General features: G+C 44.0%; 8 protein-coding genes across 14 annotated transcripts; 4 read left to right on the forward strand and 4 right to left on the reverse strand.

Annotated features, from left to right (window-relative positions):
• Positions 1-5,343: 5,343 nt before the first annotated feature.
• Positions 5,344-71,557, reverse strand: LIN52 (lin-52 DREAM MuvB core complex component). 3 transcript variants are annotated; one of them, XM_065403258.1, is made up of 6 exons: positions 71,515-71,557; positions 70,977-71,051; positions 69,943-69,980; positions 68,599-68,665; positions 64,128-64,211; positions 5,344-5,531 (listed from the first exon to the last, which is right to left on the reverse strand). In XM_065403258.1, the coding sequence occupies exons 1-6, from the start codon at positions 71,531-71,533 to the stop codon at positions 5,476-5,478; spliced, it is 339 nt and encodes a 112-aa protein (XP_065259330.1). In that variant the 5' UTR covers positions 71,534-71,557; the 3' UTR covers positions 5,344-5,475. The 3 variants fall into 3 exon arrangements, with proteins under 3 accessions (XP_065259330.1, XP_065259329.1, XP_065259331.1); XM_065403257.1 differs by lacking the exon at positions 5,344-5,531 and adding an exon at positions 53,566-54,043; XM_065403259.1 differs by lacking the exon at positions 5,344-5,531 and adding an exon at positions 57,999-58,077.
• Positions 71,558-71,892: 335 nt separating this feature from the next.
• ALDH6A1 (aldehyde dehydrogenase 6 family member A1) lies at positions 71,893-89,965 on the forward strand. The gene is made up of 12 exons (XM_065402934.1): positions 71,893-71,959; positions 73,219-73,278; positions 78,885-78,959; positions 80,532-80,693; positions 81,312-81,390; positions 81,949-82,251; positions 83,113-83,234; positions 83,495-83,684; positions 85,326-85,507; positions 87,513-87,692; positions 87,941-88,039; positions 88,338-89,965. The coding sequence occupies exons 1-12, from the start codon at positions 71,906-71,908 to the stop codon at positions 88,440-88,442; spliced, it is 1,611 nt and encodes a 536-aa protein (XP_065259006.1). The 5' UTR covers positions 71,893-71,905; the 3' UTR covers positions 88,443-89,965.
• Positions 89,966-90,579: 614 nt separating this feature from the next.
• BBOF1 (basal body orientation factor 1) lies at positions 90,580-102,935 on the reverse strand. Of its 2 annotated transcripts, none has more exons than XM_065404255.1 (11): positions 102,904-102,935; positions 102,389-102,638; positions 101,068-101,133; positions 100,286-100,429; positions 98,512-98,592; positions 98,017-98,087; positions 97,441-97,585; positions 96,500-96,993; positions 95,430-95,534; positions 93,701-93,775; positions 90,580-90,700 (listed from the first exon to the last, which is right to left on the reverse strand). In XM_065404255.1, the coding sequence occupies exons 1-11, from the start codon at positions 102,933-102,935 to the stop codon at positions 90,580-90,582; spliced, it is 1,584 nt and encodes a 527-aa protein (XP_065260327.1). The 2 variants fall into 2 exon arrangements, with proteins under 2 accessions (XP_065260327.1, XP_065260326.1); XM_065404254.1 differs by having other exon boundaries at positions 102,389-102,722.
• Positions 102,936-103,088: 153 nt separating this feature from the next.
• ENTPD5 (ectonucleoside triphosphate diphosphohydrolase 5 (inactive)) lies at positions 103,089-142,889 on the forward strand. Its single transcript, XM_065404421.1, has 15 exons — positions 103,089-103,145; positions 113,185-113,316; positions 113,641-113,919; positions 114,562-114,641; positions 122,252-122,395; positions 122,789-122,864; positions 126,264-126,299; positions 127,036-127,124; positions 129,545-129,624; positions 132,179-132,240; positions 132,670-132,771; positions 135,593-135,733; positions 136,285-136,341; positions 139,796-139,911; positions 142,412-142,889. The coding sequence occupies exons 3-15, from the start codon at positions 113,703-113,705 to the stop codon at positions 142,496-142,498; spliced, it is 1,287 nt and encodes a 428-aa protein (XP_065260493.1). The 5' UTR covers positions 103,089-103,145; positions 113,185-113,316; positions 113,641-113,702; the 3' UTR covers positions 142,499-142,889.
• Positions 142,890-145,927: 3,038 nt separating this feature from the next.
• COQ6 (coenzyme Q6, monooxygenase) lies at positions 145,928-164,476 on the reverse strand. 3 transcript variants are annotated; one of them, XM_065404419.1, is made up of 12 exons: positions 164,293-164,476; positions 161,043-161,177; positions 155,197-155,255; positions 153,852-153,975; positions 153,221-153,351; positions 152,719-152,826; positions 152,555-152,617; positions 152,058-152,165; positions 149,430-149,632; positions 148,423-148,538; positions 147,015-147,181; positions 145,928-146,091 (listed from the first exon to the last, which is right to left on the reverse strand). In XM_065404419.1, exons 1-12 carry the CDS (start codon positions 164,474-164,476, stop codon positions 146,062-146,064), a joined length of 1,428 nt encoding a protein of 475 aa, XP_065260491.1. In that variant the 3' UTR covers positions 145,928-146,061. The 3 variants fall into 3 exon arrangements, with proteins under 3 accessions (XP_065260491.1, XP_065260492.1, XP_065260490.1); XM_065404418.1 differs by lacking the exon at positions 145,928-146,091 and having other exon boundaries at positions 146,976-147,181; XM_065404420.1 differs by lacking the exons at positions 155,197-155,255; positions 161,043-161,177; positions 164,293-164,476 and adding an exon at positions 155,151-155,184.
• A 288-nt stretch (positions 164,477-164,764) lies between these two features.
• Positions 164,765-178,367, forward strand: FAM161B (FAM161 centrosomal protein B). Its single transcript, XM_065404189.1, has 9 exons — positions 164,765-164,851; positions 166,820-167,139; positions 167,584-168,137; positions 173,167-173,504; positions 175,062-175,180; positions 175,684-175,851; positions 176,356-176,455; positions 177,909-178,042; positions 178,310-178,367. The coding sequence occupies exons 1-9, from the start codon at positions 164,783-164,785 to the stop codon at positions 178,365-178,367; spliced, it is 1,860 nt and encodes a 619-aa protein (XP_065260261.1). The 5' UTR covers positions 164,765-164,782.
• Positions 178,368-182,651: 4,284 nt separating this feature from the next.
• ZNF410 (zinc finger protein 410) lies at positions 182,652-206,271 on the reverse strand. Of its 2 annotated transcripts, XM_065403029.1 has the most exons (12): positions 206,229-206,271; positions 204,449-204,636; positions 201,142-201,277; positions 200,723-200,941; positions 200,240-200,431; positions 198,959-199,118; positions 197,499-197,680; positions 194,239-194,328; positions 186,630-186,755; positions 185,830-185,967; positions 185,004-185,139; positions 182,652-183,461 (listed from the first exon to the last, which is right to left on the reverse strand). In XM_065403029.1, the coding sequence occupies exons 2-11, from the start codon at positions 204,479-204,481 to the stop codon at positions 185,012-185,014; spliced, it is 1,404 nt and encodes a 467-aa protein (XP_065259101.1). In that variant the 5' UTR covers positions 204,482-204,636; positions 206,229-206,271; the 3' UTR covers positions 182,652-183,461; positions 185,004-185,011. The 2 variants fall into 2 exon arrangements, with proteins under 2 accessions (XP_065259101.1, XP_065259102.1); XM_065403030.1 differs by lacking the exon at positions 185,830-185,967.
• A 6,216-nt stretch (positions 206,272-212,487) lies between these two features.
• Positions 212,488-247,600, forward strand: FBXO33 (F-box protein 33). The gene is made up of 4 exons (XM_065402704.1): positions 212,488-212,923; positions 234,841-234,951; positions 239,569-240,254; positions 245,204-247,600. Exons 1-4 carry the CDS (start codon positions 212,517-212,519, stop codon positions 245,473-245,475), a joined length of 1,476 nt encoding a protein of 491 aa, XP_065258776.1. The 5' UTR covers positions 212,488-212,516; the 3' UTR covers positions 245,476-247,600.
• Positions 247,601-255,601: the final 8,001 nt, after the last annotated feature.

Below are 255,601 nucleotides of genomic sequence, written 5' to 3' on the forward strand. Positions count from 1 at the left end.
AGAAAAGGTTACTTAAGTAGACAGTCATTCTTGGAATACTTGCGTATCCTACAGCATCCAGTCAGAACTCTCTAGGAAGCGATAGCCATTGGAGCTACATGACTGGCCCCTTATGGCACTTAATATTTAGCCCCAAGGATGTACATGAGAGTGATTCCAAGCCTCCATCACTTCCTTTCACTTTTTCAGAATCCTTAGCAAAGAAGAAGAGGATAGAGGGAGTTAAATGTAAATCGGAACAGACAATCTACATGAAGTAGAGTTACTGGTAAGTAACCTCTCTTTCTCCTTTGAGTATGATCAACATGGATCCCAGTTCTTGAGAGATTAAATAGCAGTAACAATCCTCAAAAAGTATGTGGGTTTGTGGAGCATTTATTAAAGATTTTGGAAGAGTATTGAACTTGGAATCCAACATAGGAGAGGAATGAAATCTTCAAGAATCAATAGCATGAAGAGTATTCTCCCAGAATCTCAACAGTGATTCCATTGGCTTCATAAGTACGAATTTCAAGTCCCTAGAAGGTGGTGGATCTCAAATGGATGGAAAGATATGGATCAATCCTTTCAAAAATCTAGAAGATAGTAAGCAGAGATGGCAGTCAATCGGATCTTAACAGAACTCAAGGATAACCCAGACTGTCTGAAATAGCCCCAAATTGGTCATTCTGAATACACCATAGATTGTAATAGAACTAGAAAAATACAAGCAAGACTCTTCTCCATTCCCTTGTATACATTCTTATTGTTGAATGCTCCCTTCTCTCCAAGAAATTCTCTTAAAACTCTAGGGAATACTTAAATTCAGAGAGATTATTAACAGTCCAGTATTCATACTACCAGAATCCCAAATGGACGGATTAATCATGAACCTGTGATAGCTTCTTGGAGAGGAAGTAAGTCAAAACTATCATTGCCTGAACCTTGTCCTGTCTAATTTTAGTAATGATACTCAGATTGAGAGGCGGCAGGGGAAAGACAGGAATGCCTGAATCCAATGTATTATACTAGTTATTTGTACTATTGTAGCACCTAGGAGTCCCAGTCATGGATCAGGACTCCATTGTGCTAGGCACTTTTCAAATACTACCCCCAAGAGCTTACAGTTGAAGTAGAAGACAAAAGACAATGTGGATACAGACAGACAGAGACATGAGATGCACAAGGGAACAGCAAGACAATGCTGGTCAGCATGACAGGCAGTGTTTTCTGAAAACCAGTTGCCTAACTTAAGTTTTTGTAGGCACCATTCCAAAGGAGAGTCTTAAGTAGGATAATGGGGTGGCTTTGCAAATGTTTATGAGGAGCTCCTCCCACGAGTGAAGGTATGCATTGTTCACTGAAGTGAGGGCCTCTTGCTTCTAGATCAAAATTGAAGACTTCCCCCCTCCATTTGTGGCAATTTGTTAACAGCCCCATCTTGAGAAGATGACTGTTGAGTTTTTGAGGGACCAACTGTGTTGGGCACCGTATTGTTTGCTGAGGATGTTCACTGAACTTCTTGCTGAAATGCTGTCCTTTCCAGACAGATGAAGAACCAATGAGTGATCCAATATTGAGACATTTTGACCAAACTAACTTATTTATGACACAGGCCTAACGTATGACAGCTACAGAACTCCTTCTTGGAGCAGATACCTACATTAAAATTATACTCCCATTTTGAGAAGAGGTGGTTAAGACATTGATGCAGATTAGGAAATTTCTTAATCTAATTAATCAGGTATAAACATACAGTCCCTGTCCCTCATGAATGAAGTAGTAATAAAGGAAAATACTGGCAATGAGAGGTGGAATCTAGGAGCTATATACATGTACACCTCTACCCCGATATAACGCGACCTGATATAACACAAATTCGGATATAACGCAGTAAAGCAGTGCTCCGGGGGGGCGGGGCTGTGCACTCCGGTGGATCAAAGCAAGTTCGATATAACGAGGTTTCACCTATAACGTGGTAAGATTTTTTGGCTCCCAAGGACAGCGTTATATCGGGGTAGAGGAGTATGTTGTGGAACTGTTCCAAAATTATACGCTTTGAAGTGGCACATAATTCCTCTCTCCCATTAACTCTGGCTCTTTCTATTCTTTTATCTAATTCATAGGAGCCCATGGATTCTCTGGAACAAGTATTTCTTTCAGCTGCACAAACAGCACAGCACCTCATGCTTCTGTGTTGAAAGTTGAATGATTCTAGGGCTAGAGGACTAATAGAATGGGATTAATAAAATATTGACATTTAAAAGGCACAGTACATATGTGAAGACTTATTAGCTTTATTTCTGTGGATTTTAGACTAACATTTGAATGTACTGGGGAAGGTAAGACACATGACAATGCCCTATCAAGTAAGCAACAGAGAGTCCTGTGGTATCTTTAAGACTAACAGATGTATTGGAGCATAAGCTTTCGTGGGTGAATGCCCACTTCGTCGGATGCAAGTAATGCATCCCTGGGATAATGACGACCCTGGGATAATGCAATCAAGTTTTGATTTTCCTTTCCCTCCTAATTCTGCCTTTATTCTTCCTTTTCTTCACTGTTTTTGATATTTTTCATTAAAAAATAAAAATCTCACACTCACACACACACAGTTGCAAACATTGCAAACACAGTTGCTGCTCTGTAACTGTCCCATAATTGGGAAGAACATCACAGCAGAAAGAAACGGAGCTTGTGAAGGCTGCTAAAAATTCTTAGTTCTTTTTGGCTGTTGCCACTTATTTATCAATGAGGAGGTAACGCCTGCTGGTCACAAACTGATATAGTGGGATGCAGAAAAGTGCCTTACTATTAAACTTTAATGGTGGAGAACCTGTTGCTAAGGAACATTTCCTAGGTGGTTGGTCACAGTTTCCACATTTCACAGGGCTGTTTCAAGAAAACTCATACCATTCTGTAAGCGTTGCACTTGTTTATTATAAGAACACAGAGCAACAGACAGACAGATTACAATCTTCTGGCTAACACACAAAAATACATGTAAATACTACCAATAAAAAAAACCACTGATTCATCTCTATACATGACAAGTACACAACCAATAAATATCTTGAATCTAAAGCATATATCACATGCTGCCCCATAGCTAGAAGACAAGTACTGCTGCACAGAGTGAGGGTAAAAGAAAGGATTTTTTACATGCTATGGTACCAACTACTTGAAGTCTGAGATATTTTACCAGCCAGATCATAAAATAGGCATTCAGATTCGTGGCAAACTTCCGGGGTCTACCTCTATACTTCTCAGCTTCCCAAACACCTCATGCGTTGGAGTGGCAGACCTCCATAACATGCAACAAAGAACCAAAATTCACAACAGTCACTTTTGGGCCACACATTCCATATATACAGAACACATCCAAACTAGACATACAAATGTTAATATTTTCCAACAAACATATAATTTAAATTAATACTTTCAAAGCTACATCTATGTCCATTCTGACCAGCAACTAAGCAAGTCCCTTTCCTGTCTCTGACTCCCCACTCTCAGTTTCTCTGCATCTCCTACTATCCTATTGCCCCTCCTTTCAAGAGATGCAGCTGCTTTGTTAAGTCTCAATTCTCCAAAGACAAGCATATGAGTACATCCCCACTGAGTTCAATCAGACTGCTCACATGCTCAAAGTTAAGCATTTGAGTAAGTCTTTGCAGAACAAGGTCTTAACTGTGCAAGCTTAGTGAAGAGGAGCTTTCCCAATTTAGCCTAGTTCTGATTGACAAAATGGAGGCACCCACAGACTGAAGATGGAAAGGCTTTAAAAATTTTAGTAAAAAATCAGAAGTCTGCTCCCAAGCAGAGATCTGCTCCTCACTAATGCACACGGGGCCTAAAAGCAGAGTCCACCCCAAGACAGAAGAATGGAATGCTTCAAGGACAGTCCATTAATATGATGTTGTACAAGTACAGCCCCGATTCAGTTCACACCTCACAGCCAATTGCAAATTGGAGAATGACTAAACTTAAAGGGCACACATGCTAAAATGTGTATGAAACTGTTTGAACAAAGAGAGAAAACTGCTCTTGGACCAACACTTTAGAACTATTTTTTAGCCCTGAGGAACGACCAGTTTGTTAACTCTAGAATACGTAATTTTACTGGGCAAAAGAAAACAGAGTGAAATAAGAGTTGTGTCAACCTTATAGAGAAAAATAAAATCTGAAAACACAAGACTGATACACAGCAGCATGTTGAAAGAGGAAAGGCACTAAAAGGTACTCCAGTACCAGATGGGCCTCAAGGCACTAAAAAGTACTCCAGTACCAGATGAATGAGACCCAATCTGAACAGGAGGATACTAGCTTACAGTACAATTCTCCCCTTAATGGGGTGCACATTCCACGTTTGCAGGTGAAGCAAGTTCCGGGGCGGCTGTTTTCTAATAATGTGGGAAAACATCAGAATTCTATTTTCAAGTGTAAGCATGCAGATGCTGTTTATGAAGATTATCCCCACGGGGGTGTGAACAAGACAGTCGCTCCACCTTGAAGCTCTCTATAATTGAAAACATTATTGCCCTTCAACCCTGTATCTTCCTCCAGTACCTCAGCCGGACTCTCACTGAGCTGGATTTGCAAAGTGGGCTGATAGATCTGTTTGTATCCTGGCAGAAGTTCCCACAGGGATATTTTCTTTCATGATACAGTAATAGCCACCCTTTCTCATTCACTCCCTATGGTTCATCGGTCTAGGTTTAACAAGAGAACACACAAATGTTTAGCACTGAGATGGAGCTCCCTGTACACATAGCACCTGATGCAAGTATTTGTGGAATGAAGAGCAGAATAGTATAGACAGGATTGAAGGACTTCCCTTGATTGCAGGACATCCTCCTCTGAAGGGTGTGAGTAATGTGAATCTAGTACACAGAACAAGTTCCACCTGCCTTGTAAGCAGGGTACGATTGTGCAGATCCAGGACTAACCAATCCTAGAACTGTCAGTCTTCATCCAGAACCCTGCTTATAACCAGCACTGCAATGGTGCTTTCAGCACGTAAATTACACACATGGACTCACTATTCCTAAGGCAAGAGAGACACATGGAAGAGTCAATGCATCACCAAGAGGTACTGGCCAGCATCACAAAGACTCTGGTTTAATAGATGCCACCACTGAGAGCAACTGAGTGAGGCCACTGGGGATGTACTGCTTTGAATGGTTTATAGAAAGATTGCTGCATAACTTTGCCACAGCATGCTAGGGTTGAGTTTTCCTGGCAATCGGGTGCCGAAAAGGTTGGATGAAGTCTCAGTGCTGATGGAACTACTGACAATCATTGTGAGCAATGTCTGGAATGCTGCTCGTCAGTAAGGAGAAGAGCTGTGGAAGCAGTAGAGAGGTTTGCTTCTGTAGTTCTAGAGCCAAGAGCTTTATCCTTCTCTTTAGGAAATCATAGTGTTCAGCTGGATCTGCAGTGAGGGGTGAGATGATCCAGACAGGGATATTTTTGCCGGAGTTCCAGTAACAGCAGCTACTTCTTGGGTTTCTCCAGGATGTTGAGGAACTTCCCTCGAGTCATTTCTCTAGCTGAAATCACAAGGGAAAAAAAGATTAATGTCAAACAAACAGAGCAGGATCATTTATAATAGTTAATCACAGGACAGAAATTCATTTAGAACTGTGCACTGGTGCTAACACATAGCTAAGAATTTTTTTAAATGAAAAGCTAAATCTGAACTGCACCTTGAATTCCTGACAGCCTGGAAACATAGGCCACACATTGGAAACTTCAAAGCTCAGCAATAATTCCCATGGCCTGTCTCATTACATACAATCTACACTTTCTATTCCTATTGTGGATAGCCTCATGGTCATGCAAGATCTCCCTCTGTCTTTGCACTATCAATCTTTGAATGGTGTAACCCGGAGCTCCATCGCTCTGTCTCAGGGCAATTGTTCCTGGATGCTAAAATCCATCAGAGATTATGGAGCTCTGTCTCTCTCCATTTCAGGATTACTGGTCCCTGGATACTTATGATCTTAAACAGAAATTAGACAGCATTTTCTCTCTCCCTTGGCAGTGCTACTCCCTGGATGCTGCAATATAATGGGGTTTATATTCCCTCAATGCAGTTCATCTATGGATGGTATAATAAAGTAGAGTTTATAGAGCTTTGGTCTTCTCTCTTTGCATTGTCAGTTCCTAGATATTAAATACAGCAAGGCAAGGTTTATATGTCTCTCTCTCACTCTTGGCACCATCAATCTCTGGTTGCTGTATTACAGCAGAGTTTATACAGCCACTTTCCTGCACAAAACATTTCTGACTTGTGAGCCCATAGGCTCTGGCAGAGCCACCCTAATACAATCTTTGTCCCACAATCACAATACAAAATATAGACAGCATGATTAGTGATCGAGCCCTGGATAGACGGGTTTCCTCACCTTTTCAGCAATTTTAAATAAAGGCTTTAGTAAGGTTTGTGCTGGTGAAAGGTTCCTGACTGACAGCCCAGGGAACATGGAGTCTTTTATTCACAGAACAGGTACAGGAGCAGTACAAGTTTCCTACACCAAACCTGGAGAGCGCTCTCAAGGGATGAGATGGGATTTTAGTTGTTATAAGGTCCATTCATAGTTCTTGACCTCTCTACTGAGAGGAACAGCAAAAATGACAAATAACGCCTGTAGGAACTGAACTAAAACCTGACTCATTTCACATAAGCTACTAAACACCCATCATCAGGCAAAGACATTTGGTCACTACTCACCTGGCTGATTAGAACTCATGCCCTACCATTGAAAGACCTCAGATGCCATCCTCAATTCCCTAAACTACCGATCTCTACTTCCCTACCTGAAGAAGCTGTGTCCAGTAGCTGGATGTTTCTGCTAAAACAGTCAACAGTGAAATAGCTAATGCTGGCAGATAAATTGGCATGATTAGGTTTCAGAGTCAACACCCTGTTGAAATGAATGGGACACATCTCAGCTATCAGAGCTTTTGTTTCAGGCTGCCTGCAGACTCAGGCAGACATTACTGCATCAGTGACACTGGTTCATGTTTTCAATCATGATGGCTAGAAATTTCTTTTTTTAAATGTAAACATGGATTCTGGAGCACAATTCCAAGAAAAAGGATGAACTCTATGGCAGGTTCCATGGCTGAGGAATTGTAGAATACACAGGATACTCCCATTATACTGAAGAACAGTCCTTTGTCTAAAGAACTGGACTGGGCTTCAGGAAATCTGGGATCTATTCCCAGCCCTGCCCTTGATTCATTTTGTGAGCCCAGGAAACCATTTACTCCTTTTGTTCCTCGATTTCCCCACCTACAAAATGGGTGTAATAATAAAAATATCTGTCTGCCTCCCAAGGTGTTAATACCAATAAAGTGCTCTGAGACTCCCGGATGGAAGGAGCTGGAGAAGGGCAGAGGGTGGTTTGGATTTTTTGGTTCAGAACTATATTGTTATAAACAAACCAAGAATGTGATTAATAAAAATGTGAGTTTTCTAGAGGTTTCAGTTTGAAACAGACTCCTCAATGCAAACAGCTCCCTGACACTGCCATGCTTCACACTATCTAACAGTGCAGCGTTGTAAAATGCTATTGTGGAGAAAGCACAAAATCCAGCTACAGCATTCTCAGCTGATAGAGTGGCAAGATTTCCTAAAAATCAGACCCATATAGGAGATATACGTATGTATGACAATTCCGTTCCCCCAAAGAGGGTTGCACCCTATAAATCAAGCAGTGAGCATAGACTCCGTCTGTGCTCTGAGTGAAATTACTGTGGGTTGGGGGTTGCTCCAGAGCACGTGCCCTCCTGTTCACTTGTCATCGGAGATGTTAACATTTCTGATTAATTCACAGACCTCTCATTTTATTCTTCATTCCTTTATCCTTGCTATCCTACTCTGCTGTAGCTTAAGATTCTTACCGACCTGCTACAATAATCACCGCCCGCTCTCCCCCCGCCCAACCTGGTGAAATTGTTTAGTGATGCCAACCGCGCTTTTAATTTGCAAGACATCAGACACAGAGGTAATTTATACCAACATCTGTTCATTTCTGACTTCTGAAACAAACTCGCACATGCTGCTACAAAATCCCATTAGGAGCAGGAGGCAGCCTTCTGCTATTCTGTATTTCTCTTCTCCGCACACGGGCTGTGTCAGGGCTCTATTTTTAAAGGTATGACACCAAACTAAGAGAGGGCCCCACATGTTTGTATATGTATAGAGATTGCCATGAAATACATCCCCATAATGCAAACAAATCCCAGCCATACTGTAAAGGCAAGTTTACACAAATATTTATAATCTTGTTTTCCCTGCTCTGCCTGTCTGATCTTCCCAAGAATCACAGGTCAGTGTATTGCTGGTAAACACAGGACAGATCCAGATTACAGGGTTCTGCATTCAAATGTCTTCGCTATTCCTTCCTTGGTCCCTTTTTTAAAATCTGCTTTGGAGTCTTTCCTGAACATGAGTGTTCCATAAAAAAGTCTCCAATAATAAAAGTGCTCTGTCTACCCAGCTCCTGGTTAAACAAATTCTTTATGATGGGAATAGCATTTCCAGGTGGGCATCTTGGAGTCGTTTGGGTTTCTGCAGAAGCTGGAGAATGAAGAAACCACCTCTATGTTCTAAAAGCGATTGCAGTCCACCTCTATGTTAAAGAGAAAGACCGTAAAACCTATCTTAAGCCAAGGGAACAGCAGACGCCAGTTGCCTAGTAGACAGAGGTGGTGGATCTTTTAATTAAAAGGCTGAACAAAAAATGTACTGGAAGCCTTTGGGATAATTTAAAATGGTTGCTTAAACCAGGCACTTGTCTAATGGAGGTGGGGTCTTAGCGCAGGTTTCATTGTACCAGCAAACAGACACCACAGAGTCTGTGCAGCATAAAATAGAAACATGAATCTCCATGTCAAGTCACAATTTACAACCCTTCCTATGCTGTGCATCTATCACTACAATAGAAAATCAACAATGGATACGATCGCAATAGCCTGGTTACAAATTAATCTCCTCAGTTAGGTGGGGAAGGGGGGGTGGGTATTGAAGACCACAGAAAAACACCTTTTAAAGATGTTATCAGCCTGGGTTACAATAAAAGTCGAGTGCTTAAACAGATCCTCCATTTCCTCAGACTGCATAAAACACTGGCATCAGACTGCTGTAAATAATGGGGACCCCTGAACCAGGAATTAAATTTTCTGCCTTGGAAGAGGTGGATCTCAGAGCATGTATTGGACAGGAGAGGTCAGGGCGGAAAAGGGAAGCTGTGATTTCCACTTGCTCAGAGGGTGGAGTTAGGTTTAATATAATCTCTTCTTTAGAACTTCAATCCCTCAATCCTGCATTTAGCCTTGTTGCCTTGTGCTCCTGTTCTACTACAACTGTCCCCAAACTGCCTCCTGCAGTAAATTTTGTGGCTGCTGGCTGAAAAGATTCAGTGGTACAGATTGATTTCTTACAAGTGAGGAGATGAGGGATTACCAAAAGCAGCCCTGGCTAACAAGATTGGGTGCAGAATCTCCTGCTAGAGCAGCCCACTCTGCCAGCACTTTGCATCCTTTCACTATGACATATGGGTTTCATTACACAAAGATTTTCCTGATTTTAACTTTGAGGCGATTACATTGGAAACTCAGAGCCATCTTTACATCTGTAGCAATTTAAAGGTTAAGTAACTTTTTAATCAAATGACAAAAACTCATAATGTTTTGCCTCCAATCCAAAATGAAAACTGCTGCTCCGGATGTTCCTTCTAGTGACAATTTAATTAGAAAAGAACACTCTGCTGGAGATGGGGGTCCATTCTCATTGGTCCCCAACATCTCATAAACAGCCTTCTCATGCAGATGACAACACAATACAAACTGTCATAAGGTCTGGATAGCCGGGAAATAATGGAGGATTACTGCAGTAAAACCAGTAATGAAAACAGTGTCTTACACTTATATAAGCAACTTTCACCCAGAAGGATCCCAAAGTGATATACATACACACACACACACACACCACTCTATTATACCCATACACAAATATACACACACACGATTACACATAAACAATGCATGTGGGGATATCTTTGCAACAGAATAATATGACAAATTGCATTTATCACGAACCTTTGGCCATTACACCTGCCCTCTGCTCACTAATCCATCTCTTCTGGGACTTATTCTAGCATTCCAAGCCTATGAGCAGCTTGAAACTGCAAACATTTAAAAATGCAATCAACCTGACAAAGAAACATTTCCTCCTTTCTCCCCCAAATTCACTTCTCAAAATTACACTGGACTAAAATATAGGACAGGCTAAATTCAAATATTTTGCTACTTTTCAGGTTTGGAAACTGACTTTCTCTCCTATGAAAGCGGAGATTTTCTCACCTTCCCAATGAGGAACACAGAAATTGGTTTTAGACCTGAAAGATCCTGAGATATCAGACTTTGAATATTTGCCTTTTTTTTTTTTGTAAAAAATAAAGGCTATTTTAGACAAATTTTAAAGGTTTAAAAAATGTATCTGTTGTAGTTTCCCCTCTTCCTCTGAGTCCTGTACAGTTGGACTTCTGGTAATTAAAGAACCTGGCCTTACAGATTTTAAAAAGTCCACATTAAGTTTTTTTTTAAATATTTCTGAATTATTTCTAGAATAGTTTTTCTTTAGATCACATCACACTATCATATATTCTAAGTCTGCCACATATTTAAATATTTTATTATCCCTCCTTCCTCAGCCCCTTCCTGGTTGGTTTCTCATACATGTTGCCCTGATCTAATTCATTTCATATCATCTTCCCCCACAGTATTCTGTTGATTGCTTTTAAAACATTCCCCATTTCCTAAGGTCATTTTTTTCTCCAGGTGCCCATCTTGTAGCCAGTTTTCCAGTTAAATTATCGTGCTTTGTTTAGATTACCAGCCAACACCAGGAAACTAATAAAAGACATGGTGCTTGATTGTAGAACTACTATATCACTCAGGGATGGCAAAACCAAAGTACTTTCCCTTGACTATAAATACGAAGAATGGCCAGGGGAACTGTCCAAGGCTGGGAGAAGCCTACCTTGGAGATGGAGAGAGAGAGAGAGAGAGAGAGAGAGAGAGAGAGAGTGTGTGTGTGTGTGTGTGTGTGTGTGTGTGTGTGTGTGTGTGTGTGTGTGTGTGTGTGTGTGTGTGTGTGTGTGTGTGTGTGTGTGTGTGTGTGTGTCGGGCAGCAGGAGGTGATTTTTATCTTATTTGCCAAGAAGGTCTGTTGTAATAGGGATGACTTCTCTTGGACTGAGCAGACAGCATTAGGGCAGGAAGACACAAACACATTCTTGGTATAACACACGGAGGGCCCTGGGAGAGCTCACTCATGAGCAATGGGTAGGATTCTTACTTGCCTTAGCCCTGGTCTACACTAAGAGGTTAGGTCAAATTTAGCCGTGGTAGGTCGATTTTATAAGCAATGCGTCTACACAACCACCCAGTTCCGTTGACCTAAGGGGCTCTTAAAATCGATTGCTGTACTCCTCCCTGGCGAGGGGAGTAGCGCTAAAATCAACCTTGATGGGTCGAATTTGGGGTACTGCAGATGCAATTCGACAGTATTGGCCACCGGGAGCTATCCCAGAGTGCTCCAATGTGACTGCTCTGGACAGCACTTTCAACTCTGATGCACTAGCCAGGTACACAGGAAAAGCCCCAGGAAATTTTGAATTTAATTTCCTGTTTGGTCACAGTGGTGAGCTCAGCAGCACAGGTGACCATGCAGTCCCAGAATCGCAAAGGAGTTCCAGCATGGACTGAACAGGAGACACTGGATCTGATTGCTGTATGGGGAGAAGAATCTGTGCAGGCCGAACTCTGATCAAAAAGAAGAAATGCTAATATATGCACCAAAATCGCACAGGGCATGGTGGAGAGAGGCTACAACAGGGACACACAGCAGTGCCGCGTGAAAGTTAAGGAGCTAGGCAAGCCTACCAAAAGACAAAGGAGGCAAACGGTCGCTCCGGGTCAGAGCCCCATACATGCCGCTTCTATGATCAGCTGCATGGCATTCTAGGGGGGGACCCTACCTCTACCCCACCACTGTCCGTGGAAACCTGCAAGGGGGGAGTCTCACGCAACAGGGAGGAGGATTTTGTGGATGAGGAAGAGGAGGAGGAGGAGGAGAATGTGCAGCAGGCAAGCGGAGAATCCGTTCTCTCTGGCAGCCAGGATCTTTTCATCACCCTGGAGCCAATACCCTCCCAAGGCAGGTTTCCGGACCCTGAAGGTGGAGAAGGCACCTCTGGTGAGTGCACATTTGTCACTACACTACAGGGTTTAAAAGCAATTGGGTTTAATGTTTGATTTGCCCTGAAGACTTGGGATGCATTCGCGGCCAGTACAGCTACTGGAAAAGTCTGTTAACGTGTCTGGGGATAGAGCGGGAATCCTCCAGGGACATCTCCATGAAGCTCTCCTGGAGGCACTCTGAAAGCCTTTGCAGAAGGTTTCTGGGGAGGGCTGCCTTATTTCGTTCTCCATGGTAGTCTGAAATCATTGCAGCACAAAGCATGGCAGTGAATGGTCCTGGGTTTTGGTTGCATTCAAGCAACATTCGGTCTATATCTTTCTGTGTTAGCCTCAGGAAAGTGATGATATTCATGGTCACCTGGTTGAAATAGGGGAATTTTTGTAAGGGAACAGTAAAAGGACCCCGTTCATGCTGGGCTGTTTGCGCTTGGCTAAAAGGGATCATCCCTGAGAATAGCCACGCGGTGGGGTGGGGGGAGGGGTGTGCTGCACATCCGCCTGAAAACCGCAGCCCCTCCTTTTAAATGGCAAACCCAACTGGCATTGCTTGCTATGGGAAAGGAGGGCGCTGCAGTTTGAAACCATTCCCACATGTTATGAAAACGGAAGAAGCCAACCCCGCGTACCCTTTGGCTTACCATGGCTGCCTGGAAACCGAATTCTGTTGCCCAGCCGTGTGTGACGTGTCACCATACCGGCAGGCGCTCAATATAAAAGGCAAAATGCGACCATATACCTAAAGCACATGTGCTGTCTGCTGTGAATTGTTTGATTCACTGTGAAAGAGTCTCCCTTTTGTTCTCAGAAATGTATCTTAAATTCCACTCTCCCTTTTTATCTCACCGCAGGTCCAAATGTTTCTATGCTCCCCCTATCATCTCCGTCCCCGAGGTTATCGCAGATTAGAAAGCGAAAAAACCCACACTCGCAATAACATGTTTTCGAGGTCATGCAGTCCTCCCGCACTGATAGGGCACAGCTGAATGCATGAAGGCATACAGTGACAGAAGCCAGAAAAGCATACAGTGAGCACGATGAGAAGAGGCAGGAGGCGATGCTGAGGCTAAAGGGGGAGCAAACGGACATGCTCAGTCATTTGGTGGAGCTGCAGGAAAGGCAACAAGAGCATAGACCACCGCTGCATCCACTGTATAACCACCTGCCCTCCTCCCCAAGTTCCATATCCTCCTCACCCAGACGCCCAAGAACACGGGGGGGGGGGAAGGGGGAAGAAGCTCTGGGCACCCAGCCACTCCACTCCAGAGGATGGCCCAAGCAACAGAAGGCTGTCATTCAAACAGTTTTGATTTGTAGTGTGGCTACAATAAGCAATGTGGCCTTGTCCTTCCCTCCTCCCTCACCCCACCCGGGCTATGTTGTCAGTTATCTCACTTTTTTTTAATTAATAAAGAATGCATGGTTTCAAAACAATGGTGACTTTATTTCCTTTGCCAGCTGTGATCAAAGAGGGGAGGGTGGTTGGCTTACAGGGAATTAAAATCAACAAAGGGTACAGGTTAGCATCAAGAAGAAACACATACAACTGTCACACCGTAGTCTGGCCAGTCATGAAACTGGTTTTCAAAGCCTCTCTGATGCGCAGTGCACCTAGCTGTGCTCTTCTAATCGCCCTGGTGTCTGGCTGCTCAAAATCGGCCGCCAGGCGATTTGCCTCAACCTCCCACCCCGCCATAAACGTCTCCCCCTTGCTCTCACAGATATTATGGAGCACACAGCAAGCAGCAATAACAATGGGAATATTGGTTGCGTTGAGGTCTAACCTAGTCATCAAACAGCGCCAGCGAGCTTTTAAACGTCCAAAGGCACATTCTACCACCCTTCTGCACTTGCTCAGCCTATAGTTGAACTGCTCCTTACTACTGTCCAGGCTGCCTGTGTATGGTTTCATGAGCCATGGAAGCAAGGGGTAGGCTGGGTCTCCAAGGATAACTATTGGCATTTCAACATCCCCAACAGTAATTTTCTGGTCTGGGAAGTGTCACGGAGTCCCCGGGCGATGCTCTGGAACTGCTCCCCACAAGCCAGTCAGGACTTTGGGGAGCCTCCTCTCCCATGGAGCAGACTGTCTTCAAGGCAAGAAACTCACACGGCTTCACCTCCTGGGTCTGACCTTGCAGCATTCAGCATATGCCCCTCCGTGCGCTTCCCACAGCGAGTCCGTCCAGGCGGGGTCCTGGGGAAGCCAGAGGGTCCTGCATGCACCCCCAACTTCGCAGTCAGACGTGACTCTCAGCCAGCCAGTAAAACAGAGGTTTATTAGATGACAGGAACACGGTCTAAAACAGAGCTCGTAGGTACAGAGAACGGGATCCCTCAGCCGGGTCCATTCTGGGGCCCAGCGAGCCAGACACCCACGTCTGCACTCACTCCTCGTCCCCAGCCAGCTCCCAACTGAAACCCCCTCCAGCCCCTCCTTTCAGGCCTTTGTCTCTTTCCTGGGCCAGGAGGTCGCCTGATCTCTTTGTTCACCTTTAGCTATTCCCTTGCAGGGGGGAAGGGCCCTGGCCATTTGTTGCTAGGAGACAGATTGTTGGCCATTTATGCACACTGGAGACTTAAGAAATGCATATAGGAAACTGAGGCACCCATACAGTATTCAGAGGAAACATTAAGAACAGTTCCACTTCGTCACAGGAAGTAAGTCCCTTCTTGCAGCTGTTCAAACAGCCCAGAGTTCCTAAAGATGCGAGCATCATCCACCTTTCCCGGCCATCCCACGTTGATGTCGGTGAAATGTCCTTGTGATCTACCAGTGCTTGCAGCACCATTGAGAAGTACCACTTGTGGTTTACGTACTGGTTGGCAAGGTGGTCCAGTGCCAAGATAGGGATATGCATTCCGTCTATTGCCCCACCAGTTAGGGAACCCCATTGCAACAAAGCCATCCTCTATGACCTGCACATTTCCCAGAGTCACTACCCTTGCTAGCAGAAGGTTAGTGATTGCCTTGGCTACTTGGATCACAGCAGCCCCCACAGTAGATTTGCCCACTCCAAATTGATTCCCGACTGACCGGTAGCAGTCAGGCGCTATCGCCACTCGCTTCTCAACTGTCAGGGCAGCTCTCATCTTGGTATTCCTGCGCTTCAGGGCGGGGGTAAGCAACTCACAAAGTTCCAGGAAAGTGGCCTTATGCATGTGAAAGTTTCACAGCCACTGGGAATCATCCCATACCTGCAACACTATGCGGTCCCACCAGTCTGTGCTTGTTTGCCGGGCCCAGAATCGGCGTTCCACTGTATCAACCTGCCCCACTGCCACCATGATGTCCCAATTGCTACATCCCGTGCTTTCAGGAACATCTGTATCCATGTCCTCCTCACAATCGTCCTCGTGCTGGCGGCTCCTAACCAGGTTCTGCACATACTGCAGGATAATGTGCGAGGTATTTACTATGCTCACAACAGCAGCGGTGAGCTGAGCGGGCTCCATGCTTGCCGTGCTATGGCGTCTGCACAGGTAACCCAGTAAAAAAGGCGCGAAATGATTGTCTGCCGTTGCTTTCACGGAGGGAAGGGGGGTGGGGTGGGGAGATTGACAACATGTACCCAAAACCACCCGCGACAATGTTTTTGCCCCATCAGGCATTGGGAGCTTAACCCAGAATTCCAATGGGCAGCAGAGACTGCGGGATAGCTACCCACAGTGCACCGCTCCATGAGTTGATGCTAGCCATGGTATTAAGGACGCACTCCGCCGACTTAATGCGCTTAGAGGGGACATACACAATCTACTGTATAAAATCGCTTTCTACAGATTGACTTCTATAAAATCGTATTCTATATAAAATTCTAATTTCATAGTGTAGACATACCCTTAGCTTGTGAAAGTCAATGGCAAAGCTTAATCTTTTGGCTGGGCTCCATTATTAGCGCATCTGGGGGACACTACAGGGGCAGTACTAGGGAGTACAGAGTCATTTGTATGATAAACAGCCCCAGGAGATACAGACAGAAAACCCAGATGCAATCTATTTACAAACACACAAACTAAAACAGCAAACTATGTGAAGATTAAAATTACTACACTAACCCTAAAAAGACACAACAGAATGGCTTGTATCAGCCAAGGTCTATGGGACACAGTTAGCAGGACAAGAGAGGTCAGTCACCCTGCTTCAAAAACTCTGATAATGCAGGTGGTCTTAGCTCCTCTCCTACCAGACATACTTATAAGCAGAATGACCAGATTCCACCAGTCCCATCAACACCTGGTAGATGTTAGGAATTTGGCCTGCTCCATCCCATCCTACACACTTCATAAAAAGAACCCTGACTGCTCTGCTGTCCCAATCTCTCTCTGATATGGCTGCCAGATAAAAACCTCAGTGTCCTGAGGTGTGTGGACCCATGAAGCAGACCCAGACCAGTAAATAACTGGAGGAGTTATCTCTGAAGAACAGTGGTTAGCAGATGCCATCCCCGTCTCCTTTGCAGAGGACAGAGGACAAGACTACCTGAAATATGCTTATGTTCAACTTGTGCTTAAGAAAACATCTCTGGACACTGAGTATCTACCCAATCATTAATTGCTCTTGAGGGAAGGTGACCGAGGATTGAGCAGCTGCCAGAAGGAGCACCTGTATGGAGCAATATTTTCTACTCCTATAGCACCTTTTATTCTTGGCTCTTAGAGCACTCTGCAAACAATTTATCAAGCTTCACAACATCCCTGGGAGGCCAACTACTTTCATTCCCATTTTACAGAGGGAGTAACTGAGCCTCAGAGAAGGGAAGTGACTTACAGACACATACCAAGCAGCAAGTCAGAAGAGAATCAGAATAAGAGGCTATGAGTCAGGACTCTCAGTCTTTTCTTAAAACATGAAATCCCACTGTGACATCCTTCCTTCTGGTTCTGTCCATGTGAGCACTACATTGTGACTGATAAATGATCTGAGAGTGATGGATCAAAACTGTCCATACAGGTACTGCTGCACCTATCACTTGTTTTTAAGTGATAGGTGCACTTAGGGGTCATGAGGTGCTGAAGACTTGACTCCCTGGGTCAGGTTGGGTGCACATGACTGCTCCTAGTTGGTTATGGGAGAGCTTCAGCTGATGGTGGGCAATTACTGGAGGTGACCAAATACCACATATAATAATTTAACTCAACACATTTAGCCTCCCTTACAATCTCCTTGTGATTTCCTCACAAAGGTACTTGTACAATAATTTATCTCTGTGGACTGACTGCCAAGCATTTACATTCTTTCCATTTCCCCACTGGCTCCCCTCCCTACCCTGCCTACTCAAGAGCACAACATTTCTAGATTCCAGACTCACATCAAGCTGCAGAGATGAATGTTCAAGGAACTTCAAACGTATAAGAATTTGGGCAGTGTTGGCACACGTACAGACAGCCAATGCCAGACCAAGTATAAACCCGCAGTGAGGGGCAGTGACGTCCCAGCCCAGGCCCAGAGAGCCACTAAGATCTAGTTCCAGGTCAAGAACATGAGGAGCGTATAGTTATTTTGTTTCAAGTGACCTAAATAGTAAGATGAATCTCCTACAGCACCTCCCTCTTCAGGAGCTGGCAGCAGTCAGCATCCTATGAGGGTGAAGGCCTGATCCCCTTGACCCTCAGCGCAGGGAAAGAGTTACATCTCCTCTCCGTGAAGCCAATAAAAACCTCTCTTGATTATAATTTAGATAAGAGCCACTGGATTGAATAATAATGTCTGAAACTCCCCTGGCTGTTTCACCTTGAGACGTCCATCACTGGGTTAAACATGATGCTAATTGCATTTGGATTGATTAATTTCTCTCACTCCTGTCTATTCGAATAATGCTTAACAAAATAATCACAGCACCCAGAGCCAAATCTTCTTCGTCAAAGGAATGAAGCCATCAGAACCAGCAGAGATGAAAGAAATGAAGATGACCCGTAATTACTGCTACGGTGATATCATTACCATATTATACAAAATGAGTGTATGGGGGGGGATGAGCGGGGGGCCTACGATTATTATTTATTTTTTAATGGAACCTTACGTCCCAAGAATACAAATCTGACACAGTGGAGCATATAGAAATGCAGAACTGAAAAAATATAAATCCTGTGCATTAAATTGCAAAATACAGTGAACACTGAGGCTCTAGATATATCATCAAGTGTCTTGTGCTGTGAGCTGGTGTTATTCACACCACTATTTTTTTCATTCCAGTAACACTTTGTATATGACTAGCAGATTTAAGATGTCTATCTCCCTACGAAATCCTCAGACATCCACAGTAGCACTTACCCTTAATCCTGACACTAACAATGATATTGTTTTAATATCATTACAGGTGGTCTTGTTCCAAAGCCGGCATTCAGTTTTTAAACTGTAAAATCCAGCTCTGCGTCCAAAGGAAAGCTTCTCTGCTAGAGACAGTTATTCTTAAATGGTAATTCTTCATTGAAACAGGATGTCAATTCAGTGGCCAGCCAGACTAGAAAATGACTTAAAATTGTTCATTATTGTGGTTCCATACAGGTATCAAATGTATCTAGTCCGGAAGAATTTAAACTAGGATTAAAAAAAAAAAATTTTTTTCCAGCCAAAAGAAAGCCCTTCTGCTCTGTTCATTCTTCAAAATACACTCCCCAAACCCCACTCATTTGAGAAACAAATAGCTTGGCAACTGTATAAGATCTTCAAACACCTGTGCTCTACAATTCTAATTGTGGTTTATACAGTTCACTTCTCTCAATGCTGGTTATGTCTGCCCCTATTCTCTGACTGAAGACACAAAATACACAACCAACAGCTTAAAACATTTATTCTGGAGTAAAGCCAAGGTCAAATACGCACACAAATTTCACATGCCAAAAAAAAAATCAAGACCTGAGACAAGGATCTGAATCATGAAGCTAATTAAATACAGAAAAATGATGTTCAAATCGTTTTTAAAAATGAAGAAACAGAAACTCAATACATACATCTGATATTAAACTAGTATTAAACCCATTTCAGCATGAAAGGTGAGGATTTTTCCACCCCCCAAGGGCTTGTGAGAAGTGCTAGACTGATCTCAGTGGGCCTAAGCTCCTCAAGTTATCTTCAGATTAGTTACAGGATGGACAGGCTTTCTCCAACAGATGTGCCTCACCCCTGACCTCTAGGGCAGTGATGTGCTTCCAACATTTTAACAAGGGGATCTCTCAACGTTTTCCCACCTCAGTCTGTTACAAAACATTCCCTGAGGAAAGTACCCTCTTCACTCCCACCCCTCTTGTGCAAAATATCCATCTGTTCCACAGGTCCCCCACAAAACCTATCAATCTTTCCACACACACCCCCAATCCACCAATGCATCCACCCTCAACCGCTGGGCCCAGTAATAATTGACCTACCATGCTTTCCCCCCCCCCCCCCCCAACACCTCATGGAAGCTCCTCTAAGTGGTGGCTTCCCTACCTAACAAACTTTGGTGGAAGCAGTGAGAGCAAACAGATTGTACTGAGGCCTCTGGCTGTGGGATGGTTGAGTGGGGAGTGGGTCCCCACTGGTAGTGGGCTGAGGGAGTGCGTAGTTGCTGGGAAATGGATCCTTTTTGGTTTTTGAGGTGAGCATGCATCCCCTGGAGGAAGCTGGTGTGTGCAAGTGGGAGATTGGGTAGAAGGGTTCTACCCTAGCTGATGTGTAATGTTGGAGAGGGACCCTAACTTGTGTGAGGTAGGGTGGGGTAGTAGGTGTCTACTGGCTGATGGTGAGGAAGGGCTCTCTCAAAGTAACAGCTCTTCAAAGTCCAACCTGAGGCTAGCCAGGCCTTGGATAATTCTGAGCCCAGGAGCCAGTGAGAGCAAAGGGATTAGAGTTGTCAGGGTAGAGAGTATTACATATTCACAGTACAGTAACTGAAAAATATTGTGTAGTGATTATGTAAATCTATAGACTCTGACTGGCTAATAATGGCTGTCAGACAGCCAGAATATAGGGATACAAACTGTATGGTTATGCAAGTCAGGACACCCACAATCAGAGTGCAGGGAAATGCATTAAAGGAAAAAACTCTTTATGGTTATGGGTCAGGAACTATACAGCATCCTTGCCCTCTGAATGGCTGAGACGACTTCCTTTGAGTAGGATGTGTAATAGCTTGACATTTATATTTACTAATGAAAGATGAGTTGTGAGATGGGTTTGAATTGTTTAATTTAAATTCCGTTGACAAGGACTGTGAGAAGAGGGGCCTAGGTGAAGGAAGGGAATGCTCCAATATTCTAAATTTATTTGCCCAAAGTTATGTGTTCACCTACTTTCTAGAACTGTAACTTGAAATTTAACAGCTGTATAATATTTCCTACATTACAGGTGCAATGTGAGGTTAATGTCTGTAAAGTGTTATGAGGTCCTCAGAAGGCAGACTGTATATACATGCAAAGTATATATATATATATATCTTTCTTTTAAAATAATACTTTGCATGTATATACAGTCTGCCTTCTGAGGACCTCATAACACTTTACAGACATTAACCTCACATTGCACCTGTAATGTAGGAAATTATATATATATATATATATATATATATATAAAAATTAAAAAAAAATGAATGACCTCTTAATCCATTTAAAAAAAAATCCAGATGTTAGATTTTTCCTTAACATACAGTCTAATCCTCAAGAACCCTTGTTGGAACAACAATTTTCAGTGGAGGAGATAAACGTAATCCCAGACGACATAATGAATTAGCAAAGATTAAAGACCTGTTCGGGAAAAGAAGAGTTGATTCTTATCAGTGAACTGTACTATTTGCTTTAAACCGGAAAGAAACAGAAGGTCCCTTTCCCAATCAGTAAAACACTGATACAGTACAAAAAATCCTAACTGGGCTACTGCAATTTGAACTGTGCCCTAATTAGTGTTTTCCAAGCAGTATTCTACATGCAAAAGTACCAGCACCTGATTCATATCCAGTATCCCAGGGCTAGGGCCAGGGATTTCCTCCTAGCAAGAGTCAGGAACTATGGAACTGTAATAGGGCAGGAGCACAAGGACCCGAGCTGCAGACCACCACCTCAGCAGGAGGAGGAAGAACAGCAGCTTTACAACCAGCTGGACACCACTGATGTTGGAAGAGTCTTCCTTCTTTACTATGAACTATGGATTTCTTTCCTCTTTGCTGACTGGCTGTTAGCTCCACCTTCTTCCCACCCCTCTTCCTCACAGTGGTTGCCAGCCTTACTCTCCCTGTCCTCCATGATCCTTTCTGCTCATGTGCCATTAGCCTCCCTGGACTGAAGAAATGTTACAATTCCGAAGAAGGTTTGAGGAGGAAAGATAAACAATTTTGCCACACTTAATCCAAGTAGGTGCTAGACACCTGGGAACAGACACATCTATTTAGGGAGCTCACATGGCTCCCATAACATCTGAACCCTGTTGGAGATACAGTCAAGGATACAAATGAACAGAGGAAGAGGTAGATTAGGAGGAGTCAAAAATCAGGACTTGAAGAGTGAGTGAGTAAGTGTGTGTGTGTGTTTTCTCCCTAAATGGGTTCAGGTATACTCATGAGTAAGCCACATTAAGGCATACCCACAATAGATACATGCCTAGGGCCCTGGCTCCCAGACACATATGATGACATCAAAATCACCTATTCCATAAAAGGAAATCTTAAAAACATGATGTGAGTGTAACCGATGCAATGATGTCAGCCTGAGTCTGCAGGCAGCCTCTGGCAGAGGGATGAACAGCAACAATTAGAGGCAGGGGAGAAAGCACATGGCCCACACCCATTATGAGAGCAGACCATATCCCCACTGCTCTGGATGGCTGGGATGAAAGATAGATTAGCTAGTTTGGGGTTGCTGATGCCCCACTGAACCCTGTGGGGCGGATTCCCTGGGTGGGGAGAAGGGGGAGGCTCAGATACACTTTGGGTTCTGCTTCTCCACTCTGGCCTTCTGACTTCACAGGTCAAATTGCGAGGGGGCGGGGGTGAGGGAGGGAAAGAGGACTGGTGTCTGTCAATCACCATTAGTTTATGGCACCAAACTCAGACTCCACTCACAGTAGACTGCACAGATCTATGGGCCTCCCTCTCTTTTCTTCGGACTTGTCTTTGCTAGTATATTAATTCAAGTCCTGTCCACACAGAAAACCCCTTAACTCAAGTGTGGTGGTGCTTTTAACTGGAGTTAGCTGACCCATAACGGGGTATAGGCTACAGCATGAGATAGCACAATTCATTAGCTGCTAACACGACTACTCCTGCAGCATGGACAAAGGCTAAGGGTACGTCTATACTACCTGCCGGATCGGCGGGTAGTGTTCAATGTATCGGGGATCGATTTATCGCGTCTCGGCTAGACGCGATAAATCGATCCCCGAATCGACGCCTGTACTCCACCTCGGCAGGAGGAGTAAGCGGAGTCGACGTGGAACCTGTGGCGGTCGACTCGCCGCCGTGAGAACGGCCAGGTAAGTTGAACTAAGATACTTCGACTTCAGCTACGCGAATAGCGTAGATGAAGTTGCATATCCTAGTGTAGCCCAGGCCTAAGTGTCACTCGAGTGATGATAATTGCCCAATACCTTCCCAGAATTTCACCATCTGTCCAAAAAGGACAGACATTCTCTCACAATTCAGTGAGAGTGGCTCAGCTTACTTCAGTTGCAAAGAACCCTGGGACATGTTCCCAGAAGTCTTAGTGCCACCAGTGTGAACACAGCAGCTGCAGTGTTATTTCACTGTGTGACTACCCTCTCTCAAACTAGGCTAACATAAGAGAAGTAACTTGAGTGTAGGTCATTACAGAGTTAATGCAAGTTACCATGCTTTGGTAAAAGTGAACGTGCCCCGTTGTCACATTTCTCTGAGGTGCTGTTTCAGGGGTCTCTGTAGATTCAGGCACACAACACTGCATCTGTTTATATTGACTTCACATTTACAAAGTTTTCTCCCAAGGACTAGCAACTTAGCTTTTACTGGGGGCGGGGGGGGGGGGGGGGAGAGATTCTGCAGAACAATATGTCAGCCATAAAAAAGTGCTGAGTTACTGACCCAGTCCAATTTGAGTCCTGCTCAAAGTAGAGACAATAGCTGAACTGTGAGAATGGATGAATGTGGCCTAGGGATATAGCAGAGAAGAGAGAAGCCAAAGACAGTATGCTGAAAGAGAATGATGGGAAAGGAGAAATGCTGACACTAACTGAAGAAAAGCCAGGAGTACAGAATTGAGAAATATAAGGAGAAAGAGAGAATACAACAGGAAGGAGCACTAGAACCATGCAGTCTCTTAAGATCTACAGCAGTGGTCTCCAAACTTTTTTGATCGCGCACTCCTATCAGTAAAAAATTTTTGAGCACGCACCCCCTGCCGCGCTGAAGCAAAAAAAAAAAAAAAAGGACTCCTGCCCAAACTGCCGAAGAAAAAAAAAAGCGCACCCCCAAGGATCCTCTTGCACACCCCCTGGGGTGCACGCACCCACTTTGGAGACCACTGATCTACAGGACACTTCCCAGTTTCCAGGACTGGTAACAGACTCCAGGTCAGGTTTACAAAAGATGGTCAATTTCCAGGCTTGGAGAGACTGGAGGTGGGGACTGCAAACTAAAGTCTCACCATAATGGCTCAGAGCTACTGAGTGGCAGGTTATCAGCAGAGAAGTAACACCTAATTGGCTGGGGAATGCTAGGGGGTGGAGCCTCTACTGAGAACCTGCCTCTTTGTAGCTCTCAACTAATAAGTTGACACCTCCCTTTCCAGACCCCACACCTCTAGCTTCCTGAAACCTGGAAATTGACCATAATTGCTAACTGCCCCCTCACCCCACTTCAGAATCCTGTTAAAGCTCCAGCCCTTTGATCGGCCAGACACCCAGATGGGGGGGGAACTCCCTGTTGGCTTTGCTTCTTCTCGGTCTCTCCTGCTCCCTCACAGTCTCTTCCCTCATGTCTCACCTGTTCCATAGGTCTGCTGCTCAAGCTACTGTCCATTACACCTGCCCACTATGGAGGACAGATATAGCTGCCTCCTCTGGCCCTTGTCTCAGTTGGCCCACGTCACCCAATCCATTGCACCCACCACTTGGAGGGGAAGAAGAAAAGTGTTGCAGAGGAGTAGCTCCAGACAGACTTACGGGTCTGAGAGACTCGAATGAGAAAGGGACAATGTAGAGAAAGATGTGAAAAATAATAGGAGGAAAGAGAGGGTTAATAAAGGAAAAAGGAATAAATTTTGCACAAATTTAAGGTCAGAGTTCTCTTTTTAAATTAACTTCAGACTCCCCCCCCCTGCTACTCCAAACTCCGCCCTGGGTGCTACACCTGGGCTGCCCTGCTCAATGCTACTTCCTAACCCCTCACCCCAACCTTCTTCATCCCCATCCCACACCCTGATCGACACTTCCTCAGTTCACCTCCAACGGTTCCCTATTTTTCCACTTTTAAAGCCTGGTACCCACAAGAGTCCCTGCACCAGGTGCACCACTAGAGGGAGAAGAAGGAACTCACGGTCCCCCTACATGTCCTTTCACATCCTCATGAGTCTATGGAAACTGTACACATTTCTTTTGTGCTTTAAGAACACTCAATTTATTCAGGTAAACCAGAAGCTAAGCATAGAACTATCTGAGGCAACACAGAGACTATCTGTTGAAAAGCCAAATGACAGCTTGGCCTGCTACCCGGAAACATCCGTCACCCAGCCCTTTTCTGCTGGGATTTGTGTTGAATGACGTTCACTGCAGGTTAATAATTAGTTTTCAGCATAAGAGTCTAGTGTAGTCGTCCTCTCCCCAGGAGAGAAAAACAGGCTGAGCGATTTTTAGATTATATGCTCTGATAGGGAGTCAGGAGCCTGTGTCTTATGTGCTTGTGCCATACAAGCCACCTGCTCTATAGAGCTGCCACTGGGGACACCCTGGAAAAGGTTTAATAATAGTGTGCTCCCTGGAGATGTTACTCAAAAACCTGAGCTGAATTTACATCCTATATCACAAAGTAAAATTTTGTGTACAAAATCCTATCAACAGAATCTAAGGCAATCCCTAGAAAAGAGTGATACTCTACGTTACAGAAATGTGATTTCATATTAAATGAGAATTTGCCATGCTTGCAGTAACAAGAACATGATGGAACATAGGAACTGATAGACCGGATCAGATCAGTGATCCAGCTAGTCTGGTATCCTGTCTCTGTCAGTAGCTAGTATCAGAAGCTTCAGAGAAAGATGCAAGAAACTCCATAGTGAACAATTATGAAAAAAACCTTCCCATAGAGAAAGATGCTCTCACCCCTCAGGAATGGTTAGTTTACACCCTGCAGCATGAGGTTTTATATCCCTCCTAAAAATACTTAATTCTAATGTAACTATGGATGTTATTATCCATGATAGTGTCTGAACCTTTTCTGAATCCTGCTAAATTCTTGGCCTCCATGATACTGTGGCAGTGAATACTACAGGTTAACAATGCACAGTGTAAAAAAAAATTGCTTTTATCAGTTTTAGCCTGATTGCCTTTCAGTTTCACTGAATCTCCCTTCTTTTTAGGGCTGAGAAAGAGTCTTAAGGTACTCTCAAATTGATCTTCTCTACACTGGTCTTTATTTTATATACCTGTATCATGTCCCCTCTCAAATCTAACCAATCCCCATTTTTTCAATCTCTCCTCATACAGAAGTCTCCTGATTTATAAGCAACAGACCGTCTAGGAATGAAAAATGCACTTTTAAAGACTATCTTGAGAAATTACTACAATGCTAAAGACTCTTCCAGAAGTGATCTTGTGCAACCTGAGTTATCCTATCTGTAAAATGGGGAGAATCATACTTGCTTTCCTTCTGGTGAATGGTTGTGAGACCAATAAAAATGTTTGCAAAGCGCTGAGAATTAAGGCCAATCTGAGGAAGAGTGGGATTCTGATCACGGTTTCTTGTCTCCCAACCTGGTGCCTACTTCAGGCCAGAGAGTATTTATGTAGAGTGGAGGAAGAGTCATCATTCTCCCTGTATCCTGCAGGGAGCTACAGAGTCATGTGGGTATTCTGAAACACTCCAGCAGGCTCACCACGGCTTAGGGATACATGGAAAGCCAGGCAGTGCAGCAGGAGCTGGAACACTGCCAGAGCATTTACCAATTGTGAAAACTCTGTTTGCACAAATGCTGATTTTTTGTGGCTAACAACTGCCAAATCTGGACACATTTTTCAAGAGGAGTATGATTTGAGGACACTCTTCATGCCAAATTTCAACTTCTTACTCAAAAAAAAAAAAAAAGAAAAAAAGAAAACCACAAGCATAATATTAGGCAATGTTAATAGAGATGTTGGTACCAGTCCAGCTTATTTAATAAGATTACCCTTTACACAGATCCTTGTGGCACCCCTTTCTAGACACCTTCTCCCTGACTCAGCTCATATCATCGCAGTTATTTCTGATGTTGCCAAACTTATCAAAATGAGTCTTCCTTGAGGAAGAAAGTCCATGTCAATTTTAAGTTTAATTAATAGCTTTGTTTGATTATGCACTATAAAATTTTTCGTAAAAAACATGGTCATACATAACTCTAAATAACGACAGCAGAAGATATTATTTACTACTTGCTGATAAGGAGCCCAACAGTGTTCTCGGAGCTGTACGAGAGACAAAACATTAAAGAGAGTTTCTGCCCCAAAGACCTAATAATCCATAAAACAAAAAACAGGAGGCCCAGAAGAGAGAACTAACTTAGGGTACAACTACAATACAGATGCTACAGTTGTGCCGCTGTAGCACTGGAATGTAGACATTTGCTACAGTGAAGAGATGGGGTTTTCTGTCAATGTAGTGACCTCCCCAAGAGGCAGTAGCTAGGTCAAAGGAAGAATTCTTCAGTCGATTAGTGGTATCTACACTGGGGCTTAGGTCAGCTAGAGTACGTCACACAGAAAAATTCACATCCCCGAGCAAAGCAGCTAGGTAAACCTAAGTTGTAGGTGTAGACCAGGCCTTAGATTCCTTTTTCCTCCTCTCTTTATCTAGCATGTTGGCATTAGGAGGACACTCAATGCGGGTGTTTGTGGGATTTGCAGAAGTAGTGAGTCTTTTGAAAGGATATGAATGAGGAGAGGGTAAGGGTCTGACATGCTATGATGGGGTCAAGATTAGCAATAGTAGTGAAGTAAAAGGAGGCATGATAAGGAGACAAGCTCTCTTTAGATTCTATTCTGTTCAGGTTTTAGTACCATACCCATCACTGAGTCATGAGCACCTTCCATGGAGACAGAGTTTTATGGGACCTCAAAGGCAAGGATGAGACATTTACACTGAGTAAGGTGAGCAAAGAGCCAGTTAAGGTATTCAAAAGAGGAGAATTACATGGTTGTATTGATGGGTGCGGAATGTCACCTAAACTGTTGTGATTGACAGGAGGAGGCAACATGGGTATCAGAAAGGCTGCGGAGAAAGTGCAATAACCAGGATGGGAAACTGAAGATATGAACAGGTGTTATAACTGCTGGGACAGAAAGAAAGGTTCCACTTTTCAATATGCTGGGTAGGAAGAAATGGCAGCATTTGGTCATAGCCTGGATGTATTTAACTAAAAAAATAAATCCCCTCTGTGCTATCATCAACCATGTAATATTTCAGTCCCCAAAGTATATAATAGTCTTAAAACCAAAACTGAAATCAGGGCTTCAGGTGGGAGCATCCAATTCAACCTCAGCCAAAGTGTTGCTGCCCTTTGGGTATTGCTGCTCCTGGGTGTTTTGGCCTATATTCCTTCGAAGAGCAGGAAACCTAACTTCCTTCATCAGTCAGCTTCCCACCTGGGTTGTTTGCTTGTGTCAAGAGTTCTCTGAAAGGACCCATCTGAGAGCAGGGCTTATTCAGATGTTCCTTTATATTCTGTGTGAACTAAGGGCTTGTCTACATGGTGCAGCAGTGCACAGTATGGGGGTGTGATTTCTCAAGCACACTAAATGGTCTGTGTAGACCACGATGGCGCACACTAAAAGGTCCCTAGTGTGCTTTAACATATTGCTATTTGAAATAGTACTACTGTAAAGCGCATTAGGGAACTCTAGTGCACACCAGCAGGGTCTACATGGACCAATTAGTGCACAACACATTAGTGCTCTTCAGAAATCACACTTCATAGTGCACATTACCCCACCATGTGGACAAGCCCTAAACTATCCACCGTCACACCCGATTCTTGGGAGTAGGAGAATACAAACAGCACTACAAACTTTTGGAGAATCTGACCACTCTACTAGAGGGAAAGAATCTGAAGACTTATTTTGATGGATGCAACAACTTCTATGGCTATGGAGGCAGTGTGGTCTAGTGGACTGGGCATCAATGACCTGCCATGTAACCTTATGTAAGTAACTTCCCTTCTCCATGCCTGAGTTTCCCCATTGAGGATATATACAGCAGAAGCGCTGTAAAGTGGTTTGAGACTGACAGAAGAAAAGCACCATGAAATAGCTAAGTATTATTATTTTTTAATATTGGGCTCAGACACACACAAATGACTGGGATCTTTTCCCAGTCATTCCAAGGACTTAGGCAAAGAGTCTGAAGAGCCTTCTGGCACGCTCAGGATCAGCACAGCTATTGCAGGAAGGCCAGTCAAAGGAACCTGAGTCCCCAAGGCATCCTCCATGAAGACGACTCAACAGAGATCATTTGTCAGGACAAGGAGTCCCAAATCCTGATCTCTTGCCCCATCTGCCATGGCAGAGGGAGACTAATGGCCGGACAAAATCCAAATAGAAAAATAAGAAAAATACTTATGATCTTACTACTAGAGAAAAGCCTTAAACTAAATATTGTGTGCTAGCTATCCCAGCACACCTACCGACACATTACCTGCAGTACCATAGAGCCTAGGCCCCCTCATGTTGGACCAGGCCCGAACTACACTAAGCACTGTACAAACACAGAACAAAAAGACAGTCCCTAACCAAAAGAGCTTACAACAGATGGATGCAGACAGACTGACAAGGGAGTACAAGGGAACAATGAGACAATACTGGTCAGCACGGTAGGCAGTAGTATCAGCACACCAGCAGCCTAATGATTGTTACGTTTTTTGTAGGCATCACACAAAGGAGAATTTTGAAGGAGGATAATGAGATAGCTTTGGGGATGTTCACAGGGAGCGAGTCCCAACACAAGAGGCAGCATAGGAGAAAGCATGAAGGTGCCTATTTGAAAATTTAGCAGGAGGGTGATGGAGGTTGGCATCATGGGTCAACTGGAGGCAGGAGTCAACCTCTTGATAGTGAAGAGAGATGACAGGGAGGGTGGGGGATAGGACGTGAAAGGCCTCAAAATGAAGACAAGTAGCTTATGTTTGATTCGATAAGAGAAGAGGGAGCCAGTGGAGGGATACAGAATACTTTTTAATTTACATGTAACTTATTTCTTGCAGGCTACATGGCAGGAGTGAGGGTTTAAAAGGGAGTTTAAGGACACTTTCCACAGCTTATCTGAATCAGGCTGCTTGGGAACAATAAGATACTTCAGCTTTTATTTATGTTCAATGATTTCATTAGCTCATTGTTTATATTACTCCTGTATATTCAGCAATGTACTTCCAGGTAATTAGAGGAGATTTCATAAAGAGGAGAGGAAAATGCAGCAGAACCGGGGAAGTATAAGAACCCTTTATTTTCATAGCTTTGTTGCCATGACTGGTTATCATTTGACTTAGATCACTGTCCTTATGCGTTAATTAGAGGAAGTGGCATTCATCCTAAACAACCTAACATCCCCCTTCCACATATGACCCACATACACTGGATTTGCAAATGCACCAGTTGCTACTGCCTGGAGAAAGCTGCAGCCATTTCTGGGAGTATGACACAAGGTCTGAGCTGGTGACCACTGTGTCACCACTCACAAGGAAGAGAGTTTAAATTATGCTCTCTTCAGTGCCAAACTTAGTGAAAGCTCAGCATCCAGATCACTGCTTATTTGCCCACATGGCACATAAATACCAAGATGATCAGCAACTTAGAAATACCTTAGATAGGCAGATAGACAGACAATGTAATGTCAGGAAACAGAGGCTTGCTAACAGGGCTGTCCAAGTGCTGGGTATATCTAGGATTTGTGGCATTTAAAGAAATGTTATGAAATCCAGAAAGCAGAGATTTTGCCAGTCAGGCACAGTAAGCCAGTGTTACATTCCTTGCTCATTAATCCATGCAGGTGCCAGTTTTTACTTTCCACACTAGGTGGGGACTCTTTTTTTTTTTTTTTTTTTTTTTATATGGAGATATCCGATCTCCTAGAACTGGAAGGGACCCTGAAAGGTCATCGAGTCCAGCCCCCTGCCTTCACTAGCAGGACCAAGTACTGATTTTTGCCCCAGATCCCTAAGTGGCCCCCTCAAGGATTGAACTCACAACCCTGGGTTTAGCAGGCCAATGCTCAAACCACTGAGCTATCCCTCCCCCCACTCTCTAAAATCCCTGTCTGCATTAAGAAGTGATCTGCAACCATGCACCAAAGAAACAGGAAAAACGTGGCCTGCAAGAGTTAAGGCACTGCTTAGCTGTAAGAAGAAAGAGTAGTGGGGGTGCATTTTCAATGCCATCTGCTGGATAAAATGGACAATTTCAGTTATGATTAGTGGGAGCTGCGTTTCTTATTACCTCCCAACAGCAACAAATCTCTTCTCCATATTACGTCCTGATGTGGAGACCAAAGGTATGTGTTTAACTAATTACTAAGCAGCTACTCCCCAGCACCACCACTGTGGCCAGAAAAGCAAACAAGCAGAGTCAATTTAATCCTTGATGAGGAGTAAGGGGGAGGGTGTTGGTTCTTACTCAGCTACAATAAAATTCGATGCAACTCTCCTGCATTACCTGCTAGCTTTGAATTCATGTTAGTAATCACAAACTTTACTTCTCTGATTAATAGCATATGGTGCAGGTGCAAGGAATCCAGCACCCTGGAGAAGTATCTTCAATTAAATTTGACAGGAAGAGCATTGATGTCTTGGTGTGAAACCCAGTGTTGGCTATGGTCCGTCCTGGAAGCACTATCACATTGGAGTCAGCATGTAGTTCTGTGTACACAGGTTTACTGGCAAGGCCATCAGAATGGGAAAATATATCCATGTTATGTAAAAAAAATTATTTGAGTAGGAAGGTCCACAGATCATCGCAATGATCTACTGCCTGCAGCACGCAGCTAGTGGGCAGAACCAGACACAAGAAGAGGGAAGGACCATCATCCTGAAGAGCCCACCAGTTATAGATGACGTCTATAGCTAAGAGTGATAATCACAGAACAAGTCAGATAAGGTAATACCACAGGAGTCTGGGACAAACATTTGTTACTACAGAACCAATTAAAAGGTCGTTTCTTGCTGAAAACAACAAAACAGCATGTTAATGTTTTCCATGAGTTATTATATCCCCAGGTGGGTCAGATCTGAAAGCCACATTCACTAAAGCATGGCATTCTCATTTGTAGAATCCAGTAAACGTACACAAAAGACCATGTTGCTGCTTTACGCATTTCCTCATAAGTAAATGTACCTTTCCCTTCATAATGTTGTCATCACTCAAACAGTGAGCTCTACCGTCTCAGTATGCTTCTAAGATTGTCCATTGAATCCTCCTGTACTGTCTTGCCTCGATATGATGGCTAGTAAAGAATAGGTCAGGTCTGAGGATTTCCAGAAGAACTTTGTGTGCTGGATATATATGTTGAGGACTCTATAAACATCCAGAAAATGTCATTTCCATTCTAAAGGACGTGTGGATTTGGGCAGAGAGAGGAGAAAGTGCTCTCAATGAAAGTGAGTTGATCGTAGGCATAAGACAGGATCTATCCTGAGGACCACTTAATTGGCCCAAGAGGTGCAGCAACTGGATTGCACCGACTGGGTACCCAGGACAGAAATCCTTCTTGATGACATGATCGCTAGAAGTCATTACATTGTTTTTTCTAAAAGAGAGATTCTTCTCTTCAATGCTTAAAGAGAGGTTCTGTGAGAGCATTCAGATTCAGCTTGAGATCCATGCTTGAGCCCTGTGTACTTCTGGCAGGCTTGTAAATGTTGCATCTATAAGCATCTTTTGATGTCTGGAAATCCTCTTCTTGCCTGCTGACTGAAGGATTCTGGATGCAGCAGCTACTTCAGAAGAAAGGATACTGGACTAGATGGACCTTTGGTCAGACCTGGTATGGCCATTCTTATGTACTTAAAATTGAACAGTACACATTGACAAACCCACATTTACACCATCATGTGGGAACTCTAGGATAGCCAATGGATGCAAGAGACAGAGAAACTCCTTTCAACTTACATCAATGTGGGAAACCTTGGGCATACTAGGGAATATGCCATGCTGGCAGACTAGAGACCAGCAAAGGTTTGATCACACTGATAGAGTACCCCTTTTTCAAACATGTCTCAAAAGCCAAGCCACTAATTTTAGTTTCCTTGGATCCAGCAGGTAGATCAGTCTGTGGGAGAAATGACTCTCTCAGAGGGAAGGGATATTGGTTGCTATACTGAAGAGATTTGACAACCTTGTCTAATAAAGGATGATTAGGATTATCTGTCCCTCTTGATCTTCCAAAATAGCCTGGAAATTAGAAATTTTGGAGGAAAAAAACATGTAAGAGGATATTGGGTCACATCTGGGAGAGAGCATCTATGTCTACTGTCTCCATTTTGTTGAATCTATACAATAAATCCAGCGATGACATCCTTAGGGTCTTGGTCAAATGAAGAAAGACCCCTGGATATAGAGCCTGCTCTGCCTGGGTCTACCAATAAGATTAAGATTTTGTCACAGTTATTTTTAGTAAAACTCAGAGACAGATCATGGGCAATACACAAAAATTCATGGAAGCCTGTGGCCTGTCTGTGATTTTTACTAAAAATAACAGGTGGGGCTGGGGGAGTAGGAATGATAGCTCTGGAGCCTCCAGCACCCCCGGTGGCTCCAGAGCCATGAGGCTCATGCCGCCCTGGGCTGAAGCTGAAGAAAATGTCACAGAGGTCTCTGAAAGTCATGGAATCTGTGACCTCCGTGTCAAAATCTTATTCTTATCGATCAGAAACTAGCTCAGCCAGTCTGCTATAGAGTTAATTTTCTTCTTATGTGCCAGGTGCATAGAAATTAAATATTCCTTTCTGCCCAAGATATCAGAAGAGTGCTTCCTTCTACAGGGAAGACGATTTGGACTGTCTCTGCTTGCTAACATAGGCCATGGTTCAGGTATTGCCAGTCATGCACAGAATCCCTCTGTAAGAGAGAGAAGGTAATACAGCTTGAAGGGTGCAGTGGACTGCTCCTAATACTAGCCAATTGTTGCTGAGGTTTTTTTAAGTCCTGTCCTCTGAATAAGCTCCTATAGCCTGGTGTCAGAAGTGAGGACTAGCTGAGCAGGTCCCACTATTGGATGGCCACTGGTAAATCTGCAAAGTCTTGTCCACCAAAATGACTGGACAACTATCAGCAGAATTTCTACTGTTGAAGAATGAGACCCAGTGGATAATGGGAGTAATAGGAGGAAGGTCTGGAGGGGTCTCATGATGCTTTGACCACTGAAGGATGTTGATGAGAGACCATCTATGATAGGGTATACAAACCCCCACACTGGGCAACCAGGGGTTAAGGAACTGCTCTGGGCTCAGCCAGTCCTGCCCTGCCACACCTGTAGGAAATGCTCCAATTGGAGGAGGAATAAAAATGGCAGGGGAGCAGCTCATTTGGTGGCAGACCAGGGAAGAGAGCAGACCTGCTACCCATAGCTCCAGCAGAGAAGTGCTGAGGGAAAGGCAGAATCTCTCCCCACAACAATGGCCCAAAGGTCCCTCCCTGAGGGAAGGAAGAGCCTGCAATAGAGAGTCTGAGAGGGAAGCATTCCCCTCTTCCTTTCATATGGACTGAGTTTTGATAATTCCCCTTTAGATTGTTTGGACTGCCCCCCCCACCCCCCAGCAGGGGAAAGACTTAGGACTGACATGGCCCAGGAGGGTGGGCGATACTGCAGAAGGAGGCAGATGCCACCTGAGAGAGGAGGAGAGCTACCCCAGCTACACTCAGCCGCCAGAAGGTACCTTATGGTCAGTGGACATCATTCATGCCTCCTAGACTAAGATGGCAACTTTGGAACAATCACAGGGGGGTGATCGGAAATGGCCCATGGAGGGCAGCCTTAAGCAGCCCCTGGCTGTCAGAGCACTGATAGCCCTCAAAGGGCCCTGCGTCAGCGCCTCGTGGAGCGGGAGGGCCCGGGCTCCTGTACCAACAACCTAACTACAAGTCATGGGCCTAAGCCCCAACCACTAGGTGATGCTACTCTACCAACCAATAACTAGGAAAGGACCATCACAGCATTTTACCGAAAACATCCGTTAGGGCTTGCAACAATGAGGAGGGAAGGATGGTGGCTGCCAGAGCTACTTCTTGAAGCCTGGATTGTCTCTCCTGGGAGAAAAATACTCTCTGATGGATTGTGTCACAGTTCCTAAAAGGAGAATATACTGAGCTTGTTGTAGTTGGCTCTCATCCCAATTTATCAACACATGATACATGGCAATACTGGACATCTCCCTTGATACATTTCCAATTAGCACTAGTCTAGACTAGGAAAAGGTAAATGGGGACCTCTTCCTATCCAAGGACTGCAAAGGTCTACAAGAAACTTGGTAAATACCATTAGATCCAACACAAGACCAAAAGGCAGGTAGAACCCACAATGGGAAGAAACCACCACTAGTAGCTCTTCCTCTGCTTGCACCTCCGGGGGCCCTGGCCAAAGGGGCATCCTAACCTTGGGAGCTTTTACCCAGGTCCTGGCCTTGACTTGCTGGGAATGCAGTCTGCATGCGCCAGCCGACAAAAGTTGCCGAATCACCCATTGTGAGAGGTGTCTGTTGGTGGAGTCTATCAGAAAGCAGGTATGAGTTTCAGGAGGAGCTGGTTCATCTAAGTAGCGTCTGAGAGCATGAGGACTCCATTGACAGGATACATATAAAGAAGTCTGGCATGGAGGGTGCTAGCCAACTAGAGAAAAATATAGTGGCACCAGAGGAAGAAGCAGAATTGGCTGCTCTTCAGGGAGGAGACAGCTGCTGGCCACTCTGGGCAGCAGAAAGTGCTCTACCCCCCACCCAAGTCCCCTGTCCATCAAGGTCAACAACCAGTATGCTGTACTGGCAGTAGGAAGGGAGGAACAAACCCCAATGGCCGAGGAACAGGAGCCACATGCTCCCAAGACTGGGAGGGTCACAGCCACTGCAACCAAGAAAAGACAATGTAGGGTGGGGGTGGTCAGGGACTCCTTTCTGAGGGGGACAGAGGCATCCATTTGCTGATCTGATGTCCTGTGAGGTACACTGCCTGCCCGGAGCCCGCATCTGTGAAGTCACAGAAAAGTTGTCAAGGCTCATCCATTTCTCTCTGCTTATGCACTACTCTATGCTGCTCATCCACATGGGCACTAATGATACTGCCACATATAACCCTGAGCAGACCAGCAGTGACTACTGAGCTCTGGGAGCAAGGGTGAAGGAGTTGGGGGTGCAGGTAGTGTTCTCAACCATCCTCCTGGTTTTAGGTAAAGGCCCAGCCAGAGGGACACGTACTGAAGATGAATGCATGGCTGCACAGATGATAGCATGGCTGCACAGATGATAGCAATGGGAGGGCTTTGGCTTCCTTGATCATGGGATGCTGTTCCAGGAAGGATGACTGTTGGGAAGAGAAGGGGTCCACCTGACCAAGAAGGGGAAGAGCATTTTTGGACACTGACCCGCCAACCTAGTGCAGAGGGCTTTAACCTGGCTCAAAGGGGGCAAGTGACAAAAGCCCACAGGTAGGTATAAATAAAGGTGACCTTAACAGAAGGCTAGGTGTTGGGAGGAAATGGAAAAGTACAACAGGTCATAGGAGCAAAAAAAAAAAGAGAACAGTGGGGAAATCTTACGTCTATATATAAACACAAGGAGTATGGGGAATAAACAGGAAGAACTTGAAGTATTAGTACATAAGCTAAATTATGACTTAACTCGCTCCACTAAGTTTTGATGGGATAAATCTCATTGCTGGAATATTGGTATAGAGGCGTACAGCTTGTTCAGGAAGAACAGGCAGGATAAAAAGGAGGGGTGGTGTTGCATTATACATCAAGAATGTATACAACTTGTTGTGAGGTCCAGAAGGAGGTGAGAGGCAGACCAGTTGAAAGTCTCTGGATGAAGATAAAGGTGGGGTGAGACAGGGTGGCAAAGGAAGGAGTGACCTTATGGCAGGGGTGATAACCTGCCAAATCCAGAGGAGGAGGTGGATGAGGCATTTCTAGAACAAACAACAGAAATATCCAAAACACAAGACCTAGTAGCAAAGGGAGACTTTAACTACCCACACATCTCTGTTGGAAAAGTAATACAGCAAAACAAAAGATGTCCAATAGGTTCTTGTAATGTTCTGGGGATAACTTCTTGTTTTAGAAGGGGGAGGAAGTAACCAGGGAGGCAGCCATTTTAGACTTCATTCTGACTAACTGGAAGAAATTGGTTGTGAATTTGAAGGTGGAAGGTAATTTGAGTGAAAGTGATCATGACATGATAGATTTCATAATTCTAATGAAAGGAAGGAGTAAAAGCAGCAGAATAAGGACTTCAAAAAAAGTTGGTTTAACAAACTCAGAACTGGTAGGTAAGGTCCCATAGGAAGAAAATCTAAGAAAAAAAGAGTTCAGAAGAGCTGGCAGTTTCTCAAAGAGACAATATTAAAAGGCATAAAACCAAACTATTCTGATGCTTAGGAAAGACAGGAAGAATAGTAAGAGGCCAATATGGCTGCATTAGGAGCTCCTTAATCACCTGCTCTGACACGGCGCTGCGCCCTGGAAGCGGCCAGCAGCAGGTCCGGCTCCTAGGCGGGGGGGCCACGGGGCTCCGCACGGTGCCCCTTCCCCGAGCACTGGCTCTGCAGTCCCATGGGCCTGGAACCAGCCAATGCAATTGAGAAGGAGGAGGTAGAGAAAACTTTCTTTTCTGGCAATTTCTTTAAGGAAATGACCTCAGTGACATTCCTTTTGGGTAAGATTTATGGTTGAGAGTCTAAGAGGGAGATACTGCCCACTTCCTGGGGTAACTGCTGCTCTGTAAGCATCCTAATCTATTTGCTCATGGGGGTAGTGTCCTCAGCAAGACAACCTCTAGCCCAAGAAGAGAAGTCCCATAGGGATATAACCAGCTGGGTGCTATCTAAGGGCAATGCTTAAGGCTGAGACAGCTCAGAGGGAATAATTTGCCACCTCAAAAAGTCTTGCTGAATGAAGAAATCACTGTTGACTCAATCTGGGGAATCCCCAGGCCAGGAGACAACTGAGTAAACCACTGGGATCCAGGACTGGGGTGTCCAATTGTCAGTTGGGGAGGGAAGGAAGCAGATGGAAAGGGAATAGAATCTCACTTGCTTCATGTCTCCAGTGCCCCATAGCTACTCTCTGACCCCTAGGGGCCAAGGGATTGGAAGTAGTGACTTCTAGACCCTTTGCTGCATCCATGGTCTTTGAAGCAGGTCCAAGCACGTTCATGGGTTTTTTTTCCAACTGCCCTGTAGGTGGCCAACTTCTGTTCTGCCCTCAGGAGGGAGAGGAAGAAACTGGGTACTCTCCAACAGATGGAGCTGGTACCAAAGTTTACGCATACTGGGTTGCTGGCGTTAGAGATGGGGTTGCAGGCACGGAAGTGGTGCTGTGAAGATGCTGGACTGTCAGAATATGCAAAGCACCCTGCCTAATACTGAATTACAGGGGACTAGCACAAGGAACAAGTCCTTGCCTTACACTTCTTTGCCTTCTCTTCACAGCCTGCACTCCATGGAAAGGCTGCCAGGAAGGTGTAAGCACAGCTGCAGACACAGGAAGAGAAAGAAAACAAAGAAAAAATCCCTCTGGGATAAGACGTCCAGAGAAGCAAGAACTTTCCCACTGGGAATACTTGTTAGGCCTCAGCTCTCTGAAGCCAGACAGGTCAAAGATGATCAGATTTGAAGAGGGTCATTTGAAATAGAAAAATTGCTGTTGTTTTGTCTGGCTCTGATGCAGGAGCATCTCATTCACCTAAAGAGGCAAAACTAGACTGACAAGCTTTTTAATAGGATAGTCTCTTCCTTCCAGTTGTGGTTCTGCCCTATAGATGCATGGAAGCTGAAGACCTATTATGAGCATCTGAGGGCCTTGCTGCAATGGAGACTGTGACACATTCACATGTGAATAAGGCCTGATGCATAATTCTGAGTCTATCTGGTAGAGTATGTATATACAGGAAGGAGGGCACTTAACCCACTTACGGTCCAATTCAGCTTTATTTCATACACTCATTGCATCACACACAAAAAACATTAACATTTTATGATACAAGTCCTAATGCTAAATTTCCCCCCTTCTCCATACTAAAAATGTACTTGGCCTATAACAAAGGAAACAAGAAACCAAAAGCCTTACGTTTAAGAAACAAGGTCCATGTAAAACAGCATCTACATTTATTTCAGCCTCTAATCCCTTCTCTTGTCTTCTCCAAAGTCTCCAACTACCCTTCAAGTACCTCTGATTGGACATCCTGGAACTGAAGGGAGTATTTCTCTATTCAAATACCAGAGTAGTGCTCTCCCTCATGAAACTCTAATTACAAGCAAACCACAGGGTCCTAGAAAACACTAGGACAGAATGTGAAAAAAGCTACAGTCTTCTCTGCTTCAGAGAAACAAAACAGGCTGGTATTGAAAACAAGAGGAAGTGATCTAGCCAAACAAAAGCAGCTCTGAAAGGTGGGCAAACCCCACAAGCCACGCGCTCATTATTACAGTGTCGATACCATACTTGTTAAAAATGTATATTTTAATTTTCTGTATTGCTAAAGGTCCCAATTTGCCCAGGGATCTAGCTAAGCTGCCATTTTCTACCACGACAGAGTCTAATCTTTATTTAATGGATTTAGCATCTATCTTCACTAGAGTGGTCTCTAAGGGAAAGGGGAGGGGAGTATGAAGGGGCATAGAAGAGATGATCAGAGCCCCCCTCTCCTTCATCCATCCGGCGCTCATGTTTGTGTTCAAAATTCAATTACCTCCTTATTGATACTTCACAGAGATATTTAAGCTGCAAACATGAAGCCCTGATTTCCCAGGGGGCCGTGCCCCTCTCTATTTCACTGCTCTGCTTCCCCCAGGGTGAATTCCTGAGGCGTCCATATTAATAGGTAATCAGTCACAATTCATTTATTAAACAGCTAGCAAGGTTTATCAGCCTGCCCTGATTAGCCGGAAGAAGCCACTGAATTCCTAATTTATTTATGGAAATGTAAGTGTCTTTTTGAATTCCATTCAGGAGAGACAGGGGTGCTGTGGGCTTGGCATGTTGAATTCTAACAGGAAAGCAGCAGGCAGACTAGCTACGGGGAAGCATGCTGCTTCATCCTGGGAAATGCACTGCAGTGACCCTTAGCATGGTCACTGGATTTAGGGCCACAGAACCTGCTGCACCAGAATTCATTAGATTGTTTGTCACAAAGCAGGTATTATTACCCATTACAACTATTAAAACTGTAATCCCAAGTACACTGAATGTGGATTGGTTGAAAAGTGGTTCTTAAACTGAGTAAGATTAAGAACCTCAGTGAAATCATATAGTAAGGGAAAACAAAAATACTTTCCAAGAAATTTTAACATAAGAGGTTTAGAATAACATTAAAGGGACCGTCAGGTCCCATTCAGCCCAAAATATTGATTTTTGTAAAATTCAGCTTTTGGAAAAATTAAGACCAATAGAATTGTTTTCATTATTTAACTGTTGCCACTGGAATTTTAAAGCAAACACTCCACTGTACTTTGCAGCTCTATGCTACTTCAGAATAATCAGAAAGTGAAACTGATTAAAAACAACAACAAATACCTCTACTCTTCTACTTCAAAGTGGGCAAAATGCAAAAGGTAAGCAAACATAGGCCCTGATCCTGCAAAGGCCTATACATGTGCTTACATTTATGCACGAGTGGTCCCAGTTGAGTCAGTGGGACTATTCACATGTGTAAAGTGAGGCTTGCACATAGGTCTCTGAAGAATCAGGGCCATAAATAGTGAAAACTAAATACAAAAATTTAAACTCTTTCCATTTTCAAGTGACATCTTAAAAAACACATTTGATTTTTTTTTTAGACACTGACTACTTGTAACATCTGAGATCACTATGATTACGAGAGATTAGGGGAAAACATTCTTCTCTCTTCCCCCGACTCTGCATTTGTGTGTAGTCATTTTACCATTTCCTTTGTTGTTTTTGTGAGTTTTTAACAAAGCAACTGGAAAGAGAAAAACCTTTTCTAGAAAATAGGAAAATGGGGCTGCTCAACCACAAAAACTGCCAAGATGTCCAGAGGCAGGTGTAGTGCCCAAGAGTTCTTTTATTTCATTTTTAAAATAATTGTCTAGATTTTAAATTGACAGGGTCACTAATAAACTAAGATGTTATTTGGAAACAGATAAGAAAGTTTGCTTAAATAATTTGAGAGTGTCCTTCTAATAGCCATTTCTGAGTCACTGTTATTAGACAAATCACCATTTTTGTCCTGTGACTTTAATGCTCTGATCTAGTCTTTAACTGACCAAGAAAGTACTCATAACTAACGCACTCACTGCTTAAATAATGGAGACTGAGGATGCTACACTAAGGTCTTGTCTATACACAGAAGTTAAACTGACTTATCTAAAAATCAAATAAAAAACTGATTTAGTTAAACTAGTGCAAACCCCTCTGTGAACACTTATCAGTTTTAAACTGGTTAAGTTTACAGATGCACGACAAACTATAAACCAGATTTAAATCTCTTTAAGAGTTTCCATGTGAGAGTTTGTACTATTTACTAAATTAGTTTAAAATCACAACTTTAGTTAAACCAGTGCAACTCTGTTTAGACCAGACCTACAGCGCAGACTATAGGAAAACAAAAGCAGCTGTCATAAGTCACAGACTGACATACTGGATCAGCTACCTGGTCCATCTAGCAGGGATCAATAACTGATGCCTCAGAGTAAGGGGGAAAAAGTCACACAAAGTGCACCTGGCTAAATGCACAATGCTGCACACAGGATAAATTTCTTCCTGACCCTTGTGGCAACTGGCTCATACCCTGGAGCTTTAGATTTGATTTTCCTCATCATTACAGCAGTATACCGTGAAAGGGTGAGTATGAGTAAACTACTGATGCATGCGTCAGATGTGTTGGCAGGAACCAAGTGCTGTCAACTGTCTCAGAAATGAACCAGCAGCTTAATTCTTAGTAGTATGCATTCATTAATTTACATTTCAATTAAACTAAAACTTTAAAAACAAATTGGGGTTGGGGGACTATACAAAGTATCTTTCCACTGTGAAAGTAGTTTCTAGAAAAAGGATAAGAAAAAATAGGAAAAACAGATCTAAATATAATTTCTCCATTGTGTTTCAGTAAGGCGGTCCCAATTAGGCACCATTGCAAATTGATGCACAGCTGTGATATGATCAAACAAGCCCAATAAAACTAATCAGATTGTGACTTTGGACAAACAGTGCCCTCAACCCATCACAGCTTTCAGACCTACAAATGTCATCAATTGGTATAAAGTTATCCGACTCCTTCCTAAATCTTGCCACGGTACATCGCAATGACTTCCTTCAGCAGTGAATTCACAATATTGATTTCAGGCTACAATATTTATATACCCTTTACAGAACATGACAGAAACCAGCCCTGAGCAAGTTACAGGACTTGATTCAGCAAAGCACTTAAACGTGACTTCAGTGGCACTTAAGCACGTTTAAAGTGCTTTGCTGAATCAAGGCCTAATTCAGCATAGTTTTCTTATTGTCGACACACAAACTCCTGCTTATACAGAGAATATCTAAGCAGGGCGACATGCATTTCACAACTCTGTAGAATCTGCACCGGCATCTGCAACAGAATCCACCCCTTGCTGCTGAATTGTGCTCAAGAGTCTAAGCTTTTCCTTTTAAGAAAAGTTGTTTTCTAGTCCTTATGGTTGTGAGTCTCCAGTCAGTCAGAAACACTTGCTCTGAGAGCTGTGGATTGCTCCATTTATATCAATAAAGTGTTTATTCCTTAAATTGTTTTATTTAGGTTTCAGTGTCAACATGGTCACCTATAACATTGCTGATCCTTTTATCATATAGGTGAAGTGCTCAACCCACAATCCCAAACTGCCTCCTTTGCCTGTCCATCTGTCAAAAGCCCCAAGTGTCCCCACCTAGCTGCCAAAATCTTCAGCTTCCTCCCTGGCAGCTTCTATGAGGGAGTTATGCATTGATCTTGTATGACAGCGTATACTGAAAACACAGACATAGGAGAATAGAATTTAGTAACACAACGGAAAATATTCCACTACTGTCTTTATTGCGATATTTATTTTCGTACTGAAGTCATTTAAAATTGCCATTTTAATTTACATGAATCTGCTACAGAATTTCCAGTCTCTCCCACTGTAGTATCACATAATCAACAGATCTTGATGCAGAATATAGAGTACGTTTTCTGTACAATTCACAAGGCCAGGTTTATATGTATAGGGCACAGTCTTCTATAGGTATCATTCTTCCCTTTCTGAAATGCACAGTTTCACACAACTTAATGGGGAATGTCTATTACTTTGCTGTATATTTTGTGTGTCACAGTACACTAATGTACTGTATGGTTTCAATAAGTGATAGAATAATTATTTCATGTGTCTCTTGTATACACATTCAGCACTCCTACACTATAATTTTTCTCCTGCCTTTTACTCAGAGTTTCATACAGTACATACACAGGAATCATTTCCCCCACTACTTAAATAGTTACCTCTGTGGGAGAATGTGGCAGCTGTTTAAACATACATCAGCACTACACAACATAGTAGAGATAAGATCCCTCTTAGCTTTTGTTTTAATTGATGCTGCTGGGGAAAATTAGACTGTAATTACCTATGCTGGTATTTTGCCCATGACAACTGAGGTTAATATCTCACCCTTACAAAAAATGTATGGGATTAATGACCCCAAGTCATCATGACCTTTGTCATACATCTCATCCAAAACACAACATTTCCAACATTACAGAGCCCCCTAGAGCCATGATGGGGTAATAGTTCAGTACTGACTCAGAGAGAAAAGCACTATCTACTGAATCACCAACATTTCTTCCTGCAACACCTGAGTTTTCCTTAGAGGAATCCCATCCAATTACTGACCAGGCTTGATCCTGCTTAGATGAGGAGATCTGAGATCAAAACCTAAGGTGATATAGATGCAAGCACATTTTAATAACTCACAGTTCAATGTGGGGTTTATTAAACTCAGTGTTTGTCAAATCACTTGTAGAAACTTAGAGGTTTAATAATCTGCTATTGGGCATGTTCACTAACTTTGTCCACATACACACAGAAGGGTTGAGACGATATACTGTATTTGTTGCAGGTCACCAATGATCTGACAAGTCAAGCTTTCCATGACAGATTGTAATGGCACCAAAATAACTACTACCATTGTGTAGCTTAAAATAAATGTTTGATGAAGTGCTAGATGTGTAGTAATCACCCATGTACAAAGTGCTACATGTGTAGTTGTTCCTGTAAATGCAAAACGATGAATGCATAGAACAATGAATGTGCCTAAGATAATTATTTGTTTGAATGTGTTTTGTTGGGCTTTTTGTTTCCAAAAGCTGTGTCGTCTTTCAGTAAAATACAATACAGAGAATTTGTTTAATCAATATCGGATCTCTTAAAATCACCACCATTCTCCAGACTAAGATGTAACAATCCATTCAGTAACAACACTTTCTCAAGATTAATCTGTAAACCAAAATCTCTGTTTACCCAACAGAAGGATTATGTCAGGTGTCGAGCAGGTTTTCTTTCCTTCTTTCATGTTACTATTGAGTAGGTATAGGATCCCAAAGATGTAAGATGAATAAGAGGAAATTCACTGAACGAAAACAAAATTCAAATAACTAAGCGGTCAGTCTTATATCCATGAAAAGGAGTAAATGCAACTTTATCCTCTCCACACCATGGTTGAAAATTTCTGCAAAAAAAGGGTGTGTCAACTCACCCACTGTTCCGGGACATCGGGGGGAAAAAAATCAAACGCAATGATGGAACAGCTGGACAACGTCAGCCGTAAGTCTGTCTTTCCATGTGTTTGAGGCATACGTTAAAACACTGCAAGTTATTTGAGACTAGTTTCCTGCATGCTAATTTGTCAGCCTTGTTATTAAGGCTTGAGGTTGTTGGATGTCCATGGAGTGTCAATCTCTTGGAGATTAAAAAATTCACAAAGAGACAGCCTTCAAAACATTCTTTTATATGGAAACAAAGTAGGGTTCTATTACCAAAACAGACGTATAACAGTCAATGTTTCACTGAAAGAAGGGGGGGAAACTTACAATGAATATGATGAGAAAATGCAGCACATGCAATCTTCTGGCTATGGTGCTAAGCACTCCCTTCAGCAGTCAGGCCAGGACTCAGTGAACCCTAGAAAATCCTTCCCCTTTAGTGGGACGCAATTCCCAGAGTACTCTCTGATAAAGTCCCAGTGACTATTTCCTATGGATCATTTTGGCTTTCAATTTAAGACTACATTTTCCAGAATGCCTTTTTAAAGCTCTTCCATCAGGCAGAAGCTAGCTCTTAAAAAAAATCAAGCATCTTCAAGGGGCGATTTTCGCTGGAGAGGTGGAGGCCAAAGGAATCCCCATACTCAACACAGAAGAATATTCAATAGCATTTAAAACCATAAAGAAAGAGCCTGTCGTTGAATCAGGGTATCAGTATGGGACTATTCCAACTCTCCTTGAAGTCAACAGGAGTATTTCCATTGATTTTTTTGGGGGGGGGAGAGGGGGTTATAAGAACCATGAGAAAGAGATTATAAGCATGAGTCAGGCCTGAACACTGGAAATTAATTTCATTCTCCTCCCCTCCCTGAACATGGCACCCTGCTGGTTTCCCTTTCCACCTTGGTCAGCCCCGGTGAAAGGCCCAAATTCTTGAAGAAAAAAAGTGAACAGCAACCCTCAAAGAGAACAAAAGCCAGAGGAAAGAGAGAAAGTATTAATTGTTCCATCTACACTAAGAGAAAGAGGGTCGGGTGGAATCAGCCATTTCCAGCTGAAGCTCTTTTCCTGTTCTACTCATGTCATGCTCCTCCTTGTTAAAGGTTCCAGGACAGAGAAAGCGAAACATAAAAGATGTGATGAGGCAGAATAATACCTCTGCATTACAGAGAAAACATGGCAATTAACATTGCCTCACAGCAAATTTATAAAACCTAGAATATAATTCCTGCTGCAAATCCACCCCACCCAACCTCATGCTTCACCTGTGTCTAAATGCTCATCTTGATTTGTGCTACTTTCTGAAAGAGCTGATTGGATGTATTCTTAGCATACACAATTCTCACTTCATCTCTTGCAAGCAGCTCTACTTGAAAATCTGCCCAGTTCACTCTTTAAAATGAGGAAGCCCCTAACCTGCTCTGTCCATCTACATACAAAATAGACAAAGGAACACTGGAATTGCCTATGCACTTGAAAGGTCTCAAGGAGTTCCAATTCTACAAGGCACCCCAGCAGTAATACTCCCACCTCATTCGCATGGTATGCCCGGGCTTGAAAAAGTTCCAACACCTTTTACCTGGAGAGCTAAACCTGCTAGCCAGAAGCAGATATGACTGATGAAAGTGAGGTCACTAGTGTGGTTCAGGAGCCAATGCCCTGCTGAACAATCCAGTTCTCATCCCTCCTCCTTCAATCAGCTGGGATTTTTACCAGGACCCCTAGATCTTGCTTGATTAGTGGATGTCTGACAAATTTGAAGCTCCAGTCCCCACTAACAACCAGAATAGAGAAGGTACTTTGTTTTTTATCCCCACTCCAATGCCTTCTGGCTGCTGAAAAGGGGTGGGGGAGGAGGGACTCCCCTTCACTATCCCTCTCCCAGCCTCCTTTTTTGGTCCTCCTCTTCTGTGAATAACACTAGTATCTCTCTACAGCTGCTCATAGATTTTTCAAGTAGCTGCAAGATGAAATGGATTCTCTACAGTATCACTTCTACCCACAGGGCTCTGAAGAGCAGCGCTGAAACTCACTAGATATTCATTTCACTCTGCAGAGGCTCGGCAAACCTATGAACTGAGTTGCAAAGGCACTGGAGCTGTCCATCTGTAGTTTCAGGAAGGTAACATTACAGCAGTTATACTCAGTTCACATGTGGACGGTTCTTCACAACAATGACTAGACTTCTTTTTAATTATAGCTTAAATTCTGCAGAAATTAATAGTTCTTCAAATTGTTACAAGAAATAGAACAAGCAAAAATGGAATAAGGCAGTAGCAATCAGTGAATGAACCTGGTACAAAAATGTGTTTCAAGATAACCAGGGGCCCTTGCATAAAGCTGACAAACTCTGACTCTGCATCAAGCTAACGTGCACTGGAAGAAATAATCTGAACTACTCACACACATTGCTGGGTTCTAATGTAACTGTAACCACGTGTGTGTGTGTGTGTGGGGGGTCATTGTGAAAACCTCTGCTCAACACGCAGTGGAGGACAAAAAAACCCAAACAAACAAAAGTGTTAGCATATATACAGATTGGGACAAGAGATACTGAAAATACTATACCACTATATAGTACATCCTCACTCAGAACTCCGTGTTCAGATTTGGTCATCCCATCTCAAAAAGAGTGTAAAAGAAACAGAAGGAGGTTTAGCAATAGATAACAAAAATGATTGGAGGCCTAGAGAGACTTTCATACAAAAGAGAGAGTAAGGCCACGTCTACACTACAAACTTACATCGGTATAACTATGAAAAATCCACACCCGAGTGATGTTGTTATACAGACCTAACCCCCAGTGTAGACAGTGCTATGTCGACATGAGAGCTTCTCCCACTGATAAAATCTACCTCTGCGAGAGGTGGTAGCTAACTACACTGACAAGAGAAGCTCTCTCATCGGCACAGTAGCATCTTCACTAACATGCTGCAGTGGGGCAGCAGCACTGGTGTCACTGCACCACTGCAACTTCTTAAGTGTAGAACTGCCCTAAGAAGACTAGGAGTATTTAGTTTAGAGAGGAGATGAAGAGAGGTCTGTAAACTAATGAATGGTGCAGAGAAGTACGATTGGATGCTCCCTACCCTCGCTCATAATACAAGACCATGGGGACAATCAATGAACTCAAACGTAAAACACTTGTGTTAACTATATAAAACATAATATCTGCAGAACTCACAGCCACGTGATACTGAGACAAAGAGTTTAGCTGGATTCAAGGAAGGATTATACACAGATAACAACAACAACATCCACCACTACCTCAAATAGAATGAAAAAACATAAGGTTATATCAACCATGACGCTTCCCGGCATAAGACAAACAATAACAGATAGGGTTGGAAATAAACTTCCCCTAGGGGCAGGTTATTCCACAATTGTACACCATGGGCTTCTTTAAACTACTAAAGCATTTGGTACTATCCACTGTCAGAGACCAGAGACTGGACTAGATAAAATGCTGGTCTGATCCAGCATGGCAATTCCTGTATTCCTAACAACAATTGCTTCCTGTATTTGTACAATTTTGGTTTGTCCTATATATTTAGCATGAAACATTCCTGTAACCTGCCTGGCTTCACCTGCCATTCCCAGCAAGGAACTGTAGTAAGCAACGGACTATAAGGGTGCGTGGGGTGGGGGGTTGATAGGGCAGAGAAGAGAAGCCACTTTGGGACCCAAGCTGTTACTTAAAGTCCATGATTACCCATTCCAGCTACTCATAATTTGTTTCCCAAATCCATGGCTGTGTACACACTAAATTAGACAATTAGCAGAAAAACTTCACTCAATACTGCAAGTAGGATCCAGCCAGCACTCTGGCCCAAGTCCATGGGAAGTTGTTGTTTCCCAGCACCAGTCTAGCTGAGACACAAAGGCTTTTCATTTAACACTACATTCAGGTTTAAACACCCAACAAAATGCAAACGACTGCACTGCTGACCAGCTGACTCTGCCCTACAGGGCTCAGGGATCCCCTGATGTTTAGGAATCCAGTTGAAATATTTTAGTAATGTCAAGTATAATCCACAGGCACGGGGGATCAGCATTATGTAAACACAAGGCCAGGGCAGGAAAGAAAACATACATAGAGCCCTGCGAGAATACAAAATTTGTATTCGCATCCGATCCACAAACACGGTCCACAGATGCAGGGCTCTAAACATACATACAGGTAAAGATCAATAAACGAAGATAGACAGATCACACATAGACAGGAAGCAAGGATGCATATAAGCCTAGTCAGGGGCAGAAATACACAACCACATCAGAGCAGAATGTCAAAAGGCTCACAGGGTAGCCCCGTTACTCGTTTGCAAAAATCTTTATTTCCATGTGGGGAAAACACGGAAACTGTAGTTATGGAAGTCAAGCAATTAAAAAACGTTTCTGAGGCATTCATGGGACTGCACCAGCCACAAGTGCCTGACAGCTCTCTAAGCACTATGCCAGTCCCTGGAGAGCCATCACACTTCAATTACTATCACTAACATTAGTCATTATCAGGCTGGCTTCTGTCCCCAGGGAAGACAGCTTGTGATGACAATACCCAGACTCTCCTTGTAAAACAATTCATTAGGCAAAATGGAACAGCTGGGGCAGCCACGTGGTGGTTCACAGAGTGCCTGCCCCAGTGGGACTTCTGGCCCCGATTTCCTTTTTGGGGAGGGGGCAGCCACCACCCTCATGACAGCTGTAGAGCCCTCAGGGGACACTTCAGGTTTAATCAGCGCTCTGAGGCACTTGCATTGCAAACTTAAACTAATGGCACTCGAGCTTTGAGCAGGTTACACCAGTCATCAGATAAGAGGCTTTAGGGCATTTTTATCTTGTTCTAATGCTCAGGAGTTAATGAGCCAGTTAGAGATACTGTCACAGAGACTTGCTCCAGCCACATTATGGAAACAGGGCCTTCAGGGCTGTGTTTACTGTGGATGCAAGGGGAGGCAACATGTGTGTTATTGCTCCTGCAAGACCTCATGCTCAGAACAAGTGGAACCACCACCAGTAAACAGAGGCAGGTTCTGCTAGAGGCACACCACTCAGTCTTTCCATACAGCATTGGGTGTGCATCACAAGAGCCATTGTAGAAAAAGTGGAATGATGACGCTCCAATACCTGCCCCCAAGATCGGCTCAGTCCCCTCACCAGGGAAAGAAAGCAGAGAGGGAGGCTGGACTGAAGGCAGGATTGTCAGAGCATACAGAGCAACACCACTGTCTCCCAATTAAAAGGTATCCATCTGGTCAAATGAGTCACTGAACAGCTATTTAAATCTCTGTAAAACTGGAAGACAAATATTTGTTTCCTACCAAAGTCCATTCACCCCATGAGCATAAATTTACTCTCTTGGGTCATGCGGTCTGTGAAGAAACCTTATCTCCAATCCTTGGTAAAAGCGTATAATGACTTCTTCAATGTCTCACAAATCGATGATCAGACCCATTCCATCACTAAATCCCCATTTCACTGTGTCTTCTAGATGCAGAGGTATCCCAGACCAGACTCAAATTACTCCTTCACAGCCGCAGGCATCAGGAGCAGAGAGGAGACACTAATGACCAGTACACAGGATAGAATCTTTACTGATGATATCTAGTTCTTGTACAGTGCTTTTCATTGATCCCAAAGTACTATACAAAGGAGGTCAATATCATTATCCTCATTTTACAGATGGGGAATGGAGTCACAGGGAGGGGAAGCGACTTGCCCAAGGTTATCCAGCAAACCAGCGGCAGAGCCAGGAATTGAACCTCGTGTCTTCTGAGTCGCAGTCTAATGCCCTATCCAATAGGACACACTGCCCTCCTGCAAGCAGGTCCAGCTAGCCATATTGTGAGAGAAGAAACTCTCCTCCCTCCTGGCAAGAGCCAAGACCTGAAGGAAAATGTAATTTAGGGAAATCAATATACAGGTAACCCTGCTGTGATCAACACCAGTAAAGCGTTGGTTAATGCCAGGGGCAGGGGAGAGAAGCTGGAGGAAACTAAGGACACTGGGGGCATGGACTAGCCACAAGGGCCCAAAAGCCCTTGTCAGAGCAGTCTCTCAGTTTTTGACTGTCATTCAGTAACAAGGCACCAGTTAACAGCTGGCTGAGCTTTTCCCCAAACCCCCTTCCTTTTCGGACGTTAATATGTGAGTGGAGTAGGCCGAGTGACAGGAGGACCCTTTGAAGATACAATGTCAGAACATGGTGCCTGAGATCACGTTCTCTTTCCCATGACATGTATATGGCAACTCGGACCATCTTGTAGGACACAGCCCACTCCCACACTTGCAGGGCCTCCTGCCACAGACACACAACTCGGAGCCTCAGCTTGTCTACAAAGACCATGGCGGCCTGATTTTCCATTTGAATCAAGACCAGCTTTTGGGATCCAATATCTTTAAGAACCTTATTGTATTCAGGATCACCTTCACCTTCAGCACATTTATGCCTGACTGCCGTTCACAAGAACTGAAGCTGCAAATGGGTTAACCCTTCTCCAACTAAATCCCAGTGCAGTAGCTCAGGAGGCTGAGGCACAATACAATAGGTGACATCAGTCTTTCCTCTAGACCAGTGGTCCCCAAACCAGGGCCGGGATTGGGGTCATAGCTCAGGGGTGCATGGATAAAGGTAAGGGGGCCAAGGCTGGGGCTGCAGCTGGGGGCAGGTCTGGGGCCAGGAACAGAGCTGTGGCCAATGCTGGGCGTAGGGCCTGGTGCAGAGCCGCAGCCAGGCCACAATCAGAGGCTGAGCCCAGGAGCCAAGGCTGGGCTGGAGCAGAGCTCAGAGCGGAGTGGGGCTGGGTGGTGCTCGCTCCCTGCCCCGTCCCCGCCCCGAACGTTCCTCCGCGACTCCTAGGAGGGTGTGACCCACAGTTTGGGGACCTCTGCTCTAGACATTCCCACCTCCAGCAGGCATTGTGGGACATGCTCTTTTTCTCAACTGACTGTACGGCTGGGGCAATTGTAATGCAAGGTTTCTGCCATACTTTTATTGCCACCTAGTCCAAAATAGAGTGCTTGGGCAAGGTAAGACAGTTGTTCCTGGCTCAGGCACCTTTTAACTGTGGCCTTTATAGATTCCTGAACTGGTCTGAAAAAACAGCTGTCTTGGACAGCAGCTACAAAAACTGGGGAAATGTAGGATATTTGCACAAAGACCATGAGTAGAGTATGCCACTTATAACTAAGCTTTTCGTTAGTAAAGTTACTAACTAAGCATCATTCAGTGATAAAAATTATGCAAGGTACTTTTAAAACCATGGTTATCTCCTTCACCTATTAGGCAACTGTGCATGCCATCATCTGATTTGTACATACAATTGGCACACTCAGGTACCGGAATCAGATGGGCAAAGGTGTCTGATTTATTTGAAAAGCTGCCTTCTGTAGTGTCAGGATTAGGCTTCAGAATCAACAATCATTTAAAATGAACAGAAGAATTTAACATCTCTCCAGTTTGAGCTGTTGTTTCAGACTATCTAAGTTCTTATTTTTAAAAAAAAAGAAAGCTTGCTTTCTGCAGAATCTGAATGTGTTGTGGTAATACAATAAATAAACCAAGTGCCCTGGATCTGGCCTGCAGGCTGCATTTACTACTGCATTTTTGAAGTTACTTTGAACCCTAAGAATACAGCAATGTCAAAAAAGAGACAGTTTCCATTTTGTTGTGGGGGAAAAAAAATCTTAATGTACCAGGGCCAGAAAAATATCCCCAAACTACAAAAACTAACAAAAGGAGGTTCTGTGTATACAAGTGGTGACAACAGGCATCAAACAGAAAATAGGAGGGAAGAGAAATGACAGAAGTTTGGATGTTTGACACATTTACAAGTGTTTTAAAGATTTTTTCCTTTTTTCAGACACCAAGAGCGTGCACATCTCCTCCCACAGTCAGCAAAGAGCCATCAATGGCTGGTTTAGGATGCAGTATTAATACTCTCCATTGAGACTCACAACAGCATTCTCCCCAAGAGTGGGGGGGGGGGGGGGAGGGTGTCCAGAGTTTTCTTGACGCTTTGAGAAATATTTATTCCACTCTTCATGAAGCAGAGGAAGAATACCCCCAATGCATCCATGCAATATTATGTACAGTATTTTTGGAGGATACAGTGGTTACCTGGATACTGTATTTCCTTTGTGGTAAGAATGAACAATTTATGCATATGTGCAGTATCATATTTGATAACATTATCAAACTGTATCCATCCTCTCCCCCATTTTTGCATTCAGGAACAGTGTGTGTTCTCTCTGTTTTCAGCACTTACTGGGCAACTCAACCACCTGCTCAAAACAAACAAAAAGACTCAAACCAAAAAAAAAAAAATTTTTTTTTTTTTTAAAATAGCAACCCAAGGTCCAGGCTCAATTTCCATCCCCACCATTGCAACATAATCTCCCGGCAAGTTAATGCAAATCAAAGCGAACACTTCTCTGCCACTGGTAGCAAAGTGTGTTTCTTTCCCAAGAGAGGCCTGTAAAACAGGACAGTCACTGACAGCAGTACAATTACTGACACAGATACAGACTTTATGGACATGTTTATCTCCGCTGTAAATCCACACTCTCTCTCCACTCCGATTCATGAGTCATAAAGAAATTGCAGATAATGAAAAAGTTGGAGAAATTTACAGCATGTCGGAAACCTCAGACAGCCAGAAGAAATTAAAGAGCTGACTGAGGATAAATCACACAGGTACAATTAAAACTTCCCATACCTTCTTCACTTCCAAACTGGCACACAATCCAATGGAGATGATGAAAAGTTGAGGTCATGACTCCTCTGGCTGTAATAATTTTTTAACTAACTACATGTCAAAATTAGCCAATTCACAGATCATGTGTGAATGCCAATTTCAAGCTGGCACTCTGTCGTCTCACTCTTCCAGTGGGAACTGTCCAAGAAGCAATCCTGTCTGTAAACCATCCTAACTGTGACGAGCAGTAAATGAAAAGGTGATTTCCTTGTCCAAGAGCCCCTCTCACCGTACCACTGTGCATTAAAATAAGACAGCAGATCTATAGTATTGTGGGAGTGGAATGGAGAGAGAGATTGAGAATCAGAATGAAGGCCAAGGTCTCTTGTTTCAAACAGATACCATGGTTCTCAGTCATTATAGTGATGGCAGCCATATAAGCAGATGATAGATGACCTATGGTTCCTTTCACCTCTTTTCAACCATCCAAAGGTGATGTAAAGAATGATTGCACACACCAAAGTGAAAGCAAGCTTTATTAACCCAACACTCTCCCCAGGCGACCGACTGAACACATTAAAGTTCATATCTGTAAGAGAAAATGTGACAACAGCAGAATCACTTTAATTGACAGGATAATAATTCCTGGATTGCTGCATGTGGTTTCAGATCAGCCATTTTTTAAGCCATAGGTGAGCCATCCAAGATCAGATCCACATTTTGGGCAGAAAGAGTTTATCCTCTTATCTTTGCTAATTAAATCCCTGTCAAACTAATTGCATATTACAGAAATCAAATGTACAAAGAGGGTCATTCTGTTGTCTAAAAATACCACACCAGCTTCAATCATTATAATATACAATACAATCTTTTCTGCACAAAAAGTACTGTAAACTCAGTGTTAAATAATAAACAGAGTAAGGGAGAAAGAGGTTTCAGGCAAGGCTGAAATGAGATGAAGAGTGACTTCTCCGCGAGGCAGACAGATGTAGGGAGGCAGAAAACAGGAGCTGCAAAGGAGAAGACTCTTGTTGAGAGTGATGATACTATGTAGAAACTCAGAGATGACACTTTCTTCACCCTAGCCTCCCACTGCACTGCTGTAGATCAAGCCACTATGCAACAGTGACTATGAATAAACAGCATGTTCTAACAGTAATCTTTCTATTCTGTAGATACTAAATTCCTCCATGAACCCTCTCCCACCCACAAAGCTTATGGCATAGTACAGTCTAAATAGGAGGGTGAACATACGTGCATAATCACATTGCCCCAGAGATGTTGAGGCCACCAGGGTCTCCTTTGGGCAGGCAGAGGGGGTGAGAGTGACTGCACCAGTCAGTGCTTTCAGCATATTGCACCTCTGAACTCTACTCACTACAGATTCACAGTTACCTCTAATTCCACCCAAACCACATGCTCTTAAAAGAGGAACGGGAAGGGAGGGGGAAAAGGGGAGGATGGGTCAAGGAGAGGGACATCTCCATTTCCATCTGCTAGGAATTAATCAAAGAGTTCTAAGAAGTCAGATCAAATCTTTACAAATTTATTTGAGGTCCCTCTTCTTGAGGACATTATCTGCTCTTTAGCTGCCAGGTCAGCCAACTTCCTGTGCTAAGCTTCCATACCTGGAGGCCTTCTGCTCTTCCATCTAAGAAATACAAATCATTTGGTTACAAGCCCTGCTCTAGAGAACCAAGCTCTCCATGAGCTGAAGTGTTCCCAAGATGATGGGATGCATCCCAAAAGCAGTTCTGGGAAGTAATTTTTTAAAGGTATCCATTCATATGAATCCTCTTGTCTACTCTTAGCCAAAAAGACTGTATTCTGATACAGCCCCAAAACATGTGAGCCAGTGTGGCTATGGGAGACCCGGATCTCCAGCAGCTGTCTGTTTTAGCAAAGGCCCATGCATTGTAACTTATGTAGGGGCCAAGGTGAATGAAATATAATCTTCTACAATGAGGGCTGATTCAGTAGATCAATTGTAGAGTTATTGTTTTGTAGGGCACTTCCCCATCTTCTAGGGCTCAAGGACGTACACAAATCTTTGTTCCAGGCCTGGTGCAGGCAATCTAAATTAGGGAGGGTCTTTTGGGCCAGGAAGTCGTAACAGGCTGTAGCTGGTCAGGTGAACCTATGGAGCGCTCTCCACTAGAATATGGATTCTCTGAGGCTCCCAGTACAATAGGCCCAATATGTCCTTCAAGAAATGCTTAAGCTGCAGGTAGCACCATGCAGCTGAACCAGGTAGGTTGTATTGTTGTTGAAGTGCTTGGAATGGCAGAAACTAATCCTCTGAGATCAACTGAGACACCCAAATTTCCCCTTATCCACCCATTCTCTCCCCATTAACAGTTTCTTGTCACTACAACGAGGGGTTGCTCCAAAGTACAGCATAAATATGAGAGACGGGATGGAATTTAAATTTTCTAGCTAAACTTGCCCAGGTTTGTCTGGTAGCTAATATTGTAGGGGATATTTTATGATCAAAACAGTGATAGGCTGAACCCAGTACTCCTGCCAACAGGAGTGGATGTACCAACTCTCATTCCAGCAGGCGCCGGAGAGGGGTCTGCTCTATTGTGTTCTGGAGCCACAGGGCTAAGTACTTTGTATTTTTTAATTGTTGGTGTTCTTGGCAGGGTGCAAGTTACAGCATGGTACTTTATGGGCTTCAGGCATGCAAAGGCAGATGCAAGACTACACAACTAATTTTCTAGGAAAATGGGTGAATTACTACGAATCTTCCAATTCACCCTGGTCTCTCCTCATTAGATCTGGGTCTGCACTTCGGTGGGGGACAACACAGACACCATGGCAGGTTGATCTCCATGAATACCCAAAGTAAACAGAAAGACCTCCCTGGAAGTCTAAGTGCAGCATAGAGTATGGTGACTCAAAGTGACACACTGAATCTGTAGACCCCAATGCAGTGCTAGAGGGCACTCTGCAGCATACAGTGGTAGAAATGACTCAGTGGGGGACGCTCTTCCTTCTGATTGAGTATTTATCCCAATGTCGCAACACAGTGCTAGGAGTGCTATGCGGCTGGAGGGGACACCTTTCAGTAAAGACAAAATCAATAGTTGCTAGCTCAATCTTTAACGCTTGACACATTAAGAATGGGCGTCCTTCTCTTCAATAAACTAGCACTGAGGAATTGACAACAAATGTACTCATCCTGGGCACTTACCACTCTCCCTGCTCCCAACATGTGATCCTGCCCCATAACACTAGCTTCTTCCCCTCTACAAGAATAAATCCTCTCCTATAGCTCCCAGTACAGCAATTAAGTAGTCCCATTTCCCCAAGCAAGTAGCTTTTTTCAGTAGACAGCCTGCTCTTCAGGACAGACTCCAAGACTACAGCTTTAGCCAGAGAAATGTACTACCCTCCTTGGCAGCTTCCTGCAGAGAGGAAAAGGAGTGGGGGCTGGCAGCAAGTAGTTTTCACTAAAAGGGACAGCTAGAGGGAGAGGCTCTTTGGAGGGAATACGAGATTCAGTGCAGACAGGCAAGAGTCCCCTCTGTCCATCCCCTACCCTATCATCCCCGAAACTGACAGCACCCCCAAGTGAAACCCTGGAAGTCAGAGCATCCCCTGGGGATGTGTCCAACCCCTAAAGATTTGAGAACCTAAGACCCTTTTTGCAAGTGTTAACTGTGATGTCCCAGCCTCACTGCAGGTTAGGTAACATTCTGCTTCCCTAAATGCCCTTGTACTTTAAAGATATAGGATTCTTCACTTTGTCCTTTCCTCTTGTTAGTAATGGAATATGGGTATTAGATAGCAGTGGCATTTCCTAAGACCACTTGGGTCCAGTTTGATCAATGATCCAACTAGGCCAGTATCATGTCTCCAACAAGAGGCTTCAGAGAAAGATGTAAGATACATTAACAAAGATATAAGGAAGAACCTACCCCAGACAAAAGATTTTGTTCCTAATTCTAGGCAGCACTTTCTTGTGCCGTTTTTTAAAGATCCTAGGTAACACCTACAGATTTTCCTCATTAACTATGCAGACATTAATCTTTTGAGTCTTGCTAAGTCTTCGCTTCAATAATAGCATATGGCAGTGAGTTCCACAAGTTAATTAGGCATTGTGCAGAAAGTCAAGAGTGGCTACATTTCAGCAGTAGGAGAAGGTATTGTTTGGATTCCTAATATGGGGAGAAATCAGCAACATGGAACCTGAGTACATTTTTAGTGCAACTTGTTTTATTTACACACACATAGACCAGTCATGGAAGAGAGATGGTCAAATGGGACCCAGGCAATCCCCTTCTTTCATGAATCTCCACCCAAAAACCCATGTCTGGCTCCCAGGGAGCAAATCTGCATCGAGAACTGACTCTAGTTACATTAACAAATAGAAACTTACAGCTTTCCCAAACAATCTGAATCAGAAACCACCACCAGAGCATTCCTTCGGAGACTAAAAATTTGCTGGCAAACTAAGAAAAATAACTTTTTAAGACTCTGCAACAGCACCAGCTGGTGATTCCTGCCACACCATTTAGTAATGTTTATTACTGGCCCTGCCAGGTAATTCATAGAAGTACTGGGCTGGACCTCAAAGATCATTTGAAAAAAATAGGAAGGAGGGTAAATGCTACATGAAGCTTCTCAATTTACTACCACAGAATATTTTGGATCTGTAAAGGTCTTTAGCAGTATTGTTGACTGTGCTATAAAACATAAGCCCTACGAAGGAAGAATGAAAGTGTACATGAGGGAAAAGGACATCAAACCTAGACCACCACTAGATAAAGTACAGGTTATGTTGGTTTTTTTTTTTTTTTTTTTCCCCAAAAGATCAGTCCCATCCTTGGATTTTATAAGCCAGTTGAGCAAAAAGATGTAATTCACCTCTTCCAAACTGTTCAGAGCACAGTACTAATTTCTTTTAATTATTTGTATTACAATAGCACTTACAACAGAGGTGGGCAACTGTCAGCCTCTGAGCTCCATCCAGTCCTCCAGCCCCATCCAACACTTTAGATCATTTTATTTAGCTTGCCCTCAGATGGGACTCTGAGTTCTAGAAAAAAAATAATTAAAGTGATCCGGCTGGCTGAGGGGTGCAGTCTCTGAGGGCATGGCTACACTTGCAGATGTAGAGCGCCGGGAGTTAAACCACCCCTCGGAGACCACAGCAGGGAAAGCACTGATGTGTGTTCACACTGCCAGCTGCAAGCGCAGTGGTGTGGCCACATTAGCAGCTCTTGCAATGCCACAGAGAGCAGTGCATTGTGGTAGCTATCCCAGTGTGCAAGTGGCTGCATCGTGCTTTTCAAATCGGGGTGGGGGGGAGGGGAAGTGGGGGGAGTGTAACAGGGAGTGTGTTGAGTGTATGTAGGGGGAGAGACTGTATTTTGGGGGGCAGAGTGTCAACATGCTGTCTTCTAAGTTCAGACAGCGGCAGAAGGAAGGGGAAACCCCCAATATCAGCCCCCACCCCTGCTTCTCGCTCACACACACACACGCACAAATGCCTGCCTCTGCAGCAGGAGCATTCCACAGTAATGGTTTGCTTTGTCCCGGAGCAGACAAGCATGCCAGCTGTCAAAAACAGAGCTTTGAAAGGGGATATCTGCATGCCTGCAGCCGAGTTCAAAACAATGACAAGAGTGGCCACTTGACTTCAGGGGATTATGGGACATTTCCGGAGGTCAATCACAGCGCAGTAATGCAACACATCATCCACACTGACACCCGGCCATTTCAGCCGGGGTGCAGCAAGCTTTATGCTTCTCGTGGAGGTGGATTACCAGGAGCGCTCCAGCTGCAGAGTCCAGGCGCTCTACGTGCCTTGCCAGTGTGGATACCTCAGGAGTTAGGGCGCCCAGGGCTGATTTAATGCGCTCTAACTTGCAAGTGTAGCCAAGGCCTGAGTAAAGCTGCTGCTACCTCATCCAATTCCACTTCACTCCATTTCCCCATCAACACAAGCTGTGACTCCTCCCGCACAGTGCCCAGTTCCTGCCTCCACCTCAGCTGATTTTTTGGGAGCTGAGAGCCAATTAGGTTCTAGCCAAGCAGTGAGCAGGGGCAAGGCATACCTCGACCAAGGGGCAGGAAGTTACCAGATCTGGGTAACATAGGACAGAGCTGGAACCTGTGTCAAGAGGGAATGGGAGTTGGAGCCCATATGACAGGTCACGCTGCCACTCATCAGCCTGCCACCTCATTCAAGGAAGGGATTCCACCCTATGCCACCCAGTTTTGATTACTGCCTTCCCATTGGCGCTCAGCTCCCACCGCCAATCTGATTGGCCCCTGGCCATGGGCAGTTCAGGGTGCATCTCTGCCAATAGAGGGGCAGTAACTCCTTCCCAACTGGCATGACAGAAGGGCAGCCAAGCCAAACCACAGTGGCATTGCAACCTGGCTCATGGGCTCTTGCTCCTAATCCCGAGCTCTGCCACAGGGGAGTAGAGCAAAGGCAAAGACTGTGAATGGCAGAGAAAACACATTAAGATGTTTCTATTGTTGAAGTTTTCATTTATTAATCCCCTAGTCTTCTGCATACTAAAAAAGGGTTTGTGAAAGATGTACGTTTAAACTGTTTCCCTCCACCCCCATTTAAAGGCTGTGCTGCAAGGGGCTTTTATAAACACTTTGTTTTTTACACAGTTAACTGTATGTGAACATGCTGTATTATAAAAAAAAAAATCTGAGTTATGCAATTGTAAACTATGCCTACCCGGTGTGGCACTCTGTCCCCCTCTCGTGGTGATTAGGCCGATAGGGATTGATGACTCTGTTGCAGCCTTGACAAAGATAACTGGGTCTTTTAACTGAGATAGTGGAGGCTGATGAATTAAGCTCCAGATCGCCCAGGTTCAATCCACACTACCTACAACCCACAAAGGGGCATTGGCCTAACACCATGTAGCTCCTAAAAAACGTACAGCCCACTAAAGGTTTTCAGTGGCCCATCTCTGAGCTAGACGCAGAAAAGGCTCCATGGTACTCAGAGTCGTACAGAGACACAGAACACTCCACTGTAGCATCAGAAGGGGGGAGTTTCTATTACAGACACTGCATTCTTCTTTTTCCCCAAATAAATTCATAGGATGGCTGCATTTAACAAACTTTAATCACCCCATTTGTTCAATCCAGTTTAAGGATTTAATGGAAAATAATTCAAGGCGAGTATTGTGCCCTTTGTTAAAAGCTTCACTTTAAGTTAAGCGAAGCGCAGCCCACCATAGTTTGAGCCGTGGCTTTATACCTAAAACACTGGTGATAAAAAAGAAAAAAAGACAGAAACAACAATGCAGCAAATTCACCTTTCAGTCATGCTGGGAACTGCTAGTCTAGAAACTTTTGTTATCCATACTGTGCACAGTTTGCAAAGGTCAAACCACCATTCACAGTAAAACAATTTTCAATTATGCCTCAAATCATTTTTCAATAAATTGCAAGTCTGTACCACAGATAACACCTAACATCAATGCTGGTAAAGGAGAAGGCCCTGGACATATATTCAGAAGACATACCAGTGAAGTGAATTGTGATGCCACCCCTCACCCCAAAAACTGTCCAATGAAGTTAAACTGCCGGTGTGATCACATGGGGATAGATACAGCTGATCCCAATAGGAGATTCCAGCTGAATGATCTATGTTAGTGGTTCCTAATCTGGAAGTTCTTACATATGTTAAAGATCATGATTTTTTGAAGACAGGAACATTTCTCTCACCTTCCCCAATTCTTTCAGCCAATGGAATTTGCCCAAGTGTTTAAAAAAAAAAAAAAAAAAAAAAAATCACCCACGGGAAGAGAAAAAAGCAGGGGACATTTCAGCTATAGAATGCAAATGCGAGTACATGAGAACAGGAGGTTATAATGAAAACTGCTTTGTAACATCAACTGTAGAGGTTGTGACAGAATAGATGGATGTTCGTCAGTTCCTCTTTTCTTTCCAACCTTAAGTTTCCTATTTCTTTGCAAGGACCTCCCACCCACACTAATATCTCCAGTAGTATTTATTGAGTCTCTTCTTCAGTTGCTACTACTTTAGCTTGTTTTTGCAGATAAGGTGACCCAAAACAAACAATATTCAAGCTAAGGATGTACAACAGTTTGTGTCATGGTATTAGACTAGTTTCTCATTATTCTCTATTCCTTTAAGGTTTTAGTTTTTTGGGCCACTAGTGCCCATTGCAAAGGTACCTTCATTGAACAGTTTACATGATATCCAGGTCTGTTTCCTGGACAGTTATGACTAATTCAGACATCATTAGCATGTATGACAAATTTAAAGCATTCCTTCCAACATATATTGTCCGTTGAATTTTAACATGTTGCCCTGTTAAGAATAAGTTAGTTGGTCACATGTGATGGGGGAAAAACAAGACCAATGAAAGCCAAAGAAGGAGAGACCTTGGAGGAGTGTGGTTGAAGCGCCAAGTACAATTTACTCTATAGCAATCACTTAATATTGGAAGGAGTTTGAGGATGAGACAGCCTGGATGGTACATTCAATCTCACGTTACACCCCCTTTTCCATTTTTAGAAAGAGGAAAAAAGTGTGAAACAGGAAACTACAGTTACTACTTAGACTAATTTCAATCCAAAGTTAAATTCTGGAGTGTGATATAAGGACAGACTGACAGAACGGTTGACAGACACAGGAGTTATAAGTGGGTATTAGCATGGATTGTATGGGTAATTATCCCTGATCCTGCTAATATTTTACCCATCGGTGTAGGTAGTATTTACACTGAAGTGCTACAGCAATGCAGCTGCACGGTTTTAAGTGTAGACAAGCCCTCACTTAAAGGGCAGGGAGAAGGGGTAGAGAGAAGCCAGTGAACAGTCCCCAAGGCATCATTCTTACTCTCCTATGAAGCAATTTCAGTTGCCAAAATGACCACATAGAACTCTTAGTCTCACGCAGGAAGTATTTACCCCAGAATATGAATTGGGGGGTGGGGGGTGCGAGTAAGTATCTTGAGAATTATCTTCTTCCAAGTGGGAAAACTGAGGTTGAGCTGAAATGACTTTTCTCCAAGGTGTCACAAGGAATCAATGGCAGAATCAGAAACAGAACCAAGGATTTCCAACTCCTAATCCCCTGCTCTGGCCACTTGATAACACTCACTCTAGAGAAATATGGCTTGCATTTACAGTAGAAACTCAGAGTTACAAACAGCAGAGGTTATGAACTGACCAGTCAACCACACACCTCATTTGGAACCAGAAATACACAATCAGGGAGCAGCAGAGGAAAAAAAAAAATACAGTTCAGTACTGTGTTAAATGTAAATTACTAAAAAAATAAAAGGGAAAGCACCATTTTTCTTTTGCACAGTAAAGTTTCAAAGCTGTATTAAGTCAATGTTCAGTCGTAAACTTTTGAAAGAAAACCACTGTGATGTTGCACTCCATATGTTTTATGGAAATATGCTTATGAGTGTGAATATGATGTAACTGGAATATACTTTATGCAAAATGTGTCTAGTAAGATATCATAACAAAGGTTATAACCTACTGAATATATTCCTATTTGTATGCATGTATCATTCTTGTATCTGAAGCTAAAAATATGAAGTATAACTGAGGTCCTATTGTAATTATGCAAAGTGTGGGCCATTAACGGTTTAGAATCTTGATGGCTCCCATTGACTAGGACAATTGGTTGTAAATGGATCTGTTTACTTACAAATCTTCCTGTGTACATGTGGGCCAGCGCAGGAAGAATGGAGGTTGGGGTCTCACAGGACATGTGATCATGTCACCTGATACTGGAATCCATCTTAAATCTGGTACTTTTCCATTTAGAAGGAGGGGTGGGGACCCAGAGAGACAAAAGATTCCCGCCTTGTGCCAAAGCTACAAAAGGGGGTGGAACAGAACAAAGGGGGCTGCCAGTCATGAGGAAGCCCCTGCTTTACCTCCAAGATGTTTGCTGGAACTAACAAGGACTGTACCAGGGGAAAGGATTGGGCCAAGACTAGGAAGGAGTCTAGTCTGTGAAAGCAGCTTATTGGAACATCTCTGAGGGTGAGATTTTACCTGTAAACAGTTTCTTAATGTATCAGGCTTAGACTTGCGTGTTTTTGCTTTATTTTGTTTGGTGACTTACTTTGTTCTGTCTGTTAATACTTGAAGCCACTTGAATCCTACTTTTTATACTTAATAAAAATCACTTGTTTATTAATGAACCCAGAGTAAGTGATTAATACCTAGGGGAGTAAACAGCTGTGCATATCTCTCTATCAGTGTTATAGAGGGCAGACAATTTATGAGCTTACCCTGTATAAGCTTTATACAGAGTAAAATGGATTTATTTGGTGTTTGGATCCCATTGGGAACTGGGTGTCTGGGTGCTGGAAATAAGTGACCTGCTGAGCAGTTTTTGGTTAAAGTCTGCAGCTTTGGGGGCGTGGACCAGACGTGGATCTGTGTTGCAGCAGGCTAGTGTGTCTGGCTTAACAAGGCAGGGTTCTGGAGTCCCAAGCTGGCAGGGAAAACGGGCTCAGAGGTAATTTCAGCACGTCAGGTGACAGTCCCAAGGGGGTCTCTGTGACCAAACCCGTCACTACCATAACATTCTGTTCAGAGTTACGAACATTTCAGTTATGAACAACCTCCATTCCCAAGGTGTTTGTAACTGAGGTTCTACTGTATCTCCTCTATGATTGGTTGCCTCTGCAGGTGTAAAGTATAAGGGTGGACAAGCAGTCTCCCTTCTCATTATTTTGCAGCAGAGGCAGCCGTGGAAGAGTGTGTAGGCACACAACACGGTAATACATTTACTACAGGAATAAGCTTTAATGCAACATCAGGATGGAAGCTGAAATCCACAAAGGTTGAGAAATTTTAAACTTGAGGTTTCTGCAACATTAACTCACATGTGCCTGTAACAGACAGCTGCGTAATGACATTAAAATAAAGTACACCTCTTACCAAAGAAGGGTTTCCTAATGCACTGCTGCTGCTTTCCCATACATTTGCAACTCCTAAAAATATATATATACTTTTCTAGCTAAAGAGAACTGCAGATCTGGATAGAGCAAGTTAAATGTCTGAAAGGAGGAAATTCACTATGAAGCCATTAGTGAATGTGTACAGTACTTACATTCATCCAGCCCTAGCTGATAAGCCAGGTTCTGCAGGCCTCGAACCTTTTCCATTAGGTTTGCTGTGGTAAGGCTCCCCAGCTCTAAAAAACAAAGTAAATGTGATTTTTAGCACTGTCTGTTGCCCTCTAGTGGCAACTAAGCCATATTAGCTATTTAGCAAAGAGCCTTCAGGTCATATTGTTGATGTGCTCGCTCTGCCCCTTGGAGACAGCATATGTTCAGTAGTCCTCCTCACATCTGGATAACAGGGAAATAGTGCAGGCCCATAGATTCCTTATTTGGAATTCCCAGTGTGGGTGGCTAAATCTGAATGGATTACAAAACTATAGACCAGGGTTGGCAACCTTTCAGAAGTGGTGTGCCGAGTCTTCATTTATTCACTCTAATTTAAGGTTTCGCGTGCCAGTAATACATTTTAACATTTTTAGGAGGTCTCTTTCTATAAAAAAGTCTATAATATATAACTATTGTTGTATGTAAAGTAAATAAGGTTTTTAAAATGTTTAAGAAGCTTCATTTAAAATTAAATTAAAATGCAGAGCCCCCCGGACCGGTGGCCAGGACACAGGCAGTGTGAGTGCCACTGAAAATCAGCTCGCGTGCCGCCTTTGGCACGCATACCTTAGGTTGCCTACCCGCTATAGACAGAGGGAAGAGACTTACTCCTGTAACCCACCCTTCTTCTAGTGCACACTTCTTCCCTACTGTTCATTTTAAAGTGCATTTTGTCTACTCTAAGTTTGACTATCGCACGCACTGAGGCAACAATTCCGCTGAGGTGGTGTTTCCATAACCTGATGTGTCTCACTGTCAGGAAATTCTCACATTTCTTGGATGTTTCCCTTCATTTCTTCCCACTACTCCTTGTTATACCACACTAAGTTCTCCAAGAAGGATGTAAACACCAGGGAAAAATTTGTAGACATTCTGCTCTCTTCTCATCTTAGACACATGCCTTAACTGTACACCACTTATTAATTATGAATACTTTCGCTCTTTGGTCAAATTAATTTCGCTGAGTCCCTGACTGTTTTGTTGCTCTTCTCTGAGCTCCCTACAACGTTAATACCTGTATGGCATATGGCGGCGAACACAGTATCTCAGATGTGACTGAACCAGAGCCATACAGCGAAGAATAATTCACCTTTTTGCTTTGCTATTGTTTTGCCATCATATAGTTTATTATTTTGGGAGTAAACAAGTTTGAAGCTCGAGGAGATAACGGACACAAATTAACAAAAACTTTTTAACTCAACAACCCATGTTTTCCAATAGGAATCAAAGGCCTGTAGATTTTGTACTTTTGGAGACAGTAGTAAAATCATAGCTGTTCCATAGCACAGCCAGCATTGTACTTAAAAGGAGAGATTAGATCTGTTACATATCGATACAACTATTTTCTGCAGAATCATTTACTTTTAGATCAAATTAATTGAGCTCTCACAAGTCAGTCTGTTAGTTTATGGATTAAAAATTCCCCCAGGAAAAAAATAAAATAAAAAAAATGAAACATTAGGTCAGAGGTTTGAAAAAATAAAACAAAATTAGTAACGGACTTGTACGTTGTAAACTTTAAGATACAGGCTGTATGTTAAGTTATGTGAAAACATTCGATTAACTTATTCATAACCATTATTTGCTTTGTGTTATCCATCATGTAACTAGATCAGTCATCAAATGATTGTTCCAGAATTTAAGATTTCCTTTAAGAGATATTTCTAGTACTATGGTTGTGAAGAGAACATTGAAAACATGAGTCATGGCTAATTGATTTGGTGGGTGCATCTTCACTAGGAAAAAGGTATGGATAGTTCTCTGAAAACATCCACTCAATTTGCAGCAGCAGTCAAAAAAGCTAACAGAATATTAGGAACCAGTAGGAGAGGGATACATAATAAGACAGAAAATATAATGCCTCTCTATAAATCCATAGTACCCCCACACCTTGAATATGACGTGCAGTTCTGGTTGCCCCATATCAAAAAAGATACATTAGAATTGGAAAAGATACAGAGGAGGACAACAAAAATGATTACGAATATGGAACAACTTCCATATGAGGAGAGATTAACAAGACTGGGACTTTTCAGCATAGAAAAAAGATGACTAAGGTGGCATATGATAGAGGTCTATAAAATCATGAATGGTGTAGAGAAAGTAAATAAGGAAGTGTTATTTACTTCTTCATATAACACAAGAACCAGGAGTCACCCAATGAAATTAATAGGCAGCAGGTTTAAAACAAACAAAAGGAGGTACTTCTTCACACAATGCACAGTCAATCTGTAGAACTCTTTGCCAGGGGATGTACTGAAGGCCCAAACTATAACGGGATTCGAAAAATAATTATGTAAGTTCATGTAGGATACGTCCATCAATGCTTATTAGCCAAGATGGTCAGGGATGCAACGTCATGCTCTGGGTGTCCCTAGCCTCTGACTGCCAGAAGCTGGGAGTGGAGGACAGGGGATGGATCACTTGAAAATTGCATGTTCTGTTTATTCTCTCTGAAGCACCTGGCATAGGCTACTGTCAGAAGACAGGATACTGGGCTAGATGGATCACTGGTGTGACCCAGCATGGCCATTCTTATATTCTGAAGGTACATTAACACCACCTTTTTTCCCTAGTGAAGATATACCCCCCTACAGACTGTCTGAAACAGTAGTTCTGACAGGTGCGAACAGTCATTGAGGGCAATTAACTTTGAAATTTAAGTTGACCATTTGAATGGTCAACCGCCGCTGACCATTTTAGCAGAATCAGAATGCAGTATTTTCTCTGCAGAGACTGGCAGATGGTGACTAGGAAGATGCCTAGCTCATTGTGCACTCAGCTACTCTTCTCCTCAAATGTAAAAGAAACCCCAAAGAGCTAGGAAAGTTCTGCCAGCCTTGTACTAAAGAGCCAACACGCAGGAGCAAGAATCCTACATAGAAGGTACCTTTACAAAACTCACATTTTGAGTAGAAGTAGCAGCACCTACAGGGACAAATTGTGTTAGAAGTACCCAAGGGACTATGATCAAACAGTTTGTGACTGCTCTTTAGCCTAATTCTATTAGAAGCTGTGCAACAGAACCCAAGTTGAGCACAACTGAATTGAGCCATTTTCAAAAACAGCTCCTTTGCACTGTAGTTTGTGTCGGAGTACAGTCAAATGTTTCTTCAGCCTGAAGAAGAGATCTCCAAGGTCTAAAATTGGAAACAGGGCAGTAGAGCGGTGTTCAAAGAGCTATTTCTACAGTACATGCGCTCATGGGGAGCTCTGTTGAACACTTCCGAAGCTACTGATGTTTTCTAGATCTGTCCATCCACAAATAGCTCCCAAATAAAGAAACTCAGTCACTGTTGTGGAAGCAGGGAAAGAAAGAGAGGGTTTAAGTGCAGCCATTTAAGTGTCAGAGACAGAGCAACTGTTCTGTCAAGTCTTAGCCTAATGTTGTGAGACCTGTAGAAGCGGGGCTCACATCAGAAGCGAGTGGAAAACAGCAGAATAGTCAGTGTGACCTAGCCTTGAGACAACGATGTTTGAGAAGAGAAAGTGAGAAAATACTGGAATAAATAGCAAATAGCCTAAATAAAATGCAGATGTTTTAAATTAATGCACGTCACAAAGAGGTATAAATGCTTGTGTGATTTTGCTTGTACTTTGGAGAAACTGAGGCAGAGATGCTCTCTGTCAGCTGTGTTCTTCCCTTGCAATTGCATGTCCTGAATAAAGCTGTCTCTGATTTTGTTGCTTCCAACCTGAGAGTGGAGTTCGTTTCTTCCACACTGTGTCTGAGAAAAATTCATCTGAGGGAAAGCCCTTCAATAGCCCCACTTTCGTTAGCCTATTAGAATTAGTAGGATTTCTAGCCAAGGGGGGGAAAACCACAGTTGAACTTCTCCAGAAATCAAGATTTCTTGTCACTCTGTGAGTAACTGGCACAGAAAGAGATATTGGCTTGTGCTTTTTCTTTTTTTTAAGTGGGGTAAGAATGTATTTTCTCCTGTGGGTGTTTTACATTAAAAATTAATCTCGTCATCACAATAGTTCATAACCTTCCAGTTACACAATCACAGATAACAAGAAAATAAAACCTGACAAGAGAAACAAGTTCTTCTCACACTATAGAACAAGGATAAAATGGATATTTTAAAAAATGTTTGCTTAAAACATCTGGGAAGAAAACTCTGGAGGATTTAATAATTAAGAGCTGAGAGGGCTACCAACATAGATTTAGGTCACAGACAACCAGAAAAGAAAAGAAAAGAAAAGAAAAGAAAAGAAAGGAAAAAGAAAAAGAAAAGTGATGTTCCTTGATATTTCTAAGAAAACAGAAATTTCTAACACCCCTTTTAAACCCAATTTATACCGCATAAGCAGCACAATAGGCACTACCTTAGGTTCTTTCCCTTTGAGGTCTCAAGTTTCTACTTACCTAGACTCCACATCGCTTGCTATCTGATAGCTCATACTTACCCTTTAACATATCAATATCATCATTTTCTAGTTCAGCCATCCATTTGGGAGGAGAATTGGTGATAGGCTGTCAGAAGACAAACAAAACGCATGCTCAATCAAATATTTTTGTGCATTGCTGTAGGAGATGTAAAGCTACCATCTCCAGCAATAATGACACCCAGACAATAATATTAAATGGACTAAGGATTAAACCTCAGACACGGTGTAAAGAGCTATCCTCATCAGATGCTGTGTTTCTGTATTGGAGTCCTGTTTTTCCAGCATTTTTTTTCCACTGCTGCTGACGCAATGCCCCCTTATCTCCCAAAGGGCAATATATACAGTAATACTTCTGATAATAACCAAGTTCAGATCTAAAGCTTTCACTTCCAAGTTTCATATACAGTATGAAGCAGAAGATACATTTATTGTAAATTCTGAAACTCCCATAGAGGAAAAAGTTACCCTAGCAAGAAAATACAGATGGTGACAAGTAACATGTACACAAAGGAGTGTGTTCTCTAGGACAGTGGTTTTCAAACTTTTTTTCTGCTGACCCAGTTGAAGAAAATTGTTGATGCCCGCAACCCAACGGAGCTGGGCATGAGGGGTTTGGGGTGTGGGAGGGGCTCAGGGCTGGGACAGAGGGTTGGGCTGCAGGGGTGAGGGCTGCGGGGTGGGGCCAGGAATGAGGAGTTTGGGGTGAAGGAAGGGGCTCCAGGTTTGGGGGGGCTTAGGACTGGGGAAGGGGATTGGGGCACGGGGCCTGGGCTTACCTTAGGAGGCTCCCGATCAGCAGCACAGCGGGGGTGATAAGGCAGGTTTCCTGCCTGCCCTGGCACAGCGGACTGCACTGCACCCTGGAAGCTGCCAGCAGCAGGTCCAGCTCCTAGGTGGAGGCGCGCAAGCAGCTCTGTGCAGCTCTCGCCCACAGGCACTGCCCCCCCCAGCTCTTGGGGCAGGAACAGCATGTGGAGCCCCATGGCCCCCCCGCCTAGGAGCTGGACCTGCTGCTGGCCAATTCCGGGGCGCAGCACAGTGTCAGAACAGGTAGGAACTAGCCTGTCTTAGCTGGGCGGCACCGCCAACGGGACTTTTAAAGACCCGGTTGGCAGTGCTGACCAAAGTCGCCGCGACCCAGTGCCTTACATTCCGTGACCCAGTACTGGGTTGCGACCCGCAGTTTGAAAACCACTGATCTAGGAGAGGCCTTAATAGAAACAGTGACATTAGCAAACTATATTTAAGACACCTTATGGACAAAACGTCTGTATAGGGTACAGGGATTTCCAAAAGATAGCAAAGTTGGAGAAAGAAGGGGGGGGAAATGTAAACAGGTTTCAATTAGAGGAGATCACTTACACTTTTGAAGGAAGCAGCAAATTCAGCAACACCTGGTACTGGATAGAAGGAGAGAGAAAGATAATTATTCACGACCCAAATGTCATTGCCTTCCTGTTTCCAAAGAAGCCACAACTAGCCATCATCTAAGGATACGTTTACCCTGCAGCTGTGAAGCATAATTCCCAGCTTGGGTAGGCATAAACACTTGCGTTAGCATGTTAAAAATTACAGCGTGGCCACGGAGATCACGGGCAACTTGCCTGAATACAATCCTGTCTGAGGTCCTAAGCAGATAGGTTGACAACTAGCCTGAGTTGCCGTGGCCATGCTGATATATGTTTGTATGCTACATTGAACAGAGCTACTGCACATGTGCCAATCAAACTAGGAATTACACTTCCCAGCTGCAGTGTAGTTAGGTAAAATCCCCAGGCACACCCTGCCATAAGAAATGCCATCTCACTACATTAAATGTGAAATGTTAGTCACTTTAATTCATGCAAGAAACTGCAGCAAGTACTACAGTAGTTACAAGAATTCAGAATACTCCTTGGGAGAATACTCCTGCTGATTTGCCATGGGAGTGTCAAGAGCAGGCAGGCAGAGTTTATTGACCAGTAGTTTACACAGAGGTCCTGAGAAGTGTTCCTATCAGCCCTCGCTAATTAGATATCAACCACCTCACCAAGGAACACAGATCATTGTAGTTTAAATTCGTTGGTGAAGAGAACACAACCTGAGAAGTATCCCCATTAGAAAGCTGCCCCGAGGACATCCTGGATCTATTGGGGCTCAAGCTGGATACATTCTCCATTAAACCGGTGTTACATTTACATGGCCAGATAAAGCCTAGAGGGTGCCACTCCCTGCACAACCAGACCATAACTCGGTGACGCACACAGGCCCCCTCCCAGGTGGGTGGCTGCAGTACACTGATGGTCCAGGGGCCTTTCCTCTTCTCACTAGGACACTAGAGGCTGTCTCCTGTTACCTCCCACGCGAGGGATCCATCCACATCACCAAGCCCTGGGGGAGAATCAGGCAGGACTTACGCTGCTCCGGCCACAAGTCTGGGGATGCTCGGTCCAGCTTCTCAAAGCTCAACAGGGAGGCTTCCAGGTCGGTCCCTGGAAGGAGACAGTCAATCAGACACGGCGCACACCGCTCCCGCCTCGCAGCCGGGCATGTCACACGCAGCCTCGGCGACGCCCCGGCCGTACGGCCCCTGGGCCGTGGCGTGAGGGTGCCCTGGCAAGGCTCGACCGTGGCGCCCCGCGCAGGACACTAGTGGCATCTGGCCGGGGACGTGCCCGGAGGGCAGGGCTGCCCGTTCCTGTGTCAGGCTCCATTGCCCGGGGCGGCCCCGCGGCGAGATGGGGGCGCCTGGCAGGGCCAGTCCCCGGGACCCCCACGGTGCCGAACCGCCGGCGAGAGGGAGTGGGGGCAGCGACATTTAAAGCTCGAGATGCGGCTTAGGAACCGGGCGGGCTGGGCCAGTGCCCAGGAGACGCCGCGGCTGAACTCCGCGCGTAGGGCATGCGGGATGCGATAGGCGGAACCGGCTCCAGTCCCGGTGCTTCAAGTTCTTACCTTCCGTGGGAGCCGCCATCTTGCCCAAGTCACGTGACGGCCAACTGCCGCTCGCGGGAACCCGTACACGTGACTCCCTCTAGCGCCGCCCCGACACGCGTCGCCTGCGTTCCTCTCCCTAGGAGGCGTGTTCGGACCCGAATTTCCACCCAAGCAGGCTTCCCATGCAGGGGGCGTTTCAGTTCACGTGGCCAATCCTCGCCCTGGGACGGTGGGCGGTTCCTGTGGGGCGGGGCCAAACGAGTTCGGATCCCTATTGGCCGGGACGAGCGGCACCGTGCTGTGCAAAGGCGAGGGTGTTGTCTTAGCGGCCAATGGCAGTGCGGGGGCGGGCCCTGCGCTGTGAGGGTCTGGCAGTGGCCCCGCGGCTCAGGGACTCCCAGCGGGCAGGATGGCGGCGCTGGCAGGTCGCGGGGCCCAAGCTGGGCAGCGGTTCCTATGCAGGGTGAGGCCGGGCGCCCGCAGCCCAGCGGGGCCCGAGGATACTGAGCAGCCCCTTCCCCGTGCCTAGGTGGGGGAGCCCTGTCGTGGCTCCGACGGGTGGGTCCGGGGCTGAGCTTCTGCGGCTGGGGGCTCGGGGCTGGTCTCTCCGGCCTCGCCTATGCCGCACAGTCCCCCGGGCTAGGGGGCCGTGTGGCCGCCGCACGGGTGTTCCCGACGGGTTCTCGGGGGTCAGCCTGGCTGCCAGCGCGGCTCGACTGAGTGCGAGACCCGGGGTCACCGCCCCCTGCTGGAGGACGAGCAAGCCTTGCACTCGCCCCGCGAGGGAGGTGTGCCTGGTCTGGGGTAGGTTTTCTCGGGGCAGACAACGAGGGGTGGCAGCGGGATAGCTCTCAGACTCGGGGCAGCGAGGTTTCTGGCTATGACTGGTGTGTGGGAGCTGGGTTGGGCGAGCTCCCGACAGGGCTCTGCACGGGGTCGGCCTCACCGCTTTAGTGCCACTGTGGACAGGGACTGACGGAAGCGGTTCTGATTGTTTCCCCGTCCTGGTCCTGCTGCCCCAAGGAGAGCTGCGGGACGGTACCTAGAAAGCTGCGCAGTGGAAACGGTTTAGAACGGCACTAGTGTGAATGAGGGCAATTGTGCAGCACTTTCAAATACGTCGACCTAGCAGGGCTAACTTGAACCATTGAACAGTTTGTGCTTAATCAGGTTCCTTGTCATTGATTCCATTAGCACTTGTTCAGTTCTCTGGCCTACATACAGGGAATGATGGAGACCCCTCCCATGGCATATTAACTTGCAACCCTTGGTGACTGTCCCCTGCATTGCTCCATCAGGATACAGTTGACCAGGGCCGGCTCTGGCTTTTTTGCCGCCCCAGGCAAAAAAGCCTCCCGCCGCCCCCAGCCCCCGGCGGGGAGTGCGGCAGGGGAGGGCGCCGAGCCTGGCCGCGGCCCCGCTCTCCCCAACCGGCCAGAGCGCCGGGGGGAGGGCGGCGAGCCCGGCTGGGGCCCCGCTCTCCCCGACCGGCCAGAGCGCCGCCCCCCTCCAGGTGCCGCCCCAAGCACCTGCTTGGTCGGCTGGTGCCTGGAGCCGGCCCTGCAGTTGACTAATGGACCTTGGGGCTCAGATACCACGCTCCCTCCACAACCACAAGCCAGGCAGGGACTGGATGGATCTAACTTCTGCAGAAACCCCAGGATTTGCCTCTTGTGTTTTTAACAGCATTGGTCTCTGTGTCTCTGCCTTTCTTTCATGTAGATCCCTGCAAAAGTGAGTCCCACCTGGTATTCTTCATCCTTCTTCTCTTCTTTCTCAGTGGTGAGTTCATTCTTCTTCCTGATGACAAGCTTTACCAAAGGGAAGGAATTGGGGGCTCAAGGGGTCCTGGATGCAGGGAAGGGTAGGAGGAGATGCAGATGGCAGCTATTTTGTTAACCATCCACACATTTGCATGGCAGGAGCTTCACCCCGGTACCTTCACTTGCATAACTCAGGGTGCCCAGAGCCTATCTAATCTGGTGTTATGAAACTAAAGCAAGTTTTTGTGGTTGCATTGCCAAGGGGGTGGGTTTACATGGGAAGAAAATGTATTTGCTGAATTGACTTTAAATAGATCAGCCCAGATAGCAGGGCATGAAATAGTTTCAAGTCAAAACTCTAGATAAGGCTGGCTAACGCTCTAAGAAGTCTATAATAGCTACTGGGGCAGGTGAATTGTTGGGCTCTTTTCCTCATGCAGTGAAACACTTCCTTCACATCTCTCCTTAAAGGTCACTTCCAGGGCTTAAATTCTCAGAGACTTTCCTGGCCCTCCCCTCCCCCCCATTTGGGGCTCTGGGCTTCAGTTGTGAGGCAGGTGTGAGGTCGCAGGGGCTTCAGCCCCACAGGGAGGGGGCGCCAAGGCTCCCACAGGTTTGAAAATATTTACTGGAGCTCTGTTGTAGGCAGCTCCAGCTGAATTTAAGCCCTGGTCACTTCTGTCACGTCTCTTCCATTTGACTTTTAGCTGTTTTTCCCTAACACATTCATGCTTTGGGGCTCTTAGTGAAGTGAGGGAGGAGAGTCCTAAGGAGCCTTTCTAGTCATAGAGAGAGAGAGAGAAATCTGCCTTCTTCTTAATCTAATTTAGATATTTATTACACAAAGGAAAACTACATTAAAAGAACATTATTAAGATTGTAAAGTCAAGCAATCAAAAGTTAGCCAATGCCAGGAGTGACATATCCAGGGTAAGATCCAGACTAATGAGTAGTTGTGTCCCTCTGCCCTTTAACCTTGGGTGCCTTTTCACTGCTGTAGCCACCACTCCTGGTCTGCTCTCACACAGCCTCCAGCACATAAGTCACTCCAAGCTATATTGTGAGAGGGCTGCCTGCCAGACAGAGTGACCCCAACACACTCCCATTCCCAGATTTCCCCCCAGAAATGTATGTCTTGTACTGCCCAGCCCTTTCCTGGACAATACAAGCTTATATGAAGTTTGTCATTTAACTAATAAAAATAATAAGCACACTTGCTGTCCCAAATGGAGTTTCCCAAACACTTCAATTCAAACACACTGGATTAGATAAAGTGATAAAACAAGAGAGAGATTTTAAGCACACACAGGTATGAGGCATAAAAGTCAGAATTGGTTACAAGAAAAATAAAAGCAAAAGGCAACTAACGCCTGTTTTTGCCAACTAGGGTAACGGTTCTCCATGGCTGATGTTAGACTTGCTGGGGCCTGGGGCCGAAGCCCAATCCCAACGGTTTCAGCTCAGGGTGGCGGGGCTTGGGCAGGTTTAGATTTTGGTCCCCCCTCCTGGTCGTGTAGTAATTTTTGTTGTCAGAAGGGGGTCGTGGTGCATGGAACTTTGAGAACCCCTGAACTAGGGTAAATTCAGGGCAAAGTCTCACCACGTGATTCAGCAGTTCTATTGGCTGAACTTTCAGCCAGGATCCCTCCCCCAGTCCAGTGTTGTTTTCTTTGTTCTTCAGGTGTCGTGAATGCCATAAGCAGAAAGAAAGGGAGGAATGATTTGTAGGGTCTGTCATTCCTTTTTATAGCTTCCCCTCCCCCCACCAAGAAGCATTTCCTGCTGAGATCTAGGAGACAGAGTCTACCTGGATGGGAATCCCATGCTGTTTCTTTGCTAAAATGTAGATTTTTCACCTACGTCCCTTTTCCTGCTAGTGAATAGCCACTTAACGGGTGATGGCCCATTTCACCTTGTTTACCCCTGGCTGAGGCATCAGCTTGCCTTTTGTCTCTGAGGAACTAGTTTGGCCACTCACCAGACTTGGAACATGTTTTAGTAACACCACATGGTGAAATCGTATAACTTTACATACAGTATTGCCACACATTTTACTAGAAAAATAATGATCATCAAACTATGAGTTTTCAAACGATATCTCACAAGACATGCTTGTACAAAGATTATTATAATAGTGTGCAAGGGGTGAAAAATAAGATACAGACGTCACACCAGGATTAAGATGGCTCATGCAACCTTAATTCGTCCCCCTTGTGCATATTGATTCTGATGGTCTTTAACTACATGATCATATGTATTTTTTCCACAGGGCCCCTGCCTCATTCAGTGCATAAAAGAATGATGCTCACTTAATGAGCCGCTATTCAATATTTTGTTTTCTTGTCATTATTCATTGTGGCTCCAGGTTTATTTACTGCACACTATTCAAACCCTGCTCTGAAGATAGAATTATTACTCTCCTCAAAATGGGCTTTTCTGTGGTGCTCTCACCAGAGTATCTGAATGTTAAACTCATTATTGTTTGTACATCTTCATAACACCCCGGTGAAGTGAGTTGAAGTGTGGTGGTGGTGGTATTATCATCCCCAGTTTACAGATGGAGAAACTAAGGCAAAGAGAGACTAAGGTCAAAAGTATTCACTAATTTTTGATGCCCAATTTCAGACACCTAAAAGCTGATTTTTCAGAGTAGTTAGCATTATATAGAGCATTATATGTTCAAAGCATAGCTCCCCTTTACTTCATTTGCAGCTCAGTGCTTGGCACTTATGCAGATCAGATGCTAAGGTCTTAGGTCAGGCACCCAGAATATGAGGAATGTACAACTAGTGACTACATGTGAAAAGTTTGGTTTAAGTGACTCACATAACAACTCTGTGGCAGAGACAGGGATGGGCAGCATTCAGCCATCTTAACCGTGAGACAGTCCTACTCTTCCTGCAGTCCCCTGCCTCATTCAGTACAAATCTTCCAACTTCTGCAACAAATAAGGCAGGGGCCCTACAGACAAGAGTCTCCTTTAATACCCAACCCTGATTTATCACCAGAATAGGCCCATCCTGTCCACTGAACAAGGTAAGGGTCCTGTGGGGGGGGAATTTTGATGATGTTGTAGAAAGAGGAGGCCCTGAGATATAAACCTTGGTATCAGAGGCCTGGTATGCGGCTTAGGGCCTGAACTAAAGTAATGGTCAAGACTTTGCTAACATAAAGCAAAGTTAAGCTGTGAGCCAGAGGCAGGCCCTGTTCACAGAAGTTGGCAAGAAAAGGGCTGATGTTGCATAAACATATATTCACCTAGTGTATTATAATATAAACACAGCACCAGAACATTCGCATACTTGTACATTCCACACACAACAAGGAACAGGCTGACCCATCCCAATGACCGGGCCAAAAGGGGAATATGATGGATAGTGTTGTTTTGTTCGAACCAACATGTACAAGGTGAGAGGCGGCACCTTACTACGTAGAGGGGTTGTACCTTGCGTAGAGGGGTTGCACCTCAATACGTCAGGAGTGATGTGTAACTTATTTGTATCTGTGTATAAGAATGCATCCCTGAGTGGATATCTTTGTCCGGCCGAGGGGGCAGTGGAAAGTCCCGCCATTGACTGAGCCGGGTCCATTGCCAAGAGGCACTTTCTCGTCGTATGCCCGGTAGACTAAGTAATCTACGGGGAACTGCAACTGTGTCCGAGGTCACAATAAACCTGGTCGACGTGACTTTGCATCTTACTAGACTCTGTGGTCATTGGGGGTTCTCTTCGGGTGTGCTGGGTCAGCTATCTGCGCAGAGCTGGGGCAGCACACAGAGGGAACACACGCACGCAGCCGAGTGATATCAACATAGGAGAAAGCAGAGCACCACACTGGTAGCATCTGACAACAGATGTAACTGAAGACTGTACCATAATGCAGACACACAAGGGGCTGAATTAAAGTTGCACAGGCAGCCTTAATTCTGGCATTTCCCAACTTTTGATTGCTTGACTTTGTAACTTAAATAATCTTCTTTTAATGTAGTTTTTTGTGTGTAATTTCCTAACTCTTAAAAAAGCAAATTGGGGGGGGGGGGGAAACACAGAAATTCCATTATGTGGCATCGTATTGACACCCAATGGGCCATTAGCTGGGTTGGAACCTTGAGATCCACCACACAGACCTCAGTCGCTTCACTTAATGAAATAACTGATGACAGTAGTAAGTTGTCATCCTCTAGTGGCCCAGCAGTAGAGGGGAGAGACACACTTTGCCAATGAGTTTCACAGATATTTGCTGACCACTGAGGAACGGTGAGACTCAAAAGGCTTGGGTTCCATTGCAGGCGCTTTTGTTCATCTTTTTACAGTGCAATATTAGTAATCAAAAATAATAATATAAAGTGAGTACTGTGCACTTTGTATTCTATGTTGTAATTGAAATCCGTATATTTGAAAATGTAGAATAATATCCAAAAATATTTATAATGAATTTAAATTTGTATTCTATTATTGTTTAACAGTGCAATTAAAACTGTGATTAATCATGACTATTTTTTAATCTAGTTAGTTTGTTTTGCATTAATTGCATGTATTAACTGTGAGTAATTGACAGCCCTAGTTATTACAGAGAAAATCCAGATTTACCCCTGCGCTGGAGGGAACATGCTTTGTGGGGATGTCACATGTGCAGCTTGGTCACTCATAAGAGCAGTGAGGGGATGGAGTACGTTCAATGAGGAGGGAATCTTTGGAGATTATAGCTGTTATAATTGAAGTCCCTACTGAGCATATGCAAATTGGGATTTCTTCCCCCACCCCCCAATTTGGGTGGATTTGTATGGTGACAGCAAAAGGCATGTATAAAATCATGACTGGTGTGGAGAAAGTAAATATGGAAGTGTTATTTACTCCTCATAACACAAGAACTAGGAATCACCAAATGAAATGAATAGGCAGTAGGTTTATAACAAACAAAAGGAAGTATTTTTTCATACAAAGCACAGTCAACCCGTGGAACTCCTTGCCAGAGGATGTTGTGAAGGCGAAGTCTATAACAGGGTTCAAAAAAGAGCTAGATAAGTTCATGGAGGATAGGTCCATCAATGGCTATTGTCCAGGATGGACAGGGATGGTGTCCTTAGCCTCTGTTTTGCCAGAATCTGGGAATGGGCAACATCACTTGGTGATTACCTGTCCTGTTCATTCCCTCTGGGGCACCTGACATTGGCCACTGTTGGAAGACAGGATACTGGGCTAGATGGACCTTTGGTCTGACCCAGTATGGCCGTTCTTATGTCCCTAACACAAAGGCCATCTCCCTGCCAAATTGCAAGTCTTTGCTCCAAAGCTTTTGGGTGCTAGAGCTTTTTAAAGGAAAAGTTGCCAGAATTTGTTAATTTGCAAAACAACATATTTTCTCTTAGCCTTGCTCTCAGAAATGACTAAACCATTCTGGCTGAAATTTTCCCAAAAAAATTCACCCTTGAGAGAGACACCTAGTATAGAAGTTTGAACTGTTGAAGTCTGCCAAAGTTATAAGCAACTGAACACAGGGTCTTTTAAATGGGAAGTGTCGGGCAACATTAAAAATAGGTGGTGCTAGCAGCCTCTTCTGTATGGTATCTAGGCACAAAAGGGAGGCAGAAACACTACCCATTAACCTGTGCTTTGTCTTCTGCAGCCAGCAACCAAATTGTTCATTGATGGGAAGTTTGTTGAATCCAAAACTACCGAATGGATCGATATCCACAACCCAGTAAGTGAAATGACCTGTGCTGCTGTGTGGGCCCTCGCTCTGGTCAGGAAGGGGTTCCACCTCACTGAAGTCACTTGGGGAGATGCAGGGAATGTGACTGTCTTGCAATTGCCTTCTTAGGGGTCAACTGTCTTCTCAAGGTTAATGCCAGACCCAGTAGAAATGATGAACGCTGCCTTCTCTCCCCTATATGGTAGATCTCCAAGAGGAGACTTAGGCCTCTTTTTCTACTCTTTTCACACTGGAGGGACTCTGTGACTAGTACATCAAGTTAGTAAATGGTTTCTGTCATAGAAGCTTAGGACTGGACTTACGTGATTTGATGTAAGCCTGAAGGTAAACTCCTGGCAGAGACTGGTCACGGTGTAGACCCCACCTCCCCTCCAAGGGGGAGGAGAGAATCCTGGCTGGAATCTGAGGTTCTTTTCCCCTCCTTTGATGGAGCTGCCATCTTTAAGCTGTGAAATTCCAGTGAATTTGGCATCAAGTACCATGTTGGATGCAATTGCTTTAGGAGTCTGGTCTCAGAACTCAGATTTTGTTAAATTCATTTCTGTGTCTGCCTCCGGGGGGCAGATTCAATTGAGACTGCATGGAGGGAGATCCTGCCTGACCCTTGCAGCAGATGTCTAGACAGTGGGTTCTCGGACTTTTCTGAGTGGAGCCCCATTTTGACATTCTAATTATTATTTTTACATATTGTTCTTGATAGTGATCAGAACAGTGAGACTCATTCAGCAAAGTTGGCTCAGCCAACTAAACTCATTATATGTAGTGAGGAGATTCACCCTTTGCAAGGCTACTCGCTTTCTTGTTTTATTTCTTCTGCTCTTGCTCTGAACGGTTAGTTATCTTTAGTTTGCAGATGTTTCTCTGAATGATGTAACTGATGATCTCTGTTATGTCAAAGCAATTTTAAAAAAGCCTACATTAAAAGAATCTTATGGTTGTTAAAACAAGCTCTCAAAAGATAGGAAATGCTGGATTTATGGTTGTCCATACTAATTATGATATAGTACTTAACTTCGTAATCACTTACTGATTTTTCCAAAGGACCCGTGCCTCATTTAGAGCACAAGAGGAATAGCAGATGAGGCATGGAAAAGACTGTTATACAGAGAGAGACTGCTGTCCATAGGATCCCATCTTATGCACAGCAGATGTATAGTGAAGAGGCTGAGAGCTCCAGGAAGCAAAAAGAATCTTGTAGTTAAAGCACTGATGATACTGAACCCAGGAAAAATGGGTTCCGTCCCTGACTCTGTTGCAGTCACTGTTAGGCAAGTCCCTTAAACCAAAATGTTCAGAGGTGGCCGCTAACTGTTTGTTTTCTCTATGCCCATCTTGAGACACCTACAGCTTGATTTTCAGAGCTGTTGAGCATTCAACTCTAGTTGAAGCTGTGCCCTCAAAGTATGTGAGGGGAGGAGTTTCTCCCTGACATCAGGGGAATCATGTAAGTATGGTTCCATTTTGGAAGGATATCAGATCAGGGATGTGAAAGGGGCATTGAATGGCTGAGGGAGATGGCATGAAGAGGATGAGTTTTGATGTAATTGGTTGTTCCATCAGGCCACAAACGAGGTGGTTGGTCGTGTCCCGAAGGCCACTCAGAGTGAGATGGAGGCAGCTGTGACTTCATGCAAAAAGGCTTTACGGAACTGGTCAGAGACATCGGTTCTGAGTCGCCAGCAAATCTTCCTGCGTTACCAGCAGCTCATCAAGGACAACCTGGTGAGACACTTATCACTGTGCTCAATGGCTGTCGCTGAGTACATGCCAGTAGCCCAGGCTGGGCAGGCTCGAGTACTGTTTCCTGGGCTCATGGCAGGGCAGTGCTGTCTGGGTTTATAAGCAGAATGGGGGTGGCATTCCTCATGCCAAGGAAGGGATGGTGTGGTGCTCTTCAGGCCCATGGGGACAAAGAGGTAAGGGCAGATTGTTGTTTGCATTTTATCTTTACACCAAGTGCTGTTTCAAGTTGTCTTGAGGTTTAATGGAGTCAGTGAAGGCAAAAGGGAGAAATATCTGCAAGAGTTGTTCTCACTAGGGCTTTGCAGTCACCCGTTCTGCATCCCCAGATTGCTTGGCTGTGATGCCATAGGATTCAGATCGGCCCTACAATTCCAGTTGTCCTAATTAAAACATTCCCTTTCTGTAGGTTGGCTTTTCACACGTACAGTGACTCATACTAAGAAGTAGCAAATTGGGTAGTGTTTCCTTTCCAAGCCCCTCCTTGCTGGTCCATTCGTTGTGGTATTTGGCTATCTGTGGAACAGTCTACCCTGCTTCTACCTCCCACTTGTGCTGGTTGGCCCTTTTTTTTCATTCTCTCTCTCTCTTTATTTCCAGAAAGAAGTTGCAAAACTCATCACTTTGGAGCAAGGAAAGACCCTGGCTGATGCTGAGGGAGACATATTCCGAGGCCTCCGTAAGCTACTGGCTCCTCCCACTATAAGGGGCTTTCAGAAGCTATGGGCAGGGGAAAAGTCCACTGAGCAACAGGGGCTCTAGAACACAAGAAAATAGCCCCCTTCAGAGCCTTCACATGAGGGTAGAGGGATGGCCTTGTCTATACCTTAGAAGCTGCAGATGGAAAAGGTCCATTTTCCTTGCGCCATTTAAAAGTTGCAGCCTACTTCCTCTCCCTCCATGTTATACTGACTCCAAATGGCTTTTAGTAGGCTGTGGGTCTCTTCCGTGTGCAGAAATGGCTGGGATTGGTACCCCTGTGCTTCTTGCACTGGGAAAGTTTTGTTAACTCAGGGCTCCTGTCATGCGAACATTGAATGCACTGAGGAAAGAATCCATTTACAGCCAGCCAAGCTACTGTGCTTGGCCATGCAGGGAGTGTTCATGGTGCATGGGAGCTGTAGGTTGTGGGGAAAGATGCAGGAAGAGAGAATTGCATTGTGGCATTGTAGAGAAGGCAGTTTTGAGGCTGAGTGGTAGGAGCTCACTCTTTGGCATATCACCCTTTCTGCTGCAGAGGTGGTTGAGCACGCCTGTAGCGTGACATCCCTCATGCTGGGAGAGACCCTGCCCTCCATCACTAAGGATATGGACACTTACACCTTTCGCCTGCCTCTGGGAGTGTGTGCAGGGATTGCACCATTCAATTTCCCAGCCATGATTCCTCTCTGGATGTTCCCCATGGCCATGGTTTGTGGAAACACCTTCTTGATGAAGCCATCGGAGCGTGTGCCAGGAGCACTCATGTTCCTTGCTAAGCTGTTACAGGATGCTGGTGCCCCTGATGGGACTCTGAACATCATCCATGGGCAACATGAAGGTAAACTCAGGCTAGTCTGCTGAGTTGGCTACAGAGTGTGAGGGTGTGTTGGGGCATATGTGCTTTGAGGGGAGGCATAGAGATGTTGGGGTTTCCACTGTTACGGACCTGCATGTTGTTTGGGAAAGTGGGACAAGGGGGATCCAGGGAACTGCACGGCTGATGCAGGACGATAGAGAAACCTTTAAAGAGAGAGGGTGGACAACATTTAAATCTGGATGTACTTTTAGATTCCTAGGATGGTCTTTTCAAAGTGTCCAAGTGACTTAGGAACACAAGTACCGTTGACTTAGGGTACTTGTACTCCGAAGTCACTTAGGCACATCTGAAAATACCACCCTCGGAGCCTAAATTCAGATTTAGAAGCCTAACTTTAAGCACCCAGTTTGACAGATTTTGGGTGGTTAAAAAGTAAGAAGAGTTCTGGAGCTGGAAGAACATCAAGATATAAAGGATAAGGAGTTCTGTGAACTTCAGTGTGTAGTAGGGACTGGAGTGGGAGAAGGTGGCTGGGATTCAAGTGCCAGAAGGGCAAAGGCCAGGGTGGGTGGAGGAGCTGGGATGTGGGTGCTATGGGGACAGAGTGATGAGGATTGGAGAGCCAGGCAGGTGAACAGAGGGGCAGGGGTTCAAGTGCTGGAGAGTGAGCAGAGGGAGGGGATGGGCAACAGTGGAATCCCTGTAATGGTGGGGGCAGGAATCTGGGTGCTTGGGCTGTGGGTAGTAGAGGGATGAGCATTGTGGGGATGGGGGTGGAAGGCCGGAAGGGACCATTTGATCAAAATGGTTCCTTTCGGCCTTGAACACTCTGGAGAGGAATGTTAGAGTCCCAGCATATAATGAGCTATTTCCTTTTTGAAGCTGTGAATTTTATTTGTGACCATCCGGATATCAAGGCAATCAGCTTCGTGGGATCCAATCAGGCTGGAGAGTACATCTATGAAAGAGGATCCCGGAACGGCAAGAGAGTCCAGTCCAACATGGTAATGCCCCTCAATGTAGCAGAGGTTTCAGCCTACAGACTGCTACTCCCTTGTATACATGCTTACGACCTTTTCCATTCAGCGTCTGGGACTGACTTGAATGTAGGCAGTTGGAAGTGCTGAGAGAGATTAAGCTTCCCTTTCTACCAGGATGTTAGCAGCTCGGTAACAGTTATGATATGAAGTTGTCACTGCAGAGCTGGAAAGGTGGGCCAGATGTATTTAGCAGTTTGAGATTGTATATATGTCTTGTATTTTAGGGAGCCAAGAACCATGGTGTGGTGATGCCCGATGCCAATAAGGAGAACACCTTGAATCAGCTTGTTGGAGCTGCTTTTGGAGCAGCTGGCCAACGCTGCATGGCCCTGTCTACAGCCGTATTAGTGGGAGAGGCAAAGAAGTGGCTGCCAGAGCTGGTGGAGAGAGCCAAGAACCTGCGAGTTAATGCAGGTACAGATCTGTTTGGTAGCTTCAGGTTAAGCACCTGGCTTGTGTGTTTTTGTGTATCTCGTACATTGCAGTGTGTGACTGTGAGGTCTTGGCTCCATGGGTTTGGTGCATGGAGGTGGGGGCTGGAAGGCTACCTGCTTGGAGGCTCCGTGGGTGTGTGACAAGAGGTCTGGATTCAGCACCACATGGTTGGGGTGCTGGGGGGGATCTGTTGTGAGGGTGGGCTTGACTGTGTTACTAGAACTCTAGTTTTACTTTCACAACATTAGGCAGTTTATAACTGTGGGTTTGGGGTTTTGTGTAAAAGGACTCAGCCCTGCCTTTACCGTAGCAACCCCAATTATAACATTAACAGACTTTTATTCTAGGAACGTTTCCCTTTCTTTCAATTTGCGTTCAGTAAAGCCCTTCGGACGGAAGCATATCTCTTTCTGGGGGGGATAAGTCAATCCTCTGTTGGATTTTGTAGTTGATGTAAACAAAAAAGAAACAAACAAAGGTAGTTGATGTAAAGATCTTTGCCATTCACCTACATCTTTATTGAAAAATAATTGAAAAACTTGATACATAGATTGCTTTGCATTTCTTGGATGTTCTTTTTCCAGCTCCATTTATAGGCCTTGTACAGTGTATTTCTAACTATGTGTGAATTAGGTTTTTCCATTTTATTTTATTTTTAACTTTATCACACTATAGAGTTCTCTATTGAGTTATATTGTTATGCCTGTACAAAAACTTAAGTAGTCCCCCTCTTTTCTGCCAGCATAGATGCCTTCCCTCCACCCAGTCTCCTATTTTTGAAGAGATACTTTTGAGAGGACCATCCTATTAATGAGACATCATTAACAGAAGCATTACAGTTATATGGAAATGAGTTTCTTGCTATTTAGGACTAGCTTAACTAAAACAAAGACTTAATCATTTTGCATCTTCTTCATTCTCATTCTCCTTAAATATGTTTGTGGACCTCCAGCATACACAGAGTCTCCATTTGAGCAGCCAGTTGGAGGCATATGTGCATTAAAGATTGCTTTAAAAAAAATACATTAAATTATCACACACACACAGTACAGGGGAGTTAAAAAGTCAAGACAGACTAAAAACAAAAAGGCTTCGTGATATTTTTTTAAAGCTCATGGTTTCTGAGGCCAATTTCATGATTTTTTTCAGGATCTGACTCATGACTTTATATCTCTTGAGATTGGCAATACTGCAGACTAAACAAACTCAGTTCCCCTTTGACTCCATCTTATGCTTGTTTTTAGCAGCTATCATATGTAGCATATACAGGACAAGATGACCTTTTGTTACCTTTCTCCCTCTATGGTTCAGAAAGGCTTTTGCAAAACTTTCAAAATTCAAAATTTTCAGAACTCACCACAGCAACTATCAGCTCTGTGTGTTTTGGGTGTGGGGACTTCTGTCTCTCTGTTTTGGAAGCATGGGGCTTTTCTGTTGGTTTGGGGCTCCCCTATGGGTTTGGAGTTCAGGGTCTCTTGGTTCTGTGTGTTTGAGTTTTGTGTTCCTCTCCTACTTAATTTTAGGATTCTTGTATCTTTGCTGGGAAGGTAGTTGTTGGTTGTTCTCTTTAAATATGAAACCATCACAATTCAAACCTTCCCCTGCTTCTGTACTTCAAAGGAGACCAACCAGGAGCAGATCTGGGGCCCTTGATCACCCCCCAAGCTAAGGAGCGGGTCTGCCACCTGATTGAGAGTGGAGTGAAGGAAGGAGCTGCCCTCCTCCTGGATGGACGAGACATCAAAGTGAAGGGTTATGAGAGAGGCAACTTTGTTGGACCAACCATCCTTGCTAAAGTCCAGGTGAGCTAGTCAACGGACTGGTCACTGGATGCAAAGGAATGAAGTATTTCATAGGTTCAGTGGAAAGGGTGGCACTTGTAGTCTGCCCAACACAGCTGGCAATGGCCCAGTGGGCTTATCAGCCTTGATAGGCTAGCTGGCAGATTGCTGGTTCAGTGTGTGCATTTGAGCACTTAGGGATGTTGCATGTATTAATTGGGCAGGGTACGATGGTTAAGGTTCCAACCTCGGTATATCCTGAAACCTGGATTGGAGAGTTATAAGTGACGTGGTCTGTGATTGCCCTGAGAGATGGGTGCAGATGAAGCTAGGAAATTGGGAGGTAGGAAGGTAGAAGAGTGTGGATGGGGTGATGCAGGCAATTAATTGCCAAACCCGCAGCTCCTGCGTAAGAAATTGGTGGTTTGGAATGACAGTGGGAGAGTTGTAGGCAATGTGAGAGTGCAAGGGAGAAGGATGGTGGATAGGGTGCAATGGGGTTGACTGGCAGGCAAGATATGTGCCAAGTTGTAGTGATGTGGTCACCCAGGCTGGGAGGATGGAAAGCTAGGAGTTATGGAAACAGAAGCAAACCAATCAGGGTGGATAAAAATAAATGATTTTAAAAAAAAAAAATCCAATTTTTTTTTTTTTTAAATCAGATTTTTTTGATAGGTTTTTTTCCTCAAAAAGCATTTTATCTAAAGATAGTTTTAATTAAGATGCATTATAGCTCAAAAATATCTCATCATGGAATAGGGATTATAAATTCTAATTCTATAGTATGAGACAATATATTCATGTAATGTTTAAGAAAAGTTTTGTAAATGAGTTCCAATAGTTCATGGATTAAGGACCTAATTTTATGGCGTTCCACAGGCTTCTGTATAGATTATTTAGGTTAATCTTTCTATCTACCCAATGGGACTCAATGCTCAGTCCAGAAGATACCATTAGAGATGCTTAGTTTTGCAGTTTTCAAACTGGATTTGTGTACCTTCTAAAAATGAAACCTACATCTATCTCTGAGTTGTGAAGAATATGTATTAAAGTTATAACAACCAACAAGAATGCACTTTTATGTAGAAAACCATGATTAAATCGAGTCTTCCTGACTAGTGACTTAAATCAAACCCACCCTGAAACCAATCCTGACTGAATCTAGGCCCCTTGATCAGCCCTCAGGTCAAAGAGTAAATTTGTCACTTGACTGAGAGCAGGCAGTGGATGTGGTAGTTGGGCGTGACAGATGGCAGGGCATGGCACTGGGGTTGGTAGCTACCAGGGCATGAGGGACAGTGGGGCATGCAAATTCAACAAGGACAAATGCAAAATACTCCACTTGGGAAGGAACAATCAGTTGCACACATGCAAAATGGGAAATGACTGCCCTAGGAAGGAGTACTGCAGAAAAGGATTGGGGTGGGTCATAGTGGATCACAAATTAAATATGAGGGAACAGTTTCAAAAAATGTGTGACCATAATTCTGGGATGTATTAACAGGAATGTTGTAAGACATGAAAAGAAATTCTTCCATGCTACTCCGCACTGATTAGGCCTCAACTGGAGTATTGTGTCCAGTTCTGGGTGCCACATTTCAGGAAAGATGTGGACAAATTGGAGACAGTCCAGCGAAGAGCAACAAAAATTATTAAAGGCCTAGAAAACATGACCTATGAGGGAAAATTGAAAAAATTGGGTTTGTTTAGTTTGGAGACGTGAGGACAGAGAGGGGACATAAGTTTTCAAGTACATAAAAGGTTGTTTCAAGGAAGAGGGATGGCCTAGATAATACTTAGTCCTGCCATGAGTGCAGGGGACTGAACTAGATGACCTCTTAAGGTCCTTTCCAGTCCTACGATTCTGTGATTCTATGCAGGATGATGTCCAGTGAGGTGAAGGATGGTGAGTGATGATGGGAATGCTCCGAGGGTTTGATTTGTGTGTGGGGTGGTCTCTGCTTTGGGGGTGTCTATGGCATTTCCCTGACATGAGTTTTGTTTTCTGCCGTTTCTCCCTTGGCAGCCAAGCATGACCTGCTATAAGGAGGAAATCTTTGGGCCAGTTCTAGTAGTTCTGGAAGCAGACACTCTCGATGAAGCAATTGAGATAGTGAACAGAAATCCCTATGGAAATGGAACTGCAATCTTCACCACCAATGGCGCCACCGCTAGGAAATACTCCCACTTGGTGGATGTGGGGCAGGTATGTATGTATAGAGTAGAATTATTCCCATCAGTGCTTGCCATGTACATGAGACATCCATCTAGCCCTGGCTTCTGATTTCTGTCTTAAGGTGTCATAATGTTTGATTAGGTAACATACTATTATCTCATATTTAAGGAAACTGGATCTAGTATCTTTCAGGGGAAGAGAAATATGAGGCTGTTCTGTTGTTGCTACAATCTGGTACTTGTTTCTTCTATTAATGTAGTGGCTTTACTTTGATTTAGGTGGGTGTAAATGTTCCAATACCAGTGCCTCTGCCCATGTTCTCCTTCACTGGCTCTCGTGCTTCTTTCAGAGGAGACACCAATTTCTATGGCAAACAGGTAACTCATCAAATTAGGAAACATATTGTGTTTTTGCTACTCTGTCAACCTAGTGCAGGAAGCCAGGTGGAGGTGAAGGAAGAGACCACCAGATTGCATTAACAAGGTGGAGACTTGTGAATGGAGGGAGAATTGAGCAATATGCTTTATTGCTGGGGCAGAGACCTCAGGATATCGGGAAGGGCAGAGAAACTGGCAGCTCCCATGGTGGAGATCTTTGTACTCTGAAGGTATAGTGGGAAGCTTGCTTGAGTCCCAAGGCCAAATGTACAACCCTGGTTTCTCTCATTTCCTTCAGGGGGTGCAGTTCTATACACAGTTGAAGACCATCATCTCTCAATGGAAAGAGGAAGATGCCACAGTTACCAAGCCTGCTGTAGTTATGCCAACCATGGGAAACTAACCAGCTTTTACAGGGGTACCATCCATGGTGCCCTTCACCTTCTGTGCTGCAGACTTCTTCCAGCTGTGTCCTGACTGCTTCTATTCCCTATTTCCCTGGGAATAGAAAGCCCTGTTCTCCCTAAGATCTCTATTTCCAAACAAATCAGGGAGGCTCCTCATGTAATGCCCAAACTAAGTTTTCTGTTGCTCTCACCAATTTTCAGCTAATTGAGTTCAGTTTCTCCCCAGAAGAAACACTCTCCTTTAGTGACAGGTCAGATGACAAGCCTGGGCACAAATTCTCTTCCCCTCCCGCCCTCCAGCCCTTCAAACTGAACTTGCACAGGCTCCATTTTCCACTATATCTGTCTTTAGTCCCACTGACTCGGTGCTGCAGCTTTCTCCACATCCCTCTTTGGTCCAATATTCTGATTCCACCTCACTCTGAGAAACTCTCCCTGTTGCAAAGAAGTGGCTTTTCCATTATGGGCAGGTAGCAAGTTTGAGAGTGTCTCTGAAGTTCTGGAGAGTTTAACCCCATACCCACTGAACAGTTTTGAAGGGCCTGACGCTTGGGAACTGGCTGCTTTAAGAGTTTTACAGGGAGGTTTACGGGGGTGCTTGACTGAGTATCAAGGAGATTCCTGAGAGTGTAGAGTGAGTCCTACCCTACCTCGCTCTGGTTGGAAACTTTGATCCCCATCATGTATGTATCCTGCCAACTCCTGTTAGTTCTCAGCTCTGACTGTTAGCTGAAACCACTTGCAGGGTGATGCTTACTATGATAGCAGCAGTGTGCCTACGTGCTCTGTGACCATGGAAGCAGAAGCACAACCATGTGTATGTCCACTCCTGGCTGGTGTTATTCAAGCCCTGTGAGATGGGGTGGAATTGGCAGGAAGGAGGCATTTCCTTCCTCCGAAGGCAACCAATCTCAATCTTTTGGTTTCTCTTCCCGATTGTCATATGTCTATGCTGCTACTGCCCACTACTTGATTCACTGTCACACCTGTTCAAGTGTGTGTGCATCTTTTAGTGACTGCAGGCCCTAATACTAGTGACAGGTAAGGAGGTTCTGTTAGCCTATGTGATAAAGGTCTTTGCAGATGGAGATCTGGGGTTCTATCCCCTGGGTGGGTGGGGAGGATTGGGTTTGAGCTGGTGACTCATGATGCAGTCATGGAATAGTTAAGGAAAGGTCCTGGGATGGGGTAAGATTAAGGGGACATTATGTTGGCTTCACTTGGACTCTGCTATAAGTGGCAGGGACTTGCAGAAAGTTGCTTCTTGCACCCAAGGAAAATCATGCTATTTAACGGATTCTAATCATGATTCGTTGGTCTAATTGAACAAACTGAATGTGAACACTTTGTATCCTGCCTTCTGGTAAAGATGCCTTTTGTAACTGACAGCTGCCTGACTTTAATACAACTGCTGAGGTGCCACTAATATTTACGTATTTTCTCTCAGGTTCCATTATATCCTAGAGGGGAAATGCTCATATTTCTGCAATTTGATTATGAATAAAAATTGCTAATGCATTTCTTCAATTAATGACCTTTTGGGGTTTTTTTGTTTGTTTTTGAATAAGACCTTGTCTGGATATAGTGTTAATTTGCCTCTTGGGGTCGGCTGCGCCATTGATCCTATTACTAAATCTGCTTGGATCCAAGTCGCCACTTCCTTTTACACAGAGCTCACTTCTGCCAGGAAGACTTTTGCTGGTTCCACGTACATATCACTTCATTCCAAATGCTCTTTATGCTCATACAAAACACTTTTACTCCAGAGCAGAAAGAGATCTTCATCAGAATGCAGTGACGCACCTTTTGTGCCATCCCAGCCTCCAACCCAGATTCCATTGGGCAGCTGGGGAAACCCTACCCACCTACAGAACTTGAGCCAGGGGAAGAATAAAAGATTTTTTTATTTTAGAGGAAAAAAACCTTAAACACGTGTTTATAACATTAATTTACAGTCCCCTTTCAGGCTGGTTTCAAATGAAAGCCAAACCAACACCACAATAAAATAGGGATATTAATGATTTCACAGCTGTAGCATCATTCCACTTACACAAGCGTCCCAGAAGAAAAGGTGCAGATGAGGCAGTAACCATCATTACCTTACGTCTTGTTCAGTCAGAGACTACAGCCACCTTACTCTGCTGTCTGTGACGTAACCATCTCAATATCTGGAAGGACTGCTCCATGCGAAGAGGGCTCTGATACTGGGAACTGCTGCGTGATGAAGGTCAGGCTGGGAGCAATGTTTTCAGTGCTGCAAAGGTAAAGCTTTGCAGATGAATCAGCAATAACATGCTGCTGTTCCACCATACATGGTGGAGAGGGAAGGGGCTAAACAGTAACCTCTAATAAGATGTAAGCTTATGCTTTCAAATCTCCATTTTCTTCCCTTATCAATCAGGCTTCTCTCGTCTCCCACCCCCTTCAGGCTCTTACCAAATCCTGTCAGCTCCTTCCTTTACAAACTAAAAATCCATCCTTTCCCATGCCAAGAACATCCTCGTTAACATCAAGGTTACCTCTTGCCTTGAATACAGTAGAACCTCAAAGATATGAACACCAGAGTTACGAACTGACCTGTCAACTAGACACCATGTGGAACTAGAAGTAAGCAATCAGGCACCAGCAGAAACAACCCCCCTATTCTCCATCCCCCTTCCCCCCCCCCCCCCCCAAGAAAAACCCAGCAAATACTTTACTCTGGCGGTATCGCATCTTAAAGGTAAGCACATCTGGGCTGCCTGTCCCCACCACCACCCCGTACTTGCCACAAGGGGGGCAGCCACTTACAGGCAGGAGGTGAAGATGCTGAGGTTACAGGCACAGAATAGGAGCAGCTCCCCACTTTCCTGTAAGCCAGGGGTGCTGCCCCCCCCCCCCCCCGCAATCTTGAAAGCTCAGTCCAACCCAGGAAAGAAGCTAACTGAGCTGTTTCTGGAGTGTGAGCTACTTGAACTGGTGCCCGAGCTCCTCCCTGCATGCTGCGCTCTAGAGGAGCAGCTCAGTTTTAAAGGGCCACAGCCGGCACTGCATGCCCACTGATGCAGAAGTGCCCCAGGGTGCCTCACTCATCACCCTTGCAGCCAGGGGGCTAGAACCAGCTGCCTGTCCCAACTCGCTAGGCAGCCACTTACAGGTAGGATGTGAAGACTGAGATTCGTAGGCACAGCTGTGAGCCCCCGCTCCAAGCAGTCCACCCTGAGGAGCATCCCATAACATCTTGTTCGGAGTTATGAACATTTCAGAGTTACGAACAACCTCCATTCCTGAGGTGTCTGCAACTCTTGAGATTCTACTGTACTACAACTGCCCATCTCACTTTTTCCAGCCTGCTGCTCTACACCAAATGCCATCTCTTAAAATCCTCACTTGCATTCAAGGGAATGGGTTTAAATGTTTTTAAAAGTAGACAATTTTTAAATTAAAAAGGAAATAGGTGAAGGTTTTAAACAAAATCACAGAGGAAAAATAGAGGTTTTAAAAAAAAACAAAATTAATTTTGTCAGATCAAGCATTGGATCATGTATTTGCCTTATCTTATTGCTGTTGCCTTGACTTTGAGTCTTTTCTTAACCTCCATTTTAAACTCAAGCTATTCATTGTTTTTCTATCTGTTTGTACAGTGCCCGGCACAACGGGCCTCATTTCTGAATGAGGCATCTAGGTGCTATTGCAATATAAACAATAAATGCACTGATCTCTTTTCACTACTTTTTTTAACCTTCCACATCTTGTGTAAGATTCTCCTCCAATACTCCACCTGTACTCCTGCTTTCATCCCTATTCTTTTTATTATTTGAATTACAGTTGTGCTTAAAGGCCCCCCTGCTTGGGTCCCTAATGTGCTGGGGGTTTCACAAATGTAGTAAAGAGATAGTCTCTGCCCCAGAGGAGTGTACAACATTCAGCAGGCTGATGAAACAACTGGCTGGGGAAGAAGTGTTGCTGCCTATACTCCTGCCAAGTCACCTGCTTAACTGGCTCATTTGCTGACTCCTACTCTCTTTTTTGTGCCCTCTCCCATGCCAGTCCTCACACTTGGAACTCCCGCCCCTCTTTATGCCAAAGAGCCACCCAGTCTCCTTGCAAAGTGCTAGGGATCTTGCCCTAAAGGAAATAAGTCAGTGCTCCTATTTGTGAATTTTATCTGGTCATCGTGTGTATGCCAATATTAGATTGTAAGTTCCAGGGGACAGTGTGTGCTATCTCCACAACATCTGGCACGCCTGCAGCAGTTAGTGACAATGCATCATACGCCCACGCTTATGCCATATGATAATGTTATATACCCCATGCCTTGGAGAATAACAATTCAACTAGGTGTGTGGTTGTATCAGAGTCTGCACCTACGAAAAAGCAGGCTCCAGACATAAATAGGACTGATTCCTATTTCTGCTATCCAGGCAGCGATAGCTGAACTGAGGAAGAGAGAGGAAGGATGGCCTTTGTGTGCCTAGAACATTAGAGAGAGAGGGCGTCTATATTTAAATAAGACACCTGCCTTGAGGTGCTTTCACCAATATAGCAGGCAGAATTGGACTAAAGTGTCATTCAAACCAGGCAGAAGATTGAATCCCATCCCATCACACACAGACTAGGCATCTGTGACCTCCAGCCTTGCTAGCTGCTATTCATTATATGTAGGAACAAGTTCACACACTCTGAAAAAGCATTAACTGGTACAGATCACAGAAATCCATCTGTTTAGCAGCACAGGTCACTGAACACTTAAACTTGGGATTCCACTCTCTTCAATAGCTCTATCCTGAATGGAGAATCTAGCTCAAGGCCTTTATACTGATACTCAAAGCTCTCTGTGCTACCTGAGTAATTGCCTCTCCCTGTGCAAACATGACCCCTCACAATAACTATGTTGTCCAAGAATAATGAAGCTGTTGACTAGTAAAGGGGAAGCTTCTGAGTGAAGGAGACAGAATGGAGCTGCTGGACCTAGAGTCCGGAACTCGCAAACAGAAGAGATAGGAATGACTATAGACTACACATTCAGAACTAAAAGCAAAATTAATCTTTTCAACTTAAATTTCCCTCAAACATGTCTTCACATGCAGACCAGCACAAACAAGCAAACAAAAACCTTCAGACTAAGCAAAGTATTTCTCTTTCATGCTGGGAAAGATGGAAGGGAAAGATTATTATATTTCTGTTTTTAAATATGTTGGAGGTGCTTGGGCGTTGTGTTAATGGAGGCTGCAGAAGTACCTAGCCAGAGTGCTATAAAAATATTATATCTTACCTAGTTTTGTTTCTTTCTTCAGAACTAGGAGTAACAGCAGCTGGAGCTGAAGGGACCAAAACATGTTTGCCTTTCCTGTGAGGAGGAAACAAAGGCAGGAGAAATATGGATTAAGTGTAACGTGTACTAAGAGGCTTCTCTCTACGCCATACCTATCTCTCTTCCTCACTATCTAAGGGAAGATGAATAGCAGCAAGAAGTGCTAGTCTGGTGCTAGGTGTACTTTAATTTAATCTAGACAATGGAACTTGTGTTTTGCTGCTAAAGTCTTCCTGCTACAGTAAGGAGTGATTGAGAGAGAGACAGAAATGCAGAGTTCAGAGATAAAGTACAGCAAGTTTCTGCTCTGCCTCAGTTCTACAGGCATACAGGGGATGGCTGTTCCAACTCTATTTATAGAGCCTAGATTATCCCCCCCATTTAGCCACTCTGGACATTAATTCAATTTCTAACTTCAGTGACCATGACTCAGTGATTAGCTCATCAAATCCATTCCCCTTCTGATTCACAGGGAACAAACAGACTCCCCTAGCAGATGATATATCTAATATTAAGTTTATCTTAGTCGAAAACAACAGAAAATGAAGTTTAAATGACAGATTTTGGTTTTCCAATTCCAGTTTGTGAGCAAAGCATGAAAAGTGAGTAGAACATGGTGTTTTCCCTAAATGAAATACATTAATTGGACATGACCCTACAAAACTCTGCTATATGTAAGATTATTAAAAGTGAACACATTTCTAATATAGCATCCAGCTGTATTCCCACTAATGGTGTTTGTTGGAGTTTTTTTTTGTCATGAGTTTCCCTGTCAGCTTGGACAATGAAATGGGACTGATCAGTGTCACTTTTTAGTTACCATGCACATACACGAATGTTTTTATATATTTTATATAGTTAGATATGTTTTTAATCTCTACTGTAAAAATGAAACAAAATGGTCAAAACTTCCATTCATGTAACACTAAGGCTCAGAATTTCAACAAACACACTCAAAGTGTAAAAGTTACTATTCCCACCTCAACCTTTACACTCCCACATTGCACATAAAGCATTTTAGATTAGTATTTGAGATCTCCTATGTATTCTTTAATACATACAAGCATGATTTATGTTGCTTAACCTTTCAGTTTCCAGTTTGTAAATCAAGTTTTCAAAGAGACTTCTAAAACTACTTTCGCAAATTCGGCATGCAAATAGCAACATGAGCTATATTGTGAGTACAATTTTAATGGCCAGTTTGTGAAAATTTCAACACATTTTTAACTTTTTTATGATTGGACAGATTCTTTATCTTTGCCACAGACAAAGCACAGCTTTCATTCTGTTTATGGGACACTTCTGTCATTAACTGGATAAATTATCTCTTTATGTTCACTTGCTAAAGATAAGCAGAAATCAGTTAAGCACTGTGAATAAAATTAATCCCATTTCGTTGGTCTAGACTCTAAGACGCCTCTCTGTCCTCTTCACTACTACAGCTACTTTTCTTCCTCTTCAGAGGTATCCTAAACTACACATGAAGACCTAGTAGCTCAACCTAGAGTCAGACTAAAATTAGCTAAAATTCCCTTCTCCAAATTGAGCTGGAATATCTTTCTCTCAGCCTGCACAATTACTGCTCAGGACAGGTTCAGCATTAGCTCCAGAATGGGGGAATCCAAGCAATCACCCTGGAATCACAGGAAGAGCTCTGTGTCCATCTACTACGATAGAAACAGAGCATTACCGTCGCTCCCGACCATTCATTCTTGCAAAGAGTAACCTCAGAACACATTCCTTCTGCTCCCATGTCAACTGGCCAATATCCACCTTCCCTTGCTGGATATTTGTCCTGAAAAACATCAGAGAGCAGATCAATGTAGTAGGAGAATAAGACCAAACAAAACTCTTACCATCCAGCATAAAATCTCCCTTTTTCTGAACAGTGGACACATAGGAAATTCAGAGCTATGATTGAAAATCCTAAATTTCACTCAGCTGGTCAATGATACGTAAGCAGAAAATAATCCTGCATTGGCAGGAGATGGACTATACACCTTGATCAATCTTCCCCACCTCATTAAATTCCACAGGTTTTAATCAAGAATAAAATATAGAGCTTTTACCTCTAAGAAAGGCCCCATGTAGTCTGCAAAAATTGGACCTAAATTCTATGGCAAAGTACCTAAATTCTGCTGCAATCTGATGGACATTCTGGAAATTTTGTGGCATCTTCAGATAAATTTCAAAACCAGAGGCTTTTATTGAATTAAATTAAAAAAGGTATAAAACAATCAGTACAGTAGCTCCTGTGTTATTGATTTTGATATTATATTACATTTATATTTATACCGTTGCCCCTTTTTCAGTTTTCATTGTGCCACAGATTTTTGTATTGACAATGAAAAACTGCTTTGAGAAGAGGTCAAGGGAGGTGTGCAACTGAGGCTTTTGGCCCACAGGGAGGCAAGGGAGACAGAGGTTGCAAGAAAAACACATTAAAATGATCAGCAATGAAATAAATAACAGCGTTGGCATTTAATTGTCATTTTTAGGTTTCAGTGTTAATGTTGTCCTTTCTATTGTGTTCTGCCAGGTCTGCAGCAGCAGTCAGTCCTGAAGCTCCCTACCCTGAACAGTTGGGTCTGCAGCCTCCCCTCCAATGCTGAACTTCTTTCCTTCCCTCCCATCACAGCAGCCTCCACAGAGATTACTAATCTGGTTATTGTTACTACACAGGGATTTTTAAGACTTAGGTTTCATTCCTATGAGCCAGGGAGATGGACACTAAATCATCTGCTGTTTAATTACATGTACCATTTCTCTGCCTCCTGCAGGTCCTTGTACACACTATTTGTGCTGTGAGCGTTGCTGTTAAACGTTCTGATTTTGGGGTACTCTTCCTTCCCTGCAAATGCCTCCATCATTTTCTTCTGATAGGCAGCTTGGGCCACCTGCTTGTAGCACTTCCTGCTGGACACGATCTCACGCTTCACCTGGTCCAGAGCTTCTAAGAAGAAACTCTCTACCTCACTCCTCTCATCCAGGATGTTCTTGGCCAGTTTCTTCACTCGATTCATCTCCCGATCCTTCATCTCCAGCAGCTGCTGCAGCTTGTTGATCTCTACCATGCCTGCCTGGTTTTGAACTAAAGCCTGATGCCGTGTCTTCTGAATTTCTGTTTCAAATTCTTGGGTCATGTGACCTAGTGCCATCTCCAGTCTCTCCACCTTGTGCTGCAGTGCTTGAATCTGTGCTTTTTGCAGAGTGACTTGCCGGACCTTTTCCTGAACCAAACTCTCATTGGTTTCCTAAAGGACAAGAGAAAATGATTTGGACTCTTATCTTGGTCACCCTGAACCTCAGAACGCTTTCAACAATAACAGGACATGGGTTACATCAGACTGATAGATACTCCAGCACTTCCATGCTGGAGTGGGAGTAGTAATCTGGGTCAGGGCTCTGCCTGCAAGAGAAGCAAGTTGAAGAGTGTCTGATCTGCACACTCCCCATTGTACACACTGAACTCCTCTTAGAGGGGCACTATAGGAAACGTTTTCTATTTTCTCCTCCACAATTAAAAGAACAGAGTAAGAGCCTCATGTCTCTTAAGATAGCTCCAAAATCCAGTAAATTGTGGATGGGTCTGACTTGGAAAGGTGCTAGTCCCAATGAACTTGCATCTGTATCCAGAATTTGGATTTCAAGGGCCCCTTCCTAGGGAAGAATGAAATAAAATTAGAAATCAGAGCAGGAACCTTCTCCTGCAGAAGAAAAGCTCTGTCCTCTTCTAGCTGCTTCTTGATTTTTTTTAGCTCCTCTGTCTCCTTCAGGTGATAAGCAAGAGCCTCCTGAAGACGAACATTCTCCTTAAACACTGCTCTCCCTGTGCTGTCTAACTGCCTGGAGAAGGCGAAACAAAACACAAGAGGTGACATCACAGCCTTTTGGGTCTTCCTATATTAAAATCAATACCCTAATTTCAGAGAGAGAATTCATTTATAGGACTATCACTGAGACAGCTTTGCTTCCAGCACCAGGGCTGGACCAGAAGATGGGGGATCATGGAAGTGTCACTGAGACAGCATTGCCTCAGTATCTGGACTGGAGCCGAAATTAGTCTTATGGTAGAGATGTTCGGATGGTGATGGTGCCTGCATTTAAAGTGTGAAAGTAATATAGATGCAGGCAAAGGCCCTTACCCATTTTCCCACAAAGGGTCCCTGTTGTGTATAGTAGTGTTGGCTGCCTGGCAGTTATTTGTAAGACCAAGAGTTACAGTGGCTTTCTGACTCCTCATTGTAACTGGGGAACAGATAACGCAAATGGCTTACACAATGGCCTCATGGTGGGCTCTCTCTGCCAGCATTACTATCTTCTTCTCAGCCTCTCTTTCTAGTAGTTGCTGAAGGGGAGAAAAGGCTGTTTAAATACAGACTGAGACTATGTGGTACTAAAGATAAAATCAGACACAAAGCATTTTTCTAAACTCACATACATGGGATTAAACTGGCCACTGATGCAACCCTGTATCCTAGAGGAAGAGAGGGAGTGAGCAGTGACATGGCCCCCTTGGGGGCACTGAAACCACCTCCCTGTGGGAGTGGGGACAGAGCAATTATATGGCCCCTCAGTGATCCTGATGCTCCTGTGACTTTCCCTGGAAAGCTGCACCCAATTGCCACATCATCTTATTGTATTTTTTTTACAAACACTGATGATTGTAAAATGTTCATCAAATAACAGCCAAAGCAACTCAAACCTGGGTCAATAGGGAAAGTCACATTGTTCTAATATGAGATTCCTAAATCCTTTGTAAGGCACTGTACCTTTTCTTCAATGAACCTGTTCTCCAGCCTTCCAAGAGTCTCCTGATGTTCCCTGTTTGAGATTCTCATATTCTCTTTTATCTATGATTTAAAAAAATCCCTTTAACAATCGTGCTGTATTTCAGCCTTTTAGATAAAAGTGTAGATGAAACTGTCTGGAGAGGCATCTCCCAGTTTTTGTCTTGTACTTATCAGGCCCTCATCAGCTCCTTGCATAATCTCTGCCTCTTCTCTACCTCTCTTTAGTCATGTTACACTTTCCTTCTCTTTCATACTTTACCAGCTCCCTTGTTTTTAAATCACTGTCAAGCTTCATTAGCATACTTCCCACTAGTCTGTTAATAAATATACAGAACACGGCATAGGCCCTTGTAAAACTCTCCCCAGTCTCACACAGCTAGTTACATTCTTTCTACTCATTCAGTCATCTGTGCTATCCAAAACCCAGTACCCCAATTTCTTTGAGAAAATTCTGCAGAAAGGTGTATTTCATACCTTACTTCTAAAAAATTATTTATTATTTGTATTGTGGCACCAAAGAGGTTCCAATCATGGATCAGGGCTCCATTGTGCAAGGCACTATACAGACACATAGCAAATGATAGTCTTTGCCCTAAATAGTTTACAATCTAAGTGACTTACTTGTGTCAAGAGATAAGGCAGTCACTGCATTCCATCCGCCTATTGAACTGGGTATTGGGAAATCATGTTATATCATTTATAAACCCTATGGTACTTATAGCCCAAATACTAGGTCTTCTGTACATATTCTTAAAGGAGGCGTAAGCCCCTTCTGGTATATAAATTGACTGGATCCCAGGCCCTGCAATCCTGGCCTAGTGCAGAAGGGTATGAGTCAAATGTTAGCAATCCAAACTCACCTCTGTAAACAGCTTTGAGATCTATGGATAACCATCACTACAAGTACTAGATACTTTATTATAGGGCTTGGATTTGGCCCTATATTTTTCTCAAGACGTTTGCAGATTGAACATTTGTTGTATTTGTCCTCAGTATTGAGGCTAGAATAGACCTTTTAGTAGCAATCTGTCCATTTTTTGTGCTGGGGGCAGAAGCAATTGAAGAAGCCACCACCTGGCTGAAGTTGGAAATTATTCCTGTACTAACCAGCCAAGTTCACACTTGCTTCTTATCAAACTGTCTGTACTGGGCTATCTTGATTATCACTTCAAAAGTTTTTTTTCTCTTACTTAATTGGCCTCTCAGACTTGGTAAGACAACTCCCACCTGTTCATGCTCTCTGTATGTGTGTATATATATCTCCTCAATATATGTTTCACTCTATATGCATCCGAAGAAGTGGGTTGTAGCCCACGAAAGCTTATGCTCTAATAAATTTGTTAGTCTCTAAGGTGCCACAAGTACTCCTGTTGTTTTTTCAAAAAACATACTGATTCTTTTTAGGTCAAATAATGCTGACTTTATATGGTCTCCCCCAAACTATATACTAGTTCAGGAACATAGAAGTCTGACCAATATAGTGCTTTCTACACTCACAGTAAGCCCTGGTTGCAGTAAACAGTCGAATAAATCAGCCAGGTGCATCTGATGTTCTTTCCATAACAGTCACTCACCATGCCGTAAAGGTGGCAGTATCACTTCTCATATAAATTGTTACAGACAAAGTCATGTAGAGCATGTAGTTAGTACCAGTACAGGTTACCATGTCGAATTAACAGTTTTAAATTAGATTGTGTTAGTATTGCTTTCAGGCCATTAAAACATCCAAAATTAACACTTATGACAAACTTACATCTTCCAGTTCCTTCTCCATATGTGCTTTCTTCTTGCGAAATTCTTTTATTGTTTTCAGTTCCAACTGAATTAAGCCAATTTCTCTGGCTTTTTTGCTGAATTTCTCCTCCAGATCCTTCAACTGCGCAGAATAATGTTCTGCCTGCAAATCAGAAATTCTAATCAAGAAGGGAACAAGTCACAACCATTCAACAATCTCACTGCAGGAAATGGACAGCCAATGCAAATTAATAACTTTGATGTGCAGAATTTTAAAAAGTCACTAAATTAATTAGACTTATCGCTAGAAGGAAAAGCAACAAGTTGGATAGAATCAAACTACCAGCAAAAGAGGAGGCCTAGAAAGAAATATTATGTTTAGAGCTATCTTTTAATAATATGTCAATTCCCAGTCTGTTCTGTTCCTTGTTATTTTTAGGGATGGATGGGCAAGAGGTCCTTGAAGAGCCTACCTCATGCAATTTATTGCTTAAGGGTGGGGAATAGCAGACTTCTGTAGTCTGCAAATTAGACATGTTTCTGTTGTATCTCTGCCCACACCTTATCTATAGGTATTATTACTGGTATCTGAGATAGCAAACCACACTCACAGCTAGAAAGGCCTTGTATAGTCCCCACCCCACTTCTCTTTTGCAGGTTTTTTTCTCATGCCAGGGGTTTACCTCAAAACCTTTACTGCATATCAACTCTTTCTAACTTGCTCATCTTACTATAACCAAAACCACTTCTCAGCCTGCTGTGAAGGCCTCATTCTGAGGAAAAAGAGAAAAGTTCACTCACCACTTTCTCATTCTCTTCTTGGGCCTGCTGCTTCAAATCTGCCAGCTGTTGCTTCAGTTTTGCAATCTGCACAAGATGAAAATAGAGAAGCCATCATCATGGGGAAAACTCAGTGGGTATTCACCCACAAAAGCTCATGTTCCAAAACGTCTGTTAGTCTATAAGGTGCCACAGGACTCTTTGCTGCTTTTACAGATCCAGACTAACACGGCTACCCCTTTGATACTCTCCCCCATTTGTTTACCCCTCCTCAAGCCTCTTTATGGGATCACATCAAGAAAGCTACAGCAACACAGAAAAGGCCTCTCATTTATAGGATTTAAGTGGGGACTGTGGGGGAGGCTGTGTAGGACTGTGTACGCTGACCCTACACTGATTCTGTGTTGGCAGAATTCCTCATAGGCCACTGCAGCCCCCATTATGCCACTAGAGCAGCATATGGGGCCACAATGGGACCCCAGAATCAGTCCCCCGCTTCTTGTACTGTATGTTTGGAGTTGAGGCTCTTTGACCTGCCCACTCTCTCTTACTGAAGAAACCCTTATAAGTGTCAACAGGGGAGCAGAAAAACCCAATCACTGTGGCTGATATTGGAGAAACTCAGAACAAAGTTACACAGATATTGTAAAAACACTCCTGGTCTCAGGAGCAAATGTGCATCTAGCTTTGACTTCACATATTTAAAATATGGCCTGCAGGTGTCAGAAGAGGCTGACTATTGCTGGTCCTGCCAAAGGTGGTCTAATGCAGGAAAGATAACTCATTAACACTGCACATCTGCTTTAATATTTGGGCAATTCTGGATCCAGTTACTTTCACTAGGAAACTTGTCCATATTTCCAAACTAGAAAATTGCAGCTTCCTCCAGTGAAAATGTTCCAATGAAAACAGTAAAGATGCACATCATCCATGCCAAGCATCCTGTTTTGGATGTGCTCAGCTCACCCTGTCTGCTTACAGCATCCGCTGAAAGCATAGTGCGACTGGCAGATTGTTGCACCTTTCCCACAATGCTCATCAGAGCTGCCTGGAGCATGTGCAGAATATGTGTGGTATATAGAAGATGATACTACCTGTGAGCTATTTTTGATTTGTTCTATCAGCTACTTCAAAAGGCTCTTATGCTGCATTAGGAGCTGCATGTGCACCATGAGCAGCAGGTCCTCTGGTCACCTCACATTTGCTGGTGAGTCTGCATCTCCCTCTAAACCTGCTGTCAAGACATCCATCGGCCTGCAGGGTGCTACACCGCCACCTTTGGTGTGGATGCTCAGAGGGGTGCAGGGAGTGGTGGACAGGTTTCTTGGTTCTCTGCACATACCTGCTCTTCTTTCTCCACATCCTGCTTCTTGAGAAAGCTGATCACCTCGACTGTGTCCTTCTCCAGACGGTGCTGCTGCCATGCCAGCTCCTCGTTGTTCCTGGCCAGCGTGCGTGCAGCCTCGCGATACTCGGCCCGGGAGATCTCGGTCACCTCTAGTCGGGCTTCCCATAGCGCTGCATTGGCCTTGGCCCGCTCAGCCTCAGACTCCTTATCCACCTTCGACTCAGCCTTGCCCCCCTTCTTCGCCCTGTGAGGAAAAGCTGAGGCACGTGGGTACTCCAAGGCCCCTGGAACTCCCACCCCGCTGGGACCCCACGGCCAAGGACTCCCTCTGCCCTTCCCTCCCGCATTGCCTGGTTACCTGCCCCATTCTCTCCCTATTCCCCCACCCCTCCCCTCTCTCTCTCACCTCCCCCTTTCCCTTCTCCTCCCCCCGCTCCGCCCTCTGCCCTTCCCCCGTTACCCTGGTTACCTGCCCCCTCATCTCTCCACTTCCCTCGCTTGCCAGTTACCTCCCGCGCTTCGCGCCTTTCCCCTTCCGCATCTTGGCCCCGGCGGGAAGTTGCGGGCGTCGATTCGCAGCACGGATCCGTCTCTACGGAATCTTTGTGACAGGAGCTCGCGGCGACCTGTTACTATGGAGACTAGAAGGCGGGGACTAGTGACGAGATAAGTATGCGACCGTGATGTCAAGTGCGCTGACGTGACATGCGGCACCGGCGAGATGTGGGGTCCCGAGCGTACCGGCGAGGCGGTGAGTGCAGACCCCGGGAGCGCGCGGGGAGAGTGACACCGCCCCCGTCCCATGGACTGGAGCCCCCTGCGCGGACCCCGAGCCAGCCTGGATCCCACACAGAGACCCCGCCCGGCTCCCCCCGAGACCCCGCAGAGACCCAGCCCGGCTCCCCCCTGCTTCCCGAGACCCTCGCTCCCCATAGACCCAGCCAGTTCTCGCTTCCCTCACCCTTCCACTGTACCCACACCTTGCGCCATCCAGAGACCCTCTGCTTCCCCTATACCCATTGCCTCCTTTTATCAGCTCTTCTCCTGCTCCCTCCCTACCCGCTCCATCCTTGACCTCCACAGCTCACTTTGTTTCTCCCCATACCCACTTCTCTCATACCCCCTGTCTACCCGATGGAGACCCATCTGCTTCCTTCATTTAAAACTTCTGCTCCCCATACTCCTCCTTTGTCCCTGCCCCACTATGGAAACCTTGTGCGCCCCATGTACTTACTCTTGCTCCCAACACATAGATCCCCTCATTTGCCCAGATTCTTGCCCTGCCCACAAAGATCTGCTGCTGCCCCCCCCCATCACCATAAATTCCTCGTTGCCTACACAGATCACTATGTTCTCTCCCCTCCCCCAAAAAATCCATCTTCATACCTTCATCCACCTCAGCCCTCCACACAGCTACCTGTCCCCCTGCTGCTCCTTGCTCTTCCCCACCAATCCCCATACTCTCTATGCCCATATTTGCCTCTGGAATCATCCAAGGTTGTGAAAAAAAAAATTTCCCCCTCCAATTTCTTTATTGCTCTGAAATATTTACAGGAACATAACACATGTCTGAAAGCTTTTTGACACTGGAAATGTTTTGCTCTAACTTCAATCTGTGAATGAAAGCTAACTATTTAAAAAAGTTAAAAGAGAAATTATAAGACTGTCAGTGTTCTTCTTAGGCCTATTAGGAAACGGTGAGTTATAGAATAGCCTAGGGAAAGAGGAATGGGTGGAATGCCCACTCCGCTTCTAAAATGACCTTAGCATCCATAACCTCTTCATATCTTGCACTGTCCAGCTCCTGGCTCTCACAGAGACCTGGATCTCTTTGACACTGCTTCTGCAGCTGCCCCATCTTACTGAGGCCTCTTCTTTTCTTACACTGATTTCCCAGGATCAGAATATGTTGGGCTTCTTTCTGATTGCTATTTCCCCTATATCTTCCCTCTTCTCACTCTTTCTCTTCCTTTGAATAACACTGCATCTGACTCTCCTCTCCCTCTTCATGTTGCTATCCTCTACTCTCCACGCCTCTGTCCCATTGCAAGGTCTGCCCTGCCAACCCCCAGTCCTGGCTCACCCCCTAAGTCTGTTTTCTCTGATCCAGCTCTCACGCTGCAGAGCATCTCTGGTAGAAATCCCATGACCAGACTGACTTCCTCCATTAGAAATTCCTTCTGTCTTCTTTCAATTCTGCCATCTTCCCAGTTAACAACTCTACTTCTCCAACTTAATTGAATTTCATGTGTGGAATCTGAGCTGCCTTTTAGCCCTTCGACTCTCTCCGCAAACCCTCCACTTCTGTCTGCACAGGATCTTGCTGATTTATTTCAGGAAAAAATTGACAAAGTATGATGTGACTTTCCCCCACCCTTTTGCTTGCCTTCCCTTACCCCCCTCCTCCCCTGAACACTTTCTTCCTTCTCCCTGGTCACAGATGCAGAAGTTAACATGCTTTAGTGTCTTCCATCTTTTTTAAAAAAACCTGTCCATGATCACACTTGCCTGTTCAACTACTGCTCAATCTCTCTTTTATCTCTGAGCTCATTTGATGCCCTGTTTACAGTTGCTACTGGAGTTCCTCTTCTCTAGTTCTGTCTTAGATCCTCTCCATTCTGGCTTCCTCTATCATTCAACTGAAACTGTTCTCACCAAAATCTCTAATAACCTCTTATTATTCAAATCTCAGAACCAGTACTTCATCCTCATTGATTTGTCAGCCACCTTTGATACAGTTGACCATGCTGCTCTTCTTTAAATCTTGTCCTCCCTTGGTTTCTGGGACTCTGTCCTCTCCTGGTTCTCCCACCTCTTTAATCACTCCTTCAGTGTTTCCTTCAGAGCATCCTCCTCATCCACCCTTCACCTTTCTGTGACAATTCCACAGGGTCCTTGGTCCCTTCTCTTCTTCCTCTGCACCTTATCTTTGGATAATCTCATCTGCAAACACAGATTCAACTACCATCTCTATGCAGGTGGCTCACAGATCTGCCTCTCTACTCCAGACCTGTATCCCTCTGTTCAAACTAAAATATTAGCCTGTCTCTCTGATTTCTTCTCGTGGATGTCTGTTAGCTCAAGCTCAACATGGCTAAAATAATGGACCTTATTATTTGCAGTAATAAAGTTAATTATTACTTTTCCGTGATTTTTCTGCTGTCAGCCAGGGGCTCAGAGCAGGGGCCCCCGCTGTTGGCCACCCAGGGCTGAGAGTGGGGGCTCCCACTGTCGGCCGTCAGGGGCTGAGAGCCGGAGCTGAGAGAGGGGCTCCCGCTGTCGGCTGCCTGGGGCTGAGAGCCGGGGCACGGGGCTGAGAGCGGGGGCTCCCGCTGGCTGGGGCTGAGATCCGAGACCTGGGGCTCCCACTGTCCGCGCTATGCACAGCGGGGCTCCCGCTGTCAAAATTGCAGTGGAAGCCTAATATTGCAGAATCAGCAATTTCTGCAATATCGCAAGTTAAGTGGGGCCTTATGCACCACCCTTTTCTCTGGCCTTGACAAATTCATTCTTACTCCATTCGTATCCATTCAGAATGTTGCTGCAAAGATGGTTCTTCTAGCGCATCACTTTGACCATGCTACCCCTCTCTTTGCATCCCTCCACTGTTCCCTCCTTCTCTATCACATCAAGCAAAAGCTACTTGTCTTAATTTCAAGGCCTTTCATGGCCTATCCCCATCCTACCTGTCATTTCTTGTTCTGTATCAAAAGGTCAACTCCCATGATGCCAGCCTCCATCACCCACTTGTTAAATATTCAAACAAGCACCTTCATGCTTTCTTCCATGTTGCCCCATGCTTGGGAGAAACTCCCCATAAACCTCTGCAAATACATTTAATTGTTCTCCTTCAAATCCGTCCTTAAAACCTCCTTTGCCATCATGCCTATAAAACACTTGACAACGGTCTTTGTGCTGTGTTTGTATAGTGCCTAGCCCAATGGGGTCCTGATCCAAGATTAGGGCTCCTAGACACTATGGTAATACAAATAATAAAGATAGAAGAGTGTGGGTGGAAAAAACTGCTATTGGGTATTAAAAATGGGAGTAAGTGGAGCTCTAAACTGTCTGAGGAGGCTTAGTTTGCCAGAATCTAGAACTTTCTAGATTTTTTACGGTGATTGTGCCGTAAAAACAACTGAGTCTCAGAGTTTCAAGCCTTCTTGTATGTTACCATCACCTTTAATGTAGCAGAAAATGAACAATTTAAAGAGTGTAGCATAATATGAACAATTTAAAGAAGTGATTGAAGCACTTCTCATTGAATATTCTGGAACAGACAGGTCTGCTATTAGATGTTACAAGTGCAGGGGGAGAGGAAATTTAAAGGAAGGGCTAAAAGAATAAACAGATATTATGGAAGGTGATTGATCAGACATGAAAATGATCTAATAAAAGTAACAAACAACCATACAGGGGAAAATGTTCCTGCTTAATGCTATTGATTCTACATCTGAAACAAAAACCACAGAATATTGTATTCAAGTTGCTGAAGATGCCATCCAATAGAATACTGAGAAAAATAAGTCAATGACATTTTTGTCATTTGTTCTGACAGTAAAAATGAAATGATTGTACTAAGAACTCATCCTTTCATCCTAAATTTTTGACACATGGTTGTTCAACACCCTGTTTAGCACTTGGTGAGAAAGAAATAATGCCAAGCACTAAGGCACATTATGGAAGTCCAAAAAGTCTGCAGCCATAATGTCACCATAATGGTTGGTTGATTGAAAAAGGAGGATTGATGTTGCAGCTTCCCAGTGGCACTCGTGGAACACTTAGGAAGATTGTGTCTATATCTGCATCCAATTACCATAGATATGCTGATATTTGCACTCAGTACAAGGAAGACTGAGCAAAACAAAGTATGCATTTTACACAACAGGGGACAATGTAAGGAGGCATTACATTTATAAAAACAAATGAAGGTTCTATTGGGACAGAAATCAACAGATTATAGACAGATGAGACTGCTGTTGCAATCTCAGTGGAAATCTATCTTGATCTAATTAACAAAATTGAAATCCCAATAGGACACAATTTAAAAAAAAAAATTGAGCCCTGGTACAGGAAGAAGAGGCTGAAAATGGCTGCTAGAACATAATTGTGAGTTTGTTCCTTTTCTTCTAGCATTTAAAATTGAAGATCCAGAATTGTACCCTAAATCTACATTTGCAAAGAAAGTTGTCACTTTATTCAGATGACTTGCCTTGCAGTTTGGAATATACTGGCTGCTGGTGTAGCACTGCAGTTGCATGTCATTTTCACCCACAACATTTAAAGTCCAAAATTATTTCAGCACTAGTAACGCCTTAAAAAGGCTAACAGATGCAAAATTCTGGCAGTAAAATCACAGAAGAAGGAACTGTTGAATTCAGAATCAATAATTTTAAAAAGACCTGCACTTCTGTATGACCAGCTCAGCATCAAGAGAGCACTTCTTTCCTACATTCTCATGATTCTGGTTAAAATTTCATCATGAGTTATGTGCTGAAAAAGTAAATACACGGGTAAAAGTGTATTTCTATCTAAAGTCATATACATGAAAGTTCTAGGACTAAAAGTTAGGACTCTGGGAACTTGATTTTGCTTACAGAACTGCAAGCATTTCATTTTGGACAATGTGGGGCTTCCAGGACTGCTGAAACAATTTTTATAGTGTGGGTGCTGTGGATGGAAACTATGTATTTGGTGTTTGTTATTACAGTAGAACCTCAGAGTTACAGACACCTCTGGAATGGAGGTTGTTCGTAACTCTGAAATGTTCATAACTGAACAAAACGTTATAGTTCTTTTGTAAACTTTTGAAAGAACATTGACTTAATACAGAAGAAAAATGCTGCTTTTAATCATCTTAATTAAAATGAAACAAGCACCTTGTCAAATCTCTTTTTAAACTTTCCCTTCTTTTAAGTAGTTTACATTTAACACTGTACTGTACTGTATTTGCTCACTTTATTTATTTATTTTTTTGTCTCCGCTGCTGCCTGATTGCGTATTTCCAGTTCCAAATGGGGGGTGTGATTGACCAATCAGTTCATAACTCTGGTTTTTGTAACTCTGAGGTTCTACTGTACTACTTCAAGCCAATGGGTGCAGCAGCACCCCCAGCACCTCTAGTTCCAGCACCACTGATGGCTTCTCATGTTGGAGAAATAAGCGTACAAAGTGAATCACTTAGTTTCTGCCTTCTGTTTCCTAATTTATTTATTTTGGGGGGGTGTGTGGGGGGTGGTGGTGGTGGTTCTGGTGTATCTGAGATGTTTCTGTAGCACTTATTATCCCTTCTCTCCTCCCCACCCCCCATCGAATTTGGATCTTGGACTTAGGATGGAGGGCCTCTCCCCAATGTCCTTAGAATGTTAGAGCTCTCATCACAACAGTCTGGGATCCCACATGCTCCTCTGCATGGGATACATGGAGATATGAATGAGACTTCCTTGCCCTGGGATACTGTGATGGGGTGTATAAGCCCCACATTGGGGAATCAAGAGTTAGAGTAGTTCTGGGCCCAGAGGGCCCCACCCAGCCACACCTGCTGGGCAGGCTCACAATGGAGGCAAAGATCAAAAGGGAGCAGACCCGCTCAGTCTAGGCAGAAGGAGGAAGGGAGCAGTCCTACGCTGTTGGCCCCTGCGGAGAAGCCTCAGGAGCTCCATGTTGTCGGAAGCAACCCCCGTTGCCGAGTCACCAGAGGCCCCCATGGAGACCAGGAACGACAGGCCGCAATTGAAGGAGAAGAGCCTCTGCATCGCTGTGAGGCAGAACGCCCCTTGGGAGTCCATAAGTACACCTTGTGGTGGCTTTGGGGGGGCAGAGGCTGCGGTAGGAAGTGACCTACGGAGCAGGCTTGGTAGTGTCATTCCCCAGGCTGCGTATCCGACTTGCCAGTCACAGGGCCCTGGGTTTGAACCTGCTCAAGCAGGGAGGGCCCAAGTTCCCCTACAACTCCACAGACAATCCCATCTCTCCCCTCACCCCCAACAGATACTGCTGAGGTTTCCATGTGACAGAGCTGAAATAAGGTTCTGCTTTGCAAGCTCTGTTGCCCTGGGACTTCCTGTTCCATCTTGACTCTGGGGCAACCTTGTTCCTCCCTCCACTGTTCTGGCTCTTCAGCATCTAAGTATACAGCTGAACTCATTTTGCCTCAGTGCTTTCACCTTGGTTGTACTTCAAATTTTCTTTCATTTTAATATATAAATCTGCCCTGTGCTGAACTTACTGCAGGGGTTTGTGGCTGGTTGTGGTTGTTTCCAGCTTATATAATGACAGGCTCAATTTTGGCAGAGCTAATGCTGTTGAAATGAACTTTCTGTCAATTTGTTAAATGTTTTACTAATTTATTGATCTCAGTTGAATATTTAAGCTGTCTGGAACCTTGTACTTATCTGGCTTAACTAAAGACCTATGCATGCTTGTCAGCCCTAGATCAATGATAAACCCAAACTCATAAAGAACAGCTAGCATGAAATTTCATGTGCCTCCCTGGTCGAATAGCTTGCGTGATAAATAGTCCAGTCATGTTAGCTGAAAGCGAAGGTGAAGAAGAGGTGAGTGCAGGCTCAGTCTTCGCTGTCACAGCTTCCCAGTTGTTGTAAAGCTGCCTGTCAGGAAGGAGCAGTTGCCTAAATCTTGCCTCAGGACTCGCAGCCTCAGGTGTGTGGCTAACATACTTTGCATTTCATACTACAAATAATTATTACTGCCATCTAATAAGGGGTAGGCAGGTAGCAAGCTGAGATTCCTTCTGCTGATCTGCTTATTATACCTACTAAAATTGAACATTCAGTCTGTGCAAAACATGTTAGTATTACTGTTATCCTGTCTGCTTTCTCTCCCCTCTCAGTTTTGTTTCACCCCACTTGTTGCACCTTGTCTTAAACAAAGATTGTAAACTCTTTGGAGCTGAGATTGTCTTTTACTCTGTCTGTACAATGCAAAGTGCAATGGGGCCCAACCAAGTTGCAATACAAATAATAATTAATCCCAAGATTAGTGCTTTTGTCAACCTAGAGGAGACCATTTGTTTAGACCATGAGCTGACCTAAACATCTGGAGAGCCCCGACCACAAGCCAAAATTCTAATGAAGCAATGGGACAAAGTTAGATATGCCTTGTGTTGGGAAATAGCCATCCTTTGGGCTAGACATTAGCATAGAAGCAGACACACACACCCTGAAAAGTCTGCAAGATTATCAAATGGCCCTATATCCATATTCCTATGGAATATTTGAATAAACTATTCATAGAATGAGCTGCGGGAGAGGTTACACCAGTAGAAGTCCATGCAAGTTTAAAAGTGATTTTAATTTAAAAAAACTGGAAAATACATTCCTGTTTCTTAGTACCTAATCTCTCCCTAGGTTTCTCCAGGAGAGGTGATTTACAACTCTGCCCCAGACTTCTCCCTCTGCTCCTTCCTTTAACTCTCTTGCTCCTACAACCTCCCCTTAACCCTTCCCCATCTGCTACCACCCTTCTCCATTCCCACTTTCTGTCTTGCTTTCCCCAACTCTTCCACCACCTCTCTCCTCTTACTCTCTCCTTATCCTTTTTAAGACTGTCCAATTTCCCTCTACTGAAGTGCCACTGGACTGTGAGCATTCCACACCACTTAGCAGAGAGGCTCAGAGTTGCTCTGGCCTGGCAGCACTTGAGTGAGGGAAGAAGAGCTGACCGATTTAATTTGGGGGGTGGGGGAGGAGAGCATGGAGAGGCATGGAAAATTGGGAAGGTAAGGAGAGAGTAGATGAGTGGGGAGATGCTCAAGGAAGAGGTTTAGAAAGGAGCAGGTGGAAGGGAAGGGAAAGGCTCATCTACCAGAAAAAAATGACAATAGCCAAATAGTGTTAATGAAGGAAATTAGTGGATTATTTCTAGGGATTATACAAGGATATAGGTATCACATTTGTCTGTGATGTAATCCAAAGCCTCCACAGTGTGGCTGCATCAGAGCTATGACCTGAGGCAGGTGCATGGTTTTATTTGTAATTCCTTTCAATAAATAAAATAGTCCTGAGCTGTATTGTGCTAGGACAGCACCACAGCTACCGACCAATCAAAGATCAGGATTTCCTAATGTGACTTTATATCATATTACGCCCTGGGCACAGAGCAGCTCCTCATATTCTCTCTTGACAGAGGCAAGAGTCAGGTAAGAAGACTCTTACAGGAGAAACAGACACTGGAGCCAGAAACAGGCAAGGATCCAAAGGGTGACAAGTGCAGGGACGAGGAGCAGGCAAGACTCTCAAGCACAGTAGATGGACATGCACACAAGTGAGGTGTGGGGTGGACAAACAGGTCCAGGAGGAGGGTGTGAGGGAGGATCTTGAAGTGGATGAGTTGTGTTGATGTGTTTTATATGCTAGGCAGGGGTTCTCACAACACATTTTTTGGTGGCCTCCGAGTGCAGCCACCAACTCTTGCTGGTTGCCACGCTGACAATTTTTCCTAAAATAATTAATTAACTTTAGAAAAAACAAATAAATATGCACATATACATGTCCAAATCATTGTAATTTATTTATGTAGGGTTTTTTCAGACTCAGTAATAAAAATAATGTACAGTGGTCTCTATTCTTTACTGGACCTAAACAGAAGAGAACACAAATAAGGTGCTTTGCATGTTCTTGTCTTTTTGTTGTTTGTTTCTTTTGCTTTTTTGGTTGCTTTAAAAAAAAAACTTGCTAGATAGTAAGTCTGCTGCTGTGAAAAGTGATCTTTGTATGTTTGTTAATCTCACTTTTCACAGCAGACCTACTCAGCTCCGGCAAGCCCTGGGAGAAATTAAGCCCTAGATGGGGAGGTGGGCAGGGAGGCCGTGGGACCCAGGGACGATGGCATGAATGATGAGCCTGGGACCAGAGCCTGCTACCATGTAGATGAAGCCCTCCTGCCGAAGCCTGCCCCACCCTCTGCCCCCGGAAAGTGGGGAATTCACCAACTACCTGCACCTCCAGCATTTGTCTCCCCGGAGGGGGACAGGGCCCAACCCCCACTGGTGGCCCTGCGAGAGGGGCCACTGCTCTCTGCCTCCATCACAGCCCAGGAGGCTGTGGCCGCAAGAAAAGCCCCTGGTGGTCGCAAACGGCCACGGTGGCCACATTTGAGAAATGCTGTGCTAGGGTACTTTTATTATATGTGTTTGCAATGCGACCCTGACAGGGTTCTCTTGGTGTTGCTCAATACAAATAATAAAGACAACTATATTCTTCTCTGTTTGCTTCAATTAAGCACTTGATTAGTGACTGTGCAGTTTCTGTACCTGTGTTTCCTTTGTTAGCATCTCCTTGCAAGACAAGCGTGCAGGGAGGCTTTAATCACAGAATGGAGGATAATAGGAGGGGAAAGCTGCTGAATCTTGATACCTAATGCTAGGTCATGCACTTGGGAGACGGTAAATAATGTTGGCATATTATAGGCCATGTGAGCAGTTTTCGTTCTGCGAAAGAGAGGTCAAAGTGTAAAAATAGTTTGTCCTCGTTTGGCTGGTTTTAAGCAGAGAACTTTGTACCAAGAGGGGAGGATAAACAACTGACTTGTAGGCAAAAAGCCATGAGAGATGTTTGAACACTGAGAGGGGGCTGAGAAACTGGGGCCAGGTGCGTGTCACCATTTAGTCTCCCTTTTTACAGCACAGATCCCTCTTGGTGACCACTGTGCCGCTTGCAGTCTATGCTCTTTACCCTCCCCATACACTGATCTCTCCAAGCAGCTGCCATCAGCCTGAGATGAAATTCTCTTTGTTTGTGGTACTGAATGACATTTTTGTTCTGTGCCAGGCCAGCATCCCATATGTGGATGTCAGGACGGAGAGATCCAGCCCTGAGCTCCACTTACATAAGGTGTGAATTCAGCTGAGGCTTGAGCTGTCAGGAAAGTCCCAGGAGTGTAAATCTGATCCGGAAGCCCAGGTGAGAGAGAAGGTTCTGTGTACAAAATCAAGATTAGGTATCCTGGGACTCAGTTTTTAAATGCTCCATGCAGATGTCTGCAGCAACAGAGAGGAGCCTTTATTCTGAAAGAGCAAATTAGTCAGGTGCAGTTGCAGCACTTACAGGGAGAGCCCCTTCTCTAGTGTGGGGATAGCCGGGAGCACCTGTCCTTTGGGTAGGGGCAGTCAGGATGGACACCTTCCTTTTTTAAGGGTGGGTAGCTTCTGTGCTGGGCAGATTCCTTAAAACAGAGGTATGAAGGAGAAAGCTGTTGGTAACCTCTGTTCTTGTTTCACTCTCCAGGAGCTCCTGCAACTCTGTGAACGCTGATCCATACTCCAGCTGCCCCAAGGTTTCCTTGCAGGATGGCAGCTTCCTGGCTCGCCATCTTTCTAATGCTGGCCCTTTCCTCTATCTACTGCATTGTTTCTCATCCCAGCCCGGAGATGTGGTTTCAGGGTCTCTTTCCATCTAGTGTGTGCCTTGCAAATGCCCATACCAACACCTTTTATGGCATCATGTTTGATGCAGGAAGTACCGGGACCCGAATTCACATTTACACCTTTGTGCAGAAAAACCCAGGTAAGGCTGAATGGCAGAATTCCAACAAATAAGGGCATTTCTCAGAGATCCAACCTGCAGGATTCCACACCCTGATCATATTGGCTTAGGCCCTGGCTGCCTTAGAGATGCTTTTCTCCTCATGCACCATCCTGGAGTTTGGGGCAGCTGGGGCAGTTCTACTATCAGCCCCTAGATCCAAACTCTGGGTGGTGGTTGTTTTTAGTATGTGCTGGGGCTTCACTGTGCAACTCTCTTCCCTGTTAATCTAACAAAGGCTGTTGAACTTCTGGGCATAGAAGAAAATTCTCAGTTTCCAAACGCTTTAATCTGGGCAATTGTGTAAGGGGAATAAGTCTCACTGAGGCTTGGATGGCATTTTCATGCATTGTCCTTAGGAAACTTGATATGTTTCCTTGTATTGTAACTTGATGTGTTTTTAACAGGTGGTTAATGAATTTGGAGCACAAGGGGCACATTTTGTTAAATCTTTCCCTGGCAAAGGAGGATCAGTGTTTGTATTGGAAAGGGGTGGTGGTTATCTGCAGGGAGATATAGGGGATGGATGTCATGTGAAATAATCTGGTCCTAAATTTGAAGCTAAAGAGCAGCAGAGCAGGTGGTATAGGCTTTCTCATGTTCTGCTTTGTTTCATTTGTGCAGAGCAGCCTCCAGAGCTGGATGGGGAGATCTTTGAGTCCGTGAAGCCAGGGCTTTCTGCTTATGTTGATCAGCCTGAAAAGGTAAGACTTTTCTGGAATCTCCCATGTTGCCTGTGAATAGGTCTTCTTATCTTAATGCCACCTGTAATTTACTTAACATGATTGACTATATCTAATGGTTAGCACAGGGAACTGGGAGTCCGGATTTAAGGGACCTGTTCACACATCTGTCACTGAATGGCTCTTTGACCACAGTCACTTCACCACTGTGCCTTAGTTTTCACCCCTCTCAAATGGCAATAATTACACTTGCCTACTTCACATGGAAAATGTGAGGTTTGTTTAACTATTTCTAAAGTTCTTTCAGATCCTCTGATTTAGAGCAAAGAATAACTACTATTATTAGAGGTGGAACTTGTATGCTTTCTTAGCAGAGTTCCTATTCCATAGTAATTTAAAAACATGATTTTTGTACTACCAGTATCCATATTCACTCTTTTCTCTGTAACTACTCCAAACATGACAGTTAAGTAAATGCTCCACTTTCATTTACTAGTAACTTTCTCAATTTTTCCTTTTGGGCTGATACGTCTCAGTACAAAGGTGAATTTTTTTTCCTTGGGAATTTTGAGGGGAAACAAATCCTGCTTGAGTTATATAGTGGACCAAGAAAGAAAAAACCTCTTTCCAGCTGTAAAAAAGTTGCTATTTTTTGCATGGAAAACTCTCAGACAAAAGAACTATAAATGTAAACCTTTGTATGCAGCGAGACTTCAGTGAGAAATAGTTTTTATAAGTTTTGGTGGGGCAGAATCAATACTGAAGCTCTAAGCCAGGGATCGGCAACCTTTGGCACACAGCCTGCCAGGGTAAGCCGAGCTTACCCTGGCAGGCCGCATGCCAAAGGTTGCCGATCCTTGTTCTAAGCGATATAAAATTCATTTTCAGAAATGCACAGTACAATGTTCTATTACACTTTTAGCTAAGTAATTGCTTCAGGTACTGTGACAATTGGGGAATCTGTATGTACAACTTATGAATTCTGTTTGATATTGGGGGGCTTTTTATATGTATCTGTGTCAGACTGCAAACTCCGTTTTGGATGTGGGGTTCTTTACCTTCTCTGTTCTCCTATTACTGACATGACGGACTGAAATTCCAAGGTGTTGTGATGCATGACTGACAATAAATTGGGACATTGCTCTACTGAAATACAAAAACCCTAGATCGCGTACTGGCTTCCAACCGGAAGAACTGGTTTGTCGGGGGAGAGATGACCTGGCAATAAAGTCAGCTGAGGAGGCAGATCCACGAGTCACCTGACAGGGATTGGAAGGTTATAAAAGGGCAAGAGCTGATCTCTTTGGGGTCTTGAGCCATTTTCACCAGTTCAAGCTGAGAGAAGCTACTGCAGTAGCCTGATGAGGTGGGGGAAACCATGGCTACTTGAACACAGATGTTTCCCCAAGGACTGCTAGGGGAATGACGAGCTAGAGGGAGAGGCATTGCATTCAGGATGTTTGTTGTTATCTATATATGCTGTACTCTCTGTATGTTTCTCATGCCTTAAGTAAAGAGCAATGTTGTGTTCAAGTCCTGTGCAAAGTCTGGATTTGTTAGATGCAACAGCTACCATGTGGCCTCTGAAAGAGGTAAACCATAAGGCTCACACCTTTGGATGGAGTTCTGGGACAGGATGTGTTTTAAGTACTGAGTTATCTTTGGAGTCAGCATTGATCCTGAGGGGCCTACAGCAAGTGGGCCGTGGGGCTCCATTTCTGTGAAAGGGTAATAGACAGAGCTGATGCCCAGGAAATGTGCTAGAGAGGCCGAGGGGGGAAACAGTGTTGCGGTCTACTGAGACCCAGGAAAGCACATGGGGGAGGGGGGTTTCAGTATATCCCCTCACAGCAATCTGGTGAGCAACTAGATTTGTGATATTGGGGGGGAGAAATGTGATAATTTGGGGGATCTGGCTGTGCCTTATCTGTTAAGTACAGAGCAATGGTGTTAGAATTCTGTACACAGTGTCTGTGTGCATTATGTGTTACACCTGTCATGTGGCCCCTGGAAGAGGGAAACCAGAAGGTTCACACCTTTGGTTGGAAATCTGCGAGACGGTGTGTTTAAGCTACAGGGATGTCTAGAGGTGTCAGCGTTGATTCTTGAGGCTAGGCAGTTTGACTGCATAGTTGAGCTTTGCAGCCCAGCCCGAATCCAACGGGATTCAACTATAAGTGTCAGGGTCAGGTCGGGTCTGAAAACAACCTGACCCTCCCAGGCTCAGGTTTTGTCATCTCTGATCACTTCCTCCTGCCCTTGGGATTGGCGGCAGCTGCTTACTCTGCTCCTGGCAGTTGCTGCCACCTTGCTGCATTGTGGGTGTGCCATGGAGTTAGTGTGCTAAAGAGTCGCGGTGCTCTTATTCCACGGTGCACACAGCTCAGCAAGGCGATGGCAGCTGGCATGAGTGGGGCATGCAGCCATTACTCATGGGCTCACCTCATGGGCAGGAGGCAGCTGGAGATGGATCATGAGCACAGGGCATGGGAGTGCGAAGCCCTCATCAGGTCAACCCCCAAAGGCAAGGCAGCAGTGGTGCTGACATAGGTTTAGGGCAAAGTGTCATGGTTGGGTTGAGTCTGTAAACAACTCGACACTCTCAGGCTCGGTTCAGGTCAGCTGTGGTGTAGTCGGGTTTGGGTCAGGCTTTAAAAACACGCCTGAGCAGATCTCTACCGCAGGGGTCTCCGCTCTCAGGACAGGGTGCTAGATGCAGGGTTGGCACCCCAAGAGTCTGCCTAAGTGCCTGAGTGCTGTTTAGGCTTCAGAGGCTTAAAACCAATGACTGGATCCCGCCCACAGCAGTCTGGTGAGCCACCAGCCAGGGAGCCTGACCAGGTCTGCGACAAGAACAAATAGTTGCTCATCTCCTTAGTGCCTCAGTTAGAGGTCTGCTCAGGCCTAATTTTAAAGCCTGAGAGGTGCTGCAACCCTTTGGCATACTCACTCCGTAGCACAGGGTGCAGCAAGGTGGTGGTGGTGGCTGGCAGAAGTGGGCACGCAGCAACCACTGCCATGCAAACTCCATGGGCAGGAGGAGGAGATCAGAGACGACCTGACCTAAGCCTGGTTCAGGCCCTACTTCTGCAGCCCCTAAGAGAGCCAGCCATGCAGAAGCAGTTTCTAATACACAGGCAGCAGCCCCATTGACCCTTTTCTCTGCTCCCATGTTAGTCATCCAGCTCATCTGTAAAAATACAGGTGGCCTGAGCCACTGGTAACACTTCATCTCCACATTGAACAGCAGTGCATTCTACTGGTGAATGAAGAACAGGGAGTGCAGAAGAAAGAAGGAAAGAATTCATAGATTAGAGAACAGACCCAGAAACAGCAGGGGAGGGAAAGAGTGAAAGTGGACAAGAAAAAAATCAAAAACAAGGTGAACACGAGGTGTGGGGAGGTGGTCAAAGTTAAGCTCCACTAAAAGGTTTGGGAACCACTGTCCTAGATTAATGAAACATTCAAGTTTCAAGATTAAACATGAAGTTAAGAAATATATATGTTACTGTTTCCAGTAACAGTGAGACAGCAGTTTCCCAGGTGGTCTTGAGGCTAAAGCACAGGACTTGGGAGTCAAGAGATCACAGTTCTATTCCACAGATTCATTATGTGGCCTTGGTAAAGTAATCTCCTCTGTCTGTGCCTAAGTTTCCTTATCTTTGAAATCAGTAGAATGTTTACCTATCTCACAGGATTGTTGTGGGGGTTAATTCATTGTAAAGGAAGGTGCTAAAAATGGACAAATTATTATTATTTTGAAGACTGGAAAAAAAACAAATCTAGTACCAATTTTCTGGTACCTCCCACTTTTCCAAGTCTTTTCAAGGACAGTTGTCAAGTGTCAACTATAAGAGGAAAGTAATTTTGATCTCTGTATCCTGCCTGCCAGACCCATGTTCTATTGTACCCTGCCAAGAACCCACTCCTTAATGTTAAGCTGACAGAATTACAGGTACTTGATTTACCTGTGTATTTCTTTGTTGATTTGAAAATGACTTCATCCCAGAGATCAATACACATGGATCAGTTGTCAGCCCTCTCAAATGAATGTGTGGGCACCTGTGTCCCTCCATTCAGCTTTGAGGAGGAGGAGACTATGACAAGGAGAGGTTGTAAACTTGTGAACTCCACACCCAATTCCAAACAGACTGTACACTCGCTGTAAAGAATAAAAAAAAATCACCTCCTCCTGATGTTTGGCTTTATTATCATAAAGGACCATTAACAAATAACCCTAGGCATGACTGCTCCTACGGCTCCTTTCCCTAATCTGTCTCCCCTCCAGAGGGCTACTTCCACCTTTCTTTAGATTTAGGTGATATTTAATGAATCACAACTGCCTCAGTGACATGGCAGCAATTAACCTATCAACAGGGTAGGGCAGTAGGAGAATCAGAGTCAGTCCTGAAGTAGGCCACTGGCGTTTCCAGAAATTACACATTGCCAATAATTTGTGGCACAGAATAAGGGGAGTGATAGAGGAATGTCAGACTTGCTTCTCTGTCCCCCATGCATCATTGGCCTTAGACTGTGGGGCCAGTGTAATGGGTGCAGTGGTGACGGCAAATTTATCAGTTTATGCTGCTAAATTCAATGTTACAGGAACTCATCTTCAAGAGAGACCATGTGAGTAGGAAGCTTTAAATCCAAAAAGAGTGAATGGCTTTTTGGATTTATCATAGAATTATAAAAATGTAGGGCTGGAAGGGACCTCGAGAGGTCACCTAGTCCAGCCCCCTGTGCCGAGGCAGGACCAAGTAAACCTAGACCCTCAAGTGACAAGTGTTTGTTCAACTTGTTCTTAAAAACTGTTTTGGGGCAAATGTGTGTGTGTTTATTCAGTGTGCTGTCCCAGCTCTGCGGAGATAACAGACCTTAATTAAACTTCTCAATAAATTTACAGACTCGGTTTTTAGCAAAGACACCCGGCCCGGTTTATTGTTGACGAAGCACAGTAATAGCACCTGGCAGACTTTACAAGGATACTAAAACATGTATGCTTGTGACAATGGATGCAGCTCAGTCAATGGCGGGACTTTTCACTGCTCCCTAGGCTGGCCAAAAATACTCCCTCTAAGATAAATCTTTATACCCCAATACAAACAAGTTAGTACTGCCCCTTTGACATAGTTAGTTACTGCCTCCTGACGTTGCTAGTTATCACCCATCACCTGGTACATGTTGGTTCAATTAAAACATTTTTATTACGTACTGTTCTCTTGACCTTATCTTTTAGGAGGGGTCAGTGTGTTCCTGTTATCCTTGGGGAATGTTTTTGTACCATCCTTGATATCAGATGTTCTGGTACCACTTGATATCGGGATGTGTTTGCATGAGCACTCTGTGACTAGCACTTCTTAGGAATGTGTTTTTCTGCAATACCAGCCCTGTTCTTGCCAAATTCTGTAAGCAGGTCCTGCCTCAGTGGACATGGAGAACAATTGATCGCTATCCTCTTTATAGCAGCCCCTAACATATTAAAGACTATCAGGTCCCCCCTCAGTCATCTTTTCTCAAGACTAAACATATCCAGTTTTTTTAACCTTTCTTTATAAACCAGGTTTGCTGTCTTTGATAATTTTTGTAGATTTCCTCTGGACTCTCCAATTTGTCCACATCTTTCTTAAAAGTGTGCCACCCAGAACTGGACACAGAACTCCAGCTGAGGCCTCACCAGTGCAAAGTAGAGTGGGGAAAATTATCTCCTGTGTCTTACATATAACATTCCTGCTAATGCACCCCAGAATATTAGCCTTTTTTTTTTTTTTTTTTTTTTTTTTTGCAACTGGATCACAATGTTGACTCATGCTCAATTTGTGATCCACTATAACCCCCAGATCCTCTTCAGCAGTACTACTGCCTGGCCATTTATTCTCCATTTTGTAGTTGTACACCTGATTTCTCTTTAAGTGTAGTACCTTGCACTTTTCTTTATTGAATTTCATCATGTTGCATGGGTCTGAAATCTCTTATTTGTCAAGGTCATTTTGAATTCCTACCCTGTCCTGGAAAGTGCTTGCAACTCGTCCCAGTTTGGTGTCATCCACAGATTTTATAAGCATACTGTCCACTCCATTATCCAAGTCATTAATGAAAATATTGAATAGTACTAGACTAAAGACAGACTCCTACTGGACCCCACTAGATACATTCCTACGGTTTGTTAGTGAACCATTGATAACTACTGTTTGAATATCGTCTTTCAACCAGTTGTGCTCCCTCCTTATAATAGTTCATCTAGACCTTGTTTCCCAAGTTTGTTTATGAGAATGTCGCATGGGAATATGTCAGAAGCCTTACTAAAATCAAGATATATCACATCTGCAGCTTCCCTCCTATCTTCTAGGCCAGTAACCCTGCCAAAGTAGGAACTTTGATTTGTTGTTGACAATTACTTATAACCCTATTATGCTTTAGGTGCTTACAAATTGATTGTTTAGTAATTTGTTCCAGTATCTTTCCAGCTATCAAAGTTAGGCTGACTTCTATAATTCTCTGGATCTTCTCCCCCCCACACCTTTTAAAGATAAGTACTATGTTTGCCCTTCTCCAATCCTCTGGGACCTTACCCAGCCTCCATGAGTTCTCAAAGATAATCACTAGTGGTTCCAATATTCATTCCGCTAATTCTTTAAGTACCCGAGGTGAATTTCATCAGGCTCTGCTGATTTGAATGCATCTAATTTATCTAAATATTCTTTAATCTGTACTTTCCCTATTTTGGCTTCTGTTCCTTCCATCTTCTTGTTAATATTAATTGTGTTAGATTTTGAGCAGATACTTATATTTTTTTTTTTTTTTTTTTTAGTCAAGGTTGAAGCAAAGTGGGCATTAAATGCGTCAGCCTTCTTGATGTCATCAGTAAGGCTACAAATCTTTCACAGAGGTCACGGATAGCGTGGCTTTCCAGGACCTCCATGACTTCTGCAACAGCTGGTGTGGCTGACCCGAGCTCCACCCAAGCAGCTGGGGCAGCACCGGGGCCAGCCGCATCAGCTGCTATTCCGGCAGCCCCAGGCAGCTGGTCCAGGAGCAGTGGTCCGGGAGCAGCAGCGGTGCCCCGGGCCGCCCCCTGCCCCTGGATCAGCAGCATCCCCTGGAATCCCCTCCCCCAGAGTTACAGGGCAGACAGCGACACAACCTCTCACTGGTCTGGATTGCACCCCAGAACATGATAATGTCACTGTATTGAAATCTACAGAGACTCTCTTTGTTCCCTCCCCCTTGCCTCTTCAGTCGGTAATTGTACCAGAGAAACTAGCTGATTTATATAGCATGACTTCCAGGTTTGTCAGATACCAGACTTTTCCCCCTGCAAATATAAAGCCTAGAATTTCATGCTCAAAGAAACTGCATTTTCTGTCATAAAAAAAAAGCTCTGTAAACATGTCTCTTCTTCCCATGCTTAAGGATGCATGTGCCCTCCTGATCTCTCTCTTCCCTAAGTCCCTATCGCTGTGGTACCTACTTGCCCTGCTGGCCCTTTGTGTGTGTCACCCTCTGTTGTGGGATATGTACTTTGCCTAGTGTTCTAGGGTAAAGGAGGGGGCTCTAAAGTGATTTTTTTTTTTTCCTGATTGCCCGTTGAAGGGAATAGTGTGAGAGAAACAGCTTCTGTTTATTTTTAGGGCGCAGAAACTGTGAAAGGATTGTTGAAAATGGCCAAAGAAGCTGTGCCACGTAGCCATTGGAAGGAGACCCCAGTGGTGCTGAAAGCTACAGCTGGACTGAGGCTGCTGCCAGAGCCCAAAGCCCAGGCTCTGCTCTCAGAGGTAACCTGAGAGATCTCTGTGCAATAGTACGATCCTTCTTAAGGTACCTTTCATAGCTCACTTCTCCATGCTCTCTGTCATAACTTAGTCCCAACTGTGAAAAACAGCTGTAATTCCATAAGAGTGTATGAGAACTCTCAGTCCTTAAAACCCTCCTGCTGTGTCCTGAGACCCCCCTGCCTGGATAGAGGCATAAAGGGTGGATGGAGAGGGGCCTAGTATACATCCTTCTTTCCTTCCTAGTGCCCTGAGGAAGAGAAATCTTTGCCTAACACCACACACTCATGCCTTACTTCCTACTGGTCTGGGGAGAAAGAGGAAGCTTTGTCCAGCACTCCCAGTGGAGAGCAAGGCCCCAGGCCCAGAGAATCTAACCATCTCTCCTTTCCTCAGGTGAGAGAGGTCTTTGAGGAGTCACCCTTTCTGGTTCCAAATAACAGTGTTAGCATCATGGATGGATCTTCTGAAGGTGGGTCTTGGGAAGGAGGAAGTGGGTGAAGACAAAAGGGAAAGATAAATCACTATGGCAGCCAGAGGAAAGAGAAATGACTTCCAGGATTGAAGGAAAGAACAAAACATTTCTAGCCCAACTCTCAAGCTACTTGAAAACACAGGATCCTTTTGTATTCATGAGGATTTTGACTACTTGGGCAGCTATTGAGCTACAAATGCAGGCGAGCAAAAAGGTTCCGGAGTTATGTAGGTGACACTATATGATCCAGAATGTAGAGAATCCTACTAGAGGAGACATTTCTGTTTGGCATTGGATGAACAGAAATAGAGTTGGTCCCTGCATCAAAGAGTTTAAAATCAACAATTGAGCAGTTGTCCTCTGGTGCAGGTGTGAGTAAAAGTGATGCAGTAATCTTCCACAGGTTACGTTTGAAAGGCTATACGATGATAAGCAGTGCAGTATCAAGCTGTAGGGAAGTGTCTAGGAGGAACTGCAGATACTTGTGTTAGTACCTATTTTATTAAATATCTTCATGAATGATCTAGAAGATGGGGTAAAAGACTCGTTAGTGAAATTTGCAGATGACACTAATTTTGGAAGCACTGCAAACCACTAATGAGGATATAAAAACAGCACTGCTTAACCTGAGAGATACTAGAAACCTTGGCGAATAATATAATAAAATTCATCTTGAAAAAATGCAGCTAATAGAGTAGTATAGAAACAGTCCAAAACACAGAGTTGCAGCAAAACCCAGAGACCCAGGAATGGCTGAAATAGACCATGGGGTTAGAGTGGATAGCAAATTATACATGAGTTTGCGACATGATATAGCTACAAAAAAGGCCATTATAAAATTGGAGTAGATACACAGAAGTCTCACATCACAAAATAAGGAGGTGAAAAATCTCTCTTTAAGCAGCACTGATGAGACCCATCTGGAAGATTACATTCAGTACTGAGTACTTCATTACTACTTGAGCTGTGTGAATAACTGATTTTTTGGTTTGCTGGCAATTCCAGAAAGTTTAAAAAAAAAAATGTTTTGGGCCAACCTGAAAATGAAAATTTTTCAAAATGTAAACGTATCAAAAAGTCAGGGGAAAAAATCACTTTGGGTCAAACAAAATGATTGAAACGTTTCATTTCCATTTTGAGCCTTTTCAAATAAAATTGAAGGAAATTTCAAAACCAAATCAATTAAAATTGAACAAACAAAAGGTTTTGTTTAAAAAATGTTGAAACATTTTGATCTTTTTTTCAGAATTTTTAAAATTTTTATTTTGACCAAAACAATGCAGCAAATTCAACATGAAATTGAGAAATGTTTCGGTCAACCTAAATCTGCATTTATTTATTTATTTATTTCCCCCCTCCCCCAAAAAGTTGAAAAATTTTGCCCAGCACTAATTACCACTAATATAGTAATAATTTGGGGAGTTCTGAGAAGAACAGAAAAAAATAAGGGAATTGAAGGGACCTATTTATGAGGAAAGATTGAAAGAGCCAATGCTGGTGTAAGAGACCATGAGCATGATCAGTCTATAAGTATTTGAAGGAAGGACATAAATTATTAGTGCAATTCATAGTGTATTATTAGGGGTAATGGGATGTAGCCCTTGAGAATGTGCTGTAGGGCAGTGGTCTCCAAAGTGGGGTGCGCACACCTCAGGGGGTGCGCAAGACGATCCATTGGGGGGCGCGGCAGGAGGAGCGCTGCCGGGGGGGGGGGGAAGAAGGGCGGCCGGAGGAGGGAGGGAACAAGCAAGCGGGGAAGCTGCCCCCCTGCAGGCAGGGCCACCCGGAACGCAGGTGCTTTAGGGGCTGCAGGGCCCTGGGCTAAGGGGGCCCCGGGGCCCTGGCCTGCAGCTCTAAGGCCCCTTTCGGAATGCAGCCCTGAGTCCTCCGGCCCATGGAGGAGCAGGGGCAGCCATACAGCCAGCGGCCGGAAAGAAGCTGCGCTTTCCCCTTCAAAGCCGGCTGGAGAGAAGCGGCGTTTTGAAGGGGAAAGCGTTGCTTCTCTCTGGCCGCTGGCTGTGCGGCTGCCCCTGCTCCTCCATGGGCCGGAGGACTCAGGGCTGCATTCCGAAAGGGGCCTTAGAGCTGCAGGCCAGGGCCCCGGGGCCCCCTTAGCCCAGGGCCCTGCAGCCCCTAAAGCCCCAGCGTTCCGGGTGGCCCTGCCTGCAGGGCGGGGGGGGGGGGGCAGTTCCCAGAATTGTGGCCATGGGGGCGGTGCCGCGCTGCGCAGAGCCACCTGCACAAAACAGGAGCTGCCCCAGGTAAGTGCTCTGCACCTCCTGCCTGCCCGAGCTCTGAGCCTCCTCCCACACCCCCACTCTGAGCGCCCTCCTGCACCCTAACTCCCTCCCAGACCCTGCATCCCCACTCTGAGCCCCATCCCGCACGCTAACCCTAATCCAGACCTTCGAATCACTGTATCACAAAGTGTTAAACCAAGATTTTCAGAAATAATGAAGCATATTCAATCACATTGCTCTCACTAAAAAATATTAATAATAATTTTTTTGTGAGAGCAAAAAGGTTTTTTGTACCGTTAATAAATAAAATACAATAAAAAATTATTTTTAAAATATTGTTTTTCATCTTTATCTCATCCTTTTTTAATTTCTATTTTTTGTATGTTTTATAATGTACATAATATATTAGTATAGTAGTACATGTATATAATTTATACATAAATAAATTACATATATTGGGTGCGTGCTCAAAAATTTTTTACTGATAGGGGTGCGTGATCAAAAAAGTTTGGAGACCACTGCTGTAGGGAACAGTACTGCATGCGCAGGGAGAAGGACTAGTGGGTCCTAATAGAGCCTACTATGGCCTTCATAGGTTTTTATTTTCTAAGTTCCCTCCTCAGACTGCATCTGTTTCAGCTGGAATCCCACAGCTGATGTACACTCAGGTGCTACCCAATGCCAATACCAAGCTCAGTAGCTAGACCAGGAGAAGAGGAGTTGTTCATATTTTACTGGGTCTCGCTAAGCAGATCCATGTTTTTCACATCTAACTGTATATACAAAAAAATTAAAATACAAAGAATGTGTATGCAGTTTTAAGGTTAGGAATTTAAATGCTCAAAAGTCAGCTAACACTGAAGGCAAATTTACACATGCTACCTTGTCTCAGTGACCGTTTGTGTATCGATGTGATACAGAGCCCAAGTCTTGGCTCTGCTCTAGATGTACAGATGCCAAAAAGCCCTCCCCCCACTCCTCCTTTTGATTTTACATGTCATGTTATTTTGTTATACGTGTAAGTTAGATTGTAAGAAATTTGGGGCAGGGAACTTGTCTTATTTGTTTGTCTGAAAAGCACACATTGTATGAGGCTGTGTGAGGGCACAGGAGGTAGAAGCAGTTTCAGTTCCTCTTTTTTTTCCCCTCCTTGCAGGAGTTTTAGCCTGGATCACTGTGAACTTTCTGACAGGTAATTAACTGCTTGACTCACTGTTAGGCCTGAACTGGGTCCCTCCCATAGAAGGGAAGGAGTTTGGAGTTGGCTACCCTGTCTGTCCCGTTCTCCCCCCCCCCCCCCCCCCCCCCCGCCTTGCCTGGCTTACCCTCCCTCTCCTCTCCACTGTGACAGTAGAGGGGGGGAAGAAAACAGGAGAAACTAGAAGAAAGAGCCTCTGCCCTGGCTGAGGGAAAATGGTAATGGCCAGATCAGTTCTCAGAATTTGCAAGAGCTGGAAGTATTTACCCTTCCTCTTCTGTACCTCGCCAAGAATCAGCTACAGATTGGGGGAATTTATGCTCTCTCTCCTAGAGTCTGCTAGAGATGGGGGAGAGGATTTTACCCAAATACAATTTTTGCCTGTGTAGGGATTCCCCCCCCCCCCCTCCTTCCTCTCCATGGAACTGAAGTTGAAATCAGGAGAGAAGTTCTTGCATCTCTGCCCTCAGTCCCTGCCCTATGTCTGCCAGCCCCATGGTAATGAGTTGGGGGAAGGGGGTCATCCTTTCAGTCCCTGTGTTTCTGCCTGACACCACCCCAGCATGTTACGGAGACTAGCTTCACATTATGTGAAGCTAAACTTCATCTGGCCATGGACCCTTCAGGCCAAATCAGCCCCCATATGAGTCTGTGATGCATTGATGGCTGTAAGGACTTTATGGGCAGTCTCTGAGTTGAGTGGCTATTCTGAGCATGATATTGTCTACAGGGCAGCTGTACGGCCAGAACCAGCAGACAGTTGGGACACTGGACCTGGGAGGAGCCTCAACCCAAATCACGTTCCTGCCACGGTCTGAGGTGAGGAGTATCATAGAATCATAGAATATCCGGGTTGGAAGGGACCTCAGGAGGTCCTCTAGTCCAACCCCCTGCTCAAAGCAGGACCAATCCCCAGACAGATTTTTGCCCCAGATCCCTAAATGGCCCCCTCAAGGATTGAACTCACAACCCTGGGTTTAGCAGGCCAATGCTCAAACCACTGCATGTGTTGCCATAACCATGGGTAATGGTGCCCAGGCACCCACATGCTCTGAGGACTCACTTTTTCAGCACAGGCACCTGCATGCCATCTGTGAAGGTCAGTCTGCTTTTGTTCCCTTTAATATTCACAATGAAATTCAAATGACAGGTGCTTGTAAACAAAAGATCCTGTTTAAGGAGAAAAGAAAAATGGGTATAAACCAAAGAAAAGCAGCTTGTGTTGTCTAGGCCCAGGCTGGGAAGGCCTCACTAACATGGAACAGGAGTACTTGTGGCACCTTAGGCCTGGTCTACACTAACCCCCCAATTCGAACTAAGGTACGCAACTTCAGCTACGTGAATAACGTAGCTGAAGTCGACGTACCTTAGTTCGAACTTACCGCGGTCCAGACGCGGCAGGCAGGTTCCCCCGTCAACTCCGCGTACTTCTCGCGCCGAGCAGGATTACCGGAGTCGACGGCGAGCACTTCTGGGTTCGATTTATCGCGTCCAGACAAGACGCGATAAATCGAACCCAGAAGTTCGATTGCCTGCCGCCGAACCAGCGCGGTAAGTATAGACAAGCCCTTAGAGACTAACAAATTTATTTGAGCATAAGCTTTCGTGGGCTACAGCCCACTACATCGGATGCATAGAATGGAACATATATTGAGGATATATATACACACATACAGAGAGCATGAAAAGGTGGGCGTTACCACCGTTACCAGCTCTGAGAGGCCAATTAAGTAAGAGGAAAAAACTTTTGAAGTGATAATCAAGATAGCCCAGTATAGACAATTTGATAAGAAGTGTGAGAAAGATTACATTACATTACTGAGCCATTACAAACATTGAATCTGTCTCCCCATGTAAGTATTCTCACACTTCTTATCAAATTGTCTGTACTGGGCTATCTTGATTATCACTTCAAAAGTTTTTTCCTCTTACTTAATTGGCCTCTCAGAGCTGGTAACGGTGGTAACGCCCACCTTTTCATGCTCTCTGTATGTGTGTGTGTGTGTATATATATCTCCTCAATATATGTTCCATTCTATGCATCCGATGAAGTGGGCTGTAGCCCACGAAAGCTTCTGCTCAAATAAATTTGTTAGTCTCTAAGGTGCCACAAGTACTCCTGTTCTTTTTGCGGATACAGACTAACACGGCTGCTACTCTGAAACCTCGCTAACATGGGTTAGACTTCGTATGTTACAAAAGGAAAAGGTTTCCAGGGATGTTTCTTCCATGTTAGATGGAATTCTGAGTGGTGTCAATACTGGACTACAAGTGCTTCTCTTCCAGCCTGTTAGTGTATCTTCACTCCTTGAGCACAGGGGACAGATTATTAGGGAAGAGAAAGCACTGGGACAGGGACAGGTTGGGGGAGGTGGGATCACACGTGGGGAGAATGTGCAGAAGAGTCTGTGCCTACTAGAGCACACACTCCTTCAAAGCCTTCAGTGGAACCCAAGATCCCTGAGTTTGACCATTTCTGTACGGTCAGCAAATACCTGTGAAACTCACTGGCAAAGTGTGTGTCTCATCCTCCTCTAGGGATTGAGGACGACAACGTACTATTGCCATTATTTATGCTATTAGCTGAAATGGCAGAGGGTCTGTGTAGTGAATCTGCAGGTTCCAAGCCTGCTGATGACTCATGGGGGTGTCAGTATGATGGTACTTGATGACATTTCTGATTTATTTTCCCTGTTGGCTTTTTTAAGAGCAAATAAATTATACACACAAAAACAACATTGAAAGAAGATTATTAAGGTTGCAAAGTTAAGTGCTAAAAAAAATGCCAGAATTTAGACCCCTTGTGCATCTTTAATTTAATTTTATGATCACATTATTTTTTCAAGAGAACCCATGCCTCATTCAGTTTTTGAGTGTTTGACTTTGCAACCTTGATAATGTTCTTTTAATTTAGATTTTGTTTGTGTAATATAATTAATGACTCTTACACATAATAATGTGCACACACAATGGGCAGAATTAAGGCTGCATGGGCTATACTGATTTTTGAGGGCTGGACAGGTGAAGCATTATGGGTGCTACCACAATACCAAAAGTATGAGTTATTTGTCATGGAGGATGGATAGCTCCATGTAGCCACATTGGATGAGTACAGTAAATTATCTCGATGCCTATGTGAAAATTAGCAATGATATTATCACTGGGTTTTGTGTTTTTATTTTTGGGGTTTTTGATCGAGTAACAGGGACTGAAAGATATACTGTTTACTTAATTTTTAGGAAACCTTGGAGCAAACCCCTGTGGATTTTGTCACCTCATTTGAAATGTTCAATAGCACTTACAAGCTCTACACGCACAGGTGAGGAGCAAGAAGCTGCCACTTCCACTGGAAAATCAGTCCTTTCACAGCCTGAGATCCAGCCTAGGATGTACCATATTGTTCCATAGTGAGTTGTTGAGCCCTGATCTTCCGACTAGATTATCTGCTTGAAAACCATAACGTTAATTGAGCCTGGAAGGATGCAGAACCAATATGAATATCAATGAAAGGGGAAATCACAGTTTGTACCTCGAACAAGTTTTACGGGTAATCATTTTGAGAGAGGAGAAGCTCTGGTACATGGAGAGGTTAAATCAAACACTTTGGGCCACTTTGGAAAGGGGGACAATGTAGATTCAGCTATCAAGACACAACCAAGGACTGGAAATGGGATACAGGACCTCTCGCATCCCAAGCCACCAATTCCAGAAAGGCTTGGCTTATTAGTCACTGAGAAGCTCATTGTGTAAAAGTAATGTCCTTTGATCAGTTTCATCCTCTTGTTCTGCTATTATGAGGGTAAATAGGAGCACCTCACTTACCATCTTTAGGCTATACATTTTGTGTATCGGTATGTAAGGGTCCATGATCGTCCCTCCCTGTCAGTCTTGGCGAGGGAGCCAGGCCCTCTTGCTACCATGTGGGTGTCCAACAAAGCTTAAGGGGGAACTGGCGCTTTCAGGGCTCTGACCCCAGTAGTCTATGAGTCTCTGGGCAGGGGCAAGCAGTAAGCAGTCTATAAGGCTCTGGCCCTTAGGCAAGGCAGAGCAACAAGCAGTTTTAAAGAGCGTCTGGCCCTCAGTGTAGGGCAGAGCTATAGGCAGTCTTTCGCCTGGCCTCCTGACTCAGGCAGACACAAGCCTCTCGGCCTAAGGTGGGTAAGTGGCCACCCCAGGGGTGGGGCAGCCACAAGGGGTAGGGGGATGGGGCCCACCTTTCTCTATCAGGTCCCAGCCCCGGGCCCTGATAGCAGTGGAGGTGTGTGCCACTGGGTTAGCGGGGATCCCACTTAAACACACTGACCAGTATTCTGGCCATACAACCAGACTTTTGTCTGGTGTTACTGGGCTACTTCCTATGACTCCATTGCAGTGTAGTTCTGTCTCATGGTGTCCTCCATCTTCCCGGGGTTATACAGCCAGCAGCAGTCCAAGCAACTCCTCTGTCCTCCCATCAGTTGGCCGACCCAGCAGTCCTGGTTCCTTGGCATTGCAGGGGTCGTCCTCAAGCGTTGGGCTCAGCAGTGGGCAGGACACATCTATCTCCTTCGCCAACTCCCCTCCAACTGAGCTGCAGGGCCCACCTTTTAAGTTTCCTGTCCCGCTCTTCTGCTTCTGGTGGGGCAGGTGTGGTTGGTCCGTCTTTGCCTACCCGGAGGTGAATGGTGCTTCCTTCCCCCCAGTCCCTTACAGTCGCAGCTGGGGTCCATGGCCCCTCGCTACACAATATCATGTCCCTCTCTTATTCCTCTCCTCTCAAAATTAAACAGCCCAGTCTTCTCGATCTCGCCTTTGCATAGAAGTGTGCCCAGGCCTCTTAGCACTTTTGTTACCCACTTCTGAAATTATTTCCTTTCTGAGATAGGGTGAATCGAACTGAGCCCAGGTCAGGGCATACCACTGAATGATATAACAACATTAGATTAATTTAAGAATTATTTTCTAACCTATACCTTGTGTATCCAAGCAGTTTGTTTGCTTTTTTTGCCCACTGTTGCCATTGAGCAGGGGTGTTTATTGAGCTGTCAAAGGTGATGCCCAATCAGTTTTCCGGAGTAATTTACAGTTAATTTAAAACTCAGCCAAGTGTGAATAGTTAGTGATTTCAGTCCAGTCCTAGTGTACAAGAGACCATTATCACAATTAGAAACTTGGTTAGTCGTCTTAGCAGATGTAATGAGTTCTGTGGTATTCTGTGGTGTCAAGTGCCCCAAGAATTGGTCCTGGAGTCTTTTTCTCTCTGGTCTTTATCAGTTGCCTGTGGTCATTTTTCCTATTGTTTTACATTCCCTGTATCTTTACCCAAAGTATTTCTCCACTGCCCTCTTGCTCATCACATCGTATCTTGTGGGCATCATAGATAATGTTGCCCAATTTCTGTTAGATCATCATCTCCATCACTGTGTATGACTTTTGGGTCATCTTGCTTATTTCCCATTCTCATTGCATTTGTTTGTAGAGATATACAGGCGTTAATGCTCCTTTTTACTCCGTTCTTCTGGTGCAGCAAGTCCCTGTCTTCTTTCTGATGCTTTTTATTTTAAATCTCAGAAATTCACACCAGATTTTTTGAGTTGCCCAAAAGCTTCCTATTCTTCTCTACCCATTTCCTGCCTAGTTCTAGATTTGCACCCCATGTGTGTGCTTTGTAACACCTTGTTTTTGCATTAGTCTGTTGGCACTTAGTTTCCCTCTGCCAGGAGAAGAATTCCATCTAAGATGTAGAGGGGGATATAGGGTAGGAGGCACAGAAAGGGAATCTGGTTTGTGCATGCCATAGAGCTAGGGCTGGCTGTGTGTGGGCATGTCAGATGAGCCAGAGCAAAACTGCAATATTTTGTTTGGTGTGGTTTTTTTTTTTTTTGTGTGTGCAGCTATTTGGGCTTTGGACTGAAAGCTGCCAGACTAGCAACACTTGGAGCCCTGGAAATGAAAGGTACAGTCAGTTGAAATAGCCATGTTAGATACTTAAAGAGGTGAGTGAAGTTAATCTTGTGCCAGCTGCCCCTTTCCCATGTCTCCCATCCTGTAACTTACCCTTTTCTCCATTTCCCTGGCAGTGATCTGCCCAGAAAGTGAGAATAATATTTATTTCCCACTAACAGGTGAGAAGCCAAGCTGTGCCGCAGCTTGCAGGACCAAGGAGGGAGCGTATTCCAGAGTTCAGGCTATTCCCCAATTCAGAATCAGTTTATGCAGCATTTAACTTTTTAACCAAATCTTAATTTCCCCATGGACAAACTATAAGGTCCCTTGGGGTTTTTCTCTCCTTCCTCTGGAGTATTGATTGGTTGGGGGGGTGGGGGGGGGAGAGTGGCATTGGGAGGTCGCAGCCCTTTCTGACTTTCCTCTGGCTTCCTTGCAGCAGTGGATGGACAAATGTTCCGAAGTTCTTGTTTACCGAAGCGACTGGAGGCAGAGTGGCACTTTGGGGGAGTGAGATATCAATATGGTGGCAACAGAGAAGGTATATTAAGGAGGGTTTGTTTCTGGCAGAGTTGGGTACCTTCCTTTTGTGGGATAAGCCTCAGACCCTAGGAAGAGGGTGTTTTTGGTCAACACCCTTTCTGTAACCCTGTTCTTTATGAGGATGTCGGTCAGTGCTCAGGGATATGGTCACAGAGCCAGTCACAAGTCCCTTGACATGGAAATCCCTTGATACAGCACAGGAAAAATCTGAAGTGATCAGGCTCAGGGCAGCTGGCCCTGTAGAAGTTGCCATTTCTCACTGCAAAATTCTGTAGATCTCTGGTAGGCAGTTTTGGATCTACTCGTCCCACTGAGGTAAAATTAGTGATTAATTTTGAGAGCTCATGGGATGGGTGAGGTCTCAGAAGGCTGGAGAAGGGCAAACATTGTACCTATTTTTGAAAAGGGAACAAAAAGGACCTGGGGAATTAGAGACCTGTCACCCTAACATCAGTACCTGGAAAGATACTAGGAAGAAATGATTAAATAATTGATAAGCACCTAGAGGATAATAGAGTGATAAGTAATAGCCAACATGGATTTGTCAAGAACCAATTGTGCTAAATCAATCTATTCTTCTTTGACAGGGTAACTGGCCCAATGCATAAGGGGGACGCAGTAGATGTGATTTATTTTAGTAAAGCTTTTTACACCATCACACGTGAGATGATCATAAGCAAACTAGGGAAATGTGGTCTAGATGAAAGTACTATAAAGTGGGTGCATGACTACTTGAAAATCTGTTGTCAAAATCATTACTGATGGATCATCAAACTGGGAGGATGTATCTAATGGGGTCCCGCATGGTTATGTTCTGGGTTGGATACTAGTCAGTATTTTCATTAGTGACTTGGATAATAGAGTGGAGAGTCTGCTTATAAAATTTGAGGATGACACCAAACTGGGAGGGGTTGCAAGCACTTTGGAGGACAGGATTACAATTCAAAAGGACCTTGATAAATTGGAGAGTTGGTCTGAAATCAACAAGATGAAATTCAATAAAGACAAGTGCAAAGTACAAACTTAGTAGGGAAAAATCAAATGCACAATTACAAAATGGGGAATACCTGGTTAGGCAGTGGTCCTGCAGAAAAAGGATCTGGGGATTATAGTGGATCACAATGCGAGCTCTGTGTGCACTGTGCAGCTTAGTCTCTGAAGGATTCATACGCAGTTCTGCAAAAACACATATGATGTAAATAGTACCAGGTGACACAGTTGGGCCTGGGTCCTGGCTGAGTCCAAGTATGACGCTGGAGTAGAGAAAGAACATAAGAATCGCCATACTGGGCCAGACCAATGGTCCATATAGCTCAGTATCCTGTCTTCCAATAGTGGCCAGTGCCAGGTGCTTCAGAGAGAATGAACAGAACAGGCAATCATCAAGTGATCCATCCATCCATCCCCTGTCACTCATTCCCAGCTTCTGGCAAACAGCTAAGATCACTCAGAGCATGGTGTTGCATCCCTTCCTATCCTGGCTAATAGCCATTGATGGACCTATCCTCCATGAACTTATCTAGTTCTTTTTTGAACCCTGTTATAGTTTTGGCCTTCACAACATCCCCTGGCAAAGAGTTCCACAGGTTGACCGAGCATTGTGTGAAGAAATACTTCCTTTTGTTTGTTTTAAACCTGCTGCCTATTAATTTCATTTGGTGACCCCTAGTTCCTGTGTTACGTGAAGGAATAAATAACACTTTCCTATTCATTTTCTCCACAGCAGTCAAGATTTTGTAGACCTCTATCATATCCCCCCCCCTTTAGTCATCTCTTTTCTAAGATGAACAGTCCCAGTCTTTTTAATTTCTCCTCATATGGAAGCTGTTCCATGCCCCTAATAATTTTTGCTGCCCTTCTCTATACCTTTTCCAATTCCAGTATATCTTTTTTGAGATGGGGCAACCAGATCCGCACGCAGTATTCAAGATGTGGGCGATCATGGATTTATATAGAAGCATTATGATATTTTCTGTCTTGTTATCTATCCCTTTTTAATGCCACTACACACTGAGTGGATGTTTTCAGAGATGACTCCACGCTCTTTTTCTTGAGTGGTAACAGCTAATTTAGACCCCTGGGTCTAAATTTTGTATGTATAGTTGGGATTATGTTTTCCATTGTGCATTACTTTGCATTTATCAACATTGAATTTCATCTGCCATATTGTTGCCCAGTCACCCAGTTTTGCTCACCTTTGTTTGTTTGTTACCCCTTTGTAACTCTTCGCAGTCTGCTTTGAACTAAACTATCTTGAGTAATTTTGTATTGTCTGCAAATTTTGCCACCTCACTGTTTATCCCTTTTCCCAGATCTTTTATGAATATATTGAATATTACTGGTCGCAGTACAGACCCCTGGGGGACACCACTATTTCTCTCTCTCTCTCTCTCTCTCTCTCTCTCTCTCTCTCTCTCTCTCCTGAAAACTGACCATTTATTCCTACCCTGTTTCCTATCTTTTAACCATTTCCTGATCCATGAGAGGACCTTCCCTCTTATCCCAATACAGCTTATTTTACTTAAGAGCCTTTGGTGAGGGACCTTGTGAAAGGCTTTCTGAAACTCTAAGTATATATGTAGTGTACTAAGGAGGAGAGTTGCTGAGATATTATGGAAGAGAACTTTCTCTTGGGTTTGGATGTCTAAACGTCTCCCTTTCACACTCTCTCCTTCCCTCTCACCCTTCGCTGAGTTTCTCTCCCTTTCTTATTTCTCCTTTGGACTCTTTCTCTTTTGCTTTCCCATCAATTGTCACTGGTTCCTCTATCTCCTGATCTGTCTTTGTGGGTTCATTTTTGTGTGTGTTTGCCCTGGCAGGGGAAACAGGATTTGAACCTTGCTATTCAGAAGTGGTGAAGGTCGTACAAGGGAAATTGCACCAGCCAGATGAGATTCGCAGACGCTCCTTCTATGCCTTCTCCTATTATTATGATCGAGCTGTTGATACCGACCTGATAGGTAAATCAGCTTGTGATAGAGAGCTCTTGTGTGATGATGTGCATGTTCATTAACTAGGAGAGGGAAACTGAGGTAATGAGGTTACTTAGCGTAAGGGGTGGGAAGAACAGGCTGTGGGGAAGATGGGCCACCTGTGTGGCTTTGATGGAGGATAGGAAGAAACACACCCAAGGAACAAACATGGAGCTGAGTCCCCCAACACAGTTTGTCTTGGAGTACCTTTCCAAGACCTGAAGAGCAGCTCTGTGTAGCTCGAAAGCTTCTCTCCGTCTCCAACAGAAGTTGGTCCACTAAAAGATATTGCCTCACCCACCTTGTGTCTCTAATATCCTGAGACTGACACGTCTACAACTACACTGCATACAGCATTCAGTAGATAACGACTTTCACTTTCGTGTGTTCTACCCTCTGCAGCTCTGTGTATTCGGTGCTGCAGAATCTACCCCTTGCCTCAGAGTTATGCTCCAGAATCTAAGCTTTCGTTTAAAAAAAAAAAAAAAAAAAAAGTTTCTCAGACCTGTGATGGTGCTTTCTCATGTCTTACTTTTCAGATTATGAAAAGGGAGGAGTTCTAGAAGTGAGAGATTTTGAAAGGAAAGCTAAAGAAGGTAAATATTGTGAAACATGAGAGGTATGGGAAAGGGAGACAATGGCAATATGTGCAATAATTATACACCGTACAGAACATGGGACTTATTTAAAAAAGAAATACAAATCAGCTATGCCCAATTGCTCCCTCCATCTATCCCTTGCTGCCCTGTCATGTATCCTTTATTAGTTTCCTCATTTCTTGTAATAGAGGAATTTGAAGATGGAAAGCATACTGGCCTTACAGTTCAGGGAGTGTGTTTCATTCATAAGGGTCATTGTGGCAGGAAGTGGATCTGCTGTACTAAAATCAAGAAGGACTTCTGGACTTCATGTCTGAGCTTAGCAGAGTGCTGACCCTTGTTAGTCCAGCATCCCATCGCTTTTGAACTCGTTATATCTCAAACAACCTGGACTCTCTTTGAATTCTGTTAAAGTTTACCTGGAAGCCACTTCTGCTTTTCACCCTCCCATGAGTCGATCATCTAGTTTTCACATCCTATTATGAAAAAATATTTGAAGGGCCTGATTCATGTGTTTTCATCTGTTTATGAATCACCATCTTGAGACTTGAACTTGGTGTTTACAAAGCTAATGGCAGTGCAGTTTGAGTTGTCACATTGTTCATTGCTCTATCCATCATTGAATATGGTGTTCCTGATAGCGACATTCGCCCAAAGAGTGAGATCCAAGACCTGCTGGCTGATCACCCCCATGTATGCTGTTCCGTAAGAATAAGGTGTTTCTGTGCCCACACACAGAATTTTTAACTAAAATGGGCTCTGATTGCCACTTTAATCCATCTATTAATTATCCATAATCCTCCCCAAATCACATTTGTGACCGAGAGGCTAAATTACATGGTTTGGGGTAAAAATTTCAACCCCCAAGTGAATTAGGAGCCTAGGTCATTTTATTTTCAATTAAACTTAAGCTCCTGAGTGACTTAGGTGCTTTTGAAAATGGTCTTAGGCTCCTAAGTCACTTTAGAGATTTTGAAAATGTAACCATAGATGTTCAGAGAGCCTTGAGCTCTTGAGACACGAGTAAGGACCTAATCCAGCACTCACTGAAGTCAACTAAATGACTTCCATTGACTTCAATTGGGAATTGGATCAAACAGTAATTTCATATGTAAAATTCCTAGACTGTTTGTACCCTGTTGGGATAAACCTGAGGGCAAGCTGTTTGACACTTGAATTTATCTAAATAGATTAGAATGTGTATGCAAACATGTTATGGCCTTGAGGATGTGACTGCATCAGGATTTTAAACCATATTAATATAGGTCTAATATTTTGATTGCATGTCTCTGACATTTGCCATCACAGAGATATGTAAAGCTGTGTCTTGGAGTTCTGGTCAGTGCTCTATGCAGCATTACTCTGTTTATTTGGCTTTTAGATCTGATGCTCCACAAGAACAATCCTGGAGTCTTTATTTAATTAATGCTTCTCTTGCTCACGTCTGTGAGGCTGCGACTACATCTCAATTCCCTGTAGTGGTAGACCACACAGTCAATTCTTGCTTGAGAGGAGGAAGAACAGTTATTTACCCGGAGCAGTAGCTCTGTGAGATGTTGGCCTGTATGGGATTCATACTTCCCAGTCTTCTTCGTCTTTGCCATAGAATCTTGATTTAGCAGAAGAACTTAAGTGGTAGTAGGGGCCACATATAGCCCCTTTTATATACTGGGGCTTGTATGTGGTGTTGAGGAGGCTATAGCCCCAACAGGCTCTGCTGGTTAGAAGGTCCCAAACTTGCATACGGACCCAGAGCCTACATCCATACAGGAACTCAGCTTGAAGAACTACAGCTGTGTGGTTAAGTAGCCTTTCTGTCCACCTTGTGACCTTTTAACCCTAAAATATCCAAGTCCACCATATGGAGGGAGGGATGGCAAGTCTTCAGTTGTGACTATGTCATTTCTGAGTTGTACCCATCCATACGGGTGGAAAACTTTCACAACTTGTATCAAAAACAACCTGAGCATTTATTATGAATTTGTTTTTTTAAAAAGGAAAGTCATGGGCTCTGACCTTGTGATCAAGTTTCAGTCCAAAGAGAATTTTTATGAATTTTATGGTGATTTATAAGCACCCCAAGGTGCTTATAAGGTGGAAATGAGACGTGTATAAAGAGGCCAATGTAAGGAAGTGAAAGAGATGCGGTGAACTTACTGCATGGAAGATGGTAAGGGCCTAAGTATATTTAATGGAACATACATTGGCTAGCAGTATATAAGCAATATAATTGTTGGCCTAGTTTGGTGTGATCAATAAGACCTTTGAATAACCCTTTTGGGAAGGAGTGCCAACAAAGCCTTTCTGGCTTACTAAATATCCTATTGTTCAGTTTTGTGGAATGCCCTTGAATGTCCCTGATTTGGGTACAAGAGAAAGAAGACAGCATTGTGACCTGCCAAACACGATCAGAGTAAACAAGGAAAATCCCTGTCAAATAATAAGATTAGTAGGTTTGTTACTGTTAATAAATAGATAAACATGTTCTATAGTCTAGTGTATAATGCGGCATTTCATATTTGGTCATAAATATTAATTATTATATAATGAATCACAAGGGGGGGGGGTGTTGATAAAAGTAGGGAGTCCCCTTGGGTATAAAAAGAGTGTACTAAGACTTAAGCTGTGGCCTTTGTTTGTGTACATGCAGCCAACATATTGGCCGGTTACATCCTAGCTGATCACTGGGGTGTGGCATTCTGTACCTAGGCTGAAAAAAGGCTGTTCCTTGGATTTGAACTCCGAGTTAGCAGTGGTTATTTTTCTGCTACAGCAAGCAGTGCTTGTGTGCTTGCCTAGGTTCGTATATAACCTTTGGGCCTGGCTGGTGGTCTGTAATATCCTTACAGCTAAGAGAAGTGAATGCGCCCATTACAGATGCAGCGTAACTTTCTCCCAGCTATTGGACCTGTGAGGAATTAACTAAAAGGAAAGGGTGGAAGACTCAATCTCGAGGCCTCAGTGTGGGCTAGCGCTTAGTAACAACCTAAAATCACAAGGGAAAAATTGAGTTAAGAAATGAGCTGTCAAGGGAGATGGTGGAATCTAAGTCATTGGGGGGATTCCAGGTGAGACGACTAGACAAGGAAGGATTTGGGATAGTGTGTCCTTTGATGAAAGAGTAGGTAACCTAAGAGCTCACTTCTAGCTTTAATGTTCATCAAAAGCTGACTCAGCCTTCACTAGAGCTGTGTGAATGATCTTGCTGTGTTAAGAGGTGTTCATAATGGTGTCCAAAGGAAACAGGAGAAGTACCTTGAACATAAAATACTAATGTGCTAATCCCTGGCTTTAAAGAACAGCGGTGTAGACTCTGATTCCCTGTACTTGGAAGCAAAGGGCTTGTGCTCAGCACCTGTGCCATGGACTCTGATTATATGTGTTGTTTAGTCAAGTGTTCTACTAATGAATACCCTTCTGAGCCCCTTTTCTCTCTCTCTCTTCCCTCTAGTGTGTGATAACATGGACAGGTACACCTCCGCCAGCCCTTTCCTCTGTATGGATCTCAGTTACATCACTGCCTTACTAAAAGAAGGCTTTGGATTTGGGGATAACACACTCTTACAGGTGAGAGAAGCATTGCAAGGACCTAGTACTGGCTTTCCTGTATCTTGAGTGAAGAAGATGCATTAACATTCTGGCTCATGGAGTCTCACCTCTTCCTTCTACATACACAGTGGTGGGATGAGACGGAATGCATTTCATAGATTCACTGCTTTGGCAAGGGATTGAATATAGCCACTGGCCTGTTGGTTATGGTGACCTAGAATTAAGCAATAGAGACTTCCAGAAGTTTGTCATTTCCTGGTGATCTTCTCAACTCAAACTTGACACAACATTTAAATTTTGTTTAAAATAATAATAATACAAGAAGTTTTCAAAACCTAAAATTAGAACTAATTTCCTGATTTTAAAAAATGTGTTCAGTGTAAATAGATATGAACAAAAACTTTCCTCTGCAGTGTGTGCAACCCCAACATGGAAGCTCTGAGGACTCGACGGCATCAGTGGTGAAAATAAAATTAGACTTGAGAAATTCTCCCACTTTGAATTAACTTGGGTGTTGCTAGTCACATAGGGAAGGGAATGTATCTAATGTACATATGAGCCAAAGGCTCTTGGCTTTTCTCTGCTCTGGACCCTTAAGTTCCTGTGGCTGTGCCTGCCTTTTACATGTCCTTAGTCATTTGCACTGAGACACTTGTTGGCAGCTGCTCTTCCCTCCTAAGTAGCACAATACACCTTGCAGTTTCCCAGCCCTCTTCTACCACCCTACAAACTCCCAGAACAAATGCCCATTTGTAGAGCCCCTCCTGACCTTCCTTCCACCATCTAAACTGGACATGCAGGCCTAGCTTTCTTATTTTTGAACAGCTACTTCCCTCTCTTTCTGGCCACGTTTGCATTCAAACTCTTCCCAACTCCCTACCTTCCAGTTCTCAGCCACACCCTGGGTGCTATTATCTGACATTTGTACATAGGGCTGTAGGTGTGTGTGTGTGTGGCACTGTGCAAAGAATAATTGCTGCCCCCCAAACCTTTCCAGTACAGATGATCGGACAGGTCTTGCTGGAGAGAGAGATGACAATAAGCAAGTAAGAATAAAATTTACCTCTAATAAAGTGACGAGGCTGCTTGTTTCATAGTGGACATGTTTTTATTTAAGTTGGTGTAGGAGGGAGGGTTCAGGTGGAAGAAATGTAAGAAAAGGTGGCTGTAGGGGGATGTGAAAGAGGAGGAAGGGAGGGTGCATGGGGAACAGGATCAAGGAGGCTGTTCCCAGAAGAGGGAGCAGCATGGGAGAAGGCACAGAGGTATTTGTGGAAAAAGGATTCAGAGGGTGAGAAGGGAAATAGATGTGCACACCGAGTGGATGTGAAAGAGAAGCAGGAGATAAGATGTGGGCAGAGCCTTGACTGAAACAAGATTGGATTTGATATGGAAGGAAATTAAAGGCTTGGGGTGTTGGACAGCAGCAGAAGCGGAAGAGAAATTTGGCAGCAGCAGGTTTACATTCTCACCAGCTGCTAACTCCCTCCCACCCAACCTCTTCCCCACCATCTTCCCTCCCCCATGAAGCACTTGGTTCCTCCATCCATCTAGGACATGTGACCCCAGCCCGCCTCATGATGTGCAGTTTCCATGTGTATAATCTCTTGAACCTAAGCGCTATGAAGGTTAATCCAGCTCCTTAGAAAAGTCCAGTTCAGGGGTCACTGTTGTTCTTACCGATTATGAAACAGGAAATAAGAAAATATAAGAATTCCTGTGTTTATCCCATTTTTTTTCCTCTGTGGCCCAAGTTCTGTCTGTCTGTGGAGGGAGGTTCTGTGGGCTTTATTATTCTTCACAGTGCCAATCTCTGCTTAGCTCTTCCCCCCTCATGTAGCTGGCTAGATCCCAGGTGGAGAACACTTAGCACCTTGTTGCTATGGGAGGATTTTAGGCAGGTCTGTGGGGAGGCAGTCTGAGGTTGGGGAGGATTTCTTACGGTGGAGAGCAGGCTGAGACTGTTCACTTTGCTTCCTCAGTGTATTTACTCTTTTCCCCAAAATCACTTGTTTCTTAATTTCTTGTCTTCAGTATGATTGTCAGGCCAGGGACCAATAGGGGCTAGCAAGGAGAAGGCAGGACAGTGAGGAGTGGTATTGGGAAGTGCAGAGGGAGACAAAGTTAAAGAACTGAAAAGGATACTGGTCTGGATTGTACAGTGGGCTACAGATGAGTACAACACCTAATAGAAAGCAGGAATCTATGCTGCCCAAGCAGTCCCTTATCCCCATGCCAAGTTGTTGCAACTGGACTCAAAGGAGAGAGACTATTGTTAGTATTTGTTTTTTTAAAATCCATCTGATTCCATAACACATGTTCATGGACACTACCAGTTCAGGTTGCTGCCTCCAGGCAATATCCATTGTGTTTTCCTTTGCAGAGTACCGAGTGAAGCTCTTTCAGGTTGTTGCCATTCTGTGCATCTACCCATCAGCTTGCTCTTTGTCTATGGTGGCAGCTGTATAGGTCTGGGAGAAATGCTGCAACTGACTGATTTCTTTTTGTTTCTTCATAGTTAACAAAGAAAGTGAACAACATAGAGACAAGCTGGGCCTTGGGTGCCACCTTTCACCTGCTGCAGTCTCTGGGGCTCTCCCACTGAGCCAGCACCCCCTGCAGAACATTGGCCTTTCCAGAAGGAAGAGAGGGCAAGTTCAAATTTCCAACTGCATAGCTCAGCAGGAGTCAGTCCTTCAGCAAAACATGGATCGAAGCCATGGAATAAATTCCTCAAGGACTAGGCAGCTCCCAGCTGCAATGAGAACAGCCACAGTATGGTTTCTAAATAACTTAATTGTGGTAACTGATACAAAATCTGCCTCCTGCAAGCCAAAGAAGCTGATTATACTTATAAGCAACCCAGACACAGGTTCAGTGAATGGATTCATAGATGCCCCGTGTTACCAGCAGTTCAGAGTGCTTGTCATGCCCTGGCAAACCGCAGACCTTTTGTGGCTGATGCTTGATAATTTTTACATGTAGAACTGAAGTTTGGCCCTGAGAATTTTAAAAAATATAAATATTCAAACATGACATCAACACATGCATTCAACGCAGAGTGAAATCCCCAACGTGTTGTAAACCTCAGTTTTCAATGGGTTAGCCCTTAGACTGCTTAATACTGAGGGCTTTTACCCTTTCAGGATTGGCCAGTTCTAAAGCAAGTGTTTCTTGGGCAGGGATGAGGGAAGGGTTTTAGCAGAAGGCAAGAAGGGGTTAGGTTGGCTGTCTTGGTTTGGAAGCCTGGGCCTCTCCCTCTCTGTTCTCCCCCTCTGACCAGTCTCATACTAAGCAGTATTGAGTAAGGTAGAACCAGCATGGAACCAAAAATCAATTCTCTGGTCAGAGGATGCTGGTTAAGGAGCTATGGTGAGACAAGAACAGATAGTTTTTCACTTACTTGAGGTGAAAGGGAGAGGAAAATGGGAGTGGAAGTAACTTGGTTCCTGGTCAGATTAGAATCCGACAGATCCTTCATTTCCTCCCTTAGGGTTTGTGTTTTAACCCACTGAACTCTAAGTCAATGAGAGCAGGAACTATAATAATAATAATGTTGCAGGGTTGGGCCCATAACACACAAATCTAAGCTACTGGGGGGGAGGGGAGTGTGGCTGGCCCCTACAACCTCTATTTTATACAGCCATACTCTTAGTACAAGACTCCTGGCAAGTCACTGCACTGGGGTAGAGAATGTGTCTTTTTTAATATCTTATACAGTTGGTCTGTAGAAACAGGGCACTCAAGGAAGGGGTTGTAGCTTCTCAGTATTTCCTCCCCTCCCCCAACCCAGGCACTCTGGCATGATAGTACTTTGTTGTGCAATGGTATGTTTCAGAAGTGGCAGTTTTAATCTCTCGTAGCCTGAATGGTTATGTGGAAGCAAAAGCAAGGTTTACATTTGGAAGCAAAAAGTGCTCTCACGAGATGGCCCACAGTGCCAGCTTGCTTCTTCAGCACAGCCTGTTGGGGCAGTCTTTTCCCTCTCATGCTAAACTGCCTGCCCCTTCTCTTCCATCTGAGGTGAGGCAAAGCTCCCATAATGACCTGAGAAATTCCCCTGCAACTTCCCAGTAAAACAGGCCAGTCCCTCTAGTGTAAAATACCTCAAAACTGGCCTGTGTTATACAGGGAATGTAAGAAGCCTTCACCACCACATCCTCATGCAGAAATGACTGTTCTGTATTATTTGCCAGAGGTCATGGCAGTGCTACCTATGCACACATTACTAGGGAAGTGCAGTCATCTACTACTTCTAAACCTTGCTTTTAGCAAACTTTTTTTTGTCTTGGAATTTTCACTGACTACAAGATTGGATGAAGTGACCAATAGCATGGCTAGATGACATCTGAGATCTAGCTATTTTAGCCACCCATTAATCTGAGCCCTTGCTGTGACATGTAGCCTGCTGCTAGTTCTAGATCTGACCTTGGCAGCAGGAATGAAGCCAGCTGCATCTAGAGCTGGAAGGCAAGGGGAGGGAGTGAGACAAGGGCAAAGGAAGACCTACCACCATCTCCATATGTTCAAGCCCTTGGGAGAACTTGGAGAAAGGACTGATCGTGTTTGGGGGAGGGAGGTAGACAAGAGAATAGCACAAGTACAGTTCAGAATAAGTTTTCTTTGTGTTCTTAGTATCAAGTTCAGGCACTACAGACTCTGTTGGGAGCATCTGCTTTCTCTGTACCAAAGTTGCATTACGTCTGGCAGGCTCAGGGCCTTGATCTTTTAGTTGTACAGTTTGTAAACTGAAACATTGCTGCTGTTGATCAAGGGCCCAATTGTGCAGTCCTTGCACAAAAACTGCAGGATAGAATCCTAAATTTTCATCTGAATTATCCCAGAGGTGAGTTGGGGACTTCACCTGCTTCTTCAAATCCCCATACCTACCCTAGTGCAATGAGATTATTTATTAATAAGCACAAAGTAGCCTTGTAAGAGAAGGGTCCTGATCTGCATCATTGCTGGAGAGGAGAAAGTGCCTGGATAGAGGACATTGATTCTAACAGAAGTGACTGTAGAGCTTAGGGCTATGTCTGTATTGTGAGCTAGGAGTGATTTCGCCTGCTCATGTATACATACTCGTGTTGGTTCCCGTTGAGCTAGCAAGTGTATAAATAGCAGAGATGGGCAGAGTACAAACCCGCCTAAAACCAGTGGGTATGTTCTTGGCATGGCTCAGCTGGGCCTCCGTTGTTGCTACCCATGCTGTCACTGCTACATTGCTATTTATACTCCCGCTAGCTCAATGACAGCTAGTATGAGTATGCATATGTGAGCAGGCATAGCCTGAGAGAGTTTGCTTTCAGTCACAAACTCACATTTAATCCCCTTTGTAATGTTAATTCCTGATATTAGTTAAATGTACATGATAGCACTGCTATAAAATATAAATCCAGTGCTCACATTGTACTACAGCATTAAGTAATTAATTGTCTAATGCAGGAGCCTGGTGTTTGGAACATTAAGACAAGGCCACTCAAATGCCTATTTTAGTAATTAAAAAGCTATTTTTAACAAAATGTTCTTGGATTCAAACCTTGGTGATTAAGTTTTCCTCCTTTCTAGATCTCACTGTTACTCCTCAGTACCAAAGAAATGGGATGGCACCCACAACTCTCAAGACTAGCCACTTTCCTGAGAAGGGCCCTCCATTAGACACCCCTTGGCCCTCCCAAGAGGGGGTTGTTTGGGGACGAGGAGACAGGCTCAGGCTTACAGAGCCAGTCTTACCCTGAATTGGTTTCCCTGCTGCAAACCACACTCACCTCTGGCACCAGATCTTGCTCCAGCAGCTGGAGGCTGACAACCCAGAGGGAGAGCACCACAGTGCAGCAAGGTGTAGGGAAAACAGTACATTTACTGCCTCTTCAACCTTAGGCTAAAAGGACCACTTCTATATGAAAGCACATATCAAAGATGATTCAGTGGCTGAAACAACTGGTGCCACAGGACAGGAGTTGGTCCTCAAAGGAGGGCAGAGCAAAGATAAGCATATGTTGTGTAAAAAAAAAAAAAAAAAAATTCATTCCTGTTTTTATTGTTATTCTTCAAAGACACTATTTAAATACATGTTTCCAAACCAGACATGATATAGTCCTCACAGGGTTAAAGATCTCAGGTTCCCAGCAGTCACTGGTGAACTGCAGCTCTAGACACATGGAGAACTTACTTACTGGCAAAGGACATAATCTGCTCCTAGAGAGGGAAAGGGGAAAAAATGAGTCACTTGTGAACCAGTGAGACACAAATATTTAGAAACAAAGCAGAGAAAGCTGCTGCATCCTCCTTCCCTCTACCCCACTGGATACCATCTCTCTTCCTGTCTAAGGAAAGGAAGGCAGAGGGATTCAACATGGCCTAATTTTCCAGCAGACACAGGGAAGACAAGTGGAGCACTTTACTGTCCTTCCTGAGCAGCCCAGCACCAAGGGCTGACCCACTCCACTTGTTGCTAGAAAGAGAAAAAAAACAAATGAAAAGCCCCTATCTCCTTTCTGGTCAGATAAAAGCATTTTCAAGGTAGTCAAAGCATTCGTGCAGAACAGTGCACATTACTCTCCACTGGCAGCCACTGAGCCTTGGGAGACTGCTCATTCCTAAGTGAGTGCTGTTCAGAATAGTCGGCTTCTGACCATCTGCAACATATCTCAAGAAGTTACATACAGTCAGGGTCAAACAAATCAAAAACTGAGAAACTCAAAGTGAGGGTTGCTGGATTAGAGGGAGCTGTGCTGATAATAGGTGGTTTGCCTAAGAGATGGCTCACCATAAAAGCACTGCAACTAGGTCAAGTCATCTGGCTATGTGGAAGTGGGTCACACTGGCATCTGGGCCTCAGGAAAAAAAAATAAAAAAATAATGAATCTTTAGGGATAACACTGTTACTACTGCCACTTCTCTTCAGGTAGCCCTCTCTGGGCTATAGGAAGAGACCCACACTGTAGCCAAGGTAAAATCATTAACAAATGGCACAGAAGTGAAGACCACTCAAGCCATCTTTGGACTGCCTCATTCACATGCCATTTGAACACAGCGTGTCATTCCTGCTGAATCTGCTGGTGACTCAGCTCACTGTATCATCACAAGTTAGTTTGTAGTGTCCTAACGGTGCCTCTTACTTTGACTGGAGACAAGGCATTTGTTGTTTGTAATCCCCATGTCCTCAACAGCACAAAGGGAGCGACACTTGTGGAGTAGAGTCTCTTTAACAAGTCGATGGCAGCCATTAAAGAGAGGTTATGCCTCTGACGTTCTGTCTCAAACTGTAAGAGGTGCTTTATGGAGCCTGGAAAAGAGAGGAGAGAATTAAATTGCAGTCCCAACTGCTCATGCCACTGACATAATGAGCTCCACAGGCACCCAAAACACACACACACACCAACGATCTCTGCACTCTCTAGATCAGGGATGGGCAAAATTTTTGGCCCGAGGGCTACATCTGGGTGGGGAAATTGCATGCAGGGCCATGAATGTAGGGCTGGGGTAGGGGTGCGGGAGGGAGCGTGGGAGAGGGTGCAGTGTGCAAGAAGGGGCTTAGGGCAAGGGGTTGGGGTGCAGAGTGCGGGAGGGGGCTCAGGGTATGGGGGTAGGGTGCAGCAGGGGGCTCAGGGCAAGGGGTTGGAGTACAGGAGGGATTCGGGGTGCGGCTCAGCATCGAGCGGCTCTGGAGTGGCAGCAGCGCACAGCAGGGCTAAGGCAGGATCCCTGCCTGCCCTGGCTCTGCACCGCTCCCAAAAGTGGCCAGTATGTCCAGCAGTGGCTCCTGGGGGTGGGGTGGGGCAGGCGGCTCTGCCACGTGCTGCCTTTGCCCGCGGGTACCACCCCCGAAGCTCCCATTGGCCGCAGTTCCCCATTCCTGGCCAATAGGAGCTGTGGGGGGCAGTGCCTGCATGCAAGGGCAGCACGCGGAGCCCTCTGCCCCCACCGTCCCCCAGGGGCTGCAGGGATGTGGTGCCAGACACTTCCGGGAGCAGCGCGGGGTCAGGGCAGGCTGGGAGCCTGCCTTAGCTCTGCTTCACCATGGGGCTGGCAATCCCACGGGTTGGATTGAAAGCCCGGATGGGCCGGATCCAGCCCGCGGCCTGTAATTTGCCCTCCCGTGCTCTAGATTCATCTTAAAAAGGTGCTATTCAGCAAGTAGCAAGATCCAAAAGTTCCTTGTTCCTTTCAGCAGCTCTTATTCCCACATTTCCTTACACCAGGGGCCAGCAGAATGGAACATTCTGTCAACTAGGCAACACAACATGGGTTTTGGGAAGGGAAATGCATCCAGAAGCATCACTCTCTGACTGGTCCACAGATGAAGTTTGGACACTCCAGCTCATCCCAGTTTATAAATGTGCTGATACATTATTCATTTTATGAGACACCAATGTGCCCAGAGGTGTACAGGAAACAAACTGAGTCAATCCTTGCCCTGAAGAGCTCACTATGTAAAAGAAAGAAGTTCAGATATGCTGGGAGACTTGGAGAAGGGGATATTCAAATTATTACCATAGATTATTCCTTATGATTATGTATCCTTACCCAGATCCTTCCCATTGAAGGCCGCTGTGCTGAGGTGATGTGTCAAGCATGCAATATCTCCAAAGCCCATATTTACACCTTGTCCTGCTAGTGGATGGACTCTGTGTGCTGCATCCCTAAGGGCAGAGCAGAGAGCATCTCATATCCTAACCAGAGGGGAGCAGAGACAGTCCATGTTTTCCTTACCCACTAAGTCCCTGCCCCCTGAGTGTAGCACAGAGATTCTCAACCTTTTTCTGAGGCCCCCGCCAACATGCTATAAAAATTCCATGGCCCACTTGTGCCACAACAACTGTTTTTCAGTAGATTAAAAGCCAGGGCTGGCATCATGGTGTAGCAAGCAGAGCAATTGCCCAGGGCCCCACACCACAGGGGGCCCTGCGAAGCTAAGTTGCTCAGGCTTCTGCTTCAGCCCCGGGCAGTGGGGCCCGGGATTCAGCTTTCTGCCCTGGGCACCAGTGAGTCTAATGCTGGCCCTGCTCTCTGGTTTATTTTGGTGGACCCCCTGAAACCTGCTCGTGGCTTCCCAGGGGGCCCGGGACCTCTGGTTGAGAACTGCTGGTGTAGCAGACACTTCAGTTCCTCTCTCTAATAAGCCCCTCCTTATAGCACTCCATGTCCACTATATATATATATATATATATATATATATATATATACACATACATACACATACACATACACACACACACACACACACCTTATTTAACAAGTATCTGACCTCCAATACCTCCCCACACTGTGCTACACATACTCTGCCTGCCTTTTTCCTTGAAGAACCTCTCCACTCCATGGCTCCAGATGTAATCCACTTGCTCCACCTGTTAACTGGGGAGAGGAACATGTCTGGCACCACAACTATCACCCTCCCTGAATAATCCACACCCCTGCTGTGCCAGGTGCACTTCACGTCGTTCCCCAAACAACATACACTTTATGGAACCAGAAATGGCCTGTTTTCCCATAAAAACAACCATGGCACCTGCAGCCCTGAATAAGCAATTTACCCAATAAGCGCCATCCGGTGCCGGACATATTCTGTGGCATGGCCCATTCCAAGAGGAAACACAGCTCGGCTCTTAGGCTCCACTCTGGCGATGCTTGGGGGCAGCTGGCGGGCTGCAGTGCCTGATGGCATCAGGAGAGAAATAGCAGATCGGAACACGGATCCAGCAGTATCAATAAAGTCCGAGTGGTGTAGGTTGCTCCACTGAATAACAATAAAGACTGATTTATATGGTGCCCCAAACCCCAAGGCTTCTGGATGTCCCAACAAAATTACAAACACTTTGTTTTGTGTAGTGCCCACAACATACTTAGGCACTGAACAAGCACAAGGGATGACATGATTCCCTGCCCCAAAGAGCACATTCTGCCTTTACTAACACCCAAAAGCAACATGGCCTAATAAATACCAGACTGATGCATAAATGAACAAAAGTCCCCAAATACACAATTCTAACCACTCAGCAAACAAAACCATCCTCATTACGGCCTAGGAGGAGACCATCTTAGACAAGGAGAGTCTGCCCCTCCTATCGTTTTGAAAAGTAATTCACTCTCCATCACTATCTCCAGTGCTAATCTAACTTCAGTCACAAAGGGTGACCCTCTCTCTGAGAGGTGTTTTAATAAAGCTCCCATGTGAAGATATCCCATTTCAGGGGTTTTTTTTAAAATGTTTTAGTGAGACTTTTTTGATTGACTTAAAGTGTTAAGAATGTCAGCTTGTAACTGCACTAATGGAAAAGTGAATAGAACTCTAGTAAAAGTAAAATCCTAATAGGCTTTCAAGTTACTGCTCGTGCATTTAAATCAGACACTTTATCTACTAATTATACAGCCTGGTTAGTATCCATGCAAGTTCACAAGTACTGATTATAGCAGGCAGAAGAGAGAGCCTATACCATTCTATTTGAGCAAGATAAGATATGTACTAATAATCAACAAATAAAAAAGAGATTCAAAGCCAAAAGCTACCTTAATGCAAATTAACCAGATCTGAATGACAGAAGAGTCACAAGTCAGAGCATACGGTGAATGAACACAAGACTAAAATGAAGAATTCTTTATTAAAGGGCAAGTTAGACTTTGTGGAAAATAAACTGGAAGTGAAAAGTAGTAGGCTTGCTGGGCCTCCGAGGAATTCCTGCATTGACTAAGAGTTGTTGGAGCCTTGGAAGTGCATGAGTTAGGATAGTCAAAGGAAGTGCCATCTCAAAGCACAACTGCACTTAAAAATGCACTCACAGGTTTTGCATACAAATTTTAACATAAGAACATAAGAAAGGCCGTACTGGGTCAGACCAAAGGTCCATCTAGCCCAGTATCTGTCTACCGACAGTGGCCAATGCCAGGTGCCCCAGAGGGAGTGAACCTAACAGGCAATGATCAAGTGATCTCTCTCCTGCCATCCATCTCCATCCTCTGACGAACAGAGTCTAGGGACACCATTCTTACCCATCCTGGCTAATAGCCATTTATGGACTTAGCCACCATGAATTTATCCAGTCCCCTTTTAAACATTGTTATAGTCCTAGCCTTCACAACCTCCTCAGGTAAGGAGTTCCACAAGTTGACTGTGCGCTGCGTGAAGAAGAACTTCCTTTTATTTGTTTTAAACCTGCTGCCTATTAATTTCTTTTGGTGACCCCTAGTTCTTGTATTATGGGAATAAGTAAATAACTTTTCCTTATCCACTTTCTCAACATCACTCATGATTTTATATACCTCTATCATGTCCCCCCTTAGTCTTCTCTTTTCCAAACTGAAGAGTCCTAGCCTCTTTAATCTTTCCTCATATGGGACCCTCTCTAAACCCTTAATCATTTTAGTTGCTCTTAAAAAATTTTGTTTGGCTTATTTTTATATAAATATATGCAGAAAAAATGGTAGGGAAGGAAGCGTGTCTAGAATTACAAGGGTGAGATTCTGTAGGAGACTGAAGAGGAGCTGCTGTCCACGACGCAAGGAACATATATACCTTTCTCTTCAGAGGCCTCCCAATTCAAGAACTAACCAGGCTCAACCTGTTCAGCTTTTAAAATGAGGACCAGATCAGACCTACCCATGTGATGTTTTTCAGCACACACTAGCATACTTTTCTTCCAAGTCAACTTACTGCAACTTCCATAATACATTAATTATGTTAGGTCCATACATGTCAGAATAACAGCGGTCAATTCCAGATTCATCACAGGAAGACGAAAGTCTTCCATATTGCACTTCCCTGTAGTGGTATCCCATGAGAGGGACATTTCTTCCCACCCTGAAATCCTGGTAATTACAACGAAGGAGGAGGATAGACATTCCTTATTTTACTCTTGCTAGTGTCACTGAAGAAGCTATTCTTATTTAGACAGGCATCTGATGTTTTTTGAACCTTATTAAAAAGTTTGCTTTAATAGTATCCTGCAGCAACAAGTTTCACAGGTTAGTTATATGTTCCATTAACAAATATTACCCTTTACTCATTTTAAAGTTGCCATCTTAATTTCACTGAGTACTTTTTGTATAATAGGATGGAGTAAACAGGGGCCAAAATGGCCACCATTCTTTAATTTACAGAAGTCTATCTTATCTCTTATCACAGCAACAAAGTCAGCTCTGCATCCTCATGAAATGATGATACTCACAAAGGCAGAGTTGATGGTGTCCACAAAGCTTTCCTCATCCATACTAAGAAGCTGTGATGCATGTTCATGAGATGTGGACCAAACCAAAGAGCTGGCAGTGTCAGAGAGCTGACCCAAGAGAACCATAAGAGTCAGTATCAAGAGACAGAAAAATAATCTGTGCAAGGCTCCCCCACATGCCAATCCAGGAAAGGGTCCAGGCCCCACCCACACGCTAATTCGGACCAGGGCCTTCATTCCGCCCATCCCAGAACCAATATGTGCAAGGGGCTCCAGACCCAAAAAAGCCAATAGGCGGGAAATAGGAAAATAAATAAGAATTAGAAGGGGAAAAACAACTACAGACAACAGTGATAGGTCAAGAGTTATAGAAAGAAGGAAAAGTCTTGAGGCAAGATAGAAGCAATGTAACTAGGCACTGAAAGGTAGAAGAAAGGTGATGAGAAATAAACGGACCAAAGAGTTAAAGATGGGTGAGTCAAAAGTCACTGTCTTACCGGGAGAAGAGCAATTGGCCCTGAAGGGAGGAATCTCTGCCATGCTACATTGTTGTCTGTGGCCTATAACATGAAGAAACATGAGAACTGATGAGAACTGCTGATCTTGCATCACCTACTTAACCTGCGCAGACACTGCAGCTCAGGAACTTGCAGGATCTCACCTCAGACAAGTGCAGAGTAGCAACCACAGCTGACTGATCATATTGATAGTGGATGTTCTGAATTCCAGCTGCTTTCCGGACCATGGAGTTCTGACCATCTGCACCAATCTGTAAGGGGATGAGATACAAGGAAACCTCGTCAATGGCTTCAGAAAAAAAATCAGTATTCCAGCCCTTGTTATCTGCAGTGAGTAGCTAACTCAACAAAGTAGCAAAGGCCTCCCCATTGCACTTGGATATGTGGTTTCTTTTAAATAAATGAGAATACTGCAACAAGAGGCAGCCTCTTCAGCCTACTCTAATTCAGCAGAGTCCTCTTCGGCTAGCCACAAAGAAGGCTACCGACGTTACCCCTTAGTATCTCTGACACAGTCAGCAGCTCACCTCACTCAAACCCTCCCCACTAATGGAGCAGCACCACACATGAAATCAGAACTAAATCCATTGGAAAGAACTTGGCAAGAGACAGTGCCTGGTCAACAGAAAATGGAAGTTTAGATACCAGCAGTTTGGTCTCCAGTCTGCGTCCATCAGCTAAGTCAATTTTGACCCAAGGGCTTGTGTCAGAGAGTTGACCGGTAAGGGGCCAGGTATACCCGACTGCTCTGCTCCTGTAGAGAACCTCCACCCGATCTGATGGAACACAACATAGTAGGGTCACAGCATGATACAGACATGAGAGAAGGAAAGTTACAAAGTGAGCAAAAGGCAAGGCACAGCTAGGCAACACAATGACTCTCGGAGCTAACCCCATTGACACCCACCCTTAGGGCACAAGGAAGCAATCTATCTAGGCACTTGTATTGCCCCCATCACTGCAGAGGCTGATCACCTCTCAAATATCTGAGCTGGGGGGAAGTTAAAGCCATTTCACAACAAAACATAAGATACCACAGTGAGTGCATGTGTGAAGTCTAGAAAAGGACTTAGGATAGAAGGCTTAGATACAGTTCCACCGAAAACAAAGTATCTCTTCCTAACCCAGAGGGACTGACTCTTCTCCATAAACCTCCGAGTTATCTGCTGAATGGATTTCCTCCCTCTCTCTTCCCCTGTTCCAGAGCTCCCTGCTGAATGCAACTCACTGATAGCTCCCACACTGTGAATAAAAAATGAAAGCAATCATCGCCTACCTGACACTGCATCTAACTGTTTGGTTAGAGCAGACATAATGACATCGTTCTCCACTACATAACCCATGTCTTCTAAGTTGTTTTTATCAAAGATTATCATGGCTTCTGAACAGGCATCCCATACCTATTAGGGGGAAGAGAGAGAGAAAATATTATCACACTGCATAGACTCAGCATGAGTTGTGCAGCTCCATCAGGACCTGCTCACAACTCTCCCTTAACAGGGAAAGGTGATGGGCAATCTCTAGAACTTCCATCAGGAATCATCCCTCCAGCCGCTAATGTCAGGAGATTGAGGGAGGACGAAGAAAGGTGAGAAAGTCTCCTAGGAAGACTCCCACTCCCAGTCCCTATTCAAGCCCAAATTAATGGTATTAAGTTTGCAAATGAATTGTAGCTCTGCAGTTTCTCTTTGAAGTCTGTTTTTGAAGTTTTTGTTGAAGGATGACTACTTTTAAATCTGTTACTGAATGTCCAGGGAGATTGAAGTGTTCTCCTACTGGCTTTTGTATACTACCATTCCTGCTGTCTGATATCAGACATTAATTTGAGCTTGAATAGGGACTGGGAGTGACTGGCTCACTACAAAAGCAATTTTCCCTCTCTTGGTATTGACACCTCCTCATCAATTATTGGAGTGGACCAGATCCACCCTGACTGAATTGGCCTTGTCAACACTTGTTCTCCACTTGTAAGGTAACTCCCTTCTCTTCATGTGCCAGTATATTTATGCCTGTATCTCTAAGGGCTGGTCTACACTGCCGCGCTAGTTCGGCGGCTGGGGATCGAAGTTCCGAGTTCGATTTATCGCGTCTGGTCTGGACGCGATAAATCGAACCAGGAAGCGCTCGCCGTCGACTGCGGTACTCCAGCTCAACGAGAGGAGTACCGCGGAGTCGACGGGGGAGCCTGCCTGCCGCGTGTGGACCGCGTCTGAACCGCGGTAAGTTCGAAGTAAGGTATGTCGAATTCAGCTACATTATTCACGTAGCTGAATTTGCGTACCTTACTTCGACTTGGGGGGTAAGTGTAGACCAAGCCTAATTTTCACTCCATGCATCTGAAGAAATGGGGTTTTTACCCACAAAAGCTTATGCCCAAATAAATCTGTTAGTCTTTAAGGTGCCACCAGACTGCTCGTTGTTTTTGTGGATACAGACGAACATGGCTACCCCTCTGATCCTAGGAAGACTGACACACCAAGAATACAACAGGCTTAGTCAGTGTGCCCTGTTCCTCTCCAGGGAGGAAACAAATCTTGGGCCATTAGGGGTAAATATTTCTGAGAATTCTAGTTACATTAGCAGAAACAGACAGACTGCATTCATGGCAGTGAGTCAGGCACCTGCATCCGCCGGAAGGGTTTGAATCGCAGGCTGCAGACATGATCCCAGGCACCAAAACCTAAAGGAGAGAGAAGGACCCACAACATGAAGAGAAACCAGTTACAGTGAGACCAAAATGAGACTCAGATTCACGATCCTCTCTTTCTCCCCTCGATCCCCTAATGAATAACACTCTTCCAGCCTAGCCATAGACTGCTTTCTCCACCCACATACAGAGCTGGGTCTGTCTAGGTTCTTATAAGGCTCTCACACCACTCTTGATACTGATGCAAGACAGGAGGAAAGATCCACCTGCCTGGGGTCAGTGAAGGCCTGACTTCAGGAATTCAGAGTAGCATACAGTCAACTCTCACTACATATACTTAGGCTCTGAGTTGGGGGCACAGGAGGGAGGGAAAGGCTCAAGGACACAGCTGATTAAAACATTTTTTTCATCATTAGGATGCAGGGTTCAGATCTGCCTGTAGCCACACATCAGATTCTCTCAGCAGCCCATAAGTTCCCCTTCTCCTCCTCTATCCCTGAAGACTTTACCATCCTTCCCGTTAATCAGGCTTGCAACTTCAGTGTCACATTAGACAAGGGGTGGGCAAACTACGGCCCGCGGGCTGGATCCGGCCTGCCAGCTGTTTTAAACTGGCCCTCGAGCTCCACTGGGGAGCGGGGTCTGGGGCTTGCCCCGCTCCGGCACTCCAGCCGCGGCGCAGGGTTGGGGGCTGCTCCACGCAGCTCCTGGAAGCAGCAGCATGGCCCCCCTCCAGCTCCTACACATACGGGCAGCGAGGGGGCTCCATTCTGCAAGCTGCCTCCACCCCAAGCGCTGCCCCTGCAGCTCCCATTGGCTGGGAACTGCAGCTAATGGGAGCTGCAGGGGCGGTGCCTGCAGACAGGGCAGCACACAGAGCCACCTGGCAGCGCCTCTGTGAGGAGCTGGAGAAGATAAATGCCGCTGCTTCCAGGAGCCGCTTGAGGTAAACGCCGCCCAAAGCCAGTACCCCTGAGCCTTCCCCCACGCCCCAACCCTCTGCCCCAGCCCTGATCCCCCTCCCACACTCCAAACCCCTCAATCCCAGCCCGGAGCACCCTCCTGCACCCTAAACTCATTTCTGGCCCCACCCCAGAGCCCACACGCCCAAACAGAGCCCGCACCCCAACCCCAATTTTGTGAGCATTCATGGCCTGCCATACAATTTCTATTCCCAGATGTGGCCCTCGGGCCACAAAGTTTGCCCACCCCTGCATTAGACTCTTCCTCCTGCCACCTACCCAAGCCAGCATCAAGTCCTGTCAGTTTTTCCTTCACAACTACTATAAAATGTCGTTTTCTTTCCCTAAAATCCTTGTCCAGGCCTTGATCGTCTCTCACTTCAGTATCTGCAACTCCTGATATAATCTAGCTTTCTCACCCAACCCTGATCATATGAACACCTGCTTGCTTTTCTCTTGCCTTCCACATATTGTTTCAAAACTCTGCATGACTCTCCCATGGTTTATATCTCAGCCCCCATTTCCTCTGGTTGCCTGTGCTTCTCCAAAGCCTCTCTCCTAATCTATCCCTCTGTACCGTTTTCAAACTCTCCTTTCTGCCCCTTCCTCCATGCTTCCCTCCCCACCCCCAAGCATCAGCCAGCCTCCCTTCAGCCAAATACTTCCACAGAACATGGTGATTCTGTGAAATGGCCACCAACAAAAGGAAGCAGAAAAAAATAATCTTTCACACCACTCAAACTGGATTTCCCAAACTCTGGTCGTCTAGGGTAGTGCTCATCTGCACATTGTACTTCGAATCATAAGCTCCTTGGTGCAGTCACCCTTTTTATGTCATAGCACTGAGCATATTAACATTGTTCAGCAAATGATTGATCATATAAGCATTACATGAGAGATGGACAAGGTCATTTTGTCCATACTCTAGGGGCCACTTCACACCAGCCCAAACTTTGAGTTATCCCACCTTCATCAGCCTGTATGTTGAACCTAACTAGTTTCAATGCATGACTTGTGTTTAATGTATAAATGATCTAGAGAGGAAAGGGGATAGTTCATCTATAGAAAGGAGGAAATAAAATTCAGAAGCCATTCTAGAGAATAGAAGCAGAGGGCTGAGAAGTTCAACATTCAGTGCAGAGAATGATGAAGTAACAAGGCCAGTGAAAAACATCAAGGAGAATCCCCCAAGTGAGAGTTGACACAAACCATTCAGGGTAAAGATTCAGGAGTGGGTGGGGAAGAGAATTTTCACTTCATTCAAAAATTCCCTGTTCAAATAGGACATGAGAGAAGGTTCTGCTACAGAAAGTGAAATTACAGATACAATGAAATTAAGCACAGGAGCATTAACATCTTAACTGTCTCTATAAACAAACAAAGAGTGAACAAGAAATTAAATGATTACAAGCTGTTGGGATGATTCTCTGAATCAGAGATGGGAGGAAGATCAATGGTAGGGATACCACTGCATCTCACATGTTCCCAAAGTTGTAATATGCAATCTGATAACTAAGGAGGCAATGGTGAAATCCTTTGGGTAAAGATAGGAGATGGGTTGGGCACTTGACCAGTCCAAAAATAATTGACAATATTTGACTGGTCAATTGATCAATGTCAAAAATGGTCAAATATTTTAAAACACTAATTTATTAGAACAGTAACAAAAAGAATTTCCAATAGGCTTAGCCTTAGATAGCTTATACCTAATTACAACAATCAAGTTACTTAACTTAGTTATTTTAACTCAGAAAAATGTGAAACATAACAAAACTAAGTTCTAAAAAATGAAAGACTGGGACCAGGATGCAATCAAGAAGGTAGGCCACCACCTTCATCAGGGCATTCTTGCTGGAATATTTGACCCTGGTCAAATAATAGGAGGTCAACATACATTATTTAACCGGTCAACTGACCAGCTTCCCAAGCCTAGATATGAGAAATGACAAATAACGGAAGCTTTGCGTTGATTATCTGCTACAGACCCCAGAACTGAAGGACAGCAAGAGTCAGAAATTCTTCAACCAACTAGTGTGAAGTCAAAAAGTGAACAGTGCTGAACTCAGAAGAAGGGATTTTTGTTTCAGTTGCATACCATATTCTTCTCTTAGTTCTAAACCTAAACCATTGTGTACAGTTCATAGAATCATAGAATATCGGGTTGGAAGGGACCTCAGGTCGTCACCTAGTCCAACCCCCTGCTCAAAGCAGGACCAATCCCCAACTAAATCATCCCAGCCAGGGCTTTGTCAAGCCTGATCTTAAAAACCTCTAAGGAAGGAGATTCCACCACCTCCCTAGGTAACCCATTCCAGTGCTTCACCACCCTCCTAGTCAGGGCTTTGGAGCGGAGCGCGGAGCAGCTCCGGAGCAGTGGAGCTGCAGGATTTTGCCTGGAGCTGGAGCGGAGCCGGAGCACAGCTCCAAAGCCCTGCACCTAGTGAAAAAGTTTTTCCTAATATCCAACCTAAACCTCCCCCACTGCAACTTAAGACCATTACTCCTTGTTCTGTCATCTGGTACCACTGAGAACAGTCTAGATCCATCCCTCTTTGGAACCCCCTTTCAGGTAGTTGAAAGCAGCTATCAAATCCCCCCTCACTCTTCTCTTCTGCAGACTAAATAATCCCAGTTCCCTCAGCCTCTCCTCATAAATCATGTGCTCCAGCCCCCTAATCATTTTTGCTGCCCTCCGCTGGACTCTCTCCACTTTTTCCACATCCTTCTTGTAGTGTGGGGCCCAAAACTGGACACAGTACTCCAGATGAGGCCTCACCAATGCCGAATAGAGGGAAATGATCATGTCCCTCCATCTGCTGGCAATGCCCCTACTTATACAGCCCAAAATGCTGTTAGCCTTCTTGGCAACAAGGGCACACTGTTGACTCATATCCAGCTTCTCATCCACTGTAACCCCTAGGTCCTTTTCTGCAGAACTACTGCCTAGCCATTCGGTCCCTAGTCTGTAACAGTGAATGGGATTCTTCCATCCTAAGTGCAGGACTCTACTCTTGTCCTTGTTGAACCTCATCAGATTTCTTTTGGCCCAATCCTGTTGCTCTGCAAATGCTGAATAGGTCCATCCTTCTATTTCAAACATGGCTATTTCAGGGATGGGTGAAGACATTTCTGTTTATTAAATGTTTTGGGATTAGAGCTGGTTGAATTTTTGTGTGTCAATATGGGGGAGGGTTGTGTGTGTGTGTGTTTTAAGAAAAAATGGCTTTCTGGAAAATTGTCCAACAGTTTAAAATTTCTGATCAAAACAAACTGAAAAACGTTGCTTCATTTTAATACAATACTTTTTGTTTTTTGTTATTTTTAGTCCCTCCCTTTCCTAGTGGAAGAAAGAGAGGAACCGTCAAAGTTTTTTGTTTGGTTGGTTTTTTTGGAATTGGGGGGGGGGGGTGGGAATTTCCATAAAAAATTGCAAAAACGTTTTTGTTTCATTCAAAAATGTTTATGGAAAATACTTACAATTTTTTGACCAGACTTATTGGGGATCCTTTGTGATGAAAGGCACCATGAAATTGTCAGAGGTGGTAGAAAAGAGGGCGAGAGAGAGAGAGCAGAATTACCAGAGATGGAATTTGGACAGGACCCAGAGATATCCCTGCTCTTGGCCTGGGTGCCATAGGATAAATGGTCAGAATCTCAGTTGTGTGTCTCATAATGGTAACTCCAGCAGCACTGAGCCCCTGCTCCAGGCTGGGGCATTAGTTCAGCAACAACTCAGATAAAATTACCAACACCACTTTCTGGAGCACCTGGGTTGTTCACACATCCAAGTCCTAACCAGATCTAACCCTACTTAGGGCTTGTCTACACTTACATTTTATAGTGTTCTAACTTGCTGGCTCAGGCATGTGAAAAATCACCCCCCTGAGCACAACAAGTCTGAGTGCTTTAAAGTGCTAATGTAGACAAGCTCTGAGCACTGGGAGCCGCGCTCCCAGCACTCGGAGCTAATCCCCTCGTGGAGGCGGATTACCAGGAACGCTGTTGAGAGCTCTCTCTCAGCACTCGCGCCCGACCACACTCGCACTTCAAAGCGCTGCTGCGGGAGCATTCCCACGACAGCGCTTGAAGTTTCCAGTGTAGACATACCCTTAGTTTACAAATAAGTAGTATGGCTTCAAGCTAGCAGGGTTAGGGAGTATGAACCAGCTCAAAATCTTCCCACCTACCTAAATATTCATGCTGTGAAAAGCAAGAAGAAAGGGAATAAAAGGTTTGGAGGAACCAATTCCGTGCTGTGTATCAAAAAGCAGATACAAGACTATTTCAGAACCAGGCTGTGAAATTAGTTTTTTGTGGCTGCAAACCTCAGTCCGGTTACCCGGGGGGGGGAGGAGGGGAGAAGCCTTCACATCTCAAAATCCACCACCACCACCAACTGTCCATCTTACTGGCTTCTCAGCAGAGAAATCAAAGACTGAATGGGCCCAGGAGACTGAATTATGCTGCAGAACCAATTCCTCCATGGCAGGGGTGCGATACATAGACTAGGGAACAGTGTAAGAAGATTCCTTCACACAACCCAGGCTGTATCTGTTCTGTGAAAAGAATACTCTAGGGCTGTCACTTGAAGACCTTTCACTAGTACTGAAATCACACAAAGATCTATACAAAATGAACAAGGATTCCAGAACAAGAAGTCATGCCCCTACCCTAGAAAAGCCTGATTTAGACACCTCAATTCAGAATGCTCGGCATAAGAAATGGAGAGTAGGAATCAGCCAAGTCAGTTTAAGAACGACAGTCCCAATCTGAAGAATTCTCAAGGGCCCCACAAAAATAAAACCAGTTCCAGTTTCAGATTAAAGTGTTATACAGAAAGAACAAGAGCTGTACTCACTGCTCAGAAGGGTGGCTGAACCAGGGGAGATGGAACTGACCCTGTTACTGTAACTCTCAGGCAAACGGCCAGACACTTTCCTAGGACCAGCTTCCAGTAACAGGATTTTCTTCTCACGGAAGTGGACATCATGTCCTGAAACAGGCAAACATTTATTAAGATACTTTTAATAAAAAAATCATGTATTTATTTATTTATATAATCAAGAACTCCCATGCACCTTGCAATGAGACACTTAAATAAAATTCCCTACAGGGAAAAGCATATATAATGCAGATTTCTAACTAGGTAAATACAGATTTAATACTATGGAGGCACTGTTCACAACTCCACAGTTAAGGTTTAAGAGCCATTTTGCAATTAAAGCAAGGATTCAGCCTGTTTTGTATGAAAAACTACAGCGTATCCTCCCCAGACTTGCAGCACTTAGTTTGTTGAGTACAGATCACATTTTCTGAAAGTTTACAAGTAAATCTGTTAATTTCTGATTTAAAATTAATTAAGAACCAAATTCTTTAAGAAATTTAGAATCTGTGAAAGTCTTTTCTCTGTCCCAAATGATCTTCATGATGGAATAACCCAGACACTTCAAACTATTCACATAGTTAAAATTATTTGAAACCTTTTGCACAGGCTATACTTAAAAAAATAATGTGGCAATTAAGCTAAGATATTAATTATTAGTGTATATAATTGTTATGGTTATATAGGCTACAATTAGGCTCATGAAATCCATAAATGGGGTCACTCTGACATTAAAAATAACTCACCCAATAACTACTCTTCCTCTACAGCTAATTTGCATGCAACAGTTCTAGTGGCTGTAATGACTCAGCAGTATGAAGGAGAGTGGACACTTATCAAGAATAGTTCTCATTGGTAGGTTACTTTGCCCAACTGTTACTGCTTTTTAAAAGTTCCATGGCTGCATATTAGCTTTGGGGGATCAGTGCTTGAAAGGCTCCCTGCAGCACTGCTGCCTCAGCTCCACTGCACACTGAATTACCACTTGGAAGAGGCAGGGATGTAAAGGGAGCCTTTAAGGCACAGAGATATTTGGACATGGGGCCTAGGCTCTCCCTTCACATAGGGTGGGTCTCACACAGCCCTTTGAACCTATAAGTAAATTTCAAATTAAGCTTTGCATTGCTCTGGCTTTGGTGTACCAGTGGATCTGTCCTTAAAAGTTTTTTTTAAAATGGTTAATATGCATCATAAAAATCATTAGAAATATAACAGGCAAGTTTCTCTTTAGGTTTCTTGTTTGATCTTTATGATGTTTTAATAATTTTTTTTACAAAGTTAAGTAAATTTCCCCCACACGCAAAAAAACAACAACCCCACAATATTAAAATGAAGTTAAGATTGCAAGAGAGGTGCTGCAATTAGCTCCAAATAAGCATTATAAACCCAGGAAATTCAAAGTTACAATTGCATTTAAAAGACATCCATCTGTTATGGTAAAATATGTATAATTAAGGCATCCAAACAACTTTAACTCTGCCCTGTTATGATGTTGCAAGAAGAAAAAAAAATGAAAATAATCTAATGCATCTTTAAAAATCGATTTATTGTGGGACCACAAACACTAAAAACTCTTAATCATATAGCTATTGCATGACATCACTACAGGGAAGACAGATTAGCTTGTAAATTGGTACGATGGGCAAGGGGCCTGGGCAGTTTGTGGGGAAAATATATGATCAATTAATCAAGGGATCCCAAGACACAGCACCCTAAAAATGAGGATTTTCAATGCTGAGGAATTAGCTGTGCTTGAAAGCATTACAATAGGGAAAAAACAAATGGCAGTACAACACATGAAATATACTACTGATCTCCCTTGATGCGATCATGTGTATGGTACCGAAGAGGTCTAAAAACTTAAAATTTGAAATTATTAGACCTTGGTTTGGAAATTATGTAGCACAGATGATCCATTAATAAGAACTGACATTTCCACTGTGTGCACACTTAATTTCTGATTGACTCTTATTTATATACCCCAATTAACCTGTGTAGCACCTGTGTTTCAGGAAGTCATGTCTGTTGTTTGGTTAACAAGACAAAAAGGCTTAGGAACGGGTAAAGTACTGATATTCTGAACTCCTCTAGGCATCCTTATGGAGCTGAGTTTGCTCAGGAAGTGCTACCCCAACTCTGCATTTTCTAAACTATGTGTTTTGTTTCTTACTATATCTTTAGTATTCTTGCAGTGGATATGGGGGTAAAAGGAAGCTTGACTCTACATTTTCTGACATTTGAGTTTTGGAAGTTACACTTTCATATTCTGGAAGGGCAGAGGGAGAACATGACACCATTGAGCACCTACAATCTTACCTACACGTTAAGGATTTATTTATTTTTAAATAAAAGACATTTTAGCAGCAGGTAGGTGAGATGATTCACAACTTGTACAAATCAGAACCCCAACTTGCCCTACTTCCAGATATTAAAACTAGCACAATTATCACACACACACACACACAAAAAGGAAGAGAAACAGGACCAGTGAAAACAGTCAGCTACCAGCTGGAATGTAGTCACTTATTTAAGAGCAAAAATTAAGGAAATGAATTGGCTTAAAATATTGGACTTTTTTTTAAATGAATGAAAAAGAACTAAGTGCAGATGTGTAGACTACTGCTGTATAGTTTAAAACAGAGATTCTCCTTTCCTTGCCCACAATAAACTGCCACTTCTCAATGAAAGCTTTTTCTATAGGAAGTGTAATGACTGCCCTAAGTTAGGGACAACTCCATTTTAGGCCTGGTCTACACACAGTATAGAGTTGTGGGTGTGATTCCCCCCCCCCAATCAGTAGATCAGCACAACCCTTATGGTGGATACCCTTATAGTCCCCATATAGGTTAATTCCCTTCTCCCTTTACACAAGTTACACCCCTACAAGCATCTTTATCCAAGGATAGCCGTATACCCGTTTTGAGAGGTGGAGGGGAGCGTTGTACCGTTTCAACGCTACCAGCAGAGTGTGGACGAGTTTCAACCCGGGTACCACAATCCACCATCGAGCCCCAGGGCTTGATGGAGTCTAGGCCACTGTCCTCCCTCTGCCCCAACCCCTCCTCTGCCCACCCACCACCGCCGGGCTCTGAGGCTTCTCTGGGCACATTCACGGCCAGTCAGAACCGGGGCCCGGCATGGCCACTCCTCGGGACACGTTCTAACCCCGCAGCAAAGAGGATGGACCGACCCACCCCCAGCCCAGGTGAGCGCGACAAGGCCTTACCCAGCGCCGCGGCCATAGCGCTCCCGACCATCCCCCCGCCCGACACCACCACATCATACACCGGCCCGGTGCCTGCGGCCCGCAACGGGACCCTCCACGCCAGGACCGCGGCCCACCCGGCCCGGAGCCGTCCCCTAATTGGCGACAAGAGACCACAACCACCCGCGGACACCCACACCGCCATCACTGCGGAAGTGACGGACCCAGCACCATAACAACCGCCCAAAACGGAAGTGACAAAATAAGCGCCATGACAACGCGTGTGACAACAGCCGAGATGCATGCAGGGCGACTCTTTCCTGGAAAGGTCCTCCCAATCGACGGGCAGTAGGAAAGGCGATCATTGGCTATTGAAGCAGCGAGGACAGAGAGGGCGGGCTTAGAGGCCTGGCCACAGCGCTAATTGGACTAGCCTACTGGCATCCACTGACCAATGAACTGGTAGGGCCCGCCGGAGGGCGGGGCTAGGCACAGCCCGTGAGGACCAGAGATGACAGTGTCGAGGCAACTGGGAGCCCTAAGTGGAGCCAAAATGGGGCCCGGGGCGCGGACCCGACAGGTGAGAGAAGGGCGGGGCCGAGCACCATGGGGCTGTTACCATGGGAACCACCGGCGTTTTCTTTGCCCGCTCCGAGTAACGGTTTCAGGGCGCGTGCGGGATTGACGGCCCGTGTGTCACCTCAGCGCCATGGCCCCGTTACTATGGCAACGGAGCACCACCCCTGGTCTGGCCATTGAGGGGCTCTTCCCCCTATTGCACGGGAGGAACTGATGCCAAGGGAGGCCACGTGACTTGCCCGAGGTCGCCCAGGGAGGCCACGGCGAAGCAGGGAGTTGAAGAAGCCAGGTCGCCTAAGTCCCAGTGCCTGCACCACGGGAAAGCCCTTTGTCCCCTACTGGCCCCCATTCCTCTTTACTAGCCAGAGACCTTGGACATCAGCACCCTAACCCTTTGTCTGCCTTGTGGAGAGGCTGCAGCCTCTGCCCCGGTAAGGTTACAGCCAGCTTCCATTATTTTAACCTCCCTAAAAATATAGCATGGAAAATGTACATGGCCTGATGACTGCCAGATTCACCCCAGAGGTCAAAGAGGGATGTTTGTGTTACAGGTCATTGAAAAATTACCCTGACTTCTGTTTCTTTGTCTCCCACTACCTCAGAAATACTTGTTCATAACTCTCCAAATTTCCCAAATAGTTAAATCCCCTTAAAACTCCCAACCTGGCACTATTTGGGGAAAATAGATTGTAATTAAGCAAAGTTGTTAATGAATTTTGTTGTGGATAGTTTGGGGCTGATTCCTGCTGCCATTGACTCCAGTGAGAGTTAGAGGCTCAATCCTGCTCCCATCACTAAAATGAGATTTTTGTTTTTGCTATTGATGTCAGTTGGAACAGGACTGGGTACCATAGGCCAGATTCACAGCTATGTCCAAAAAGTGCTGGACACAACTGAAGGTGGGGAGGAGAGCATAAAGGACTGAGTTGCATAGATTATAGTGTGTAAACTGAAACAGCCCCAACAGCAAGACCCTTGCATGACAGGGAGCGCTAGAGAGGCACTGGGTATTCTGCTTTTTATAGCTTTTAGGTCATAGAATCATAGAATATCAGGGTTGGAAGAGACCTCAGGAGGTCATCTAATCCAATCCCCTGCTCAAAGCAGGACCAACACCAACTAAATCATCCCAGCCAGGGCTTTGTCAAGCCAGGCCTTAAAAACCTCTAAGGATGGAGATTCTACCACCTCCCTAGGTAACTCATTCCAGTGCTTCACCACCCTCCTAGTGAAATAGTGTTTCCTAATATCCAACCTAGACCTCCCCCACTGCTTCTTGTTCTGTCATCTGCCACCACTGAGAACAGTCTAGATCCATCCTCTATGGAACCCCCCTTCAGGTAGTTGAAGGCTACTATCAAATCCCCCTCACTCTTCTCTTCTGCAGACTAAATAACCCCAGTTTCCCCCAGCCTCTCCTTGTAAGTCATGTGCCCCAGCCCCCTAAACATTTTTGTTGCCCTCCGCTGGACTCTCTCCAATTTGTCCACATTCCTTCTGTAGTGGGGGGACCAAAACTGGACGCAGTACTCCAGATGTGGCCTCACCAGTGTCGAATAGAGGGAAATAATCACTTCCCTCGATCTGCTGGCAAGGCTCCTACTAATACAGCCCAATATGCCGTTGGCCTTGGCAATGAGGGCACACTGCTGACTCATATCCAGCTTCTCGTCCACTGTAATCCCCAGGTCCTTTTCTGCAGAACTGCTGCTTAGCCAGTCGATCCCCAGCCTGTAGCAGTGCATGGGATTCTTCCTTCCTAAGTGTAGGACTCTGCACTTATCCTTGTCAGCTCTTTTATGTTGTATTTTCTGCCTTCCTGCACCAGTGGGAATGCAGCTGGCTAAGATGGAGTTTGGCATCAGAACAGGCAGAAGGCTGTGTGTGGGAGTTGCCTCTCAGAGCTCAAGACATTAGTGTAAGACCGTTATTAATGGCTTTACTGAACATCCAGCTCTGATCTCTCTAGGTGTTTCCACCTCAACCTTCCTCAGATTCTGAGCCAGAAACAGAGAGAGTTGGTGGTGGTGTCACTCAGCCCAGGACAGATGAGCTGTTGGATTTTCTCCAGCCAGGCAAGGAAATGGTAGCTGTCTCAAACTCAGCTGAGGGGTATTATGACACACTGCAGGCACTCAAGATGAAAAACAGACAGTATCTGTTAGAACTGGGCTTGCTCTACCAGGTAAAATTGGAGAATGACCAGAAACCCTTCAAGGAGGAACTGGAAGACTTCTTCCAAGACAACGGGCGATTGACTCTGCAGGGCAAGCCCTATGAGGCTTCAAGGTAGGACACATTGGAAACCTGTTATTTTCCTTCTGTTCATGATCTTCCTGGAAATGCCTCCAGTTGAATTCCGATATTGGCCGAGCAAGTGAGACCTAACCCTCCACTCAATGGCATTTCTGTTTGTCTGTCTGTAACATGATAACTTTGGAAGACCATGTTGGATCAATTCCAAAATTTCAGGGAACATTCTAGGCATCAAGGGGTGAGGGGCCCAGTTGTATGTGCTGCTTGGCCTACATAAGCAACAAAGTATGCAACTCTCTAGTATATTGCATTTATATAGCACTTTTGATCAGAGGTTCTCAAAGGACTTTACAAATGTATATAAGTGTCACTTCTACCCAGCCAGAAGGTAGCTCTCTATTGCATGTCCCTTTGAGATTTCTTATCGCTTTATTTGTTACGGCCTCTTTAATAATCATGTCTTTGTCCTACCCACAGATCTAGTATCATAAGCCAGTCCAGTTCTGTAACTGACCTAAACTTGGACAGTCCTTGGGATCAGCAAAATCCTCTCTCACTTCCTCAGTCCCACCTGAGGCCAAAGAGTGCTGCATCTGCCTGGGTCTCTACTATCACCATCCCCCAGCCCTTCAAGATGACTCTGCGTGAGGCTCATAAAAAGCCCCAGTTGATGAAATCACGTGCATCCCTTGAGCTGGAAAAACAAAGGGACAAAAGACAAAGTCAGGAGGAGGCAGAGTGCCAGAAGCAGTTCCGCGCACAGCCGGTGCCTGCCCATGTCTACTTGCCACTCTACCAGGAAATAATGGAGCAGAATGAGATTCGCAGGGAGGTTGCAACACAGAAGAGAAAAGAGTTGCTCCTTTCCACTCAGCGACCCTTCAGCTTCCTGGAGAAGGAGGACAAGAAAAAGGAGGCCATCAGACAGAAGATCTTGGCAGCACTGGCTCCAGTTGAGAACTCCAAACCAAAAGGCAACAAGACAGTCCCTAAATTCATCTATAACCCAGTTCTTGGGGATAAACTCAAAGGTAAAGTGCTTAGTCATCTTCCTGTAGAAGGGATTCCATGTCTGCCTCACTTTGCCTGTCACCTCTCTCACTGACTGCCATGACAATGCATGCTGGGAAATAACATGTTCTGCTCCTTGTCCTGTTAGGCACTTCCTGATAGGGACATCTCTCCAGGAAAAGAGTCAAGATTGCTCAGAGCCATAAGAAAGAAGTAGTTGTCCCACGTGTAGGGATTGAAAGAGGGCTGCTTGTTAGCCTGTCCATCCATCACGTACAAACATTTATTTTATCAGAGTAAAGGAAGCAGGGAGGCAGGGCTCTCACACCTTGAAGCAGGCAGTGAGAACTTCCCAGCATCTGCAGCATGTGAATTGGGAAGACATTTTCTCCATAGTGTAGTACAGGGGTCGGCAATCTACAGCACGTGTGCCAAACACGGCACGCAAGCCGATTTTCAGTGGCACGCTTCTGCCTGCCGCGGTCCCTGCGCCCAGCCCCACTCAGCCCACCCACCCACCGCTCTCCCCTGCGGGGGCAGGAGGCAGAAGCTTGGTCCTGCGGCAGCCAAGCTTCTCCCCTCCCCCGCTTCTTCCCCCAGCATTGTGCTTTCCTGCCCCTCCTCCTCTCCTTCCCTGCTCCGATCAGCTGATGGCCCTTGCGAGGGGGAGGGGGAGGAGTGGCAGCGTGCTTGCTGCTCCGTAGAGGAGGCAGAGAAGAGGTAGGAACGGGACCTTGGGGAAGGGTGTGGAACAGGGCATATCCCTTCCAGCCCACTGCCATGAGCCGCTCAGGTCAGGGGGCTGGGAGCACCCCCACGAGCTGAGCACCCCAGCCCTCTGCCCTGAACCCCCCCACACTCACCCAGCCTTCTGCCCTGTACCCCCACACACCCCCACCCCTCTGCCCTGACCCCTGAACTCCCCCCCACACCCAGCCTTCTGCCCTGTACCCCCACACACCCCCACACCCTGCCCTGACCCCTGAACCCCTCCACACACCCAGCCTTCTGCCCTACACCCCCACACACCCCAGCCCTCTGCCCTGACCCCTGAACTCCCCCACACCCCCACTGCCCTCTGTCCTGACCCCTGAACCCCCCCCACACCCCCAGCCCTCTGCCCTGACCCCCCACACACACCCAGCCCTCTGCTCTGACCCCTGAACCCCCCCACACCCAGCCCTCTGCCCTGCACCCCCACGCCCCCCAGCCCTCAGCCCTGACCCTGAACCCCCCCACACCCCCACTGCCCTCTGCCCTGACTCCTGAACTCCCACACACTCCCAGCCTTCTGCCCTGCACCCCCACAGCCCCCATCCCTCTGCCCTCACCCCTGAACCCCCCCACACTCCCAGCCTTCTGACCTGCACACCCCCCCACACCCCCAGCCCTCTGCCCTGACCCCCCACACGCACACCCAGCCCTCTGCCCTGACCCCTGAACACCACCACCCCCAGGTCTGGGGTCCCGGCTGCCGGCCCCTTGCCAGCCGGCGTCCCGGCCGCAGGCCCCACTCAGCCCGCTGCCGGCCTAGGTGAACAGAACCCCAGGCTGGCAGCGGGCTGAGAAGGCTGGCGGCGTAAGATCAGCATTTTAATTTAATTTTAAATGAAGCTTCTTAAACATTTTGAAAACCTTGTTTACTTTACATACGACAATAGTTTAGTTATATAATATAGACTTATAGAGAGAGACCTTCTAAAAAACATTAAAATGTATTACTGGCACGTGAAACCTTAAATTAAAGTGAATAAATGAAGACTCGGCACACCACTTCTGAAAGGTTGCCTACCCCTGGTGTAGTATTGCATAGTTACATGAATTACATGAAGGAGTAAAGCATGTTGTTGTAGCAGTGTTGGTCCCAGGATATTAGAGAAACAAGGTGGGTGAGGTAATGTCTTTTATTGGACCAACTTCTGTTGGTGAGACAATCTTTTGAGTTACACAGAGCTCTTCCTCAGTTCTGGGAAAGGTACTCAGTGTCATAGCTAAATACAAGGTTGAACTGCATAAGTAAACTATCTGTTCAACCTTGTATTTACTGTGACAGTCAGAGTACCTTTCCCAGGCCAAAGAGCTCTGTGTAGCTCAAATGTTTGTCTCTCTCACCAATAAAACTTGGTCCAATATAAGATATTACCTCACTCATATTGTCTCTGTAATGAAGGAATAATGGTTAAAGTAGATCAAAATAGGAGGGGGAGTCACCAATTCTAGTGATGTTGTCACATAGTGACATGACATTGCATCAACCTGTGTGATGGAACATGGCCCAGGGAAGAGCATGGGAACATTGGTCTTTGAAAAATATCCATGTCTCCAAGTAAGCTCATAGCTGTCCAATCATGAGCGTGTGCAAGTAAACATGAATACACAGTATGGGAACGCTGTAGGAGCACATCCCTTGTGCTCCCAACCACCCCCTCCTCTCACACATCCCACCACGGAATGCCAGAACAGGAGAGGAACCTGATGGGGTAATTCAGTTTTTCCTCTGGATGGGAGGGGTAACCAGCAGTGGGACAGATCTTCCAAGAAAGCTGATGGGAGATTATAATTTGGACAATCATTTCTCTCCCATCAGGTGCAGTGTGCTCCACATATACTGATAATAAGGCTTGGAGTCCTATATAAGGTGCTCAGCCAAACCACAGCTTCTCCTTCCCCACTCCTGATTTTTCTACCAGATGAATCTTTATTTCACCAATGAAGAAGCAAGAGCAGGAGCCATAGAAGTTCTGACACAGCACCTCTAGCTTGTTCATCTGATATCAGGGGACAAGCTCTGTTATGGTACTGGCTCAGCTCCTTTAACTGGCTTGGCTGATGTCAATGCACAGGGCTTTGTGAGGTTAGTGACATGCCCTTCTAGCTTTTCTTTGCTGATATCAAGTTAGAAGTCTCTCTGAAGTTACCAACTTAAAACCTCTAGATTTCTGGTCTGTTGTTAAAGGGAATGATGTTGTATGGTCACTCAGTGCCTCATTTTGTCTGGACTGATGTCAAGGCATCTTTGAACTCATGGGTTCAGCAGCTTTAGCATGCTGTTCTGAGCTGTCCCTGAGCTCATTGGCTCACCCCCTCTAGCTTGCTGAGTTGATGTGAAAGTACAGGCCTTCATGAGGGTTACTAGCTCAGGGAAATTTACACCTTCTTCTGAAACATCTAATATTGGCCCCTGGTGGATTAGATAGATTTACAATATTTTCCAGTACCACAGGGGGTCAGACTGTTGATTCTGAGCTACATGGACTATGCTGGTCTGTGACAGAGTTGGCAGTGGAAGATTAAAGGACACGATGAATCTTAAAAGTTCAAGATGGGGGACATCTGTTAAGTTATGAAAGTCTATACAAGATTGTTCCCCACAGTCTTGTTTCCAGGGCTCTATATAGTCCACTTTTAAATGTCCCAAGCAATGAGACTTCCACCAGTTCCTTCAGGCAAGAATTCCTTAGCTAAGTACAGCTCTATCAGGGAACTTTTCTTCATATTCAGCCTAAATGTACCTACTTGAAGACCCCTAAATAAATTTTCTTTCCTTCAGATATTTGTAGACTTGTTACACTGTGGTTGTTGTTTAGCTCTTGAGAAATCAATCCCCTAATCATTTTTATTGCTCTTCTCAGTCCCTCAACTTTGTCAATATTTTTCTGGTACTATGGTGCCAAGAACTCAAACCACTATTGCAGGCAGACCTCACCAGAGCCATGTACAGTCTCTCATCACCTCCATGCTCTGTGACATGATGTGTTTGCATATACTATCCAAATTTGCATTGGCCATTTTAAAGCCATATCACATTTCTTTGCAAATGTCTAATTTGCTAATTGCTGTAATCCATATCCCTTTACTGTTGCCTCTGGTTTTCTCTCCAATTGAGTGTGTTTGTTATAATTTTTTCCACCAGCTATATTCTCTTGCAATGTACTATTCTAAATGGACTATTAAACTGACTGGATAGGGAAGACATATAAGATACTTGATTGGTTAGACAACTGGTGTGATCTGAGAGTGCTACCAGATTCGGTGGATCATTATTTTGCTATTCTGTGCTGTACCATTATGGTCAATGTCCCAGCAGCCAGTGTGGGTACCTTGTACCATTGTAATTAGGCAACTGACCAATTGGATATGCACAAATGCAGGTTTCATGTGTTACATGAGAATCAGTGGAAAAAATTGAACATTTTCAATAGAATGTCACACTTAAGTCATTATAACCTTGTAGACTATATATATTTCTACACAAGCCCTATAAAAACCTTATTGTGCCAACAGCACTATCCACCATCCTTTCTAAAAGTGGGGAAATTATTTTGCGTACATAGTGTCCACGAAAATGGCACAGATGAAAGAAGTCAAATTTGCATATTATCCCTACAACATACACTCCCCACCTCCCACAGAAAATTAGGCCCAGAAATGACATGAAATGAGGACTTCAGGGATGCAGAGCTCTGCTCCCCACTGTATGTATTTTTACCCAGAATCTTTTCTAATATGGACTAAGATCACTGGATCCTTCATAGAAAAAAAAAATCACCTGGTAAAAGTATACTCGAGTTACAATGTCTGGATCATGTGATCAGCCCCAGGGACATTACTCAATGGAAGAAAACAACAGATCATCACAGAGCCCCCTTACCATCACATTCCTGCAGGACAGAAGGGTGCAGCTACCTTCACCGGCACCCTTATGGTGGTGGCGGTGGAGAAACAACCTGTCCAGAAACTGCACCCCTGGAGGGATGGTGTGCTCAGTAATTTATGCCACAGCAAGAAAGGAAAAATCAGTCCATGGTGCTTGTGAGGGGTTAGGAAAAAGTCATAAGGACCAATCTTGCATTTTGGGTGGAAAAATGCACTAAGCAAACCAATATTGAACACTCTGCCTGTGTTAGCCGCTCCCATTCTCTCCCATTATGATGAAATATTTGTAGGAGCAAGACCTCACTGTGCTCCCAACCTCTCCCTTTTCTGTGTTGGCAGTTCCCAACACCCTCTTCCAGTCTTTATTCTCATTGATTTGGTTTTGTTTCCCAGAAGCTGAACTCTACAGGAAAATTCGCATTCAGATGAGAGCCAAGGATTTGTTGGAAAACTCCTCAGCTCCTATTGATCCTAGCAACAGACAAAGAGAGCCACAGTCCCGAATCGCCACCAAAACCAAACAAGAAAAACTCAGCTTCCTGCAAGATGACTTCAGCTTTAAACCAAGAATTAACCCAGCGGTGCCTGATTTTGAAAGACTTTACTGGGCGTTTCAGAGAGAAGCAATAAGGATACGAGAAGTCAAAGAGCCAACTCGTAATCAACCATTTAAACTGAGAACCTCCAATCTCCACTACAGGCAGAGACAGGCTAATGAGCAGAAAATGAAGGTGAGGGGATGATGTGTTTCTGCAGCATTACACCCTTCACACCGCTCCAGGTGTCAGATTGCTGGGATCTCTGTCTTTTGATTTATAATCCTATATATTTTTACTGAAGCTAACCTACCTGGCAGGGAGACCTCTCTGCTCTTGTCTAAGACGGCCCCTCCCTAGATCCCGGGTCAGCCAGAGGCAGGGCATTGAGGAGTGAGGCAAAGGCAGCCAAGGCACAGCCATTTCTGCCTACCCACTGAGATCAATCTGACTTCTGCCTGCTGGAGGAGAGCTGAGGGGAACAGACTCCGTTCAAGACCAAAGTCCAAGACCTTCCCCAAAACAAGACAGAGTACAGTGAGCTGCTTCTGCCAGACAGAGGAAGAAAACTGGGTTTATGGTGTAATATGAGCAGCTGGGCACCAAAACAGTGATCCAGTGGGCTGCCTCCAGGAGTATCCGGGGCCTGGTAACCCAACAGTGCATTCTAGAATGATGAGAATAATAGCCTTTCCATTGTTCAGTTCTTTATACTGTGCTAGGAAGAAGTCATACAATCTGATTTTTTAAAAATTATAGTATAATTTGCCTTGTGTGTTTTCAACAACCTTATTTCCTTATCTATATTGAACAATATGTGCCATTGATTAGAAACTCACTTCTTTGTAAACATTATGCATTCTTAGTAATCAAGAAGAAAGGGAAAATTCATGCAGAATATCTGCACAAGCTTGTGGACAATGACATGCATTAGGCTGTGGAATAGTCTTCCAAGGAAAGTTGTAAAAGATGGTCTTTAAAATTAGACTGAACAAAACTCTAGAACAGGGGCGGGCAAACTTTTTGGCCTGAGGACTGCATCGGGTTTCGTAAATTGTATGGAGGGCCAGTTAGGGGAGGGGGTCGTGCCCCCCCCCCAGGGACTCCTGCCCCATCCAACCCCCCCGTTCCCGGACGGCTCCTCTGGAACCCCTGTCCCATCCACACACCCCTGCTCCCTGTCCCCTGACCGCCCCGAACCCCCACCGCCCCATCCAACCCCTCCTCTCATTCCTGACTGCCCCCCCAGACCCTTGCCCCCATTCAACCCCCCTGTTCCCCACCCTGACCCCATCCACACCCCCGCCCCCTGACCACCACCCCGAACTCCCCTGCCCTCTATCCAACTCCTCGCCCCCTTACCGCGCTTTCTAAAGCACCGGTGGCTGGTGGTGCTGCAGCCGCGCCGCCCAGCTGGAGCCAGCCACACCACTGCGCAGCACAGAGCACCGGGCAGGACGGTCCTGCGGGCCGGATGTGGCCCGCGGTCCATAGTTTGCCCACCTCTGCTCTAGAAAGTGGTAATGCTGCACTGGGAAGAGATGGACAAGATTATCTTTTTGATCTCTCTCTTCAGTGTCATGTTAAGGACTTCCACCAACCTCATTGGTAGGCATGAATTGGAGGTCTGTCCTCACAGACTGCTAAAGACATGTTTGAGTCTCTTCAGTAGCTACCTAAAGAACAACAGAGGAGATTCAGCACATTTCACAATTATACTAAACTAGATTTCATTTCTGTCTGGATTTTCAGCAGTCTTCCAAGGCTCCGGTGCAAAGAAGTCATTCTCTGACTGGTCTCTCCTCTCTCTCTTCCAACACCCTTCCAGTGCACATTACAGATGCAACAAGAAAGAGGGAATCTGCTATTAGGTGAGTAGGGAAAAAAAGGTACTTGGTTACAGGACCATGCCCCACTAATAATAAAGTAGAGAAGATGACAGTTGAAATTGTTTAGCTCTTCCCCATCACACCTGCCTCTCCCACCAATGCCTACATTGGTTTTTCTGGAAGCAGCTTCTCCCCCATTGAATGACAAGAGGTGCTGACCTCTGTAAGATACGTTTTTTCCCCTCTGCATGTGTGTCTGTCATTTCTTAGATAGTCCCATCACTTTAGTATCCAAGTGCCTATTGTCCTCCCTCTCTCATCTTCTTCCTCCATATATTTCCCCCTTGCTAATCCCTTTCCCTTGCTTGTTCCCTTCTCTTGCCATGCTCCACCCCAAGTGTTTTTGGCATTACATGGAAGTAACACATTAATTATCCTTTTAGACAGCTTGTCACATTTCAGCATTAGCAGAGTGAGATTCACAGCCAATACTCCTGTACTCTGAAATGAACTTGCTGCCCCATTACCCACTTTTCTCTGTATAGATACTGCCAGGAAGACAAAAAGAGCAGGGAGAATGAAGGAATTCATTGGATGGAGATACAGAGAAAGAAATGTCAGGCTATGCATAAATCTATGAGCAGTCGAGCAAAAGCAATGGATCCCCATAAAAGCTTGGAGGAGACGCACAAGGAGAAGCTGAAACAGAACTGGTCAGTATCCCAGGCCACATTGATAGATAGCTCTTTGCAGCAGTAGCTTGTTTTTAACAACAAAAGATAATTGCTTTGGAAGGGGATTGACCCTGGGCACCTGTGACCCAAAATTTACCTTCCTCTGGCAGTCATGCCCATTTCACTGTCATTTTTATTTTTATTTTTATTTTGCATTTCAACACAGCTGTTTCCAAACAGATAGAAAAAACCACAAGGATCACATTTTCTGTGAGTGCCTCCACCACTGCATCCTCAATATTTGTGTTTGTATTAACTGTTTCACTGCTCATCTTCAAGTGGAACCTTACCTAGTACTGTGTACCCTGCAGCAGCATAAATGCATTTTGTCGGATGCACACAGTATGTGAAGCAGAAGCAAGCAATTAAGAGCATGTCCTGGAGGTATTTGAGATGAGGGTTTAGAAGGTCATTCCAACTGATCAGAAACCAAGAAGTCAGTCAGAGGGCACCACGATTAGTCAGGGAACTTTTCCATTTCAGGCAGAATGACCGCAAAAGAACAAAGGAGTACAAAAAAGAACTGGAAGAAATGCAGATACGAGTCAAGAACCGACCATACCTCTTCGAACAGGTCACAAAGGTAACCATTCAAAGCTCTAGTACCAGTATGGAGCACAAGATATTTTGTCAGCTAATTGTAGAGATGAGTAAGGAAGCTGGGTGGAATTCAGCCAGGAATAAGAAGGTTCAAAAGCTATGTAGTCTCTGGACTAAATTCAGAAAGGGACAGACATGGAACAGCTTCCCATTTAATATTTGGGAAACTCACTCCCTCCCTCCCTCCCTCCCTCAGGAAAAAAAACACTCCATTGTGCTCAGCTTTTCTGTGAAGCTTTACAGCTATTTATTAATTTATAATGCAGTAACCCCCCAAGGCCCTAATCAGGATTAGGGCATCATTCTGACAGGCACTATATGAACTCACTGTCCCTGCCCTGAATAACATAGTTTACAATGTAAAAATCTACAGTCTACAACCATTTGAAGACCATACTCAATTTGGTGTTTGTTCTGTACTTTTGTTTGGAAAGGTCCTAGAAAGAAAGAAACAATGTAGTCCCTCCAATCAACTGCAAGCTTGTTGGGCAGGGACTATTTATTCAGTACATCTCATCAATGTACAATATCCTCTACATATCTTATACTATATTAAAAATAAACAGCTTAAAAACCAAACATTTGGTGTGGCTGCAAACCTTGTACCATGTAAAAAACTTCCTCCTGGGTTTCCTCTTTCAAATTCTACACATCAGCTCTGAGCTGTGGAATAGTCTGATTAGATGTAGGGACAAGCCAGCTGCACACTAAATTAAGCCTCTTAAAAGAGCTGTCTTCCCGGCTCATAATAAAACTGTTCAGCTGAGCAATTGATCTGGGTGGGAAGAGAAAGACATAGGCATCTTTATGCAGTAACCCCATTGAGGTCAATCTCCTATTTGTCAGGTTAGAAAGAATTAGCCAAGGTTGGTGTGGCATTCACTCACCTAAAGAGAAGGAGGCCATCCACACCGATAGTTTGGTTTAACCTTTAGAACTGTCTAATTTCTGAATGGATGACATCTTGGAATAGGCAAATTTGCAGAGTTTAGTTGGAGTAAATGAAGGGTGTTGGACTAGTGAGGGGGGATGACTTCTGGCTGCTTGCAAGTGGGCTGGGAGAGACTCCAAAGTGGATCTAATTCCTACACCAGTCCCACCGTACTCCCCTGGGACTGAAATTACCTGCTTCCCAACCTCTCCCTCAAACTGGGAACCAGCACATAGAAAGAAGGGTGTAGCTGAATCAGGATTGGGGTACATCTGTTGGCCTACTAGGATGGGAGTGCTGTCAGCAGGGAGTATGAGAGGGGCAAGGAACAGGAGTGTGGAAAGAGGTGGCTCACAGTTGTGACTCTGAACAGAGCTCTCTCTATTATCACAGCCCCTGTGTAGCTGCTGGGAACTGAAACCCTCTAGATAGAATTATTTTAGGGTGTCCATTATGGGGAAGGACCCAGTTCTGGTTGGTTCATTTTTCTGTTTCAATTCCATAGCATGATGCCCGGCAAGAGGCAGAGCGACACTACCGAGACACCCTTTGTCAGGTGGGGTTGAATGAGGAATTTGTAAGGAACAAAGGGAGAGATGCTACTGACCTACCAAAGGAGGAAGAGTCTGAAACTCACAGGTAATGAAAGCAGTAAGGATATAGAACCAACTCTCCTGTCTTTGGCTAGACAGAAACATTCTTCCTCCTTGTTCCCAAAGAATTCTAAGCTGTGCCATCATCACAGGTGAAAAGTATAACTCAGTTATGCCTATTTCAAGTAATAAGGCTCCCCTATTGCTTTTTGTGCTTATGACCTGTATGACCAGACTTCTGCTTCTCTTGCATAGACTAAAGTAGCTCAGATCATTTCCAATACTTAACAAAAGGTTCTGACTGTTTCTACAGAGCTCAGGAGTCTCAGAAGGACACAGACATTGGCACTGTACAAGAAGAAGAATCTTAGGAAGAGCAGAGAACAAAGAAAATGACAACATAAGAACCCTGCACAAGACTCAGTGGACCTTCTTTCAATTATTTCCTTTAGTCCAAGATTCTTGAGAGCAGCAGTTCCAAACTTTTTACCTGCAGACTTACTGCTTCCTGTGACCTGACAGCTTGGAGGATGCCATTTTGTAGAGCAGCATGGTGTCTGCCACACAGCATGATCTCACACACACTGTACATGCAAGGTCATGTTGTGTGGAGCAAAATGGGATCCTCCACACACACAGGAGCACCGTAAACGCATCCACTGATGGCATGACTGCAGTCCCATCTGCCGGTGGCACAATCCCACTTGGGGGCACAACCCGTAGTTTGGGAACCACTGTTCTAGAGTTTCGACAGTAGAACCTCAGAGTTATGAACACCTCAGGAATGGAGGTTATTTGTAACTGTGAAATGTTCGTAACTGAACAAAACATTATGGTTGTTCTTTCAAAAGTTTACAACTGAACATTGACTTAATACAGCTTTGAAACTTTACTATGCAGAAAATGCTTTCCCTTTTTTTTTTAGTAGTTTGCTTTTAACACAGCACTCTACTGTATTTGCTTCCCTCCCCCGGGCTCTGCTGCTGCCTGATTGTGTACTTCCGGTTCCAAATAAGGTTTATGGTTGGGCAGTTTGTAACTCAGATTCTACTGTATTTCCAAGTGACTGACTTAAGAGAAAGTTGCTGTGGTTTGAATGACATAGGAAGACTACACACAGGAGCCAGGTGGTGAGGATTGACTCTTGCCTCTCCCCATGGTCCCCTCCTAAATCCCTCAAAAGTGTTCCCCAACTGACTCATTTCCCTGTCCCTTGGTTCGAAACCTGAAAACCAGACTAACAGTGAGATTGCTTGAAGCAGGGAGAGAGGAGGGGAATGGGTTGGGGCACTATTGCTGAAAAGGAGAGGTATACCTGAAGGCGGACGACATGTACACTTGCGTTCACTTCCTTTATACTCAAAAGATTCTGAATGGAAAGGGCAAATTTAGTAGATTTTAAAATTCTGCTCTGAAGCTGTCCTTTTTTGATGTTGATTTCTGTTGATGTTTCATGTTGAATGTGTATGTTGAAGTGGATTTTAAGTAAGATATTTGTACAGAATACTAGGGTTATGGATTTGAATTCCCCTGGGGAGAAGACTGGAAAAGAAGCTCTTCTCTAGCATCTTGCCTCTGCACCAGCTCAACAGCAGCTCTGCTCCTCTCCTATTGTTCTAGAGACACAGTCTTGCCATAAAAGTTGCAACCACTTTCCATTATAAAGCTCGATTTAGCCCCTTGTAACTTTGGCTCAGATCATGGGTTTGGCCTGAAAGTAGTATGATTTACTATGAAGGGTGTCGGTGCAAGGTTTGAGGCAATTCATCACATTTTGAGCTCCATGTAATTAAAAAGCTATCCTAATCTGAAGTTTGGACTCCTGTCCAGTGTTGTTCTCTCCTAGCTCAAAATCAGTTTGTTAAAACCCCTTAAAGTTCCCTAAAGTCACGTCCTGCCTATATGCTGTAATTAAGCAAAGTTAATAGAAATGTAGGGTTGGAAGGGAACTTCAGAGCTCTTCTAATCCAACTCCTTGTGCTGAGACAGGGCCAAGTATACCTAGACTATTCCTGACAGATGTTTTCTAACCTGTTCTTAAAAACCTCCAATGGCAGGTATTCCATCTTACCTTGGAGGCCTATTCTAGCGCTTAACTATCCTTATAATTAGAAAGTTTTCCCCAATATTTAACATAAATTTCCCTTGCTGATTCTTCTTGTCCTACTTTCCCAGAACATGAACAATTGATCACTATCCTCTTCATCACAGCCTTAACATTTTAAACATTGTCAGGTCCCCCCATATTTTAACACTAGTATCAAGTCGTCTTTTTTTCAAAACTACCTCAATATAACACGACCCGATATAACAAGAATTCGGATATAACGTGGTAAAGAGTGCTCTGGGGAGGCGGGGCTGCACACTCCGGTGGATCAAAGCAAGTTCAATATAACGCGGTTTCACCTATAATGCGGTAAGATTTTTTGGCTCCCGAGGACAGCATTATATCGAGGTAGAGGTGTACATCAATTTTTTAAATCTTTCCTCATAAATCAGGTTTTCTAAACCTTTTATCATTTTTGTTGCTCTTCTTGGGACTTTCCAATTTGTCCACATCTTTCTTAAAGCGTGCCACCCAGAACTGTCAAATAGAGCAGGACAGTTACCTCCCACTTCTTACATAGGACAGTGCAGTTAATGCAACCCAGACTGATATTAGCCCTTTTTTGTAACTGCATCACATTGTTGGCTCATATTCACTTTGTGAGCCACTCTACCCTCCCCCGCCCCAATCCTTTTCAGCAGTACTACTACCTAGCAGTTATTCCCCCTTTTGTAGGAAGAAAAAATTAGATGCACCCCTAAGTATAGTACTCTTCACTTGTCTTTACTGAATGTTATTGTGTTGATTTCAGACCAATTCTCCAATTTGTCACAGTTGTTTTGAATTCTAATTGTCCTGCAAAGTGTTTGCACCCCTCCCAACTTGGTGTCATTTGCAAATTTTTATAAGCATATTCTCCACTCCATGATGCAAGTCATTAATGAAAACATTGAATTTTACCAGACCCAGAATAGACCCCCTACTAAACTCCCCCCAGTTTCACAGTCAACCATTAATTACTACTCTGAGTACAGTCTTTCAACTAGTTTTGCACCCACCTTACAGTAATTTCATCTAGCCCACATTTCCCTAGTTTGCTTTTTTGTTGTGGATGGTTTGGGGACCAGTTCTACTCCTCTTGATATCAGTGGCTGTTAGGGGACCAAGCCTGCCTCCATTAACATTACTGAGAGTTTTTTCTACATAGATTTCAGTGGGACCAAGCACGATATACGAGTATGTCCACTCCACTGCTTGCATCTTAAATGATATAAAGGGTATTTCTATAACTGACAGCTAATAGAGATCTTCCTTCAGATAACAGTGGGGGTGGGGGTCTGTGTTTTTAGGGGGTAAGTCTCATTGACAATTAGAATATTTTCTGAAAATGTGCATTATGTCAAAGCACTTTGAGATTAAAAGATTTTAAAATGTCTTTTTAATTTTTTTGCAAGATGTCTGTTTCTTTGTGCCACCCTGTCCTCACTCTGTTCTCTCTTCATGCCCTTTAAGTTGGAAAAAAATAAGGTAGGTGCAGGAGTTGCCACTTTCCTTTCCACCAGCTAAGCCAGCGCCCCAACTTTGAGTTGACACACACCAGTGCTGCAGGGTAGCAGTCCTTCTCATTGGCCGAGTCTCAATAGAATCTAAGCTTTCATTTAAAAAAAAAATAATTAAGTTTTCTAGCCTTTCTGATTGAAGCACCTTCTAAATGTGGAACCAATGCAAGTCCTGAGTCTGCAGACAGAGAGAATGTATCTCTGAGAAACACATATGGTCCCTTCACTATAGCAAAAGTCCCTACCTGCAAAAGAGCCGCTGTTGTTCCATTAGGCAGGGGTACTCTGTGCAGAGAGGTTTCAGGATGTGAGCAGTCTGGTGGCCAGGGCACTACATTGACCCTTCTATGGGACTGGATTTGGCCTCAGAGGCCTCTCCTGTTACCCATAAGTAGTGGTAGTGAAGGGACTGTGTTGTCAGTGTGTGCCATGCCACTAGGTTGGATGGGATGGGGAGAACAGAATTCCTCCCCCACCCCAAATCATTTTCTGTGTAAAGCCCATTTATACTCAGGCTTGTAGAGGTGTACCTGTAGGGTGGCAGGAAGTAGCATATCGTCCTAAAGATGCAAACTGCTGCCTTTATCTCAATGGGGTGCTAACTCAGAAGTCTAATAACGATCATTTAAATGTCCACACAGCTAACTGTTTCACCTCAGACCATTACAGCAGAAAGATCCACAGTTAGTTGGATTGATGGAACATGATTAGAACACCACTTCCTCTGTGCTCACCCCGGCTGCTACCTAGCATGTTTTCAACAGTGACCCCTGCAAATACTGTCTATGCCACACTTTGGGAGAAAGATATACAAATTACACCTCTACCCCAATATAACGCTGTCCTCGGGAGCCAAAAAATCTTACCACATTATAGGTGAAACCGCGTTATATCAAACTTGCTTTGATCCACCGGAGTGTGCAGACCCCCCGGAGCACTGCTTTACCGCGTTATATCCGAATTAGTCTTATATCGGGTCGCGTTATATTGGGGTAGAGGTGTATTACATTTACAGAATTTAAATAAAAAACACTTTCTGCCAAACCAAATCAGAAGCCAAAGAGCGAAACAGGCTGTTTATTTACAATACAGTAAACACTTAAAATCTTCTACCTCTGATTTTTAAATAAAAAAAACTAAACATACTAATAAGCATTTTAGAAATGAAGAAATATGGGGCAAAGCAAGCAGCAGAGCTGGCTCTGAGGTAATCCTCTAACTTGTGTCTGGCCTCAGACTCTGGGGCAAGGTGGAACTCTCGGGAACATATTTTCATAAAGCAAGGAAGAGTGGTGGAGAAGCTCCTGCTCCTCAAGGAAGAGCCTCAGATTCTAGTTAGGGTCACCCTGGAAATAAACCTTCAAAACTCAGAAAGAAGAATGGGACTGCAATGCTCTGGTTTAGAATCCACAACACCCTAAATATTCTCCTCTAAGAAAAACCCCTATTAGTTGCTTAAGCAATACTAATGCCTTGTACGTGCTGGAGCTTGTGAACAAACTTCAGCTTCAGGTGAAAGTGGTTTGATGTTGCAGTGGTGGAAGTGCTGCATCCCTCCCGATGGCAGGTTTAGAAAGTCCCACTTGTCAGTCCAACATGATTAGTGGCTCCTGAATTTAGCTTCAGGAATCTGCTTCAGTAACCAGGACCTCTCCTGTCCTACATCTCATCTCCCATTCTGGACGACAGTTTAGTTTTTGTTGCAGCAAGTCATGAAAAGTAAGCTGCCTGCACAACATGTACTCTGGATTCAGGTCCTGCATCTCTCCTTGAAGAGATCTGCCCGCAGACGTCTGTTCTCTATCTTTACATCCTGTGTCTTCTCTTACTAGATCATTGGTTTCTTCTTCCTTTTGTAACTGTAAAGTCAACACACACTCAGTTCAGATTAACATTTATCTGCATACAGAACATTATCTGTATACTGCACATAGAACCCATACGTCCTCTGTATACTGCACACAGAACTTGTTTACTACATTCTTCCGAATCACCCACAACTGTCCTGCTACCCACAAACACCCAACCTGTTCTAAAAAGCTTGCCACAACATTCAGCCAAAGGAGGCATCCCTGCTCCCAGGACCAGGTCACCAGCATCTGCCTCCCAGTTCTCAGAAAACTCATTTTCCTGGGCACCCATCTGGAAACTTATGTTGAACCCCACTCTGAATTAAAAATTTTTAAGTGTCTGGAAGGAAGAGAGGGAGGAGAAAGAATGGCAGGAGGATCCAACTTAATCTATAAACCTATTAAGTAAAATTGCAACTGAAAGAAAGCCCAGATTGGAGTAAAAAAAGTGGCACAAAGTGAGCTTGCTTGAACTGAATGAAATTGCTGATAAGAGTCTCTCTCTGTCTGTCAGCCAGTTTTCAGAGTTTTTACAGCAACCTCCCATTAAAAAAAAAAAAAAAAAAAAAATCTTAAAAGGGATGGAAATGTCTCTATGTGAACTATCAAAACTTGTTTTGATTGGACAAGATTGCTACTCCTTTTAGGCAGTTCTGGGGAACACTTAATAACATAAGATAATTTGACTGAATTCGAAAGATATTCCACCCAGACGACATCATTATCCCCATGGCTATGTCCTGAGCAGCTGCTAAGGTTCCAGCTATCTCTGGCATGTAAGTTTCCTCCCATCTATTTTATATCTTTCTCTTGTTGCCTTCTATGTAGTAATAGTTCAGTTTAACCAACCAGAATAGATTTAACATTGCAATATTTTGGCGAGATCTGGTTGGGAAGCTAAATGCAATTCCTGAGCAGCCTGTCTTGGTAACATTTTGGAAATCCCAGGACCTTGGCAGTTGGGTTCTGTACTGTGCTAGTGATCTTCCAGCAAATGAACTGCAAGTCAGACACCCCCACTTTTGCTATTTTTATTCTCTCTGCCTTTGTGTATGTTTTGGCTTGTCCTAAAGACAAACAGGATTGGACTTTTAAACAATTTAAGAACTTTGATTCAGTTCTAAGAAGAACAGTTGATGCCATTTAAAGAGATTTCCAAACATAGATTCTCCTTTTAGTTTAAACTACTCCTTACAAAGGGGGAGGTGGGGAGGGGAGAGAAGGGAGAAAATGGTACTGCTAAAATAAAGAGCTGAGTTTTAAATATTATATAGTGTACTACGAATTTACCCACATCTTGGCATTGTAACCATGAACTCAATTTATGCTTGACAGTAAAAACAACAAAATAATTAACTTAAAAACCATCTCTGATCATCCTAACAAAACAAGCTGTGTTCCAAGGCCAGAAAGGGGTCTTTTTTTTGGTCTACAAATATCTTAGAAACAGCAATGTGAAAATACACACTTTTCATTTTTATTCTGAAATTTAGCAGCAGCATTAGATTTTTTTTTAACTTTAAAGAAGGAATAAAGGCCTGCTCAACTGACCTGTAGATTTACTGTAGTAAAGCAGACACCCCATAGGAGTGTCTCCCTGTTGACATGGTGACCAGGTGATGAGACTGTGGCAAAACCACATCAGGTGCTGACTGGAGGGCTCCTGGTGTTGCTTCAGCAAGAACCTCTGTGAATCACAACACATTTACATGCAGTGGCACCACACATTTAGATTGCAATTTGCAAATAGACATATTTAATTGGGGATTATTAATTTAAGTGCATCAAAGAACTCTGAGCTCTTCACGTAAGAGCCAATATATATATATATATATATGCTATGCACACTTATACTAGAGCTAATCCAGATGGGGAATATTTTAGCTCAGAAAAAGTCTGAACATCCAAAAGATACCAGAACCATTTAAAGAACTTGACACACCAAACAAACTTGATTGCGGCCTTCAACAAAATGACTAAGTTAGGAGGATGAAGAGAACACAGTGGGTATAATTTAATTATATTAAGTAGTACATTTATTTAGGCTATTAAGAGTCAGCCCTAATAGTGAGATGTATTAGCTTAGTCTCTCAAGGTAAAGGATGGAAGGCCTGTTGCTTGAAACATTTAAAACATCTTAGGTTTTAGGAGAACGCGCTGCAGGAACAGTATTGCAATGCCTTCCCAGGACATGGGCTAAAAAAATTCATCTCCTTTCCATCTCCAGCTTTAGAATTCATTCTCCATCTACTCATCCCACTACGTGCACAGTAAAAGCAACACTCAATCATCCCTCTGCATCATAGTGAGACTGGAGGAATGACCCTCCTTCAATCACCACATATAAGGGGGTGGAAAAAAGAGCAGCTGGTCTCACCCTCCTCTACTCCAATAATAGACTCAGTATCTGGCAGGTGCAGAGACTCCACGCCAAGACGAGGCTGAGAGTTCACGGAGATCAGATTCTTACTATGCACAGCTGCTTCCTCCAGCAAACTGCTGCCCAGCAGCGACTCTGTTACAAAAACAACGTGCTGTGAACTATCTAGACTCTGCCCTTGCTGCCCACCACCCTCAGAGGAAGGGACTTCTCTGTCTCACACAGACCCAGTGACAATGTCTATTTTCCAAAGATACCCCACACCTATGAATTCCCACTCTTGGGTCTGTGCTTCCAACACACCATCAGGTGGGAACTCCCAGAGTTTTAAAATGTTAAGCCCTTAGAACACCTGCAATACAAACAGGCAGAGCTGGATGTGTTAGGTGAATTACTTATATAGGAAGAATAGGTTCGGCCTCCTAAAACAGAGGAAAGGTATGTATGAAGGGCACAAACTTCACTTCAAAAGAGATCAGATTCAAGATTTTTCAAAGCAAGGGCCCACCTGCCCCTTGGCTGTCACACAGAGATGCCCTTCTATCCTTTACCCTCAACCTTTCTTACCTACTCCTTTCCCAAGAAGGGCTTCCTCCCATCCAGACAAGAATTCCCTTCTCCATCCTACCCTAACCTCCTTAGGGAGGGACAACCTGCCTACCCTCACCGGCCTGTCCTCTCCTATCACTTCCTGTAAGAACACTCTCTCACCACCTCCCCTATATACCCACTTGCTCACCCATGTGTCAGAGCACCCTCCTCACACGCCCATCCCAGGGAGGATGCCTTTCTCTCACCCGGTTGCTCTCGCTCTCTACTTCCAGCAGCTCCAATTCTGGAGTGGTGCTTTCTCATATGCACATTCCGGCTACCACTCTGGGAAAATGTCTTCCCACAGATATGGCACTGATGGGGCTTCACTCCTGAAAAAAAACAAACAGACCAAGTTGTTACTTCTGAATTTGGGAGTAAAGACCCAATCAATAAATGGGAGCAAGGAGTCAAAAGGAGAACATCATTTGCACTGAAATTCAGGTTAAAATCCATTTCTGTTTTCTACAGAGAAGTAATTCTATCAGAAGGGAAGCACTTCAGAGATCACTGTTGGAAAGCGCTGAAAGAATCAAGTCTTGAGGAGGACTATCAGGTTCTCAGCCCTGTTTTGTGAGGATGTGTAAGTTATTTGCAGTGTCCGGCTATGTACTCAGGATAGATGTGGAAACATTTGATCTCTAGTTTGTACCTAGAATGTACTCTGACCAAAAGAGGGGTAGTGGATGGGGGCAGAGTCTTGTGCAGTCTGAAAGATGTTGCCGTCTCTGGCCCACACCATAAAGACGAGGCAGGGTTTGGTGTCCAGCCTCTATTTAGTAGGTAGGTTTGCTGCTTAAAGGCCAGTGTGTAGAGTTTTCACCAGGACAATGGTGTTCATGGCCCACAGATGGAAGGTCAGTGGAGATGTTGTTCAAAGAAACTATTAAAATTACAAAAAAACCAAACCAAAAACAACCCCCCCCTCCCCCCCACACACACAGAGCCTCATTGAGGACACCAGAACAAACCACATTTGGAATTTGCTGACCATGTTTGACGTTCAAAAGAGAATGGAGAAATTTTTACAAAAGTGAAAATACCTCTGCTATTTCAAACTCCTGTCTCCCACTTTGTCCAATTACCATGAGATTAAAAACCAACACACACACTCCTCCAAACCTGCTCTGGCCAACCACCACATGAGAGAGAACTCAGATGGAGTGATGTTGATTATGGGGGGCAGAAGTTACAATCGGTCTTATAGTAGAAAGCTATTTAAAACTTTAACTATGGAGTAGCTTCTGGCTCAATAACATATTTTATATAAATCAGTGAAATATTTGTACCTTTGAATTTAGAAATGGAATAAGCTAGAAAGGAGATGCAGGAGATAAGTTATAATCTAGTTTCTGTACTCATGGCCTAACTGGCATCACAGAGACTTGGTGGGATAAATATCATGACTGGAAAATTGGTAGAGAGAAGCATAGGTTGATCAGGAAGGGCAGGCTGGAGGAAGTGTTGCACTATACATGAAGAATGTATACACTTGTTCTCAGGTTCAGAAGGAGGTGAGAGGCAGACCAGTTGAAATCTCTTGGTAAAGATAAAATGGGGAAGAAAAAAAAAGGATGACATTATGATAGGGGTCTGCTACAGAACATCAAACTAGGAAGGAGAGATGAATGAGGCAATTTTAGAATAACAGAAATGCCTGTAATATTAACATAACACCTGTAATAATGGGGGATTTTAACCTTAACAGATATCTGTCAGAAAAGTAATACAGCAAAACACAAAATGTCCAGTGAGTTCTTGGAATATGTTGGGAACAACTTTTTGTTTCAAAAGGGGGAGGAAGTAACAAGAGGGACAGTCATTTTAGACTTGATTCTAACAGGAAGGAATTAGTTGCAAATCTGAAGACAATTTGGGGGAAGTAATCACAAAATGATAGACGTAATGATTCTAAGGAAAGAAAGGAGTGAGAGCACCTGAATAAGGAGAATGAACTTCAAAAAGGAAGCTTTAACAAACTCAGAGAACTGGTAGGCAAGTTCCATAGGAAGAAAATGTAAGAGAAAAACAAGTTCAGGAGAGCTGGCATTTTATCAAAGAGACTATATTCAAGGCACAACAGAAGACTATCCTGGTGTGAAGAATTATAATATGGAATCATGGCTGCATCAGAAGCTCTTTAATGGCCTGAAAATCAAAAAGGAACAAATTGCTAAAGATGAGTGTCACGCTGTCTGGAATGGCTCACAACTGTGAGTGCCACTCTCAGATCAGACTGTCAGAAAACAAGGCAGACACCCCAAAGTGGTGGTATGTTCTATAATTAGATTTCACTAAGCCAGTAACAAATGTGAACTCCTGGCTCTCTATATTAGCCTTACCATGGAGTCACGGATAGCCCCCTTAGGCACTCCGGCCTATATTACCATCCAGACAATTGGACTTTGTGATACTGGTCGTTACGCCAAATATCACATCACATTAGGTTACTCCTGTGATGTTATATGATTAAAATATGACCACATAGATCATTGTTCCTACCCGTTATATAATTGCAACAAATCTTGTACAAAGTATGTCATGTAAGAGGTCTTTGGAAAAGTTCTGATTTGCTGAATATTATTACACTATTTCATAGATTAGGGTTGGAAGAGACCTCAGGAAGTCATCTAGTTCAACCCCTGCTCAAAGCAGGACCAATCCCCAACTAAATCATCCTAGCCAGGCCTTTGTCAAGTCTGACCTTAAAAACCTCTAAGGAAGGAGATTCCACCACCTCCCTAGGTAACCCAGTCCAGTGCTTTACCACCCTCCTAGTGAAAAAGTTTTTCCTAATATCCAACCTAAACCTCCCCCACTGCAACTTGAGACCATTACTCCTTGTTCTGTCATCTGGTACCACTGAGAACAGTCTAGATCCATCCTCTTTGGAACCCCCTTTCAGGTAGTTGAAAGCAGCTATCAAATCCCCCCTCATTCTTCTCTTCTGCAGTCTAAATAATCCCAGTTCCCTCAGCCTCTCCTCATAAGTCATATGCTCCAGCCCCCTAATCATTTTTGTTGCCCTCTGCTGGACTCTTTCCAATTTTTCCACATCTTTCTTGTAGTGGGGGGCCCAAAACTGGACACAGTACTCCAGATGAGGCCTCACCAATGCCAAATAAAGGGGAATTTTATTTGTATACATGTATCATTTCTGTAGCTGAAGTTATGAATATTGACTATGTACCTGTACTTCAAATGTGTCTGCTCCTGTGGTAGCACCCACAGGGTAATTTGCATCCAAGTCTGGCCAGCACATTGTGAATGGAGTATTCAAGTTGATGGCTCATCAACGAACACAATGAACCATGGAAGAAACCTATCCACACCTGACATGGGTAAAGGCCTCTGCTATGACTCAGCAAAGCATGCATGGACATGTGACTTGCTCATGTGACTCCAAACTCCATCTTTTGTTACTTGTATTTTTCCACAAGCTGTGTGGAGGGCTTTGTTTGAAACAATGGGTTTCCCTCCACATGGCAGAAGCTATAAAAAGCCCTGGAAGCACCTCCATTTTGCCTCTTTCCTGCTCAAACCTCTGGACTACGAACTTATACTAATGGGAGCATTCTAATAAAAAGGACTAGTGGACCTTTCAATGATTTGGAAGCAACCAGAGAGTTAACAAGCCAGCAGTTTATTCCATCATTGCTACAAGTTTGATCCAAGAACCTTGCAATTTTTGTATGTGTTTGATTCCTTTAACCAATTTTAACTCTCACCGTTCTTTCTTTTTATAAATAAATCTTTAGACACTAAAGATTGGCAACAGCATGATTATTAGGTAAGACCTGAATTACTGTATATATTGACCTGGGTATGTGGCTGGTCCTTTGGGATCAGAAGAACCTTTTGGTTGATGAAACTGGTTTTAAATAACCACTCATCACGGTGAAACAGAAGTTTACTTCTGTTGCTGGTCTGGTATATCTTATGGGAGAATAACCACCAGTTTTGGGGTGTGTCTGCCCTATTTCTCAGCAGTTTGTCCTGAATTTGGTATTCTCAGTTGTGACCCGCTGAGGCACAGTGACAACTCCCAACCCCAAAGGGTTAGTCACTTACCCTAGGTCAATGGGTACTCTCAATCTCCAACCAAAGAAAACGCTGGCAGCCAATTTCTCTAGTAAACTAACTAAAGATTTATTAGCTAAAAAAAAGAAATGAGTTATTGAAAGGTTAGAAGCAGGTAAAATACATTACCAGGTAAATAAGTTTGTAAGTCCAAAATGACAGCAGAGATGGGGTAATCTGCTAGTTTTCTATAAGTCTCTCAGGGTTACCCAAAATAACTTTGGGGATCTCTGTCTTGCATCTCGAACACTTCCCTGTGAGTGTCCAAATAGTTCAGAGATACAGGAACATTCCCTGGATCCATTCTTATAGCTCCTTTCCATGAAAAGCGATCTGGGAAGTGCTTTCATTCACAGCATGGGCTTCTCCTTTGTTGACTAAATGCATACTGAGCCTGCAGATTTCCATTGTTCAACAGAATGACCCATGCTTTAAAGTTAGCAGCCTTCTTCATTTACATTTCCAAGGTTCCAATTGTGTTTGATGGGTAAACGTAATCACCCGGATATATACTATGTAAATTGTAATGTAATAGCACACATTAGTCCTTCGTTAGTTTTCATGAAGTTTACACATCAAGTAAATTCTCATCTTAATAACTAATACACCTTTTGATCTAGGGTTAATTAAGTACAGGAATATACATAATGTAATATGATAGCAATCAACAGAATATAGATAGGTTAAAACAATATCTGTTAACACAAGTGAATTGGTCTATGTATACTAGACTACTTAACATTTCTTTGATATTCACACACAAGTGAATTGGCCTATGGCTCTGATCTGCTGGGCTGTCAGCGTCACACTGAGTATCAGAATAGCACAAGCATGTAGGGACAAAATCAGAAAAGACTGAGTTACACCTAGCAAGGGACATAAAAGACAATAAAAAGAGGTTTTATGAATAGGATTAGGAGCAAGAGAGAAAGATGAAGGAAAGTGTAGGTCCACTACTTAGTGGGGAAGGAGAACAAATAACGATGACACCAAGAAGGCTGAGGTGTTTAATGCCTATTTTGCTTCAGTCTTATCAAAAAAGGTTAATTGTGACCAGATGCTTAACACAATTAACAACAACAACAAGATGGAAAGAACACAAATTATAAGAATAAGGTAAGAATAGGTTAAAGAATATTTATATAAAAAGTCAGATGTATGCAAGTTGGCAGGGCCAGATGAAATTCACCCTAGGGTACTTCAGGAACTAGCTAAAGCAATCTCAGAACCATTAGTGATTATCTTCAAGAACTCATGGAGGACAGATGAGGTCCCAGAGGACTGGAGAAGGGCAAACATATAGTGCCTATCTTTAAAAAGGGGAACAACGAGGACCCAGAGAATTATAGACCACTCAGTCTAACTTCACTACCTGGAAAGATACTGAAACAAATTATTAAACAATCAGTTTGCAAACACCTAGAGAATAATAGGGTGATAAGTAGCAGCCAATGTGGGTTTATCAGGAACAAATCGTGCCAAACCAATCTAATTTCCTTTGAGAGGAAGCAGAACTAGTCAATCTTTTTACTCCTGGAGTCATTCTGCGCCAAAAAATTAAAAATTCTGCAGCAAATAATTAAAAATTCTGTACACAATATTTTAAAATTCTGCAAAATTTGTCAAAATAACACTACATAATCATACCGGTTTCAATTATTTTGGTAATTTATTTCAAAATACCTGTCAGCAAGTATGTCTGTAACAATACAGGCAAACACAAAAATTTCCCCAGGAGTGGAGAGTTAAAGAAACCCCTATGACAACTGAGTTCCTGTTTCTCTGCCCCCTTCCCAGCCCAGAGCCCAGGTGGGGGGCCAGATACCCAGAACCCCTTCCCCTCCCAGAGCCCATCTGCAGGCTTCCCCCTCCCCCTCCCCCCCCAGCCAATACACCCGAACCCCTGCACTCACAGCCACGCACAGCACACCTGGCCCAGATACCATCATACTCCCTCTCCCCCCCCACCCCCACCCCCCCGAGCCCAGCCATGACCCCCCAGCCCAGACACCTGCCCCCCTCCCCAGAGCCCAGGGATTCAGAGAGAGAAACAGCCTATTGCTCAGTCCCAGGCTTGTGTGGAGTTTCCTGTGTGCCACCCTCTCCTTCCCTCAGGGCATGCTAGGAATTGCAGCTGCTAGGAACCCTCTAACTCCCTCTCCTCCCCGGCTGTGTCTTCTATGTGCAAGCTGGGCTCTGCCAGGTCCAGCTGCCCCTCATGGCAGCCAGCAACACTGCAGCCCATTTCTGTGGGAGAAAGGAAATTCTGCACGCACAACGTTAATTTCTGCAAAATTCTGCATTTCGCAGTGGTGCAGAATTCCCCCAGGAGTAATCTTGATTTTAGTAAGGCTTTTGACGCAGTCCCACATGACACTCTCATAAGCATACTAGGGAAATGTGGTCCAGATGAAATTAGTATAAGGAAGGTGCAAACTGGTTGAAACACTGTACTCAAAGAGGAATTATCAGTGGTTCACTGTCTTACTGGGAGGACATATTTAGTGGGGGCCTACCGGGGTCTGTCCTGGGTCCGGTACTATTCAATATTTTCATTAATGACTTGCATAATGGAGTGCAGAGTATGCTTATAAAATCTGCAGATGACACCAAGCTGGGAGCAGTTGCAAGCACTTTGGAGGAGGGGATTAAAATTCAAAACAACCCTAACAAACTGGAGAACTGGAGAGAGGCACTGGCCACTGTCAGAAGACGGGATACTGGGTTAGATGGATCATTGGTCTGACCCAGTATGGCCATTTTTATGTTCTTATGTCTGAAATCAACAAGATAACATTCAATAAAGACAAAATACTAGGAAGGAAAAAATCAAATGCACACCTACAAAATGGGGAATAATTGGCTAGGTGATAGTACTGGTGAAAAGGATCTGGGGTTATAGTGGATCACAAATTCCATAAGAGCCAACAATGTTATGCAGCTGCAAAAGAGGCTAATATTCTGGGGTATATTAACAGGAATGTCATATGTGAGATATGGGAGGCTACTGTCCTACTGATGAGGCCTCAGCTAGAGTACTATGTCCAGTTTTAGACACCACACTCTAAGAAAGATGTGGACAAACAGGAGAGAGTCCAGAGGAGAGAAATGAAAAGATAAAAGGTTTAGAAAACCTGACTTATGAGAGGTTAAAAAACAAAATGGATAGGTTTAATCTAGAGAAAAGAAAACAGAGGACCTGATAGTCTTCAAATACATTCAGGACCGTTATAAAGAAGACTGCGATCAACTGTTCTCCATGTCCACTTAAAGGGCAAGAAGTAATCAGCTTAATCTGCTGCAAGGGAGATTTAACTTAGATATTAGAAATACTTTCTAATCATAAGGGTAGTTAAGCACTGGAATAGGTTTCTAAGGAAGGTTGTGGAATCCCTGTCATTGGAGGTTTTTAAAAACAGGTTAGACAAACACCTATCAGGGATAGTCTAAGTATACTTGGTCCTGCCTTAGTACACAGGACTGAACTATATGACCTCTCAAAGTCCCTTCCAGGCCTACGGTTCTATGATCCTATAAAGACAGAGACTGGCAGACGGTGGAGATCACAAGATCCAGGACAGGACAGGTACCAGGTAGAGGACATGGTGTCCATGAAGGGAGTACTTAAAAAAAAAAAAAAAAAAACCATGAAGAACAGTTCCACAGAAAATAGGGGATTTTCTACTGAAAATACTGCAACACAGACACGTAGCATATAGGCCTCGTCTACCCTACCTGAGTGGACAACCAGGTGTTTCCGAAGGCTGGAGTATTCAGCAAAGGAACGACCACATCCTTGTGCCTCACACAGGAAGGGCTTTTCCCCTGTATTGGATGAAACACAGGTTCTTAGGCATTAAGACCTTTACTTCATTTGATCTTCCAACCTCTTGTAACATCCCTGATTTACATTCATTCCTCCCCCTTGGCCTTACATTACAGCTACCAAAGTTCACCAAGAAGGCAGACTCCTTATGAATTTATTTCATGCAACCTCTTCTATGCTGCAACTCCTTCTCCTCTAGGCTGAATGTGACTCTTCCATAGCATTTCCAGCCTATGACTCACAAAAAGAAGCCAATCAGGGCTCAGCTTGTCCATCTGTTTCTAAAAACATCTTTCCAGTATTTAGGTGCCCAGAAAGTAACACAATATTTCAGGTGTGGTTCCATAAGAACTACGTAGACACTGACTACAACCCTGGCTGCTCTGAGATGTCATGCTTATCTCTATGCAGCTCTAAAAATCACATGGGCTTGATTTGTTGCCATACAGTATTTCAAATCTATAGCTGAATTTTCTGATTACTATCATCTCTTAGATCTCTTTCAGCTATTACTGCTTCCTAGTTTTCTGCCTCCCACAGAATATCTGTGTTTGGGCTTATTAATCCCCAGATGTATTTGTTTTCATATTCCTAGGCTGAATCTCATTGCTATTTCCTTCTCATATGTCTAATCTTTATAGATCCCTTTGTATTTCTCCAACCTCATCGGTGTTCTCATCTTCCAATTTATAATCATCTATGAATTTCATTAACCTGTTCTTAACCCTCTTCAAGGTCACTAACGAGGATGTTAAATAAAACTAGGGCAAATAGATGCCTGCAGCATCCATTAGAGAGCTGCTCACAACTCAGTACACTGCTGCTTATTATTACCCCTTAATCACAGCCCTACAGTCAGATTTCATGCTATGCGTCAGTCACTGCCAAGGCAATTTGAAATACTCCACACAAGACTAATGAGACATTGTGTCAGATGATATAGAAAAATCCATGTATATTACACCCTTCATCCAGTAATTTTGTAAATCAGTGAAAAGAGTGCTCATGTATTTAATGTGACTTCCTCTGTCTAACTCTTCTCCCATGCAATTTATTGCTTGGCTTAATAGCTATTGGGGTATTTGATATATCTGAATGAAAGGGATTCATGTAACATGTTCTGACCGGTGCTGTGGTAGTGAGAGCGTGCACAAGATTCTCATCAGCCACTTATGTAACTTCTGCAATCTTGCTCAAGATAGAAATATTAGGAAGAAAAATTATTACTGATGACACCCAATCAGTGGCTCAGCATATAGTTTCATCTATAGAAATAGATGGTGGGTTTGTTTGAACACAACCACAACTTGGAACCGTCTTCATGTTTGGTACATGAGGATGGTTCCCCCAACTTCCTTAAGTCTCATTTAATTTATACCGAAGCAAATATTTGCCACTTATTGCTAGCCACTCATATTTGGGAACAACTGGTCTGAGACATTTTTTAGTTTAGATACGCTACTTTCTGCTGGGTTCTGAAGCCACAGTATACGCGACACCAGGGCCAACAAAGCTTAGCCCTCCCTGCAGAGAAAGATTAACAAAGTAGAAAACTGAATCCAAAGCCAACCACAAACACACTATCACTACATATGCAAAACTTCACTATTCAGGTATATCACTTTCCATTACATCCCAGCTCCCATCCTTCAACTGTATATTCTCTAGTTAGACTGTAAACTCTTCAAAGCACGGATCTTGTCTTCATAGACATCTACAAAGCACATAGCACGCTGGTGCGATATAAATAAAACATGAGAGTGGAGCATGTATGTTCTGTGCTGCAGAAGTGTTTGTGGAACTACTCAAAATCTGAGCTTTCATTTTAATAAAGTTGTTTTCAGCCTTTGTAGTTGTGAAAATAATTTTAAAACATTAACCGAATAAGAACTGATGCAATGTTGTCTTCCTGAGTCTCCAGTCTCAAACAATATTCTCAGACACACAGACTGCCCCATACATTTCAGTCTATTGTTAACACTGAAACGTAAAGATTTTAGTTTAAATGTCAATGTCGGGGACTATTAAACTATTGAACATTTTAGCAGACACATCCAGATAAGCACATTATCTCAATTACACACTGCCTCCCTGCACCTTTCTAGGAATATAAAGCCCCAAATTCCCACTACCTAGCTGCCAAGATCTTCAGCTAGTCCCCCAATTTCTATGATGCAGCTCTGTATTGTCAATGTAAAAATCTGCAGCATATTAAGAACTGAAAATGTGTGGCCACTTAAAAATAAATGTAATGTATATTACAACAAACAGAGGCTACAGTACGACTGAATTATTCATTTTTATATTTATTAGAAACCTTCATTTTTTATTTTAAATTTAATTGTCAAAGAATTCAGGTCCAGTTGGATCCTGAGGGCCAAGCATGTAGCAGTACACCCTGGTTAGCATTAGCATTTGTGGAGCACTTTACATGATCAGAATGCTGTACTAAACATTATCATTGCTTCTTCCTATTAGACCTTTCAGCTATGGTTTTTGATCCTCTCCTCTCTCTAAACATTGCCTCTGTAAACATTTCTCAACATATTTATCTTTTATTTTACAAGTAGCACAGGTAATGAGGGAGCTAAATTCAAATTAATCTAGATTCTATCAACTTTTATTTTTAGGTCTCATTTAATTTATACCAAAGCAAATATATGCCACCACTTGAATCAGGCACTAGTCCAGTTAGGACTGTATATCTAAATTCCCAGCAGCAAGGACATGCAGCTAGGTCAGGACTCACTTTGGACAAGTATCTCAACCTATTTTGCCTCTTCACTCATAAGAATTTAGAATGACTTCTCCAAAAACCCTTAAAAGCCAATTTTCAGTTATCATCCACCTGGGAACCACAGTCTTCTGAGAATTTAAAAAGGTCCTGGGACTGATTTAGGAGGGAAAACAGAAATTTACATAGTTTGGCTAAGTGACAACTAAAAGAGGAACATGATAAAAGTATACAGCATCTGAAGGGTGTAAACTCCAAGAAGAGAGAGGAATTATGTAGGGTACTGCACAGGTAAACAGCTGGTTAATCACATTGATAAATAATTGTAAATTGGAAGATGAGGACACCAGTGAAGGTGCATATGGACACTGCTCTCCCTGGACCATTTCTTGGGGAGTGTTTCCTGAATAAAGAAGATCTGTGATTTAAACGCACCAGTGTGAATCCGCAGGTGGTTCTTCAGATTCCCAGCCGTTGTGAACTGCTTCCCACAGCCCACCTCAGTGCAGACAAATGGTTTCTCACCATTGTGAGTTCGCATGTGCACCTTCAGCCTTTGCAGGACATAGAAGCTTTTCCCACAGCCTTCTGCTGGGCAGGTGAAGGAACGATCATTCCTGAGAGGCAACAAAAGAACTACAGCAACGGGTTATGAAACAATATATTTTCTCAGGGACATTCAACTCTGTTGCCACATCTGTTTTTTAAACAAGGTTTCTACCTTTTACTCGCTTTTCAACTGAAATGAATCGAGGTACAAGGAAATTAAGTGACCTAACCAGGTAAGTGGCTTAAATCTGTATTTAACTAGATTACTCTTCAAGGAGCTTCTATCACATGGTCAGAAGTTGTAAAATCTATTGGAAAAATAAAACAGAAAATAAATCCAAGCCTCTTTGGCTTATATCACAGGTTTTTTGCAACCTCAGCTTTGTTTGGGATAGAGGACCTTGTGCAAGGCAACATAATGCACAGATGTGATAACATTCCCCTATATACCAGTGTAGCAACACCCTTACTATAGCTGGGAGTGGGATAGGAGTGCTACATGTACATGAGATGGGGAAGCTGAGTTAACATTGTCCATCACACAGGATATTTTAGATTAAAGGATAGCTCCACTTTAAAATATTATTAACGACCAGCAGGAAGAGCCTAAATCTGGCTTACTTTTTTCAATTTATGTGGCATATAGATAATCTAACACATACATTCACACTGTTCTAGTTTCTGAGGGGAGAGCCAAATTTAGAGATAGGCAAACAGTTACTACTCCTTTCAATTTCTCTATTTTGTTAAGTTAATATGAACGCTTGAGTCTTTTCTTTCTTGGGATAGGTGTGAATATAAGAGAAACAGTGCCATGGTGAGGAGGCTCAAAATCCAACAATCCTGTTTTCCTGACTTTGAGATTGGGCTGCAACATGCATTTAAATCCACTTTCTTTGTGTGTTCCCTTCCACCAAAAAAACCCAACATTCAATATTTTTCCAGAAATACTTGGGCCAGTTCCAACCTATTCAGCAGCACTTTTTTATTTTATTTTCAAGTTTACATTAATAACAGTGTTTTCTATGAACTAGGAGCTTTTTTGTAAAGATGTCAACTTTCCCTAAGCCACAGTGGATTTCATGGAGGACAAAGGGAATTTTCAAAATAAATTTTTTTCTGCACTGTATTCCCTCCCAGCCAGGCTGAGAGTGTGCAGGAGGTGTGCTGACCATAACCCTTGTTAGTGAGACCATTCAGCAACTAAATCTGGATTTTACTCAATTTTGAGTTTCCTGTTGCCCTTCAGCTTTGAAGAAAGATTTTACACAATGGAAATTAATAATGATGTTTTGTATAAAGAACAGGAACAAGGTCACAATAGCAGAGATCTCTGCTCTACTCACCTGTGAGTTTTTAAATGATATTTGAAGTGGGCTGGCCACACAAATGTCCGATCACAGCCCTCAACTGTGCACTTCAGCTTCTTCTCTACGCGGGACAGGTGAGGGATGGGGCTGGAATCTTTTGGCTGCCCATCTCCTGAGCAAAGATGAACACTTTCACCTAGAACAGAACAGAAAACACTGTCAAAGTCCACAGAGGAGATGGATTACTGGAGGAAAGAAACAGGATAACCCCTAGTATAATCTAGGCCTATAAACCAGATGTGTTCCTGGTTATCATGTATTTACCTAGTCCTACAAACTAGATATTGCTACCCAGCCCATTGCAGGGACCACATACATATCTACCTACCTTCCAGGTCTATAAACTATTCCCAGCAAGGTACCATATCATATCAGCTGCCTCCAGATCAGAATAATGATAGGGAGTGTGTAATGCTGAGAGATCAGAGGCCATAAATATCAACTAAATAGTAATATTAGGTTACTTCAACTATCCAAATATTAAATAGTCAAATGTCACCTCTGGATTCAGTCAGGATAAGCAATTTCTCAACACCTTAAATGATGACTTCTTGGAACAACTAATTCTAGAGCACAGAAGAGGACTTAATTGACTTAATTATTTCAAGATATAATTGTAGTTGAGCCATTAAGTGATCACAATATAATTAATAGTTCAAACAGGTATCCCTCAGAAAACTGAATACCAAACCTAGGTAAGCCACTAGAAAGGCACATAAAATAAAGCAGGCAATATGAAAAATGGACATTATGAGGATTAAAAGGTAATTTGAAGAGCAAACAGCTGTAGACAAAAAGAAACAACAAAAGATTCTTTAAGCAGATCAGAAGCAGGAAGCCTGCAAGAGAATTGGTGGGTCAACTGGATTACCAGGGAACGAAGGAAGCAATTAAGGAGGTAAGGACATTGCAAAGAAATTAAATGATTGTCTTGCATCAGTCTTCACCACAGAAGATTTTGGGGAGATACCTTCGGGGGAGGTATTACAGTTGAAGAACTCCTTTGAACTCAAACTACTGAACATATTTTCTTAGAAAATTAAATCTGTATGTTTTCAGCCCTAAGAGATACTGAAACCTTGCTTTAACAGAAAACCTCAATACAGCCTTAACTATAGAGATGCTAACAATGCCTCTATAATGATTTTGTCTATTTAGAAACTATCCTGCAATCAGATAGGATAAACAACTAAAGCTACAGCCAGTTGCCTTTCACAGAAGGTTAAATCTTTAAGATAGTATCAGCACATCGCCTACCATTATTGCTTGCTTTGGCGTTCTTTGCGAGCTGTGCTCGAGTGGCAGCAATCAAACTGTCATGGGCCAATTCCTGCACTCGTAGAAACCATGGGGTACTGCTGTCTGTGCTGTCATGGGAGAGAAAGTCATTCCCAGAATCCTCTGCTTCATCCTGAACGAACACAAGGTGCTCTGCTGGACAGCCCAGGCCTGGAAAAGATGGCAGCTCCATGAGACAGAAAGATAGTAAATGAGAGGGGACTCTCTTGCTTCTCAGAGTCTAATATCCATGGTACAGACATAATATCTGCACTAAGTCTCCACAGACCTCTGTATTGTAGGAAGCTGCTGATTGTTACATGCTCCTGAAAAATATCCACTAACACCCAGAAAATTTCATATTTCCCCATCATAAGCAGCTGGGACAAAGATACATTTGTATCTTCTGCATTCTACTGTCTGAAGCAGATCCAGCCAGATGACAACAGGAAGGGGAATTACCTGCTCTTGTTAGGTTGAGGAGAATAAAGGAAGTGCTGTCACTGGGCTGGAGGTCTTGCAATAAACTGGAAGGTTCTGGACTTGACAGGAGCTCAGGTGGTTTCTGTACAGTTTGTGCCCTTGTCTCCTCGCCGTCAGGGCCTACATTTACCTGAAGGCTTCTCAAGACAGCAGATGAAGGAACATCTTTGGAGGAGTTAGTGTGACTTGGAGAATCATCTAGTGAAGAGAATGAGATCACGGAACTCTAAGTAGCAAAGCTCCACCATTAATGAAAAAGTCCTAATAACTCTTCTGAACCTATCCCTCCACCACCAGGATCCTTTTTCAGCAAAAAGTAGGGAGAACATGCTGTAGTGGCACAGTAGAGACAGCTATATAAATAGCACTCCCACACAAACCTGTACCATAGATTTTACCTGGCAACATCAGTCTGTTGCATTCTGAGGTCTCAGTAACAGGAAGGAGGGAGAGACAGGTGATGCCTTTAGGTTCTGATTCCACCAGCCCCCGCCCCAGTGGAATAGATGTGTTCTGAACAAACTGAACCAGCAGCTGAAAAAGAGAGGATCTTGAAAATAGGATTCAGCAGTGAGCAAACCAGTTTATAGCACAAGGTTCCAATGAGATAACAAAAGACATTGAGTTAGGCTTCCTCTACCTTGTAATACACACAGAACCCAATCCAACATTCCTTGAAGTCAATGAAAGTCTTCCCACTTACTTCAATGGGAGCTGGACTGAGCCCATAATTGAAAATATTACCATTTATGGATGACATCCCCAATTATTTCATGAGATTGATAATCTTGATTTTTCTTTAGAAATTCAATAAAATAGCCTAGCTCACTATAGGTAGTAGTGATGTCTATTATTAAGGGTGCACATTACTTGCCATTATAACCCTCATTTTCTGTCCCTTATCACTGTCAAGCTCTAACCTTTCAATCCAAAATTTTTCATGTTTAATCTCTGGCTCAAGTTGATTTAACAACAATTTTTTTTTTAAATTGAAAATGGATCAGCCCTTTTCAAGAATGTAGGAAGTAAAACAGTAGGGAGCGCTGTCAATATAAAAAAATATTATTGGATAACCCTAGTGTGTCAAGTGTTTGGAGCAGGAACCAAAAATTTGACAAGAAACTAATCATGAAGTCAGTGCCGCTCCAGGAAGTGCCGCGGCCCCTGGGGGACGGAGGGATCCGCGTGCGCTGCCCTCGCCGCACCTCCAGGTACCTCCCCCGAAGCTCCCATTGGCCATGGTTCCCCGTTCCCGGCCAATGGGAGCTACGGGCGGCAGTGCCTGGAGGCAAGGGAAACACACAGAGCCCTCTGCCCCCTGCCTGGGGGCTGCAGGGAAGTGGTGCTGGCCGTTTCTGAGAGCGGCATGGGCCCCACGGCGCCACGGGGGGCAATCCCGCAGGCCGGATCCAAAGCCCTGAGGGGCTGGATCCGGCCCGTGGGCCGTAGTTTGCCCACCCCTGCCCTAGGCGGTTTGCATATACTGGTTCAGGGTGGGTTTTCCAGACATTATGAAGCAAAGAAAAAGTTTTTGATATAAAAGAATGAGCTTGAACTGACTTGTGGAATTCTTTCAGATCCAGCAAATGGACAGGACCTTCTGTCCAATGGGGCCCCAACCCATGCAGAAGGGTTGGAATGTCTTTGGCCTATTTGAGCCCCAGGAGACTGATGGACGACTCCTGATATGGTTAGTGTGTTTAAATCTACTTATCGTTTTTATTACATTTTCTTTATAATGCTTTTATCTTAAGAATAAAATTGCTTGCTTAGAAAGAGCTGTGTGGTAACTTGTAACTGCTGGCAATACATATATTCATAGCCCTCAGAGAGAAAGCAAAGCAAGGTTCTGGCCTTTAGGCAGACTGGCTTGTTGGGGATATCACAGTGTAAGGCAGGGAGCTGTGCAGCCTTAAAACCCTTGGTCAGAGGGAATGGGACATGGATCCCTATCCAGAGACAGGCGATGGATGAAGACCATTCTGGCCGTTCCTGGAGTGGGGGCAGGGTAAAATACAGGTGCAGTTACCCTGAAACTGTGACAGTAGTCACTATTGTGGGTGCCTCATTTCCTGTGTACCCAAAATTACACACTCTGGGCTTGACTTTCAGAAGTGATGGGCACTCACAAATCCAAATAAAGTCAATGGGAGCTGCCAGTGTTTTAAACCTCTGAAAAATTAGGTCCTAGGCATCTTAAGTTGAGCATTATATTATACCGAAAATTAGTGGACCCTTGAAATTTCAGGCCCTAATTTATCTGTGCTCAGTTCCCCTACCTCCCTACGATATTATGAAGATAATTTAAGTTGGTGTGGCACTCAGATGGCCATATGCAAGATGAACTGAGCCAGAATCCATAACCCAATTTAATAGATCACCAATTCTTATTAGTTATAATACAAGTAACATCCAGAAGTCTCAATCAAAATTGGGGACCATTTTGCCAAGTGCTCTATAAACACATATTAAAATATTCCCTCTCCTGAGATCTTACTTTTTAGATTAAGACAAGATGCAACAACAGGGTGTGGTTAACAGACTTGCATTGCTAGATAGCTTAGTCATTCAGAGTTATTGGAGTGGTTGTTTAAAGATTAAATATGAAATATTAAATTATATCCATAGTCCCTACTGCAAACTGCCTTGCTATGAAATATATATTAACATAATGAAATGTGGCCTGGCTTCTTATATAGAGATACTAAAAAAAAAAAAAAGGATTTTCTCCCCCTACAAGGTGGCTTTGGCTCAAACCATTCGTCCACATGTACTAACATTAGGCCATTAAACGTGACCAAAAGCAACAGCAGAAAGTCTCTCCTAGAACAGGGAGTCTCTTTATTTTCCCCAGCATAATGATATCAAACCGGTATGCAAAACCAATAGGATAAAAGCAGCAGGCAAAAGGGTAATAACAACAAATCTCTCTTATTACAAACATTCTCAAAGAGATGCTCTTAAACAACACAATGGCTTTTTTATTTAAATCCTTTCTCCCAAACATTATTAAATTGACCCCCTTCCACCTCCACCACAAAAAATCCAAGGCTAGGCAAACATTTTCGTAAAGTTGTCACATCTTAATAGAGAAATAGTCTCAGGGACACCTCCCTTCCCATTCACAATCACATAATATTCCTGTGACAATGACAGTGATTGATCGCATGGAAAAGTCACATTAAGAAGATATGTAATGCCTTTTTAGTTTCTTTTAATGCAATTTTACAGCTGGAATGAAAGGGGAGCCACAAGCACCATGTGAACAGCCAGCTGTCTGTGAACAAAGATTTGGGAACTTTAGGAATAACCCAACCCCCCAGAATCTAGTAGTGTCACTCTGGTAGGAGGGAAAGAAGTTGGTACAAGGATTTAAAAAAAAAAAAGGGGGGGGGGAGGGGATATATTTTCTCACCCACCATTATTTTATTCAGAAATGGCTGATGAGACTTTGCTCAAACTAAAATGTATATATCTCCAAAAAGTCAATATTGTACAATATTATAAACCACTGAAAATAATGTCTGATTACAAGAGAAAATATTCTGCAATCTTAAATATATGGAGTGCTATCATTATCTGCTATGTTTAGGTAGTTTTGAGGAATTACTATCTAAATGGCAAACTACATCTTCTGCTGAACTTAAGAGTTGGACCATGAAACAGAAACCAAGTCAGGAACTAACCCAGTTCTGACCTGCTTACCTCTGGTTTGGATTCTAACTCATCCGATAACATTGATTCAAGTTTCCGATTCCCGCAGCTGTTCTGGGCAAGGCACAAGTTTAGAATTCAGAGTGAACGGTCCCCTCTGATTATTCTCATAGTCTCCTAGACTTAAAGCAGTGCAGTCTTCCTGCAAGAAGCGGTGCTAGGCAGATATTCAATTTAACCTAAAACAAATAAGAGAATGGAAGTGTAAACAGCTGAGACCTATCACTCATGAATCAAAGTCAAAAAATGTATAGGTATTGTTAAGGAGTACAAAATCCCTGTCAATATGGACGGTCTCTCGCAGTTCTGTCTTTTACCCATCTTGGTGTTTATAGTACTATCACAATGGTATCGGAATGCTAACAAAACAGACTAAAGCCTAATTCAATTTTAAAAAACTAGTCTCTATGCCTTCCTTTTATTATCTAATCTAAGACTACACAGAATTAAAAAAGCAGTACTTTCTGTTGCTTATATACAGAGAAGCATTCCCGGGCCATTCTTCAGGGGCTGTTGAGAACATCTGGGCTTATTCAGATTGTTGGTGGAATGAAATTCCATAGCCAAGGATCCATAATCAAGAAACTCTGCCCACCTGTTCCCAAAAAGTCATCTGTTTTCTGATTGTCAAAAAGTCCCTGATGTTCACAGATGTTTTGATTTAATTTCACCTCAGTTCTCATACACACTGCACCTATAAATTAATCATGCTATTTTTTCTACAGATTAGGAAGGAAGCTAGATATATTTTTGTTCCCATTTCTGGAAAGTGCTCAGATACTAGTGAAAGGAATCAGCAAGAAAATATTATCTCCAGTTCTCCTGCTCCATCAATATTACAGCTTCCTGTAAGTCCTAGAAACATAATGGTCTGAAAAAACACAAGTTCTCATTCTCACAGAAATTATGATAGAGCCCTCCCGTAGGACTCCCCAGGGGTTGTCTGTCCAGATGTAAGATGCTCTAGGCAGAGGCCATGTCTTGTACTAACTGTACAGTGACAAGCCCACTCTGAACTTAATAAGTAAATAATCATACTAAATAAAAACAGGAATTAAAGCTTCAAGGGGGCTCCTGGTACTTTGTTCATGTTCTAAGTTCCCCTTTGCCTTTCAAACTGCAGACTTGGCTGAGTCATTCATTGGTCAGTGGCAATCACACCCAGTGAAATAAGCTACTACCTAAGGGATGCAGAGACCAACCAAGTTGCACTGGTTAAGTTACAGGAGCGAAGAAGCCCGGGTCCCTACTGCCGCTCTGCAGCCCTTCCAAAGCTGTCTGAGATTTCATTATGACCCTTCCTGGCATCAGTGTTACACACACCAGCACCACAGCCAGTCTCACAGCCCAGAGCAGCTGGCGGGCGAAATAAGCCAACGCCGTGAAGACAGACAGGTGGGCAGCGACAGGCCGGGAGAGCCCGAGGCCAGGCCGGACGGAACCGAGGGAGGCCCCACGACCCAAAGGCACAGCTGTGTGGCCGGGAATGGGGGGGCTCGTGGCACACACGCGCTCCCACCCCGCCCCCATCGGGGCAGGCTCCCCCTCAGCGCGGCTGCCTGCCGGGTGTGTTCCCCTCTGAGCCCCCACCCCCCAGCTTCAGCCCCGCGGGGGAGGGCTCCAGCCCCCGAGAAAGGGGAGGGACCAGCACCGCCCCGCGCGAGCCCCCGGGTTCGGGGGAGCAGCAGAGCCCCGGGGAAGGGATTGATCCGCGTGAACCCCCCCAATTCGGGACCCCCCACCCCCTTCTAACTCCCCCCACAATTCTTACCGGCATCTCAGAACCGCACGGATGTGACGCGAGCCCAAGCCGGAAATGCCAAGGCGTTCCGCAGCTCTATGGTCTGGGCGATTTTCCAGGCAGGCTAAGGCCTCGATTCTATGACCCGGGGGGTACCACATCCGGTTCCGGTTTCCAGCTGGGCGGGAGAAGGGGAGCCGAGGATGGGGCCCTAGAGCCCCATAGCTCTGGCGCTGCACCAGCCCCTCTCCTACGGGGGAATCACATCGCCCCGTGACCCGGAACGCATTCCGGGCGCGGCTGTGGCACTGCCTATACCAAGAATGCCGGTGTCTGTGGGGCCGTTAACCCTGCTCCCGCCGCCGTGGTCTCCCTGCCCCTCCACTCTGGGGTTGCCAATTTTCTGATTGCAGAAAACCGAACACCCAGGCCCTGCTCCCGCTCATTCCATTCCCCCTCCCTCTGTGGCTCGCTCATTTTCACTGGGCTGGGAGTGCAGGGGATTGGCGTGCAAAAGGGGGGTGAGGATTCTGGCTGGGGGTGCAGGCTCTGGGGTGGGGCCAGGGATGAGGGGTTTGGGGTGCAGGGGGGGGTCTGGGCTGGGGTTGGAGTTTGGGAGGGAGTGTGGGCTCTGGGAGGAAGTTTGGGAGCAGGCTCTGGGAGAGGGCTCAGGACTGGGGCAGGGGGTTCGGGTTCCAGGTGGCACTTACCTTAGGCAGCTCCCAGAAGTGGCCAGCATTGGAGCCAGAGGGGCTATAGGGGGCTCTGCACACTGCCCGTGCCCATGGGCCTCGCCCCCACAGCTCCCATTAGTTGGGAAGCTGCAGAGCCAGCGCTCAGGGTGAGAGCAGTGTGTGGTGCCCCCATGGCCACCCCTGCGCCTATGAGCTGAATATGCTGGCCGCTTCTGGGAGCCGTGCAAAGCCAGGGCTGGCAGGGAGTTTGCCTTAGCCCCGCTGCGCTGCCGATCAGATTTTTAACAGCCCGGTCAACAGTGCTCATGGGAGATGCCAGAGTCCCTTTTCCACTGGGCATTCTGGTTGAAAACCGGACACCTAGCAACCCTACCTGGGGCCAGCCCGGGTTCTGCGGCCACCTTCTCAGCCTGGTTCGGGAAGCCCAGCCCAGATCCCTCCTGCTCCGCATGGCCTGGGAAATGGGCTGCCTGCACCCAGCCTGCTCTGCGGGAGCTCTGCTGCCAAACCTGTCCTGGCGCTCTTTCACCAGCCTGTCAGACAGTGTCCCAGCCAGCTCCAGTGTACAACAGTCATGAGTCCCAGCCCCCAAAATCATGAGCTGCTAACAAATAATACAAGATGGGTTCTTTTATTTACATTGTTCTTTAGAGCTCCCATCTTCCAGTTTTTCTCTGTAACCAGGAGGGCCAGAGGCTCAGAGTTGGGTGGTTTGTTTTGTTTAAATTAAAGCTGAGATTCTCATATAATCACGTGACTCCAGAAGCAGAGGCTTTAAGAAAGTCACCCAATATCACAAGACTCATGATAAACACACGGGCTAGAAACACCGAAGGACCCAAAACTTAGTCTCTTCTCTTCTGCCACCCCCCACCCAGTCTGTCACTTCTGTGCTTGCAATTTTCTCCCTGTTATTCAACTTGCTCCCCTTCAAGCCATCCAAAATAGTGCTGGTGCCTTGTTCATATGTTTATACTGCTCCAAGCAGTCTTGTCAGTACCAGTGACTGCTGCCTGTAACCAATATTATCTCATTGTTTCTTTGTACTCTCCATTCTGTTTGTATTCATTTGCTATCTCTTATACTTAGATTGCAAGATCCTTGGGGAAGGGGCTGTCTTTTTCTGTGTTTGTACAGTGCCTAGCACAAAGGCCTGGTTTATGAATAGGGCTCCTAGGCACTACAGTAATACAAATAATGAATAGTAATACCACTAGCACCGGTGCCTGATGGGAGAACTGTCCAAGCTGGAAGTCTCCTGTATGCCTCCTTTCTACTAAAGGAAGATCTGTCCCTGTGGAGGACTCCCCCTCTGTTGGACAGAGAAAGCCTGCTGCTTCCCACTATCCCTCCCTTCCAGTAGGATACATTTTTGTGTTTAGCAGCTACTACTTGATATGCATCACAGTCTTTAATATATTAATCTTCACCACACCGCTGGGAGGTAGGGAAGTACTATTATCCCTGTTTTACAGAAGAGAAACTGCCCAAGGTGTCACAGGAAGACTGCAGCAGGGTAGAGAATTTAAACTGGGTCTCCTGAATCCCAGGTTGGTACTCCAACTACTGGACCATTCTTCCTCTCATCATACAGTACATCATCTTTTATGATGGAATGTCATTTCACCACATATTAATACACATGAAACCACAAATTGTTGTGCTCCCATTCCTATTTTGATCTGCCTTCACCACTAGTGCTGAGCCAGTACTTGCAGTGAGCAAATCACAGAAACCTGTGGTTTTACAGCAGCTCACCAAATTAGGGTTATTGAGCCAGTGAACTCAAAAATGCACGTCTTCACACAGCCCTACGAAGCTAGAGTGGATGAGCAGATAACCTTGCCAAGGCTCGTAACTTAGCTTTTGCCCAGCAAGTTAGAGGTACTGAATATGAAACTTCATAGAAACGTGCATATTGCCATTAGCCCAGTAATACAGAGTTTATGAAACAATGGCCCTTGTAGCCTTGACACTAGCTCAGCATGCTAAAGCTGCAGAACTACCAATCTCAAAGAGGCTGAGCCTTATCAACAAGCTTCACATGCTGAGTTAGTGATCTTGCGGACACCTGTGCCTTGACATCAGACCAACATGCTAGAAGTGTGAATTCACTGGCTCAGCAAAAACAATCTATCTTGACACCAGATCAATGAGCTATAGGAAATGAATCAGTAACCTCACAAAGGCCTGTCCACTAACATCAAGCAACTGAGCTAAATATACTGAGCTAGGGCCTCACAGAGCTTTTCACCTGTCATCATTCCAGCAATCTGTAGTTGCTAAGTCAGTAACCCTCACAGAAGCCTCTGACCCAAAATCAGCCCAGTCAATCAGTGGAGCTGAGGCAGTGACCCTCCTGGTTGATGTCAAGAACCGAGAGCTCTCAGAAAGCTGTGCTTTATCAGATCAGCAAGTTACAGATCCTGAGTCAGTAACTTTAGAGAGTCTTCTGCCTTGATATACTAGACAGCTAGAGGGACTGGGACAGTTAGCTCACCAAGGAATGTGCCTCGACAGACATGGAGAAAGCTAGAGATGCTGCCCCATCATATCACAGAAGTCCTAGCCTTGACATTAGCCCATCAAACAGTAGCTTTTGAGCCAGTGACCTTACCTCCCAGAGACCTGCCCCTTTACATCAGACCAGCAAGCTGGAGGTGTTCAGTTAAATAGCCTGAGACTTAACATGTAAACTAGAGTTGCTGAGTAAGTGGCCATGCAACAGCCTATCCTTTGACATCATGCCAACACAGTAGTAACCAGCATCCCACCCAGTAACCTTATACACACCTTTGCCTTCACATCAGCCCAGCAGTCTAAAGGAGCTGAGCCAACAAGTTCATAAAGCTTTCTGCTTTGATACTATTACATCAAGATACTATTACACCAAGACTGACATTTTGGTCAATTAATTAGTAACCTTACAAAGACCTGTGGCTTGACATCAACCCAGCAATCTAGAGTTGTTGAGCAGATATTAAAATAAGCAGGAGTGTGTGGGAGCACAGTTTCCCTTCTGATAAAATTAGAGGGAGAATCCATTCTTATCCTGCTCCAGAGCTGTCTACCTGCCTACCACTTCACTGGCTAGGGAACTGAGAACTCATCTGGTAGGAGAATCTGCATTGTGAACAGCGTGAAGAGCTGGTGCCTGGCTGAGTATTTTATGGGGCTCCAAGTCTTTCCTGTGAATACATGGAATACCTCCAATACCCAATGAGACATTAATTATTTATATTGGGAGTCCCATATCTGACATCTTTCTTCTACAGGAAGATCTGTCCCTCTGGTGGTTCCCCCTACAATCCAGATAAAATAAGAGACTCAGCCACATCTCCTCCACAACCTACATTTCAGGACAAACAGCCAAGTACTGACAGTTCCTTCTCCCCTCCTGGCATGCCATTGACGATTGTGTGAATTAAAAAGATGGTTAGGAGATACATTTTAAGTTCTGTTTCTGGGATCAGTGAGGAGCTAGTAGTACTTGATACACTCAGTTTTGAGTGTGATTGGTCAATATAAATATGTAAATGATATAAAAAGCTATGTTAAAAGAATGGTAAGTCTGTAAAGTCTAGCATCTAAAAGTTAAAGTATGTCAGAGATAAGGTTCCTTATGCAGAAGACAGATTCCATTCCCCTTTATGAGTTCTATTGTAGTTCCCGTCCCTCCAATATGGGTGTGATGACAGGTTCTTTACCAACTCACCTCCCTGAACTCTATGACTTTATAATTCCCTTTCTCCCTCTGCTAGACCTGATGGCATTCCACCCAAGCTGGAACAAGTGAGCACTGACCCCACATCAACTGTTCTTAAAAGTGTGGGCATCAGGCAGACTATGAACAGAATGGAAAAATGGCATCATAGTGTCCCTGTACAAAGGTAAAGGATCTTACACTGAGTGTTGCAATTACAGACTGATCTCATTGCTATCAATCTCTGGAAAGATCTTTGCTAACTTTCTGCTTGGTAGGATGCAGCCTCTTCTTAAAAGGCAACATTATCCGCAGCAATCAGGTTTCACTGCTGGGCAGTTGACAGTGAATGCTGTCCTTACCCTCCAGCTTCTGGCTGAGCTGCACTGAGAATTTACTGGCCCACTTCTCGTGGCATATATCAACATCAAAGTAGCTTATTTGGCTGACAGGTCAGCAATTTGGCTCACACTGAGAGTTGGCGTCCCAGATGTTCTGATAAATCTGGTGCACAATCTTCACATCGGTACTGGTGCAAGAGTGTGCGTTGGTTCACAGCTTTCATCATGTTTCTACACAACTTCAGATATGTGGCAGGGATGTATTCTTGCCCCAGCTCTGTTCTGTCAAGCTTTTGACTGGACATTAGGACTTGCCACACCAAACATCAGAATCAAGGTTGATCAAAAAGTGTTCACTGACCAAGACTATGACGATGGTGTTGTCCTGCCTGTTGTGAAGCAAGAGAATTTCAGCCCTGTCTTTCAAGGTTTCCAAGATGCTTCCCACACTATGGGGTTGAACATCTCATGCAGAAGTCTGAGGTCCACAACTTCAGAGCTGGACCACTAGAACCCCTGGTGCACGTGTGGTCGAGCACCTAACTAGGCTGCAAGCAGAGTTCAAATGGTTGCAGTAAACCTGATATCCTCAGATGAATTGGTCTTAATACTTCCTGCATGAAGTCCATGTCTTGCTTATGGGAACAAAAATGTCTCTGCACTGAGACAAACTTTAGGATCTAACAAACCTGTGTTCCACCTGTATTGCTACATGGGTCAGAAACCTGGACCCTCTTACAAGTAGACTTGGACCAGTTAGATGCATTCTATATGCTCTGTCAGCACCAAATCTTGAGCATAAAGTGGTTCAATTTTGTGCAAAATGCCATAACCTCACAGATATCTGGCCTTCCTTCAGTCACTCACTACATTCAAAAGCAGCATTGCATGCTCTTCCATCATGTCTCCCGGATGAACAAAGACACCCAAGCACACCATGCTTTCTTTCGATGCGCAACGGGGTTCACACCTTAACCCTACCTGGCATTGCCTGTGGGGCTGCCCCAGAGATTCATGGATTTGCAGGATTGAGCGAGCCAGACCTGGGAATCTCACTGCGATGCCTGCTGTGATGCCATCAGCCCTGGTTATTCTGGCTGGCGTGCAGGTCCACAGTGGACTGTGCAAGTCTGATGATTTCTCCCCCTCAAGACCTGATTCTGGAGGGAGTTAGCCTGTCCCCCTCCCCACAGGTGGGCTTGGTGGTATGTTCCATCCTCCCCCACAGCTCAGTCTAGAGGTAGGTTCCATTTCCCTCTCTGAGAGAGGTGGTAGGTTCCTTCCTCTCCATTCCTAGGTCAGTGGTAGCATCCACAATCCGCAGAGCTGGGTCTAGACGAGGTGCCAACCCCCTCTTCGAGTTAATTGGTAGGATCCATTCTTCCCCACCCCCTCGAGCTCGGTGGTAAGCACCATCCTCCCCCGCGGCCGGGTGCGGTGGTTTGCCCCGGCAGTAGCCGAGTCTCGGCCGGCCCCCGCCCCCTCCGCCTAGTCATTGATGTTGTTGTTTTTGTCGCAGGAGGCGGAGGCGAGGCCGCGGCCTGGGGCTGCAGCAGCGGGGCTCGGGCCGGCGCCAGGCATGGCGGTGTGCGGGGAGGCGGTGGGCGCCGGCTCCCTGCCCAGCGAGCTGGTGGTTCACATCTTCTCGTTCCTGGCGGGCCCGGACCGGCTGCGGGCCTCGGCCGCCTGCTCGCACTGGCGGGAGTGCCTCTTCTACCCGGCCCTGTGGCCCCGGCTGCGCCTCAGCCTCCGCGTCTCCCCCGCCGAGCGCCCGCGCCTCGACTTCCTCATGCGCAAGTGCGGCTGGTTCGTGCGGGAGTTGCGCGTCCAGTTCGCCGCCGACAACTACCCCGGCGGCGGCGGCGGCGGGGTCTGCGAGGGTGCGGCGGCCGAGGGGGAGACGCTGCTCTGCCCCCGCTGGCTGGACCTGCTGAGGACCTACCTGGAGTTGGTGCTGTGCGTGTTGAGCAGCGTCCGCAATAACAGGTACTGCGGGGCTCTCCGGCCCAGCCTGGCCCGCTCCCTGGCGCTAGCCATCCGGGGGTGGGGGGAGACCTCTCAGGCCCAGCTCCTTCCAGCCCGCTTGGACCCAGACCCATAACCCTGGGGGGGGTTTCCTCCGGCCCGGCCCCCTTCCCTAGCCCGGCCACCTGGCCCCCTTCGCTGGGGGGATTTCCTCCTACCCGGCCCCTTTCTTGGGGACCCCTCCGGGCGGGGCCCTTTCTCCAGCCCATCCGCCCGGCCACGGCCTTCTTCCTGGGATGTGTTGGTAGAAACCTCTTGCTCTGTAAACAGAAAAGGAAGGTTGGGGGAAAGAGTTTGTTTAGTAAAACTGCTTACCGAAAGTGTATTCAAGCAAATCCTCGAAACCAGTTAGATTTCACCTGTGCATATTTTAAAATAAAGGGCACAATGGAGGCCGCAATGAGGAATAGGTCACGTACTGTATGTGCTGATGCTTCATGAAGATAAATTGTGAAGCACCTGCAAACTGATTGCTGATGCACACATCACGTTCCATATTCATAGCAACTGTGCTTTGATGAAATGTAACAATTCAGCATGTAAGAAACTCTCTCAAATTAAGCTTTATTTGGTATCTGTGAAATGTAATTTCCATCACTTCTTATAGTGCAAACTCTGGAGTATTTCATAAATAAAATGTAAAACATATAGCACTAATTTGTTAAATTAGTGTCTTTGGAGTTCTTTATCAAACAGTGTTAGGGTTACAATATGTAAAGAACTTAAACGTATTTTGCATTGTATCATGTTAGCTGTGGAATATAAATATAACACAAGGTATAGAAATTGATTAGCTGACAATTTACACTGGCCTGTGATAGACGCAAGGACAATTGGAGCTGTTCAAGAATTCTTTTTGTCAAGAAAAAAGAAATTGAAATCAAATGTAGGGAGGATCAGCAGTATAAGTTTGAATTCTGGTGCATATCTAGACTCCATTCTTTCAAAATACTTCAAATGTGTCTTCATACTTTATTCATGCATGGACAGACCCAATAGATAAGTTGTGATGAAAACACTAATGTACATGTTACACTTTTGGTAATTTAAGCTGTTCCTCCCACCACTGAGCTGTGATGTAACCTTGGTATTGGAAAATATATTAACTATCATAATAGCTCAGTTGCCTGATAGTAATTTCTGAAACAATTTAATCTCTAATAGAAAGAATCTTCTATTTAGTCAGAGAGAAACTATTAATGATGAGTGACCTTTAATTGTCTTTGATCTTGGGAGATGATGTTAAAAAGGAGGATGGTTCAGTGGTTAAGATGCTAGTTTGGAACTTGGGAGGCCTTGGTTCAATTCTGTGCTTTGCCACAATTCTGTGCTTTGCCACAGTCTTCCTGAATAATGTTGGATTCTTAGTGTACTTGTTGCTCAGTTCTCTCTGTAAAATGATGATAATAGTACTTCCTTACCTCGCTATGATATTGGTACCCATATAAACAACTAAGACAGAAAAGCAAGGGCCCATTAACATGCTTCAGGGTTCCCCATCAATATTAGGCAAGGGTATGGTCAGAAAGGGATCCAGTGATCAAGATGAAATTAAGAACTTTACCTCCCCACCATTCCACAATAAAAAAGCTGTAAATGTTAACTTGGGTATCATAGTCTTCCACAAACGGTAAATCAGCTTATCAGAAAAGTGAATACAATGATGTACAAAATCAAAACATGTTAGGGCTTCTATGGCTTTGGGGAGAAATCTTTTTTGTTTGGGCTTTTTCATGCTTTTTTTCTGAGTTGTAGCTAGAGAATAATGAATATAGTCCCTCCTTGGTTTTAAATGAGTACATACTTTTCACCTGCCAAATATCTTCCTTTCAATACCTCCACTTTGCTGCAGTTATCTCAGAGACACTTCCTATGTTATAACACTCAGACATCTCACTGACAAAGCTTACTTTCTGAAAACCTCAGTTCTGCTCCAGCTCTGAACTGAGGACCCTAACCTTTATATTTTAGTACATGTTTTACTCTATTCTTCCACTTGTCAACGGTTTAGGGCTGTCTGTCTCAATCATCTGTGTCTGCTGCTATAACTCTTTGTTGTCAAGCTTTACTATTCACTAGTTCTTTCTTGTTGTTGGCTGACTTGAAAATACATCGACCAATAAGTGAAAACTTCTGTATCAATATTGATCTATCAATCTGTCTGAGGTATGAGAGTACATCAGACACTACTGTCTGAACTTGATGTTTTTTGTAAGGTCGGTATTTATAATTAGGGCCCTACCAAATTCACAGTCCATTTTGGTCAATTTCACTGTCATAGTATTTTAAAAATAATAAATTTAATGATTTTAGATATTTAAATCTGAAATTTCGCGGTGTTGTAATTGTAGGGGTCGTCACCCAAAAAGGAGTTAGGGGGAAGGTGGGCGTCGCAAGGTTATTGTAGGGAGGGTTGTGGCACTGCTACACTTCCTTCTGCACTGCTGCTGGCAGCAGTGCTGCCTTCAGAGCTGAGCAGCTGGAGAGTGGCGGCTGCTGGCCAGGAGCCCAGCTCTGAAGGCAGAGCCACCGCCAGCAGAAGTAAGGATGGCATGGTATGGTATTACCACCCTTACTTCTACGCTGCTGCTGGTAGGGCGTTGCCTTCAGAGCTGGGTGCTTGGCCAACAGCCGCTGCTCTCTGGCCACCCAGCTCTGAAGGCAGCACCGAAGTAAGTGTGGTAATACCGTGAAACCCTCCTCCCCCTAAAAAAATAACCTTGTGATCCCCTGCAACTCCCTTTTGCATCAGGACCCCCAATTTGATAAATGCTGGTCTCCCCCATGAAATCTGTGTAGTATAGGGTAAAAGCACACAAAAGGCCAGATTTCACGGTCTGTGACGTGTTTTTCATAGCTGTGAATTTGGTCGGGCCCTATTTATAATCCATAGTGCAGGAGTTCTTTTAAAAAGTCCAGACAGTCTTTATTTCTGCATCACTACAATACTAACATTTTGTTGACTAATTTTTAAACTGTGTGTGACTGACTTGGCAACAATGTAAATGTGAGTGGATTTCTAGTGTGCTGTCCCCCAGTGAAAAGTACTCCCATACTGTGTATCATTTACAGTGTATCATTACTGAAATTCACTACCTCTCTGCTGCTATCCCCTATTCCCCAAACACTTTATAACAAGTGCTTTTATATTAGGAGGGAGCTTTTGCTATTTTAAATCTGCCCTACTACTTTGCCAAGCTACTTTTTACATGCATCCTTTTCAAATTGGTGGATGCTTTAGACATTTCTTCAGTAAAATGTTTGCTTCTCTATGCTACATGTTGATATAGCCAAAATAAACCCCCCCATTTTATGTAGCTCCTTTTAATTAAAATGAGTTGTGGTGGAGAAATGCCTTGGCACTCCAGGGTCCCTTGGCAAAATAATCATTGTCTTGTTGCTAAGGCGGAATCAGGTGTCCTGTTGTGGAGAATCTCCTGTGAATCCTTTTTACATTTAACTCCAGCAATTTAGTTCAGCCTCTGAAGTGTGCAGTGTCATGCACTATTCAAAATACAAGATACACAAACAAATCACACCATATAAAAACATGCAGTAGAAGTGGTATAGTGAATGACTAACTTCAGATTCAGGTCATAACTATGTCACAGCATTGGCAAGTTTTCCTTTGGTAACATTCAACTAGAACAGAATTCCATCTGAAATTTTCTATCACAAATAAGAGGTGCTGCAGTAAAGCTTATTGTAATTCATGGTGTATGGACTGTTAGCCAAATTGCATATTTTAAGCTACATGGGTCTTAAATGAATCTAAATAATTGGAGATGAAAAACATTGTGCTTATTCTGGTAGAGCCAGTTATACTATAGCTGCACTAACGCATAGATACTTCCCACCATAAATACCCAGAGCATAATACATGCTCCTCCTTTATTCCATCTCGATGACCATGTTTGAGTTTCATGCTAAAAAGCTTGAGTTCTCAAATTGTGTGCACATGTGGGTTTGTCTGTTCATGAACTGCATAGTTCTTGAGAGCTATTTAGAACATAAATCAGAAATAATACGGTATGTAAAAGATCTGGACAGCTTCATAGCGTTGTCTTAAATGATTTGGACGCTAAAAATTCAAATTGAGAACCCCAAATACCTAAGGGTATGTCTACACGACGAAATTAGGTCGAATTAATAGAAGCCGGTTTTATAGAAATCGGTTGTATACAGCCGATTGTGTGTGTCCCCACATAAAATGCTCTAAGTGCTCTAGTCGGCGGACCGCGTCCACAGTACCAAGGCTAGCGTCGACTTCTGGAGCATTGCACTATGGGTAGCTATCCCACAGTTCCCGCAGTCTCCGCCGCCCATTGGAATTCTGGGTTGCGATCCCAATGCCCGAATGATGCAAAACAGTGTCGCGGGGGGTTCTGGGTACATGTCGTCAGGCCCCTTCCCCTCTGTCACAGCAACGGCAGACAATAGATTTGCGCCTTTTTACCTGGGTTACCTGTGCTGACAACATACCACGGCAAGCATGGAGCCCGCTCAGCTCAGCTCACCGTCACCATATGTCATCTGGGTGCCGGCAGACGTGGGACTGCATTGCTACATAGCAGCAGCAGCTAACTGCCTTTTGGCGGTAGACGGTGCAGCATGACTGGTAGCCTTCATCGGCGATCTGGGTGCTGGCAGCCGTGGGGCTGACAGCCGTAGGGCTGCATTGCACCAGCCCTTGCCTTTTGCCTTTTGGCAGTAGATGGTTTATTACGACTGGTAACCGTCCTCGTCGTACAGCAGTGGCTGTCAATCATGGGCACCTGGGCAGACATGGTCAGTCCAGCAGTGGCTGGAACTCCGTATGTCCCCCAGTCCCCCATCCTGCTGCCTTCACAATGACGACGATGGCTATCAGTCGTAGTATGCCATTTTCTGCCAAGCGCCCTGTTGGCTCATCGCACATTAGCAGAGTCTTCCCTGAGCAGCAGATCGTGCAATAGGCCTGAAGGCTACTGCCAAGCGCCCAGTATTTGCTGCCAAGCACCCAGAAGATGCCGAGGGCTATCAGTCATGCTGCACCGTCATCTTAAGATGTAAAAAATAGATTTGTTCTGTATTCATTTGCTTCCCCCCTCCCTCCGTCAAATCAACGTCCTGCTAAACCCAGGCTTTTGAGTTCAATCTTTGGGGGGGCCATTCTGTGTGACAGTTGTTTGTGTTTCTCCCTGATGCACAGCCACCTTTCTTGATTTTAATTCCCTGTACCTGTACGCCATGTCGTCACTCGCCCCTCCCTCCCTCCCTCCCTCCTTCCCCTGGTCCGTCAGATACTAGTTTCGCGCCTTTTTTCAGACCAGACACCATAGCTAGCACTGGGATCATGGAGCCCGCTCAGATCACCGCGGCAATTATGAGCACTATGAACACCACGCGCATTGTCCTGGAGTATATGCATAGCCAGGACATGCCAAAGCAAAACCAGGACCAGCCGAGGAGGCGATTGCAGCGCGGCCACGAGAGTGATGAGGAAATTGACATGGACCTAGACCTCTCACAAGGCACAGGCCCCAGCAATGTGGAAATCATGGTGTTCCTGGGGCAGGTTGATGCCGTGGAACGCCGATTCTGGGCCCGGGAAACAAGCACAGACTGGTGGGACCGCATCGTGCTGCAGGTGTGGGACGATTCCCAGTGGCTGCGAAACTTTCGCATGCGTAAGGGCACTTTCATGGAACTTTGTGACTTGCTTTCCCCTTCCCTGAAGCGCCAGAATACCAAGATGAGAGCAGCCCTCACAGTTGAGAAGCGAGTGGCGATAGCCCTGTGGAAGCTTGCAATGCCAGACAGCTACCGGTCAGTCGGGAATCAATTTGGAGTGGGCAAATCTACTGTGGGGGCTGCTGTGATCCAAGTTGCCAGGGCAATGAGAGACCTGGTGATATCAAGGGTAGTGACTCTGGGAAACGTGCAGACCATAGTGGATGGCTTTGCTGCAATGGGATTTCCAAACTGTGGTGGGGCCATAGACGGAACCCATATCCCTATCTTGGCACCGGAGCACCAAGCCACCGAGTACATAAACCGCAAGGGGTACTTTTCAATGCTGCTGCAAGCCCTGGTGGATCACAAGGGACGTTTCACCAACATCAACGTGGGCTGGCCGGGAAGGGTACATGATGCTCGCGTCTTCAGGCAGTCTGCTCTGTTTCGAAAGCTGGAGGAAGGGACTTTCTTCCCGGACCAGAAAATAACCGTTGGGGATGTTGAAATGCCTATCGTGATCCTTGGGGACCCAGCCTACCCCTTAATGCCATGGCTCATGAAGCGCTACACAGGCAGCCTGGACAGGAGTCAGGACCTGTTCAACTACAGGCTGAGCAAGTGCCGAATGGTGGTGGAATGTGCATTTGGGCGTTTAAAAGCGCGCTGGCGCAGCTTACTGACTCGCTCAGACCTTAGCGAAAAGAATATCCCCATTGTTATTGCTGCTTGCTGTGCGCTCCACAATATCTGTGAGAGTAAGGGGGAGACATTTATGGCGGGGTGGGAGGTTGAGGCAAATCGCCTGGCCACTGATTACGCGCAGCCAGACACCAGGGCGGTTAGAGGAGCACAGCATGGCGCGGTGCGCATCAGAGAAGCTTTGAAAACGAGTTTTGTGACTGCCCAGGCTACGGTGTGAAACTTCTGTTTGTTTCTCCTTGATGAATCCTCCGCCCCTCCCCCCCCCCAGCCGGTTAACTCTACTTCGGTGTAAACCAGCCACCCCACCCTCCCCTACCCTCCCCCCTGCGAGCACCACTTGCAGAGGCAATAAAGTCATTGTTACTTCACGTTCATGCATTCTTTATTAATTCAGCACACAACTAGGGGGATAATTGCAAAGGTAGCCCGGGATGGGTGGGGGAGGAGGGAAGGAAAAGGACACACTGCAGTTTAAAACTTTAACTCTTATTGAAGGCCAGCCTTCTGATGCTAGGGCAATCGTCTGGGGTGGAGTGACTGGGTGGCCGGAGGCCCCCCCACCGTGTTCTTGGGCGTCTGGGTGAGGAGGCTATGGAACTTGGGGAGGAGGGCTGTTGGTTACACAGGGGCTGTAGCGGCGGTCTCTGCTCCTGCTGCCTTTCCTGCAGCTCAACCATACGCTGGAGCATATCAGTTTGATGCTCCAGCAGCCGGAGCATCGACTCTTGCCTTCTGTCTGCAAGCTGACACCACCTATTATCTTCAGCCCGCAACTTGCTCTGTTCATCCCGCGATTCAGCACGCCACCTCTCCTCTCGTTCATATTGGGCTTTTCTATAATCAGTCATTGACTGCCTCCACGCATTCTGCTGTGCTCTGTCAGCGTTGGAGGCAGTCTGTAGTTCTGTAAACATGTCATCACGTGTCCTTCGCTTCCTCTTCCTAATCTTCACTAGCCTCTGTGAAGGAGAAAGATTTGCAGCTGGTGAAGGAGAAGGGAGAGGTGGTTAAAAAAGACACATTTTAGAGAACAATGGGTACTCTTTCATGTTAAATTTTGCTGTTCACATTACACAGCACATGTGCTTTCGTTACAAGGTCGCATTTTTCCTCTTATATTGAGGGCCTGCCGGTTTGGTGTGAGAGATCACTCACGCAGTGCCAGGCCACAGATTTCAGCTTGCAGGCAGCCATGGTAAGGCAGTCTTTTGGCTTTTTTAACCTTCTTAACATGTGGGAATGGTTTCAAACATTAGTGCTCTCATTTCCCATACCAAGCACCCGTTGGGTTGGCCATTTAAAATGGGTTTGCAATGTAAAAGGAGGGGCTGCGGTTTCAGGGTTAACATGCAGCACAAACCCAACTAATTCCCCTCCCCCACACCCAATTCTCTGGGATGATCACTTCACCCCTCCCCCCACCGCGTGGCTAACAGCGGGGAATATTTCTGTTCAGCAAAGCAGGAACGGGCACCTCTGAATGTCCCCTTAATAAAATCACCCCATTTCAACCAGGTGACCGTGAATGATATCACTCTCCTGAGGATAACAAAGAGCGATAAGGAATGGATGTTGTCTGCATGCCAGCAAACACCGGGACCATACGCTGCCATGCTTTGTTATGCAATGATTCCAGACTACGTGCTACTGGCCTGGCGTGGTAAAGTGTCTTACCATGGCGGACGGGATAAGGCAGCCCTCCCCAGAAACCTTTTGCAAAGGCTTTGGGAGTACATGAAGGAGAGCTTTCTGGAGATGTCCCTGGAGGATTTCCACTCCATCCCCATACACGTTAACAGACTTTTCCAGTAGCTGTACTGGCCGCGATTGCCAGGGCAAATTAATCATTAAACACGCTTGCTTTTAAACAATGTGTAATATTTACAAAGGTACACTCACCAGAGGTCCCCTGTGTGCCCTCAGGGTCTTCGTTGAGTTCGGGGGTTACTGGTTCCAGGTCCAGGGTGACAAACATATCCTGGCTGTTGGGGAAACCGGTTTCTCCGCTTCCTTGCGGCTGTGAGCTATCTACATTTCCTCCATCCTCCTCTTCCGAACCCTCTTCCCTGTGTGTTTCTCCAGTGAGGGAGTCATAGCACACAGTTGGGGTAGTGGTGGCTGCACCCCCTAGAATGGCATGCAGCTCCGCGTAGAAGCGGCATGTTTGCGGCTCAGCCCCGGACCTTCCGTTTGCTTCTCTGGCTTTGTGGTAGGCTTGCCTTAGCTCCTTAATTTTCATGCGGCACTGCTGTGCGTCCCTGTTATGGCCTCTTTCCTTCATGGCCTTGGAGACCTTTTCTAATATTTTGCCATTCCGTTTACTGCTTCGGAGTTTGGCCAGCACTGATTCATCTCCCCATATGGCGAGCAGATCTCGTACCTCCCGTTCTGTCCATGCTGGAGCTCTTTTGCGATCCTGGGACTCCATCACGGTTACCTGTGCTGATGAGCTCTGCGTGGTCACCTGTGCTCTCCACGCTGAGCAAACAGGAAATGAAATTCAAACGTTCGCGGGGCTTTTCCTGTCTACCTGGCCAGTGCATCTGAGTTGAGAGTGCTGTCCAGAGCGGTCACAATGAAGCACTGTGGGATAGCTCCCGGAGGCCAATAACGTCGAATTCCGTCCACACTACCCCAATTCTGACCCCCTAAGGCCGATTTTATCGCTAGTCCCCTCGTCGGAGGTGGAGTAAAGAAACCGGTTTAAAGGGCCCTTTAAGTCGAAAGAAAGGGCTTCGTCGTGTGAACGTGTCCAGGCTTAATTCGATTTAACGCTGCTAAAGTCGACCTAAACTCGTAGTGTAGACCAGGCTTAAGAGTATCTGTATTTGCTGAAGACAGCTAATCTCAAACAAGTTCTTGTTCTGAGTTGCTAAGGAAATGAACTCTGCTTCTCGTATTTTACTATAGAAAATCACTAGCTTTTACCCATAGTCATGCCAAACCAGTGTAACATCATTCTTCGACAGGGTTACTGGCCTAGTGGATGGGGGAAAGCTGTAGATATGATGTATCTTGATTTTTAGTAAGTCTTTTGACACAGCCCCACGTGACATTCTCATAAGCAAGCTAGGGAAATGTAGTCCAAATGAAATTACTATAAGGTGGGTGCAGACTGGTTGAAAAACTGTACTCAGAATACTTATTAATGGCTTACTGTCAGACTGGGGGGGGATGTATCTAGTAGAGTCTCTCAGGGGTCTGTCCTTTATCCAGCAATAGTCAATATATTAATGATTTGGATAATGGAAGAGAGATTATGCTTATAAAATTTGAAGATAACCGCAAGCTGAGAGGAGTTGCTAGCACTTTGGAGGACAGGATTAGAATTCAAAACAACCCTGACTAATTGGAGAATTGGTCTGAAATCAGCAAGATGAATTTATTAAAGACAAGTGAAAAGTATTGCAGTTAGGAAGGAGAGAAATCAAATGCACAACTACAAAATGGAGAATAACTGTCTATTTGGTAGTACTGCTGGAAATGCATCTGCAGGTTATAGTGTCTCACAAATTGAGTGTGAGTCAACAGTGTGATGCAGTTGCAAAAAAGCTAATATAATTCCAGAGTGTATTAATAAGAGTGTTGTATATAAGACATGGGAGATAACTGTTCTGCTCTATTTGACACTGGTGAGGCCTCAGCTTGAGTACTGTGTCCAGTTTTTGGTGCCATACTTTAAGAAAGATGTGGACAAACGGGAGAGAGTCAAGAGGAGCGCAACAAAAAGTTAAAAGATTTAGAAAACCTGATGTATGAGGAAAGGTTGAAAAAAAAAATGGGTGTGTTTAGTCTTGAGAAAAGAAAACTGATAAAGGCCCTCAAATATGTTAAGGGCTGTAATAAAGATAATGGTGATCAGTTGTTCTCCATATCTACTGAAGGTAGGACAAGAAGTAATCAGCTTAATCTGCAGCAAGGAGATTTATGTTAGATATTAAGGAAAAACTTTCGAAGTACTGGAATAGGCTTCCAAAGGAGTCTATGGTATTCCTGTCATTGGGGATTTTTAAGATTAGGTTGGACAGACACCAGTCAAGGATGATCTATGTATGCTTGGTCCTGCCCATTTGGTCTTCCATCCAAGTATCAGCTTCTGAGATCAGACGAGATTGGGTGCATTCAGTCCAGTATACCTTCATGCAAAAGCCACATTTCTCTGTTGGTGGGGTAACTGAACCCAAGTCAACTGTTTGGAAAGCAGCTCTACTCGTTGCTATACCACAAATACATTTAATAAGTTGCAGAGGTTCTAGTTTCTGTGTCAGTCATATCAAAGGCACCAAAGGGAGTGAGTGAAGATTGAGAATCAGATGGTTCTTTCATGCCTCTTGGATGTCATTCTGGCAATGAAACCAGAGAATCTGTAGCTCTGATTTCTTACCATCGTGGGGTAAGTGTTTTTGTAAAATACAGCGCTAACTACCTCAATTTTGGTAAGTAAACTATCATGCTTTATTGTGGTCTTATAAATCAAACTTACTCTTTGCATTACTGTACTGTTTAATATAACTTTCAAAAAACTTTCAAGTGCAAAAAAAATCTTTTAGATGACTATATGGTTCTTTGAGGATGTATACCAAAGGACCTGAGGCAAGACAAATGTCAGCCTGTAAAACTAAAAATAGTGAAGAATTTTGATGCTCTGTTGGCTACTGGATGATGATGTACACTTCTTCCACTAGCTAAATTATCCATTCACTGTACAAAACAAAGCTGAAGACTTAAACAAATCTGATGTTAAAGCAGATGATTATGGGAAACTTTGGAAAAAATTCTATGTAGAACTTTGCTAATTCTCACAGACTGGAAGGATTTAATGAATTGCTATTACTAACAGTTGCTAACAAATGACATAAAATATACTGACAGTCTTGCTGCTGGAAATCACTTACATTTCAGAGGGCCATCTTATAAATCTTGTGTTTGATATTACAGGCATACAGATCCAGAATTACTGCAAATTTAATATTATGAATGACAGTCTGCTAATACAAAACTTGTACTGTATTTAGAAAAGAGTTTCTTCATTCTTTATTACTGAGTACATGGGCATTAAAAAGGATCTTGGTGTTCTGATAACAGTTCTACTCCTGCTGATTATTTTTGACCAGAAGTCAAAATCCTGTTTTGTAACAATATCTAGCGCAACAAATTGTGAGGGTCACAGAGGATTATGACTTCTGATGGGGGAATGAGCAACAGGAATAGATCATCTCTTAAAACAAAGATTCTAAGTAAGTAGCAGGTATGGGGAAACTTTCCATGAGTCATCAGAATATCTATGCTCTTAGGCCTTGGCTACACTTGCGAATTACAGCGCTGTAAAGGCTCCCCCAGCGCTGTAACTCACTCCCCGTCCACACTGGCAAGGCATTTGCAGCGCTATATCTCCGTGGTTGCAGCACTGCATGTACTCCACCTCTCCGAGAGGAATAGCGAGTATTGCGCTGCCGCTGCGGCGCCAGTGTGGCCGCCCAATGCACTGTGAATGGCTTCCAGAATTATTCGGCAGTATCCCACAATGCCTGTTCTAGCCACTCTGGTCATCAGTTCAAACTCTACTGCCCTGGCCTCAGGTAACCAACCATGTGACCGACCCTTTACATTCCCCGGGAATTTTAAAAATCCCCTTCCTGTTTGCTCAGCCCGGCGTGGTGTGGAGTGCTATCAGCGAAACTTTCCAGGTGACCATGCCTCCACGTGCCAAGCGAGCCCCAGCATGGAGCAATGGCGAGTTGCTGGACCTCATCAGTGTTCGGGGGGAGGAAGCTGTACAGTCCCAGCTGCACTCCAGCTATAGGAATTACGATACCTTCCTGAAGGTATCGTATCAAAGGACATGATGGAAAGGTGCCATGACCGGGACGCCCTGCAGTGCAGGATTAAAGTGAAGGAGCTGCGGAGCGCCTACCGCAAAGCCCGCGACTCAAACGGCCGCTCGGGTACTCCCCCCGCGACCTGCCAGTTCTACAAAGAGCTGGATGCAATACTTGGGGTTAACCCCACCTCCATTCCGAGCATCAGAGCCGGTGTGGGGGGGGGGAGGAGGAGGAAAACGGGAGTGAGGGTGGTGGGGCGGATGGAGACCCCCCCCGGAATCCCTGGAGCCATGCAGCCAGGAGCTCTTCTCAAGCCAGGAGGAAGGTAGCCAGTCGCAGCGGCCGGTACTTGGTGGAGGACAAACAGAAGAGCAGGTTCCCGGTAAGCGGGTTTTTTTTTTTTCGGGAAGGAATTTTTTCGGTGCAGGCTCTTTGGGAGAGGAGGGTTAGGCATGCATGCCTAGATGCAGAATAGTGCATTGATGTGGTTTATCACATCATGGTAATTGGCCTCGGTAATCTCCTCGAATGTCTCATCCAGAACGTGTGCAATGCGCTTGCGCAGGTTTATCGGGAGAGCCACCGTGGTCCTTGTCCCAGCCAGGCTAACGTGTCCGCGCCATTGTGCCGCGAGGGCCGGGGGGACCATTGCTGCACACAGGCAAGCTGCATATGGGCCAGGGCGGAAGCCGCATTGCAGTAGAAGACCCTCCCTTGCTTCCCAGGTCACCCTCAGCAGCGAGATATCGTCCAGGACGAACTCCTGTGGAAAATGTTGGGACAGTGTTCAGTGTAGGTGCCCCCTGAAGCTGTTGGCTCTCCCCAAGGCACAGAAACCCAGAGGACAGTGCAGCCCTGAAACAATCAGTCCCCCTTACTCACAATTTTGAGGCTCCCGTGGGATATGTGTGCTCTGTTTCGGACGGGAAAATTATGCTATTGTGTAGACCCTGTGTGTTTTCTACTCCTTAAGTGCGGGGGGAATCATTACTCTGTCTGGTATAAACAATGCTGCCTCTGTTAAATGTTGCATTTTGCCTATACAGCTGCATCAACCTTGAGACCTCAGCCGTCCCTCTTATCGCCTGCTCAGAGACTGCAAAGACTCCGGAAGAGACCGCGAAAAAGCAAAGAAGACATGCTGCAAGAAGTGATGCGGCAATCTATTAAAGAGAATGAGAAAGCACAGAACTGGAGGGAGAGAGAAAGCAGGATCCGCCAGGAAAACGCAGCGCACCGGCGGCAAAGCACCGCGCACCGGCGGCAAAGCACTGATAGGCTCATAAGCATCCTGGAGCGCCAAGCAGATGCTATCCAGGAGCTGGTAGCCATGCAGAAAGAGGAGCAGTACCGCAAACGCCACCCCCCCCCCCACAGCCCTTGTCCCAAAACTCTTTCCGTTGTGCCCCACTGTCACCTCCAACCCACTTTCCCCAACTTGCGTGTTCTTCACGCCACCCACTGCCTCCAACACCAATATCTTCACCACCCAGCCCTGAAAACCACGACCCTTACCCTCTGCACTCAACCCCCATCACCATGCAGTATAGCTGTCCTGAAGTGCAGCACTCACTGCACAGCACACCAGACAGGACATACGCCAATCTGTGATGGTACTGTTCCCCACTCCACCCCCTTGTTTCTTTTCAATAAATACATTTTTTTTCTTTTCAATAAATGGATTCTTTGGCTTTGAAAACATTCTTTATTATTGCATAAAGTAAAAGACTCCTTAGGCCAGGAAATAAACAGGCACTGCAAGTCTGCTTGTCTGCTAAGCAAACACTGATTCCTAAAGATTGGAACTACTGCACTTCACTCCCGTGCAGGGCACCAGATAGCACTGCTGGTTTTCAGCCTCAAATTGCTCCCTCAAGGCATCCCTAATCCTTGCAGTCCCGCGCTGGGCCCCTGTAATAGCCCTGCTCTCTGTGCAAATTCAGCCTCCAGGTGTTGAACCATGGAGGTCCATGCCGGAGTGAAGCTTTCACCCTTCCCTTCACAAATATTATGGAGGGCACAGCACGCGGCTATAACCGCGGGGATGCTGTTTTCGGCCAAGTCCAGCTTCCCATACAGAGATTGCCAGCGGCCCTTTAAACGGCCAAAGGCCCTCTCCACAGTCATTCGACACCGGCTCAGCCTGTAGTTGAACCATTCCTTGCTGCTGTCAAGGCTCCCTGTGTAGGGTTTCATGAGCCACGGCATTAACGGGTAAGCGGGATCTCCAAGGATCACAATGGGCATTTCAACTTCCCCTACCGTGATCTTCCGCTCTGGGAAAAAAGTCCCGGCCTGCATCTTCCTGAACAGCCAAGTGTTCCGAAAGATGTGTGCATCATGCACCTTTCCGGGCCAGCCTGTGTTAATGTCAATGAAACGCCCACGGTGATCCACAAGCGCCTGGAGAACCATAGAGAAATACCTCTTCCGATTAACGTACTCGGATCCTAGGTGGGGTGGTGCCAGAATAGGAATGTGCGTCCCATCTATCGCCCCTCCACAGTTAGGGAACCCCATTTATGCAAAGCCATCCACTATTTCCTGCACGTTACCCAGAGTCACGGTTCTTCTGAGTAGGATGCGATTAATGGCCTTGCAAACTTGCATCAACACGATTCCAACGGTCGACTTTCCCACTCCAAACTGGTTTGCGACCGACCGGTAGCTGTCTGGAGTTGCCAGCTTCCAGATTGCAATAGCCACCCGCTTCTCCACTGGCAGGGCAGCTCTCAATCTCGTGTCCTTGCGCCGCAGGGTGGGGGCGAGCTCCTCACACAGTCCCATGAAAGTGGCTTTTCTCATCCGAAAGTTCTGCAGCCACTGCTCGTCATCCCAGACTTTCATGACGATGTGATCCCACCACTCGGTGCTTGTTTCCTGAGCCCAAAAGCGGCGTTCCATGGTGCTGAGCATGTCCGTGAATGCCACAAGCAATTTCGTGTCGTACGCGTTATGCGGCTCGATAGCATCGTCGGACTCCTCACCCTCACTGTCACTTTGGATCTTAAGGAATAGTTTGACAGCCAAACGTGACGTGCTGGCGAGACTCGTCAGCATACGCCTCAGCAGTTCGGACTCCATTTCCCATAGACAGATTGCGCTGCATAGAAACCGTTGAAAGATGGCGCCAAAGGTGGACGGAAACAAAGGGATTTCTGGGATGCGAAGCGATGCATCACGGGGCATTGGGACAGGACCCAGAATCCCCCGCACCCACGCCCCCTTCCCACAACCCACGGCGCCAGAATGGGAAAAGGTGCTCTGTGGGATAGCTGCCCATAATGCACCGCTCCCAATAGCGCTGCAATTGCCGCAAATGTGGCCACGACAGTGCGCTGGGCAGCTGTCAGTGTGGACAGACTGCAGCGCTTTCCCTACTCAGCTGCACGAAGTCAGGTTTAACTCACAGTGCTGTACATCTGCAAGTGTAGCCAAGGCCTTATTAAGATGGTTGTTTTTCAGGAAGATGCTTTGCGGAGGGGGAGGCGTGGAGGGAGAAATATTTGCTTTTTTTACTCTGCTGTGTTGAAATCCACAAGTGTAGTCTTACCCTGTCAGAGCCATTCTGAGAAAAAGTAGGAAGGGGTTGATGGCTGTTGCTTGTTTCTCTCCCCTGTGAAGACCCAGCACATCCAGTGACCTGCCTAATCTGTATCAGTGTGAAGAGCAAGAATCTAGATTTTAGTAAAACTCCAATATGTCAGCAAAATGTGTCTTAAAGAATTTCAGGAATTAAATTAAATGAGGTTCCAGGATTATTAAATAGGCCAAATATTCAGCATATTAAGGAAGTCAGAATGGCCGCATCTTTACTGAGACTCTTCAGCAATTCCCCCACCACTGGTCTGCTACAGGTAGGGTTACCATATTTTGAGTGTCCAAAAAGAGGACACTCCACGGGGCCCCAGCCCCGCCCACGCCCCAACTCCGCCCCCTCCCCTGCTTCCCGCGAACATTTGATTCGCAGGAAGCCTGAAGCAGGCAGCAGGTAAGCTGGGGGGGGGGGGCGAGGAGGTGCGGCCCAGTCTGGCCCCCTCCGGCGGCCGGCCCCGGCCCCAGCGTCTCCAGCCTGGCTCGGCTCGGGCCCTGGGGTGCCAGCCCCTGGGCCAGCACCGCCGGCCCCCGGCCCAGCACTGCCGGCCGCGGCCCCCGGCCCAGCACTACCCGGCCCCCGGCCCAGCACTACCCGGCCCCCGGCCCAGCACCCAGCGGCGCCAGATTTTCCCGGACATGTTCGGCTTTTTGGGATTTCCCCCCGGACGGGGATTTGAGTCCCAAAAAGCCGGACATGTCCGGGAAAATCCGGACGTATGGTAACCCTAGCTACAGGCAACTTCATTTAGCAAGCAATGGTGGAATTGCTACCATAGACCATGAATGAGCAACTTTACAATTCTCTAATCCTGCTATGTGTAAACAAGGCCTATGTGAAATTTGGTTGGAAAATGTGTAATGGGCAAAAAAAATAGGGCACAGCAAGCAAATCTAGTCTAGTGCAATTACTAAATTAGTAGAGAATGCAGTGGCATGTTAGGCTAAAGTTCTAAAGTAGCTGGAGAAATATAAGATAGTTTAAAAGTAGAATCTCATGGATCATAAATGGTAAATGCTTTGGGACAGGGACTGTCTCTGTATGTGTTTGTAGTACATAGAACAGCACCACTGATCCTAACTGGGACCTCTGGTTGCTGCTTTAATAAAATTATTCAGTAGTAATTGTTCTTTTCCTTTCTCAGTCAATCATAATAGTAAAACTGAAGCAGGGATCAGAAAAAAACAAAAGGTACACCATAGGGATCAGTATTGTTCTTTTCACTGTTTTCATTAATGATCTATAGGGGATATGAGTTCAGCATTGATCAAACTTACAGGTGGTGATAATGATCCTGTGGCTAGCAAATGCAAAAGAGAACAGAACTAAGTTGCACTATAGCTGTCATTATTTACTTAAATAGTAAACTCTTTGAGGCAGAGACTTTCTAGTTGTTTGTACAGTGTCTAGCACAAACTGTTGCAGCAATTTACTACTACTAATGTAATATTGAAGCAAAACAGTGGGCTATAAGTAGTGAGATGATACTGACTATTAAACAGGCCCTGTGCCCTGCAGTTCTGTGGCTGCATAATTAATCCCTTGTACAGCACTGTTTTCCAGATCAAAGCTTTTAAAAGGGTAGTTTCTAGCCCTTATGTGTAATAATGTAATGTCTTCCTGAGTCTGCAGATGCTCTGAAAGATGTGAACTGCGTCATTCATCTCAATGACTTGTTCTGAAATCTAAAGATGACAGTTTCATTCTCAGCAGCATATGATGCTGCCAATCATTTTAGCAGAAACATCCAGCCATCCTATTTCCTTCATCATACTAAACTGACTCTCCGCTTTCTAGGGGCAAAAAGTCCCAACTTATCCCCCTTTTCTGCTGCCAAAAACTTGAGCTTTCCCCTCACCCAACAGTTTTATTTGAGGTAGTTAGGCATCTTCAGCATGCCTCAGATTTTTATATTGAAAATGAGAAAATAGAATATCAAATAACCTGGGCTACTCTACTGATCATACTCATTTTTATATTTTAATTAAAATTTCCAAAGCTGTATATACAGGAACGTTGTTGAAGTATTTAGGTGTAGCTTGCTGTGAAGTATTTGAGGCCTTACTAGTAAGTCCCTCATTCACTGAGGACAGGAAATAGACAGCAGATACAACTATAGGAGACAGCTGTTAGGAAATCAGAATAGGAAGTGATGACAGATTGCAAACTAAACAAGAGATTTCTAGTAGTGCTAGTGCACAGTGATTATAAAGGGTGATAGATTGGACCTAAAAATTAGGGAAGTGAGACATCCCCTCTATGTATCCTTGTTTCCACTACAAGTGAAATATCTTATGAAGATTTAGTCATCTTCTAGTAAAGTGCAGTGAAGAGCCCAGGGAAGCTTCCCTGGCGCTGCAGCATGGGCTCTAGTGTTGCTGATATTCACATAGTAAACTTGGGAACAGATTTTTGGATGTAGCACCTTTAAAGTTTTAAGTCCTGGAGATGTGGTGACTTTTCGTTGAAGCATGCATAAGGGAGTTGTGCTGCTCCTCATCACATTTCTGGTGGTGCCAGTAGGAGCATTAAATGATTGAAAAAAGGGTCTGAGAATGTGCCTTTGTCTAGGATTGTTCATGGCCATATTATTTACAACTTTCTGCAATCAACCCTTTCTTCCTCACACCACACATTGGACCAATGCAACTGTTCTAATTTTTTATACATATGTCAGAATTACATGTGGGAGATGATGCACCAGCACAGTACTGAAGCCTCATGGTTCTTCATGTCTACGCTGGCACTGATCGTGCCGCCTCTAGGAATTGCTGTGGTGATGAAGTAGCAACATGTTACCTGTAAAACAGCAGGAATAGGAGTTAATTTTGTACATTCTTCTATGTAAACTATAGATTAAATTATAGTGACCAAAATAAACATATGGTTCGAACTCTTGCAATCCTCCAAATTTTCACTAGGATTCCTGGAATGTTACATTAACAAAATAACATGTTTTTAGAGTCCTAGGAATAAATTATACCTATAGAATATGTAAATATTTAAAGGAATCCTGTTAACTTTTGAAAATGACGTGTGTTAAAAGTATGTCACAGGTGGCACACCTGCATTGGAGTCTCCTATACTTTCTTTTGTGGTTTTACCATCATGTTTTTTAATGTCTTTCCCTCACTGATTGTTGGAGGGCAGGGGGCACACAAGTGGGAGAAGTTGTCTGTATAGGGGAAAGTGAAACTGACCAATGTGCTTACACATGCATAGCATGAATGAATTTATATATTTATGTATATTTTTATTAGGGCTGTTATATTTTTTTAAAATATCGCAATTAATTGCAAGATTTAAAAAAAAGTCATGATTATTCAGTTTTAATTGCACCATTAAACAATAGAATACCAATTTAAATTTATTATAAATATTTTTGGATGTTTTTCTACATTTTGAAATGCATTGTTTTCAGTTACACAGAATACGAAGTGTACAGTGCTTACTTTATATTTTTATTACAAATATTTGCACGGTAAAAAGATAAAAGAAATAGTATTTTTCAATTCACCTCATACAAGTATTAGTGCAATCTCTTTATCGTGAAAGTGCGACTTACAGATGTAGAATTATTTTTTACATAATTGCTCTCAGAAACAAAACAATGTAAAACTTTAGAGCCTACAAGTCCACTTAGTCCTACTTCTTGTTCAGCCAATCGCCAAGACAAACAAGTTTACATTACAGCTAATTCTGCCTGTTTCTTATTTACAATGTCAACTGAAAGTGAGAACAGGTGGGTTCTGCTTGATAACAATCCAAAGCAGTGTGGACTGAAGGACCTTCATTTCATCATCTGAGTCAGATGCCACCAAGAGAAGGTTGATTTTCTTTTTGGTGTTTTGGATTCTGTAGTTCCTGCATCGGAGTGTTGCTCTTTTAAGACTTTTGACAACACCTATTTTCAGAAATCTCATATTGGTACCTTCTTTGCGTTTTGTCAGATCTGCAGTGAAAGTGTTCTTAAATCTAACAATATATGCTGCATCATCATCCGAGACTGCTATAACATGAAATCTATGGCAGAATGCGGGCAAAACCAAGGAGCAAGAGGCATACAATTCTCCCCCAAGGAGTTCAGTCACAAATTTAATTAATGCATTCTTTTTTTTAAAGAGTGTCATCCGCATGGAAGCATTTCCTCTGGTATGGTGGTCAAATCATGAAGAGGCATATGAATGTTTAACATACCTGGCACGAAAATACCTTGCAATGCAGGCTACAACAGTGCAAATATTTGTAATCAAAAATATTATAAAGTGAGCATTGTACACTTTGTATTCTGTGTTGTAATTAGTCAATATATTTGAAAATGTAGGAAAAAATCCAAAAATATTTACAGTAGAACCTCAGTGTTACAAACATACCTCATTTGGAACCGGAAGTATGCAATAAGGCAGCAGCAGAGACCTTCTTCCCCAAATACAGTACAGAACTGTGTTGATCATAAACTGTCAAACTTTTTTAAAACTTTCCCTTTTGTTAGTAAAGTAAGGAAACTGTTTCTGTGCTTCTTTCATTTAAATTAAGATAGTTAAAAACAGCATTTTTCTTCTGCCTAGTAAAGTTTCAAAGCTGTATTAAGTCAGTGTTCAGTTGTGAACTTTTGAAAGAACAAACATGACGTGGTGTTCAAAGTTACAAACATTTCAGAGTTATGAATAGTGACTTCCTGCGACCTCTGTAACTTCTGCAGTGGTCAGTGTGGCTGACCCCAGAGCCATCCAAGCAGCTGACCCTGGAGTGAGTTGCTCAGGAGGCCCTGGGGACAGCCACATCAGCCACTTGGGCGGCCCCTCAGCCAGCTGCTGCAGGAATGGCCCCGGCGCCAGCCGCATCGGCCGCTGCTCTGGAGCCCAGGGCTCCCTTCCCCTCCCCGCCCTCCCGTAAGATTCAATCAGTGGGGTTTATGGTATAAGTCATGGACAGGTCACGGGCTGTGACTTTTTGTTTCTTGCCTATGATCTGTTCATGACTTTTACTAAAAATACCCATGATTAAATCATAGCCTTAGTTGTGAACAACCGCCATTCCTGAGATGTTCGTAACTCTTGAGGTTATACCATATAATAAATTTACATTGGTATTCTATTGTTTAACCATTAGATTAAAACTGTAATTGTGACCTTTTTTAATCTAGTTAATTTGTTTTGCGTTAATTGAGTTAACTGTGATTTATTGATAGCCCAAAATATAGTTAGACATCATAATCTTAGATGTCTCTTTAAAAAAGCATAATGTGAATGATGGGCCACTGGATGAAGCATGTTACAAAAACGATCTGCTGTCTGATACAATGTAAATTAAATGCTGATTTTCTTCAGACTTTCTTCATAACTATCTTTGGCCTGGTCTACGCCTAAAATCTAGGTGGACCTAGCTACGTTGGGGGCGGGGTGGGAGGATTCATATCCAAGAGATGTAGTTAAGCCCCAGAATTCTTCCTTTGACCTAGCTATTGCCTCAGAGAGGTGGATTAACTATGGTGACAGAAGACCTCCTTCCATTGCTGAAATAAATGTCTATACTACAATGCTGCAGCACTGTGTCTGTGCTGCCGTAGTTCAGACATAGCCTTAGAGTTCTAGGTGTTCAGCATTAAGTGCAGCTTTCATGTAATGAAAAGCAGATATGTATACAGTGTCACTGATGGGATTTTAAATAAATTTGTAAGGATGAAAGTGGATAACATGCACTTAGATGTCACAAGGAGTATTCCTGATAACATTCTGCTAGACAACTAGATACATATTCAGACTATTACAGTAGGGTGACTCAAAACTGATCAGACTTCTTGCTTCTGCTCTTGATTTTGGCGTTTTAAGATGCTCCCCCTGAAAAGCTCCCTCTAAGCTTTTAGTTTATTTGGAAGTTATGTGTTGTCCCAAACTTATAGACAGTGCAACTCTTTCCAGCCTGGACGATACCTCCTGTGCATAAGTGTGCCCTTGCTACCTGTGTTCAAGAAATGTCCTTAACATTTCCCCACTGTTGCCTTACCTTCATGTGCAAACTAACAAAACCTATTTTTATAGGAACCTCCAGAAGTTAAGTCTTTTTGGGGATATAAGCATTCTGCAGCAACATGGAAGTATATCGAATACATACCTCGGCAAGGTGGACCCAGATGGCAAAAAGATTAAGCAGTAAGTTCTTCTGTACGCACTAGCAAAAATATCATGCTGGTTCAAAGAACTGATAATGAGAACGCAGGATATTAGGTTGAAAAAGCTCCAGCTTGGTAGTGAGATTTCATCTGGTTTCTGTTTTTGTGTTCTCTGATAGTCATTGGGTGACGTATATGAGAAGAGTTGATCTTGGTTTAGCTCCTAGCGTCTACGTGTCACAAACCATCTTCAGTTGTCACATTTTTGGTAGTCTCTGCAGACAATGCATGAAGACACAATACTTTCACTCTTGCCAAGTGATGACTCTAAAACAGAATGCAGTGGTATTGGGGCCAGGGAGAGAGGAGCAGGGTTTCATTGGCACTGTATGTACTGTTGCTGTTCTGAGACTGAGTGGAAAACTGCACTAGGAATTGAAGTCACCTGACAAATTAAACACATATCTACAAGAAAAATGAATTTTAGGGAACAAGTGACTTTGAATAAGGTCGTGAGTGAACTCCAAGTAAGGATTTATCATAAGACTCCATGCCTGTTTAAAATGAGAACTACTTATTTGCAGAATAATTCCTATGGGCATGTCCATATAGGAAAGCTATATTGGTATAAGCTAAGGGGTGAACTTAAACTATTATTTAATTATATCCGTATTACCCTCTTCTCTCCTCCCGCCCCCCCCCCCTTCCAATGTGGACACTCTTTTTGCAGAATCAGAGTGGCTTTTTTTTTTTTTTTTTTTTTTACAATGTTGCCTGTTAGCTTAAAGTAAACGTTGATTTTTGTTATCTTAATCTATTTAAATTTTCATAATTGCGGGAAATTGTGGGGGGTGGGGTTCAGACAATAATTGTTTAATGACAGTAGACACTGAGATTCAAAAAGTTAAAACTTTATAACCGTTAAAATACAAATTGTCAACATGACATGTCAAAATCTACAAAGTAAATATGCTTAAATCAACCTCTGTGTTCTCAAGTAGCATTTTTCTTTCTTTGCCTATCTGTACATTTTTATGATCGATAGAAATATATTTTTGTCAGCTTGTGCATATACTAAAATCGATGTCAGTCCACAAGCAGGCTTGGGAGGATTAGAATTTTTATGCCCTTTTGGAAGTGTGTAAGCTAAACTGAAAAAGCCATTCTTATTCTGGAACTAATGTCCACACAGTGGGTTTTGCTGGTATAACTGTAAAACTTACCAATGTAGACAAGCCCTGAGTGCCATAGTTTTAATCTACATTGCCGGGGGTGGGAGGGAATCTGCTTATCCCAATATTCTAGGAGGGGAATGGGTACCCTTTCCTCTTCTGTCTGTTTACAGCTGAAGTAGCTCTGGAACTATCATAGATATCCACAGATGGATTAATATGTACATGAATATTGAACTCTCTAATGCGTAGGTCCTGACTTTAGTTTACATCATGGTGGAAATTCAGACATGCATCTCCTACTGTGTCTGTTACCCTGTTGTGCTTATGTAATGCAGAAGTTGAGATCAGTGGGAGATATTATGTAACATTCATTCTGTATTGCGGTACCGAGGCACAATTTATAGATATCAGAGTAAAAGCTTTTACTCTGGTTGTGGTGGTGGTAGTTGTTGTTTAATAATATGCTTAGTACTCTTCCTACTATGATGATTTGTTGAATGTAGCACGGTTCTATAGTGCATAGGTTTTTTTATGCTCTATATTTGCAGTTCACTGTTTTAAATATAACTGTACTTCTTTTCTCTTTACAAATTCATTTTATTTGACCATTGCTAGGGGGAAGTTCAATACATCATGTAAATGCAGTACATTGTGCAGTTACAGAAAATATGTTCCACCATTGAATTAAATGTAACTATTTTAAAACTCTTATGCCTGAGATGTTACTTCGTCATCTAACAGTTGTTAATTAATCTTAATGTTTCTAAAAATACCAATTGAGCCATTTTAAATAAGTGAATTTAGTGCTTATGAATGATGCTGGATTGACACTGCATTATCCAATGAACAGAAACAGTATGGACAGCAGTATTGTACTTGCATCCTGCATAGTCCTACCAGTGTGACTCAATCCTGACTCAGGACCATTTTCAACGGGGTGAAAATACTAGTTCAGTCTCTGTCTATTCAGTCTTTGGCTTTTCTTCTGACACTCTCAACAAGGATGCCACTTAGTGCTAATTGTGGGTGGCTTTTCAATGGACTGGTAGCCATAGAAAACTGGACTGAGACCGCCAACTCACTATCTTGTGTAGATTATTGAACAAGTTTCAGAAACATTTAGTTACTACTGTTCTGAGACTATGTATTAAGATAGAAGTAGGGCTTATTCATCAGAAAAGTGTAGACAATTGAAATTAAAACATCCAGTCTGAAAATAAGATGACGAAATTAATAGAAATTGGTACCTATGTAGTTAAACTTGTAGAACGTAGCTTGAACTGTTAAATTCATGTGCTCTCCAAGATTAGAGGTGCCATATTCAGTTAAAGGACTTACTGGAAGTGCATTGTTAAAATGAATGGCAGTGTAGTTGGATGATAACTTCATTGTGCTTCCTATTGGGCCTCATTTTTATTAGCCCAATATATGGTTATTGTGTAACATAAAATACCCTCAGTTGAGTTGTTTAAATATTTGAGACGTAGTTAGGTTAAAATAGGGTGGGTGGGACTAGAAGGGTTGGCTCAACATTAGATAGCTAGAAAAATTTAGATGAAGTGGCTGTATAGTTTTTTGGTGGACATATGGATGGCTAGTTTTGCGGCCAGAATCTAATTAGGCTTAAATTCAGGGATTTGTGTACTATTACCATGGAAAACTGCTGTACACTTTGAGTTTCTAAATGTTCAGCATCCCTGCTTTAATTGGAAGCTTACTTCTAGTACAGAACAGTATTAGAAGCTACAGCTGTGCAATTGTGGTTAATCCAATACAGTTTACAGTAATCAAAAGCAAAATGCTCAAATAGTATTTTAAACTATGTTGTTTTGAGATTAAACATGCATCTAGTCATTAGAGAAGCACAACTTAAATTATTAGGCATCAAATTGAGAGAACGGTACAAGAAAACTTTTAGGCATATACAGTAATACCACATTGAACATGCACGCATTTCAAATTTACTGTTCATAATTATTGCAGAAGGAAGACTTATAAAATTAATTTGAAATATTAGATGTGTATTAAGAATGACTATATACAATATTGCAAGATATGATGAGCTTACCTTTTTAGCCCTTATTAAAGATATACATGCACATAGGCAATTTTTTTCATTTTTAATTTTCTTCTGAGATTAGATGCCCTTTACATAATGTTCTTTAGTGCCTGTGTGCTTGTTTGTATACACAGTGTATACTCTGTAGAAATTTAGCTCAGAACCACTTGATTTTTGGCATGATTATCTTTTTAATTTTGTGTTACAGATCTTTGCATTGCATTCCTTGATGCCTTTAAACAGGAACATATTTAACCTGTTGCAAATACTATATTTTTCCTTCTTAAGTGACAAGTGCTATAGATTGCACATGAAGGTGTATATGCATGTATATTAGAACACATACTGTGACTGTGTGCTCAGAAGAGCATTTGTCAGTGGTGAGGAAGAGAAAAATCCAGCTGGGTTTTAGCAGCTGTGGGGGATGTGATCAAAGAATTTCTTTAGAGCTAGTCCAGAGCATTTAGCTACACTGCTGAAGTTGTGTGATTCACAATTGTACATTCAAATCAAATTCCTTCCTCTCTTAGGTATGGTATGTGAACTGAATATATAACTTAAAGATCTGTTCATAAAATGTTACAGGGATGGGACAGATGGTCAGGATAGATGCAGGATACTCCTCCTGTGTGGTGAGTGTGGGCCACTTTTTTTTTTTCCTCCAAAAAGGCACATAAATCTGATACTTGGATATCTAATTTTAAAATATTGCCAGGCCCAAATCATGCTCATCCCAACTTAAACTCTTATAATTGCTGGTAATTGTAGGAATGATCCAGTATGCACACATGAAAATATTTTAAGAACCACACTATTGTATGCACTTGAGAGAGGTGTAATGAATGTGGTCAGCTAACCAGTCTCAAATATTTCAAAACCAAATTTCTCCAAATCTGGCAAAAAGCATTAACGTGCTTTTAGGGCTATATACTGTACATACTAAGCTTGCTGTTGGGCTGGGTGGGGCAGGGACTGCATTAGAGGTATCAGAGCATGAAGCATCAGAGGCTTTTTAAAGTAGTAGTTACTCATATCTGTATAACCCCAAAATGGCTGAATGGGTTCCCTTAAACTTTTGTTTTAAAAAAGTTTGGCGCTGAGAAATATGGGATGCTTATCTTCAAAGGGCAACATTTTCCACAAGAGCAATCAATACATATATTCCCTTCCCAAGATAAATCACAATTGCGGCATCATTTGAGTTTGGTAGAAGTTAAAGTAGTTTAGAGCCTGATTTTGCAGGTGCCGTACATACAGAACTTTCACTGACTACTCAAGGAGGTCTTCACATAGCACAGCTACAGAATCGCATCCTAACTGAAAGAGAAGAGTCTTTCTTGAATAAATATAGAATGCTATGCAGTTGTATTACCATATTGAGTCATATTTAATGGGGTCATTGTTGCTTATGTTTTTCTTGCAGAATACAACAGCTATTTGAAGAAATATTGGGCAATAGCAGGCAATTGAAGTGGCTGTCTTGTGGGTTTATGCTGCAAATAGTCACTCCCACATCATTGTCATCTTTATCAAACCCCATTGCCAACACCATGGAACACCTGAGTTTGCTGGACAACCACATCCCTGGTAATACCACTCTTATCACTGCAGTTGAATTGGAGCGCTTTGTGAATCTGCGCTCACTCGCCTTGGATTTCTGTGATTTTACAGCTGAAATGGCAAGAGTCCTGGCTGATAGCAACCATGTGCCTTTGCATCGACTCTCTCTTCTGGTCCACAAAATTTCCATAATGCACAAGTCCTTGGAAAACATGCCAGAAGATGAGAATTGGAAGGCACTGACACGTAACAGCACTAATCTTCGGGTCTATATTATGGCTTTTGATATCAAGAGTGATGACATGCTAAGAATTCTTAAGCCCAGTATCCCACTAGAGAGGATTCACTTTGACAGCTACAGCACTTGTGTTTCAGGGGCTGTTGTTGACCTCATATCCAGGCAGTATGACAAGTTTCTCACTCATTTTATATTAATGAATGATGTGATAGATATGTCTGGTTTCCCAGATCTTAGTGACAACCGTAATGAAGATCCACTGGTTTTGTTAGCGTGGAGGTGCACAAGGCTCTCTCTCCTAGCAGTTCATGGTAGGTAATTCTATGCCCAAACATAGTAAGTGACTTTGACTTTTTTTTATGCTTTAGTCTTTTTTCTAAAAATCACAATCGTACACTTTGTATTAATATAATTAGTTACTGCCCTAAAAAATCCTGCAGGAGGTGTTAATTGTAGAAGCTGTTTTATAAAGATACTGAAAAAACACATTCTCATACCATCAAACTTGAAAGTGTAAAGTCATTCCACATACTATAGTTACAGTTATTGCATAACAAATCACATAACTAGTAAGTTACTGATTGTAAACACATTTTCCTATGCAACTCTGCTCTCACTTGGAGTTTACTAGGTTGCTTGTGTAAATGAGGATGAGTGAGAATTTTTCTTCTAAGGGTCCAAAAAAAAAAAAAGGTGGTATATAATATTCTATGCTCTGGAAAGCTTATTTTGAGTGTGTGGAGGATCTTTATTGCATTAAACTATGTATTATCCAGAGAGTATCTATGCTTGTGGATATGAGAATTGGAAATGTTTGCTGCTTAGTATTAGTTCATTTTGCAGTGAGGTGTTATGTGATCTTACTTCCTGGCTGTAAATATGTATGGCCCATAATGAAGCTAGGGTGAGAGGAGATGTGTATTACCAATCTAGTGAGGATCTAACAGCAGCTAACAGACTGAAGTGTTGGCTGACAAAGTTTGGACTATATTCTCTCAGTTTGATCTACTTGCAGGAGGGAGAGTAGCATAAACTGCATTTCTCATCCCCCGAAATAGTTTTAGGTGAGTGCCTGGCCAAATGCCACCATACACTAGTCATTGTCTGTACTAATATTTTATTACTGTAAACCTCTAATCCATTCTGAACTTAGGCTCAGAGAGAGAGGAACTTACTCTTTTATGTATTATCTGACTTCAACTAGTGACCTACAGCAGACAAAAGTAGGTAATAATCATTTAACAAATATAGGGAAATGAAATACTAATATAACACTAGTAGTGTGGCTCTTCATATCTTATGTGGACCAGCCACAGGAGGTTTGAGTCTGCTGGTGCTTATAGATAAGGGACTTCGGCCTCAATCCTGTGATCTGCTCTATAGGCGTGGACCCCTGCTCCTTCTTCAAACAGCTTGCACGATGGGGGTGTTTAATCCTTTAGCTCAAGTGGCAGAGGGTCATGTTTTTAGCACCAAAGGGCATGGGTTCAAACGCCACTGTTTGCCCCAAAGTGGGGGGGAGTCAGATACTTGCAAGAAAGAGTCTTCAGATGACAAACTTTAATTCTTTTCCATTGGAAATCAGATAGGGAAGATTAAATTATTTGATTTTCTTTATAATCGCTATAAGTTTCCTAGAGTCAAATGTCAGTTCTAACTCTACGCAACCAGCACATCTGAGGCTGTCTACTCTACAGCTTATGTCAGTATAACTTAGGTCACTGAGGGGTGTGAATAAATCACACCCAGGAGTGACTTAAGTTACACCAACATAAGCGCTGGTGTAGCGTTGTGTCGGTGGGAGAGCTTCTCCTGCCAACATAGCTACTGCTGCTTGCAGGGGCTTGAGTAGTTAAGCCAATGGGAGAGCTCTCTTCCATCGGTTTAGAGTGGCGATATTAGAGAGCTTACAGCTGCGCCGCTGTATAGTATAGCTGTGCCCTAAGTGACTGAATGTGATTTTGGGTGCCTCGCTTTAGCCACCTAACTTTTAAAATTTAACCAAATTGTTATTGATTTGATGCAGTTATTATCCCAAAAACTTTGCTCACAATTCAGGGGGGGGAATTCAGAAATCCTCCAAGACACATCTAATATAAAATATAAAGAAACAGCTGTGTAAATTTACAAGCTAACAAATCCAGCATCAGAAATGTACAGTGTTGTCACATGTCTATCCAGCAAACATTCAGGTAAAGCAATAGAAAAGCAAAATTTTAATAATCTTTATTAAGCAGAGAATTGGAAATTACATAATTGTCAGATCTTTTTATACTGTTTAAAAGATAGTAACTTAGTGTAACTTCTTATTGTCTATTAAGTGGGAAAAAAGACAGATGCCCAAATAGGTAAAATCAGATCTCAAGATGAAATACTTTCAGTTGTGCTTCTCGTAACTTGCCTAAATTGGGAAAATATGCTCTTTTTCTTCTTTATGCTACAAGGCTGCCTGGAAGTTATTTTGTCAGCTGAAATAAAAATAACATCTAAGTTCTGTGTTCACTTCCAAGTTCTTAAATATTTTAAGCTAACACTACATTTTTGCTGTAACAGGTTCCAAATGCAGCAGTTTATCTTAAGAATCAATTTTAGGTTTTTCAGAAAAGGCTAAAATATTCATATTGGATGCTCTGTTCTCCATAATTTCTACTGCTTTTTAAGGAAGCATTGTTTTTATTGTTCTTATAAACAGGACAGCTTCTAAACTTTTTTACAATTCAGAAATCACAAGTTCTATCCTGTTAGGTCCTGATTGGCAGTAAAAAAAACAACAACCACTTCTAAAGTTAACACTGAGACAATTTTTAAGGGAGTCTGACTTGTTGATAACTACATCTAATGTTGTAGTAGCTAGAGGAGAGGCAGGGGAAGAGAATCTTCTCTTGCGTCCATTCCCTGTACTCTCAGAAGAAGTTAATGAAATCTATTTATACCTGTCCCCTCCTCTTGCAATTTGTCTAAGTACTTGTATGTAACAATTACCAAAAAAAAAACAACCCCTTTTAAGCTCAACACAGCAATTTGTTTTTTTAAAACAAAAACCAAACGCCGGGTTTTAGTGCCACCCACTAACAATTTAATCCCCTTCTATCTGATACCCTTTCCCCCAAAAGGCTGTAAACGGCCTTCAAGCCAGAATGAACTATTCTGTAGCTTAGCTGTGACAGCTCAGAGAATGGTAACTAGTCAGTTACTAGGATTTACTTGATCTGCATCTGTCTGACTGGCTGTTTGTCACTAGATCAGGTAAGGCTAAAAGAAATCTACCTCACTAGTGCCTCATGCAAAAGTGCTTTCTCACTGGGGCCTTAAGATTTTTTTCTGCTTTACAGAGAAACATCTGCTACCTACTTAGAGTGAATCTTCCTGAAGCAATAAGAGTGAGGAAGTACCGAGGCAGTCTCTGGGGCTGAAAAGCAAGCCCACCTAGCTTGCATGAAAAGGAGGGAGAATCTTCCCTGTGGGGCAAAGGCACTCCCTGAGGCAGCCTTAGACTTTGGGGAAGAGGTGCTTCAAGATTTCATGATGTAAGGGATCTCTACAAGCCCCCCCTTGTGAAGTGTTTGGTTGGATTGGGGTCCTTTCTGGCTCCTAAAATCTTACCAGAAGGATAGTCATTCCTTCCAGAAGTTAACATGAAAAGCTATAGGGGTCATGATAGCCGCTTTAGTATTCAGAAGGCTAATCCAGGGAATAGCGTTCCTCCAAATCATGTACCTGAATCACCCTTGTTTGGCTGCCCCCTTTGTTTTTGTGAGTATTCTTGTTCTTTCTCTCAGTAAGGATCTATTCATTCTGAATTATATAGTGGACTGGCTAAGCTCATTCAAGATTCTTCGGGAAAGTAGTACCTAAAAGTGGAGTTCTTGATTGGGTTTGTTATCCTACAGCCTTCTAGGCCTCCTGATGTTCCTTGTACATTGAGACTTCCAGCCCACTGTACTAGACAGGGGAAACATCAGTGAGTGAACATTACAAAGTTGCCTCTTGGAGTTCCTTGCTCTTTCATTAGGCATTACCACTGATCATGTCAGCATCTGCATGTGCCCTGGACTGCAGAGTGCTTTGAGCAGTGCTTCTGTGGGAAGCTTCAGGTGCAGTAGGTGAAAGATTCTCATTCCCCTTTCTTCATCATACTCGCTCATTTAATTCAGCCTCCACTGTCTTCTCTCCTCCCCACTGAGATGTTTCCTCATAGGTTGCCTGCTATACAGAATCCACTATCTACATTGAAGACCATTCCCGAGAGAGTCAAACCTTGTTTGTATTTACCAGATAACTTTCTGTGGCTTGGATGAGACTGTAGTTTCATCCGCTTTACTGGGCTTTCCAAGTCCAGACTTCGACAAGAGAATTTGCATCTTAGGTGGGAAGAAGAGTAAGCTTATAGCTACTTCATACTAGAAGGAATAAACTGGAGAAGCAAAGGGGAGGGCACCCTAAAGAAGAGGAAAAATGTGCTTAGTGGTATCGGTGAGATAGGAGGAACCCAGCATGTTTTCTCAGCCAACCTACAGAAAGCAAGTTCGCAAGTAATTGAGAATATAATTTGCCTTTTTCTTCACTTTCTGGGGGAAATACAATATGAACTTCTAGTAGGTAGCAAAGACAACTGAAATTAAATATGACAATTATAAAATTAAGATAATTTTGCAATTGAGTGAAAAAGTTTTCAGCATTAAAGGGACTTGACTTTCATGAAAAGTGCCATGATCTGTGAGGAAAGATCTCAATCACTGCGAAAATGGAATCTGGTAAACGAAAATAGGTCTAACTGTAACACAGCAAAATCAAACCTCTTCAGAATTCCTCTGTACTACAAACACCGTTTTAATGCAGTTCTTACACCTATACTTTCACTTAAGATGATTAATCATGCACTCTTCCTTGCACATGACACCTATAAACTGTCAAGTAGTTTAGGTCTAAAATATTTGGTTTGTCCCAGAGTCTAAATAAATCTACTATTCCTACAAATTTTTATTTATTCTTTATAGGGGGAGGGGGCAGATCCAACAAAGTTCGACGGGAGGGAGAACTACTTACAATGTTCTGAATTTTTTTTCCCTCTCTTGATAAGAATAATTTTGAGCCTTATGGCTTGTAACTTTTAAGAAATGCAGAAAAAAAGGTTGCCAAATGGAAAAGGGGAAAAATCATTTGGGGAAAAGGCATTCTAGTCAGGGTTCTCAGGTTTTAAACACTTTAATAAAGCAGTTCTGCAATGAAGTGACCGCTTTTTTTCCCCCCACCCTCCCAGGTTACACAGTGTGGGCCCATAACCTCATTGCAATCGCTCGTCTTCGTGGCTCTGATTTGAAAGTGCTTGAAGTCACAGAAGAAAGCATTGATTTCGACCAAGGTGAACTGGCTGATCAGGATGTGGATCCAGTACATAACCTCATTGAGCAGGTATCCCTTGGATTGGGTCGACCTTGGCATGCAGTCATGGACCTAGAATTACTCAGTGTCTTCACCGAGCCAACTCGTCATTTTTATAGAGAGATGCAAAGCTTCAGTGAAGGCATTTAGCTCTTTTTTTTTATTTACAATTCCTGTGGTTACATATGCAAGTAGGATCCTATTATGTTTTTCAGTAGTGTGAATTAACCCCTTTTGTGCTGTGTTTAATCAGTATTAGATATATAGAATTATATATGTGTATTCTACTTCTTGATCAAAGAACGTAGTCGGGTATTGGTTTAGAAGCTGAAAGTGGCAACGTTTAGGGCTTTCACGGTTAATGGACTTGTCTACCAAACCTTATAGAGATACAGCCGAAGGTTGTCTGAGGTTGCCGGCTAACTATATTTTTTACTGAGTAACTGCATCTTCTATTATTTTACTATTATGTCGGAGTTTAGTGCTCAGGAGCCAATTTTTAAATCTCCATAGCCCAGTGGATTTGTATGCAATCATTGTCATATAATCTGGTAGTATGCTACTTATTAGGCTTTAAAAAATAGAAGGAAGAGAAGACTACCCAATGCCAGTTCACTGTAAACTTTCACTTTCATTTCACATGCAGTTTCTGAAGCATGAATTACTACTACTCTCTAAATTTTTTCTCATTTATTAAGCAGTCGTCTGTAGCACTGTGTAGCTTTTTTCAGTTACTCACCTGAATTTGTGAGCTCTTTGACTATAAATTGTAGGATTTCTGATCCTTTGTAAATTCGTCATAGCTTCTTATTCTCATGATCTGTCAGTTTCTCCATACGAGTTAGCTTTGGGCCCAGATTTAAAAGGAAATATAAGTTTACACATTCCGATGGGGTAAAACCATAACAATGAAGCTATAAATTTAAATGTACATTCTTGCAAACAAACATTAGTCGTGAAATCCCTAGCAACCAAGTCACTGGACTTTCTCTGTCAGCGCCTGTGTCAGCTGCCAAAGAATAGATTAAAAATGAAGAAGTGCCCACATGCTGGCAGGGGCAGGCCAACTGTTGGTCTGCCAGATACTGCTAGATTGTAATATATAAGGTCGAATTTCGACCTGTGGTACACAGCTGTGCTGTGGCTCAGTCAGCAACCTCAGAACTCTTAAACAAACATGCACCTGTTTCACTGTGAATAGTGAATGTAAAGGAAGGAAAGGAAATAAATACAAAGCTTGTTCTATCACAGGTATGAGCTGCTATGATGCATGAAGAACATTCCATGAAGTATGTTTTAAAATCTTGTTATATCTGAGAGGCTTTAAAAGCCGATTTAACTGTTTCAGGGCAACCGCGGTACAGACGTGGTCTCTGTGAGACTTCCACCTGACCCCAGTTTTAAGTGGTACGAATGTTGTGCATTTAATGTTAAAGGACAGTCTGCAATAATTAAAGTAAGTGGCCAACGTGGGTGCCCAGCAGTGCTGAGACCTGGCTGCTATATTGTAAGCTTTGGAAAACACAATTTATGCAACAGATGTCCAGATATGATTCTATTTATGGAAAAAGTTTATATGTGTTTTACAAATGGTTTTACCATCTTATATTAAAATGACCTTTTGACAGGTGTGCGCTGTTTTGTCTCCAGTGAGCACATACCATGCGGATTTTATATGTACATCAGTAGAGTGAATCCACTGGCACAGTGTGTGTATATGCCAGATGTGGTGAGATTTTATCTTATAAATGTGATCAGATTAAAAAACTCCTGACAGAAAATGTAAGGAAACCAGCTGAATGTTTGAACTGATGACTGATGTTGTATGGTTTATGTTAAATGTATATTCTTTTAATCAATGAATAAAGCATTAAAAACTGATCATTGTAAAATATTTTATTGTATCAGCATGAGGATTTTTAGCATTAAGCTGCAGCAATCATTCATAAATTGTGTATAATTGTTCGTTCCCATTGTGTTGAAGTGCAGCAAAGCTTAAAGTCTAAAGTAAATCATACAGTAAATTATTCTTAGTTGGCTGATATTTTGCAAAAATGTTGATAAAGTACTTAACAAAAATTAGACCAGCTAGCACAGACCGAATATTGCACATTTGATATGGCTTACTAGTCTGATACAGTAAATCGTAGATTGTAGAATATAGAAGACTGACTGAGAAATTCCTGCACCAGTTGCAACTGCTTAACTCAAAATCTAATGTGCTCTAGAAAACTGTAGTATTCATGTCAGTGTCCCACTATTAAATAGATTATGAATACCTACAATGCTTCAGTTTGACATTTTATCTATTTTTATAAATCTAATTACATATTGTGGATGAAAATTGCACGTTTGGTAAACTGGTATAAAGAACTGCCACACCATAGCAGTGACTAGCTGTGCCATGAGAACTGTCAAGTGGCTGTTTACAGTGTGCTTGTGTGCCAAATATTAGTTTAATCCTGATTATTGAAGATGAAAGTTTACGATAACAAACTACTACTAATCATATAAACCATGCTACTTACTAACATGTGTTACAGGGTCTCCTTAATTTCTTTTATTAAGTCTACAAAACAATCATTTAACTCATCCTCTTTTGAAAAGGAAAGTAGCTTTAGGTGTGGGTAGTAGAGGTGAGAGGGGAAACAGAACTATAGCCTGTTTCTTATTACGGTAACATAGATGAAAGGCAGAAATGCACACGTGTCATTATGACTCTATTGCCTTTGAGCACTAGTATTGTGGGTTCAGATCCAGGACTCAGTTAGGGTGTAAGCCCAGTACTGCCTATAAAGCAGCTTGCAGTAGAAGGGGTGCTACCATTATTTAACTAAAATTTTAGGTTAAAGTCTCCAGTTGTCCAGGATGAAGCTAAGATCAAGTAGAACTTAATGAACAGGGTAAGTGTTCCTTTGCTTAAAAAACAAACAAAATCCCCAACCATGTTAATATCCAGTGTTTTGTGCGACTAGATTGTAAGCCCTAGAGAGAGGTGCTATTCTGCATCAAATTTGTTTGTTCTTAAAACTAGTGGCAAATATTGTTTTTCTTAAACCATTCCTTTTGTTTGCTTTTAACTAATTTCCCAGACTTAAGGGTAAGAATGACCTAGAACAGCAGAACAAATGGTTCATTTTCTCGACTAATGTAAAGGAATGCATGTTCTTTCTCTTAACTATTGGAATCATAGAGATGTAGGACTGGAAGGGACCTTGAAGTCAAGTCCAGCCCCTTGTGCTGTGGCAGGACCAACTAAAACTAGACCATCCTTGACAGGTGTTTGTCCAACTTGTTTTTAAAAGCTTCCAGTGATGGGGACTCCACAACCCCCCTTGGAAGCCTATTCCAGAGCTTAACTACCCTTATAGTTAGAAAGTTTTCCCTAATATAGAACCTAAATCTCCCTTGCTGCAGATTAAGCCAGTTACTACTTGTCCTACCTTCTGTAGACATGGAAAACAGTTGATGACCATCCTCTTTTTAACAGCCCTTAACATATTGGAAGACTATCAGGTTGCCCGTCAGTTCTCAAGACTAAACATGCCCAGTTTTGTGGGGGGGTTTCAACCTTTCCTCATAGATCAGGTTTTCTATACTTTTTTTTTTTTTCTTGCTCTCCTTTGGACTCTTTCCAATTTATCCACATCCTTCTTAAATTGTAGTGCCCAAAATTGGACACACTACTCCAGCTGGGGCCTCACCAGTGCTGAGTGGAGCAGGACGATTACCTCCTGTGTCTTACATATAACACTCCTGCTAATACATCCCAGAATCATATTAGCCTTTTTTGCAGCTGCAGCACATTGATGACTCTCATTCAGTTTGTGGTCCGCTATAACCACCAGGTCCTTTTCAGCAGTACTACCAGCTAGCCAGTTTATTCCCCATTTTGTTGTTGTGCATTTGATTTTTCCTTCCTCAGTGAAGTACTTTGCACTTGTCTTTATTGAATTTCATCTTGTTGAATTCAGACCAATTCTCCAATTTGTCAGTCATTTTGAATTTTAAACCTGTCCTCCGAAGTGCTTGCAACCCCTTTCAGCTTGGTGTCATCTGCAGATTTTATAAGCACGCTCTCCACTCTATCATCCAAATTGTTAATACATGTATTGAATAATACTGGACCCAGGATTGACGCTTGTGGGACCCCATTAGATATGCCCTCCCAATTTGACAGCAAACCATGGATAACTACTCTTTGAGTACAGTCTTTCAGTCAGGTGTTACCCACCTTATAGTAAATTCATCTAGACCACATTTCCCTCGTTTGCTTATGAGACCGTAATGCACATCTGTGTCAAAAGCCTTCCTAAAATCAAGGTATATCATGTCTACTGCTTCCCCCCAACCCCATCCACTAGGTCAGTAATACTGTTAGAAAAAGGAAATGAAGTTGGTTTGGCATGATTAGTTCTTGACCAATCCATGCTAACTAGTCCTTATAACCCTGCTATCCTCCAGGTGCTTACACATTGATTGCTTAATAATTTGCTCCAGTATCTTTTCAGATATTGAAGTTAGGCTGACTGGTCTGCAAATCCCTGGGCCCTCCTGTTCCCATTTTTAAAGCTGGGCCCTGTGTTTGCCCTTCTCCAGTCTCCTGGGACCTCTTCTGTCCTCTAGGAGTTCTCAGACATCATTGCTACTGGCTCAGAGATTGCTTCAGCTAGTTCCTTAAGTACCCTACGACGAATTTCATCTTGCCCTACTGATTTAAATGCATCTAATTTGTCTATTCTTTAACCTGTTCTTCCCCTACTTTGGCTTGTATTCCTTCCCCCTGGTTGTCAATAGTAATTGTGTTGAGTATCTTGTCATCCAGGCATTATTAACCTTTTTAGTGAAGACTAAAGCAAAATAGGAATTAAGCACCTCTGCTTTCTTGATGTCATCAGTTATTAGCTCTCCTTCCCACCTACATAGAGGACCTGCACTTTCCTTCGTCTTTCTCTTGCTCTTCATGTATTTAAAGAATGAAGTTTTGCCTTTTATGTCCCTTTCCCAGTATAAAACTCATTTTGTGCCTTGGCCTTTCTGATTTTGTCCCTACATATTTGTGCTGTTCTTTTTGTACTCCTCCATATCAGTTTGACCATGTTTCCATTTTTGTATGTTTCCTTTTTGATTTTCAGGTTATTAAAGAGCTCCTGGTGGAGCCATGTTGGCCTCTTACTATTCTTCCTATCTTTCTTTTGCATGAGAATAGTTCACAGTTTTGCCTTTTAATATTGTCTCCTTGGGAACTGCCAGCTCTCCTGAATTCCTTTTTCCCTTAGATTTTCTTCTCATGGGACCTTACCTACCAATTCTGTGTTTGTTAAAGGTTTGTACATAAATAGCTAGAATATTTAAACTTAAAATAATCATGTACAGTTGAAGTACATTTTGATAATGGATATCTACTTACACAATTGTATTTGAATTTTACAAATCTTCCTTTGATCAGTAATCATCTTTATTTAACCTCTGAACATGTGTGGAATGTTGCACCCTAGGGGAAACATGATTAGTCTGAACTGATATTGCAAATCTTTGATTCCTCCAAATTGGAAAATTCAATAAGAAATGTGGATAAAGTGTTATTAAAATACCTTGTAGTTTGGACAATGCTAGGGAAATATACATGATCTAGCTCTCCTAGTTTCCATAAGTGTAAATCAGAGTAATAGCTTCATAAATATAACCTAATAAACTGAGTGTGGGTATCAGAGTGGAAGAATTTGAATTTTTCTGTTTAAAAAACAAAAAAGGTTGAGCTGCTATAAAATTAATTTGAAAATTTGTGCTATTGTAACTTTAGATTTAAATTTATAATGAACTAAACTATAAATGCTGGGTGGGGAGTTTAAAATGCCATTACTGATGGGGTATCTTGTTTGAACCTTACTAAAGTGTTAACTTTCCAAAAATATTTTGCTTATAAGCCCCTGATCCTGCAAACACTGATGCAGAACTTTGCTCTCATTGACTTCAATGGGGCTGTTGTGTATCCTTACATTTAAGCACAAAAAGTGTTTGCAGCATAGGGGCTAGAATTGTTTATTAAACTTTTTAGTACCATAAAAGCTGTCACTGCAAAATAAAATTGCTTCATTGTTAACCATGAAAAGTTTAGATGTTCAATACAGTAAGTTAGAATTTTTTTTTTCTTCAAAAAAAAAAAAAAAAAAAAAAATTCAGTAGGTGTATACAGGAGCCTAAAGTTGTGCTACTAAGTTGTTTAGGTTTCAGAGTTTGAAAATCTTACCCTTGGGAGGATTGACTTCAAACCCTGATGGAGGAGCAAATAGGTTAGTGAAAACATTTCATCTTTCTTGACTCATGGCAGCTCATTGTATTGAAATGTGGGGGTGGTTGCAAATGTACCACAGGCTCTTTGCTCATCAGTTTTGTGTTTTGTATTCTCATAGTAAGGCTATTAATGGAGCCCTGGACTTGTCTGCCTTGGCATAGGTGAGTGTTTTAAGTGTGAAACTTCTCAGAAAATCTGTTCAGTAGAAACAGATTTTAAATAATGAGGAAACTAAAAAAGTGCAAAGTATCCTTTCCCAATTTAAGACTATAAAATGGGAAGACAGTGAAGTACTAGAACTTGGAAATGTTATCTGATTTTTAAAAAGTCATGACTTCCCTCCCCCACTACCCCCTTGTAGAAATTCATTTTCTACAGTCACAGAGGTTGCTAGGAATGGTATTGTAAGATAATTGTTTCATGATGGCAGAAAGTCCCACTAAGGATTTTGCAAAGGAGTGAGGTTTACCCAACATCTGTGCTCTAAGTTTGGGTCTCAAAGCTTTAGGAACTTCAGCTCAGTGGGGTTAGATTGGGCTCTAAAGTTCTCCAACCGAGTTAAAATAATTTTGCATTCTTCTACTGTGCAAAGTGTGGTGGTCACTAGTTAGCAGGTATTGATACCAAGTTTGCTGTAACAGAAATGTCCAGATAATTTGGATATGGACAATTCTCACTTCTCAGGAATATCTAAAATTAACTATGTGGCATTAATGTGTATGGTCTTCCCTTATACAAATCTGAGGTGATTTAAATTTGTTTCTAAAAAGTTGCTTGTGTTGTGCAAGCAAGACTTTGGGGAAAATATCTTTAAGTGGAAAAATAGTTTTAATTTTCCCCTTTGTTCATCTTTATGGAATAGTCAAAAGCAGACTTGATCTAGCAAGCTAGGACTAATTAGGTTAGCAGAAGCCATAGCCTCTGCATGTGGCTTTGTATTTAACAATGGGTGTAAACTCAGATTCATTCGTTTTGATATAGTGTGCCTCTTTCTCCACTCCCCCACCCCCCGCCTTTGGTTTTATAGTACAGTAGAATCTGAGTTATGAACCCCTCGGGAATGGAGGTTGTTCATATGGTTCTTTCAAAAGTTTACAACTGAACATTGACTTAATGCAGCTTTGAAACTTGACTGTGCAGAAGAAAAATGCTGCTTTTTAACCATCTTAATTTAAATGAAACAAGCACAGAAATAAGTTCCTTTTTTTTTTAGTAGTTTAACACAGCACTGTACTGTACTTGCTTTTTTTTGTCTCTGCTGCCTGATTGTGTACTTCCAGCTCCAAATGAGGTGTATGGTTGACTGGTCAAATTCAGTTCATAACTGGGTGCTCATAATTCTGAGGTTCTACTGTAGAATGATAGCCAGTAACCACAGCTAGAACTCTGAAACTGATCAGGTAATAAAGGATAGACAAAATGGGGGCCTGTGAAGTTTTGGTGGAGGTGTTCTTGAGCATGCCCAAAAGACACTTCTGTAGGACACCAGGCATTCTCAGAATTAACAAGAACTGAATTCTAAAACAGTTTCAAAAATTCCAAAGTGGCATGTCCCTTTTCTAATGTACACTGCGAGAAACTGATTTTCTGAATGATTCCTGCATAAACCCTCCATGTGGTTAACTTCCAGATTAATAGTGTTTAGCAACTTAAATGCATTGAAGTCAAGATTGGATGCTTGGGGTGGAAGGCAGAATATAAAAGAATGTGGCTGTTGGGGGAAGTAGCAGAGTTGAGTTGTAAAGGGTTTGCAGCTGGTATCAAGCTCTGGGAGGAGAGGATGGGAAGGTATAATGGGAGATCTTGGTAACTAGAGAAGACTATTTTCTAAGTGCTCTTTTTGGGTTTGGTTTTTTTAAGGAGGGGTTGTGGTAGCAGCTTTATATCAGGCTTCAGCATTACTTACAAATTTTTATATGTATGTTAAGGTTGAAGATATTTTTTTTTTTCAGTCAAAGGTTTTTAAAGGACAATGAGAAAATGTAGTTGAATTATTCTCTACTCCATTTTTAAATAGACACTTGGCTGATTTTTTGTTGTTGTTGCTTACATTCAGTATGCTACAGCATAACTAACCAAAGGTGAGCAAGAAGGGGATAACTGCATCTGTGTGAGATTATACATTTCTAAAGTTTAAAGTATACCAGAGGCTGAGCTAACAAATTGCCTTGGCCGAAGTTTCCCATATGCTGCTCTAGAAGCGAGGTTTGCATTGTCCAAGAGAATGAGGAGTACTTGTGGCACCTTAGAGACTAACAAATTTATTTGAGCATAAGCTTTCGTGGGCTAAAACCCACTTCATTGGATGCATGCAGATAGACAGACAGACACACACACACAAAATGGGTGTTGCCATACTAACTATGCATCTTCCTCATATCTAGACCTTGGGACACTTCAAAAGCATGTAAGATGGGGCACCTTTAGCTCCAAGAGCGATTCCCATGATGATATTGCTTGATTCAAATACAAGGTTTCCTGAATACCCACTGTGACAAACTACTAGCCAAAGGGATTGTTAGAGTCCCAATCATAGTGGCAGCAACTGCATATGATTTAATAACATGGTACAGCACTGACTTCCTATGAAATACATCTTCTAGCTCTCAGAGGTGATTGAGTAGATGAACAGCCTAAGGTCCAGTCTTCTAATTTAAACATATTCAAAAAAAGAGTAGCCCATGGGGACTGTGGAATGTCAGGACAGGTTCAAGAATAGCTGTTTAACCTACAGCAACTATCAGTACAGCATAGAACATGGTGGCCCTCTCTTAAGACTAGCTCCCATGTGCAATCAAGTGCATCAGTGAGCTGCATTACTCATTTATCAACTGTCAACAGCCAGGACCACTTTCCTAGGCCATAGGCCTCTCTGTAAGCACAAGTAGAGGTTCCACAAAGGGTGGGCACATTTAAAAGACTTCAGAGGCTTCCTAGTAACATACTGAATCAATCTGAAATGATCCTGCCCCAGCTAGCACTTGATTCAGACAACTACCCTACCCACATATTTTATTGATTTAGAACAGTAGGCAGTGCCTCTATCTGCAGGTTCCTGCCTACTCTTAATCAGAGGCAAGCATCACTAGTCATTTGAAATGGGGTGCACCCCTGCCTACACTATCTATGGCCTTATCATGTCAGCCTGTGCTTGCTTGTATAGTAGCAATGTTTTTAAAGAAACCTCTTGCCATTTACTAGTGTCTAACCCCCCCCAAATTTTTTAATTTACCTCAATCCATGTTCAAGTGGTCCTAGGCTTACTTTGTCCATTCTCATTAGATTTTCACTTGATCACTTTTCCTTACTATTGCTGCTGTCTCCTTTTGCCCCTGGAGATCTACAGGAGCCAGCATATTTGACACCACCTTTACTAGGCCTATAGTTGTTACTCTTTTCAAACTGGCACACTGTCCTAGAATACATACAGCACTGGTGAATCTATTTTTTTACACATGGTTGTTTCATGAAGCATCCAGCCAGAACAGTCTGGCTTTCTGGTAAATTAAATGGAGGAAGATTGCTCAGAATGTTGATCATCACATGCCCCCTCCCTAATACAATCAGTTTGTTTGTAACCTAGGCCTTCTATTAGCTGTTGAATCTACCCAGTGATGCAAAGGTGTCCTAATATTTTAATTTAAAAACAATTTCAGCCTTTGAATGCAAAAAACAGTGGAAACATGAACTGAGCCTCATCTTCCTAAGCCTGCAACCCACCTGAAACCATAAGCTTGGGAGGGAAGAATTGCCACACTTACTGCAGTGGGGGAAATGACAATTTAAAATTTCAGAATTAACTAGTTCACTACTGGATGTTTCTGCTAATGCATGTATCCCAACCTGCCTTCACTACTGACAGTTCTGTAGTACACTTAAGCTGTCACTACAAAAGTCTTTTGGGTGTAAACCACGAAGTGCTGTTGCAACAGTTAATAGCATGGCACCTAGAAAATCACAGGAACAACGGTGTGATCCACA

Source organism: Emys orbicularis, chromosome 4 (genome assembly GCF_028017835.1).
Source record: "Emys orbicularis isolate rEmyOrb1 chromosome 4, rEmyOrb1.hap1, whole genome shotgun sequence".
NCBI classification, from domain to species: domain Eukaryota; kingdom Metazoa; phylum Chordata; order Testudines; family Emydidae; genus Emys; species Emys orbicularis.

Coding starts and splice junctions, on each gene's coding strand:
- LIN52 (XM_065403257.1), bottom strand. Junction 69,981..70,976: donor AGACTTGTGGCCGGAGCAGC/GTAAGTCCTGCC, acceptor CCTTCTATCCAG/TACCAGGTGTTGCTGAATTT. Junction 54,044..64,127: donor TCAGCTAGGGCTGGATGAAT/GTAAGTACTGTA, acceptor TCTCCTTTGCAG/CTCCTGTTTTCTGCCTCCCT.
- ALDH6A1 (XM_065402934.1), top strand. CDS start 71,906: ATGGCGGCGCTGGCAGGTCGCGGGGCCCAAGCTGGGCAGCGGTTCCTA. Junction 78,960..80,531: donor GGATCGATATCCACAACCCA/GTAAGTGAAATG, acceptor TTGTTCCATCAG/GCCACAAACGAGGTGGTTGG. Junction 82,252..83,112: donor CATCCATGGGCAACATGAAG/GTAAACTCAGGC, acceptor TCCTTTTTGAAG/CTGTGAATTTTATTTGTGAC.
- BBOF1 (XM_065404254.1), bottom strand. CDS start 102,935: ATGCGGAAGGGGAAAGGCGCGAAGCGCGGGAG. Junction 100,430..101,067: donor AAGAAGAGAATGAGAAAGTG/GTGAGTGAACTT, acceptor TCTGATTTGCAG/GCAGAACATTATTCTGCGCA. Junction 98,593..100,285: donor TGGAGAAGGAACTGGAAGAT/GTAAGTTTGTCA, acceptor TTTAAATCATAG/ATAAAAGAGAATATGAGAAT.
- ENTPD5 (XM_065404421.1), top strand. CDS start 113,703: ATGGCAGCTTCCTGGCTCGCCATCTTTCTAATGCTGGCCCTTTCCTCT. Junction 129,625..132,178: donor TACAAGCTCTACACGCACAG/GTGAGGAGCAAG, acceptor TTGTGTGTGCAG/CTATTTGGGCTTTGGACTGA. Junction 132,772..135,592: donor ATATGGTGGCAACAGAGAAG/GTATATTAAGGA, acceptor TTGCCCTGGCAG/GGGAAACAGGATTTGAACCT.
- COQ6 (XM_065404418.1), bottom strand. CDS start 164,476: ATGGCGGTGTGGGTGTCCGCGGGTGGTTGTGGTCTCTTGTCGCCAATT. Junction 153,352..153,851: donor ACAGTTAGATGCAGTGTCAG/GTAGGCGATGAT, acceptor GTGTTCCATCAG/ATCGGGTGGAGGTTCTCTAC. Junction 147,182..148,422: donor CTTCAATGGGAAGGATCTGG/GTAAGGATACAT, acceptor TCTCTTTTCCAG/GCTCCATAAAGCACCTCTTA.
- FAM161B (XM_065404189.1), top strand. CDS start 164,783: ATGACAGTGTCGAGGCAACTGGGAGCCCTAAGTGGAGCCAAAATGGGG. Junction 167,140..167,583: donor AAGCCCTATGAGGCTTCAAG/GTAGGACACATT, acceptor TCCTACCCACAG/ATCTAGTATCATAAGCCAGT. Junction 178,043..178,309: donor GAAGAGTCTGAAACTCACAG/GTAATGAAAGCA, acceptor CTGTTTCTACAG/AGCTCAGGAGTCTCAGAAGG.
- ZNF410 (XM_065403029.1), bottom strand. CDS start 204,481: ATGTTATCGGATGAGTTAGAATCCAAACCAGAG. Junction 199,119..200,239: donor CGCCAAAGCAAGCAATAATG/GTAGGCGATGTG, acceptor GTTCTGTTCTAG/GTGAAAGTGTTCATCTTTGC. Junction 197,681..198,958: donor TATCATTTAAAAACTCACAG/GTGAGTAGAGCA, acceptor GTTGCCTCTCAG/GAATGATCGTTCCTTCACCT.
- FBXO33 (XM_065402704.1), top strand. CDS start 212,517: ATGGCGGTGTGCGGGGAGGCGGTGGGCGCCGGCTCCCTGCCCAGCGAG. Junction 212,924..234,840: donor AGCAGCGTCCGCAATAACAG/GTACTGCGGGGC, acceptor CTATTTTTATAG/GAACCTCCAGAAGTTAAGTC. Junction 234,952..239,568: donor GATGGCAAAAAGATTAAGCA/GTAAGTTCTTCT, acceptor TTTTTCTTGCAG/AATACAACAGCTATTTGAAG.